The sequence below is a fragment of the Elephas maximus genome, chromosome 19, assembly GCF_024166365.1.
Source record: "Elephas maximus indicus isolate mEleMax1 chromosome 19, mEleMax1 primary haplotype, whole genome shotgun sequence".
In the NCBI taxonomy this organism is placed as follows: Eukaryota; Metazoa; Chordata; class Mammalia; order Proboscidea; family Elephantidae; genus Elephas; species Elephas maximus.
This window is the reverse complement of record NC_064837.1, coordinates 4,434,379-4,722,736: the sequence shown is the minus strand read 5'-3', so window position 1 is coordinate 4,722,736 and position 288,358 is coordinate 4,434,379. Positions and strand designations below refer to the sequence as shown.

Here is a 288,358-nt window from a genome sequence, read left to right as displayed (position 1 = left end):
GACTCAAGATACAACCTAATCCTGTAGATTGTGTCCTGCTTCAATAACCTAACTGCTTCTAATCCTGTCTCAACATCATAAAAGGTTAGGATTTACAACACATAGGATAATTACATATAATCATAAAATGGAGGACAACCACAATACTGGGAATCATGGCCTAGCCAAACCGACTCACATTTTGGGGGGACAGAATTCAATCCATAACACAAATAGTTTTAATTGTGGTAGCAGTTGAGAAGTATGGTATTGAAAGTGTATGGATGAAGGCTTCGAAGGGGAAGAGGTCCATGTCATCTTTGATGGGACAGTCAGAAGTCTTTGAAGAAGCTGAATTTTAAGTTGGCCCAGGAAGGATGGATATTATTTTGGCAGAGAAAAACTTAGAGTTTATTCCAAGAACAGCAAAAGTGAGTGTAAATAAGAAGAAAGGAAAAGTGTATTCATGTTCATCGAGTGCCTAAAGCAGGCTAGGAAGAAAGGCCTGGCAATCTACTTACAAAAATCAGTCAATGAAAACCCTATATCTCACAAAAGACTATTGTCTGATATAGTGCTGGCAGATGAACTCACTAGGTTAGAAGGCACTCAAAACACACAGTAGCCTCAACCATGAACTTGAGCACACCAACGCGAAGAAGGTACAGGACCAGGAAACATTTTGTTCTGTTGTATATGAGGTCCCCATGGGTCAGAGCCTAAGAGAACGGCAACTCACAACAACAAATGTATACCAGCTACTTTTCTAACTCTAAAGGCAAAAAGAAAACGTAAGTTTGACTAGAGCAGGTTGTTTGGAAGGGGAAAGGTTCTCAAACTCAAGTGTCTGAAGTAGGCAAAACTGTGTAAAGAAGAAGGTATGAGGAATAGACTGTACTAGATACCATTTAAAGAATGCTGGCCATTCAAAACCATTATCTGTAGGATGTGACCCCAAATGCAGGTGTAGAGTGAGAAATAAGGCTGGAAAGATAGTGAGGGATAAAAGTATACTGCATCTTTGCTGTATCAGGGTTGGAGGTTGCCATCAAAAGACAGAGACCACACACACTGTATTTGTGCACGGGTAAACGTTTTACTCACATAGAGAAGAGAAAGAGAGAGACCAACTTCACTAGTGGGTACCAGTCTCCCACGGCTGGCAGGGTCGTGCCCACCTATGGCCAGTGCAGGGCAGATGTTCTACGTTCACCCCTCTAGTGCTGTAGTTGAGTGACCCTGTTCCCTCCCTGCCGGGAACACACAGAAGTCGGTTTGACCAGGTGCCATATGGTGCCCACGAATGAGCAAGAGACAGAGGAAGTTACTGTGTGTCCTGCACAGGGGGAAGGCTTCTCTAATTAGAAGGAACTGAAAGAGTGAGAGAGAGACCCAACTCACAGCTTCCTTACCAAGAATGTTCTGGGCCCAAAGCCTTTATTTAGGTAGCCTAAATGGGATGCACAGAAGGAGACCATTCCCCCAACAATCTTGAATGTCCCAATTAGGAATCTGTAGTCTGAACTGAGTATATTAGGGATCACTAAGTCTTTGGGGGTGGGCATAATAAATCTAAGTGCTGTTCGGGGAATCAGCTCAGCAGTGAAGTAGCCAAGTGGATAGGCCAGAATGTAGGGGGACTGGAGAGCGGGAAACCAAGGGAATTTTGGACAGGGGCTTCTGTTTAACATTTATCTACCAGGTATTGTGCTCTATGTTGTTTCCAATTCCATGTGAAATTTGAAGATGACATGTCTTGTTTCCTTTCATAGTTTCCTTAACTCTGCCAGCAATCTGTTCACCTCGGTCTGTCTTATTTTCCCTGGGTGGTGCAAAACATTAACACGCTGGGCTTAACCGAAAGGTTGCTGGTTTGAGTCCACCCAGATGTGCCTCAGAAGAAAGGGTCTAGTGATCGACTTCCAAAAAATCAGCCATTGGAAACACTATGACTCGCAGTTCTACTCTGACACATGTGGGGTTGCCATGAGTCAGAATTGACTCGCTGGTAATTGGCTTTGGTTTCTAAAACTAAAATTTACTTCTGTGTCTCATGATGATAATGATTTTCTCAGCTCTTTACATTTATGGACTTGCTTAATAACTGCCCTTTAAAGCTGCTGTCATCCAGTGCCTAGAATAATCCCCCAGCACCTAAGACAGAGCCTGGTACACTGCAAAAAAACCCAGTGCTGCTGAGTCGATTCCAACTCATAGCGACCCTATGTACTATAGCTCGTAGTCGTTGTTAACTGAATCCCCATTTTGCAGAACAGAGGTATGTAGAGGTTAAGTAAGGTGCTCAAGGTCACACCATTATTAAGCTCTGGAGCTGGGCTTCTAACTCAGAGAGTGGAATCTTGTGTTCTCAATCACAATTCTGCTTCAATCATCAATCTGTTTGAAAGATGTTCTTATTCCACTTCTCTGCTATCTCTCTCTGTATTATTCAGTCATTCCATTGGCCTAGCTTGGCATTTACGAATCCTTATCAGTTTAAGTCAAATAACCCTAAAATTTCTAAATGTTTTTAGAGCTCTGTAATGTGAAGTACCTCTGGTGGATAGCATATTTCAACATAGTTTCACGCTTCTATGTGCCAAAAACATCTTGGGTTTGGTGTCTCCTTTTTTCTGAGCCTTTATCTCATAAATGGTCTCTGGGTTTCTAGGTTATCACACCTGGAGTTATGAAAAAGGTGAGTAAGAAGAAATTGGTTTGAATTCCATCTCCAGTATGTCCAGCAAACATCAGAACACAAACACTCACATACACACACACCCCATCTCTGTCTGCAATCTGCCTTCTCCCTTTGGTAAAACTGTTTCCTTTTCCTTAGCTATATGCCCACCACTCATGGATCCTTAGGTACAGGACTAGTTACATAATTGCACAGGGTCCTAGAGATTCCTGGAAATTTTATGAGTTCTAGGTATTTGCCATTTATTCTTTCCCCAATAGACTGTAAGCTCTTTGAAGATGAGAAATGTATTTTTTGTTCATATAATCATTTCCTTAAATAGGGAACGCTAACTAAATACTACATACACACACAAGTGCAAAAACACACATGCACATTTTTACACATGGTAGTAACCTGTTCCCTTTAAAACACTAGTTATCTAAATCGTACTTTGGACTAGATTTTTTCTTCCGTCGACTGACTGTCTTATAAAGTTTCATCAAGAAGAAAGTAAATACCTTAGCTTTCTATTTAATTTCACGTTCTGCAATGAGCCACTTTCTTTATTTCTAGTTCATCTGAGCCCAGGACCAAATTTTCCATGTCTCTTTCACAGGCTTTTGAAGACTGTAGTGAACAAACAGTCCAATGGCAAGCAAGCAAGACTATAATTTGATATGTTTACCATAAATAGAGCTTCGAGCATCTAGTATGCTGGATTAAAAAAAAAAAAATGGTCCTTGAGTTGATTCTGACCCATGGTGACCCCACGTGTGTCAGAGTCAAACTGTGCTCCTTTGGGTTTTAATGGCTGATTTTTCTGAAGTAGATGGCCAGTTCTTTCTTCCGAGATCCCTCTGGGTAACTGAAACCATCAAACTTTTGGTTAGCAGCTGAGCATTTAACCGTTTACACCTTGGAGGCAGATAACGCACGTTTATGCAGATAAACAAGAGATGCAGTCCTAAGAAACCGTTTAACTTTTTGAGAAAGAAAATACAATAAACCTAAATTAAATTAATTATGTGAGAATGAAGAATATGTGAGATCAAAAGAGAATTTGCTGGGGGACGAAATGGTCTGGCAAAACCTCATAGAAGCAGGCCTTTACCTTAAAGGATGATTGTATTTCAGACTGGCAAGAGGCAGAGAGAGCTTTAACCTCTGTGTTTCCTCTGCCTGGAATATTGGCCTTTAGATGTTGTCTTTTTTTTTTTTTTTATTAACTTTTATTAAGCTTCAAGTGAACGTTTACAAATCCAATCAGCCTGTCACATATAAGTTTACACACATCTTACTCCCTTCTCCCACTTGCTCTCCCCCTATTGAGTCCGCCCTTCCAGTCTCTCCTTTCGTGACAATTTTGCCAGCTTCCCACTCTCTCTATCCTCCCATCCCCCCTCCAGACAGGAGATGCCAACACAATCTCAAGTGACCACCTGATATAATTAGCTCACTCTTCATCAGCATCTCTCTCCCACCCGCTGACCAGTCCCTTTCATGTCTGATGAGTTGTCTTCGGGGATGGTTCCCGTCCTGTGCCAACAGAAGGTTTGGGGAGCATGGCCGCCGGGATTCCTCTAGTCTCAGTCAGACCATTAAGTATGGTCTTTTTATGAGAATTTGGGGTCTGCATCCCACTGATCTCCTGCTCCCTCAGGGGTCCTCTGCTGTGCTCCCTGTTAGGGCAGTCATCGATTGTGGCCGGGCACCAACTAGTTCTTCTGGTCTCAGGATGATGTACGTGTCTGGTTCATGTGGCCCTTTCTGTCTCTTGAGCTCTTAGTTGTCGTGTGACCTTGGTGTTCTTCATTTTCCTTTGCTCCAGGTGGGTTGAGACCAATTGATGCATCTTAGATGGCCGCTTGTTAGCATTTAAGACCCCAGACACCACATTTCAAAGTGGAATGCAGAATGTTTTCGTACTAGAATTATTTTGCCAATTGACTTAGAATTCCCTCAAACCATGTTCCCCAGACCCCCGCCCCTGCTCCGCTGACCTTTGAAGCATTCATTTTATCCCGGAAACTTCTTTGCTTTTGGTCCAGTCCAATTGAGCTGACCTTCCATGTATTGAGTGTTGTCTTTCCCTTCACCCAAAGCAGTTCTTATCTACTGATTAATCAATAAAAAAACCTCTCCCTCCCTCCCTCCCTCCCCCCTTCGTAACCACAAAAGTATGTGTTCTTCTCAGTTTTTACTATTTCTCAAGATCTTATAATAGTGGTCTTATACAATATTTGTCCTTTTGCATCTGACTAATTTGGCTCAGCATAATGCCTTCCAGGTTCCTCCATGTTATGAAATGTTTCACAGATTCGTCACTGCTCTTTATCGATGCGTAGTATTCCATTGTGTGAATATACCACAATTTATTTACCCATTCATCCGCTGATGGACACCTTGGTTGCTTCCAGCTATTTGCTATTGTAAACAGAGCTGCAATAAACATGGGTGTGCATATATCTGTTTGTGTGAAGGCTCTTGTATCTCTAGGGTATATTCCGAGGAGTGGGATTTCTGGGTTGTATGGTAGTTCTTATTTCTAACTGTTTAAGATAATGCCAGATAGATTTCCAAAGTGGTTGTACCATTTTACATTCCCACCAGCAGTGTATAAGAGTTCCAATCTCTCTGCAGCCTCTCCAACATTTATTATTTTGTGTTTTTTGGATTAATGCCAGCCTTGTTGGTGTGAGATGGAATCTCATCGTAGTTTTAATTTGCATTTCTCTAATGGTTAATGAGCGAGAGCATTTTCTCATGTATCTGTTGGCTGCCTGAATATCTTCTTTAGTGAAACGTGTGTTCATATCCTTTGCCCACTTCTTGATTGGGTTGTTTGTCTTTTTGTGGTTGAGTTTTGACAGAATCATGTAGATTTTAGAGATCAGGGGCTGGTCTGAGATGTCATAGCTGAAAATTCTTTCCCAGTCTGTAGGTGGTCTTTTTACTCTTTTGGTGAAGTCTTTAGATGAGCATAGGTGTTTGATTTTTAGGAGCTCCCAGTTATCGGGTTTCTCTTCATCATTTTTGGTAATGTTTTGTATTCTGTTTATGCCTTGTATTAGGGCTCCTAGGGTTGTCCCTATTTTTTCTTCCATGATCTTTATCGTTTTAGTCTTTATGTTTAGGTCTTTGATCCACTTGGAGTTAGTTTTTGTGCATGGTGTGAGGTATGGGTCCTGTTTGATTCTTTTGCAAATGGATATCCAGTTATGCCAACAGCATTTGTTAAAAAGACTATCTTTTCCCCAATTAACTGACACTGGTCCTTTGTCAAATATCAGCTGCTCATACGTGGATGGATCTATGTCTGGGTTCTCAATTCTGTTCCATTGGTCTATGTGCCTGTTGTTGTACCAGTACCAGGCTGTTTTGACTACTGTGGCTGTATAATAGCTTCTGAAATCAGGTAGAGTGAGGCCTCCCACTTTCTTCTTTTTTTTCAGTAATGCTTTGCTTATCCGGGGCTTCTTTCCCTTCCACATGAAATTGGTGATTTGTTTCTCTATCCCCTTAAAATATGACATTGGAATTTGGATCGGAAGTGCGTTATATGTATAGATGGCTTTTGGTAGAATAGACATTTTTACTATGTTAAGTCTTCCTATCCATGAGCAAGGTATGTTTTTCTACTTAAGTATGTCCTTTTGAATTTCTTGTAGTAGAGCTTTGTAGTTTTCTTTGTATAGGTCTTTACATCCTTGGTAAGATTTATTCCTAAGTATTTTATCTTCTTGGGGGCTACTGTGAATGGTATTGATTTGGTTATTTCCTCTTCGGTGTTCTTTTTGTTGATGTAGAGGAATCCAAGTGATTTTTGTATGTTTATTTTATAACCTGAGACTCTGCCAAACTCTTCTATTAGTTTCAGTAGTTTTCTGAGGATTCCTTAGGGTTTTCTGTGTATAAGATCATGTCATCTGCAAATAGTGATAACTTTACTTCCTCCTTGCCAATCCGGATACCCTTTATTTCTTTGTCTAGCCTAATTGCCCTGGCTAAGACTTCCAACACGATGTTGAATAAGAGCGGTGATAAAGGGCATCCTTGTCTGCTTCCCGTTCTCAAGGGAAATGCTTTCAGGTTCTCTCCATTTAGAGTGATATTAGCTGTTGGCTTGCATAGATGCCCTTTATTATGTTGAGGAATTTTCCTTCAATTCCTATTTTGGTAAGAGTTTTTATCATAAATGGGAGTTGGACTTTGTCAAATGCCTTTTCTGCATCAATTGATAAGATCATGTAGTTTTTATCTTTTGTTTCATTTATGTGATGGATTACATTAATGGCTTTTCTGATATTAAACCAGCCTTGCATACCTGGTATAAATCCCACTTGATCATGGTGAATTATTTTTTTGATGTGTTGTTGGATTCTATTGGCTAGAATTCTGTTGAGGATTTTTGCATCAATGTTCATGAGGGATATAGGTCTATAATTTTCTTTTTTTGTAATGTCTTTACCTGGTTTTGGTATCAGGGAGATGGTGGCTTCATAGAATGAGTTGGGTAGTATTCCGTCATTTTCTATGCTTTGAAATACCTTCAGTAGTAGTGGTGTTAACTCATCTCTGAAAGTTTGGTAGAACTCTGCAGTGAAGCCGTCCGGGCCAGGGCTTTTTTTTGTTGGGAGTTTTTTGATTACCGTTTCAATCTCTTTTTTTGTTATGGGTCTATTTAGTTGTTCTACTTCTGAATGTGTTAGTTTAGGTAGGTAGTGTTTTTCCAAGAATTCATCCATTTCTTCTAGGTTTTCAAATTTGTTAGAGTACAATTTTTCATAGTAACCTGAAATGATTCTTTTAATTTCAGTTGGTTCTGTTGTGATGTAGTCCTTCTCGTTTCTTATTCGGGTTATTTGTTTCCTTTCTTGTATTTCTTTAGTCAGTCTAGCCAATGGTTTATCAATTTTGTTAATTTTTTCAAAGAACCAGCTTTTGGCTTTGTTAATTCTTTCAATGTTTTTCTGTTCTCTATTTTTTTTTAATTCATTTAGTTCAGCTCTAATTTTTATTGTTTGTTTTCTTCTGGTGCCTGATGGGTTCTTTTGTTGCTCACTTTCTATTTGTTCAAGTTGTAGGGACAGTTCTCTGATTTTGGCTCTTTCTTCTCTTTGTATGTGTGCATTTATCGATATAAATTGGCCTCTGAGCACTGCTTTTGCTGTGTCCCAGAGGTTTTGATAGGAAGTATTTTCATTCTTGTTGCGTTCTATGAATTTCCTTATTCCCTCCTTGATGTCTTCTATAACCCAGTCTTTTTTCAGGAGCGTATTGTTCATTTTCCAAGTATTTGATTTCTTTTCCTTGGTTTTTCTGTTATTGATTTCTAGTTTTATTGCCTTGTGGTCTGAGAAGATGCTTTGTAATATTTCGATGTTTCGGACTCTGCAAAGGTTTGTTTTATGACCTAATATGTGATCTATTCTAGAGAATGTTCCATGTGCACTAGAAAAAAAAGTATACTTTGCAGCAGTTGGGTGAAGAGTTCTGTATAAGTCAATGAGGTCAAGTTGGTTGATTGTTGTAAGTAGGTCTTCCGTGTCTCTATTGAGCTTCTTACTGGATGTCCTGTCCTTCTCCGAAAGTGGTGTGTTGAAGTCTCCTACAATAATTGTGGAGGTGTCTATCTCACTTTTCAATTCTGTTAAAATTTCATTTATGTATCTTGTAGCCCTGTCACTGGGTGCATAAATATTTAATATGGTTATGTCTTCCTGATCAATTGTCCCTTTTATCATTATATAGTGTCCTTCTTTATCCTTTGTTGTGGATTTAAGTCTAAAGTCTATTTTGTCAGAAATTAATATTGCTACTCCTCTTCTTTTTTGCTTATTGTTTGCTTGATATATTTTTTTCCATCCTTTGAGTTTTAGTTTGTTTGTGTCTCTAAGTCTAAGGTGTGTCTCTTGTAGGCAGCATATAGATGGATCGTGTTTCTTTATCCAGTCCGTGACTCTCTGTCTCTTTATTGGTGCATTTAGTCCATTTACATTCAGCGTAATTATAGATAAATAAGTTTTTAGTGCTGTCATTTTGATGCCTTTTCATGTGTGTTGTTGGCCATTTCGTTTTTCCACATACTTTTTTGTGCTGAGACGTTTTTCTTAGTAAATTGTGAGATCCTCATTTTCATAGTGTTTGACTTTATGTTAGTTGAGTCGTTACGTTTTTCTTGGCTTTTATCTTGAGTTATGGAGTTGTTATACCTTTTTGTGGTTACCTTATTATTTACCCCTATTTTTCTAAGTAAAAACCTGACTTGTATTGTTCTATATCGCCTTGTATCACTCTCCATCTGGCAGTTCAATGCCTCCTGTATTTAGACCCTCTTTTTGATTATTGTGATCTTTTACCTATTGACTTCCATGATTCCCTGTTATGTGTATTATTATTATTTTTAATTAATCTTAATTTGTTTGTTTTTGTGATTTCCCTATTTGAGTTGATATCAGGACGTTCTGTTTTGTGACCTTGTATTGTGCTGGTATCTGATATTATTGGTTTTCTGACCAAACAATATCCTTTAGTATTTCTTGTAGCTTTGGCTTGGTTTTTGCAAATTCTCTAAACTTGTGTTTATCTGTAAATACCTCAATTTCGCCTTCATATTTCAGAGAGAGTTTTGCTGGATATATGATCCTTGGCTGGCAGTTTTTCTCCTTCAGTGCTCTGTATATGTCGTCCCATTGCCTTCTTGACTGCATGGTTTCTGCTGAGTAGTCTGAACTTATTCTTATTGATTCTCCCTTGAAGGAAACCTTTCTTTTCTCTCTGGCTGCTTTTAAAATTTTCTGTTTATCTTTGGTTTTGGCAAGTTTGATGATAATATGCCTTGGTGTTTTTCTTTTTGGATCAATCTTAAATGGGGTTCAATGAGCATCTTGGATAGATATCCTTTCGTCTTTCATGATGTCAGGGAAGTTTTGGGTCAGGAATTCTTCAACTATTTTCTCTGTGTTTTCTGTCCCTCCTCCCTGTTCTGGGACTCCAATCACCCGCAAGTTATCCTTCTTGATAGAGTCCCACATGATTCTTAGGGTTTCTTCATTTTTTTTAATTCTTTTATTTGATTTTTTTTCAGCTATGTTGGTGTTGATTCCCTGGTCCTCCAGATGTCCCAGTCTGCATTCTAATTGCTCGAGTCTGCTCCTCTGACTTCCTATTGCGTTGTCTAATTCTGTAATTTTATTGTTAATCTTTTGGATTTCTACACGCTGTCTCTCTATGGATTCTTGCAACTTATTAATTTTTCCACTATGTTCTTGAATAATCTTTTTGAGTTCTTCAACAGTTTTATCGGTGTGTTCCTTGGTTTTTTCTGCAGTTTGCCTTATTTCGTTTGTGATGTCTTGAAGCATTCTGTAAATTAGTTTTTTTAATTCAAGGATTGTATCTTCATTTGGGAAAGATTTTGATTCTTTTGTTTGGGGGGTTGGAGAAGCTGTCATGGTCTGCTTCTTTATGTGGTTCGATATGGACTGCTGTCTCCGAGCCATCACTGGGAAACTAGTTTTTCCAGAAAATCCGCTGACTGGTACGCTGGCTCCAGGCTCTGAAAACAATCGCTGCTTCCCCGTATTTGTTCATTCTCCGTCTCTAAATCTGTGTTTGTTGTTCAGGGTTTGTAGATTGTTATGTATGTGATCGATTCACTTGTTTTTCCGAGTCTTTGTTGCAAGAGGGATCCGCGGTAGCGTCCACCTTGTCCGCCATCTTGGCCCCGCCTCCAGATGTTGTCTTTTGATGACTGGCTCCCTCACATCGCTCAGAGGTTCTATAGCAGAAGTCACCTCCCCAAAGATACCTTCCTTATCTGCTAAATCTAAGAGTCACCCTGTTACACCACATATATTATCTTGTGTCAAATTTCTCTCTAACGCTGTCTGATATTTTCATTGTTTTGTGCTTATTTACTTATTATGTCTCCCCTTTTCCAACTTGTTTACTATTGGTCTCTCCTTTATGTCTCCATAAGAGCTGTTACATTGTCTGTTTGCCCAAGGAAAAGTCCCTTTCAACTGATTGGCTACAGCAGCTTCAATCACGGGAGTGATCACATATAAACACTGAGAATAATGGCCCAGCCAAGTTGACACACCATCTTAACCATCACAAAAGATACACAAATGAAGACTCTATATTTATTATGGATGCATATGTATTTTCAAGAACATATAAAATGATACACAGCAAAATTTACATAGCGTGGTGGCTGTGGGAAAGGTCTCCAGGGCCGGATTGCCTAGATTGGAATCCTGGCTCCTCTATTTACCAGCTGTGTGCCTTGGACAAGTTATTTAGCTAATCCTTCCTCAACTTTTTATCTATAAAATGGGATAATAATATCTTCATCATACATCTGCTGTGGAGGTTAAAGAAGTTAATATATATGAAGCACCAGAATAATGCCTGGTGTGTGTGTGTATATATATATACTGGCTGTTGTTATTACCATTCTTTCATCAGGATCACCATCATCTTCATCATTGTCATTGTCATCAAAGTCATATCATCATCATCACCAAGGCATCTCGGGAAGGGAAGGGAGAGCAATAGGGCAAATCCAGAGCTTTACCTATAAGTAAATATGGCTACCCAAAACCAAAAAAATCCACTGCCGTCCAGCTGATTCTGACTCACAGTGAACCCATATGGTTTCCACAGCTGTAAATCTTTAAGGAAGCAAACTGCCATATCTCCCTTCCATGGAGCCATTGGTGGTTTCGAACTGTCAACCTTTCAGTTAGCAGGTGATGGCTTTAACCACTGGACCACCAGGTCTCCTTATATGGCTACAAGCTAACATACATTAAACGAGAGTTTAATATGAGTGTATGGCTGTTTATTATATGACTTTTTGGACATTGCTGTGTTTAAAATGGTTCATATACTTGAAGTTTTTTTTTTTTAAGTAAAAAATATGAACGGCCCGTGGAATATTATGGAAAAATGTTTAACCTGCCCTGTGTATTGAATGACTGTGACAGGAAAGTATTGTAAGAATGCGTTTTTTGGGCAAATACTTGACAGCTAGTTAGCTGCTAGCAGCAGTGAGTTACAAGTTCACAGTTGAAGAGGGAAAGTCAGGGAATTTAAAGTAATTTTTCCCGGGTACGTCTGAGATCCCAGAGCAGCAGAAAAATGTGTAGAAACGCAGCTTCTAGGGATGGCTTCAACACAGAACTCCAGGAAGTGCCAAGAATACTGCTGGTTGATGTAAGTGTCCAAAAAATAAGTTCCCCTGAGAAAAATTTAGAGTAATCTGTAGAATATTAACTCATTCCTTAGATGAATATTTATTGAGCTCCAATTATGTATACATACATGTTTTCTGTTTGCCTTTTTGCCTGAAGCAGAGTTCAGATATCATTAAAAAAAAAAAAAAAAAACTTTTACATTTCTTATGTGCATACACCATACTAAAGGGCTTTTGTAGTTATATTCCTAGAAAGAAGATTAGCATTATGAGGCTTTCCGTAGCCGTTGGAACATCTAAAAATGGCAAAAACAATAGGGTTTATTGTTACCTCACATAACAAGAAGTCTGCAGGTAAGCAGTCCCAGGGCTGAGTCAACTGTTCACCCACATTCCCTAGACCCAGGCCCTTTCTGCCTTTTGCTCAGCTATTCCTTGTTAGGAAGGTTTCCACTCAAGGCCATGAGCTAGCTGCAGCAACTCTACACATCATGTCTTCACAAAACCAAGCTCAAAGGCAGAAGAAAAGTGGGGTAGGGGGCCCCTCTCTCATCTCTTTTTGGCCAGATAGAAAAATCTTTCCCAGAAACCCTTCTTCCGTCTCAGTAACCAAACTGGATCATGTGGGTATCCCTAAAACATTCACTGACTAATGGGGTTGGGGCTCTCATAACTGTTACTTCATCCCTTGGGACTGGGGCCATCTTCCTTTAGCACACTGCCACCTATATCTGAACAAAACCTGTATTATGTTATCAAGGCCGAAGAGCCACCAAGAGGAACACAGGCTACTCTCACCAAATAAAAAAGGCAAAGGCAGAAAACAGAAAACACAGAACTGTACAAGGTCTACCCAGCTTTCTCCACCAAGACGTTTTACTTGTGATAGACACTGTTGGCTGTACCTGATACTCACTGTCTGCCTCTTTGTTGCCGGGAGCACCTGATTTGTTTATACATTGGGCAGCCAAGTGTTTTCCAGAGGTTGGGCCTGTCTATCGCCTACAAAGGGCATCTTACTTGGTCTATGACTGTGGTGGTGGTTCCAGCCCCCTCGCCAGTGACTGGACTAGGAGTGGGAATGTGACACAAAGGGAAGTCTGCTGTGGAGCTTCTGGAAAGGAGCAGAAGAGGGAAGGTCCTCTCTCCAGCCTTGGGAAACTATTATGTGAGAATATCTTTGCTGGAATTGTTAAAGCATTTTTCAACCCTGGGGGTTGTAGGTTTGTAGCTATCAGGCTGAAAATCAGATGATGTCGTAGAGCTTCTGAGTGAATCAACCACTGAACCACTTCCCCCCCACCCATACTTCTTATAATGTGAGATAATAAATTTTCTTCTTTGTTTAGGCCATTTTTGTTAGGGCTTCTATTACTTGCAGCCAAACTCATTTTGACCCCACACATGCTAAAAAATATAAAGCAAACAATTTAATGAAATATTTAAAAAATCTAGATAGTTAAAGTGCTGATAAGAGCATATCTAGCTGAGATACAACGAATGTCACTGAACAGTTTGTGTGGAAATTGCCAAGTGGGAACCTAACTTGCTGTGAAAACTCTCACCAAAAACTCAATAACATACTATCAAAAAACCCCCAAAAAACGAGCTTATCTAGCTGCTTTAATCTGGTTCAAATGTACGTGTTCAGACTAATCAGCTCCCACAGTACTTAAAGAAAGCCCTTCGGTAATCAGTTCCTACAAGCGAGGCAGTTTCCTGAGCCCCATAATGAGGTAAAGGCTGAGGAAGTAGGTTAGGAACACAAAAAGTATGAAATGCGTGATCCTGAAATTCAAGGATCTTATAATACACTTGGGAAACCCTAGTGGCATAGTGGTTAAGTACTACGACTGCTAACCAAAAGGCCAGCAGCTGCTCCTTGGCAACTCTATGGGGCAGTTCTACTCTGTCCTATAGGGTGGCTATGAGTCAGAATCGACTTGACAGCAAGGGGTGTTGCTTTGTTTGTATAATACATTTGGGGTGAAAGTTCAGTTGACAGTAGAAATTCTAAATCGTACATCAGTTTGTTTTTTTTTTAAGTGGTTTTGACTATTTTCAAGGTTGGTACCTATTATTATGTAATAAACTGTACCATCAAGCCATAATGTATTAAATATCAGAATCCCTTATCACACAAAAATCACTAGGTCCTAAAGTATATTAGAGAAAACTTTAATTTCATGAAAAGAGCAATCCTTCTTTCAAAATAGCTACTGACATCTGAATAGATTTACTTTATCTCTGAGAAAACTTGAAAATTCGTACAGAAAGACATTATCTCCAATATTTTACTGACAGCATTTTAGCTTTTATGAATAATCATCATGGACTCTGAATCAGTGAAGTCTAGATTAATGAGTCTTCACTGTGTCTGCATTTGAGTATGGTGATTCCTGATACAGTAGTTCAGCTTTAATTTATTGCCGGAAATAAAACTAAACCAGAGACAGTAGAGAACAAGTTGACCTATTCGCATCTGACGTAATATGTGTTGGTATTTGTGAAGAAGGAGCCACAGGGCCAGTAGAATCACTGTTGTCTTGTGTGCTGAGGAGTCAGTTCTGACTTCTGGCGAGCCTATAGGACAGAGGAGAACTCTCCCTTTGGTTTCCTAGGCTTTAATATTTACAGGAACAGACTGACAGGTCTTTTCTACCATGGAGTTGCTGGGTGGATTGAAACTGCCAGCCTTTCGTTTAGTAGCCGAGCATGTAAACATTGCGCTGCCAGGACTCCTCAAACCAAAACCAAACCCATTGCCGTTAGTCAATTCCAACTCACTGTGACCCTACAGGACAGAGTAGAATTGTGCCATACGGTTTCGAAGGTTGTAAATCTTTACAGAAGCAGCCTACCACATCCTTCTCCCAAGAAGCAACTAGTGGGTGTGAACCATGCACGTTTCAGTTAGCAGCCAAGCATTTAGCCACTGGGCCACCAGTGCTCTCTCGAGGACTCCTAGTAGGATGGTAAGTAGCGATAAGCATGTATTTCGCCTCCACGGGGACCCTGAGGGAAATGGAGTGTTCTAAACTTGCCAGGAAGGCAGCACCCTGATATAAAATTCTCCAGTTCTGAATGTGTCTACTAGAGAAGAAATTTATTAAAACTCCTTTTTAAATTAGAAAACAAATGCATCAATAAGGCAGCAGCTCCCACTAGCTAAGTCAGCTTTGTTCTATGTTTTGTTGTAGTATTCTTCATTTTTTTAAATAAAAACATGAGTGGTTTAGCAACCCTGGTTTTATAGAGAAGTATGTCAGGCACCAGCCCATAGCTGGTAGTGGTGGAGTTACTGTGCTGGAAATGTAGAATGACCGAGTCATGACCTTCTCCATGGAAACATTTAGACGTTTTTCACTAAGACTGTGTGTTGCACTGTCCTCTTCAGAAGCCAGCAAGTACAAACAAGGCCTATAAATGTTGCTGTTAGCTGCTGTTGAGCCTCCCCTTTCCCCCTGCCCCCTGACTCCTGGAGACCCCATGCACATGGAACAAAACAGTGCCCAGTCCTGTGCCATCTGCACGGTCAGTTGTGGATAAGAAGACCATGATCCATAGGGTTTTCACTGGCTGATTTTCAAAAGTAGATCACCAGGCCTTTCTTCCTAGTCTGTCTTAGTCTAGAAGCTCTGCTGAAGCCTGTTCAGCATCATACCAACATGCGAGTCTCCACTGAGACCAGTAATGGTCATGCATGAGGTGCACTGGCCAGGAATCAAACCTCGGACTCCTGCACGGAAGGCAACAGTTCTACCACTGATCCACTACTGTTTCTGAAAAACTAGTCAGGATGCTCTTAAAGCAATCCAGATGAGAGCTACTAGTGGTATAAGCTAGGGCATTGGAGCTGAAGATGGAGAGAAGGCGATGGGTTAGATAGATGGCTCTGGTAGAACTGACAGGATCCTCTTTTACTTGCTAATAGTGCAACTATAAAATTCTGGCTGCCTTTAGTGACTATCCTAAAGTGACAGTCCTCTCACCATGTGGAGTCGCCATGAAATGAGGAAGTAAAAGAACTGAACAGAAGATTTCACAGCGTGGCTCGAGAAGTCAAAGTATTATAATGACATGTACAAAGAGCTGGAGATAGAAAACCAAAAGGGAAGAACATGCTCGGTGTTTCTCAGACTGAAAGAACTGAAGAAAAATTCAAGCCTCGAGTTGTGATAGTAAAAGATTCCATTGGGAAAATATTAAACAATGCAAGAAGCATCAAAAGAAGATGGAAGGAATATACAGAGTCATTATACCAAAAAGAATTAGTCAACATTCAACCATTTCAAGAGGTAGCATACGATCAGGAACTGATGGTATTGAAAGAAGAAGTCCAAGCTGCACTGATGGCATTGGCAGAAAACAAGGCTCCAGGGGCTGACGGAATATCAGTTGCGGTGTTTCAACAAACAGATGCAGCACTGTAAGTGCTCACTCGTTTATGCCAAGAAATACGGAAGACAGCTTCCTGGCCAACTGACTGGAAGAGATCCATATTTATGCCTATTCCCAAGAAAAGCAATCCAACCAAACGAGAAAATTATCGAACTATATCATTAATATCACACATAAGCAAAATTCTGCTGAAGATCATCCAAAAACAGCTGCAGCAGTATACCGACAGGGAACTGCCAGAAATTCAGGCCGGTTTCAGAAGAGAACGTGGAACCAGGGATATCATTGCTGATGTCAGATGGATCCTGGATGAAAGCAGAGAACACCGGAAGGATGTTTACCTGTGTTTTATTGACTATGCAAAGACATTTGACTGTGTGGATCATAACAAATTATAGATAACATTGCGAAGAATGGAAATTCCAGAACACTTAATTGTGTTCATGAGGAACCTTTACATAGATCAAGAGGCAGTTGTTCAGACAGGACAAGGGGATACTGAGTGGTGTAAAGTCAGGGAAGGTGTGAGTCAGGTTTGTATCCTTTCACTATACCTAGTCAATCTTTATGCTGAGCAAATAAGCTGAGAAGCTGGACTATATGAAGAAGAACCGGGCATCAGGATTGGAGGAAAACTCATTAACAGCCTTCGTTATGCAGATGACACAACCTTGCTTGCTGAAAATGAAGAGGACTTAAAGCACCTACTGATGAAGATCGACGACTCCAACCTTCAGTATGGATTACACCTCAACATAAAGAAAACAAAAATCCTCAGAACTGGACCAAGAAACAACATCATGATAAACGGAGAAAAAATTGAAGTTGTCAAGGGTTTCATTTCACGTGGATCCACAATCAACAGCCATGGAAGCAACAGTCAAGAAATCAAAAGACGCTTTGCATTGGGTAAATCTGCTGCAAAGGACCTCTTCAAAGTGTCGAAGAGCAAAGATGTCACCTTGAAGACTAAGGTGCGCCTGACCCAAGCCATGGTATTTTCAATCGGATCATATGCATGTGAAAGCTGGACAATGAATAAGGAAGACCAAAGAAGAACTGACACCTTTGAATTGTGGTGTTGGCGAAGAATATTGAATATACCATGGACTGCCAAAAGAATGAACAAATCTGTCTTGGAAGAAGTACAACCAGAATCCTCCTTAGAAGCAAGAATGGTGAGACTGTGTCTTACATACTTTGGACATGTTGTCAGGAGGGACCAGTCCCTGGAGAAGGACATCATGCTTGGCAGAGTACAGGGTCAGCGGAAAAAAGGAAGACCCTCAACGAGGTGGATTGACACAGCGGCTGACATGATGAGCTCAAGCATCACAATGATTGCAAGGATGGTGCAGGGCCAGGCAGTGTTTCGTTCTATTCTGCATAGGGTTGCTATGAGTCGGAACAGACTCGAGGGCACCTAACAACAAGACCAACATGAGTCAGGCACTAACTGGAAGGCAGCTAACAACAACTAGTTTTCCTGTCACAATTCTCAACTTGTTTGAAATTATTTTTTCATTGTGCTCTTAGAATGGTCTTCCTAAAACAAATCTGACCTCATTGCTCTTATTTAAAACTCTTTAATGGCTCTCCAGTTCTCAGAGGATAAAATCCAAACTGTTAAACATGGAGGGAAAACCCTTCGGGATGGGGTCACTGCTTGCCTTTCCAGACTCATTTCTCCCCTTACTCCTGGCCCTCCTACCCCGCACCCCTCCACCCAGAACTCCCTCTGAACCTCCAGATCTGCCCTTGGGCTCTATGCCTCTCCTCTCTGCCCTTGCATTCTTTCCCCCTCACCTGCTTCAATGCTGCTTGTGTTTGGGTCTCCACTGTGATGCCACTCCCCGCTCCCTTCTCGGCACTTCAAGGCCTGTGTTAGTTGTTTCTGCTTTATGCTCCATAACACGGCTATTTAGCTTGTCCTTCAAGGCACAGTAATCTCCTTACGAGCAGCAAACATCAACTGTTCCTCTGGCATGATCTTGACCTGACAAATGCCGGCACATATTAGGCCCTTAATTAATCAATTGATAAAGGATTGAATGGGTAAGTGAATCAGTCATCAATAAATGAGCGAAAACGCCCATATAAATGCAACTTAGGTTTAAACAGACCAAATGGAATAAAGAGAAAGGCGAGCTAGGTAATTCCGACTTTCAAAAACTTCTGTCAATAGAAGTCTTTTAATATAAATTACTCAGGTACATCCAATCACTAATCCACTACTCACTTTATCTTGCTTGACAGAGCTTTTTTAAATGTAGCAAAGGAAAATTACCTTCACAGCAATTCCCAGATAAGTGATGAAGTTAGAACACATGGCATAGAATTTTATGATAAAGGTATAGGTTAATGTGATGTTTAAGACTGTGTGTCAACTTGGCTGGGCCATGACTCTCACTGTTTTGGCAGTTGTATAATGTTGTCATCACTTTCCTATTGAAATCTGATATGTGATCACCTCCATGATGGAATCTGCTGAGTGGTACCAGCGAGGGTGGGGCCTGTGGCATCTCACTGCCCCATCAGCCTTCATCTCTCTGCCCTCCGCCATCTACTTCCTTCCTGCTTGCCTTGCAAAGGTAGTTGGCTTGTCCTGGATCCAGCAGCTGTCTCTTGTCTGACCTCTGGTTCTTGGGACTTGAGCTAGCAGCTTATCTGTCCATCTTGGGATTTGCCCATCTTCACAGTCTGCAAGCAAAAGTCCTGCTCCCCAACCGGCCAATCTTGGGTTCACCAGTCCCTGCAGCTAAGTGACTCAGGAGAAACCTTGGGGTCTTGCCTGCCAACCTTGGGGATTCCTCGGAGGTCACAACCTATGAGCGGGATCCCTGCTCCCCAACCTGCTTATCTTGGGTTCACAAGCTTCTGTGGCTCTGTGAATTGGGAAAGGACTCTATCCTGATCCAAGGACTTGGACATTCCAACCCCTAACATTGCATGAGCTGTTTCCTTAATATAAATCTCTCTCTATATATTTATGGAAACCCTGGTGGCATAGTAGTTAAGTGCTACAGCTGCTTACCAAGAGGTCAGCAGTTCGAATCCGCCAGGCGCTCCTTGGAAACTCTATTGGGCAGTTCTACTCTATCCTGTAGGGTCACTATGGTTTGGAATCAACTCGACGACAGTGGGTTTTTTTGATATATATTTATAGGCATTACTGGTTTTGCTTCTGTAGAGAACCCACCCTAAGACAGCTAACATGCTTCTAATATTTGATAACTTTTGCAAATATAAGAGATAAAAGATCTTGAGAACATTCTGGAAACAATTTCAGTAAAAGTCAGATGCAATATAATTGTCTTTTCTTTCCAAATACTAAAAACGTATGATAACCCCTCTTTGTAGGCTATTCCTACTGATGTGAAGTTTCCATGGCTATTTAAATGCATTTCTCTATATGAAAGAAAACCTGTTGAGACTCTTGTTAAAATACAGTTAAAGTACATTAAAAAAAAATTTAGTTCCTAAAAAAATTTTATAATTCTAATGTTTATATTCTTCTCTTTATTGGACAGTTTTGAATTCTCTTTTTAATTGTTGATAATGCAACTACAAAATTCTGGCTGCCTTTAGTGTCAATCCTAAAATGAGAGTTCTCCTACCATTCCCATCATGGCTTCCTGGGGCCCAAAGTAATACAAAGGAAAGAGTAGACTGGCATGCAGAATCTTAGAAAACAATATGGACCTTACGATGTCCACTGCCATCCAGGGAGATGATGATGTGATATTTCAAACCCAGTTCCAAGGAATAACCATTGAAGATATATACAGATTAATAAGTCCTACCAAGAAGACGTATGCTTTACCAGTCCCCTCCTAGCTCATGTCCCTTCCCTTACCATGACAATGCATATTCCATTAAAATACTTTTTGGAGTTCAGCAGTAGAACTCTTGCCTTCCATGTGGAAGACCCAGGTTCGATTCCTGGCCAATGCACCTCATGGCAGCCACAACTTGTCCCTCAGTGGAGGCTTGCATGTCACTACGATGCTGAACAGGTTTCAGCAGAATTTCTAGACTAAGAAACTAAGAAGAAAGGCCTGGTTGATCTGCTTCTGAAAATCAACCAGTGAAAACCCTATGGATCACAAGGGTTCTGTCTGTAACTGATCATGGGGCTGGCACAGGATCAGGCAGCATTTCATTCTGTCATGCATGGGGCTGCCATGATTCAGAGGCCAACTGGATGGCAGCTAACAACAGCAGGAGAACTAGGAGAAGTAAACCTGCAAACCTTCCTTTAAGCCTCAGTTCCAAGTAGTATATCCACAAGGACTCTGTTCTAGTGACGTCAGAGGCACTTAACGTGCACTGGACAATCAGCACTTGAAAACCACTATCTAGGCAAGGTTATTCCAGGTTCTTAGCTTGAGCAGTAACACACCTCATAAATGTCCTAGCAGAGTCTAGCGTCAGCAGGAAAAGCCGACACAGAAAATGCCAGAGGCTAAAGCAGTTTTGCCCTCATGAATTAATGATAGCCAAATAAACAGCAGAAGCCTGAAAGCATCCTAAAACATGAACTGGGTTGAAAGTTCAGTTTGGCTATTCTCCTTGTACTTAAGGTGATAAATTTATCTCTGAGTATGGTTTAATCAACATCCTATTGATTGTAATATGTAGTTTTGAAATTGCCATTATTTTCTAAGTAGTCTAAAATTACTATTTTGATTTCTTCTTTGCCCCGGGTTATTTAGGAAAGTTTTAAATTGCCAAGAAGTTTTATTTCTTGTGTGTTTATGGTTATGTTAAAACTTTCAAGTTTTATTGCATTGTATACCTGTACAATTCCTTTGTTTTAGAATCTATTGAAATTTTTGTGGCCTCTAATAGGATCTGTATGTATAAATGTTTCATGATATGCTGTATCCTTCTAGAATTAATTTTCTTCCTTACACTGCTTCTTGAGCTTAGTAACAGTGATTACATAAAGGTTAACATTTTTCTGCATTCACTATGCATCACCATTTATTTTATGCAATAGTTTCCTATTCTTGAATTCTTTGCTCTAATTCATATCCAGTTAGCTGGAAGGCTTCAGTAATTTTTTTTTTCAGGATGGGCATATATGGGGCATATTTTATGATTCCCCTAATATTTCTAAGAATGCCACTGTTGCATTTGCACATTAAAAAATACCCTCTTGGTATAAAATACATTGCTCGTGTTTTTTCCTGACCGTGCCAGATATACCTACAGCCCAGACTTAGTAAGCACTCAATAGACTGAGATCCTGGCCACAGTGACTACTCCAGATACATGGATTTAACCAGAGATGTGGTCCAGCCCAGGCTGATTTTAGACCCGATGATGCCCAAACTGATGACTCCAAGAGCTAATCACCCTGACCACACAGACTCCTGCAGACACACAAGAAGCCCAGCATACGGGCTACTTCATGTACTCAGAGCAGTGTTGACGCATTTACCACCCCAGACCCATTAGTCATCTAATTTATGATGACAACCCTAGCCCCACAACCACCTCCTGGCACCATGGGAGGCCCCACACGCTGGGACTAGGACAGAGAAGTTGGGGAAGGAGTCTAACCTGAGATTACCCGGAGTCCCCAGAAGAGCAAATTTCATCTTTTTCTATGGTCTCTGGGATCATCTAGCTGAACTGGCATAACATAGTTTGTAAAGAAAATGTTCTTCATTCTACTTTGGTCAGTAGCTTCTGGGGTCTGAAAAGCTGGTGAGCAGCCGTCTAAGATACTCCACTGATCTCACCCCATCTGAAGCGAGGTAGAATGAAGAAAATCAAAGACATAAAGGAAAGATTAGTCCAAAGGACTAATGGACCACAAGTACCACAGCCTCTACCAGATTGAGTCCAGCACATATAGATGGTGCCCAGCTACCACCACCAGCTGCTCTGACAGGGATCACAATAGAGGGTCCGGGACAGAGCTGGAGAAAAATGTAGAAAAAAAATGCTAATGAAAAAAAAAAAAAAAGACCAGGCTTACTGGTCTGACAGAGACTAAAGAAACTCTGAAAGTATGGTCCCTGGACTCCCTTTTAACTCTGAACTGAAGTCACTCTTGAGGCTCACCCTTCAGCCAAAGATTAGACAGGCCCATAAAACAAAATGAGACCAAATGGGCACACCAGCCCAGGGGCATCATCTAAAAATTTGTTAGAAATGCAGAAACTCAGGCCCTACCTTAGACCTATTGAATCAGAATTGCATTAATAAGTTCCAAAGGTGAGTCACATGCACTTTAAGGAATGAGAGACACTGATAAACAAATGCTTAAATAAGCTTCTGGAAGTTTGAGCTGGGCATGATTTTACAGGATCACTCTAGCCAGAGAACAAGTAAGCATCGTCATTCACGAAAACATGCCTGTTAACAAATGCTGTGACGGACAGGTAACAGAGCAAGCAGGGAGTGATGATTTACACGTAGGACAGGTTTTGAAAATATTATTTTCTTAATCTCTCAAAAATAATCTTACGGTATATACATAACATTTGAACCTAATATAGTGCCTAAATGGATTTATAAAAATCTTACATGCTTCTGAGTCTAGGAGAGAGATAAGCTTTTGGCAGAATCTGCCAGTTTCCCTCAAAATCTGAATATAGTCACAGTCAAGTACCAGCTCCTGTCTCACTGCACTCATTAGTTGTAATTCCTGGGAAGAGCAAGACTGTTCATTATGTTTACAATGAAATATATGAAAACAATGTATTACAATTTTATGAACAACTAGTAAAAACTGTAAGAGTGGCTCCGGTCTCTGGAAATGCCTACTTTCTCTCGGCCCCCCTTCCCACAGGAAGCTTTGTGCTGACCGCCTCACTCAACGCCCTCATTGTGAGCTGCTGACTGTGTGTTGGTTGCTCTCTGTTGGCTCCTTCTGACAGACGACAATCTGTCTTTGTCCCATTTTGAAAACTGAGATGGGTTCTCTCAGGATTGTTTGCATTCCCCTTCAAAATTGTTGATCCCAGATGAGGGAGAAGGGTTAAGTTTATTTTTATTTTTATATATTTTTTTTACTTTGTCAGATTAGAATCCCAATTGCCTCTAAGGACTATGACATGAGCAGTGTCTCCTCCCCTCCCCACACCCCTTTTGCACGTGCGTGTGCACACACACACATGCACACACATGCACGCATATACACGCACACACACATGCACACACAAACATGCACACATGCACACACACATGCACACACATACACATGCACACACACATGCATGCACACACGCACGCCCATACACATGCACACATATGCGCACACGTGCACACATGTACACATGCATGCACATGCGCACATACGTGCACACATGCACACGCGCGCACACACACATGCACACATGCACACGCACACACATATATGCACACACGTGCGCACACACATACATGCACACATGCACACACGTGGACACACGCACACACCCATGCACGCACAACACACATACACACACAACACACATGCACACACATGCACATGCATGTACACATGCACACACACACACACACTCACAATCAGGCAGCAGCCAGGTGACACTGAGCTGTTTTTGTCAGAGAAGTGAAGTAACAAAAAAGGTGTTCAGTTTCAAATGCCCATGTCCCAAAAGCATAGATTTTTTTAAATAATTTTTATTGAGCTTTAAGTGAACGTTTACAAGTCAGTCTGTCACATATAAGCTTATATACACCTTACTCCATACTCCCACTTACTCTCCCCCTAATGAGTCAGCTCACTCCCTTCTTCCACTCTGTCCTTTCGTGACCGTTCTGCCAGTTTCTAACCCTCTCTACCCTCCTATCTCCCCTCCAGACAGAAGATGCCAACAGTCTCAAGTGTCCACCTGATACAAGTAGCTCACTCTTCGTCAGCATCTCTCTCCAACCCATTGTCCAGTCCCTTCCATGTCTGATGAGTTGTCTTCGGGAATGGTTCCTGTCCTGGGCCAACAGAGGGCTTGGGGACCATGACCGTCGGGATTCCTCTAGTCTCAGTCAGACCATTAAGTCTGGTCTTTTTACGAGAATTTGGGGTCTGCATCCCACTGCTCTCCTGCTCCCTCAGGGGTTCTCTGTTGTGCTCCCTGTCAGGGCAGTCATTGGTTGTGGCCGGGCACCATCTAGTTCTTCTGGTCTCAGGATGATGTAGTCTCTGGTTCACGTGTCCCTTTCTGTCTCTTGCGCTCATAGTTCCAAAAGCATAGATTTTGGGGAAACTTTTCTCCCCTATGATTAGAGAAGCAAGCAGACCTTAAGTGAGGGAAGCCAGTACCCTCCTGGGCCTACCAGAAAAGAGGTCTTTTTCTTTGCACAAAGGCCCTGGTGCTCACCATGCAGGAAACCCAGTGGATATGTCCGCCACAGGGAGCACGGTTTCTCAGTTGGACCAGCCAGAGGGGCGTCCTACTCTAAGTGCACAAAGGCCCTTGTGCTCACCAGGCAGGAAGCCTGCATGGCTATGTCCACCCATAGGGAACACTGTTTCTCAGCTGGACCAGCCAGAGGGGTGCCCTGCTCTAAGTGGATAAAGGCACCATGTGTGCTCACAGCTGCCTCTGGGCAATTCTTGAGCATTGTTTCCTACCCTTAAACTAGGCAAGGAGGGGAAGTAGTTGTATATGATATGCACTGCCTTCTCCATATGGATCCCTGGGAAGACAGGAAGATCCTGGATGGGGATGTAGGTATACTTGGGCAGAGGGGCCTTGGGCCTATGCAGGGTCCTGTGCCCAAACAGGGAGCAGAAGCAGCAGAGACACCACTGTACCTGGAGAGAGACGGTGAAGAATGACCTTCACAGACAGAAAATGGAGCAAGAAGACAGCATGAGCGGATGAGAATAGCTAGAAAAAGCACAACGTGAATTCAAGTTATTGACACTTGGTGCTCCCTGGCCTCCCCCGCCCTTCTGCCACCAGGCACAATGTTATATACAAGCTTACCTGAAATGCAGGAGAAACAACGGAAGGCTCAGGCACCTGGAACCCACTGAGCTTGTGTTTCTTCTAACATGGTAGAATAGAACCTTGGGTTCCAACTATTACAAAAAAATAAAAAGATACATTTCCTGTTTCCTTTTTTTGTGGCCTGAGAATCACACCTACTACAGTTTCTTCTGCTCAGATTCTACCGCTGTTTATTTTTCAGACAGATTACTAATACCATCAACATCAGACCTGGCTTTTAATGAGCACTAAGTGCATATTTTTTAACTTGGTAAAAAATGTGATTCATCAGGAAAAAAAAGAGAATTTTTTTAAATGACATCCCACTTAAACAACAGCTAAGTTCTTATGCAAACTGAAACTTTCCTGATACAAGTGGAGATTTCTTAAAGCCTTAGATTATGGGTAGAGAAAGTTTTCTAATAGTACAAATATCTCATAATTTCTTGATAAAATAACAATCTATATAAAGTACTGAGTGTTCTGTCAAGGTTTAAAATGTCTTAAGATATCTAAATATAATATTTTTGTCTTCTCATTTTTAAGGAACAAATGAGGTTGAGATCCCAATGAAAGGGTATGCTGAAATTGTAAGAAAAAAAATGTTTAAAACAAAATAGAGTATTTGACCAATTTTAAAAGAAGCAACCCAATAAATAAGCATAACCAAGCCCAAAGCCACTGCCGCCAAGCTGATTTGACTCATAGCGACCCTGTAGGAAAGAGTAGAACTGCCCCCATAGGGTTTCCGAGGAGCACCTGGTAAATTCAAACTGCCGACCTTTTGGTTAGCAGCTGTAGTGCTTAACCACCACACCAACAGATATAAAAAGGCATGGTAAATAAGGTTAAGGCTACCGTCTCTAGGAAGCACTGGTTGGAAGAGATAAATTGAAGAAAAAAAAAATTGAGGCAGTGATTTTCCTATTTGGCTCCCTTTCTAACTCTCTTCAGCTTTCCAGCGTTTATACTGAATTTGTTCTAGTTATTAGTTGAAGAGAAGGATCATGGAAAACTCCTGGGAAAGGTTATAAAGTTCGTTTGTTAAGTAAGACATATTTTTTCTAATATGGATTTTTTTTTTTTCTGATGTTTCCTGTGCTTAAAGGCCTCTGGATACACTTATGGTATTTATACCAAAAACAAACAAACAAAAACATGAGCATAATTCTGGTTTGCAAGTAGTAAACAGGGAAAAGTACATATTACTTCATTTCCTCTTTCACAAAAATGCACATCTCGTGGACCTGCAGATTCTTCAGACATATACCCTGAAGCCTAAAGTACCCGGCGATCTCATCAAACAGTCGTCATCAGCACCAATTTGTCACCGACTGCAAATCCGACACACCTTATTTTTACTCCCTTAGTGCCTCCCTCCTCCCCCACGTCCCGGTAATTTCCTACACGCTTTCTACTTCTTCCAGAAAACTTCCTTGGTGTAGTATTTCACCCCCTTTACAAAAACTCAGCATAGCTTCTTTCTAGTACTCCTTCACATCACTCTTCAAGACTTAATTTCAATTGCACACTCATTTGGAGCCCACGTTGCTGTTATGTCGTTGTTGTGAGGTGTCATCAAGTCAGTTCCTACTCAGAGCAACCCAGTGTACAACAGAACAAAACACTGCCGGTCCTGTGCCATCCTCACAATTTTGTTACGTTTGAGCCCACTGTTGCAGCAACTGCATCAGTCCATCTTTTTGAGGCTCTTCCTTTTTTGCTTAACCTCTCATTTACCAACCATGGTGTCCTTCTCCAGGGATCGGTCCCTCCTGATAACATGTCCAAAATATGAATAAGACGGAGTCTTACCATCCTCACTTCCAAGGAACACTCTGGCTGTACTTCTTCCAAGACAGATTTGCAAGTTCTTCTGGCAGTCCATGGTATATTCAATATTCCTCACCAACACCATAATTCAAAGGCATCAATTCTTCTTCGATCTTCCTTATTCATTGTCCAGCTCTTGTATGCATATGAGGCGATTAAAAATACAGTGGCCTGAATCCTCAAAGTGACATCTTTGCTTTTTAACACTTGAAGAGGTCTTTTGCAGCAGAGGTGCTTAATGCAATATGTCATTTGATTTCTTGACTGCTGCTTCCATGGGTGTTGACTGTGGATCCAAGTAAAATGACATCTTTGTCAACTTCAATATTTTCTCCATTTATCATGATGTTGCTTACTGATGTCTTGAAAACCAGAATAATAAATTGTGCACTTCAGATTAGTAAGAAAGCACAAGTAAGCCAGTACGTACCTGACTTATTGGGTAATATGTCCCTGCCTTTGACCCACCCTAACTGGAAATAAACAGGAAAGGGATTCTGGGGCACACAATATAGCCAGGTTGATACATTACAACACCATCATACTCTGGATTTCTTTACAATTCCCCTTGCTTAAACCACTTTATTTGAGACTATATTATTCACAGTCAAATGTAATTCCTAACAAGTACTGGACCCCTGTAAATAAAAGTTGACTAATAGCTTTTTTTTTAATAGCTGGGCTGCATAATGAATGGGATCTATGGATACAGATAGCATCAACAGAAAGACTCCTCGTTAATATGTAAAACACATAAAATAACACTTACATTTTTCAAAGTATACTTTAAGAAGGAAAAACTAAAAGGTCAAAGAATTAATACAGAAGAGCAGAAAAAAAGGAAGTATGTTCTTCGTTCCATAAAGCAGCCTGGAAAAGGTATAATCACTCTCCACTAGAGCGACAAAGCCATAGCTAAGGAGAGGGTTAGCTCGTTGATTTCTTTTTTTAAATTTTGACAGTCAATGTTGGATAGGAGGATATATATTTACCCTTTTCACTGGGACAACAGCAGCTTGCACTAACTATTCATAACGATGAACTGCAGTTTTTATTCTCAAAAGGTACTCATTTCTGAGTATTAACCTCAACCAATGGGTAACTAACACTTTTCAAGCTATTTGGAAATTTTAATATTCTGGAGGACTTTTTCTATACTTTAGATTTTCTACTCTAGATGTAGAAGGACTAGATAGACAGACAGACAGATAAGGGCCAGCAAAGTGGCTGACTCATGGTGACAGTAAGTGTAACAGAACAAAGTGTTGCCAAGCCCTGCACCATGGCCAGCATGTTCAAGTCCACTGTTGCAGCTGTTGTGCCAACCCTCCCCTGCCCTTGCTGGCCCTCTACTTCACCAAACACAATGTCCTCCTCCAGCGACTGATCCTTCCTGGTGATGTGTCCAAAGCAAGCAAATCAGACGTTATTCTGTTGTGATTCCTAAGGTTTGTATTGGCTAATTTTCCGAAGTGGGTCATCAGGCTTTTCTTCCTACCCTGTCTTAGTCTGGAAGCTCTGCTGAAACCTGTCCACCATGTGTGACCCTGTTGGTATTCGAAATATTGGTGGCATAGCTTCCAGTACCACAGCAACACGGAAGTCACCACAACATGGCAAACCATCCTGGTGGCACAATGGTTAAGCACTGGGCTGCTAACCAAAAAGTCAGTGGTTCAAATCCACCAGTGGCTCCAAGGGAGAAAAACTTGGCAATCTGCTCCCATAAAAATTACAGCCTAGAAAACCCTATGGGGCAGTCCCACAGGGTCACTATGAGTTAGAATCGACTCAACAGCACACAACAACAACAAATACAAAGAATGGTACGTGGCACTTTAAGTATACCATAGGGTTTCATGTAGTTGTCTTATAAGTTACCTTCTATAATTCCATATTACAGATGAGGCCCAGAAAGGTTAGCTAGGTGGCCTAAACTCACCAACAAGCAAGCCTAATTCAGACCAGGTCTATCTGGCTTGCTAATCTTTTACTCTATTCCTTCTTACTTCACAATTCACAATTGCATACTATGATCTAAGACTCTCCACTTGAACTTCACACCTGCTGTCATTAATAGTGTCTAATAGTTGAAGTGGGGGGAATGGTTGGGATTATAAATAAGGTTGGCTATGAGATCATAATAGCTAAAGCGGGGGGTCATTATGCTAATATCTCTGGTTTTTATCTATTTGAAATTTTCCATAATAAACAGAGGCTGAAAGGCATTTTTGCATTCTCGAAAGGCATCCAATAGTTAAAAATGGTTCGGCTCCCAGCCAGGCATTATGAGGGTCCCCTCATCCTTACTGTCCAGACACAAAGTCACACAGTTAAAAACATCATCTAGGACAAACAATGCAGATACTAATTAGTCATGAAGGTGCAAACAGAAGTCTAATGATTTAGCGTTTCTGACACAGCAGCGTAAGCAAACGTTCTCTTTCCACGTGTCAATCACAGCATTCAGCTGCATTCATTGTCTTATGTTCCATTTTCATTTGCTCAAGCCCAGCCAAGCCAAACCAGCCGTCACTAGTGGAGAGAAATGCAAACGTTTGCAAGCTGTGAGTAAATTAGGAGAAAATCCTAGATTTAGAGAGACATGAATTATTGTTTGTAGATATAAATAAACATTGTTCTCAGCTCAGGCTCTGTCAACACCTCGGCCCACCACACAGATACACGCCAGGATGAAGGAGCTAGTGTTACTCCTACCTGCTGAGCTCCAAAACCACCTGAAGGGGCACACGCTGTACTTGGCTAAGCTGCTGTGTAAACTCAGCCCCTGGAACACGGAGCGACCACAAAGTGTGCGGCCAACTCCAAAAGGTGTGTGTTTTCAGTCAGCCACGGGGCAAAACAATCATCCTCTTTTGTTGCTCCAGGCTTCGGATCTTGGCAGTGGGCACTCCATGAGGGCCACACTTTTTTTTCCCTCCACCTTCTCCATTTTTAAATTAAGCAATAGATGCTTATTGTACAACATTTTAAAAACTGCTCTAAAAAGGATTTCATTCTACCCATCAGAGGTAATCACTGTTAATTTTGCATGTATACTTCTCGAATTTTTATCGCACATGTGCTGTTGTTAGCTGACTCATGGCAACCCCACGCACAAGTCCTGTGTCATCCCCATGATTGGTCGTGGATAGGACTGTTGTGATCCATAGGTTTTCACCGGCTGATTTTTGGAAATAGATCACCAGGCCTTTCTTCCTAGTCCCTCTTAGTCTGGAAGCTCTGCTCCAACTAGCTCAGCATCACAGCAACACTCAAGCCTCCACTGATAGATGGATGGTGGCTGTGCGTGAGGTGTGGCTATGATGCTGAACAGGTTTCAGTGACCTTCCCAACTAAGATGGACTAGGAAAAAAGGCCTGGCAATCTGCTTCCTAAAATCAGCCAATGAAATCCTATGGCTCACAGTGGTCCAATCCTCAACTGATTATGGGGATGGTGCAGAAATAGGCAGTGTTTCCTTCTGTTGTGCATGGGGTCACCATGAGTTGGAGGCAGCTAACAACAGTGACACTTCCCATTTCTAATCTAGCTCACACTTAGGGCTCTTGGGCAATGTTTCAGGGCAGTACTCCCCAACTCAAACCCACTTCCCTTGTTTTAACCAGCTTTGCAGCTGCCGTTTTACTCAGTCCAGGTGCTCATTCCAAGTATAAGCAGGGACTGAATGCTTCAAGCAGCCTGTGTTGGCTCCTGACACAAATACCTGATTCTGGTTGTCCTGGCTCCCAGCCCCTCTTGCTCTAAGTTTGGGGCAGGATGAATTGGTTGAATTTTACTTCATGGCTCTTCGTCTTTCCTAATAGGTAAGTTCTACCCTTTATATGTCATGAAATAGATTGATGGGTCCTTTTCTCAAATATGGTCTCACCTATACTCTAGTCTGCAAAAATTCTTAGGTACTACACCCAGACACTAGCTGGTTTCAAAGACAGACACGTACTTTTCATAGAGAAGTTGGGAGGGAGACTTAATTAAATGTGTGAGTTTTAAACTAGTGGTCCTTTCATAAATATTTTCATAGACTTCAGAAAAGGCTAAGTGAAAAGCCAGATGTCCGTTGAGGGAACCAGTTCTTCTCTCTCCCCTCCACTGTCCTCTGTATGTGGAAAGGAGCAGTAGTTCTGCAAAGATGTATTTTCCCACTGAAACTCCCCTTAGGAAGTGGAAATCATTAGTCAGTGTCAAATAATATTTTCCCCTCAGTTGCATAAATCATGGAAGGCTAGCCAGAGCTTATCTTTGGTTGATGTCCTTTGTGTACCTGTCAGTCAGGGAGAGCAATGGTTTTCGAAAACCCAGGGAGGAGCATCTATCTATAGAAAAAGCTCACTAGTCTGGGGCAAAATGATATGAAGGATTTTTTTGTAAAACTATACTATTTTTTTTGTATGAGAGACCTTGATTTGCAGACTTTCACTTAAAGCACAACTTAAAAAAAACTACATTATTTTACTTAAATATCAGATTATAGCCTTTTAATTTTTTTTTTTGGCATTAAAATAATTTATCTTTTATGGAATGATTATAACATTAGATGGTAGTCTAATTTTTTTTAAATGTCCTTCCAATGTTGAAAGTTGGCAATCCCACGTGGGTTTCCAAATTATTTTTGAAATTTTTTTCTGGTCTGCATAATTTCAAACCCTGCGAACCACTGAGCTGGAATGTATCTTCAAATTTTTCCAACAAGTGGAACATTTTCTGAGCCCTTGCATTTCTAAGAATGACTGCCTGTCCCATCAAAGACAAAGTGCTGAGTGTCAAGTTCTTAGGTCATAGCTTCTCCCCCTTGAAACTCTGAGTTGTTTGGCATCTAATTGTTACAGAAGAAATGTCTGAGACCATCCAAAATTTTGCTGTCTTTTAAATAAATTTTTGCTGAATAGTTGCAGGATTTTTGTTTTGTTTTGTTTTCACTTATTATGCCTTCCCATTTCTCCCCCAAGTGCACTCCACCGAGGTAAAATATGTGGTGGCTGGTGGCCAAGGTTCTAGTGTCACTTAAGTTCAAATCTAGAGTCCACACTTTACTGGCCATTGTATTCTTGGACCGATTTCTAAAATATTTGGGCCTCAGTTTCTTTATCTGTAAAATGGGGGTGATAATGTGTTAAAACATTATTGAGAAGATTAAATATAATTAAACGAGAAGCTACGTACATTTTAGGATAGATGAAGAATCTCATACATAGGATGGGTTGTTCTTATTGTTATCATCGTTCTCATCACCAGGACTACCACCACCACCTCAGACAGCTCAATCTCCATGAAATGCTTCCTTTTCTGTTCTCTTAAAATTTTTGTACACAGCTTGCATGATTTGTATAAAATAATTTTTCTTAACAGTATATTCCCAAGTCCACCCCCAAAGATTTTTGATTCAACAGGTCTTGAGTAGGTCTCTGGAAAGAGTATTGTTTGAAGGTGCCCAGACATGAACTCTCATTAACTGTTAAGGCTGAATTTCACTGTTCTGATGAAATGTGAAACTCTAGACCAGTATGAGGAAATTCCAGATAACGAGGATTCCCTCATATAGTAAAAATAGGAGAAAGTCCAGTATGAGGGTTAAGAACACAGGCTTGCAAATCAGACTTTGGTTTAAATTCTAGCTGTGCCACTGACTGTCTAGTTATGTGACCTTCGAAAAATTATTAAACCTTTTAAAGTCTCGGGCTCTTCATTTGAAAATGGGAATAACACATAACAAGGTTCTTGAGAAAAGCAAATGCAGTATGGTAAGACATTTGACACAGAGTACACCAAACCAAAAGAAACTAGTTGCTGTCAAGCTGATCCCAACTTGTGGTGACCTCGTGAGTGTGTCGGAGTAGAACTGTGCTTCACAGCGTTTTCAGTGGCTGGTTTTTCAGAACTAGAGTATCAAACCTTCCTTCTGAGGTGCCTCTAGGTAGACTCGAACCTCCAACCTTCCAGTTAGCAATCGAGTGCATTAAGCGTTTGCGCCACTCAGGGACTCTGAATACACAGTAAGTGGTGTATTTTGGGGAACGTGCCTTGACATTTATTTCCAAACAAAAAAAAAATCTTTATTTTTGGTTATTGTTTGCCTTAAAGGTACAAACACCGGGAGAAAGAAGGTCCACAGAGGGGAACTTGTAGCTCATTTTAAAAAAGATATGATGTTTATGCTTTCATAATCGTTGTTATTCTTGTACCGAGAATAACTTATCTGGGATTGTTTTTATTAAACTCAGTCTTTACCACATCTCCTTGTATATGAAAATTCTCCAGTGTTTTAATATCGAGAGGTCATTTACCAGTATAAAATTCATTTTTAAGGGTTCTTAGTAGCTATGGCAACAGCAACTTGAAAGGTTAGCTGAGCAGTTTAGGGGGCAGTGAGTTTGTGTTGATGATGGTGAAACAATTCAGAAAACGGTATCGAGAAAGGTGGAACAACTTGAAGAATGTAACCAATGTCACATGTAGAAATTGTTGAATTGATATATGTTTTTCTGCAAGTATCTCCACCACATAAATATATATATATATCCCCTCTAAACAACAGAAACGTTTAGGAAAACTTCCGAATCATCACGGGCCAAAATAGTAATTAAAAATAGTAACTCAATCAATGCAATCAAAACAGGTGAGAGAAAAAACAGAAACAAATAATACATAATAGCTCAGACAATACAAAATTAGACCCTTTATTTGAATTGTTGTGATTATGTTTAATGTCCCCATTAACAATGATGGGAAAAAAAAAATTAAACAATTATTTATGAAAAAGGGTTCTCAGGAGCTAAAAGAATATGTCTTTAAGGATGCTGTTTATGGATTGTGGTTTCCTCAACGAGTAAGTAGTACCCTGTAGGATTTGCTTCCTGCTACACTTGGAACGGAGCCCTGGTGGTGAAGAGCTAAGCCGCTAACCAAAAGGTCAGCAGTTCGAATCCACCAGCCGCTCCTTGGAAACCCTGTGGGGCAGTTCTACTCTGTCGGAACCAACTCCACAGCAACGGTTACACTTGGAACACTGCACATTCTTCACCAAGCTCTAAGGTGCGGAGAGGGAGGGAACGCCATTTCGATGTTAGGAAGGGAGTGCTTTCCTGCGACAGGGTAGCGGGACATTGTGACATCATCAAAGGAGTCGGGCAGACGAAAAATAGTAGGAAACAAGACAGGAAAACCAATCGCAAAAAATTGCTTTTATTTTTTAGTGTATATTCTGGATTTATATATTAGAAAGAGCCACCATATTCAAAGTTGTCTTATTTTTGTTAAAAACGATATGCTTTTCAGATATCTGACACGATTCCAGTTGCTTCTCCACGTCATCTGTCCTCAGCAAGCTTCGATGTACCAGGTTGTTCAGCTCCCCTGTCCCACCTGAATGTATCATCCAGGATGAAACGAGCAGAAAACCAAGTAGAAGTTGCAGATTTGGTGTAGTGGCTTAAGTATGTCATCAAGAAACCGGGCTCTGTTTTTTCCACTCGGCCATCTCTGCATGTTTTCATGTTCTCATGCTTGTTACCTCATGGTTCCAAAGTGGCTGCCTCAGTTTAGGAATTATGTTCTCAGCACTGCTCCCTGAAAATAAAAGAAGGGGAAAGGCAGAGAAAGCATCTTCCTTCACATGGCTGGCTCTTTCAGCAGTAAACAAAATTATTCCCAGAATCCTTGCCAGCAGTTTCCCCCAATATCTCTCCAGCCAGAACCAGATAACATGGCCTTCCGCCATGTCAGAAGCTGGGAAAGTTGAGGATCAGGCAAATGTGAATGAGATTGCTCTGACTGGTTTAAGGTAATCATGATTCATGTCCTGAGGCTGGGCATACTGCTTTGGTGAACAAATCCAGGATTCTGGAAGCAGGTCGTGACAGTAAGCGGAGTTTACTACAGCCCATTTGCCCACTACTGTTTCTTTTCTCTGCATCTCGAACAGCACTTTTCACTTTTGGCATCCAAAAACTCACATACAGAATCAAGCCCTGGGGAGCAGACAGAAAAGGGCAGTTGGCAGGTTACAGCGAAGGTGTAGTGTCTGACTGGGGTACTCCTGACTTCTGGTCTAGGGTTCTATCTGGTTTTTTCAGTTGCCAGGGAGGAACTATTAAGAGATTTTAGGAGCTGATTTAAGCTAATATAGCTCAGAGGAAGTGGATAAGTAAACCATAATCTGTACCTTTACAGTGGAACATCTATCCAAATACAAACTGTGATAACAGCCTGGGGCGGGGCGTTGTCCGGCCTCCTCCTCTAACCTGATGGGTAGAGGGGGAGTAGGAGTGTCATTATCAGCAGTCCAAGGCTGATTCCTGTGAAGCAGGAGTCAGGCTCACCTCCACCTTCTACCCTTTTTGCCAATTCTGACCACTTCTCTGCTGGGTTAGATAATTCCTAGCAATGGCCACACAGAACTCACAGACAATACTCACGATTACGGGGGTCATTAGGGAAGCAACAGGTTACAATTCAGGACCAAAAACAACTCAGGATACGATTCTTTGATCACAGCAGCGTTTTCTTATCCATGCCTGCAGGCAGGCCTCTCTCTGACCCTCAGTCTCTCAGCCCTCAGCCCCTTGGGCCTCTTGGGCCAGCTCAGTCTCTGCCCTGCTCAGACAAGTGTTACAGAACTCTTTAGCTCCAATGATAAGTGCCCAGAGGCACCCCACTATGCCAGTAAGCCTTGGCTCGAAGGTGCTCAGCTCTTGCTCTGTGGGTAAGGAAGCCCATTGCACTGCCTCCTGCCAGTCTCCTGATCCTGCTGCCTCTGTTATCACCATTTCTCCACCGCTATTTCTGGCTACCTTACCATCTCCGGGGTTACAGGTCTCTCTCTGTCTCCCGGGTCACAGGTCTCTCTCTGTCTCCTGGGTCTAGCAGGTTCTCAGCATAGGGAACACAGGTCCAAAGGATGAGCTCTACTCCTAGCTCTTCTTTCTTGTGGTAGTGAGGTCCCCACCCTTTGCCCCTGGGATGGCTCATTTCAAGCCTAGTGGGATGGCAAAACTGACCTATCCTCTTATTAAGGTTCTGTATACTTTATTTGCATGGTTCCACCCTCTTAAGAATTCCATGTACCTTATTTGTATTATTAGCAAGCTGTCCAATCCCCTTGGTGGGCCACAAGCACCTTATTTGCATAGTCCCACCCAATCTTTTGGTGGGGGTCACAAGACCATGGCGAGAAAGGCCATGTAAAAGCAACCCATCATGCCACACAAACTCACATCAGCTGTCTGCCCTGGCTCCAAACCTCCCCTTCTGCAATGTGCTGAGTGGTGCCTGAGCTGGGATTCTACACACCACACTCCTGCAGGCTCACTGTTCCTAGTAGGCTCTGCCAACAAGGGACACTGATGCTACAGACAGGGAAGAGGGAAGTTCTTGCTTCTGTGTGCTTACAGTTCCTCTGAGCATCACTGCAATGCTTCTTCCCTCCAATGCTTCTAAACTCCAGGAGCGGCAGCTGCCCCCAGGTTACAGCTTTTCCAGCACTTACAGAACCAGCTTGCAGGCCCTGTTCAGAGATAGCAGCACCAGTGGGACAGTGCCCCTCACTAGCAGTCTGAGTTTTAGCTGTTTCTAAGTTTTAATAATTCCAACTTTTTCCTTTTGTTTCCCCAGCCACAGAGGTGGTAGCTGCTTCCTGCAGTTATGACCTGTGACACATTATAGTATTCTTTTTTATCCTTTTGATTATCTAGTTTACAACTTTGTATCTTTTTTAAATTTATTCTATTTTTGTTGTTGAGAATATACACAGCAGAACATACACCAATTCAACAATCTCTACATGTACAATTCAGTGACGTTGATTACAGTCACCTTCCTTTTCCAAATTGTTCCTCCCCAATTAACATAAACTCACTGCCCCCTAAGTTTCCTATCTGAACTAATTGCTGTTGTCAATTTGATCCCATAACAACAGATCTTAAAAGAGCATAATGTTCAAGGCAAACATTCTTTATTAGTTAAGCTAAACTATTGTTTGGTTTTAAGAAGACTTCAAGGGATACTTCTGGTTTAAAGATTATCTCAGGGCAATACTTTTGGGGATTTATCCAGCCTCCATGGCTCCAGAAATTCTGGATTACATGAGAATTTGAAATTCTGTTCTGCATTTTCTCCCTTTTGATTAGGCTTCTTCTATAAAACCAATTATCAAAGTTTCCAGTAATGGCAACCGGGAACCATCCAATTCTTCCGGTCTCATAGCAAAGGGGGCAGTTGTTCATATAGGTAATTAGCAACACATGCCATTTCCTCTTCTTATTCCTGACTCTCTCCTTCTTCCTCTGCTGCTCTAGATGAATAAAAAATAGAGACCAATTATTATACCTTGGATGGCCACTTGCAAGCTTTTAAGACCCCAGCCACTACACAATGAACTAGGAAGTAGAAGAGAACCACTAAACACAGTATCAGGCCAATTAACTGGGATGTCCCATGAAACTATGATCCTAGACCTCCAAACCAAGGAACCAAATCCCATATGCTGTTTGGCTATACATAACAGCCTTAGCAGTTACTCTTTTTTTGTTATTGTTGTAAATATGTCTACCACGCAACTTTTGCAAATTAGTTAATTTTTCTTTATATTAAATTCTTTGTTCAAATAATTGGTATGTGATTTCTGTCTCCTGGCTGGACCCTGACTAATTCAGTAGTGTTAGGTGTTAGTTATGTCACAAGGAACCTCGGTAACACAGAGGGTTAAATGCTTAGCTGCTAACTGAAGGGCTGGCGGTTCAAACCTACCCAGAGGCTCCATGGGAGAAAGACCTGAAGGTCAGCTTCTGTAAAGACTGCAGTCAAGAAAACCCTATGGGGCAGTTCTACTCTGTCATATGGGGTTGCTATGAGTTGGAAAAACTTGATGGCACCAAACAACAGGAACAATAGTTAGGCCATGAAGAGAGAGACAGTCAAAGGCAGGGTCGTGAAGTATTCTATACTTCCCCACATCTGAGCTGCTGAGTAGCAGCATCTATTTTCTCTAAGTCTCCAATGTAGGATAAGGTCGTATACAAAAGGCATTGTTTATTATTAAGGTTCTGTCCCCATACACTTACGTGGATGCCCTAACTCTGGGTAGGAGTAGACCTCACAGGAGCCCACCTTACCAGGAGCCTGAGCATCCTCCTTTTTGGCGGGCCTCTTTCAAAGCAGGAGATGATTCTGTTGTCTGGTGCTGCTATAAGAGAAGTACTACAAGTAGGTGACTTTAAGAAACAGAGATTTATTCCCTGACAGTCTAGGAGGTTAGAAGTCCAAATTCAAGGTGCCAGCTTCAGGGGAAGGCTTTCTCTCTCTGTTGGCTCTAGGGAAAAGTCCTTGGACTTTGGGTCCAAAGGACATGCTCTACTCCTGACTCTTCCCTGCTGGTAATGAGCTCCCTTTCCTCTCAATTCTCTCTCTTATATCTCAGAACGGATTGACTCAAGGTACAAAATCTAATCCTGTAAATTGAGTCCTGCCTCTAATCCTGCCTCAGTAACATTATAGAGTAGGATTTACAACACACATGAAAGTCACATCAGATGACAAAATGGTGAACAATCACACGGTACTGGGAATCATGGCCTGGACAAATTGAGACATTTTTGGTGAACACAATTCAATCCATAACATTCCACCATTTGCCCCCTAAAAATTCACGTCCTTGCCACATGGAAAACACATTCACCCCATCATATCACAGCAAAAGTCTTAATTCAACTCCAAGTCTGAATTCTAATAATTCCTTTTCATCTGTGAAATCTAGAATACAAGTTATCTGCTTCCAAAGTACAATGGTGGAACAGGCAAAGGTAGACATTTCCTCACAAGTGGGAGAAGCTGGAGGGAAAGAAGGCATAATGGGCACCAAGCAAGTCGGCAGAACGTATTACATTAGCTCTCAAGGCTTGAAAATAATCCTCTGTCTCTGAGACCATTTAGGCAATGACCCTGTCTTCCAGATTCTGGGTGTGGGCATGCTCTCCAGGTTCTGGGTGGAGGACCCCTAGCCCTGGGCTTCAGCTCCACCTTCCAGGCCCACTGGGATGGCAACTCTGCTCCCTCTGATTTGAGTGGCCCCATTCACCCAGTCTGTCTCAGTAGCAACTCTATCTGCTCTGCCCCAGCAGGCCCAGTTCTTCTGTCCCTTAGGCACGGCAGCCCTGCTGCCTTAGCCTTGGGGAGCGATCAGGCCCCATCCTGCTGGCACTCATGAAAGGCAGCCCCACTCTCCAGAACCGAGTTGGTGAAGATCTGACTCTTTGAAACCTAGGAGGCCGTGGCCCCAACCTTTGAGACAGAAGCACCTCTGGTTCCTGTGCTCCTTATCTCTTCAGCTCCTGCTTCCTGGTTCCTTGGTTCCTTGGTCTCTTGGCCCCTCGGCCCCTCTTAGGCCCAACATGGCCTCTGCCCTGCTTGAGCAAGAGTTACAAGCTCTTTATCTCTACCAGTAAGTGTCCAGAGATACCCTACTCCACCAGGAAGCCTCCTGCCCAAAGGCAGTCAGGTCTTTTGATCCATCAGTCAACTCCAGTGCTGTCTCACACCAGTCTCCTGGTTCTGCTGCTGCCGTTTCTCAGCCACTGCTTCTCACCATCTGCGCTGTCTCTGACATTACAGCTCTCCTCACTTCCATCTGAGCCCTTACAAGAAATGTCTTTGAGGTCCATAATTCCACCAACAATCTCTTCAAGGCAATCTAGGCTTTTACTGTTAAAAAGAAACCAAACCAAACCCTCTGCTGTCCAGTCAATTCCATCTTGTAGTGACCCTATAAGACAGAACAGAACTGCCCTATAGGGTTTCCAAGGAGAGGCTGCTGGATTTGAACTGCCAACCTTTTGGCTAGCTGCTGAACACTTAACCACTGTGCCAACAGGGCTCCATTTTTACTATTAGGCACTTTAAAACTCTTCCAGCCTCTACCCACTCAGTTTCAAAATTGCTTCTACATTTTAGGTAACTGTTAGAGCAGGACCCCGCTCTTGGTGCTAAATTCTGTTTTAGGCTGGGTTCTCTAGAGAAGCAAAACCAGTGAAGTGTATAGAGACATATTTATACCAAGGAAATGGCTTATGTGGCTCTAGAGGCTGTAAAGTCCAAAGTCCATGGGTCGGGCTGGAGGTTTCTCCTGTCTCATGTAGCTGCAGGAGCTGGCAAACCCAAGACTGGCAGGTCAGACAACAGGCCACTGGCTCACAGGCTATGGAGGCTGACAAATCCCAAAATCTGCAGGCAAACTGCTGGCTCAAGTCCCAAGAGCCAGAGGTCAGATGAGGATCGAGAGCGAGCAAAAGCCAGCAAGCTTTGCCAGAAAGTCCATATGTATTGGATTCAAGCCACATCCCTGAAGAAGCTCCCTTTAAATTGATTGACTGCTCGTAGCAGATCTCATTATGGAGATGATTACATCATTATATAGTTGTTAAACTACATCATACCTGCCAAATTACTGAGAATCATGGCCTCGCCAAGTTGACACATATTTTTGAGGGACACAATTCAATCCATAACACCCTCTCAAGCAAGAGACGTGCCTATGCTTGTCCTGCCACCACTGACCCTGTGCATCATAGGGCCTGAGGAAGAACCATCAAAGGGAATGGGTATGGGTAGGGAATATATTTCAAGAGACAGGAAAACTCAGAGGCCGGGAATCTCAAGAAACTGAATCTAAAGAGAAGATGCCAAGTGGAAACCCAGTATTTTAATCCATTTTGATCATCTCTCCAAAAGCGTGACTCTTAGCAGCAGGTCCAGAAAGATCCTTGTTCTTAACCTATCCATATTAGCACACCTTTCTGAGAATGCGGGTACCCGTACCCTCGTCCTATTGTTGTTGAGGCTGGGTGCCGTCTAGTCAATTCCGACTCATAGCTACAACAGGATGAAATACTGTCCAGCCGTATACCATCCTCACAATCATTGTTACTTTTAAACCCATTGTTGCAGCCACTGTGTCAATCTTCTTCGTTGAGGGTCTTCCTCTTTTCTGCTGACCCTCTATTTTACCAAGCATGATGTCCTTCTCCAGGGACTGATCCCTTCTGATAACATGTCCAAAGTATGTAAGATGTAGTCTTGCCATCCTCGCATCCAAGAAGCATTCTGGTCGTACTTTTTCCGAGACAGATTTTGTTTGTTCTTCTGGCAGTCCGTGGTATATTCAATATTATTCTCCAACACCACAATTCAAAGGGATCAATTCTTCTTCGGTCTTCCTTATTCATCGTCCAGCTTTCACATGCATATGAGGCAACTGAAAACACCATGGCTTGGGTCAGGCGCACCTTAGTCTTCAAGGTGACATCTTTGATTTTCACCACTTTAAAGAGGTCTTTTGCAGCAGATTTGCCCAAGGCAATGTGTCTTTTGATTTCTTGACTACGGCTTCCATGAGTGTTGACTGGACTCAAAACATACCAATGATAATACTGATGGCACAGGACCGAGCAACATTTTGTTCTGCTACACATAAGGTCACTATGAATCAGAGTCAACTCAACAGCACCTAATAAAACCACCACCACCATTTCATCAGTGAAAATGCTACAGGCAGAGTAAAGGACAAGAAAGATAGTATGAGATAGAAATAAATCCTCTCCTGGATGTCTAGAGATGACAGACATTTAGAGTAAGTCACCTCTCTGATCCTCAGTTTCCAAATCTGTGAAATGCAAGGGTTGAGCTATAGCCCTATTCAAAGCCTATCTCTAAAAGTCCTATTAATCTACAGTAACTAAAGAGCAGAGCTTCTCTGTGGTATCTTCTAAGGAAATCTTTCCAGGTTTCTAAGGAATCTATCTAATGAAGCAAGATGTGGTAGTCTCAAACCAGGTCTGGTTCAGCTTAAAATAAGTACATACTGTCAATATGACAATATTTATATTCCCAAACACATAAACACCCCAAAACAAAACAGATTGTTTTGTTTTGGGGTATGTTTTGGTATGTGTGTGTAAGGCTAGCATTTCATCAGTTTTCATGGTATTTTACACAATGAGTTGTGTTAAAAAATGTTTGGAAAACAATGGGTTAAATGAATATGTGGTAGACTCTTGGCTGCTTGTCCAAAATCCATTCCTACTTTTCCTTGGTTTAACATTATTTTATTTTGATTTTGGGCAGTAATGCCTAGTAAATCTAGGTCCATGGATGGATTATGATTGGGCTAAGCTAATCACTGTACTCCTGTTCTCTTTCTCATCCTCCCTTGCAGCTATGGGTGACCAAAACACAAAGCTCTGTTCAATGAGAACTGAGTGGAAGCCTGTTGGGGACTGGGGATGGGGGTCGGGGGTCCTGGGGTGGCCTTGGCCCTCCTGATGAAATGAGGAGAGGCAGCCAGCATCATCCCTTAACCCTGTCTCATCCCTGAACGCAGACATATGGCTGGAGCTACACTTTGTGACCATGAGAAAAAGGACAAGGGAATAAGACATCAGCCCTGACAATTCTGAGCAAGTGTGTACATCTGGACTTCTCGTTATATAAGAAAAACAAACCATAGTTGCTAAAGCCACATGAGTTTTCTGCTCTGTTCCTTGGAATATAATTGACACTAACCACTTAAAAAAAAAAGAAAAAAAAAATTTTTTTTTAACTGATACAAAAATTAAACTATTTTATTGTTGTTTTTTAATGCAGAATTTCTCAATGCCTTTAATTCATAAGGGCATTTTGATACTCTAACAGGGGCATATGATCTGTTATGACCTCCCAATGTATCTGGGCATGGAGCCGCCTTCTTTTCAGAAGTATAACCAAGAATTACTCTTCAGAAAGGTATGCTTTGGGACTACAGAGCTAGGCTTACTGTATTACAAACATTAGATATCTGAATGCACTTCTTGACCAATAAAGCCAGAATCTGTTGCATTTCTCCCATTAAGCACTCTGCTTTCTATGCATTCATTCATGTATTTGGTCATACCCTGTCTCAGTTTTTGGAAAGGATTTAAAACAAAGGAAAAATGTGTTGACCAAGGAGATATACATCTTCTAAACTTGTTGTCTATAAGACTAGAGAACTTGAGCATTCACATTTTCTGAGTATATGGAACACAACTGTCTTAGGCTGGGTTCCCTAGAGAAGCAAAACCAGTAAAGCATAAAAATACCTATATAAAGAGAGATTTATATCAAGGAAATGGCTCATGTGGTTATAGAGGCTAGAACATTCCAAGTCCATGGATCAGGATAGAGTCTTCTCCTGATTCACGTAGCTGCAGGGGATGGTGAACCTGAGACTGGCAGGCAAGATGGCAGGTAAGCTGTTAGCTCAAGTCCCAAGAACCGGAGTTTAGGTGAAGAGGAGCCAGCTGCGGGATTCAGAGCAAGCAAAAGCCCTTCTGACCTGCCGATCTTGGGTTCGCCAGCTCCCGCGGCTATGTGAATGAGAAGCTTCTGTCCTGACTCACAGACTTGGGGTGTTCCAGCCTCTATAATCACATGAGCCATTTCCTTAATATAAATCTCTCTCTATGTATGCATTTTTACGCTTTACTAGCTTTGCTTCTCTAAAGAACCCAGCCTAAGACATCTGGTACCGAGAGAGTGGGGTGCTGCTGCTCTAACAGATACCTAAAATGTGGAAGCAGTTTTGAAACTGTGAATGGATAGAGGCTGGAAGGGTTTTAAAGTGCCTAACAGTAAAAGCCTTTTAAACAGTAAAAGCCTAGGCTGCCTTGAAGAGATGGTTGGTGGACTTTTGGACATCAAAGACAATTCTGGTGAGGATTGAGAAGGAAGTGAGGAGAGATGTTACATGGGAGAATGGCACAGATGGTGAGAAGCAGCAACAGAAAAAAGGCAGTAACAAAGAAACAGCAGCAGCAGAACGAGGAGACCAGCGCTAGACAGCGCTATAGCTGACCCACAGAGCAAGAGCTGAAAGCCTTTGTGTAGGAGCCTTCCAGGTGGAGTGGGGGGCCTCTGAGCACTTACCGGTAGAGCTAGGCTTGCTGACCCACGAAGCAAGAGAGCTGAGTGCTTCTGGCCAAAGTTTCCTGGCAGAGTGGGGTGCCTTTAAGCACTTACCAGTGGAGCCACAGAGCTTAGGAACACTTGCCCCAGCAGGGCAGATGCAGATGCAGACAGTGAGGTCTGAGGGGCCAAGAAACCAAGCATCCAGGAAGCAGAACCTGAAGAGACAAAGAACACAGGTAGTCTCACTTTCAAAGGGTAGGGCCATGACCTCTGTGGTCTCAAAGGGTGGAGTTGCCACTCAGATGGACTAGGAGAATGGACCTGCCCAAATTCAAAGGAACAGAGTTGCCATTCCAGTGGGCCTGGAAGGTGAAGCTGAAGCCCAGAATCTGGAGAGTGAGGTCAACGTTCAGAGTCTGGAGAGCATGGCCATTGCCTAAATGGCCTTAGAGAACAGGGAATTATTTTCAAGTCTTGAGGGCTAATGTAACGTGTTCTGCTGACTTGCTTGGTGCCTGTTATGCCTTCTTTCCCTCCAATTTCTCTGCATGTAATGGAAACGTCTAGCTCTGTCTGTTCACCATTGTACTTCGGAAGCAGATAGCTTGTGTTCTAGATTTCACAGAGGAGGAATTTTTGGATTTTGAACTTGGAGTTGATCTAAGGCTTTTGGGATGATATGATGGGATGTGTTTTACATGTGGCAAGGACATGAATTTTGGGGGGCCAAAAGGTGGAATGTTATGGATTGAACTGTGTCCCCCAAAAATGTGTATTAACTTGGCTAGGCCATGATTCCCAGTATTGTGATTGTCTGCCATTTTGCCACCTGATGTGATTTTCCTGTGTTGTAAATCCTACCTCTATGATGTTGACAAGGCAGAACTCAATCTACAAGATTAGGCTGTATCTTAAATCAATCTCTTCTGAGATATAAGAGAGAGAATTGAGCAGAGAAACAGAGACCTCATACCACCAAGAAACGAGAGTGAGGAGAACAGTGCATCCTTTGGACCCGGGGTCTCTGCACTGAGAAGCTCCTTGACTGGGAAAGATAAGGACTTTCCCTTGGATCTGACAGAAAGAGAAAGCCTTCTCCTGGAGCTGGTACCCTGAATTCGGACTTTTAGCCTCCTAGACTGTGAGAGAAGAAATCCCTGTTAAAGCCATTCACTTGTGCTACTTCTGTTACTGCAGCACTAGATAACTAAGACAACATCATTCACATTAATTAACACTGTGGACATTATTGTGTTGTGAAGTAAAAGCTGAAATCCAGTATTTCTCAGTTCTGTATATCAAATTCACCCGTAGTGCTTTAAAAATGTTCCTCTCCATTAAACCCTCTCCATTCTGATTCAATAGGTCTTAAAAAATATACACTATTTATAAGCTACTTATAAGATCTATTTATAAGCTCTACAGGTGATTGTGAAAGGTAACCAAGGTTGAAATACCATCCTTTATAAATCACAGAAGCCATGGCTCTTCAAACTGCTTAGGTGAACATGGCTATACGGCATGGTGCAAGTAACACTATCACAGGTATCAGAGATTCTGGTCTTGGTTCTAGCACTCACCAGTGAGGTGACTTTGGGAAGATCACTTAAACTCTTTGAGCCTTAATAAAAAAACAAACCAGCTGCCATCGAGTCAATTTTGACTCATGGCAACCCCACCTGGGTCAGGGTAGAACTATGCTCCATGGGGCTTTCAATGGCTGATTTTTTGGAAGTAGATCGCCAGGTCTTTCTTTCAAAGAGTCTCAGGGTGGGCTCAAACCTCCAATCTTTCAGTTAGCACCAGAGCAAGTTAACTGCTTGTACCTTCCAGGGACTCCTTCAGCCTTAATAAAGAGGTGTCATAAGAGAATACCCTTTACTCTTGATGTTAAAGATAACATCAGATTTTATTAAAAAATTTGGAGAATTATAAGGAGTCTGAAAATTTTAACACATTATTTAATGCTGTTTTCTCTTCAAGGAGTATCCCTTCCCTTCCCTGTATGCTGGAAAAATCTATCAGTCCTTCAACTGAGTACCAATTTTAAATCTCTGAAGTCTTCCCTGACTCAACTACACAGAAATGTTACCTAATCTGGGTTTCCGCAGCACTTTCTACATTACCCCTATCACATGCTTCAGATAATTGCTCATCCCCTCCCAAATACCAATCCTGTACACTCCTAAAGAAATCAGGAGTTCTCATTCTTCTCAGTATCCACTGTGCCTAGGAATGTTAACTGAGGTGAATAAAAATGGTTATTACCTCATCCTTGAAAACAGACAGAAATTAGTTTTACGGAACCCAGTTACCTTCTTTTCCTTTTTTTTTTTTAAGCTGAGTCTTCAGTGTACTTTTACTGTGGAACTCCAACGTGAAAAACAGATTGGGGAGGGCTGCTGAGATCACGTTACAAAAATAATAATTTATTGGTGCCTATTTTTTTTTTTTATGTTGTACGTGTGCCTATATGTTGTACGTGTGCTTGGGAAACCCTGGTGGAGTAGTGGTTAAGAGCTGCATCTGCTAACCAAAAGGTCAGCAGTTCAAATCTACCAGGCAGTTCTACTCTGTCCTATAGGGTCACTATGAGTCGGAATTGACGGCAACGGGGTTGGTTTTTTGGTTTTATATGTGCTTCTTAAGGTAGAGGACCAGTGAAAAAGAGGAAGACCCTCCATGAGATAGACTGACACAGTGGCTGCAACAACGGGCTCAAACACAGCCACCACTGAGGATGGTGCAGGACCAGGCAGTGTTTCTTCTGTTGTACACAGGGTTGCTGAGTTGGAACCGATTCAACCAGCACCTAACAACATAGGTGGTAGGCCCCTGACTACCCATTTTAGAGACATTATTTATCTCAAGCGTCTTATAAAATACACACTATTCTTATCCCCATTGTACAGCTAGAGGAGCTCTGGTAGTGCCTTCCACTGCTAACCAAAAGGCTGGCAGTTCAAGTCCACCAGCTGCTCCTCAGAAACCCTATGGGGTAGTTCTACTTTGTCCTACAGGTCCCTATGAGTTGGAATCCATACCACGGCCGCAGGGGGGGTGTTAACCGGTACAGCTAGAAAACTGCAGCTCAGAGAATTTATGTTCTTCACTCAGGCAAGATCAAACAGCCAGGAAGTGGAGCCAGGACCGGCATACAGATCTCACTTCCGAGACAGAAATCTTAACTCCTGCGCACGGTACCACCTTCTTCACAACGTATTCTGATGGTTCAGTCCCCCTGGTGCAGCTCAGGGACAAGTAGCCTCTGATTCACCGGCCCCCCCGTTCGACAGCAAATACGTGAAGTTAGAGCCGCACTGCTGATCAGGCCGGCCAGTGGAAGCATCGTCAGCACTCTGGTCGCCAGCAGTTGTTGGTATTTGGGAGCGGACCCCAGCTGATGGAGAACCCAAACATGTGGTGTTCCACTGGCTGGTTTTCCCAAGTAAATCGCCAGCCTTTCTCTTTAGTCGCTTTACGCGGGATGCTCCAGTGAAACCTGTTCGGCATCGCAGCAACAATCGAGCCTTCACTGACAGGCGGCTGGAGGGCTGCACATGACGTGCCGGCTGAGAACGGAGCCCGGCTCTCCCGCAAGGAAGGCGAGAATCCTCGCACTGAACACGCAACGCCCTCCCGGCCCCGGGAAGCTTTCAATCGCCCGCCGGTAAGCGCACAGCCAAGCCCCGCCCATCGCAGGCGCTCCCGGGAGGGCGACGTCGTCCGCAGACGCCCGCGGTCACCCCGAGCAGCTGCCAACCGCCACGACCCGGAGGCGCGGGGCTGCCGTTCGCATGCGATTTTCCTTCAGGAAGACACAGCCACACCTTGCCGCTCTCTTTTTCCCAAATTACCTCAGGTGACCAACCCGGACTCCAATACCCTCCACCGTTCCAGTCCCACTCACCTCCAGTCACAGCTTTCTTCCCCTGGTCCTGCCTGCCGGAAGTGACGAAACGGAAACGTCCCTCCTCCCCGTGGCGTGGGGAAGGAAGATGGCGGCGCCCAGTAGCCGGTGAGGAGAGAGGACACGGGGTTTCCGGGAGCGGTCAGATGTGTGCATTATGGCCACATCCTCGCACGCTCTTTCCTCACGCCTCCTGACAGGTATTGAAGCCGTCCCGGGTACGAACTTCGGCATAATTCTCTTCTTTTTGCCACGTTTGAGGCCGTGGTTCCGGCTAGCTGCAACCTTGGGAGCCCTTGGGGAGGTCGGCTGGGCACGGGCTGGAAGCAAGTACCCATTCGAGTAGCCTGGGGTGAAGAGACCACGGAGCCAGGGCAGCGTTTCGCACTGTGACCCCCACGGTCCACACCATCTGCTCCTCCTCCCAACCCTCGGGAAGCGGCCGTGCCTGGGCGTCTTCCGCTTTTCAGGTAGTGAAGGCGGAGAAGAGGGGACAGGAGTAAAACCTACGGCTTCGCGAACATCTTGGCTTGTCAGAGCCTCAGCTCCTAGCTCCTGACTCATAATGAAAAGGGAAGTGGTTTGTTGCCACTCAGAAGCCTTTTAAGCCTTGACAAAAAGGGTCATGGTGATAATAATGATGACTGCAGGTAGCGGGCCCTAGTGCCCCTCAGACTTTTGGGTGTGTGGTGTGGCCCCTGATAGAACCCTCCCACTTGAAGGGACCTGTGACAAATGTATATTGAAGCCGAAATGTTCTTTGACTCCTGGCTCTTTGCAAGGCTACCGTCTCATCTGTCAGATCTTAGCTCAGGTGTCACCTTTTCAGAGCCGCCTACCCTGACCACCCTGTCTAAGGTCCAGTGCGTCTCTTCCCATGTCACTCTATTTCTTTCATCAAGATTAAAACCCGTTGCCATGGAGTTGATTCCCACTCATAGAGACCCTATAGGACAGAATAGAACTGTTCCAAAGAGTTTCCAAGGAGTGCCTGGTGGATTTGAACTGCCGACCTCTTGGTTCGCTGTAGAGCTCTTAACCACTGTGCCACTAGAGCCCCGTATCATGATTAACATAGTGTAATGGTTTATTTACATACTTGTTTATTATCTGCACCCAACTGGAATATAAACTTTGTGAAGGCAGAACAGTGTTTCTCTTGTTCACCTCTGTATCCCCAGTGCCTGGAGCAGTACCTAGTACATTCTTGACTCTCAATAACTATTTGTTAATGATTCAAATTTGCCCTGATGAAATGGGAAGATATTAAAGAGGGAGTTGGGAATTGTTTGCTCCCGTGTTTTACAATGATAACTAATGGCAATGTGAGGAATGTGTTGCCAGTGGTCCAGATTGGAGAAGCCAGGGACTCTCTCGCTCAAATTCCAGGAACTTTTTCCGTGCCTCACCTATCAGAAGCTCTCAGCAACATCTGGCAGGGCTCATCACCATGATTCTGTGAAAGTCCTCCCTTCTTTCCCATAATATTGCTGTTGGGTCTTTTCTGCTTCTTGTGATCTCAGGGCAAATCTTTTGACTTTTCTGGAACTGAGTTTACCCATATAAAATAAGGCAGTTGAGCAAGATGATCTCAAAGGCCTCTTCTGGTTCAAAAAGTGTGGAGGAGGGTAAGGAGTGAGCAGGAGTTTAGTTGCAACAAGATTGGCCATGGATTGGTAATTGTTGAAACTAGGAGATAAATAATAGGGGTTCACTCTTTACTCTTCTACTTCTGTATATGTTTGAAATTTTCCATAGTGTAAAGCTTTTTTAAAAAGGTCTATGATTCTTTTTTTTTGGAGCCCAGGTGGCACAGTGGTTAAGAGATACAGCTGCTAACCAAACCATCGGCAGTTTGAATCCACCAGCTGCTCCTTGGAAGCCCTGGGGGACGGTTCTATACTGTCCTGTAGTGTCGCTGTGAGTGGGGATGGACTCAACGGCAGTGGGTTTGGTTTTTAGATGATTCTTTTTTGAATCACCTCTTTGTTACTTCTCCCATTCCTGACTGTGAGTGTTCTTTGATCCTGATCCTGGACACTCATTCTTGGAGAACTCATCCTCTCTTACTTCTTGTATTATCACTTCTGTGTGGAGGTCTCTCTAGTTTGCTCCTCTCAGAACAGCTCTACTGCCTTCCAGTTGCCTGTAGGATTGGTCAGCAGTTCAAATCTGCCAGCTGCTCCTTGGAAACCCTATCATGCAGTTCTGTTTTGTCCTGTAGGATTGCTATGAGTCAGAGTCAACTCGATAGCAGTGGGTTTGATTTTTGGATTTATAGGACTGCCCTAAATTTCCTAGTTCAAGTAGGTGGGCTGCAGATGGCCAAAATGATTAGTTGCTAGATCAAACTTTGTGATGGTGCTATAGAAGGAATTAATAGACACTCTTCTTCCTAAAACTGTGAACGTCATAATAGCAAAAAAAAAAAAAAAAATCTGATAGTAAATGGTCTGTTTGATTTACTGGGAAGATCCACTAAGGAGACTTGATGGGGAAACAACATGGTAGGAGGGAAGTAAACTGAGATTATATTGGGTATCTAATAGTCGTGTCTGATTTTGCTTCTAAAAGTTTAAAGTATTTAATAGGCATTAAACAAAAAATCAGAACCTTCAGCTCATGTAATTTTAAAAGTCTTGCAGTCATGACCCCTGATGGTGGATACGGTCATGTGTTACCAGAGTTATAGTCCCTGGTTGGTGCAAACACTTAACATGCTCGGTTGCTAAGCAAAAGGTTGGTGGTTTAAAAACACCCGGACAGAGAAAGGCCTGGCAATCTACTTCTGAAAAATCAGCTGTTGAGAACCCTATGGAGCACATATGATCCACATGGGGTCACCATGAATCAGAGTTGACACGGTGGCAACTTTTTTTAATTGTGCATTAAGTGAAAGTTTGCACTTCAAGTTAGTTTATCATACAAAATTTATACACACGTTGTCATGTGACCCTAGTTGCTCTCCCTGTGATGTGACAGCACATTCCCTCTTTCCACCTTGGATTTCCTGTGTCCGTTCAACCAGCTCCTGTCCTTTTCTGCCTTCTTATCTTGCCTCTAGACTGGAGCTGCCCATTTAGTCTTACATTATCTACTTGAGCTAAGATGCACACTCTTTGCAAGTATCGTTTTATGTCTTATATTTCAGTCTAATCTTTGTCTGAAGAGTTGGCTTCGGGAATGGTTTTAGTTTTGGGCTCACAGAGAGCCCGGGGTCCATGTCTTCTGGGGTCCCTCCAGTCTCAGTCAGACCATCAAGTCTGGTCTTTTTACTAGAATTTGAGTTCTGGGCCCAACTTTTCTCCTGCTCTGTCAGGGACTTTCTGTTGTGTTCCCTGTCAGGGCAGTCATTGGTAGTAGCCAGGTACCATCCAGCTCTTCTGGTCTTGGTCTGATGGAGTCTCTGGTTTATGTGGCCCTTTCTGTCTCTCGGTCTCATATTTTCCTTGTGTCTTTGATCTTCATTCTCCATTGCTCCAGGTGGGTTGGGACCAGTTGATGCAACTTAGATGGCCGCTTGCTAGCTTTTAAGACCAGATGCTGCTCATCAAAGTGGGATACAGAACATTTTCTTAATAAACTTTGTTATGCCAATTGACCTAGATGTGCCCTGAAACCATGGCCCCCAGACCCCTGCCCCTGCTACTCTGTCCCTGGAAGTGTTTGGTTGTATTCAGGAAACTTCTTAGCTTTTGGTTTAGTCCAGTTGTGCTGATTTCCCCCGTATTGTGTGTTGTTCTTCCCTTCACCTAAAATAATTCTTGTCTACTATCTAGTTTTTTATCTAGTTAGTGAATACCCCTCTCCCTCCCTACTCTCGTAACCATCAAAGAATGTTTTCTCATGTGTTTAAACCTTTTCTTGAGTTCTTATAATAGTGGTCTCATAGAATATTTGTCCTTTTGCGACTGACTGATTCACTCGGCATGATGCCTTCCAGATTCATCCATGTTATGAGATGTTTCGGAGATTCATCGATGTTCTTAATCACTGTGTAGTATTCCATTGTGTGAATTTACCGTAATTTGTTTATCCATTTGTCCGTTGATAGGCGTCTAGGTTGTTCCCATCTTTTTGCTGTTGTGAACAGTGCTGCAGTGAACATGGGTGTGCATATATGTGTTTGATTGATGGCTCTTATTTCTCTAGAATATATTTCAAGGAGTGGGATTGCTGGATCATATGGCACTTCAGGAAACCTTGGTGGTGTAGTGGTTGGTTAGAGCTACGGCTGCTAACCAGAAGGTCGGCAGTTCAAATCCCCCAGGTGCTCCTTGGAAACTCTACGGGGCAGTTCTCCTCTATCCTGTAGGGTCGCTATGAGTTGGAATTGACTCGACGGGAGTAGGTTCTGGTATGGTACTTCTAGCTTTTTAAGGAAGCGTCAACTCAATTTCCAAAGTGGTTATACCATTTTACATTCCCACCAGCAGTGTGTAAGTGTTCCAGTCTCTCCACAACCTCTCCAACATTTATTATTTTGTGTTTTTGGATTAATGCCAGCCTTGTTGGGGTGAGATGGTATCGCTTTGTTGTTTTGATCTGCATTCCTCTAATGGCTAATGATCCTCACGTATCTGTTAGCCACCTGAATGTCTTCTTTAGTGAAGTGCCTGTTCATATCCTTTGCACATTTTTTCATTAGGTTGTCTTTTTGTTGTTGAGGTTTTGCAGTATCTTGTAGATTTTAGAGATTAGACCCTGATAAGCTCTGTCATAGCCAAAAACCTTTTCGCAGTCTGTAGGTTGTCTTTTTACTCTTTTCATGAAGTCTTTTGGTGAGCATAAGTGTTTGGTTTTTAGGAGCTCCCAGCTATCTAGTTGTATTCTGGTGTTTGTGCATTGTTAGTAATATTTTTTCTTCTTTTTATGCCATGTATTAGGACTCCTAGAGTTGTCCCTATTTTTCTTCCATGATCTTTATCGTTTTAGATTTTCTATTTAGGTCTTTGATCCATGTTGAGTTCGTTTTTGTGCATGGTGTGAGGTATGGGTCTTGCTTCATCATTGTTTGTTTTTGAAGATAGATATCCAGCTATGCCAGCACCATTTGTTAAAGAGACAGTCTTTTCCCCAATTAGTGGACTTTGGGCCTTTGTCAAATATCAGCTCCTCATAGGCAGGTGAATTTACATCTGGATATTCAATTCTGTTCCCTTGTTCTGTGTATCTGTTGTATCAGTACCAGCCCGTTTTGACTACCATGGTAGTATAATAGGTTCTAAAATCAGGTAGTGTGAGGCCTCCCACTTTGCTTTTCTTCTTCAGTAATGCGTTACTTATTTGGGGCCTCTTCCCTTTCCATATGAAGTTGGTGATTTGTTTCTCCACCTCATTAAAAAATACCATTGGAATTTGGATTCAGATTGGGTAGAATGTAGATCGCTTTGGGTAGAATTGACGTTTTCAGTGTTGAGCCTTCCTACCCATAATCAAGGTATGTTTTTTCGCTTCGTAGGTCTTTTTTGGTTTCTTGCCGTAGTGTCTTGTAGTTTTCTTTGTATAGGTCTTTTACATCCCTGGTTAGATTTATTCCTAAGTATTTTATCATCATGGAGGCTATTGTAAATGGCGTTGATTTGGTAATTTCCTCTTTAAACTTTTCTTTGCTGGTGTCAAGGAATCCTACTGATTTTTTGTAAGTTTGTCTTGTATCCTGATACTCTGCTGAACTATTCTGTTAGTTCCAGTAGTTTTCTTGTGGGGATTTCTGTGTATAAGATCATATCATCTGCAAATAGGGATACTTTTTATTTCTTCCTTACCATGTTGGATGTCCATTATTTCTTTTCCTAGCCTAATTGCTCTGGCCAGGACCTTCAGCACAGTGTTGAATAAGAGTGGTGATAAAGGGCATACTTGTCTGGTTCCTGTTCTCAAGGGGAATGCTTTCAGACTCTCTCCATTTAGGATGATTTTGGCTGTTGGCTTTGTATAAATGCCCTTTATTATGTTGAGGAATTTCCTTTCTATTTCTGTTTTGTTGAGAGTTTTTTTCATGAATGGGTGTTGAGCTTTGTCAAATGCCCTTTCTGCATCAACTGATAAGGTCATGTGGTTCTTGTCTTTTGTTTTATTTATGTGATCAATTACATTGATTGTTTTTCTAATGTTGAACCATCCCTGCATACCTGGTATGAATGCCACTTGGTCATGGTGAATTATTTTTTTTGATATGTTGTTGAATTCTATTGGCTAGAATTTTGTTGAACATTTTCGTTTCTAAGCTTATGAGGGACATTGGTCTCTAATTTTCTTTTTTTGTGGCATGTTTACCTAGTTTTGGTATCAAGGTTATGCTGGCTTCATAGAATGGCTTTGGGTGTATTCCCTCCTTTTCTATGCTCTGAAATACCTTTAGTAGTAGTTGTGTTAACTCTTCTCTGAAAGTTTGGTAGAATTCTCCAGTGAAGCTGTCAGGGCCAGGGCTTTTTTTTTTCTTTTTCTTTTTTTTAAATAATTTTTATTGTGCTCTAAGTGAAAGTTTACAAATCAAGTTAGCCTCTCGCATAGAATCTTATGTATACCTTACTACATACTCCCATTTACTCTCCCCCTAATGAGTCAGCCTGCTCCCTCCTTCCAGTCTCTCCTTTTGTGACCATTTTGCCAGTTTCTAACCCCCTCTACACTCCCATCTCCCCTCCGCCAGGGCTTTTTTTGTTGGAAGTTTTTAAATTACCTTTTCAGTCTTGTCTTTTGTTATAGGTTTATTTAGTTGTTCTACTTCTGTTTGTGTTAGTTTAGGTAGGTAGTGTGTTTTAAGAAATTTGTTCGTTTCCACTAGGTTTTCCAATTTGGTAGAGTAAAATTTTTCATAGTATTTTGTTATGATCCTTTTAATTTCAGTTGGTTCTGTTGTAATAGTGCCCATCTCATTTCTTATTTGGGTTTTTTGCTTAGTCTCCTGTTTTTCTTTTGTCAGTTTTGCCAGTGGTTTATTGATTTTGTTGATCTTTTTAAAGAACCAGATTTTAGTCTTCTTAACTCTTTCAGTTGTTTTTCTATTCTCTGTTTCATTAAACTCTGCTCTAATTTTTATTATTTGCTTTCTTCTGGTGCCCGAGAGCTTCTTTTGCTGCTTTCTATTTGTTTGAGTTGTAGGGTTAATGTTTTGATTTTGGCCTTTTCTCTTTTTTGGATGTGTGCATTTATTGCTATAAATTGACCTCTGAGCACTGCTTTTGCTGTGTCCCAAAGGTTCTGGTAGGATGTGTTCTCATTCTCATTTGATTCTATGAATATCTTTATTCCGTCCTTAATTTCTTGTGTAACTCAATCATTTTTAGCACGATGTTGTTCAGATTCCATGTATTTGATTTTTTTCCCTTGATTTTTGTGTTATTGATTTCTACTTCTATGGCTTTATGGTCAGAAAATATTCTTTGTAATATTTCAATACTTTGGATTCTGTTAAGTCTTGCTTTATGGCCTAATATGTGTCTATTCTGGAGAATGTTCCATGTGCATTGGAAAAGAAAGTATACTTGGCAACTGTTGGGTGGAATGTTCTGTATATGTCTGTGAGGTCAAGTTGATTGATTGTGGCATTTAGATCTTCTGTGTCTTTATTGAGCTTCTTTCTGGATCTTCTGTCCTTCACTGAAAGTGGTGTGTTGAAGTCTCCTACTCTTATTGTGGAGCTGTTTTTCTTTTCAGTGCTGGTAGAGTTTGTTTTGTGTATTTTGGAACCATATTGTTGGGCGCATAAATATTTATTATGGTTATGTCCTTCTGGTGTAGTGACCCTTTAATTGTCATATAGTGTCCTTCCTTATTCTTTGAGGTGAATTTTACCTTAAAATCTATTTTGCCAGAGGTTAATATTGCCACTCCTGCTCTCTTTTGATAGTTTGCTTGATATATTTTTTTCCATCTTTGAGTTTTAATTTGTTTGTGTCTTTAAGTCTAAGGCATGTCTCTTGTAGGCAGCATATAGATGGATCGTGTTTTTTTAAAGCTATTATGCCACTCTCTATCTCTTTATTGGTGCATTTAATCCATTTACATTCAGCATAATTATGGATAGGTGTGAGATTACTGCTGTCGCTTTGTGTTTTTTTTTTTTTTTTTTGGTAGTGTTTAGTTTCTTTGTTCAACTGAATTTTCTGTGCTGAGTCATTTTTCTTTATGTATTTTCATCATTGATTTTGTATTCCTGAGTCTTTATGTTTTTCTTGTTTTTTATTTTGATATGTAGGTTGTTAATTTCCTTTGTGATTACCTTAATGTTTACCTCTATTTTTCTAAGTTTAAACTAATCTTTTATTTCTGTATATCACCTTGACTTCTTTTCCGTATGAAAGACGTACGAGTACGTTATTTAGTCCCTCTCTTTTGCTTTAGTATTGTTATCTTTTATATATTGATGTCTTTGCTTCCCAATTTTCAGGGTTGTGGCTTTGTTTTATTTGTGACTTCTCTATTTGGGTTGATATCTGGTTGTTCCGTATGTGTTCTAGTCTTGGGTATATGTCTGGTGTTACTAATTTTCTAACCTGAGGACTCCCTTTAATATTTCTTGTAATTTTGGTTTGGTTTTTACAAATTTCCTAACCTTCTGTTTATCTGGAAATGCCCTAATTTCGCCGTCATAGTTGAGAGAGAGTTACGCTGGATATATAATTCTTGGCTGGTGATTTTTTTTATTCAAGGCTCTGTATGTGTCATCCCATTGTCTTCTTGCCTGCGTGGTTTCTGCTGAGTAGTTTGAGCTTAGTCTTGTAGATGACTTTTTGTTTATCCCTAGCCGCTCTTAAAATTCTCTCTTTATCTTTGGTTTTAGCAAGTTTGAATATAATATGTCTTGGTGACTTTCTTTTGGAATGTACCTTGTGTGGGTTCAGTGAGCTCCTCGAATAGGTATCTTCTCATCTTTCATGATATCAGGGAAGTTTTCTGCCAACAAAGCTTCAACAATTCTCTCTGTATTTTCTGTTATTCTTCCCCCCTCCCCTCCCATTGTGGTACTCCAGTCACTCATAGGTTATTCCTCTTGATAGAGTCCCACATAATTCTTAGGGTTTCTTTTTTTTTTTTTTTTAATTCTTTTATCTGATTTTTCTTCACATTAATTGGTATCAAGTGCTATATCATCAGTGTCACTAATTCTGACTTCCATTGCTTCAGTCCTGCTCTTATGACTTTCTGTAGTTGTCTAATTCTGAAATTTTATTGTTAATGTTTTGGATTTCTGTTTAAAAAATATGGAATTCTTCACGAATTTGCATGTCGTCCTTGTGCAGGGGCCGTGCTAATCTTCTCTGTATCCTTCCGGTTGTAGTCTATCTGCTGCCAAAGCGAGCACGACAGCTGGTTTTTTATTGTAAGGCCTGAGTAGCTTCAAATCAACACTCCTTCACATGTGTTGAAATGTCTTTCAGTTCACAGACTCTTGATTCATAAAAATGTGACATGTTTTGACTAAACATAGTGTTTTTTAAATCATTTTTAAGTGATGTTTCCTAGTTGTGTTTTCTTCTCCCTGCCATTTTCTAAAATCTGTTTGACCCACATATCTTTCCCTCCCAGCCACATGCATTTCCCACTGGGACCAGATGAACTCAAAATTGTTTTTGATAGAAAGCCTCAGAACAATAAAACTTTGATAGTTTCTATATAATCTTTTAGTAATGAATTCCTGATATCTCAAAGAAAAATGTTAAGAAAGAAAATGTAAAGAAGAAAAAATACGGCCCTTTCTCTCTCTCTCCCTCTGCATCCATTTCTCTTTCCCTCCCTCCTTCCCTCCCTCTCTTGTTCTCTCTAGTGTACCTGCATGCGCACACAGACAACATTGTGTACCTGCACGCACGCGCACACACACATACAACATTGAATATCAGAGGACACTTGTGGCCGTATAGGATGATTTTCATTTCTAAAATTTCAAAGAGAATTTAAAAAGGAAAAAAAAAACATTCCTTTATATATACATATAAAGGAAAATATTCACATTTATGAAAACAAACCTTTCAGAATTAACTGAGATTTGAAGTAAAATTTTGATGACGAAATGTTTATCTCCAGTCTAAGATGATTGTCATGTATTTCAAGGGGTAGTGATCATTTTTCCCCCACAGTCCAGATAAGCTTTCCGCAGTCTGATATCAGTCAGGAAGCAGTTACTTCATTATATGAAAGGCATTCTGCTATCTCTTGTACCAAAGGTGAGTAGAAGAAGATTCCTGCTATCAAGGAACTAACAGATATGGCAGTGGAAGCAATTTGCCTTGAGAGGTGCCAGAAAAATGGCATGACATGGTACAGCATTTGAAAGAGCCTTTGGAAATCTGACAGGCGGAGAGTGGGGCCAGGGCATGACAGGCAAGGAGACAGCATGAGCACAAGTCAGCAAAAGGGTGGAACTGTGTGCTGTTCTTAGTGGGGCATGGCGAGGTGTTACTGTGCTGAGTTTTGTGTGTGATATACTCTTGTCTTTGGGAAGAAAAGGATTGGCTTCATGTAACTGGCTTTGGAGAGGAAAGGAAGTTACTGAAGACAATGACTGGCTTGATACTACTGATACCATAGTCCAACTGTAAGATGATAACGGTCTAGATCATTAGGAATGGAAAGAAGGAGACAGATTTGACCTAGATGTGAAAGCTGACAAGACCTGATAGTTGTTAGATGATGAGGAAGGAAGAGTTAAAGATGTTCCTAAGCTCTTCAAAAAAAAAAAAAAACCTGTTGCTGTCGAGTCAATTCCAACTCCTGGCGACCCTGTAGGAAAGAGTAGGACTGACCCATAGCGGGACTGGTGGATTTGAACTGCTAACCTTTTGGTTAGCAGCCTGAGCTCGTAGCCACTTCACCACCAGGGCTCCAAACTCTTAAATAGATAATAGTTTTATCTCTAGTAGGGAACTAAGATAAGGGTGAAAATAAAGTGTTCTTAAAGACATATTGCAGCAGTATTATTCACAGTGGCCAAAAGGTTGCAAACAACCCCAGCATCCATCAACAGAGGAATGAATGTGTGAAATGTGGCATGTCAATACAGTGGAGTATTACTCAGCCACAAAGAGAAATAAAAGTTCTTATATATGCTACGACATGGGTGGACCTTGAAAACATGCTGAGTGAAATAAGTCAGTCACAAAAGGACAAATATTGTATGATCCCACTTATATGACATATCTAGAATAGGCAAATGCATAGAGACCAGAGTTCATTAGTGGTAACCAGGGGCAGGACTGGGGGGAAAAGGAGAGTCATTGCTCAGGAGACACTGAGTTTCTGCTAAGGGTGATGGAAAAATTTGGAAATGGATAGTGATTATGGTTGCACCACGTGATGGATGTAATTAGCGTCACTAAATTGTGCAAATAAAAACTGTTGAAATGGGAAACATTCTGTCATGTATTTTACTGCAAATAAAAATTTTTAAAAAGGCATAACCCATCCATGTGATACCAAGAAATCAGTTGGAAATGGGCATATGGCACGCTAGAAATAGGTTGAAGATTAGAAATTACCCTATGATTGCATTTGCTCAGGGACAGTATGTAGTGTTCAGAGCAGTGAGGACGCACCACCTTAAAGTAGCAGAGATGCAGTAGGCAGCTGAGAGGTGATGGTACTGGAAGGAGGGAGCTAGGAGGCCTTAGTGTCACAGAAGCCGTGGGAGGAGAGGCTTTTAAAGGAAAGGGAATCTGTAGTATCTTACTGTTGAAGGGTTAAATTGGAACAAAGCTTGAGATGGAAGCATTGGATTTATTGATATTTGAGAGAAGGAATGAATAAAAACCAAATTTGGATATAATGAAACTAGCTTACTCCTAACTGGATTGATCAAGTCATACTTTATTGAGATTATTTCCTCTCTTTTAATTGCCTTTTCACTACATGGCTAAAACATTAAGTTGAAATTTATGTTTTAACTTACTATTTTTTATTAAGAAAAATTGTGGTTTTCTTTTTTAATTTTTTTGAGTGACTGAACTGATTTTACTTTTTCTTTTTAAAAAATCTCTATTACAGTGTGATCATTTTAGCATTTAATATAATAAAGGCATAATGATCCCCAAATGAAAATTTTCCCTATCCCTGCTGAAGAATTCAGTTGACTGACTTACAGAGTGTATGGGGCTGATAAATTGCACTGATTCACAGATCTGATCTAGATCATTTCAAAGCTCTGACCAGTCACACAGGGCGATGCTTAATGTGATGCTGGCTTTGCCTCCTGGTAGGTGCAGCCATCATTTGGTGAGAAACAGTCATGACTAACATTTTTATCCCTTGTCTCTGTTTTGTAGGTTGGGTAGGAGGATGTGTCTGGTACCAGGAAAGAAGAGCCGTGCAGGAATCCCCTCACAAGTTTATGCGCCTTTTCAGGAACGTCCATAAGCAGCGGATTACATTTCAGCACTTTAACTTCCTCAAGCGCATGGTATATTTAGAAGACCACCCTTACTCTGCCTGTCTCTGCCTTTACTTTCTTCTGTGTGAGGGGATTTCAGAAATTCCTATTGTAAGAAACGTTTTAGGAAGGATTATTTTAAAAAGGACTTTTATTTAGTGTCCTCTTAAGTTTATGGAGCTCTGGTGGTGCTGTGGTTAAGAGCTTGGCTGCTAACCAAAAGGTCAGCAGTTCGAATCCACCAGCCGCTCCTTGGAAGCCCTATGGGGCAGTTCTGCAATGTCCTACAGGGTTGCTATGAGTCGGAATCGACTTGAGAGCAGTGTTGTTTTGTTTTTTTGTTATTTTCTAAGTTCATCCAAAACTTTAATTTCATATTGTGATTATTATTAACTAAAACCAAAATAATTCTGGCATTTGAGGGTCAAAATATGATCCTGAACTTATTGATTAGGTTTGGAGAAAGATTGTAAACTTCTTGCATGTTTCAGTTAGGCTAAAGTTGGGAAACGCTGAACTGTTAGGATACAACTTTGTCAGTTATTTAAAGTTCTGTGAGTCCATCGGTAATGCAGAAGTCATGGCTTTAACGGCGTGGCCCTATGATTGTCTTACATCAGCCATATATTTTAAAAAGTCTTTTATCACATGTACTTCTGTGTAGACACAAAGAAACTTAGTTTTTGTAATTTGCTAGGCATTTTACAGTAGGCATTGGTAATGCATCTGAATCCTCACGTAGGCCCTTATCTAGCTTGGTTCCATGACATTGTGAGTACCAATGAGGGGACTGGCCATCTTGTCAGAAAACAAGGATCATAGATGGGAGAATGACAGCTAAAAACTCATAGCATCAAAGAGCAGCAAATTCATAATCTAAAGCCCTACTTAACTTTTGTCTTACCTCTTTTTAACTTAAAATGCCTTTTCTGAAAGGTCATTTTTTGATAAGAGTTTTAAATTTCCAGATAATTTCAATCCCTTTAAGTTGGGGACCAAACTCAAATATGTATATTACCTTAATCATGTAAACAGGACTCTGAATTTACTTTTTACTTATTTATGAGTTTGTAGTTACTATCTAAGACTAGTATATGCTATTTCAAGTCTTTGTGATGTATGAAAAAGTCACTTAACTAGTTATCAAGACTGGTGGGTCCTAGTCCTAGGGCCACCCATAACTGGTTGTTGACTATTGACTATGTCAGTTAATTCCAGGCCTGGAATTCCTCACCTGTAAGTTAGGTACTAATAATGATACATCTTCTTTAAGAACTGTTGTGAAGATTAAATGAGATATATATAAAAAAAAAACCAAACCCACTGCCATCGAGTCAATTCCAGCTCATAGCGACCCTATAGGACAGAGTAGAACTGCCCCATAGAATTTCCAAGAAGCGCCTGGTGGATTCGAACTGCTGACCTCTTGGTTAAGAGCTGTAGCACTTAACTACTACGCCAGCAGGGTTTCCAAATGAGATATATATTAAACTGTAAAGCACCTCACAAATGTGAGTAGTAGTTACTAATTTTTGCTCGTAGGTGGTATAGACTGTCTGACTGTTGATGCCTGCATTCTTCCACACACCCCACTGCTGTAAGTCAGTGGGCTCTTGATTATAGAAAACGTTTTCCTTGTATTGGGAGTATTTAACCTCCAGTTTATGGTTTAGTGTTGGGGGAATTCTGGAGAAGATGCATTAAAAAAAAACAAATTTATCTTACAAGGAACTTAAATTCCTAAGATTTCTAAAACACAGAATCCAAACCCCTTGCTGAGGCATTAAGCATATTCTTCATATCTATAGAGATTTTCGTGTATAAGCACTCCATACATATCTGCTGAATTAATTAAGGTTAAAGTTATAGGACAATTTTCAACTTCCATAAAAGCTGAACTGATAGGAGGGGTTACTAAACACAACCGTTTAAGGTTCTGGACTGACGTGTGCTTTCTTATTTAGTATGTCACACAACTGAACAGAAGCCTCAGCCAGCAAGTGAAACCAAAGTCAGAACCAATGGCATCTTCTTTCTTTGAAAAAACATCTTCGGGTCCAGCCAAAGCAGAAATATATGCGACGAGATCTCTTTCACCACCCAGCCTGTCGTTGTCCCAGAGGCCAAGTGAAAAGGAATCGCTAGAACTAGACTCCGCCTCAATAACTGAAGGTTCAGTAGAAATGGGAAAAAAAGAGGAAAACCAGTGGAAAGAGATGAAGCTGCATCTGGGTAATTTGCCAGGGATCTTGGCTCGGCTATCTAAAATCAAGCTCACAGGTACTTTCCTTCTCCTACCCCAGGTAGATTATTACTCGGAACTTTATTTTTAGATAAATACAAAGCTATTTTTACTTACTGACCCAAAGGGAATATTTGAAACTACAGACCCTCTCAGTATTTTTCCTCTCATAAACTTAATTTAGATTTGAAATAAAATTTTATAAATTCTGTTTAAAAAGAATGTAAATATTATTACACTATTACAAAAAGGATTCTCATTTATTTGTAATTAAAGTAGAATGTTAATCCTGCTTATTTGTCTTTTGTATTTTCAGACCTACTGTGGAAACCCTGGTGGCGTAGTGGTTAAGTGCTATGGCTGCTAACCAAAGGGTTGGCAGTGTGAATCCACCAGGCACTGCTTGGAAACTCTATGGGGCAGTTCTAGCCTGTCCTATAGGGTCGCTATGAGTCGGAATCGACTTGACGGCGCTGGGTTTGGTTGGGGTTTTTCATAGTTAAAAATGCAGTAAGATAATGAGCGCTATATGTTTGCGTTTCTAAAAACAGTAGGCTGCACTGCTGTACTTGGTGTGCCATTGAGCCAACAGTGACCCCTGGGACTCCCAGCTCATGCCTGTTTTGCTTCTCTTAGGACTCCTGGGTGGTCCCAGGTATTTGGGAATATTTAGAGCGCTTCTCTGAAAGGAAGTTTGGAACCATATTTTCTTGCCTGATTCTAGGAAACTACATGCTACTTGGGTATTAACCCATAATTATGTCATTGGGTTTTCACAACTACCCTGTGAGTCAGACAAGGTATTATTGTCTCATCTTTTTTTTTTTTTTTAATTTTTATTGTGCTTTAAGTGAAAGTTTACAAATCAAGTCAGTCTCTCACACAAAAACCCATATACACCTTGCTACAAACTCCTAATTGCTCTCCCCCTAATAAGACAGCCCGCTCCCTCCCTCCACTCTCTCTTTTCGCCAGCTTCTAACCCCCTCTACCCTCTCATCTCGCCTCAGGCGGGAGATGCCAACATAGCCTCAAATGTCCACCTGATCCAAGAAGCTCACTCCTCACCAGCATCCCTCTCCAACCCATAGTCCAGTCCAATCCCTGTCTGAAGAGTTGGCTTTGATAATGGTACCTGTCCTGGGCCAACAGAAGGTCTGGGGGCCATGACCCCCGGAGTTCTTCTAGTCTCAGTCAGAGCAATAAATCTGGTCTTTTTATGATAATTTGGGGTCTGCATCCTACTGCTCTCCTGCTCCCTCAGGGGTTCTCTGTTGTGTTCCCTGTCAGGGCAGTCATCGGTTGTAGCCAGGCAGCATCTAGTTCTTCTGGTCTCAGGCTGATGTAGTCTCTGGTTTATGTGGCCCTTTCTGTCTCTTGGGCTCGTAATTGCCTTGTGTCCTTGGTGTTCTTCATTCTCCTTTGATCCAGGTGGATTGAGACCAATTGATGCATATTAAATGGCTGCTTGCTAGTGTTTAAGACCCCAGATGCCACTCTCCAAACTGGGATGCAGAATGTTTTCTTAATAGATTTTATTATACCAATTGATTTAGATGTCCCCTGAAACCATAGTCGCCACACCCCTGCCCCTGGTATGCTGGCCTTCAAAGCATTCAGTTTATTCAGGAAACTTCTTTGCTTTTGGTTTAACCTAGTTGTGCTGACCTTGCCTGTATTGTATGTTGTCTTTCCCGTCACCTAAAGTAGTTCTTATCTACTATCTAATTAGTGAATACTCCCTCTCTCCCTCTCTCCCTCCCGCTTCTCGTAACCATCAAAGAATATTTTCTTCTCTGTTTAAATTATTTCTCAAGTTCTTATAATTGTGGTCTTAGACAATATTTGTCCTTTTCCAACTGACTGATTTCACTCAGCATAATGCCTTCTAGATTCCTCCATGTTATGAAATGTTTCACAGATTCCTCACTGTTCTTTATCGATGTGTAGTATTCCATTGTGTGAATATACCATAATTTATTTATCCATTCATCCGCTGTTGGGCACCTTGGTTGCTTCCATCTTTTTGCTGTTGTAAACAGTGCCACAGTGAACATGGATGTGCAGATATCTGTTTGTGTAAAGGCTCTTATTTCTCTATGATATAGTCCAAGGAGTGGGAATCCTGAGTCGTATCGTAGTTCTATTTCTAGCTTTTTAAGGAAGTGCCCATCAATTTCCAAGTGGTGGTACCATTTTACATTCCTACCAGCAGTGTGTAAGTGTTCCCATCTCTCCACATCCTCTCCAACATTTATTATTTTGTGTTTTTTGGATTAATCCCAGCCCCATTGGAGTGAGATGAAACCTCATTGTAGTTTTGATTTGCATTTCTGTAATGGCTAATGATTGTGAGCATTTCCTCATGTATCTGTTAGCTACCTGAATGTCTTCTTTAGTGGTGTCTGTTCATATCTTTTGCCCGCTTTTTAATTGGGTTGTCTTTTTGTAGTTGAGTTTTTACAGTATCTTGTAGATTTTCGAGATCAGGCACTGATTGGAAATGTCATAGCCAAAAACTTTTTCCCAGTCTGTTGGTGATCTTTTTACTGTTTTGGTGAAGTCTTTGGATGAGCATAGATGTTTGATATTTAGGAGCTCCCAGTTATCTAGTTTTTCTTCTGCATTGTTAGTGATGTTTTGTATACTGTTTATGCGATGTATTAGGGCTCCTAACATTGTCCCTATTTTTTCTTCCAAGATCTTTATCATTTTAGATTTTATATTTAGATCTTTGACACATTTTGAGCTGGTTTTTGTGCATGGAGTGAGGTATGGGTCTTGTTTCATTTTTTTTGCAGATGAATATCCAGTTATGCCAGCACCATTTGTTAAAAAGACTGTCTTTTCCCCATTTAACTGACTTTGGGGCCTTTGTCAAATATCAACTGCTTATATGTGGATGGGTTTATGTGTAGATTCTCAATTCTGTTCCATTGGTCCGTGTACCTGTTATTGTACCAGCACCAGGCTATTTTGACTACTGTGGTGGTACAACAGGTTCTAAAATCAGGTAGAGTGAGGCCTCCCACTTTGTTCTTCTTTTTCAATAATGCTTTACTTACCTGGGGCCTCTTTCCCTTCCATATGAAGTTGGTGATTTGTTTCTCCATCTCATTAAAAAATGTCATTGGAATTTGGATCAGAATTGCATTAAAACTATAGATCGCTTTTGGTAGAATAGACATTTTTATAATGTTAAGTCTTCCTATCCATGAGCAAGATGTGTTTTTCCACTTATGTAGGTCTCTTTTGGTTTCCTGCGGAAGAACTTTATTGCTCTCTTTGTGTAAGTCTTTTTTATTGTCTCATCTTATAGCTAGACTTAGAGATAGCTTGTTCTGGTCTAACACTGTCTAGAAGGTATATTCTGGGCCATTCTGCAAACTGAAGAATACTAGTGTCTCCTTTCCTTCTGGGATGACAATAAGGAGAAGGAACAAAATGGATAACGATGAGGTTAAGCCACCTGCTCTCTGAGAAGAGAAAGTGATGAATAACGCTACTGAGTCAAACTGAGGACATGAAGAGATGAGGCAGAGAGGCTTTTGAAAGTAGAGAAGGATAAGAGAAAGAGTGGCTTTGTTTGTTTGTTTGTTTTTAAAGAGAGTTGAACCTGAAATCCAGAGTAAAAGGAGGTAAACCAGACTGTTTCTTTTCTCATTGACCAAGCTTACTTATAGAAAATCTTTTTTGGGAACAATGCATAGGCTTAGAGAATTTGACAGAAGAGCTGAAGAATCTTAGTAAGACATACATAGTGTAATTCTAAAACAGTGAGACTGATTGTAGTTGGAATATTTAAAAACAAGTCTTAGGTGTTTATGGCATCTGAACACAGAATGATCACATTTCTGTTATCTTTTCTCATACACAAGTGGTGTGAGTGTCATGGTGTTGGTATATTAAGAATGGCCATAGATAGATAAAATAAGGCGCTCTGGTGAGGCAGTCTGAGCAGTTAGGCACTCAGCTGCTAACCAGTCACAGTTCAAACCCGCCAGCTGCCCCACAGGAGAGAGGTGTGGGACTCTGCTTCCGTAAAGGTTTACAGCCTTGGAAACCCCATGGGGCAGCCCTACTCTGTCCTGTAGGGTTGCTATGAGTTGGAATTGACTCGGCAGCGATGGGTTTGGGTTTGATTTGGTGTAGATAAGATGGAATTTCTGGGTGATGCAAACAGTTAATACACTTGCTGTTAACTGAAAGGTGGGAAGTTCACGTCCACCCAGAGGCGTCTTAGAAGAAAGACCTGGTAGTCTACTTGTGAAAAATCAGCCATTGAAAACCCTGTGGAGGACAGTTCTACTCTGACAACATGGGGTTGCAGTAGTCAGAATTGACTCTATGGCAACTGTTTTTTTGTTTTTGTTTTCTGTATAATAAGATATGTTCATACAGTTGTCGCCCCCAAAATGAAGCCTCTCACTCTGTAGTCATAAGAAGCGACCTGTGTCAATAGCTGGAGCCTCTTTTTTTGTGTGCACTCATCATTCAACATGTCCACATTACTATCCCTACTTAATTCTTCAGATTAATTTTACTTTCTTATCATTCCATTTCTGTCAGTAATACCAGCGTTGTTCTTCTCCCCCAACTGAGAAACCTTAGGACCATTTGTGTGTGTGTGTGTGTGTGTGTGTGCGTGTGTGTGCGTGCAGCCATTACCAGTGTTCATTTCCAGAACTTTTTATCTACCTAAATAGAAATTCTGTAGCAGTTGAGCAATAATTACCCATCTCCTCCTCTTCCCACTGCTTGTAGCTACTTTGTTTCTATACATTTACCTATTCTAGATATTACATATAAGTGGGATCATACAATATCTGTCGGCTTGTATGTGTCTCATTTCACTTAGCATAATGGTTCCAAGATTCCTCCATGTTGTAACATATCTTCAGACATGCAGAGATTGACAGATCGAAGAGGAGCGGCATCGCGGTCGTTGTCAGAAAGAACATTTCAAGATCTATTCTGAAGTACAACACTGTCAGTGATAGGATAATATCCATACACCTACAAAGAAGACTAGTTAATATGACTATTCAAATTTAGGCACCAACCACTAAGGCCAGAAATAAGGAAATTGAAGATTTTTACCAACTTCTGCAGTCTGAAATTGATCAAACATGCAACCAAGATGCATTGATATTTACTGGTTATTGCGATGTGAAAGTTAGAAACAAAGAAGAAGATTCAGCATTTGGAAAATATGGCTTTGGTAATAGAAAAGATGCTGGAAATCACATAATAGAATTTTGCAAGACCAATGACTTATTCATTGCAGATACCTTTTTTCAACAACATAAACGGTGACTATACACATAGGTCTCGCCAGACAGAAAACACAGGAATCAAATCAGCTGCATCTGTGGAAAGAGACAATGCAGAAGCTCAATATCATCAGTCAGAACAAGGCCAGGGACCAACTGCAGAACAGACCATCAATTACTTAGATGCAAGTTCAAGTTGAAGTTGAAGAAAATTAAAACAAGTCCAGGAGAAACAAAACATGACCTTGAGTATATCCCACCTGAATTTAGAGACCATCTGAAGAAGACATACGAGACATCAAATGCTAATTACTGAAGATCAGATGAGTTGTGGATGACATCAAGGTCATTATTCATGAAGAAAGCAAAAGGTTATTAAAAAGACAGGAAAAAAAGGAGACCAAAATGGATGTCAGAAGAGACTCTGAAACTTGCTCTTGAATGGAGAGTAGCTAAAGCAAAAGGAAGAAGTGATAAAGTAAAAGAGCTGAACAGAAGTTTTCAAAGAGCAGCTCAAGAAGTCAAAGTGTAATAATGAAATATGCAAGGACCTGGAGTCAGAAAACCAAAAGTGAAAAACAGTCACCATGTTTCTCAAGCCAAAAAAACTGAAGGAAGATTCAAGCCTCAAGTTGCAATATTGAAGGATTTTACAGGCAAAATATTGAATGACCCAGGAAGCATCATAAGAAGATGGGAGGAATACACAGCCATCGTACCAAAAAGAGTTGATAGTTGTTCAGCCATTTCAGGAGGTAACATATGATCAAGAACTGGTGGTATTGAAGGAAAGAGTCCAAGCTGCACTGAAGGCATTGACAAAAAGCATGGCTACAGGAATTGATGGAATACCAATTGAGATGTTTCAGCAAATGGATGCAGTGCTGGAGGTGCTCACTCAACTATGCCAAGAAATTTGGAAGACAGCTACCTGGCCAACCAACTGGAAGAGATTTACATTTGTGCACATTCCAAAGAAAGGTTATCCAACAGAATGCAGAAATTATTGAACAATATCATTAATATCACACAAAAGTAGTCATTTGTTGAAGATAATTCATAAACAGTTGCAGCAGTACATCCACAGAGAACTGCCAGAAATTCAGCAGAATTCAGAAGAGCTGTGAAAGGAGGATCTCCTTGCTGATGTCAGGTGGGTCTTGGATGAAAGCAGAGAATACCAGAAGAATGTTTGCCTCTGTTTTATTGGCCGTGCAAAGGCATTCGACTGTGTGGATCTTAGCCAATTATAGATACCATTGAGAAGAATGGAAATTCCAGAACACTTAATTGTGTTCATGCAGAACCTATACACAGACCAAGAGGCAGTCATTCAAATAGAACAAGGGGACACCGCGTGGTTTAAAATCAGGAAAGGTGTGTGTTAGGGTCATAGGCTTTCACCACTTATTCAATCTGTATGCTGAATAAATAATCTGAGAAGCTGAACTATAAGAAGAACGAGGCATCAAAATTTGTGGAAGACTCATTAACGACCTGCGATATGCAGGTGACACTGCCTTGCTTGCTGAAAGTAAAGGGGACTTGAAGCACTTAATGATGAAGATCAAAGACTACAGCCTTCAGTATGGATTACACCTCAACATAAAGAAAACAAAAATCCTCACAACTGGAGCAGTAAGCAACTTCATGATAAATGGAGAAAATATTGAAGTTGTCAAGGATTTCATTTTACTTGGATCCACAGTCAGTGTCCATGGAAGCAGCAGTCAAGAAATCAAACAACTTATTGCAATAGGCAAAGCTGCTGCAAAAGACCTCTTTAAAGTGTTAAAAAGCAAAGATATCACTTTGAGAACTAAGGTGACCTGACCCAAGCCATATTTTCAATCACCTCATACGCATGTGAAAGCTGGACAATGAATAAGGAAGGCCAAAGAAGAATTGATGACTTTGCATTATGGTGTTGGCAAAGAATATTGAATATACATGGAGTGCCAGAAGAATGAACAAATCTGTCTTGGAAGAAGTACAGCCGGAATGCTCCTTGGAAGCGAAAATGGCGAAACTTCATCTCATGTACTTTGGACATGTTATCAGGAGGGATCATGCTTGGTAAAGTAGAGGGCCAGCAAAAAGGAGGAAGACCCTCAATGAGTTGGATTGACATAGTGGCTGCAACAATGGGCTCAAACATAGTAACAATTGTGAGGATGGCCTAGGACCAGGCAGTGTTTCATTCTGTTGTATGTAGGGTTTCTGTGAGTCACAACTGGCTTTATGGCACCTAACAACAGTAACATGTATCTGTTGTTATACCAGTATCACATTGTTTCGTTTACTGTAGATTTGTAGTAAGTATTCAAATCAGGAAGTGTGAGTCCTCCTCCTCTGTTTTCCTTTTATAATCTTGTTTTGGCTGTTTGAAATCCCTTGCAATTCCATGTGAATTTGAGGATCAAGTTTTCCATATCTGCAAAAAGGCTATTGGAATTTTGATAGGAATTTTGTTGAATCTGTATATCGCTTTGCATAGAATTGACATCTTAAGAATGTTAGGTCTTCCAATCCATGAACATGGGGTGACTTTCCATTTATTTAGTCTTCCTTTAATTTCCTCAGCAATATTTTATAGTTGTCATTATGCAAATCTTTCACCTAATTGGAAAATTTATTTAGATGCTGTCGTAAATGGAATTGTTTTCTTAATTTCTTTTTCAAATTGGTCGTTGCTGGTGGGTAGCAACACAACTGATTTTTGTGTGCTTATCTTGAACTCTGCCACTTTGCTGAATTCATGTATTAGCTCTAGTAGCTTTCTTGTGGATTCTTTGGATTTCCTATACTTGGGATCATGTCGTCTGTGAATACAGTTTTACTTCTTCGTTCTTGATTTGGATACCTTTTATTCCTTTTTCTTGCTTTATTTCTTTGGCCAGAACTGCCAGCACAGTGTTGAATGTTGTTGGTGTTTTTAGGTGTCATTGAGTTGGTTCCGACTCACAGCAACCCTATGCACAACAGAATGAAACAGTGCCCAGTCTTGTGTCATCCTTAAAATTGTTGTTATGCTCGAGCTCATTATTGCAGCCACTGTGTCAGTCTACCTTGTTGAGGGTCTTCCTCTTTTCCGCTGGCAGTGTTCAATAGCGTGGTGAAAGTAGGTATCGTTCTTGTTCTTGATCTTAGAGGGAAAGCTTTCAGCCTTTCATCGTTGAGTATGATGTTAGCTGTGGGCTTTTTATAGATACCCCTTTTTATGTTTAGGAATTTCCCTTCTATTCCTAGTTTACTGAGTGTTATTATCGTGAAAAGGCATTGAATTTGTCATATCCCTTTTCTGCATCAATTGAGGTGATCCTATGTCTTTTGTGTATTTTCAATCATTTTTTCTATTAATGGAATGTATTACATTGATTTTCTTACGTTGAACCACCCTTGCGTTATTGGTTGTGGTATATAATCATTTTGGTCCTGGCGTATAATTCTTTTATTATGCTTCTGGATTCGTATTTTGTTGAGGATATTTGTATCTATATAAGGAACGTTGGTCTGCAATTTTCTTTTTTTTGTAGTGTAGTTATCTGGTTTTGGTATTAGGGTCATGCTGACTCATAGAATGAGTTAGGAAGTGTTCCCTTCTCTGCTGTTTTTCAAAGAGGTTAAGAAGGATCACTGTTAATGTCTCATTGATCGTTTGGTAGAATTCACCAGTGAAGCCATCTGGTCCTAAACTTTTGTTTATTGTGAAGTTTTTGATTAATGATTAATTAATATAGATCTGTTGAGATTTTTCCTCTTTTTCCTGAGGCAGTTTAAGTAGTTTGCGTGTTTATAGGAACTTATCCATTTCATGTAGGTTATCTAATTTGTAGGTGTTCAGTTGTTCATAATATTCTCTTATATTCCTTTTTATTTCTGTTTGGTCAGTAGTAATGTCCGCACATTCATTTCTGATTTTAGTTATTTGTGTCTTCTCATTTTTAAATGTCAATTTCAACGAACCAACTTTTAGTTTCATTGATTCTTTCTGTTGTTTTTTATTCTACATTTCATTTATTTCAGCTCTAATCTTTATTATTTCCTTCCTTTTTGTAGCTTTGGGCTTTTGCTCTTCATTTTCTAATTCCTCAAGGGGTAAAGTTAGGTTATTAATTTGAGATCTTTCCTCCTTTTTCATGTAGCTGTTTACCACTATACATTTTCCTCTGAGCACTTCTTATGTACATGCTGTAAGTTTTGATATGTTGTGCTTTTATTGTTATTCATCTCTAAATATTTTCTAATTTTCCTTTCATCCATTGCTTACTTAATAGTGTGTTGTTTGATTTCAATATATTTGTGACATTTCCAGCTCTTCTTCTGTTATGGATTACTAGTTTTAGCCTATTGTGGTCGGAGAAGATACTTTATATGATTTAAATCTTATAAAATTTATTGAGATTTGTTTTTTGACCAAGCATGTGGTCTACTCTGGAAAATGATACATGTGCACTGGAGAAGACTATATATTGTTCTGTTATTGGGTGAGTGTTCTACATGTCTGTTAGGTCTAGTTGGTTTATAGTATTAAATCTTTTATTTCCTTATTGATCTTTTGTCTATATGTCATATTCATTATTGAAAGTGGTGCATTGAAGTCTCCAAATATTATTTTAGAACGGTCTATTTCTCTCTTCAATCCTGTCAATGTTTGCTTCATATATTTTGGGACCATGTTGTTAAATATTTACAGTTGTTGTATCATCTGGATACCTCAATCCTTTTATCATTATATAATGCTCTTCTTTTTCTCTTTTGGGGCCTTGGTGGTGTAGTGGTTAAAGAGCTCAGCTACTAACCAAAAGGTCAACAGTTCGAATCCACCAGCCATACCTTGGAAACCCTACAGGGCAATTCTACTCTGTCTTATAGGGTTGTTATGAGTCAGAACTGACTTGATAGCAATGGGGTTTTGTCTCTTTTAACAGTTTTTGCTTTAGAGTCTATTTTGTTTCATATTAATATATCCAAACCAGCTCTCTTTTGGTTACTATTTGCATGGAATATGTTTATCCGTCTTTTCACTTTCAATATATTTGTGTCTTTGGCTCTAAAGTGGGTCTCTTGTAGATAGTATATGGTTGGATTATGTTTTTGTATCCATCCTACCAATCTCTGCCTTTTGTTTGGAGAGTTTAATCTATTTGCATTTGAAGTAATTAATAAGGAACTACTTATGCCATTTTGCCCTTTGTTTTCTGTGTCTTAAGCCTCTTTTTGTCCATTTCCTCCAAGACTGCCTTCTTTTTTGTCTGATTTTTTTTTTTTTCTAATCTTTACTTTTTTTTTTAGTGAACCATTTTGGTTGCCCTCTCTTTTCGTTTTATGTATGTTCCTAAAGATATCTTCTTTGTGGTTATCATGGGGATTACATTTGACACCTTAAATTTATAACACTGTAGTTTGAATTGATACCAACTTAACTTCTATAGCATACAAAAACTCTGTTCCTATTCAGTTTTGTCCCCTACCTTCTTTATGTTGTTGTCACAAATTACATCTTTATATATTATGTACCCGATAATATATAATTATTTTTCATGCTTTTGTCTTTGAAATCATGTAGCATGTATCAAATAGAGTTACAAATCAAAATACAATAAAACCACTCTTTATATTTGCCCATGATATACTACTTTTACTTTTACTGGAGATCTTTATTTCTTCATACAACTTTGAGTAACTGTATGGTGTCCATTCATTTCAACCTTAAGGACTCCCTTTAGCATTTCTTCTAGGATCAGTCTAGTGGTGGTAAACTCCCTCAGGTTTTCTTATCTGGAAAAGTCTTAATTTCACCTTCATTTTTGAAGGACAGTTTTGCCAAATAGAGAATCCTTGGTTGACTTTTTTTTTTTCTTCTTCCCTTCCAGTACTTTAAATATGTCATCCCACTGCAGTTTGACTTCTGTGGTTTCTGATGAGAAATCACTTAATTTTACTGAAGATCCCTTTTATGTGAGGGTTTACTTCTTTCTTGCCACTATCAGAATTCTTTGTCTTTAGCTTTTGATCATTTGATTATAATGTATCTCAATTCGGATCTCTTTAAATTTATCCTACTTGAAATTCACTTAATGTTGTGGATGTGTAGATTGATCTCTTTAATCAAATTTGGGAAGTTTTTGGCCATTATTCCTTCAAATATCCTTTCTGCACCTTTTCCTCAGTTCACTTATAATGCTTATGTTGGTTCACTTGATGATGTCCCACAAGTCTCTTAGTCTCTGTTTGCTTTCCTTCATTCTTTACTGTTTTTACTTCTCAAGATCGATAATTTTAATTTTCCTGTCATCAAGCTAGTCGATTTTTTCTTCTGCTGTCTCAAATCTGCTGTTGAACCCCTCTGGTGAATTTTTATTTCAGTTATTGTACTTTTCAGCTGCAGTATTTCTGTTTGGTTCTTTTTTAGAATTTCCCTCTCTTTATTGATACTCTCATTATTCCCATGCATCATTTTCCTGATTTCCTTTAATTCTTTATACATGCTTTCTTTTAGCTTTTTGAGCATATTTAATACAGTTGTTTTAAAGCCTTTGTGTAGTAAATCCATTGTCAGGGTTCCCACAGGGAAAGTTTGTTTCACTTTATTTGGCTCTTTTTTATGAGCCATCCTTTCTCGTTTCTTTATATGCCTTATCATTTTTTTGTTGAAAAACTGGACACTGGACATCTGAATATATTATGTTTGTACTCTGGAAATCAGATTCTCCCCTTTCTCCAGGCGTTTTTTTTTTTAATTGTTGAAGGCTGTTGTAGTCCTTTTGTTTAGTGACTTCCCCTAAGTATGATCCCTGAAATCTCTATTCTTTAACTTTTCTTCAGCTAGTGTTTTGACAGAGATTTCCTTGAACCCCGGAGGGAAAAACAGTCAAATAAACAAAAAAACCAAAATCTGTCCCAGTCATTGCAGATTGGCTCTGTGCTGGGGCACTTTTGCAACACTTAGGTAGGCTTGCACTAAGCCTAAGGACCAGGCTGACATGAAAGCATAGGGTCTTCTCAGGTACGTTTTCAGCTTGTATTGTGTGCTGGGTTGCATGTGGCTTTTTGTTTTACCCTGTACACGTAGGTGCTTTTGAATGCTCTAATTTCCAAAGAAACACTTTTCCTGGCTCCTGTTTCTAATCCTTAGGTATCTGTTTTATGCTTCAGTTTTATTGCTTAGCTCCAGGTGACTATAGGCAGTTACCGTTTTCTGCCAGTGCCTGCCGTTTTTCTGCCTTGCCTGGGTTCTGAGATAGGTCAGACAGAGATGATTGCCGTACATCCATCCTTCAGGTAGCCCCTCTGGGAATGCAGTCTGCCAGTGCTCTAAGTTGGCTGACACAGGGAGGAGGTGAGGCATGAGGATGTAGAAAACCAAAGCTTTCTGACCGTTTTGAAGCTGCCTTCTTCTTGATTCTGCGTTCACTTAGTTGCTATAAACCTTTTACTGGTTTCCAGAGTTTCGAATCATTAGAGTCGTTCTTAACTCTTTGCCCTCCTTTCTCCCTTTGACCTTTAGTTTAACATGCAACTGTGACTAGCTGAATCTTTTGTGAAGCCCGAAAGATTGGCTTCCTCAGCCCATGTCCGAAACTATCCTAGTTTAGATCCTCATAAATATATGAGACCTTTGTTATTTTAGCAGCCTTACTCTTCCCTCTGCCTTCATCCTCTCCTCACTGCATTTTGTACCTCCCAGGGCTGCCAGACTAACTTTTTAAAAATATTGCTTTCATATTTTACTAACTTACTCAAGAGTCTGCATTGCCTCCTGCCTCAACTCTGCCTGGTTTTAAAAGAGTGTTTTAATCTGAATGATGAAACTCTTATTTAGACACGTATCTTTGTTCCCTTTCCCTGTCCCCAACCCTGCCATTTAGACTAGTCCTTCCATGCCATCTCACTCGTCCCTGCCTGTTCCCATGGGAAACCAGTCCACCTCTCATATCCACTTAGCCCTTTCAAGGCCTCTCCAGTAAGCCCTCTCTGGCTAGCTCTTGGCCCTAGTCTTCCTTCCAAAACTCAAAATATGGCTTTGAAATCAAGAAGATTTTGAGTTCAGATCCTAGCTTTGGCATTTACCAACCAGTGAGACTTTGGGCAGGTTCCTTACCCTGGTGAAAACAACTTCCTTATCTATAACATAGGCATAATAATAAGTCCTTTAAGAATTAAATCATAAAACACATTTAAAACACTCAGCAGCACGCCTGACACATGGTAGGCCACCCAATATTAGTTTCCAAATCGTTACAGGAGTTAAACACTTGATTGTTTAATTTGTGTTATATGTTACCTAAGATTTTGAGGTCAGAAGTCTTGCCATATAGTTGTTGAGTACTTCTAACTATCTTTTTTTTAACAATTTTTGTTGTGCTTTAAGTGAAAGTTTACAAATCAAGTCAGCCTCTCACACAAAAACCCATATACACCTTGCCACACACTCCTAATTACTCTCCCCCTGATGAGACAGTCTGCTCTCTCCCTCCACTGTCTGTTTCTTCTAACCCGCTCCACCCTCTCATCTCCCCTCCAGGCAGGAGATGCCAACATAGTCTCAAGTGTCCATCTGATCCAAGAAGCTCACTCCTCACTAGCATCCCTCTCTAACCCACTGTCCAGTCCAATCCATGTCTGAAGAGTTGGCTTCGGGAATGGTTCCTGTCCTGGGCCAACAGAAGGTCTGGGGGCCATGACCACCGGGGTCCTTCCAGTCTCAGTCAGACCATTAAGTCCGGTCTTATGAGAATTTGGGGTCTGTATCCCACTGCTCTCCTGCTCCCTCAGGGGTTCTCTGTTGTGTTCCCTGTCAGGGCAGTCATCGGTTGTAGCCGGGCACCAGCTAGTTCTTCTGGTCTCAGGATGATGTAGTCACTGGTTCATGTGGCCCTTTCTGAATCTTGGGCTTGTAATCACCTTGTGTCCTTGGTGTTCTTCATTCTCCTTTGATCCAGGTGGGGTGAGACCAATTGATGCATCTTAGATGGCTGCTTGCTAGTGTTTAAGACCCCAGATGCCACTCTTCAAAGTAGGATGCAGAATGTTTTCTTAATAGATTTTATTATGCCAATTGACTTAGATGTCCCTTGAAACCATGGTCCCCAGACCCCCGCCCCTGCTATGCTGGCTTTCGAAGCATTCAGTTTATTCAGGAAACTTCTTTGCTTTTGGTTTACTTCTAGCTATCTTGACGCAACGCTCCTAACTTGGTAGGCACTTGCTTTTAAGAGGGAAATTGGCGAACTAAAGTCTTCCAGAGGAGGCAGCCACAAGGAAGAGGGGATATGAGAACCCTGGCACTTGGGGAGTGGATTGTTTAGCTTGGAAAGAGAAGGGAGGAGGGAGAAAGATGGTGAGGGAAAGAAAAATGAACAAATGATAGCCATCTTCAACCATTTGTAGCCCAGTTGACTTAAAGGCATCACAATTCATAAAATTAAATTTATAGCCTAGAAGGCAGAACTAGAGGATTGCATGTGCTAACAGGGTGGCAGATCCTCTCAGTATGAAGGAGAGTCCTGAGGAGAACTAGCTTGATGTGAAATGGGCTGCCTTGTAAGACAATGGCCTTTGTATTGGAACTATGCAAGTGGAAGCAGATCATCTTTAAGAGTAGAGGACAAAAGTCTTGCATTGTATAGTGGGTGAAGCTAGATGACTGCTACCGAGCCCCCTTCCATACCAAGAGCCAGCCTGTCTGCCTGCCCTCAGTGTTTTTTGGGTGTCCATCACAATTATTGTATTTTAATTATGGTGTTGGGGAAGAATGTTAAATTTACTGAGGATGCCAGAAGAGCAAACAAATCAGTCTTACAAGAAGTACAACCAGAATTATATCTTTAGAAATGAGGAAGATGAGACTTCAGCTCACTTACTTTGGACATATCATCAAGAAAGACCAATTGCTAGAAAAGGACATCATGTATTAAATGAGTAAACATTTGCAAACTACGTAAAAGTGCCTGGTGTATGTTAAGAACTAGGCGTGCTCTTAAATAAAAAATAGATTTCCCAGTTTCCGCATGGGTATTTGAGTTTGTGGCCTCTGCTCTAGAAAAACTCCCAGGCTTCTGATATGGAAGGCTGGATGAGTGGTGGTGCTGAATTTTAAGAATGTAAATACTGAAGGAAGAAGCAGATTTGAGAAAAAGGTAATGAATTTGATTTGGGACATATGGTATTTGCATTGCCATTGGCACATCCAGGTGGAGAGGACCCGTGGGCAGTTGGCTGTGAAGGGACAGGACCTCAGATAAAATGCTGGGCTGGAAGAACGAGGGGTCTTCAGTGTGCTGTTGCCAGTGAAGCCATGGCGGTGAGTGTGGTTACCAAGGGTCAGTCAGCATGCAGGGTGACCAGCGCAGAGGTCCAGGGTCAGGAATTGGGAGTATAGCTTCTTTAAAGAATTGGGTAAGGTATAGAGTGGAGTCTGCGAGGAAATAAGAAATGGTCAGAGGAGAACAAGAAAGAGCTTTTTCACAGAAGCTGAAAGAATAAAAATGATTCATAAAGGAAGTCGAATGCTAGGGGTCTACTAGGAAACCTGAGTCGAGTTGTTTTATTTGGCAGCGAGGAAGTCAGTGCTGACTGAATCAGGAGAATAATTATTGATGTTTCCTCTTCTTAGAGTCTTAAATGAGCAGCTTAAGATAATTAATTTAAAATAATTTCTTAAAGAGTATTCTTGCAGTCATTACTGCACTCTGAACAGAGGGAGGTACGATAATTGGTTTAGGATCAGCTTTTGGGGCAGGTGGGGGCTTATCTTCCCTTTCACACTGGCTACGGTTGTTTTACTTTTCCTTTTACACAGCTTATGTGATTATCTATCTCAACTGACACTCCAGATGCAGAGTTTGATATTTAAAACACGGTGTCTGAAATCTAAAGCACTTATTAAATTTATTATTACATTGTGTAGTGACCATCAGCTCATTGGTTCCCAAATGTCAGCGTGCTGAGGTGCACGTATGTGCACTTGTTCAAGTGCCGATTCCTGCCCCCCAGCCCCCAGGTTTCAGATTCCATAAATGTGGAACAGGACCCAGAGATCTGCATTCTTGACGAGCATGCCGGATGATTGTGATGCAGGTGGTCCTGGACCACACTTCAGGAAAGTGAAGTAGGTGTTGCGCAAGCAGAGAGTGCTGGTCCCAGACCGAGTGGTATGGCTGGATACGGAGAGAGCTCACCTAGCAAGAGCCAGAGCAGCCGTTCCCACTACTGCCAGCAGTAAAAGCCAGCTGGGCAGAATCTGGACTGCACGAGAGGCACGTGGAAGCAAGATGCACCAAGACAGAAGAGAACAGCAGGTTCACTGATAGCCACAGATGGAAAATTCCTGGGACAGTAAACTTCCCCTAGTATCCTTTTATACATCCCGTGCCCCAGGTTGGTGGATGGGCTAATTGAATGAAACTCATTTCCTTCTGCTAATTCCATTTAAGGAGGCAGCACCCTTTGGGTGACCCTTACCCTTATCTGACCTTTTAACCTCCCTATTTAGTTTATTACTTAAATTCATACATGTCTTGGAGTCAGCAGGATTTTTTTTTTTTTTTTTTTTGAGGAAACTGTGGTATCTATCAATTGATTTCTTTCTGACTCTTAACGTCTCGAGCAATTCATTCATAGCTAATGATAGCTGAGGCAGAAATATCTGGGAGTCAGTGATCACTTTTATAGAACTAGTCCTTTCTTGCTCCTTTTTGTTTATAGCTATACTATACCAAGAATAATTAGCTGTAGGCTAGGTGAAGGACCGTACAGTGATCGTACGTACATTTCATTTATAAGACAGTAGGATGCAGCAGTCTGCTGCCCTGGCATTTATGTGAGATCTGGGCGAAATGGTTTTTAGTGCTAATGCCATTTAAAGATTTTTTTCTATGAAGGGAAGGAATACGGAGTTTATAAACAAGGAATTATATGTCTTTCTTGAGTTTCTCTTGCCAACTGAGCCATTTACAATCTGTTTTTGGAGTTTGTTGCAAGGACCACACTGGGGTGAAGAAACTTCATTTGGGTTAGGATCATAAGAAGCTTTAGCAACTCAGCTGAGTTTATACTTAATATAGGTCGGTAAAAGCAGAATTTTTTTTTTTTCCTGAATAACATCTGTGCTGAAAAGCTGCAGCACATTTTCTGAGACCAGACCACTAACATAAATTGTTTATTGGAACCCAGTAGACTATGCTGCTGATGGAAGTGACATAAGTGACATTCTATCAATGTGTGTGTGTATATATATATATATTTTAATTTAGAGCCTAGAATGTTGCTTTTTATTAAAATAGAATAAACTTATTGCCGTCAAGTGGATTCCAACTCATAGCGACCCTATAGGATAGAGTAGAACTGCCCTATAGGGTTTCCAAAGAATGACTGGTGGATTCGAACTGCTGCCCTTTTGGTTATCAGCCAAGCTCTTAACCACTGCACAACCAGGGCTCCAGAATAAGAATGGAGGTTACAAATTTATTTTAGATTGCTTATATAATTTTTAAAAATCATCTTACTGCAAACTTCAGCTATTAGATAGCTGTATCAAGGGACTTGCCACATTTTCATATAGACACTAATTGAATGGAGTTATAATTTCTTGAATTTTAATTTACATTTTGAAATAATTGCCTTAATAATCATATGCTTATTAAATATAAAACCAAAAAAAAAAAAACCCTTTACCATGGAGTCAATTCCAACTCATAGTGACCCTATAGGACAGAGTAGAACTGCCCCATAGAGTTTCCAAGGAGCGGCTGGTAGATTTGAACTGCCGCCCTTTAGGTTAGCAGCCAAGATCTTAACCACTGTGCCACCACGGCTCCTTATTTATACCCCAAACCAAACCCACTGCCATCAAGTCGATTCTGAGTTATAACGATCCCAAGGCTGTAAATCTCCACTGAAGCAGACTGCCCCATCTCTCTCCTGAGGAGCAGCTGGTGGTTTCAAACTGCTGATGTTTCAGTTAGCAGTCGTTGTCTTTAACCACTGTGCCGCCAAGGCTCCTTTTATTAAATATAGTAGTGTTTTAACTATGTAACTGTTAAGAATTTATTTTTAGAAAAAATAGAAAATATAGATAGGCATAAAAGAGAAGAATGAAACCCCCATGTAATTCCATCTCAAAATAATTATCATTTTGAAAATTTTGGTGCGTTAATCCCTAGACTTTTTGTATGCATCCACATTCATATATTTTTGCTTTTTAAACAAATGTAAGATCATAATGTAAATCCTCTTTTTAATTTTTTAAAAATCAATATTCTACACTTATCTTTTTGTATAAATATGCTTACTCTGTATTTTTGGTGACTTTTTTAATTTTAAGATAGTAAGTGTTAAACAAAAGCTCATAGTAATATAGAGTACCCTACAGGCCTTGCAGTGACCACGCTTTTACATACAGTTTTCCAGCCTTTTTCTCTGCACAGTCTGTGTTGTAACTTTGGGGTCAGACTGTCTGCCCTTTATTAACTTTGTGATCACAGGTACACTATTTCAAATGTCTAAGCCTTGGTTTCTTCCTCTGTAAAATGGGCATAGTGCTACCTCATAAAATTGCTCTGAGGACAATATGAGATAATGCAGATAATATATAATTTTTGTTGTGTTTGTTTTATAAAAATGGGGTCATGTTTAATTGTTTGCTTTATTACCTAAATATTATGTTGTAGATTTACACTTACTCATCAGTACAATTAAATGCGTTTCCTTTTTTTAAGGTTGCTAGTATTCTGTAAACCCTGGTGGCGTAGTGGTTAGGCGTTAACGGCTGCTAACCAAAAGGTCGGCAGTTCAGATCCACCAGGTGCTTCTTGGAAACTCTTTGGAGCAGTTCTGCTCTGTCCTATAGAGTTGCTATGAGTTGTAATCAACTCGATGGCAACGGGTATGGTTTTCCTTTTTTTTGGTTTTAGTATTCTGTAGCGTCTGTATGATGAATCTGTTTAACTATTTCCTTATTAATGGATATTTAGGTAGTTTCTGGCTTTTTGCTATTAAAAATAATCATTTTTTAAATTTACAAAACATATACCTTGTAAAGGACTTGTACCCAAAGTATACCAAAAACTCCTAAAACTCAGCGATAAGACAGAGGCCCCGGATAAATAAGCCATTACTGAAAAAAAAGAACAAAGTGGGAGGCCTTACTTTACCTGATTTTAGAACCTATTATACCGCCACAGTAGTCAGAACAGCCTGGTGCTGGTACAACAACAGATACGTGGACCAGTGGAACAGAACTGAGAATCCAGGCATAAATCAATCTGCATATGAGCAGCTGATATTTGACAAAGGCCCCAAAACAGTTAAATGGGGAGAAGACAGTTTTTTTTTAACAAATGTTGCTGGCGTAACTGGATATCCATTTGCAAAAAAATGAAACAAGACCCATACCTCACACCATGCACAAAAACTAACTCAAAATGGATCAAAGACCTAAATATAAAATCTAAAATGATAAACATCATGGAAGAAAAAATAGGGACAATGTTAGGAGCCCTAATACATGGCATAAACAGTATACAAAACATTATAAAGAATGTAGAAGAAAAACTAGATAACTGGGAGCTCCTAAAAATCAAATACCTATGCTCATCCAAAGACTTCACCAAAAGAGTAAAAAGATTACCTACAGACTGGGAAAAAGTTTTTAGCTATGATATTTCTGATCAGCGCTTGATCTCTAAAATCTACATGATATTTCAAAAACTCAACTGCAAAAAGACAAATAACGCAATTAAAAAATGGGCAAAAGATATGAATAGACACTTCACTAAAGAAGACATTCTGGTAGCTAACAGATATATGAGGAAATATTCACGATCATTAGCCATTAGAGAAATGCAGATCAAAACTACAATGAGATGTCTTCTCACTCCAACAAGGCTGGCATTAATCCAAAAAACACAAAATAATAAATGTTGGAGAGGCTGTGGAGAGATTGGAACACTTCTACGCTGCTGGTGGGAATGTCAAATGGTACAACCACTTTGGAAATCGATTTGGCATTTCCTGAAAAAGCTAGAAATGGAACTACTGTACGATCCCCCAATCTCACTTCTTGGAATATATCCTAGAGAAATAAGAGCCTTTACACAAACAGATATATGCACACCCATGTTTATTGCAGCACTGTTTACAATAGCAAAAAGATGGAAGCAACCAAGGTGCCCATCAGTGGATGAATGGATAAATAAATTATGGTATGTTCACACAATGGAATACTACACATTGATAAAGAACAGTGAGGAATCTGTGAAACATTTCATAACATGGAGGAACCTGGAAGGCATTATGCTGAGTGAAATTAGTCAGTTGCAAAAGGACAAATATTGTATAAGACCACTATTATAAGAACTTGAGAAATAGTTTAAACAGAGAAGAAAACATTCTTTCGTGGTTATGAGAGGGGAGAGGGAGGGAGGGTGCGAGAGGGACATTTACTAATTAGATAGTAGATAAGAACTACTTTAGGTGAAGGGAAAGAGAGCACACAATACAGAGGAGGTCAGCACAATTGGACTAAACCAAAAGCAAAGAAGTTTCCTGAATAAACCGAATGCTTTGAAGGCCAGCGTAGCAGGGGCAGGGGCCTGGGGACCATGGTTTCAGGGGACATCTAAGTCAATTGGCATAATAAAATCTATTAAGAAAGCATTCTGCATCCTACTTTGAAGAGTGGCATCTGGGGTCTTAAACACTAGCAAGCAGCCATCTAAGATGCATCAATTGGTCTCACCCCACCTGGATCAAAGGAGAATGAAGAACACCAAGGACACAAGACAATTATGAGCCCAAGATTCAGAAAGGGCCACATGAACCAGAGACTACATCATCCTGAGACCAGAAGAACTAGCTGGTGCCCAGCTACAACCGATGACTGCCCTGACAGGGAACACAACAGAGAACCCCTGAGGGAGCAGGAGAGCAGTGGGATGCAGACCCCAAATTCTCATAAGACCAGACTTAATGGTCTGACTGAGACTGGAAGGACCCTGGTGGTCATGGCCCCCAGACCTTCTGTTGGCCCAGGACAGGAACCATTCCCAAAGCCAACTCTTCAGACATGGATTGGACTGGACAATGGGTTGGAGCAGGATGCTGGTGAGGAGTGAGCTTCTTGGATCAGATGGACACTTGAGACTATGTTGGCATCTCCTGCCTGGAGGGGAGATGAGAGGGTAGAGGGGGTCAGAAGCTGGCGAAAAGGACACGAAAAGAGAGAGTGGAGGGAGAGAGCAGGCTGTCACATTAGGGGGAGAGTAACTGGGAGTGTGTAGCAAGGTGTATATGGGTTTTTGTGTGAGAGACTGACTTGATTTGTAAACTTTCACTTAAAGCACAATAAAAATTATTACAAAAAAACAAAAACTCAGCTATAAGGAAACAAACAATGCAGTTATAAAATGGGCACTAACTCTGAATAGAAACCAAAGAAAATATTCAGAATACAAGAACATGAGAAAATGCTTAACATCGTATGTCATTACCAAAAAAAAAAACCTGTTGCCATCAAGTCTGACTTATTAGAGAATTGCAAATCAAAACACCAATGAGATACTCTGACACACTTCCTAGAATAGCTGGAGTTCACAGTTTGTGTTGTACAGTCCTAGGGGTTTTAATAAATGTATACTGTTACTCGTCCACCATTAACAAGATCGTGCAGAATAGTTTTACTGCCCTAAAAATGCCGTCTGTTCCACTTCCTTACCCCTGCGCCCACCCCCTGGAACCCCTAGCAACCACTGATGTTTTCACTGTCTCTATAGCTTTGCCTTTTCCAGAATGTCGTATTAGTTGTAATCACACAGTGTGTAGTTTTTCAGATTGGCTGCTTTCACTTAGCAGTGTGCATGTAAGGTTCTTCTATGTCTTCACGGCTTCATAGCACATTTCTTTTTATCACTAGATCATCCTCTGTTGTATAGATGCACCACAATTCACTGTTTATCCATTCACCTGTCGAAGGACATCTTGGTTGCTTCCAATTTGGGGCAATTGTGAACAAAGCTGCTATAAACATTCATACACAGGTTTTTAGGTGACATACTTTTCATCTCATTTGATTAAATACCTGGGAGCGTGATTGCTAGATCATCTGGTAAGCCTGTGTTTAGCTTTACAAGAAACTGCCAGACAGCCTTCCTGACTGGTTGTCCATTTTGCACTCCCACCAGTAATAATTTACCATCCCTGTTGCTCTGCATCCTCACCAGCATTTGGTGTCTGCGAGTGTAAAGGTTGGCGGTTCAAACCAACTCACTAGCACTGCCGAAGAAAATCCCGTAATCTGCCTCTCTGAAGGTTACAGCCAAGAAGATCCTATGGAGCACTTCTTTGTCGCACATGGGGTCGCGGGCAACGAGCTTGGGTTTTTTGTTTTTAATGTAAACTATGGACTTTAGTTAATAATAATGTATCAGTATTGGTTCAATGATAACAAATGTACCGAGGAATGCAAGATGTTAATAATAGCAGAAACGGGGGAGGGGTAGGAATAGGGAGTATACAGGAACTCTGTTTTCTGTAACGTTAAAACTGCTTTAAAAAATAAAGTCTATAAAATGATTTTTAATGTCATCATACGTACGTCCTTGTATACATTTATTTCTGAAAGTTAGATGCTTAGAAGTACACCATTACTTTCAGTGGATAGATAGGTTGCCATTGCAGGTGTTCCCTAATTTATTTACCATTCTTCTGCTTAGGTTATGTTCAGTTACTTCTTACAAATAGTGCTGTAAGCGAGTATCTTTGAAGTTAAATCTATGATCATTTTCATCGGACAAGTATGTACAAGCGGCCTTGCTGGGTCAAACGCTTTCAAAGCTTTTGATCGTCACTGGCTGATTTCCCTTGAGAGAGGCTTTACCAGTTTATGCTGTTGCAGTGTGGCTAATTCACCATACCTTCACCAGTGCTAGATAATAATATATTTTTCTAAATAACTATCAATTTGATGGTTGAAAGTAAATTTGCATTTAAAATTATTGATGAGGTTTACATTTTTCATATGTTAATTAGTGATTTGTATTTTTTGGGGGGGTGAATGGACTGTTTGCCTTCTAGTCTTCTATTTGTCTTTGTTTATTGTAATATTAAAGATTTGAATCTATTATATATATCTGCTTTAAATGTCATGTACATGTTGTTTGCCTCTTGTTTTCTTTTTTTTTTGATGTGCAGAAGTTATTTTTATGTTGTCAAATCCGATAGCGTTTTCGTATGTGGTTTCTGGTTTTTGTATCATACTTAGGCTCTCCCACACCAAGATTTTGTAATTACATTTTTAATCTTCTGTTTTTATGATTTTTTATTTAAACTTTTTATTTATATCAAATGTGTTTTGGTGAATAGTATGAGGTAAGAAATAGAACCATATTTTAATAAGCCATTAACTGGTATTTGAGTGTTATTTTCGCAAATGTGAGAATTCTGAAGTTCCATCTCAGGGAAAACGTCAGTCCCTCCTCCCTCAAAGACAACAAATTCCGTTAGTATTTTAATTGGAATTCAACATGTTGACAGATTAATTTGGGGATGGATTGAGACCTTCACATCCTCTTCATTTATCTAAGTCTTGTTTCATGCCTTTTAAGTCTCACGGTTTTGGTTCAACAGGTATTATACATTCACTGATAGGTTAATTTCCAGGTATATCTTAAAATACTTTTTTTCAGTTGATTCTTTTTTGAGTTTTTCGAAGAGCCAGGCAAATAATGATCAGGTTATCTCCCTTTTCGTATTTATACCAACGATTTCATTTTCTGGCATAATTGCCTATTTGTGGTGCTCTCTCCACTTGCTTCCTTCACTACCATTTCCCACCTCACTCTGAAGGATCCTCTGAGATCTGTTCTGTGCAGCACTGGTTTTATGCTGCCTACTTTTTATTGGTTCTCATGTTACTTTTAATACTTCTTAGTAGCATTCTGCAATGGCAGTTTTTGTTTCTATACATTTTTTCTTAGCCCACTCTGTTTCATGGGGTTTGTTTTTTCTAGAGCGCACAGATTTGTTTTTTCTACTCAATCATTTGATATTTATTGAGTGCCTCTGATGTTCAGGAATTCTTCTGCATGTTGTAGACAGAATGAGGTACAGCTGACCCAGTCCCTGCCCTCCTGGGTCTTAATCTTGATGGTGAGCTTAGAGTCTAGTGGTTCTCTGGTACATCTTTTTCAGAAATATAGTCAACCTCTTTTAGTCAAACTATGAAAAAACTTAATTTTTTCTTCTATGTTATAGAAGCCTTTAAGGAGTCTTATATTGACTTACATCTCTTCATCTTTATTCATTTCTGAATGAAGACAAGCTCCAAAACCAAACCCATTGCTGTTGAGTTGATTCCAACTCCTAGCAATCCCGTAGAGCAGAGTGGAGCTGCCCCATAAGGTTTCCAAGGCTGTAAATCTTTACAGAAGCAGACTGCCACATTTTTCTCCCTCGGAGCAGCTCGTGGATTTGAACTGCTGAACTTCCACTAGCAGCCAAGTGCTTAACCACTGCACCAGCAGAGCTCAAAGACAAGTTATGCCCCCAAAAGAATATAAGCTCCACAAATACAGGGCATTTGTTTGTTTACTGTTACATCCTCCATGCCTAGAACAGTGCCAGGTGCTCATTGTGTATTGATTGAATGAATGAATGGTTGACGTTTTCCTCACCACCAACTTGGGATTGTTGGACTTCTCCTCTTGCATTTTAACCAAAAGCAGTGGATGCTATCAGTTTATACTACCGGTATAACAGCCCTGTGACCTGAAGAAATGAGGGTGCAGCGCTAGTGGGTGGCCTGCTACCCTGGATTAAGTTAACTCAGAAAAGTTTTCTGCCTTGTGTCAGGGAGAATTTATGTCAAGGTGAGCCCTGCTTTCTTTTTGATTTGACCACACCAGCCTCTCTCTCTCCTTCACTCCTTGAAGCTGCCTCCTAATGCTGCTGTTCTTGTTTAGGTGACAGGTATATTTACCTACCCAGAACCCAGTGCCATCGAGTCGATTCTGACTTGTAGCGGCCCTATAGGACAAAGTAGAAGTGCCCCAGTTCTTGTTTAGGTGACAGGTATATTTACCTAGACTCCTTTATTTTTAGATGATTCAGTTGTTAAGATGAAGTGTAATTGTTTTAAATTCAGTTTGATGTTGAGTGAACTGGTTTGTGTAAGATGCTGTGGTAGATGCTAGGGGAATCTGCAGGTAAGTGTCTTGAGGATTTTTAACCCTGTCAGAAAATATTGACGACTTTAAAGAAGAGAGAAACCTGTGAGTTGAGAATGGGCTCAGCTGCACATAACCAACAACTTGAAAAAGCAGTGATTTAAACGAGTAAAGGGTTCCCTTTTCTCAAGTATCAAGGAGTTTGAAGTCAGGAGCCTAGAGCTAGTGCTCAGGGGTCTTGTCACCACACCCGATTCTTTTGTTCGGCTCTGTCTTCATTAGCTTGTGGTTTTTGTCCCCAAGGTCACAGGATGGCTACCATAATCTATCATCATGCTGTATTCCAGGCAGAAAGCAGGAGGGAGGGGGCAACGTGGAAAAGCAGAAACCTGCATACAATTTGCATTATAACAAACACCCCCAAGTATCTCAAATAGCAAAATGAAGTTTGAGAACCATGAAAGAATTACTAAAGTATCTTTAGTGGTTCTCAAACTTCATTTTGCAATCTGAGATACTTGGGGTGCCTGTTATAATGCAAATTTCTGGGCCTCATTTCCACAAATTCCTTTACTCTAGGTCTGGGATGTGACCTAGGAATCTGTATTTTAGCAGATGAACTTGATACAGATGGTTCCCAGAATGTACTTTGAGACAACACTTTCCTTATCTGGAGAACCCATTCAACACACTCCCCCTGTCCCCCTTTCACTCTCAGCAAACTACCTTGCTTCCCATTTGTCTTAGTCATCTAGTGCTGCTATAACAAATACCACAAGTAGATGGCTTTAACAAACAGAAATTTGTTTCCTCACAGTTTAAGAGGCTGAAAGTTCAAATTCAGGGTGTCGGCTGGAAGAGGAGGCTTTCTCTCTCTGTTGGCTGTGGAGGAAGGTCCTTGTCTCTTCAGTTTATGCCTCATGGTTCCTTGGAGATCTCCATGTGTCTTGGCACCTATCTTACCCTATCTCTCTCTGCTAGTTTGTTAATTTGCTTTTATATCTCAAAAGAAATTGACTCAAGATACACCCTACACTAATCCTGCCTCATTAATGTAACAAAGGCAACCCATTCCCAAAAGGGATTATAACCACAGGCATAGAGGTTAGGATTTACAACACATATTTTGGGGGATATAATTCATAAGACCATTTCACACAAAAATACAGGTTTATTTCCTGTAAGTGGGAAATCCTCCAACTTCTGCTAATCCAGTTTACCTGAATTCTCACCTGTCATTGCCCTTTCTCTCCCTCCATCTTTTCTTTCTCACCTGATCAGTGGATGGCACCATCAACCTGAAACTTGGGGATCCTCTTAGATCCTCTGTCTCTTCAAGTCCATGCAGATCTCCCTCCTACAGTGCGAAGGGTGTGTTGTCTGAATCTCTAAGGGGACCAAAGGATTGCTTCTCAACACTGCAGGTCAGGCTTCCCCAGGTGCTGAATTCTCATTTTGGGATATACCCACCCCTCACTTATCGACATGGTTAGGTTCCAAAGACCAGGTTGTTACATGAAAGTCAGCATTATGCAAAAATGGAGGATGACCACATCAGATCACAAAATGGAGGGTGGTTATGTTCTTGCATAAGTGCCAAATTACATCATTACATAATTGCCAAACCACTGAGAATCATGACCCAGACAAGATGACACATAACCTTAACCATCACAGCTAATGTTACTCTCACCTTGCACCTCAGTGTTTGTCACTGCTAGCCGTATGTCGTTAATGCACAAAATAGTTGGATGGTAGCGTTTTTACTCTTGTTGTAAATATAAAACTATATTTACAACAATAGTAAACAAGATAGTAAGTGAGAAGTAGGTGTATTATCAAGGGCTTGGTTTCCAGTGCAAAGCAAAGCATGGTAACGTCTCATTTATTACAATTAAGGAGTGAGCCATTTACAGAAGTGAGTTTTAAAAGAATGTTCCAAGGTTTTTTCTTTAAGTACTAAATAAATGTTTTTACCTAACCTTATTTTGAAAAACCTTTCTAAAATTTTAACTTTACTAGTAGCTTTATTATTTTTTCTATCAGATTAGAAGGGGGATAGTGAATTTGGAGATTAAGAATGAAAAGAGGAATTCGATCATTATCAATGAGCTTTTAAAAGACATGGGTACGTTACTAGCATATTTACACTTTGAGATACTTCAGCTGTCGCTTGGGGAGTGACTGTTTGTCTAGAGCACCCTGACACGGTGGCTTTTGTGCGTGCCATTTCTTCTGCCTCCAACACTTAGGCTTCACCTCTCCCCTGTTCACCAGGCTAACTCCTACTTAGCCCTCCGTCTTCATCTTTGTCATCATTTTTGGGAAGCCCTTCTGTATTCTTCACAGCATCGGTGACTTCCTCCACTGAATCAGTACCTCTGTGTTGTAATGCCTCTGTACTTTCTGAATCTCCATCAGTGTGTATCTGTCTGGTGGACCTTTGTGTCCCTGTGCCTCACTCAGTCAGTGTCTTGCACGTAGTAGGTGTTCAGAAAATAGTAGAGCAGTGAGAAAAAATGTATCAGGACCTCTGTTGCCATAATTTGCAGATTTGAACAGCTTAGCCTTTTAGTTATAAATAATTGATTGTTGTACTACTTGATGCTTAGCAGTGACTGAACCTGTACCTGAACCAAACGACTTTAGGCTGCTGTGCTCTGTCTGCTTTTTAGTGGCTCTTCCACCTGTTCTCATTGCATCTTGAAGTTTTTAATCTGCTACTTTGTTTTGTACTCAGCGTAGCCATCTTGGTCCTCCCAAAGTTCACTGAATTTGTAAAAACCATATCCTTTGAAGCTTAGAGGGATCCTCAAAGACTTTTCCTTGTTTTTTTCTAGATGATGCTGTCTGCAGCTAAGAGATTCTTTTTCAGATAAGTAGTAAGCATGAATGTTATCAAGGAGCATTTATCCTATCAGTCATTAGGGCTGGCAAATGATATGATATTGCTTGTCGGTTTCACTTAAAGGAACGCCATAAAGGAAATTTTTCCAGTTGTCGGTAATCTAATAAGGATTTCTGAAAGATTCTTATTCTTAGAAAGTTCTCTAATGTGCCTAGAAAACTGACAAGGCCAGTGTTATTGCATGACTGTTTAGTTACTATCAAGGCCAATACTATTGCATGACTGTTTATACTATCAAGGCCAGTACTACTGCATGACTGTTTAGTTACTATCAAGGCCAATACTGTTGCATGACTGTTTAATTACTACCAAGGCCAATATTATTGCATACCTATTTAATTACTATCAAGGCCAATACTATTGCATAGCTGTTTAGTTACTATGGACTAAATGGTAATTACCAGTGGGAAAAAACAATGAACATTAGTATACGTATCTATTTAGGTTCAGATCTGAAGAGCAAGCAAATGGATGCATTTCACTGACTTATTACGTGTGTTTTGAAAAATAGTCAAACGTGCAAACACAAAATACTGCCAAAATCAGAAAGATACTTGACTTGAAGGCTTAATCTTAATTCTTTATTATTTTAAGTGTTTGTAAAAACTCTGCTTTCTGGATAGTGATACTTACAATTTTGATATGAAACTGAGATGAAGCCCTGTTATTGTACTGAAGTGTTTAGCTAATAATTTCTGCTTGCCAGACTCATTTTTTTTTTTTCTTTATTGTGCTTTAAGTGAAAGTTTACAAATCAGGTCAGTCTGTCATAGAAAAATTTACATACGCCTTGCTATACACTCCTAATTGCTCTCCCTCTGATGAGATAGCACAGTACTTCCTCCCCTCTCTCTCCTCCTGTACGTTTAGGTAGCTTCTAGACACCTCTGCCCTCTCATCTCCCCTCCCGACAGGGGATGCCAACATAGTCCCATGTGTTGACTTGATCCAAGAAGCTTTTTCTTCACCAGTCTCATTTTCCATTCCCTGTTCCAGTCCAAGTCCTGTCTGAAGAGTTGGCTTTGGGAATGGTTCCTGCCCTGGGGTAACAGAAGGTCTGGGGTCCATGCCCTCCGGGGTTCCTCCAGTCCCAGTCTGACCATTAAGTCTGGTCTTTTTATGAGAATTTGGGGTCTGCATCCCACTGCTCTCCTGCTCCCTCAGGGTTTCTCTGTTGAGTTCCGTGTCGGGCAGTCATCGGTTGTGGCCAGGTACCATCTACCTATTCTGGTCTCAGGCTGATATAGTCTCTGGTTTATGTGGTCCTTTTTGTCTCTTAGACTCATAATTATTTTGTGCCTTTGGTGCTCTTCATTCTTCCTTGTTCCAGGTGGGTTGAGACCCATTGACGCATCTTAGATGGCCGCTTGTTAGCATTTAAGACTGCAGACGCCACTCTCCAAAGTGGGATGCAGAATGTTTTCTTAATAGATTTTATTATGCCAATTGACTTAGATTTCCCCTGAAACCATGGTCCTCTAACCCCCGCCCCTGCTATGGTGGCCTTTGAAGAGTTCAGTTTTTTAAGGAAACTTCTTTGTTTTTAGTTTAGTCCATTTGTGTTGACCTCTCCTTTATTGTGTATCGTCTTTCCCTTCACCTAAAATGAAACTTATCTACTATCTAATTAGTGAATACCCCTCTCCCTACCTCCCTGCCCTCCCCACTCTTGTAACCATGAAAGAGTATTTTCTTTGCTTTGTTTCTCCAGTTCTTATAATAGTGGTCTTATACAATATTTGTCCTTTAGCAATTGAGCGATTTCACTTAGCATAATGTCTTCCAGATTTCTCCATGTTATGAAATGTTTCATGGATTCAGCATTGTTCTTTATTGATGCGTAGTATTCCATTGTGTGAATGTACCATAGTTTATTTATCCATTCATCCATTGATGGGCACCTTGGTTGCTTCCAACTTTTTGCTATTGTCAACAGTGCTGCCGTGAACATGGGTGTGCACATATCTGTTCATGTAAAGGTTCTTATTTCTCTAGGATATATTCCAAGGAGTGGGATTGCTGGATCATATGGTAATTCTATTTCTAGTTTTTTAAGGAAGCGCCAAATCGGTTTCCAAAGTGGTTGTACCATTTTACGTTCCCACCAGTAGTGTATAAGTGTTCTAATCTCTCCACAGTCCCTCCAACGTTTATATTTTGTGTTTTTTTGGATTCATGCCAGCCTTGTTGGAGTGAGATGGAACCTCATTGTAGTTTTGATTTGCATTTCTCTAATGGCTAATGATTGAGAGCATTTTTTCATGTATCTCTTAACTACCTGAATGTCTTCTTTAGTGAAGTTTCTGTTCATATCCTTTGCCCATTTTTTAATTGGGTTGTCTTTTTGTGGTTGAGTATTAGCAGAATCATGTAGATTTTAGAGATCAGGCACTGGTCGGAGATGTCATAGCTGAAAACTTTTTCCCAGTCTGTAGATGGTCTTTTTACTCTTTTGCTGAAGTCTTTAGATGAGCATAGGTGTTTGATTTTTAGGAGCTCCCAGTTACCTGGTTTCTCTTCGGCATTTTTAGTAATGTTTTGTATTCTGTTTATGCCATGTATTGGGGCTCCTAACGTTGTCCCTATTTTTTCTTCCATGATCTTTATCGTTTTAGACTTTATGTTTAGGTCTTTGATCCATTTTGAGTTAGTTTTTGTGCATGGTGTGAGGTATGGGTCTTGTTTCATTTTTTTGCAGATGGATATCCAGCTATGCCAGCACCATGTGGTAAAAACATTACCTTTTCCCCAATTAACTGACACTGGGCCTTTGTCAAATATCAGCTGCTCATATGTGGATGGATTCTCAATTCTGTTCCATTGGTCAATGTGTCTGTTGTTGTACCAGTACCAGGCTGTTTTGACTACCGTGGCAGTATAATAGGTTCTGAAATCAGGTAGAGTGAGGCCTCCCACTTTCTTCTTTTTCAGTAATGCTGGGGCTTCTTTCCCTTCCATATGAAGTTGGTGATTTGTTTCTCCATCTCCTTAAAAAAATGTCAGAATTTGGATCAGAACTGCATTGTATATATAGATGGCTTTTGGTAGAATAGACATTTTTACAACGTTAAGTCTTCCTATCCATGAGCAACGTATGTTTTTCCACTTATGTAGGTCCCTTTTGGTTTCTTGCAGTAGTACTTGTAGTTTTCTTTGTATAGGTCTTCTATGTCTCTAGTTAGATTCATTGCTAAGTATTTTATCTTTTGGGGGGCTACTTGATTTGGTGATTTCTTCTTGGCTGTTCTTTTTGTTGGTGTAGAAGAATCCAGCTGATTTTTGTATGTTTATCTTGTAACCTGATACTCTGCCGAACTCTTCTATTAGTTTCAGTAGTTTTTTTGAGGATTCTTTAGAGTTTTCTGTGTATAAGATCATGTCACCTGCAAACAGAGATACTTTTACTTCTTCCTTACCAACCTGGATGCCCTTTATTTCTTTATCTAGCCTAATTGCTCTGGCTAGGACCTCTAGCACAATATTGAATAAGAGTGGTGATAAGGGACACCCTTGTCAGGTTCCCATTCTCAAGGGGAATGCTTTCAGAATCTCTCCATTAAGGATGATGTTGGCTGTTGGCTTTGTATAAATGCCCTTTATAATGTTGAGGAATTTTTCTTCTATTCCTATTTTGCTGGGAGTTTTTATCATGAATGGGTGTTGGGCTTTGTCAAATGCCTTTTCTGCATCAATTGATAAGATCATGATGTGGTTTTGTCTTTTGTTTTATTTATGTGGTAGATTACATTAATTGTTTTTCTAATATTGAACCATCCTTGCATACCTGGTATAAATCCCACTTGGTCACGATGGATTATTTTTTTGATATATTGTTGGATTTTATTAGCTAGAATTTTGTTGAGGATTTTTGCACCTATGTTCATGAGGGATATAGGTCTATAATTTTTTTTTTTTTTCTTTGCTGTCTTTAGCTGGTTTTGGTATCAGGGATATGCTGGCTTCATAGAATGAATTAGGGAGTATTCCGTCCTTTTCTATGCTTTGAAATACCTTTAGTAGTAGTGGTGTTACCCCTTCTTTGAAAGTTTGGTAGAACTCTGCAGTGAAGCCATCAGGGCCAGGGATTTTTTGTGTGTGTGTGTGTGTTGGGAGTTTTTTGATTACCTTTTCAATCTCTTTTTTTTTGTTGTGGGTCTATTTAGTTGTTCTACTTCCATTTGTCTTAGTTTAGGTAGGTAGTGTGTTTCTAGGAATTCATCTATTTCTTGTAGGTTTCAAATTTACATACAGTTTTTCATAGTAATCTGGTATGATTCTTTTGATGTCTGTTGTGACATGGCCCATCTCATTTCTTATTCAGGTTATTTGTTTCCTTTCCTGTGTTTCTTTAGTCAGTCTGGCCAATGGTTTATCAATTTTGTTGATTTTTTTTTCAAAGAACCAGCTTTTGGTCTTGTAAATTCTTTCAGTTGTTTTACTGTTTTCTATTTCATTTAGCTCTGCTCTAATTTTTATTATTTGTTTTCTTCTGGTGCCTGAGGGTTTCTTTTGTTGCTCTTTCTAATTTTTCAAGTTGCAAGGACAGTTCTTTGATTTTGGCCCTTTCTTCTTTTTGTATGTGTGCGTTTATTGATATAAATTGTCCTCCGAGCATCTCTTTCGCTGTGTCCCAAAGGTTCTGTTAGGAAGTGTTTCCAGTCTCCTTGCATTCTATGAATTTCTTTATTCCTTCCTTAATGCCTTATATAACCCAGTCTTTTTTGAGCAGGGTATTGTTCAGCTTTCAAGTATTTCTTTTTCTCTGGTGTTTCTGTTATTGATTTCCACTTTTATGGTCTTATGATCTGAGAAGATGCTTTGTAATATTTCAATGTTTTGGATTCTGCAAAGGCTTGCTTTATGACCTAATATATGGTCTATTCTAGAGAATGGTCCATGTGCACTAAAAAAGAAAGTATACTCGGCTGCTGTTGGGTGGAGGTCTAGTTGGTTGATTTTAGCAATTAGATCTTCCATGTCTTTATTGAGCTTCTTAGTGGATGTCCTGTCCTTCACCGAAAGTGGTGTGTTGAAGTCTTCTACCATAATTGTGGAGGTGTCTATCTCACTTTTCAATTCTGTTAAAGTTTGTTTTATGTATCTTGCAGCCCTGTCATTGGGTACATAAATATTTAAGATGGTTATATCTTTTTTTTTTATATCTTCCTGGCAAATTGTCCCTTTTGTGTCCTTCTTTATCCTTTGTGGTGGATTTTACTTTAAAGTCTATTTTGTCAGAAATTAATATTGCCACTTCTGCTTTTTTTTTGATTGTTGTTTGCTTGATATATTTTTTTCCTTCCTTTGAGTTTTTATTTGTGTCTCTAAGTCTAAGGTGTGTCTCTTGTAGGCAGCATATAGATGGATTGTGGTTTTTTATCCAATCTGCAACTGTCTGTCTTTATTGGTGCATTTAGTCCATTTACATTCAGCATAATTATAGATAAGTATGAGTTTAGTGCTGTCATTTTGATGCCTTTTTTTGTGTGTTGTTGACAGTTTCATTTTTCCACTTAATTTTTTTGTGCTGCGAAGTTTTTCTTTGTAAATTGTTGTTTCGTGATTTTCATAGTAGTTGAATTTATTTTTGCTGACTCGTTATGTTTATCTTGGTTTTTATTTTGAGGTTTGGAATTATTAGATCTCTTTGTGGTTACCTTAATATTTTACCCTATTTTTCTAAGTAAAAACCTAACTTGTATCGCCCTATATCACCTTGGTTTCCGCTCCATCTGGATGATCTGTGCCTCCTGTATTTAGTCCCTCTTTTTTGATTATTGTAATCTCTTACATAATGACAGCAATGATTCCCTGTTTTGAGCATTTTTTCGTTTTTAATTAATTTTATCTAGTTCTTGTGATTTCCCTATCTGAATTGATATCCCGATGTTCTGTTCTGTGACCTTGTGTTTTGTCGGTATCTGATATTATTGATTTTCTGACCAAAGAATTTCCTTTAGTAATTCTTGTAGCTTTTGTTTGGTTTTTGCAAATTCTCTAAGCTTGTGTTTATCTGTAAATGTCTTAATTTCACCTTCATATTTGAGAGAGAGTTTTGCTGGATATATGATCCTTGGCTGGCAAATTTTCTCCTTCAGTGTTCTGTATATGTCGTCCCATTTCCTTCTTGCCTGCATGGTTTCTGCCGAGTAGTCCAACTTTATTCTTATTGATTCTCCTTTGTAGGTGACTTTTTGTTTATCCCTGGCTGCTTTTAAAATTTTCTCTTTATCTTTGATTTTGGCAAGTTTGATGATAATATGTCTTGGTGATTTTCTTTTGAGATCTATCTTTTATGGGGCTCGATGAGCATCTTGGATAGATATCCTCTCATCTTTTACGATGCCAGGGAAGTTTTCTGCCAACAGATCTTCAACTATTCTCTGTATTTTCTGTTATCGCTCCCGGTTCTGGAACTCCAATCATACGCAAGTTATTCTTCTTGATAGAGTCCCACATGACTCTTAGGGTTTCTCCATTTTTTTTAATTCTTTTATCTGATTTTTCTACTGTATTGGTGTCAATTGCCTTATCCTCCATCTTCCCAACTCTGCTTTCCAATTCCTCGCCTGCTCCTCTGACTCCCTATTGTCTCATTCTGTAATTTTATTGTTAAATCTTTTGGATTTCTGAATGCTGTCTCTCAATGGACTCTTGCAGCTTATTAAATTTTTTGCGATGTTCTTCAATAATCTTTTTTGTTTCTTCAGCTGCTTTATCAGTGTGTTCCTTGGCCTTTTGTGTAGATTGCCTTATTTCATTTCTGAGGTCATCCCTGATGTCTTGAAGCATTCTGTATATTAGTTTTTTATATTCTACAACTGGCAATTCCAGGATGGTATCTTCATCTAGGAAAGGTCTTGATTCTCTGATTTGGGGGGTTGTAGAAGCAATCATGGTCTGCTTCTTTATGTGATTTGATATTGACTGCTGTCTCCGAGCCATCTATAAGATATTGTAATAATTTATTTTATATTTGGTCACTGAATTTTATCTTCTTGTTTTGTTTTGTTTCAGTATACCCAGATGGACTACTAGAGTGAGCTCACTTAATTGTTGGAGACTTTGAATCACTTATGTCCTGTTACCAGCTGGTTAGATCTGTTACCAGGTATATGATCCTATGAGTCCATTCACTATTCTTGAATGGAATCAGCTCAGGTGTCCTGATAGTGGGTCACCTAGTGTGTGGTGTAGGCTATCACCTACTATCTTAGAGGAGTAGTGGTGATGTTTGTATGCACTAGTTTCTAGTAGCGGCAGGGGGTCCCACTCCAAGGAGGGCAGCGTGCTGACAGCCTTCCCCCAAGTGCCAGTGAGGTAAGAGTGTCTCTATTCTCTAGAGCACTCTGGTGGATGGGCTCTGCAGCTGTACCTTAGGCACCCAATGCTTGTACCTCTAAAGATTGGTAGGTGTCACTATCCTCAGACCCCTTTAGCAGGTGGCTAGGTGGTGTGGATGGAGCCTCAGCCCTCAGTTCCCTGGTGTGGATCAGTGAGGGCTCTGTTTAATATGTAGAGCAGTATCAGATCTCCAAAACTTGCCTTTCCACTGCTCAGGTACAATTACAGTTCGATCTCTAAAAGAATTGCCTTTGCATTAAAATAGCCACCTGGTTCCATGTAGGGGTGAAACCCAAAGACTGGATCTTTTATGCCTGGATGGAGCTGGTTCTGTATAGTTATTCCACTTTAGAGAAATCAGGAAAGGATTTTCCCGCTGATTGTTAATTGCTGCTCCTCCAGGCCAGGAGAATGGGTTAGATAAAAGAAAAAAAAAAAAAAAAATCTGCAGAGCACTTCACTCTCTTGCCCAGGGAATTCCAATGTTAATGAACCCGGATGGGGCAGGGAGGGGAGGGATCAGATAGACAGGAGGGATTAGCGGTAAAATAGACAAAATCACTTATCTCGTTTGGTAAAGACTGTTTTATCTGAGATTCCAGAGGGGTGTGTAGCCTCTGTGTGCTGCCTGGATCCCCACCAAGATTGCCCCAGGGGGTCAGGGCTGCATCCCTGCTTGCCTTGTGTCAGGAAGCCATGATCATCCCCGAAGCCATGATCATCCCTGCAGCTCTGGCCCAAGGCTTCGCAAGGGTTCAGGTCTCAGTGCGCGGTTTGTCGTTCCCCTGAGGGTTCAGGGTGGTGGAGCCTCAGCTCCGGAACTGGTCAGTCCCTCAGTGGGTGCCTCAGCACGCAGACTCTAGCTCCCAGGAAGGCTCTGGGCTGGGGCGTGGCATACCGGTCTCAGGCACTGGTTGCTGATTCAGTGTGCAGTTTATCGCTCCCCTGAGGGTTCAGGGCTGGGGTGTGGCACATCGGACTCCGGGACTGGTCGGTGCCTCAGCGCATGGATTCTCACTCCTCTGAGGGCCCAGGCCGGGGTGGTCTCCGGGACTGCTCACTGCTTCAGCGCAGGGATTCTCGCTCCCCTGACTGCACAGGGCTCAGGCACAGCACACCGGTCTCCAAAACTGGTCGCTACTTCAGCACACGGTTTCTCGCTCCCCTGTCTCTTAGGTCAATTCCTTAGTTTTGATTTTGATGGTCAGGGTTTGTAGGTTGCCATGTATGTAATCAACTCACTTGTTTTTTTGAATTTTTGTTGCAAGAGTGTTCAGTGGAAGCTTCTGCCTGGTCAGCCATCTTGGTCCCACCTCTTCAAACTCATAAAAGACCTGTGTTTCTTCTTCTGAAAAGTTTCTAGTTAATTAAAATGGTTATTAAGTGTTGGTTAAGTATTTTGAGAAGAAATGTTTCTTTATTGAAAAGGAAAAAAAAAAAAACTAAGAATAGGATGGCAAAGTAGAAAAACTTAGTTGATTGAAGGAAAAACTGTAACTGAAAGAACAATCTTAGATCTCACTCTGTGCTGGATAATTAACTTACGTATGAACAGCTGTTATGTCTGTACTTATTCAGTCAGACCTGATAGGTATTTCATTTCCCTTTTCAGAATGCTAACTGTAAATGCAAACCAAATGCTTTGTGTGAATTGCCTTGGTGATGATATACTTAAATATTTCATTTTGATTGTAGTGTTGCTTAGTAAATTTGAGGTTATGAGTTTTAATTTGGTTCGAGGACTTTGAGACCAGCTTTGGTCATTAAGTATATGAAAAAAAGAACGTAGGAAAACCAGAAGCCCTGATAAATTCTTAGTTTTACAGCTGTGTTATTAAAAATCTTTGTAGAAGTCTTATCTTTTAACCAGAAGAGGCTGTGGTTTATAATCAGTTACCCCTGATTGATATCCTTTAATGTGGCTAAGAAGAAAATACTCTGTCTCTCATCAATTAACTTTTCATCTGAATTTAACAATAAGCATAAGAATTACCACCTTCTTTGATATGTGTGTTGATAAGATGATTGTGTTAGGAGCTTCAGAGAATACTGCCAAGTTATGAAGCCTAAAAAATTTTGCTTAAATTAAAAATTCAATCATTTGAAGCTCAAGGTACTAATGGAAATGAAGATGGAGATGGAAGTCATAAATAAAGCTATTTAGTGAAAAATACACTCTCATGTGAAAACCTGAAAAGACTTAACTCCTGGCTCTTAACTAAGCTATATACCTATTTTTTGCAAATAGCGTGCCCACATAAAAATGACACCACACATATGACGCACATAACACCTAGGGAAATAATACAGGAGGAGGTGGCTCAGTCAGCTAAAAAAGTATAATGTGTGCATTATCTGCATAAAATATTATGAACATGTTATCAGGAGTGACCAGTCCCTGGAGAAGGACATCATACTTGAAATCTATTGACAAAAACTTATCCCCTTCGTTGGACACACACTTGAAGAGAGCTCCACAGTGATTCAGTAACTGCGTGCTCTGTCAGCTTCGTACATCACAGAGCTTCAAAGCGAGTTCATCTCAGGTCTGGGGTTTGGGTCGTAATGTTGCGTGGTATCTGCTGTAGAGGATGACAAGATAGAACAGATCACAAGGATAATCTGAAATCTGTACAGGATCTCAAAATCTCATTTAGCCCGTAGGTTTAATCATTTTATAAAGTCTTTTATCAGTATTGATAATTATCCCAATTGATTTACTGGAGTTTTGTTTTTCACTTAACTCTTTTGGGGCCAGTGCTAAAACATTGTGGGGTGGTAAAAGACAGGATAAGAAGAAAGCAGGATTTAGATGACCAATTTTTGGACAGAATATTTATTGTTATATTTAATTGGTGATCTTAGAGAGGAAGTAAAATATATCCATTGTTTCCTATTCTCAGAGACCAATGATTCTCGAAGTATTGAACCTTTTTTTTTTTTTTTTTTTCCAAATCATGCTCGATGAAGTCATTTCTCTAAAGAAACCTCTTGCATATTGGAAAAGGCAAAACCTTTGAAGTGGTCCGTTACTGCTCTGGAAAGTATACTGTGAGGTTAGAATTTGAGAGGCCGGCTAAAGTTGCCCACTGGCTGCGGCAAAACCTGGACAATTAAACCTCCCTCTGCTGCCAAAGTAGCCACATGTGCAGTGGGCTCCTTTTTGCCACCCCCAGGATTGGGCTCCCACCTCTGCAGCTCATTCCAATTCCTCTAAGACCTGTGGAGTAAGAGACAGCATCATGGATCATATACCAGGAGTACAATGCATTAAAACTTGATTTGCTTGGTTTGTGATTGTCTTTGCCTGGCTAGGTGATCGTGTGTGTGTGTGTGTGTGTGTGTGTGTGTGTATCTGTGTCTTCATTTAGATGAATGTTTGGAGTACTTGTTAAAGACTACCCAATAAAGCAGAGAGCTAAATACTGCAAATAAACCATGTTACTCTCTTGATTAGACCCTGGATTGAATTCAGTACTACCACGGATTTGCAAGTTGTTCTCTCTATATTAAATTAGGTGTTATTACCTACCATTGTCTGCTTTGCTGTTCATTTTATCTCCAGAGTTAATCACATACTTTATCAGTTAAAAAAACTTTTTAAGTGCACATGTATGCATATTTAGGTCCCTTGGTGGTGTAAACAGTTTGCTCTAGGCTGCTAACTGAAAGGTTGGTGGTTCGAATTCATCCATCGGCATCACAAAAGAAAAACCTGGCAGTCTACTGTAAGATTGTTGTTGTTGTTGGGTCCATGGAGTTGGTTGTGACTCATAGCAACCCTGTGTACAACAGAACGAAACACTACCCCTTCCTCTACCATCTTTACAATCGTTGCTGTGCTTGAGCCCATTTTTGCAGCTACTATGTGTCAATCCATCTCATTGAAGGGCTTCCTCTTTTTCACTGACCCTCTACTTTATCAAGCATGATGTCCTTCTCCAGGGACTGGTCCCTTCTGATAACATGTCCAAAGTACATGAGATAAAGGCTCGCCAGCCTTGCTTCTAAGGAGCATTCTGGCTGTTCTTCCGAGACAGATTTGTTCATTCTTCTGGCAGTCCGTGGTATATTCAATATTCTTCACCAGCACCATGGTTCAAAAGCATCAATTCTTTGTTGATCTTCCTTATTCATTGTCCAGCTTTCACATGCATATGAGGCGGTTGAAAATACTGTGGCTTGGGTCAGGTGCACCTTTATCCTCAAAGTGATATCTTTGTTTTTTAATACTTGAAAGAGGTCTTTTGCAGCAGGTTTGTCCAATGCAATATGTCGTTTGATTTCTTGACTGCTGTTTCCATGGGCATTGGTTTTGGATCCAAGTAAAATGAAATCCTTGGCAACTTCAATCTTTTCTCTGTTTATTGTGGTGTTGCTTATTGGTCCTGTTGTGAGGATTTTTGTTTTCTTTATGTTGAGGTATAATCCATGCTGAAGGCTGTGGTCTTTGATCTTCATCAGTAAGTGCTTCAAGTCCTCTTCACTTTCAGCAAGCAAGATTGTGTCATCTGCATAACGCAGGCTGCTAATGAGCCTTCCTCCAATCCTGATGCCCCGCTCTTCTTCATATAGTCCAGTTTCTTGGATTTTTTGCTCAGCATACAGGTTGAATAAGTATGGTGAAAGGATACAACCCTGATACACACCTTTCCTGACTTTAAACCATGCAGTATCCCCTTGTTCTGTTCCTACAAGTGCTTCTGAGTCTATGTACAGGTTCCTCGTGGGCACAATTAAGTGTCCTGGAATTCCCATTGTTCGCAATGTTATCCTTAATTTTTTATGATTCACATAGTCAAATGCCTTTGCATAGTCAGTAAAACACAGATAAACATCTTTCTGATATTCTCTGCTTTCAGCCAAGATCCACCCGACATCAGCAATGATATCCCTCATTCCACGTCCTCTTCTGAATCCAGCTTGAATTCGCAGTTCCCTTTCAATGTACTGCTGCAACTGTTTATGAAGTATCTTCAACAGAATTTTACTTGTATGTGATAGTAATGATGTTGTTCGATAATTTCCGTAATCTGTAAGATCACAGCCATTGAAAACCCTGTGGAGTGGTTCTGCTCCGTAACACATGGGTCACCATGAATCTCAATCGACTCAATAACAATGGCTTTGGTTTTGTTTTTTTATATGTATTTTTTGCAGTATTTATACTATTGTATATAATATATATAATGTATGAATTCATAGTTATTTGTAAATAAAATTCATGTACTTTAACATTAACATTATATTCATTATAAGACACAAAAATGTGTTTTATAGGAAGGAATTAAAAATCAAATATAAATAAAAATTATGGTTTTTTCCATACCCCTGAGATATACACACTCTACTTTGAAATGCCGTGTTTTTGAGATTAAATAAATCCAAAAGCCCTTGGAAATGTAAAGCCCTTCACAAATATGAATTTTGTGTCCTCCTTATCATTTTTAGTCTACATTTATTAGAAGCCTGCTGCAGAACAGCTGCCAGGTGGCCACTCACCTAGCGGAGATAGAGAGGTGACTTACACGTAATACGGAGGCATGTGGAGCTTTAGATGAAGCGTTTTGTCGTTTCTCTAATTCCTTTAGGCACTGCTTTGAAATGTAAAGTCTGAACTTAGTAGCCCAAGAGATACTTCATCCAGAATTACATAGGAACCACATTTTAATAATTACTGCTAGCAGCACTTGCTAAGCCCTTATTGTCTGCCAAGCAATGCATTGGTGCTTCAGTAGTAGAGTTTTCACTGACCATGCCAGAGACCCACGTTTGGTTCTTAGCCAGTGCCCCTCATGCACAGCCACCACCCGTCTGCCGGTGGAGGCTTCTGCGCTGCTGTGATGCCCAACAGGTTTCAGCAGAGCTTTCAGACTAAGATGGATTAGGAAGAAAGGCCCAACAATCTCCTTCCAAAAATCAGCCAGTGAAAACTCTGTGGACCACAATGGTTCAATCTGCAACCGATCATGGGGATGGCGAAGGACCACACAGCATTTCATTCTGTTGTGTGTGGGGTTGCCACGATTCAGGGGCCAACTAGACAGCAGCTGACAGCAACAGCATTTGCCAGGCACTGGGCTAAGTGCTTTTGATATAGTGAAAAACTAGTGTGCCACTAGAAGGTGTCACTCAGGGTGGACAGGCGTCTAGAAGTCAAGAATGGTTGGTTGCTAGGGATATTGAGCTTGGAGAAGTAGATACTGTAGGAATAATTGCATTTGCATGATTGAAGTGTTGTGCTAAGGAGGAAGAAGTTCAGTGTTGCTGCAACCAAACCAAGAACGCACTGCCGTTGATCGAATTCCAACTCATAGCAACCCGATAGGACAGAGAAGAACTCCCCCGTAGGGTCTCCAGGGCTGCAAGTCTTTACAGAAGCAGACTGCCACATCTTTTCCCCCATAGGGTGACTGGTAAGTTTAAACCACCAACCTTTTGGTTAGCAGCCGAGCACTCTAACCACTGCACCACAAGGGATCCTTCCAGTGTTGTTCCAGAAGACAGAAATTACATTAATAGGTGGGTATTTCTAGGAAGTGAACTCTTACTTGGTTTGTGAGAGAACTAACACCTAGATATGTTCTGTGACCAAAAGCCTTACCCAGGGAGAAATAGCTTCCTCTTACCAGATTTAGAGACAACGTCCATCTGAAATGTTGTAGATAGGATGCCTGCATCAGGATTGAGATTAAACTAGTTGACTTTAAGTTCCTTTTGACCTTTTAAGATGTTATTATTTTTTGAGTCACTGAATTATGTTTCAGTCCTTTGCTCTGTACTTTTGTGTTTGTTCAGTAATGACGTCCCAGATTTCCACCTTCAAAAAAACTTCTGTGTAAACCCCTGACTATACCGTTGCCATCCTTTTAGGCCCTGATCACTTCCCATTTAGTGCATTGCAGTGGCCTCTAGATGGTTCCCTGAGTGAATTTTCCCCCTTACCAATCAATCCTCTGTGTTGCTGATAGACTAGTCTTTCTTAAATGCCACTTTCAGTACAATTTATATTAGTTTTTTCTTGCTGTTACATATTACCACAAACTTACTGGCTTACAACAACACAAATTTATTATTTCACAGTTTCCGCAGGTCAGAAGCCTGAGGACAGCATGGCTAGACTCTGCTCAGGGTCTCAGCATGCTGAAATTGAGGTGTTGGCAGGGGCTGTAGTTCTCATCTGGGGTTCTGCGTCTTCGGGGCTCATTGGTTGTTGGCAGAATTCATTTCCTGTGGCTGTAGGACTGAGGTTCCCATTTTCCATCTAGCTGTTGGCTGAGGACTGCTCTTAGCTCCTGGAGGCCACCTACAGTTCTTTGCCAGGTGGGCCTCGTAGGCCTACAGGGTTGTTGCTTTCTTCCATGCTAGTAACTTCCTCTTCCTTACACATACTCTTAAGGTTAGCTGATTTATACCTGCAGCATCTCCTTACAGCAATACCTAGATTAGTCTTTGATTTAATAAAGTCCAAATCTTATGTAGGCCAGATTTTAATGTCCTTTGTAATGTAGTTTCAAACTTTATATCCAGTATATTCCTCAGTAGTCCACAGTGTGACTTTCTTCAGCATTTATAGATGCTTGAAGTTTTGGGTATTGGGTTTGAAGTTTGATAGTTAGCATCTTCTCTGAGAACTGGCAGATAACTCCAAATGGAGACAGTGGAGCCTTTTCAGAGGAAAGGGATTGGATCTCAGTCTGTCTTGAGAATAAGAACATAGATCGATGACTGTTCTAAAACCTGATTAAGAGACAAGCCCTGTCAGGAGATACCGGAGCCCAAGCGTGGTGAGGAAGCTTTCTAGCCAGGTCGGGGGAGGGCAGATCATCCAGGGTGGAGAGTTGAAGCCTAAGTGGGGTGGAAAGGACATCCCACGGAGGGACAGCCTGGAATGGGGTGTCAGCGTGGTGGGAGGCAGAGGGTAGAGGTAGGGGAGGGGACAAGGCAGCCTGGCATGAGGACTCAAAGCCTGAGGGGCGAGGCAGGTGTCTTTGCTTAGAGGTGGCCCAGGGTGGAGAGTCAGAGTGTGAGCAAGGTAGAGAGAGGACCAGTGTCTGAGTGTGGTGCAGAGGGCAAGGAGGGGGGAGAGGGAGGTGGAAGTGGAGGAATGAGTACATACAGGGAATTGATCAAAGGAAAAGTAAACCAAGGAAACAGGGAGACTTCTCATCATCACAGAAGGGAGTAACAAATACGGGAAGAGAAACCTGTCGTGTAGAATTGGAATTGTAGGTATTGATTTTATATATATAAAGAGAGAATGAAATATAGATTGAAGTATGTGTCCATCAAGAGGGACTGGGAGCAGCAACAGCCCAGTGACAGTGAACACACAAAGTACCCAGGTCATAGTTTCTAAATATCATTCTCTCGTAAAAAGAACCAAGGCCCTTTGGAGAAGTGGCTGACCCAGTACTGGGGCAAAGGAAATACAAATGAGCCTGGAACATCTTGTGCTAGAAAGCAACGGAGATCCCAAAGAATAATGAAAAATTTTGTTAAAAAGATACAGAAGACAGCTTTAAGGTGCTCCCATTGGCCAAACCAGTGACAATTTGAGCATCAAAATAAATAATAGTAATGGATTATAGCCAATTGGTTATAATGGTTATATGGAAATCATACAGATATAAATAAATAGTTAAAAATTTGATGGGGAATGTGATAGTTACATGGTTCCAAAGTACAAAGTATTTATGAATAACAACAGGAAAAATAGTACGTTTACAGTGGGGAGGCTTGGCCGACATGAACTTAGTCAAGTGACCAAAATGATCACTGTGAGGGGTGGGTCAAATAGAAGTTATGTGCCATCTGATACCATGCAGTGAGAAGGGCATACATTGCTCCTGTGATATTCCTGCCAAAGATCATATTGTATGACACTCTTCAAAATAAAACCAAAAAACCAAACCCGTTGCCAACAAGTCGATTCCAACTCAAAGTGACCCAATAGGACAGAGTATAGCTGCCTCAGGGTTTCCAAGGAGTGGCTGGTGGATTTGAGCTGCTGACCTTTTGGTTAGCAGCTGCACCACCAGGGCTCCAAAATAACTGGCCTGTAGTTTTCAGAAGTGTCAAAGTCATGAAAGTCCAGGCAAGGCTGAGGAACTGTTCCCCACTGAGGGGCACTAAAGAGACTCAACAACGAAGTGTAAGGTGTGATTCCAAACTAAACCCTCTAGTTATAAAGCACATTGGACGTATGGTTAAACTTTTCTGTCAATTAGATGGTAGTAAGACAGCCTTGTTAATTTCCAGATTTGATGGTTGCATTATGATTATATAGGAGAATGTCCTTGTTTATAGGAAATTCACACCAACATATTTATTTGTGGGTCATAGGTTAGCAGTTTATTTTCAAAGAGTTCAAGATAAACAGAGTTCTTTGTATCCTGTTTGTGATTTTTTCAGAATAAAAATGTTATTAAAACTATGGAGGACATAAGTAAGAAGTTCTTCCTGGAGAAGGCAGACAGAAGAGACCGTATTTAGTGAATCCTGTTTATGAAAGGACATGGAGGAGGGTAGCCTGATGATTCTTAGGTCAGGCCTTATGATGCGGAGGAGATTGACTGATGGGATGGCGTGTGTGCTAAGGTTGGACCTAGTAGTTGGTTGTCTTAGTGAAGGCTTCTACTGAACCTCTCTTCCTGGGGAAGCTTGGGGTTTTTCTGGCTAGATGGCCCACCGAGGATCAGGGGACGGTCCAGATTCCATCATCCAGTAGGGTGGGTATTAACTCTTCCATGGGTCCCCAGAGTCATTACTGGGCTTCAGTGCAACGCCTCTGGGCCCATGCTGGATGAGTCCTGCTTTGTTGGCAGCGTTGATTTTATGTTTATTTGTGAAGGGAGAGAATGCGAGATTACCAAATAAAATATAATTTCAAGTGTTCTTAATGAAAGAATATATTACATTCACTTTTAATGAGCTTCTGGTGTTGCAGAATGATTCCATGTAATGAATCCCAGGAAATCAATGAAAAGTTTAATTACAGTCATGGCAGCATTGTATGAGAATATTGCTTCGGTCAATTTTACTTGTACAATTTATCAATCCTCTCTGCCGTTCTCTTTCTTTAAATTAATTGCTTTGATGAAGTGCATAAAAATACATTCTTTGTCAGCTTTTGAGCTTTTTTAGAAATGTGTTATAAAAATCCAAGTTTTCTCCTTTATAATAGTAACTAATAATAATAGTTTATATTACCACTTAAAATCTATACATCTTTAAATTTGGCAAAATTTCCATTTTGCAGATTCAGTCATTGTTATATCTTCCTAAAACATTGTTCTTTTTCCTTTGTCATTTTTTCCTAAGTCCCTGTCTGTGTCTTCTCAGCTTACCAGTAGACCAGACCCATCAGTCAAAAACAGATGCGCTCTCTGGATTGCTCATCACCTGATTAAGCTCTGGGGTGAATAAAAAGAAAAACAAGTACTTCCTCTCTGAATTAACTTAGACTTTAGTTGGCAAAATACTTAACAATTTTGCTTTCCTGTAACTGCATACCCTTTTCAAAATGACTCTTCTTTTTAGAGCATTTTTGTTTTGACAATTTAATAGTTATGGAGCTATCTTGTCCACTATGGTGGCAATTGATTTTTTTTTTTTTTTTTTTTGGTCATTAAAGTACAATACAGAATGCTGGTCTGGATATTTAATTTATAGATATCTAAAGTAGTTGTTTTGGAGACTCTAGATCTTACTAATTATATCTTGAGAAAGCGCTAATAGATTTTACATGCTCTTCTAACTACAGCTGTTGTTTATGTGTGGCCTACTTTTGTTCTAAGGTTTTACAGTTTAGTCAATAATTGTTCTGACTGATTTACTCTCTGGATAGAAGTAATTTACGTAGTTTCATTTTGAGAAGGAAAAGCCTTCAAATTCTCCCGTTGATACCATCAACCTTGCTTCTTGGGTGGTAGAATTTTTCTGGTGGAACTGAGAAGTAGCCTGGGTGTTAAGGATATTTTGTTCCAGTCCTGGCTTGTCACTGACACACAGTGGAATCTGTGAGGAGTCACCTGACCCATCTGGAGAGCTGCTGAGCTGTGCAAAACTAGATGACTCTCATTCTGTAACGCCTCTCAGCCCATCCACAAGACTTCATAATTTATGGTGTGATATCTGTAAGGAAAGAAAAAGCCTCCTCAAAGAAGGGTGCTAGTGAGTGTCATAAAAGGGGCTTTGTCGTTTACTCTAAAAATGGTGTTTTCCTTGATGGTCACTATATGTGTGCAGGTGTGGCTGAGGACTGTTACATGAAAGGTTGTTCTTCCCTGTTGCACTTTTTACCCTGTTGGATAAAAACTTCTTTTACATATATGGTCACTAGACATGTGCAGGTGTGGCTAAGAGGACTGTTACGTGAAAGGTTGTTCTTCCCTATTGCACTTTTTACCCTGTTGAGTAAAAACTTCTTTTACATATGTGGTCACTAGACATGTGCAGGTGTGGCTAAGAGGACTGTTACGTGAAAGGTTGTTCTTCTCTGTTGCACTTCACCCTGTTGGGTAAAATCTTCTTTAATATATACCGGCAGCTACTGTTTACCAAGCCTGGAATCACTGAGGAGTTTTCTTCTGGGCATAAATTTTTGCAGAATTAGAGAGCTAAAAGTTGCTGTCAGAACGTTTCCTTTGAAATAACTATTCTATTTTGGATTGTTGCCCCTGCCTCACGTGGTTGTTTGGTGCTGTTGTGTACCTTACGTGAAGTTGTGTTATGACTTGTATCCTATCTGGCCCGGGGCTGGCTGTGCCCCAAAGCAGAGGCAGTGAGAGGGGACAGTGCATGCTTCCTGACCTAGAAGCGCCCCCTGCTTAAGCTGTCCTGCCTTTCTCCTGGGTGTGCTGCTCTCTACAAACTTCTGATCAGATTCCTGTTTGCCTTCAGCTCTTAATCTCTTTGTCTTCTTGTCATCTCTATCTAAATCTCATTCCCAAACGTTGCCCTTCCATCCACTTAAACCTGTCTGCTCTTTTCTGGAGATAAATCTTCCCCCAGGTGATTTGGATGCACACCAAGTTTGGGAACCACTGAGTTAAAGGAAGGACCTTTTGCCCAAAGTACATGCTCTTTAGCGATTTCTAATTCAAGATGGCAGCCGCAGCACATGTCCTTAAGCCGTCTTGCAAATTGCTGTTGAACCCAGCCAAAGAAATATGGAAATACCAATAAACCTGTGTCTGTCTAGAAATTAGGGAAGAAGCCTGCCCATATGATATAATTATAAAGAATTTTTATAAGTCTGATAAGTCTAGATTGAAGGATATTCCAACCAACTTATGACCATTAGGTGGAATTATCAGTTTCTCTAGCATTTGCATATCGATGTCAGTAGTGGTGTCTTCCTGCCTGTTTCCTATGTTCCATCACATGTTTATTTGACACCTGTGACACCACATCCTCCTGATTCTTGTCTCCAAATATTCTTTCTCTGTATCTTTCACTGTTTCCTTTTCCCTTATCTGTAAAGCTCTGACCTTTTTCATGTACATCTTTTCTACTGCCCACGCTGTCCATTGGGGATCTCATCTGTTCCCTGAGGCACACAGCTTTGTGTTGAGCCCAGCCTCTCTCCTGAGCTCTACTTTCACATTTCATCTTCTTACGGTGTATTTCTACCTGAATGTGCTGTGGTTCCTCAAGAGCAGCATTTTCCTAAAACCAGCTAGCTCCATCACCTCTTCCCCTGGTTTTCTTATTTCTATTAGTTTTACAATTCTCCATGTCACCCAGGTGCCGCACTGTACCCTTCATTCTTTCTTGTTGTTTTCTTTTCCTACCTCTCACAGTTACCAAGTCCTAACAATTTTCCAATCAAAATATCCCTTATACCTTTTCGATTCCCACTTTGACTACCGTTATTCACAGGGGATTACCGGTGTAGACTCTTAAACTGTCTCTGAAAAACTCCCTGTCTCCTGTAAACCATGGCATTGGTCTTCTTTGCCTCTGTGCCTGTTCTTGGAATTATCCATCTGCCTCTAATGTTACCCTCTCCACCCTTCTCTTCCTTCTCCTACATCTCCTCTTGGAGGTCTAATTGAAATGCCATCTTCTTGAAGACTTCTCAGATAAGTCCACCGGTGAGTGATCCTTTTTCCAATGAATTTCTGTAGCCCTCTGTCAGTCCCATTCTTAGACACTCTCTGGCCCCGTCAGCTTCTGTAAACCTCCACGAGAGAAGCCTGGGGCCTACAGAAAAGGAGCAGCCTTAGTGAGTGCTTGAATTGCATGGCTTTGCTTCTGCGTCTTGCCACTTCCTTTCGTCCCTGTGGGTGGCAATAGGATTATCATCTCCCTCTAGTCATCTTATCGTCCTCTGGCCCCCAGGACCATCCGTCTGTTGTGTGCAACCCTCCACTAGTTGCCTGGAGCTTATCACTCGGTTGAGACCTTTATTATTTGCTACCTTGTGTTACAGTCATTAATGTATGTCTGTCATCTCCCTGTCAGCTCAGGTCTGCAAGAGCAGGCGTGAGACCACATACATCTGTATCCGTTACAATCCTAGTACCTAGCACAGTACTGACCGTGGTATTCAGTAAACGTTTGCTGGGTGAGTGATCGAACCCAGAATATCCACCTTTTCTTTTATTCTTGAGTTAAAGGAAAATTAACATTTTTTGTGATGAACACATGATTTTTATCATTAGAAAAACGTATTTGAGACGATTAGGCTATAAAAATAGTTCATGTCATTAATGTAGTCAGTTGCCTTATATGGAAGACGGCTTGTCCTTTGTCTTTTTGGCTTTTACAGTCTGGAGCATGTGTTGGTAATGATACATCGGCTCTGTTTCCATGTTGCAGCTCTGGTTGTAAGTACCACGTCAGCTGGATTTGCATTGGCTCCAGGACCTTTCGACTTGCCCTGCTTCCTACTCACTGTTGCCGGAACTGGCCTCGCGTCCTGTGCGGCCAACTCCATCAACCAGGTCAGTTTGCCGCTCTTCAGCTCAGTTACGGTATTGTCATTTTTTCCTAGACTGCAGTATTGTCACATTTTAAAAGACCTTCCAAAATAATCTATATTGATGGATTAGCACTGTGAACTTGTAAGAGTAATTTGTCTTTTCTTTTAAGGTCAGTGGCTTTCACATATGTTCAGGTAAGACAGCAATGGGGTATCTGCTTCATATAACCAGGAATCCTTGGGTTGAGAAGTATTTTAGAACTGTCCTAATTTTTCCTCTTAGCGACATCCTTGTCCATCCATTTCAGGTACCTTTCCCAGACCTTGTCATTATTATCTGCTGGTCTTTCCTTGGTTTGATTTATTTTCTTTTAAAATCACTATTATACTTAGTAGGGTATATTTTAAATAAGCATATACAGCTTTTTAAAAAAGTAGTTCAGTATTCAGTTAACTTAGTATATGAAATCAGAATACATTTTAAAATTAATTAGTATACTATTTTAATGTGCCTTTTCCTCTATGATTTTAAACATCAAAATATTTCTCTAAAAATTTTCCCCTCCCTGGTCACTGTGGTCTGCCTTAACATTGTGGCTTTTTCTTAAGATATTACAGTGAAAAAATCTTGGCTAAAACTTAAGGAAAGTCATTTTCGTCACCAGAACACCCAAGAGGAGTTGGCAGAGTTTTAAAAGAGGAATTCAGGTTATGAGCAGGGAAACAGCTGAGTGGATGTATCATTGATAGTCTGCAAAGTATGAGAACTTTAATTCGATAATGCCCCAAATCATGTGTTTCTGGGAGAAAGATCAATCTGTTTCAAATAAGGCTTATTTTTCTGTTATTATTTTAATGTCAAAGCAGTCTGCTAGTGAGGTCCAGATCGTGCCGCCGCTTTGCCAGAAGTCCGGCTGGCTTCTGTAACCACGATGCCGTCTCTTCTAAGTTGCTCCTTCCTTTTGCTACCGCTGCCTGTATTTCTTGGCTAAGGGAATAAGCATGCTGTGAGCATATTTTTAATGAAAATTTGAATGAATAGCAATATAAGTAAAATGGAATTTTATTTGGTTATTTGAGGTCTGTTTTTCAGGTTTTGTTGTTGTTGTTATTGTCATTTGTCTTATTACCTTTATTAAGTTACAGATCTAGGTCATGACATTGAGCCAGGAGCACATTGTTGTCTTCAGGCTCCTTTAAACAGAAGAGCTACATTGATCCTTGAGATAACTAACTGCTATCTTCTGTTGAAATTACATAGATTCAAAGAAAAGATTTAAAATAAAAATTTGCGGGTTCAGGAAAAAAAGTAGTATCATATGGTTCAGAAATCCTAAAATATTATAAAATGTAAGAGAGTTGCCTTGCATTGGAGCTGCTTTCCTGCCTCACCATCCCAAAAAAAGGGGGTTCAAGAATTCACTATGGGGAAAAAACAAAAACACTGCCTGATGTAACTAGAAAGTATCTGGAGAAAGAAAAAAAGGGAATGATTTACGTTTAGGCAGAAATTTATAGAAACTCAATACAGATCAAGGTTTTAGAAATTTCAGAAGGCCTGTGTTCAGATGACTGCTTTATTTTAGAGTCTGTAGGAAGCATGTTTATCTAGGGGGTAAGCTGGGTTAACTGCTGGTATCTTTGCTACTACGGATGAGAGGTTAAGTTACCACAGTGGCTACGGTACTGTATCTGTCTCTAATGAGATTGCAAGAATTTAAAGCACTTAAGCCCTGTACAAATGAACTGCACAGTTAATGCTACCTGTTATTGTTATTAATATAGAAGTTTGGTCTGTTTCTGGCCCACATCCTTCACGTTTTCAGAATCACATTATCTTCTGGTTATCCCTCTTAATGGACTTAATGGGAAGGGAAAATGTGTTTATTTTCCTTACTGTACTAAGAGAGTTGGATTGTGTTTGCAAACTAAAATGTGTGTGTGTGAATGTGTGTGTGAGTGTGTGTGAATGTGTGTGTGAATGTGCGTGTGTGTCTGTGAATGTGTGTGTGAATGTGGGTGTATGAGTGTGCGTGTGTGTGAATGTGTGTGTGTGTCTGTGAATGTGTGTGTGAGTGTGTGTGTGTGTGAATGTATGTATATGTTCATTACAAGTGTGTGTGTATTTATAGGTACATTCTTTACATCTAAATGTGTGGTGATGCCTTAGGGTCAGCAGACTTTATTCTCTACTCTTTGGTAGACATGTTGGAGTTATGCGTCAATTCTGGTAAATCAAAGAAATACTGCTGAAAAGGTTGATAAGTCAAAAAAAGCAGACATTTATTTAAGACATACATAGTCATCCCTCGGTATCTGTGGGGAATTGGTTCCAGACCCCCACAGATACCAAAATCTGAAGATGCTCAAATCCCTTATATAAAGTCGCGTACTATTTGCATATAACCTACGCAGACCCTCGTGCGTGCTTTAAATCATCTCTAGATTACTTATAATACCTAATACAACGTAAATGCTGTGTAAATAGCTCTTATGCAGGACGTACTGTTTGGGGAAAAATGACGAGAGAGGTGGAAAATGCTCAAACCATGAGAACTAGAGAGACTGAGCGTCTGTGAGATGACGGGAGGCTACAGCAGGGGATGCCTGTACGTCCTTCATTTGCGTGGATTCAGTGTAGTGCTTAGCATACAGCAAATTCAGGTTTTGTTTTCCAGAACTTTTTTTTTTTCACAAATACTTTCCATCTGTGGTTGGTTGAATCTGCAGATGCGAAGGGCCAACTGTAATGGAAATAATGGATTGTGTACCAATACAGCTTTTTTGAGTCGTGACTCTCGGTTTGTACTGTCTGGGTCATATGTATGGGTAAACCAGAGACAGATGGTTTGGGGACTTGTTGCCTTCCTACTGGTCTCCTTATCACCCCAGCCTAGCAGAGGTCAGGCTGAGTGTCTTCCTGAACTTTCCTTGTTTCTTCATCTCTTCTTAATCTCCAGTTATGTTTTGTCTTTCTTGATAGTTGTTCTTCTGAATCCCGTAGCTCTTGCTTCTCTGCTCTGAACTGCAGATTCCACTCCCTGTTTTCAGGGTTAGTTTGAACCTTAACTGACTGATGAGTGATGACACTGATGTAAAAACTGACTGTGTGGCGGATCCCTGGGAGACTATATCTTTTCCTTATCGCATACACACTGTCTTTGTTTTAGTGACAAACTGCGTTTAAGGTTTAATGTGAGAATTCCTGATGCCTTGGTATGTATTTATACTTCAAAATTTGAGTAATTTGATGATTCTGAATTCCGCACTGAGCTCCCAGACACTGAAAGGAATAGGAATTGGGGGTGTGCTGGGAGGAGGGCAGGGGGAATGGACAGTGAAGCAGATGTTATTTGTTATGCCTGTGCTTCCTAACCCCGTCCAAGTATTGAGAATTCTTTGTCTCTTGCTATTCCTAACGACTAATGGAACTTCAGAGTGCTTTAAGCAAGATATCAGACCTTTAAAATGTGTGTGTAAGTGATTAAGTAAATCCAAAACTCACATTTTCATGACCACCCAGTCCTGTCTTACCAATTTTCTAGGAAGTTTTAGAAAATATTTTTTGGCAAGAAGGGGAAATTACTTACCTGTGTAATTAATCTTAAGGGAAATTTCACTCTGGCATTTCCTTCAGATCCTATGCCAGATTTCTCCCAGAAGCAGTGATCACAGGAGGAACAAAGAAATTTAAGGGGATTTGAATGATGGAGTGTAGAGATAGGGTGAAACAAAAGAGAAAATTTGGTAGTTAATAAGATTTATGTATACTTGTAACCCAGAGAGTTCTTAGACCTTAAAATGTACTGTGTAGCCTTAAATATTACCTAATACATAGTTTTAGCTTTTTTTCTAACTGGGATTTCTTTACTACCTGAGGATATATATCTGCTAGTTGAAAGAAAAAAATTAACACTGAAATAGACGATTAATGTAATGTCCTAATATTGTCATTAATATGTCTGAGTAAAATTAGCAAACTTACAGTTGATAATCTAGAAAATGCCATTTTGTCTATTACTATAAAAAATTTAATTTTGTCTATTACTGGCACTAGTTAAATAAGCGAGATTTAACAGTTCTATATGTAGTTTTCCTAAACAGCTAGCTAAAGATATGTGGATAAAAATCTGTCTTCTCATGTTGCTGACATTGTATCCTAATTTAAAATAACGGGAATTAAATATTAACGTATGATCTCATGAATATGAACATATCTTCAGACTGGATTACTAGTTCTTATAAAGACATTCAGGTATTAGCAAAGGACACTGTTCACTGTGCCTGGATTCCCGCCATGATTCTTCCTCACTCTTGAATAAATGACGGACAGAATGGCAAAATGACTTATTCTAACAAGCATACAATCAGTCTTGAAAACAGACATGTGGACAGTCCCCTGATTCACACTCCTAGGTGTCTTCCCACAAAAGGAAATAATTTATAAGTTTTTCAGCAGATAGCTATCCAGCCATCCCAAATACCTCTGACTTAAATAAGTCAGGTTATATAAAAAATGACCCTTTTTAGTTAGTACTCGGGGAACATTCAGCCTTTAAAATTTTGTTTTAATGCCTTTGAAAGGCACCAAAATGTGAATGAACTGCTTCTTCCTTCTGCATAGTTAGAATTATTGAGGGCGGACAGCTGTTGAAATCCTCTTGAAGTTTATCTGCCCGCTAGAAAGTAATTCTGATTTGGCTAGGACAAGAAAACAAAATGTCATTAAGCAGTAGAAAATACTAATATTCTGTGCTACTCTTTTCTTGAAAGTTATTTTCTGAAGGGATCCTTAAACATCTATTGATTACTTATGCTAGGGATAAAAAGACTAGTCCCTACTTTGAAGCAATTCATGGTCTGGTAGAGGAAGGCAGATGTGTAAATGAATACAATAAAACAATAAAATATGTCAGTACTGAGGTAAAATGCAGCCGTTACCGTAGGTGTACGTAGGACGGCTTAGGGAGTGGTCATTCCTACCTATGGAGGTCAGGAAAACTTCACAGAGAAGGGACCAGAGAATATGGACCAGGTAGATGAAGCACGGGAAGGAAACTTTCCAGGCAGAGGGACCGTCATGAGTAAAGACACAGAGATGTAAAATTGTACGCACAGGGAGACTGTTCAAGAACTGCCAACGTTGCAGTGCAGCTGAAGCCTCAGGTGCAAGGTGGGGAGCATGCTGTGAGAGGTTTTTGAAGAAGCTGGCAGGGACCAGGCCGTCAAGGGCCTTGCATGCCTCTAAAGTATTCAGACTTACCCTATACATGTTGGACAACCATTCCAGTTGCCAGAGAGTCGATTCTGACTCATGGCAACCCCACATGTTTTAGAGTAGAACTGTGCTCCATAGGGTTTTCAATGGCTGTATTCTTTCAGAAGCAGATTGTCTGGACTGTCTTCTGAGGCATTGCTGTGTGGGTTCAAACCACCAACCATAACACAATTAATTACTTTCTCTTACATTTAGGATAGAGAAGAAAGTCCTAACTTTGAACTACAGACTAGGCATGGTCGGCTTCTCCAGCCTCATCTCTTTCCATGTTTCAGCCATAGAGTTTTACACAGGCTTCTCCCTCTGCCTGGAACCCTGGAGGCCCTGCCTGTTTAACGCCTTCTCATCCTTAAGACCTTAGCTAGAGTGTTCGTTCATTCATTCAAGAAACGTTTCCTAGGCACCTGTTATATGGCAGGCACTGTGCTTGGTGCTAGGGATACAGACAGGTTGCTTCTTGGTGTTCACAGCGGAATAGTGCGATATAGACAATAAATACGTTAGCAAGAAAATACCAGGTAGTGGTAGTGTTGTGATGAGAATAAAACCAGAAGGTACAGCAGCATTGCAGCTTCATAGAAGGCTTCCCTGACCCTCCAGAACCCCAGAACCACTCAGCTTTTCCTCTCTATCACAGCACGTAGCTCTCTTTTAATGCTTTTCACAGGTTCTAAGCACGGCTTTGGGTGATTATTTGATTGCTGTCCCCTCCATCAGACTGGGAGATCACTGAGGGCAGGAAGCATAGCAGGCATCAGTGACAGCAGCGCCACCTACTGGCTCAGTACAGGCTCGGGAGCCCATGGCCCGGGGCAGCTTCTATGATTTGGGGCCGTTTACTTAACCTCTTTGGAATCAGTTTCTCATCTGTAAACAGTTGAGATTGTGGAGAATTAAATGACACACAGGTAGTCCCTGACTTGTGACATATATGAGTTACTATGTATGCTACGTGTGGGACTTACAACCGTCTTTTTTTTTTTTTACATCTTATTGTTAGCAATCTGTACTATATACAATGTTAAAATATATCTGTAAGTTTATATGTAATGTTTCCAGCCCCCCAAAACAAATAAAGATGAGATTTACAAAGATGCTGATAATAAAAGGCAATAATAATGAAAAAAAAAGAGGTACCAGCTTAGGCCAGAACCAGGGTAACACGGAATCATTGGAACAGATCCCCTTTATCAACTGAGGACTACCTGTACTAGGTGCTTGCCCAGGGGCCTGGTACATAGTAAGTATGCAATTAAAGTTAATTATTATTTTTCTCAAAAAAAAAAAACAATGTTGCTGTTGAGTCGCCTGTGAGTCGCCTGTGAGTCGCCTGTGAGTGAGTCGCCTGTGAGTGAGTCGCCTGTGAGTGAGTCGCCTGTGAGTGAGTCGCTTGTGAGTGAGTCGCCTGTGACTCATGGCAACCCTGTGTGTTACACAACAGAGCTGCTCTGTAGGGTTTCTTTGGCTGTAATCTGTATGGAAGCAGATCTCCAGGACTTTCTTCTGCACCCCTGCTGGGTGGGTTTGAACTGCCAACCTTTAAGTTAGTAGTCAAGCACAAGCCGACTGAGTCACACAGGGACCCTTAATTATTATTACTGTTTGTAAAAATTGATTGAGGAAGGGACGTCGAGAGATGTGCTCTCTAGTCCGTGGAGTAAAGCTGGGAGATAGACCAATTCAGATGACAAATAAAGGAGTCAAGATGGTGTGAGCCTGTATCTACAGATTCAACATAGTACCAATCAAAATTCCAACAGCTTCTTTAAAGAAATGGAAAAACAAATCCTCAGTTTTATGTGGAATAGCAAGAGACCCCCATTAGCTAATGTAATTTTGAAGAAGAACAAAGTAGGAAGACTCACACTTCCTGATTTCAAAACGTTATACAACTGCAGTAATCAAAACAGCCTGGTACTGATATAATAATAGACACATAGGCCAGTGGAATAGAATTGGAAGTCCAGAAATAAACCCACACATCTACAGTCAGCTGATTATTGACAAGACTGCTAAGTCCACTTGATGGGGAGAGAAGAGTCTCTTTAATAAATGGTGCTGGGAAAATTGGATTTCCACATGTAGAAAAGTGAAACAGGATCCATGCCTCACACCATACACAAAAAGAAATCCAGGATGGATTAAGGCCCCAAGTGTGAAAACCAAAACCAGAAAATTCTTAGAAGACAATACAGGGGAAAGATTGGCAGGCTTAGCGTTTAACGATGGGTTATCTGATATGATTAAAAAAAAAAAAAAGCACGAACAGCAAGAGACAAAATAAATAAATGGGACCTCATAAAAATTAGATACTTTTGTTCATCAAAAAGCATTACCAAAAAAGTGAAAAAACAAGCTACCAATTGAGAGAATATCTTTGGAAACCATGTATTTGATAAGAATCTAATAACCAAAATATATATAAAAATTCAACAACTAAACAACAGAAAGACGACCCAATCAAAAAATGAGCAAAGGACTTGAACAGACATTTCACCAAATAAAAATATTGAAATGGCCAAAAAACACACGATGAGATGTTCAACGTCTTTAGGCATCAAAACCATAATGAGTTACCATTTCACCCCCACTAGGTCGCTATGAGTCAGAATTGACTCGACAGCAGTGGGTTTGGTTGCTGTCCTCTCCCTCAGACTGGAAGATCACTGAGGGCAGGGAGCACAGGTTTAGCATGGCTAAGGAGCTCGTTAAGCACTTGGCTGCTAACTGAAAGGTCGGTGCTTTGAACCCCCAGCAGCTCTGCAGGATAAAGATGTGACAGTCTGCTTCCGTGAGATTACAGCCTCGGAAACCCTATGGGGTGGTTCTGTTCTATCCTGTAGGGTTGCTATGAGTCAGAGTCAACTTGACAACAATGGGTAGGATACTTAAGATTTTTTTTTTTAACTGTGCTTTAAGTGAAAGCTTACAGATCAAGTTAGTTTCTCATACAAAAGTTATACACACATTACACACGTTCTTATGTGACACTAGTTGCTCACCCTATAACGTGACAGCACATTCCTCCTTTCCACCCCAGATTTCCTGTGTCCACTCAACCAGCCCCTGTCCCCTCTGCCTTCTCATCTCGCCTCTGGACAGGAGCTGCCCATTTATTCTCATGTCTCTACAGGAACTAAGAAGCATACTCTTCACGAGTATCATTTAATATCTTATACTCCAGTCTAATCTTTGTTGGAAGAGTTGGCTTCGGGAATGGTTTTAGTTCTGGGTTAGCAGAGAGTCTGGGGGGCATGCCTTTTGGGGTTCCTCCAGTCTCAGTCAGATCATTAGTCTGGAGGATGGCTAAGATTTAAAAAAAAAAAAAGGAAAATAATAAAATTTGGCGAGGGTGTGGTGGTAGGAATGCAAAATGATACAGCCATTGTGGAAGACAGTGTGGCGGTTCTTCAAAAAGCTAAAATAGAACTATCTTGTTGTGGAGTTGATTACGACTCATAAAGACTCAATATGACAGAGTAGAACTTTCCCATAGGGTTTCTTAGGCGATAATCTTTATGGCAGCAGATTGCCAGATTGTTTCCCCCGTTGAGTTGCTGGGTTCGAACCACTGACTTTTTGATTAATAGGTGAGCACTTAACATTGCAACACCAGGGCTCCTGTACCACCCAGCATTTCCACTGCTAGGAATATACCCAAGAGTCTTAAAAGAAGTGATGCAAACAGACGTGTACATCAGTGTTCATTGCAGCACTATTCATAATAGGTATAAGGTGGAAACAACCTAAATGCCCTTCAGTGGATGAATAGATAAATAAAATACTGCTCCGTCAGAAAAAGAAATAAAGTCCTGATACATGCAACAACATGGGTGGAGCTTGAAGACATTGTGCTGAGTGAAATAAGTCAATCACAGTAAATATTATATGGCCCCACTTACATAAAAAACAGTAACAGGCAAATTTATACAGAGCAAAGTTTATTAGTGGTTACCAGGGGCAGGAGGGAGGCGTTAAAAAGGAACTATTGCTTATGGAACACTGAGTTCTGATTTACGGTGATGGAAACATCGCATTGATTAAGGGTAGGGTTGCACAGCTAATTACTGTCAGTAAGTTGTATACTTGCTAAAAGTTGAATCAGCAAAAATTTGTGATATGTATGTATGTTTTTAACAACAACAAAAAGGAAGAGTAGCTGCTGAGACTACCTGTGTACAGCCAAACACCTCATGGAATTTGGTTTCTTGACTTGGAGGTTTAGGGTGACAGTTTCATGGGACATCCAGTTATTTGGCCTAATATGGTTTTTAGTGCCTCTGCTTTAGCTCCTAGTCTGTTGCATAGTGCCTGGGGCCTTAAAAGCTTGCAACTGGCCATCCAAAGCACAACAATTGGTCTCTATTCACCTGGAGCAGCAGAGGAAGAGCGAGAGTCAGGAACAGGAAGAGCAAGAGTCAGGAACAGGAAGAGCTAGAGTCAGGAACAGGAAGAGTGAGAGTCAGGAACAGGAAGAGGAAATGGAATGTGTACCTAATTACCTATATGAACAGCTGCCCCTTTGCCATGAGACCTGAAGAGCTGGATGATGCTCACCTACCATCACTGAATGTTCTCATCAAAGATCCTACAGAAGGACGCTGACTAAAAGGGGGAAGAATAAGGAACAGAATTTCAAATTCTCGTAGAAATCCAGACTTTCTGGAGCCATTGAGGCTAGATGAACTCCCGAAACTATTGCCCTGAGATAATCTTTAAACCTTTTAGGCAAAAATATCCCCTGAATCCTTCGTGAAGCCAAACAACAGTTTAGCTTAATTCGTAAAGGATATCTGCCTTGGGCATTGTGCCCTCTTAAAGAACCATCTATATGGGGTTGAAATGACAACAGCAACTTGAAAGCTTAGGTAGGAAGCATAGGGACAGTAAGTTTATGTCAGGTAGCCCTGGTGGTGCAATGGTTAAGTGCTCAGCTTCTAACTGAAACGTAGGAGATTTGAACCCACTAGCTGCTCTGTGGGAGAAAAGACCTGGTGATTTGCTCCCATAAAGATTATACCCTAGGAAACCCTGCTCTGCCCTATAGAATCGCTATGAGTTACAGTCTACTGGATGGCACACAACAAATGTCTATCAATCAAGGAGGAACAATTCAGAAAAGGAGGGTAAGAATGGTTGTACAACTTAAAGATCGTAATCACTGTCGCTGCATCGTACACGTAGAAATTGTTGAATCTGTGTGTTTTTAACAACAATAAAAAATAAAGGTGATATGGACCTGAAGTTACATCAGTAGGAGAGGAGTTGAACTGGGAGGCTCGGCCATTGACTAGAGGTAGTAAGTAAGGAGAGGGAAGGGGTATAGAGAGGATGTCTGATATGATTGGGTGGACAGAGAGTGTCATCCAGTGAGGGAATGCTGAAGAAGGAACAGGTCTTGGTGAAAAATAATAATTCCGTTTTGGAAGTATAGGTTTGCTGTACAGGTAGATATGAGTAAGGGCTGTATTGGATCTCAGAAGAGATCTTGCAAGGAGATAGAAATAATAACAATAGTAGGAGTGAGAATAGAAGACCAATGAAAACTTAGAATCTCTGGGCTGGGAGTGGTTTTAAATTTTTTGGTAATTTCTGTGATGCAAAGATAAAGATATTGGACAAACTGAATGAAAGTTATGCTGAAGGAGTAGGGGTGGATCAGCTCAGAATAAAATAGTCCTTACCTCCAAAGCTGTAGGTGCTGTGGCTCCTGCTGTCTCCGTTTGGCACCCTTGCTCACTCCCCTCCAGCCGCTTTGGCTTCCTGCCACTCCCCAGTCCATCAGTAACTCCTACGCAAGAGACTTTGCACTTCCTGTTCCCTCTGCCTTCTCATAGGTATAGCCACTTGACTTCATTCAAATTTCAGCTCAAATTCCACTCAGAGTTGGAGGAGCCAGGACACTTGTTGTGCTCCTCTGGTGTATTTATTTGACTGTCTTCCCACTAGAATGTCAGCTCTGTGAGAGCAGAGATTTGGTTTATTTGTTGCTCCCCCAGTGCCTAGACGGTATCTGGTACATAGTAAGAGTTGAACAAGTGAATGACTGAGTAGGGAAGTGAGTAATGAATGGTGCTTACTGTCTGGTGGAGGCAAGAAGCAGCAGTCAGAAATTACACAGGTTAAGTGTAAAACCACAACCACAGTGCACGGGAAGGCATTCAGGGCGTACAGCAGGGGACCCTGATCTATCCATGAGGAAGACGGTCAACGGCGGATCCATGCAAGATAAAAGGCCAAACTGGAGACCTGCTTGGCCTTCATTTCTCCCCCTTGGTCTTCCTGTATTGCTTCCTGGGATGAGAAGGGGATTCCCCAGGGACAGATTTATCTGTGGACCTCCACCCCAAGCTGCTTAGTTCCTGGGGTTACAGTTGCATTGCTAGGAAAGACTCTTGGAGGAGAGACGATACACAAGCCTCAGAAATGAGATTTTTTTTTTTTTTTTAAGTTATTCCCTGCACATGGTACTCATCTCAGATACCCACGGTGAGTATTTCTCTCTCAGAAGGAGACACTCTCAGATCCTGCTGTACGTGTTTTCCTTGTTGTTTTAGAGCCACGTGTGGCCATGAGCAGTTGGAGTGTGAGTGCTCTGGCTGAGGTGCATGCTATTATTGGCCTTGGTATATGCTGGCCCAGTGTTGCTAGAACTGCTGGTTTTTCAATACAAGCTAGAAATTTGGATTTTCATGTGAGATTTCCTGATTTTATATGTAGGCTCAATTTTAGAAACACTGTGTAGGCCAAACAAAACCTTTCAGTGGGCTGAAGTTGGCTTGAGCCCTCGTCCTCACCCCAGATCTTGGCCTTTGAAAGAGAACATACACTTTTTATACCGCTGTTTACGAAAAGAAAAGAAAAATCTTTCACAAGTGATGGTGGAATGTAGTTTCCTCTCTATTTTCATGCTGAGCAGGGTGAAGCACTGCATCTCTCAGGAGCGTAGATAGAATCAAGCTGATATAACTTGTAGATTAGGCTGCCAGCTTTGTTGGACATATGTGTCTCCTCGAGTTTTACCATGGAAGAGCTCATTATTTTTTAATTAAAAGAAAAAAAAGTGGATGTTACCACTTTAGTGTTCAAAGGTAAAGTCAAGGAGGGTCAATGAGAAATTGCTTCAAGAAACACTTGGAAATTGCGAACGTGTTTACAATTATTTCTCTACTGATAGGGTTATGTTTCAGAAAGTGCCAATGATTATGACAGAGTAACACAGCTCTTTGTGAAATTTAAGTCCAGTGAGTATCAGCACCTTCAAAGACAATAACAATTCCAGCCTGCATTTATCTGTCCTCCTGTGAGGAGTTCCTACAATGTGTGTTGTATCATTCCCTGTGAAATTCTTTGGCTTAATTGTCTCTCGGTTATACACAGTTGTCTGAGGTCAGTTTTCCGTTTTGCGGTTGTCGAACAGCTGTCAAAAGACCAGACCCTCAAGTTAATTTACATTTTGTGCCATATTCTGTTTAGTATGTTTCTTGGCTTAAGCATTTAAATAGTTATCCACATTTCTTAATCATCCTTTCCCCCATTATCCCATTCTTTCCCACAGATGTCCACATATACATCTTAGGATGATGATAAATAACTTGATCATTTTCCAAACATAGTTTTTTAAAAATTTATTTGAATTTTTTAAAAAATTGCTTGAACTGGACACTCAAGCCATTTAACTCCACTGGTCATTTTGCGAGAGGAGAAAATCATGTCTTACTTATTTTCATCCATATATTCATTGTTGTTTCTATCAAGTTGAAATCTAAATAGTTGAGTATAGGGTTCTTAATTGCTTTCTAAATGTCTGTATAGGTTAGCGTGGTAGTAAAGAATTCAGCATTCATTTTTAGTAATTCATCGATCAAAGAAATACTTCTGGGTATGCCATTGCTGTTTTACCACAGAGCAGCTCACACTGCCAGCAGATGATATCAACACTATAATCCTCCGTGTTAGGTGTTCAGTGAACACTTCAGACTTCAGTAATTTGACAGAACAACTACAGTCATGTGCGTATGTAATTCTCAGTTATAACAGGTAGAAAAGACCTAAAATGACTATTCTTAAATTTTGATCATTAGGGATTACTCTCTGGTACCACAGTAGTATTCCCATATTAGTTATTTTTAACCTTTTACGTGAAAGTCATTTTAATCAATGTTTGTTTAGTACTTGCCTTCCATAAACTTGTATGTTATATAGAGCTTGATTTAACCTTTTCTGGATTTTGACACATTCTCCCCTGAGGTCTCGTAACTCCTTGTATACTTTCTGTTACATCATTTATTAATTTGCCCTTTAATTATGTTCTTATATATCTGAATGTTCCATTAGCCCATGAGCCCTTTGGCTACAAGGGCAAGTTTTATTTATCTTAATCCATAAACCCAAAACCCATTGCCATTGAGTAAATTCCAACTCATAGCAATCATGTAGGACAGAGTAGAACTGCCCCATAGGATTTCCAAGGCTGTAATCTTTACAGGAGCAAACTGCCACACGTTTCACCCATATCTTAATCCATAAACCAAAAACCAAACCTGTTGCAAATGAGTCAATTCCAACGCATAGCGACCCTATAAGACAGAGTAGAACTGCCCCATAGGTTTCCAAGGAGCTGCTGGAGGATTCGAACTATTGACCTTTTGGTACGCAGCCGTAGCTCTTAACTGCTGTGCCACCAGGGCTTGGATCTTAATCCATAGTACCTGGCAGATAGGACTTATGGGCATTCCCTGAATACTGATTGAATAAATAAATGAGAAAATGAATCAGCAAATGAGAACATCAGTTCTGCAATTAAAAGAACTTAAATATATAGTGTTCCTTTGTTATTCTAATTTATCAAAGCTGTCGTTTAAAATGAAATTACCTTTTACAAGGAAGATAATCTTGTTTGTACAAATTTTCTTGGAAATTTTAGTCATTTTTGAAAGGATTAGCATTGATACTGTAATAGAACAACTTCAATTAAAATTGGATCTATTCTAAAAGAACAGATAAAGTCAGGCTAAGGCTAATGACAATGTTAAAAGTTTGTTTTATAACAACAAAGTAGTTTTTTCTTAGGATACTAAGTGAAATTATGTATTAATTCCACCTTGTCATTCGAAGGTTTTAAAAACTTGTTCTCTATTAATCGGTATTCTAAGGTGATTTGGAGGTAACATTATAAAGTATCCATTCTATGTGCTTACAACAAATACCTGTTAATGAAAATGTATTTCAGTGATAAATTTCCTCACCGGAAACTTCATTACCAGAGGAAAAAATAAGATAGGAAGTACAGAAATGCACACTGTTCATGTGTCCTACTGCCTGCTCAACAGCTCTACTTCGAGTTCTGCAGGCTACCAGAAATGAAGCCTGGTTACAACTAGATATCTGATCTTTTCCTGCAACCTGCGCCACCTTCCCATCTCAACTGCAGTCAGTCCAATCTGCCTGACTCATTCATGACCCCTAGTTTTCTCTTAAACCCCACGTTTAATCCATCAAGAAACTCTACTGATTGTGTATAGAACATATACACATATACATACATAAACACGTGTGCATACACACATACATACATACATGTCAGCTGTGGGAGCTGCAAGAAACGGCTGGAAGATGATTGAATCCTGTAGCCATTTCTCATAAACTTCACATTACCTTACCATTGTCCTTGCCCGAATTGTTGTAACAGCCTCCTAACTGATTTCCCTGCCTCCACCCTTGCCCTTCTTTAATTTTTTTTACTTGTTTTTATTTTTATTTATTTTTTTATTGTACTTTAAATGAAGGTTTACAGAACAAACTACCTTCTCATTAAACAGTACACATACTGTTTTATGACATTAGTTAACAACCCCACAACACGTCACCATTCTCCCTTCTTGACCTTGGGTTCCAATTACCAGCTTTCCTGTTCCCTCCTGCCTTCTCTTCCTTGCCCTGGGCTGGTGTGCCTCTTTAGCCTCGTTTTGTTCATGGGCCTGTCTAATCTTTGGCTGAAGGGTGAACCTCAGGAGTGACTTCATTACTGAGCTAAAAGGGTGTCTAGGGACCATATTCTCAGGGTTTCTCCATCTGTCAGACAAGTAAGTGATCTTTTATTGTGAGTTAGAAATTTGTTCTCCATTTTTCTCCAGCTCTGTCCAGGACCCTCTATTATGGCCCCTGTCAGAGCAATCAGTGGTGGTAGCTGGGCACTATCTATTTGTGCTGGACTCAGTCTGGTGGAGGCTGTGGTAGCTGTAGTCCTTCAGAATAATGCTTCTCTTGTGTCTTTAGTTTTTTTCATTCTCCCTTGTTCCTGACGAGATGAGACCAGTGGAATATTCTAGATGGCCACTAATAGGCTTTTAAGACCCCAGACGCTACTCACCAAAGTAGAAGGTAGAACATTTTCTTTATAAACTGTGTTATGCCAATTGAGCTAGATATTTACCAAGACCGTGGTCCCCACAGCCCTTAGCTCAGTAATTTGGTCCCTCAGGGAGTTTGGATGTGTCTATGGAGCTTCCGTGACCTTCCCTGGACAAGTTGTGCTGGCTTCCCCAGTATTGTGTACCGTCTTACCCTTCACCAAAGTTACCACTTACCTATTGTCTCTTTAGTGTTTTTTCTTCCCCACCCCTCCCCTCCTTCATAACCATCAAAGATTATTTCTTTTTGTGTATAAACCTTCTTGTAACTTTTTATAGTAGTGGTCTCATACAATATTTGTCCTTTTGTGATTGACTTAATTCACTCAGCATAATGCCCTCCAGATTGATCCATGTTGTGAGATGGTTCACAGATTCATCATTGTTCTTTATCGTTGCATAGAACTCTATGTACCACAGTTTATCCATTCACCTGTTGGTGGGCATCTAGGTTGTCTCCATATTTTTGCTGTTGTGAACAATGCTGCAGTGAACATGGGTGTGCGTATGTCTATTCATGTGACAGCGCTTATTCCTCTAGGATATATTCCTAGGTCTACAATCTATTTTTAACATGACATCCGTAATGATCCTTTAAAATTATAAGTCACGTCGCGTCACTCATTGCTCAAAACCTCGCAGTGACTGCTTGAGTGCCATCCTGCCACGCATCCTCAACTCCTGTGTCTTCACACTCTGGCCAACACCGAGGATCGTCATTCTGTCATGTTAAATTTCGAGAAAAGGAGGATGACCTTATGTTTATAATGCTTTAATTACAAATACTTATTAGTCATTTGTATTTTCTTATTAATTGCTATGATTGCCAGTTATATCTTTTGCCCATTTTTATGTTAAGGTATTTTTAAATGGTATGTAAGAGTTTTTTGTATATTAAGGATATTTTTTCCCAGTTCCTGTCTAGTTGATTTGGACTCATGGCAACCCCAGGTGCGAGAGAGTAGAACCGTGCTCCATGGGGTATCAGTGGCTGATTTTTCAGAAGTAGATCCCCAGGCCTTTCTTCCGAGGCTCCTCTGGGGTGCTCTAACCACCAGCCTTTGAGCTAGCAGCCAAGTGCTTTGACCATCTGCAGCACCAGGGACATTAGCCCTTTGTTACATGTTGCAGATATGTTTCCCAGCTTGTCCTCTGTTTTAACTTTTATTTATGTTTATGTGTTTTGGAATATAAGGAGGCCTTAAATCTTTTAATATTCAAACCTGTCATTTTGTCATGGTTTTTCCTTGGTAAAAAATTAAAAAGGCCTTGTGTCCTAGTATGTGGATTAAAAAACAGTAAGTTATGAGGTGGGTTTGATTTAATTTGGTTCTAGATTGTTATCTTGTTATCCCAGGATTATTTTGAAATGCCACTCTTGAACTATATTCTGTGGTACTTTGGATTTATTTCTACTTCACTAGTCTGTCCGTTTATTCTGTCCAGAACCTCGCCCTTGTAAGTAGTATATCTCTACTATGTACTTCAATATCTGAGAGAGTTAGTTTTCCCACAATCTACTTCTTTTTCAAAACTCTTTTGGTTCTTCTTACTGGTTTATTGTTTCATATAAAGTTGAAAAGCATTGTTTTGAAGTTCTTAAAGAAACAAAAACGTGTTAAGATTTTAATTAGAACAACATTATGCCCCAAATTTATGTGGGGCAAGCAGACAGCATTGCAGTAGCCCTTTTATCCAGAAGCACGCTGTATTTCCTAGATTTTAAGGCAGGGGGGTGACTAATATGACACTAAGGCCAATTGCCAGGAGTCGGAATTCACTGCAATTCTTAGAAAATTAGGTAGATGGTGATACCATCCCCTGCACAGGGAGGACCTGGCTTGATGGGAAGATCACGAGTTCAATATTGAACATGGCGTGTTTGAAGGGCCGTCAGTATGATCAGGAGGAAACGTCAAGTAACGTTACTAAGCAGATTCCAACTCACGGCAACCCCACGACTGTCAGAGTAGGACTGTGCTCCCTCCGTGGGGTTCTCAGTGACGGATTTTTCCCAGAAGTAGGTCTCCAGGCCTTTCTTCCGAGGTGCCCCTGGGTGGACTAGAACCTCCAACCCTTCGGTTATCACTTGAGTGCATTAACCATGTATCCCAGTGCAATGCCAAAACCAAAAACCAAACCCGTTGCCATCAAGTTGATTCCAACTCATAGTGACCGTATAGGGCAGAGTAGAACTGCCCCCATAGGGTTTCCAAGAAGCAGCCGGTGGATTTGAACTGCCGACATTTTGGCCAGCACCCATAGCTCTTAGCCATCACGCCACCAGCACTCTGATGCAACACTAAAACTCAAAAACCAAACCCGTTGCCATCGAGTCGATTCCAACAATTCAACAGTAGACAACATTAAATATACAAATCAGTTAGAAGGTGAATCCCAATTCAGAAGTGTTATAATATGGAGGAAAAAAGGACGTAAAAGAATCAAAGAAATATGCTATTTTTTCTGTTTGGTTACGTTTTCTATTTCTTAATGAAATGTAGTTTCTAAAATTTAGATCTTGCACATTTTTTGAGTGTTTATTCCTAGATTTTCTTGGTCAGCTCTTAGATTTTTTATTTCTTTAAAAATAGTTCCATCCCTCATCCATTTTTCTTTTCATTTCTGCCTGTACTCAGGAAGCACTTTATTTTCATGTACCTAATTTTTTTTTCTTTTTTTTTTTTAAGTATGTTGTCATACCCTCCTTTAACTCTTCTCTTATAGTGTTGAAAGTAAAAAGCAATGCTATCCAAAATTTACTTTTGTTTTTCCCTAGTAGGACTTTTTCAGACATACATTCTACTGCCTCTTACTGCTCTTTTCCATTTGTTATGCTGGGGAGTTTTGACAGTCCCCCTGTCGTCTTTGTTTATTTCCCCTGTTTATTCACCATTGAACTCAGAGAGGTACAGTCAGTCAGAGTGTTTACTTACATGCAGAGCAGGTGATATTTACTTGAATCTGCAGTGTCTGCAGGCTTGATGTTACAGTCCTCTGGCCTTGTGATTTGCAACAATTGATATGTGTATATCTGTTACCTGACTCTAACGTTTACAGAGTCTTCATCTTCTGCTCTGAGATGATATTTCTTGGTCCCACTTCCTGTGTTTTGTGAAAGCTTATAATTTATGCCTTATAGAAGCAATTCATTCAGGTATTTAACTCATCCGTATTGGGTGTCTGTTGCATACACTTGTCACTAGGCACTGGGGTACAACGTGGAAAGCAAAAAACCAACTGACGTGAGCCTTGCTTGCAGTGAACCTAACGCCTAGAGGGCAGTGAGGTGGTAGATGATAATTAAATAACCACAAATTTTATTTTAAAATTATGAAGTTGCCATTAGGGAGTGCTGCATATGAGAAGTTGTTGCTGTTACAAGATGCTGTCCAGTAGCTCTGACTCATGGTGACCTTATATGTAACAGACTGACATGTTGCCTAGTGCTGCACCCTCCTCCTGACCTTTCCAACCTCGGAGGCTCGTCTTCCAGCACTGTATCAGACGGTATTCTGTTGTGATCCATAACGTTTTCACTGGCTAATTTTTAGAAATAGATCACCAGGCCTTTCTTCCTAGTCTTTTGTAGTCTGGAAGCTCCACTGAAACCTGTCCACCATGGTGACCCCGCAGGTATTGAATATATCGGTGGCATAGCTTCCAGCATCATAGCAGCAGGTAAACCACCACAGTATGGCAAGCTGACAGTTGAGTGGTAGAAGTGAGAGGTACCTGGTACTGTCTGCATTTGTAAAAGGCATAGAAGTGATGCCTGAGCTGAAATCCCCATGATTAGTTGGAGCTTACTAGGCAAAGAGGAGAGGGAAGAGTATTCTAGGCAGAGTGAAGAATATGTGCAAAAGCCCTGTGGCAGGAGGGAGCATGGCTTAGAAAAACTGAGAGCAGTTTGACTGGGCAGAGACAGGACAAGGGAGGTGAGGCTGCACAGGAGGGAAGAGCTCAGACGTTGTGTGGTCTTAGAGGCCATATGAAGATTTTTATTTGTTTGTTTTTTAAGAATATTAGGAAGCCATCGCTATGCTTTAAGCAGAGAGGGATAACCTGATGAGACTGTTACTTGAAAAGGCCACTCTGGCAGCTGGTGTGGTGAACAGATAGGTGAGAGCCAGGATGGATCCAGACAGAACAGCTCCGAGGCCGTTCATTGCTCTGCTGGAGGCGAAAAATGATGGTGGCTTACACTGGGGTGACGCTGGAGGGAGCACATTTGAGAGACAAGATGAACACAGCACTTAGCAACTGCTGGCAGTGAGGGAGAGAGGACGAGGGGTTGTCAGGAGGACTCCTCGGCTGTAGCTTGCAGAGCGGTGATACCATTCACTAAAAAAAGAGGACCCAGGTTTGGTGCAGAATCACTACTGGGCATGTTGCATTTGAAGTGCCTTTAGCATAACCAAGAGGAAGTGTCAAGTACGTAGACAGACTGATACAGGTCTGCAGGTCAGAAAAGAGGAAGGTATTGCAGATAGAAATTTGAGAATCACCTGCGTAGAAATGGTAATTGTAGCTGTGGACACGAATGAGCTTAAATGGCCTAGGACTAGCCTTGAGGAGCTGCACCATTTGATGGCTGGTGGAGAACCTTGCAAAGGACACTAACAAAAAAAGAAAACCAGGGTATCACAGAAATAGAAGGGTGTGTTTCAAGACCTTTAGGAAGTAAGTATTTATTAGTGTAACGTTGCCAAGACTGAAAGCTTCTTTTGAATATAGTGATGAGGAGATCATTGGTGACCTTAGGAAGAGCATCTTGATGGTCTGTTGGGTGCGAAAACCACAGGCCCAGCGTGAGGCAGAATAAAAATGAGTGACACTCCAGGAGTTGTGCCACCCAGTAGCCATCGGGAGCCACACTGGAGAAAGGAATAGGCGGTGAAATGGAGGCAGAGGTTATTAGATAACGCCAAGTGAAAACCCATCCGCTGAAGTATGGTGTCCCGAGACTTGCCCAGGCTTGGTCCCTCCCTTAGGATGACATTCTCCCTTTATAGGTTAGATCCCCAGAAACACAGAAGTTATTATGTGGAGATTCTCTATCTTTGTAACAAGTAGTCTTTCCATTCAGGCATCGGTTATGCCTCCCTTCCCCATTCGTTGTCTGTCTTCCGTATCATTGATTTCCTTTCTTGGCATTCGCTCCTCTTTGTCCTTCTCCTCTGCAGTCAGGGAGGATGCATCGTGCTCACTCTGCCTGTGACTGGCTTCACTCCCTTCAGGGGGGATTTTGTTCTTAAATAGTTCTAATTCTGATTTTAATTCTGCAGTTGTATTTTTAAATTTGCTTACTCATGTCTTCCAGCACTCTTATCTTGTCTGCCTTAAAACCAGCTGTATTTCATCTCATGTTTAATTTCAAGCTTTATGATCTGAATTTTATTGTGTACGTGAAATAAACATCGATCCAAAAAATTATATATTCTCAGGCACTTTCTAAGAATCATGGCAAGAAAAAATAAATAATTTGAAAAAATTAAGCCAGAAGCAAGGTTAATGCTTAGAGGTGCACATTGTAATGCCCTGCACTGTTGCTGGAGCGACTGCACCTTAACTGTGGAGGCTTTAAACAGCATACTAATCAAAGTGAAAATGAACACGTCATGCATCCCAACAGCTGCAGTGTCCCGGTAAAACCAAAACACCAACCCCCTGCCGTCGAGTTGATGCCGACTCACAGTAACCCTATAGGACAGAGTAGAACTGCCCCATGGGGTTTCTAAGGCTGTAAATCTTTATGGAAGCAGACTGCCACACCTTTCTCCAGTGGAGTGGCTGGTAATGTTTGAACTGCTGACCTTTCGATTAGCAGCCATGTGCATAAACACTGCACCACAGGTTTGAGTCCTGGCTCTCCCCAGTTGTGCGCCATGGGGCAAGTTATCTAACCTTTCTGTGGTTTGATTTCTTCATCTATAAAATGATGATAAAATAATATCTACCAATACCATGCACTGTCATTGGATAGAGGTAGATAAGACGTTATTTCTGGTCTCACAACCTTGTGGGAAATGTAAGATACATTCACCAATAATGGCAGCTCATGGTAGGAAGTATATAAGAGAGGAAGTTGTATGGGATATCCCAGAAGAAAGACTATCTCTAGCTCGCACAGTGGAAGGAGCTAGGGGAGGCTCCCAGATGAGGAGGCGCAGTTAGCAGGGCTGTGTAGGGTTTGCATGATCTAAAGGCAGGAGAGACAACTCCAGTCAGAAGAAATCACACGAGCCAAAGTAGGAAATCTGGAAAGCACACATGCACACACATATGTGTGGGGTGTGGATGAGCCTAGAATGTCGGCTTGCAAAAAGGAAGTCACTGGCCATAAGGCCAAGGTCCTTTGTGTGTGTGGGTGTCATCATTGCCAGACCAGAGAGTTCACGCTTGACTTAGTAGGAAATAGGGAGACGTTGAAGTAGGAAAAGCCTAGAGTCCTGTTGACCAGTTAGGGTGTTATTGCCACAATCCCAGCAACTAAAGGCAAAATGAACTCAAATGATAGTAATAATAAGAAGGAGGAAATGGAGTGGGTAGAAGGAGCTTTGTTCTGAGAAGTTAATTTAATTTGAGCTGTGATTTTATTGGAAACCCTGGTGGCATAGTGGTCAGGAGCTACGGCTGCTAACCAAGAGGCTGGCAGTTCAAACCCTCCAGGCACTCCTTGGAAACTCTATGGGGCAGTTCTGCTCTGTCCTTTAGAGTCACTGTGAGTTGGAATCAATTCGATGGCAATGAGTTTGGTGACTTCATTAGTATGATAATAAACATGTTGGCCTGCCATGAGTGACAAATACCACTTTCTGATCAGGGTTCTTGTCCTTATTGCCCAGACAGGGCTGCAAAATCTTCATTGTACCCTGGCAGTCACTGTCAGCCAATGGAAAGAGTTGGTATTTGCCAAGGTCTTACCAAGTCCTTGCTAGCCTACTTATTGTAGTTTTCATAGTTTCTTTGGTTAAATTTTTTAAAATAATGAAAATCAAGAGTCTTATAAATAAGACTCCTATGAGGGAAAAAATATTTTTCCCTCGTGTTGTTGTTAGATGCCATTGAGCCGGTTCCGACTCATAGCAATACTGTACACAACAGAATGAAACACTGGCAGGTCCTGTGCCGTCCTCACGATCATTGTTATGCTTGAGCCTGTTGTTGCAGCCACTGTGTCAATCCATCTCATTGAGGGTCTTCCTCTTTTTCACTGATCTTCTGCTTTATCAAGCATGATGTCCTTCTCCAGGGACTGGTCCCTTCTGAGAACATGTCCAAAGTACATAAAACAAAGTCTCACCACCCTCACTGCTAAGACAGATTTGTTCCTTCTTCTGGCAGTCTATGGTATAGTCAATGTTCTTAGCCAACACCATAATTGAAAGGCATCAATTCTTTGTATGTCCTTATTCATTGCCCAGCTTTTGTATGCATATGAGATGATTAAAAAACACCATGGCTTGGGTCAGGCACACCTTAGTCCTTAAAGTGATGTCTTTGCTTTTTAACACCTGAAAGAAGTCTTTTGCAGCAGATGTGCCCAGTGCATTGGGTCCTTGGATTTCTTAACTGCTGCTTCCAGGGCCTTAGTCACCTAATTATCTATCCGCCCACTGTCCGGATGGCCCCCCACCCCCACCCTTAATGTTTTGTATCTCCTGGTACCTGATCAAGTGGGTTATACTTTGGATTTCCATTTTGCCCTGCTTGCAGCCTGTAAGCCCTCCTGACCTGGGCCCTGGTGACTCACTGTGTCCTCTGTCTTTAGCCTTGCTGGCCTACAAAACTGTAATTGTAATGATGATGATAATGCTAATAATAGTCACAGCCATACTTTAGGCTGCTGGACACTCTACATACATCACCCAATTTTATTCCCACAGCAACCCCATAAGCTGAGTATTGTTATTACCATTTGACAGATGAGAAAAAAAGACCCCGAAAGAAGTGATTTGCCTAAGGTCATTTGGCCAAGTGGCAGAGCTGGACATCAGTTTTCTGTTACTCATAAGCCCCTGCTCTCTATCTTCACTCTGACTTACCGACCTGATTTCTAACCTTGCTTTGACCAAACATCAACACGTATTTCCAGATTCTTACCTCCACTTATTAGTAGCAGATTTCTGGATCTGACTTGTTCCTATGATGCTTTCCGTTTGATGATTGAAGCCTTGCCATAGCTCTCTGTTCTAGCTCCTCACCCTGTAGGCTGAGATTTTCAAGGTGCAGGGCTGAGTGAATTCTTGGTAGGTGGCACCGACTGTTGGGGTTCTCTGAGGAAGAACGATGCTCTTGGCTAACTGAAAGAAGTCCTGTTAGTTGGCGAATACTGCTGTGAGTTCTGAGTCTTGGCCTGCTCACCGCCACAAAATGCATCACACTCTTCCTCAGTCATCATCAGTGCCAAGTTAATGGGCAGACCATGGGCCAAAATGCCATTGCTTCAGTAAACCAAGTTCAATAATAGTTTTCATAACTGAACCACGCCAGAAGCCAACTAAATTCTGCCTGTACCCAGAGAAACCTAGGCAGTGTTTCTAGTGGTTCTGATTTGGGGAGTTGTCTCAGCAGAGTCTGCCTGGCTCCAAAGGGGGCTGGATGGAGAGCAGACTCTGCCTGGCTCCAAAGGGGCTGGATGGAGAGCAGAGTCTGCCTGGCTCCAAAGGGGCTGGAAAGCAGAGGCCAAGCCCACAGCACCTAAGAAGGTGTGTCAGTTGGTGTGGGAAGAGGGTTAGGAGTGATCACGGTAGTATAATGCCTTGTATTTTTAGGGCACTTTGTACTTTACAGAGCTATTTCATGTACTGGGCCTTTGATCTTTCCCACAAGTGTCTGAGGTTCATGAGTACAGATTAGAAAACTGAGGCCCAGAGTTATAAGGCCTTGTCTTAGGTGCCAAAGCTCAGACTCAGAATTCAGTTTCTGCTATCACTAAACCCAGCTCATGCTGTAAACTTTTTATTTTGGAAAGTGACTGTTTCAGAAATGTTTTAAGCTATAGATTCATAGTCTATCATAAATTAATCTGGATCTCAAAATCATAAATCTCTTCTTAATGGCGTTAACTCAGACACTTTCTTAAGACTGCTGCATCGAATGGACTCACATAGGCAATATTACTGGTGTGTAAGCTGTGAAAATTAAAACTTTTTATAAGAATTCAGGGTTTTTGTTTTTTTTTTTTTCTCCACTTTGGATAAAGTAGCCTAGACCATGATGGGAACACATGAAACTAATTTGTCTGATTAAAAAGAAAAATTTATACAAATCATAAAATTAGTAAGGCGGTTTATAAAGAAAGGCATTAAATCAAAAATGTAAATGTTATTTCTGTGGTCTATTTGGTATCATATTTTAATGTAAATAATGTATCCCAAAGAAGCTATGAAATCGATGACTAAATCCACTCCCTGCAGTGTTGGGCAAGGAGAGGTGGAGTCGCCGGCTTTCTGCTGGCGGAGCGGAGCTCTCCTGCTCACAGGGCCCTGCGGGGGCTGCCAGTGTGGGGGCAACAGGTGCACGCAATTTACATTCAAGGGTGATTTAAGTATCTTTAATCAGTCCGCCTTAAGTCAAACCATATGATGTTGAGACACAGATTTTTCCCTTCGGTATCAAGTAGTTTTCCCTTTTCTCAGCCCTCACTGGTATTAGTAGTGCCCAGCTGCGAAACCAGGCTTTGCCTTTTGTTCCTTAAAAGCAGATAAAGCGTTGTCAACCGTTACAGTTGCATGGTAGTTTGTTTCTCCTTTCCCGCTTCTGTCAAGGTGACTGTGGGTCTCTAATGAATAAACCAGGTACCTGACCCTTGTTTTCTGCTCAGTTCAGCTATAAATAGGTTAGTTGTTGCATCAAAATATCGCAGGGTGACCACTCATTAAAAAAAAAAAAATTTTTTTTTTTTTACCACTCATTTGACTTGTACAATTCTTTTTTACTGATAGAAAGAATTGCCTCATCTCTAAGTTGGCATAAAATTTGTGAATTATGACCCAGTTTTAAATACAGAGATTTGCATTTGGGATTTATTCTACTTTATTTCCATTTCTTCAAAGACAGAGAAGTGGGATAGTTTTGGTGAAGTAGAGCAATATCTTAAGAATATGCCACAATGAGTTTTTTGTTTGTTTAGTTTTTCATTATTTCTATCATGCACAGCAAAGGTTAAAATAAAATTGCATGGGACAACTCAAGTAGATTGTTTGTCCTGGTTCTGTTGAGAACCTTGGCATTTGAGAGTTGCTGCGGGTCCCACTGCCCTTGGTGTGCCTGTTCGCACAGCTCACGTTGCATGCGTCATTTGTTAATGAGCCTCTTGATAATTAAGCTGGCATATTCATTTCATAACACCCGGTTGTTAGGTGATTCCCTGTGGGAATTGCATAAAGAGGGAAAAAAACTGTCATGTTCTTGGTAACCTTGGTGGCCCAGCGTAGGTCACAGGCTGAGAGAAGCCGCCGGGACTCAGGGGAAGGGGGCCTGTGCTGAACCACTCTGCGCTTGTTTCCTTAGCATCAGAATGCAGCCTTGCTTTGCAGCACACAGAGGGCTGGGGAAGGTTGGGTGTTCTAATGCTCTGTAACGTGGCAAGTGTTGAGTATTATTTGTTTAACGTTGAGTCACAACCATTTTATAAATTATACTTGAAACAAAGGTTCTCCAATTTGAGAAATGTTCTCTTTTGTGTACAATTATTTAAATCTCATCCTTTTTCCTATTGCTTTACCAGTTTTCACTTTGGTTTGAAATCCAATAGAAAATGGCCAGTAAAAGCAGGTGACAAATTGATTTATGAGATGCCGGTTGGGTTTTTTCCCCCCTGAAATGTGAACAATGAAATGTGAACTTCATCTTTAAATGTATTTGCACAGGTCGTCACTGATGAATGCACACTGGTAAAATAGCTACAGGAATGTTTTTATCCTGCCAACTCCAGTTGAAATGTTTCGTGGAGGTTGCGCTGAAGCTAGAAGGCTTCGCTGCAACAGCTGACAGGAAGTGAAATAGGAAGGAGGACAGCCTGCTGGCCTTGCACAGCACTGCCATCGTGTTAATAAGATGGCAGTCAAGTCCTACAGCTGTCTAGAAGGGACTTTTGGGTGTTATTTATAATATTTGGCAGTTAAATTCATTCTTTGCTGAATTAGCCTTGTACCAAGGGGATTCGTTGCAATTGAGAGAAAAAAAAATTTTTTTTGACTGTTGGAAAACAAAGTTTTATTTTAATACTGAAACCACATTGTAAAACTTAAAACATATCCAGAGGCCAGTTTTCAGAGCCAGATGATAAAATGCAGCTCTTTTGGGAGGCAACTGAATTTGAGAAAGGATTACAAAAGGAAATGCCTGTGAGTTTAAAGAACTAACTCAGGAGTCCTCCAGGTATTAGTAGTTAAAGCATGTGTGTGTTCACCTTTATTGTATGTTCTCTGAGAAGACTCCACAGCTCCTTTCTGGGTAGTAGAAGCCATCCAGTTCACTTTCAGCCTTTAAAATACAGGTCAGTACTTCAGTAGGGTAGACAGCAGCACTAATCTTATTAAGCGTAGTGTCTGAACTCACAGTGAATGCGTAATTAATGTATTGTTTTAGAGGACCTAATATATTAGTCAAGGGCAAGAGCTTCGTGCATAGATGTTCTATGAGTGAAGAGAACAGCTCCCCAGTGCGGTTTGTGCCACCACTCCGCTCACTAAATCTACTTTGTTACACCTCGAATGTGAGCCAAAGCTATCAGGCAACCTCCATTTAAGTGCTTGCCAGGGAGAACTCTCTCTGGGATGGTAAATGCTAATTCAGTGTCAATTAGACAAATGCTTCTAACAAAACGCTGCGATTAATAAGGGGAACTTGTGTTGATTCATTGCTGAAATTTTTTTTTTCCTAATTCCTTATAAGGATGCATCTTTCATTACTTTCTATTTATTATTTTAAATATGTTTAGCTTGAAGGCACTTTACCATTTCATCTTTATTTTAAAATGTACCCAAATGTTTACTTCTCCATCAATATCCATTTAAACTTAAGCCATTTGGGTCTCACTAATTTAAATTCCTTTAGTCAAACTGTTGAATAAAAGGTTCAGTATAAACTCTTGAATTACTGCATTCAAACACACTTTTAAAAGTTTCTGATTTCTGTAATCCTCTTCTTCGTTTTGAAGATATATAATGTATATTTTAAAAATAAATACAGCTTTAATAAACATCCTGTTACTGCAGCTAATTCACAACTAAAAACTCAATTTTCTCTTTGCAGCTTTCAGACGTTATATACAGAGGTGTTTAAATTTTAAAGTAGCGGTCTGTACTTTTATATATACACATTTTTTAGCTGCCTAATTGAACTGTGTGTTAATGGTGACAATTGTGTCAGAATTCTAGTTTTCTTATTATTTTGATGAGAATTGTCTTTTGTTGGGCTCATTGATGTGTGTGTGCAGTGCAGGGGAGGGGAGTGTCTCCTGGGGGCAGCAAGGGGGGATAATTCCGTGGGGGGAACTTGTAATCGTGCTCCTCGGGTGAGCTCGGCTTCCATGTGATGCCTGTGAGCTGCTGCAGTGTGAATGTCTGAGCTTTGGCTTTGCGTAGAGTTTTATTAGTGTTTAAAAATTGTGAGAAAATATTTACCTTATATATTAATCAGTGTGAGCATGATTGCAGTATGCTAAACTGTGTTGATCCACTCTCTGACTTAGTTTCAACTTCAGAAAAAAATATATGGTTAATAATTGTAATTCACATTTCCTTGAATAATAGAATCATAAATTTGGTGGAAAGGACCAAATGTCCTAAACTTCATATTTTAATCTTTGAACTATAATTCTGAAAGAAAGTAGTTTAATTTGACCAATACTATGTTGTTAACTTCTGAATTAATTTTCGGCTCTTTTAACGAGTTTATTTTAAAGCAGATTACAAACCGCTTTACAAATTTAAGCTATTCACTCTTTACTAAGCCAACTTCTCTACTGCTAGGTGTATTTATTTTATTCATTGAATGTTTTGAATAGATTATTTTTTGAAGAATATTTTTCCTGTATCTTGTTTTCGTGGTGCTCTAAGTTATAGCATTGAGACATGTGGACGAGGTTGGTGGAAGCTCCACTGTAATAACCATATTTCAGCTGTTTACTATTCCTCCTTGGTTTTCTCATATTTAAGTACTGCAGGGCTGGAGAGGAGAATAACATATCCTGATGTACAGTCTTGATGTTATAAATAAAAATAAGCTATAAAAAAAAATTAAATTGTGTGCACGTGTAGGTAGTTTTAGGAGCAGTTACAAAAAATCCAAGTGTGGTAAATGTGTTCTACTTATTATATTCATGTAACAAAGAAATAATACTACATTAGTGATTATAAAATTGTGTTTTCTATTTAATAGAAATTATATAAGTGTGTGAATGTGCTGTTTTGAGAACTTATGCTTTTTGCTGTGTTTAAATTAAAATGTAATAGTTACACTATTCTTCTGTTTTTAAAAATAAAAAGTAATATTCTTTGCAGACTTAGATGTTCTGTTAATTACACACTGGTAAGAAGTTACTATGATTTTACCCTCAGATACCAAAACAGCCTGGTAACATGGCCACATCAAATTAGCACCACCTTCAGAAGTGTTTTTAATTTTTTTCAAAACTTGCATTTTTAATAGTAATTTGAATTTTTGTGTGTGTGTCTGCGTGTGTGTCTGTGGTTTTTAAATTATAGCATGGAACCTTGAAGGCCTAGCCAGCACCTCAAATTTGTTGCAGATGCTGTCTATAAATCTCATTTATCTTTTGTGTGTGTGTGTGTGTGTTTTAACAGTATAGGCGTTTTATGTTTAATTTTACTCTTGCTGGTGCCGCTAATGGTTTAGTAAACAAATTCCACTGAACTGATTTCTGGATTTAAAAAAGTTATGAAAAGCAAACTACTATACGCTCATATAAATGGGTTTTAAAACACTAGAGAGTTATAGAATTATGTAGACTTCTCTACATTTTTATGCTACAATTTTGAACATTCACATTTTCGGCTGGCATTTTTAATTGTTTTAGTTTGTCTTATACTTAAGTGATAAAGATGTTACCTGTGGACATTAGGACCAAACGATGTTCATTTGACAAAAAGCTATCCCTGAAGTAATTAAAGTATAATAAATATCAGTTGTGTATTTTATTCAGCTATGACTTGATTATAATACCTGTGTTCTTCTTATTCTATATTTGTAGGCAGAAATCAATCTACTATTCTCAAATATTCATTTAGTCGTAATAACCCATTAAATTTTAGTGGTTCATGATACAAATTATCCAGAATTTCTCCTAGTACGGTGTATACCTAGTAGAGATTCTGTAATTTTTAGCATGCACAGATTGTTGCAAAAATGCTTCTACCTCAAATATTTAGATAATTAAATAAAAAGTGTTGGAAGAGGGGAGCAGGGTGCCATGAGGGGAAGTGAAGTACATGGTGGCTGGATTTATGACTGCACAGCTGGGCTGAGTTATAGCAGGACTGTAGAACCCAAACAGCAGTGTGCAACGTTAAAAAGAGTGCATCGCAGGGTACACTTCTAAAATCTGTGTTTCTACCTTGATTTTTTAAACACCCGTTTTGCATTAATAAAAAAAAAAAAAACTTCCTCTTTTGATTGTAGATACTGCATTATGTTTAAGTTTTTTTTTCAGAGAAATGTCTTGGATGAAATGGCACCTTCTAATTTCTGCATCATTGTATAAATACTGTAGCCTTTCCTCCATTGATGGGCCCTTTGCCACTAAGAACTGTTTACTCATGTTCGCAGTTTCTCCTACCTGAATTCCATTGTTTGATTTCTAGTTATATACATACTGTGTGAATCAGCTTAAAACTTCCTGTGGTATTTATAACTTTTGTAATCTTTACCAGGATCTTACTCTTGGTGCTTATGTAGCAGAGCTATTTTTATATAGGCTCGTAGGGGTAAACTAGCTCTTTCAGCCTTCTATATTTTTGTTTGCTTTTACTCTGTTTTCTTAAGGCCCCTTGAGCAGACTCCCCACAGTCACCTCAGTCATTTTCGTCATGGCACTGTAAGCATTGTAAGCCATGTGTTTCTTTAGCAAAAGATGCAAAAACAGACCGTTTTACCTTGAAAAGCAGGCCTGTAGAGAAGCCATTTTCAGCAGAGCTGTGATAGCAGAAGGGTCGGAGAAAGACTCTCTGAGTAAAATAGGGCCAGATGTGGTTGGTGATTTTGTTTTTATTTATTGGAGAATCAAGATTGCAAACCTATTTCTCCTTTTCCAGCCTGTGTGTCAGCCTATCTAGGAAATACTACAATCACATGTTAAGAAATCCACATAAATGCGCTTTTGCTGCTCCTTTATCCCTGGTGTGTATCTGTGAGCCCTGTGAGGGGATGGACGCACCTCTCCTCTCCTCTCCTGGGAAAGTACAGTGGAGATGCTGAAGTCAGCCAGTGCCAGCCTGGAGTTCTAGCAAAAATCCAGGAAGTAGAATAGACACCCTGTGGACATAAATGGGGAGTTTTCAGTCAGCAATTACACTAAAGAATGAAATATCCTATGAGTGACGGTATTCTGTCTCCTTCAAAATAATTCCTCCTTTCCCAGGCAAACATTGTTCTATATTTGTGAAGTACTCTTGCAAGTTAAGGCACTAGATACATTATTGTTATTGGTGATTTTGCCCCTTTCAGATAAAATTTGAGGATAATGTCTATCAGTGATTGGAGGATTTGAAGCTTATCACTGTCTCTGAAATGCAACTTCATACATTATTAAAAATTTCAAGGACTTCTGATACAGCTGTTTTTAATAGAAGCTCATTTAATAATATACTGGTTAAGATCAGGAGCCCTGGTGGTGCAGTGATTAAGCATTTGGCTGCTAACGAAAAGGCTGCAGTTTAAATCCACCAGCCACTTCTTGGAAACCTTATGGGGCAGTTCTGCTCTGTCCTATGGGGTCGATATGAGTCGGAATATACTCGATGGCAATGAGGATTTTTTTCTTTTTCTTCTTTTTTTAGATTAGAGAGTGAAACAGGGCTAGAATCAAATTCTAGCTCTTCTAAGTGTGTGAAATTATTTAATCTCATTGAACCTCAACTTTTTTCATATATAATCCAGGGCCTGTAATATCTACCCTATAGGATTTTTTTCTGTGAATTCAGTTAGGTTAATTTTAAAATTTCTTCCCTTGTCATCTTCTTTTTCATTGTCTTTGATTTCTTGGGTGTTCTCTTTGTTGTCCTAATTGTCTTTGTCATGTGCATCTTCTTGGCCATCTTCCTCATTACCTTTTCATCTGTGTTGTTGTCTTCTTGTTAATCTCGCCTTCCTTGGCTTTCTTTTCTCATTTTCCTGTCCCCCACCTTCCCCTCTTCCTTCACTCCTTATCTACTCCTGTCATTCCCTGTAAAGACCCTTCAAGAACCTTCCCAGGCAGTGTTTGAAAACCCCTAAGTTAGGCTCTGTCTAGTCACTGGCATAGGGTTGCGTGTTAATGAACTAGTAGTTCTCCAGGATCAGGAACCTTGAACAGACTTCAGGAACCAGCAGCACACACCAGATACTTAGTAAAATTTTTCTTTACAAGTAAATGAATTCTCATTGTGGAATGTGTTCTTGTTAGGTGCCATCAAGTCAGTTCACACTCATAGCGACTTTACGCATAACAGAAGGAAACACTGCCCGGTCCTGTGCCATCCTCACAATCATCGTTATGGTTGAGCCCATTGTTGCAGCCACTATGTCAGTGCATCTTGATGAGGGTCTTCCTCTTTTTCGCTGACCCTCTACTTTACCAAGCATGATGCTCTTCTCCGGGGACTGATACCTCCTGAGAACATGTCCAAAGTACATGAGACAAAGTCTCTTCATCCTCGCTTCTAAGGAACATTCTGGCTCTACTTCTTCCAAGCAGATTTATTTGTTCCTCTGGCAGCCCATGGCATATCCAACATTCTTCACCAACACCATAATTCAAAGGCATCAGTTCTTCTTCAGTCTTCTTTATTCATTGTCCAGCTTTTGCATGCTCGTGAGGCGATTAAAAATACCATGGCTTGGGTCAGGCACACCTTGGTCCTCTTAGTGACATCTTTGCTTTGTAACACTTGAAAGAGGTCTTTTGCAGCAAATTTGTCCAATGCAATATGTCATTTGATTTCTCGACTGCTGCTTCTGTGGGCAATGATTGTGGATTTGGTAAAATAAAATCCTTGACAACTTCAGTCTTTTCTCTGTTTATCATGATGTTGCTTATTGGTTTCGTTGTGAGGATTTTTGTTTCTTTATGTGGAGGTGTAATCCTTTCTGAAGGCTGTAGTCTTTTATCTTCATCAGTAAGTGCTTCAGGTCCTCTTTGCTTTCATCAAGCAAGGCTGTGGTGTGTAGTTTGAATATATTCAAGTCCTATAAGTGAATGGCCCAACGACTGTTGATTTGTAGACATCTTAAAGGGGCACTTTACTGAAGAAGCCAAAGTACATTTTCTAAGTAAAGTCACTGTAATTTCAAAGAATAACCACAAAGCAGCTTAAGAAAAACTAAAAATTTGTCATTGGGTACCAAAATCCCTTTCTAGAGTACATATTCCTTAGCCTGGCAGTTCTACTTTTGGTATTTATAGGAATTTGAAGAAATAATAGGGTTGGCGGGCAAAGGCATAAATATATAAAAATGTTAATTGCTGTTATAAATAATGACAAAATGTTGGAAACCATCGAAATATCTCCCAAAAGAAGATTGTTTAAATAAATGTTAATGCATCTATTGAAGGAAATACTCGGAAGCCATTACAAATGATGAGGTAAATCTATATTTTATACAACTGATGTTCACCATATATTAAGTGAAAGAGCACGTTACAAAGTAGGGTATATGAGGATATAGATCAGAATATTAACTTTTTATATATGTGTCTACTATGGCTTATCTTTTATTTTTTCTATATTTTGTGGTTTTATAATCAGAAAACAAAAAGTGAAACTGTTTTTCGAAGCCTAAGAAAACTGTTTTATGTGTTGAATAGCCAGTAAACAGACCAGCTTCCTATTATAAGGGAAGCGGCTCTGGACACTCCCATCAAGCTTAAAATTATCCTTAAAGTCTTAATTATAGTTCCTAATTAAACAGTCTTCAATGATCTATTTCTGGAATTTTCTCACTGTGTTTAAGTTTTTAGTATTTCTGCCACAGTTGAGTACACCATGTATCAGTTTAATCCAATAAATAAAAGCTTTGGCACAAATTGTCCTTCTGAAAATGGTTATATTAAATTTCTTATCTGAGCTTGTCATCACTGTTTTATACCCATTTTCTAAACATGAGAGCAGACTCAATAACACCTTTAAATAATTTCACTAATACTGTTGTTGAGACAAGGAGAGCTATGCTTCTGAAACTCAAGGGTGCACAGGCCCAGAAACACTACCGTGCAGCAGCTCAGCTGTTTTGTTTGTCGGCTGATGTACGGAAGTTAGAATTTGTTTCACTTAAGACCTTTTGGGATATGCAAAATGTGTGATAGCAAGAAGGACCATGCAGAAGTTGAAAACTGGCTAGGAGTTTAGGAGAATGAGTTCTCAGTACCCATTTTAACATTCCGTTGGTCTAGTGAAATAGTCCCGTTTAAACATGGGGACAAAAATCTGCAGGCAAGGCCGAGAGCGGTTAACCCATAACCAGTTGCCATCGAGTCAGTTCCAACTCATGTTGACCCCATGTATGTCAGAGTAGGACATAGGGTTTGCTCCACAGGGTTTTCAACAGCTGACTTTTCAGAAGTAGATCTCCAGGCCTTTCTTGCAAGGTAGCTCTTCGTGAACTTGAACATCCAACCTTTCGGTTAGTAGCCAAGTGCATTGCGTCACCCAGGGACTCCTGATAATAGTTACTGCTTGTTAAAATATGGGTTGATAAATAGCTGCCGCCCCCAGAAGACACTCTTCCAACTGTTCCGCTCCCTCCCCGCGGCCCTCCTGGACTTCCAGAGCAGCAGTGATAGCAGGGAGCCAGTAGTGCCCCTTCTGACTGGCCCAGTGCCCATGCTGTTGGGTGTTAAACAGTTTGAATTACTACGTGTTGGTTAGCAAAAAGGGCCTCTGTTTTATGCGATTAAGTCTTAGCTCAAGAGAAAAAAATATAGAAGCAACCTAAACAGGATACATATAAAAAAAAGTGGCACACACCTACCCGTCTTATATTACCTAAGATTGATAAAGATGCCTAGGGGGAAAAAAATACTTTCAAGTAAAAGAATACGTGTGAAAACATGATATAAGCTGTGAAATGCTGTTTTTTCCTGTTTAAGGGTAAGTTATTAATAAATTTGTGGGCCGAAGAAGTTCTGTGGAATAGGGTTGATTGCAACTAAAAAACTACTGAGTGATAATACCAGTTGCCTTGGAGCCGATTCCAGCTCGTGCTGACTCTGCCTGTGTCAGGATAGAACTGTACTCCATCGGGTTTTCGATGGCTGGTTTTTTAGAAGTAGATTGCCAGGCCTTTTTTCTGAGGAACCACTGGGGTAGACCCGAACCGCCAACCTTTCAGTCAGCAGCCTAGTGCGTTAACCCAGAGACCTCTTGGGAGGCTAGGAAATGTTAAAACTACCCCGTACACCTGCCGGAACCGCTTAGCAAAAGTTACGGGAGTAGGAACAGGAAAGTTCCAATTCTCAACTTATTTTCACTGAGGAAGGTAAACACCTGTGAGACAATTTTGTTCTGGCCCCGGCTTTGCTTAATGTGAAATAGCTGCGGACAACTGTATGTGACTGGGGTCTCTGTTGCCTGTGGTGTTCCAGGCAGCAGAGTGGTTATTAATACCGTGTGCCCCCACTGAGCTTTCAAATGTGGGTGCTTAACGTGATGTCTAAAATATTTTTGTATAAATAACCTGTATAGTGGATAGAGCAAATAAGACAGATCAAAAAACGGACAAAACATTCCACTTCAAATGTTTCAATGGCAACAATTTAGAAAACAATAATAGAAAATATAAAGCAGATTTTTGCCCTTAAAATAAATGACTATATATTGTTACCATGTGATTAAGAGCGACTACATTTGAGCGTAACAAGACTGACAAACTCATTGTAGTAAAGAACATTGATGTGTATGTTGTAACAACGACAGGCGACAGGCAGCAAACGTGGAAGGTGATTGTGTAGAAGTTTCCAAAATGTAAGCTGGTAGCTTTTTGACAAAGTCCTTTTATCTGGGAGATCTTCTGAATAAAAACTTTTCAGAACTAAGCTACAGGATGGTGAGTCCACAGGTTGTTCGTGAATGTTTTCCTATGAGCTAGAAGTTTCCTTAATAATAGCTACATTTTCATTATTTACATTTATGTAAAAAGAATACTTAAATTTGCTTGGTTTGGATTTAATTTTTTATAATATTCCTATCTTCTACAGTTAGCATTTAATCATGACCAAAATACCACCTCATTCTTCATCCAAACGTCATGAAATCATCATAGATGAGGTGAGGAGATAAAGTAATTGGATTAGAAATGGGAGGTTTAAATTTACACCATTTTATTATATCAGGAATTTCTGATATTTGAGATGTAAATTTTCACAGCTGTAGGATCACTTGTGCCTGAGATAATTACACACAACCACGTTCGATGATGTTGTGTGAAACTCTGAAGGAGGGTAGATGTGGATGGTCACATCTGTTACCTAAGGAGTTTCATCCGAAGTAAAACAACCATGTTTATCAGTTTATACGACACAGAAGTGTGTATGATCCTTGTATCACTAAACACGTATTCCCTAATTCTCTGCTTTCTGTCACTTTGGGTTTATAAGCAATTTAATGAATGAATGGTGGTGGTAGTCTGTCAGCATGATATTTTGTATTTTAAATTTTCGATCTGTGGTCTTAATCTTAAAAAATAAAATTCTATGTATTTTTTTTTCAGTCTTACGACTGTACTGGAGCCCTGGTGGCTCAGTGGTTGAGAGCTCAGCTGCTAACCAAAAAGTCAGCAGTTCAAATCCACCAGCTACTCCTTGGAGACACTATGGGGCAGTTCTATTCTGTCCTATAGGGACACTTTGAGTCGGAATCGACTTGACAACAATGAGTTTTTTTTTTTTTACGGGTTGTGCAGTATTTTTTTATAAAGTGTTAAATTTTCCCTAGGTTATATACACGGTTTAACCCAGAACCTCTTAAACTATTTGAGGAGAAAAAAGCAATCTGTGTGTAGCCTTAAGAACCATCTATATCAAAGAATATTCCTGGTTATTTTTTTTATTTTTCTTATGTTTAAGTTGATGCTAAATTATAGATTGAAAAATATTTAAGTACTATTAATGAATTCTGCATTGTTATTGTGGAAATTTAATAATCTAATAATGTTGACATAACTGTGATTACAGTTTTCACCGTTCTTATTTTAAGTTTAGTTCATTTTAGATTTATTTAATTCCTAAACGGAACAGTACAAATTAGTAAATTTGGAGACTTTTTTGAAGTTTTCAACTTAAAAATTTCTAAGATGGAAACCTTGAAGTATGTTTATAGAGATCATTGGTGGTGTCTGTAAAGTTCTTTACAAAGGAACCAGGAAAACCTTGGGTTAATGTGGATTTTATAAAATTCCTCAAATTAATTAAAAGTAAGCCATTTAGTCAATTTTTTTTAATCAGAAATTATAGAGTAAAGCTTTAAAACTTTGTGTTTTCGTGATTAGAATTCATGTTCATTTAGTTAGGTTGGGCTTAAGCTTGTTTTTGCACTTCCTGTGAAAACAAAAGTTCGGAGCGTAGTAACAGCGATTGTAGTTTACTGCGTGTATTTTTTTTTAATAATTGAAAGCATTTTAGAGGTGCATATTTACATCTGAATTAGAGATTTGTTAATAAAATAATTTTATAAGTCATTCGTTAAAGGAAGCTTTGAGAGAATTCCTGGTTACCTGTTAGTCTGTATTATTGTATGTAGTTAAATTACACTCATTTGGACTAACTGGATTTGTGCAGTGTTCAAACTATGAAATATTTCTAAAGAAATCTAATAATGTTATTTTTAAAACTGAGTTAGAAAAATAAGTCTTTGAAGAGTTTCTTACTGATTGTTAGGAGTAAAATTTGTGGGTATTATGCTTATGTTTGTATGCCCATAGCAACTAATAGTATAATTAATTGAATTAATTAACAAGAATTATTTGCAATTACACTGAGTATGTGATAAGATATACTTGAAGATACTTAAACAGTTGTTCATCAAGCATTTTAAATGCCTGCCATCACTGCCAACACCAAAACTGTCAAAACTGAAATGGCACTGTATGGAAAGAAGAAAACTTGCGAAGTGTGAGGTCAGCTTCGTCCTCATGTCAGTATGGCTGATGAAAAAATGACTAATTAGTTCAGTCTGAATTATGAGGCTTTTTACCATAATTCAAATTAAGAAACCATCTTTTCTTTAAAAATAGTCTTTGATTCAGATTTTCATTAATTCCAGTGTATTCTTAATTTGTGAGGTTCTAATGAAAACTGCATTGACTTTATCGTGTGGTTGAAAATCAAGAAAGGTGTGTATCAAGGTTGCATCCTTTCACCATATTTATTTAATCTGCATGCTGAGCAAATAATCTGAGAAGCTGGACTGTATGAAGAAGAGTGGGGCATCAGGATTGGTGGAAGACTCATTAACAACGTGCATTATGCAGATGACACAACCTTGCTTACCAAAAGAGCAGAGGACTTGAAGCACTTACTGATGAAGATCAAAGACTACAGCCTTCAGTATGGATTACACCTCAACATAAAACAAAAATCCTCACAACAGGACCAATAAGCAACATCATGATAAATGGAGAAAAGATTGACATTGCCAAGGATTTCATTTTACTTGGATCCACAATCAACACCCATGGAAGCAGCGTTCAGGAAAGCAATATTGCAAGGGGCAAATCTGCTGCAAAAGACCACTTTAAAGTGTTAAAAAGCAAAGATGTAATCTTGAGGACTGAGGTGCACCTGATCTGAGTCATGATATTTTCAATCGTCTCATATGCAAGCGAAAGCTGCACAATGAATGAGGAAGATGAAAGAAGAATTGACGCCTTTGAACTATGGTGTCGGTGAAGAATATTGAATATACTGTGGAGTGCCAGAAGAACAAATAATGTCTTGGAAGCAATACAGCCAGAGTGCTTCTTGGAAGCGAGGATGGCGAGACTTTGTCTCATGTACTTTGAACATGTTGTCTGGAGGGATTCGCCCCTGAAGAAGGAGATCATATTTGGTAGAGGGTCAGTGAAAAAGAGAAGACGCTTTATGAGATTGATTGACACAGTGGCTGTAACAGTGGACTTAAGCATAACAACAATTGTGAGGATGGCACAGGACCAGGCAGTGTTTCATTCTATTGTACATAGGTTCGCTATGAGTCGTAATCTACTTGTCTGCGATTGAATTGTGTCCCCCCAAAACATCTGTCAACTTGGCTAGGTCATGATTCCCTGTATTGTGTGATCGTCCACCATTTTGTCACCTGACGTGATTTCCCTGTGTGCTGTAAACCCTATCACTGTGATGTAAGGAGATGGATTAGTGGCAGTTATATTGATGAGGTCTACAAGATTAGATAGTGCCTTAAGCCAGTCTCTTTTGAGATATGAAAGAGAGAAGTGAGCAGAGAGACATGGGGACCTCATACCACCAGAAAGCAGCACTGGGAGCAGAGCGTGTCCTTTGGACCTGAGGTTCTTGCGCAGAGATGCTCCCAGACCAAAGGAAGACTGATGACAAGGACCTTCCTCCAGAGCTGACAGAGAAAGCTTTCCCCTGGAGCCGGCACCCAGAATTTGGACTTGTAGCCTACTTGCCTGTGAGAAAATAAATTTCTCTTTGTTAAAGCTATCCACTTGTGGTATTTCTGTTACGGCAGCACCAGGTGTCTAAGACACTACTCGACAGCACCTAACAAAAACAACAATGAAAACTGCACTGACTTACTTTATAGTGTATAAACAAGACTCTACGTTACTGTATGAAAATCCTTTGCTTCTTGCAAAATATATGTAATACCACAGATGCTGAATGACTTAACTTTCACAGAGAGGACTAGTGTTAGACATTAGCCCTGGTCTTCATAACAGTTCTTTGAATCAGTGTTTCTTAACTCTGTCCATCTTTTTGCCTTGGTGTTAAAGAATTCATTTTTGAGCCACAAAGATTAATAATTTTTCAGTTACTTGTAATAAGAAGGCTTCATGGTGTAGACTCCGTAATGTTTTCAAATTCAACAGATGTTAGTGCCGGAAGGAGAAAACAGTGATTCTTCATAATCCACAGATTGTTAAAGAGTTTAGTTGTTCCAGTTTCATCTAGTTGTCCTTGATTTTAGGAATATTACTAATGATATGCTTACAGCCTTGTTAAAGTATTGTTAAAGAATACGCAGAGATAGAAATACAGAGCCTTCTTCTTTATCGGCCCTTACTCAAACTAACCATCAAGAAATCTAGTATACCATTTGTATGTTAGAAGATGTTAGTTTTCTGGAAAAAATTAACTGGGTCTTGATGGTTGTTCACATGGGAAGATGAAAAACATCCGCATTTGGCATATAGTGTTTCAGAGCACAGAGTAACGATGCAAGATGCCTGATTTCGCCTCATGTGTGGGGCACAGATGTTTTCACCTCCAAAAGGGATAGCAAGCACATAAAAAGGAGATTAAACCTGTCCCCAAATAACATGTGTTCTTCTAAAATGCTCTGCAATAGTGTATTGGTTAGTTACCAAGATAATCCACAATTAGAGAGTTTAAAACCAACCAATTTAATAAACTAAAAAATAGCAATGCCATCTAATTTCCACAGCAGAAAGTATGACTAGACATGGATAAATTAAATGTCTTTTGTGATTTTTTTTAATTAAACTGTTTTATTTTGAGATCATTGTAGATTCCAATGCAGCTGTAAGAATTAACGTAGCGAGAGCCCATACACCCTGTGCCCAGTTTCCCCTAAAAGTAACTCCTTATAGAACTGTAGTACAGCATCACAACCAGGATATCGACTTTCGTTTGTGTTTTAAAAATGCTTTTTGACTCTATTTACATGACCAAAACATAGCACCATTTTTTTCTTTTGTTCTGAATAAAGGACAATTGTGCATAACTACACATATAAAAATTATCTTTAAAATTAACCTACAAAATATTAAAACTAGATATATGCTAAGATTTCTGTTATTACCATGTACATAACAATTCATACTACAAATCTGTTCATTTTTGAATAGGTACAATTTTGTAAATTTTATGTGGAGCACACTGCTTTCCTGTGCAGCTTAGTTGGTTGATTTTATTGACAGATTTGATTTTAATCAGAGTAGTGTACCAAAAAACAAACAAACCTGTTGCAGTTGAGTTGATTCCAACTCATAGCAACCCTATAGGACAGAGTAGAACTGTCCCCTAGGGTTTCCAAGGAGCACCTGGTGGATTCGAGCTGTTGGCCTTTTGGTTAGCAGCCATAGCTCTTTACCACTGGGCCACCAGGGTTTCCAGGGTAGCATACAGATTATATTAAATTGCAATCCTTGGATAATTTTGGTAATTAACCAATATTTTAATGATAAAATTTCTTTGGAATTACTACGGCTATTTTATTGAGAACTAAAATGTGTTAATATTGGTGTACCAAGCACAGTACTGATTTTCGATGTTAGATTAAACCGTAACCGTTGCTGTTGAGTCTGTTCCGACTCACAGCAATATGCAATCAGTGGTTCTTAAGTTTTACTGTAGGTAAAGAATTACCTGGGGAGCTGATTGGAAAGTGCAGCTTCCCCGTCTCCACTAGTAGACGTCCCGCTTCAGAAGGCTGAGGTGGGCGGGGGAGCTGGGTCTGCGTTTTTAATTAAGGCTCCAGAGGACTCTGGTACAGGTGGTCCCTGAGCTACACACTGAGAAACGCTTCTTTAGACATTGCAGTTTTCTGTTACGTTGTATAGCAATAGAATGCTACAATTTTTCTCTGAGTATGTATAAATAACATAATTTTTGTTTTCCAGATTTTTGTTGAAATGTGGTTAAATTTTTCATAGCTGTTGTGTACCTGTTGGAATTTTTAGATATGAACCCTGCAGTTCAGTGACACCTCTGCCCTCCAGCTGAAATCTTTTTCAACCCTGCGGCCAGAAACTCAGGAGAGACAAAGGCGTTTATCTGAGCAGTAAAGGAAGCAGCTTGGAGTACTGTTGTGAATAGATCATTGTGTTTAATTAAGTAGGTTGTTTAGGTTTCTTCCATCAACCCTTTTTTGTTTCTGTCTTTTGAAGTAATGGCAGAAAAAGTAAGTTTGGATAAAGGTAGAGAGGAAGAAAACATTAGTGTGGAATAAAACAAAGAAAGTGTAAATGTGATTTACTTGGAAAAGCACAGCAGTTACAGCGACCTAACGTGAGGACGAGCATCCCGAGTCTTTGAAAGCGAGGTGAAGGGGATGTTCAGTAAATTGTTTCGAGAGCTTGAAAATATGAGAAATTTTAGAAACATTTGTATCAACAACTGGTTTTAATTTTATAAATATTTTGGTATTCAAAGCAGAAAATTACTTCATTAATCTAGAAAATTCATTTCTATGAAACATCCTATTTCCTAGAGATGACAGAAAAATGAGGTGTGACTCACTCATTTGACTTTCAAGTAGTGGCATGGTATCCTTCTGAGGAAAAGTGAGGTAATTATGTATACCTTTTTGTAGACGTCTTTCCTACGATCGACAAAGTGTCCAGATTTGCTGTCCTCATTTCTAGTTTGCTTAACCCTTTGCATTTGGCTTGGTTGCTATTGATGCTTCAGGAAACTTCTTGCCTTAAAATACAATTGAAACTTCGGGTGTTTGGGCCCTGTAATTGTGTGCTTGATAGGTAGGGTTAGCATATCAAAGCTTGTGTTGAATATCTTACTTCAAAATACATTTCTGTGCTGGTAATCTTTTTATTTTTAGCATTACCTTATTTATAAATTTGGCAAAATAAGGACTCCAGCTTACCTCCCAGTGTTAGAAATTAATTTTAGTAAGTCAGAGAGAAACATGTATAGTTTTAGTCTGTTCATACAGATATCTGCATGTACTGTTTGCTTTATTGAAAAAAATAAACATTTTATTTACTAGGTATTTTTGTGAAAAGCTGTAGGGTTTAGTTTACATCCTGTGTTGAAATCTTTTCTGTTATTTATTTGTTTATATTTTTTATTTAAATCATTTAATAAGTCTCAAGTTTAGATTTTTCTAAAAAAAAAAAAAATTTTTTTTTTTTTTTTTGGTTATTTTAAATCCATGAGAAGTCTATGTGTGCCTGGTAGGGTGGTAGGCAATTAAATGGGTGAAGAAGTTTCTAGGATTTTTGTCTAGTTTTTGCTGTTAACACCCAGAGCTGGCCTGGGTCCTGGAGGGCGCGCCTTTTTCCTGCTGGTGAGAATGAAAACTGGGAAGGCCATTCTGGGGGAAATTTTGCTGGCTTGGAAATCCTTAAAACGTATACAGTTCCTTCAACCCAGAGATCCTGTTTCTAGAATTTTGTTTTCTAAATTATCTAAATATATATAAATGTTTTTATATAACAAATATAGTAGATATGATCTCAATGTACAAAAATGAGTTCAGTTAAATTATTTTTCATTCATACAAATGAGTGAAATACTATAAAAAAAAAAAAAACCCCAGTGCCGTCGAGCCTATTCCGACTCATAGCGACCCTACACTGTTATAAAAATCACTCTGTCTACATAATATTTCAATGGTATAGGAAGTTTGTGAGTGTTAAATGAAAAAATACCAGATTATGATAGTGTGGACGATATGTATGTTGTATCTGAATGGTGGGATCAAAAATTATTCATACCTTTTTGCCCAGTAATTCTTTTTTTTGGAAATTAATATATCATGAGTGAAAGTAAATAAATATTTATACTTCTTTTAAAGACACTGAACAGAAGTGAGGGAGAATAAAAATAATTTTATGAGAAAACCCACTGCCGTTGAGTCGATTCCGATTCTATCTAGTGACCCTATAGGCTAGTATTATATATTTAATGCTTTGAATACAGAAAATTTTAAAGATAATGTTGCTAAGAGAATATGGTTAGGATTTCCAAGTTATGCTTATCGAAATTTACAACTTTCTAAAACAAATCTCTTCAAAATAATAAATCAGTGAATGAAGGAAGAATAAGTATGTAGCATTAAGGTAGACTAGAGAGGCTAATATATCGGATATCAAAGGGCTAGGAGGATTTGAGCCCTGACATTCTAGGGGAAAAAAAATCTCTGCAGTCTTTTTGGGAAATCATTGCTATTTCCAAGTATCGAATGCTTAATCTACATATCCCTGAACAAATTGCCTATACTTTGCTTTTGGACAAGTGTTGCCCACTTGGTCTCGTATACTTGATTGAACTAAGAAGCACGTTCCTCATGTGTGCTATTGTTTGTTTTATCGGTCTGTCTTATCTTTGGCTGAAAGGTGGACTTCAGGAGTGGCTTCAGTTCTCGGTAAGCAGGGTATCCGGGGGCCATAGTCTCAGGGTTCCTCCAGTCTCTATCAGACCAGTAAATCTGGTCTTTTTTGTGAATTTGAATTTTGTTCTGTATTTTCTCCCATCCTGTCTCGGATCCTCTATTGTGATCCCTGTCAGACAGGTTGGTGGTGGAAGCCAGGCACCACCTAGTTCTTCTGGGCTCGGGCTGGTGGAGGCTGTGGTTCATGTGGTCCATTAGTCCTTTGAACAAATTAAATGGAATTTCTTGGCAATAAAATAAAATTAAGGTATACAAGTTGCCTAGCAGTTGCAGACTTAGATATTTCATTCCTCAGCATTATGGCTCACAGTGCAAAAATTACAGCTATGGGTACATTTAAAGCTTTGTACTTAGGAGGACTTCTATGTTACCTCCAGTATTTGGTATCAGAAACTGTTTCAACTTGCAGTATTTTATTGGATTACCACCTGTCTTGCTAAATGTCTGTAAGCTCTTGACCAAAGTAGGTGTGTGCAATAATAATAACAACAATAGCAATTCTGGGCAACAGGGCCATAGCTAGCCGCAGCTGTGGGTAAACAGGCAAAGCCATGGGAGATGCAGAGCTGTGAAAAATGAAGAGAACCTTCACTAAAGGAGCTTCTTCTTTCCGTGCATTTGGCTTGCTCTCTGTATAGGGACCTATCTCCCTCAAACTAACCTTCAAAGAGACGAATATGTTTTGGAAAACCTAAAAGATTTAACATGGTTTGGAAAATGTAACACTTAACGTATTTTTATGCAAATAATGCATGCCTTCTATGTTTGTTTGCCAGCCATGCCATCCCTTCCATTAGGTACTTTTGTAAGCGCCGCTACAACAATTTTTTTTTTTTTACATGTTTTATATGGGGGTCGGGGGGGTATGGATGGGGTTGCCAAACAAATCTAAAAGGTGCATGTTGTTTGCATTAAAATATACAGTAATTTTAAAAAATTCCCAAACCATGCACACATCTTTTTTAAGACTGTAGCTACATCTACCTGTATAATTTATTATTTGTATTTATGACTTTTCTCCTTTTTATTATGAAAAGGGAAAAATTTGAAAAGAAAAAAGAAAAACACCATAGATCCACCACTTTGAAACAAATAGTAAACTAGCAACTACAGTGGTAGTATTTGAAGCGCTTTGCTGGATTGTTACAGAGTTTTCTCCAGGATCGTTTTTGATGAATCTCTGATATTCCACCAAGGTGCCCTGGTGGCACAGTGGTTAAGCGCTCGGCTGCTAACTCAAAGGTGAGCGGTTCCAACTCACCCATCGCTCTGTGGGAGAAGGACGGAGCAGTCTGCTCTCGTAAAGCTTACAGCCTCGGAAACCCAGCGTGGGGGCTCTACTCTGTCCTGCAGGCTCCTGTGAGTCACAGTCGGCTCCGCAGCAGTGGATTTGGGTTTTGATATTCCATCAGAAGACTCTGCCTCATTTTAACCATTCGTCTAGTGTTCCTTCCAGTTTTATCTGTTATAAATAGCACTGCCATAGATACTTTTTATTTTTGGCTTATAGTTTTCCCCTCTACTCCTGGGTTATTTTCTTAGTATGTAGTCGCAGAAGTAGAACTTATTAGAAATGGACTGAGCTTATATTTAATTTAGAGCTCCTTGCTGGCCTTCATTAGAACATTTTTCCTTTTTATTAATTAATGGTATTGAAATAATATTTTTTATCTTATGTTTTAAATTTAAGCAATTTCTATTTTTAGTAGTAATCTCATTGAACTGCTAGGAAGTAATATAAAATACAGACGTGATATATTTGATCAGTAATCTTTTGCAACAGTGGGCTCAAGCATTACAACAGTTATGAGGCTAGCACAGGACTTGGCAGTGTTTTGTTCTGTTGTACACAGGGTCACTGTGAGCCAGAACCGACTGGACGGCACCTAACAACAACAGTCTTTTGCAAGCCTGTTCTTTGTTGATTGTAATGTTGTGTCTGATTTCTTGGTTGCATAGCCTTCAGAATCTTGACTTGTGGTAGCAATTTTCTTAAAAAAAAAGAAAAGCAACTTTTAACAGAATGAACTTTTAAATCATCACATTATGAGAAATGATGAAAGAAATGATGACTCATATATAGTTTCTTATTAGAATTACCGTTTTGAAAAATTGTTGGTATAGATTCTACTATTTGCTATACCTCATATTCCTTCTAAAATTAATATGTGTCTATTGCCTAGTATTTTTAAGCATAATTATAAGTTATAATGTCCATTTATCTGTTTTAGATCACACTTTTGTATCTGAAACAGTTTCAAAATAATTATTAAAAATCAGTTGACAAAATCCCATCTCCTCCCTCCCCAGTGTGACTTGTCTAAATTTATATCTATAAAGACTGCCTTTTATAAATATGGGAAATATTTTAATCCGTTCTCATAGAATAAAAGCCAGTATCAATTGAATAGTCTACAATAAATACAGTGATTTTTAGGTAATTCAGCACTGCAGCCTATTTTCTTATAAAAAACCCCACTGCCATCGAATCGTTATGGAAACGTTTATTTTTTAGCATTGGTTTATACCATTACAAACTTAGTTATATTTAAGGAGCCTGTTTGCCTTTCTGTTTTTTAAGGATTTTATGATAGTGGTGATGGTGCTTCAGCTTTACCCTGGCGGATGTGGTTTAGAAGAGAACAAGTACACGGTCTGGACGATGTTCCTAATAAAATGAGTTAAATTCAGAATTGTGGTCTACTTTTAAAGTAAAATAGCTGATGAGAAATGCATTCAAACAAAGTTTAAAATACTTTGTCTGTAAAATCTGACCTTAGATATTGTGCAAAATTTACCCAGGCATCAACTTTTTATCTTATCTTATTCTGACATACCCATCACTAATGTAGGAGCCCTGGTGACACATCAGTTAAGTGCTCAGCTGCTAACCAGAAGGTTGGTGGTCTGAACCCACCAGCCCCTCTGCAGGAGAAAGATGTGGCAGTCTGCTTCCCTAAAGATTATGGATGGAGCAGTTCTGTTTTGTCCTGTAGTGTCGCTGTGAGTCAGAATCTCCAGCAGCAGGTTGGTTTTTGTGTTTTTATCACCAACATGAGAAGCATTTCTTCTCCTGGCTTTCACTGCCTGACCCTAGCAAAGTAAGAAAGGAAATAAGGGCCTGCCTTCCCACTAAAAAGCCTGAAATATATTATTTAAAACACAAAAGAAATCTAGTTTGTAAAATTAAAACCTTCTCTGTTTGGAAGTATTTCATTAGGGCATTAACACTGTCTTTAATGTGAGAAACGTTAGATTGCTACTTTACGTGGATAGTTACGCAAATGTAGAAAATAAACACATTCCCTGTAGTCTAAGGATTGTATCTGAGACAGAAAGCCATGTTGTGGATAGCTAACATGTAAAAACCTAATCTATTGTTGCAATTCTTAAAATACCGGGATCTGATGACCAAATGCCATTTATCTAAGCAGCATAATCGTACTAACAAAACATGGTCACATGTCAGTTACTGTAATTTATGGACACTTAAAAATGTTTGCCTGCTTTCTGGGGGTAAATTTAGTTAAATAAAACTTGGGGGAAAAAAATAAAGTACCATTGGAAAATTCAGAATGGAAACTTTGAGCCCTTTATTAATGTCTTTTCTTCTCTAGAAGCTTCTAGTAATTTGGATTTTTTACCTACATATCTTAGAAAAGTAAACATTTCTTCCAGGTTTGCTCTTAACAGGAGAACTGAAAATATTTTGTACGTGTATTGAAACCTTTCTTGCATGGATTGACCACTTTGTTATTTTTGGATCGTTCAGTAAGGTGGTAATGCAGATTGCTCTCTCAAAACACAGTGACTGTGCTTGTAACACATTTAGAGGTTTTTGTTTGGCTTCTCAGGAAAGAAGCTATGCACTTAAACTTTTGAGGGTTCTGGGAAATTACCCAATATCCTATCCATTGTGCATGCCAAGTGTCTCGGCAACTAGAAGAATTTTCAGCCGCTTCACATCTTTCAGCATAGGCAGCACAGAGCCCACTCTGTCTTGTATGTGGTCCGATCCTACCCCACATACATGTTCTGAATGCGTCTGGCGCTTCTAGTGTTCGGATTGGAAGGAAAGCGGTGGGAATATGGACACAGGAGCAGTTGTGAAAAGCTGTCGGAAGCATTCCAGTTAATGACTCCTCTTTGAAAATCTCCTGCTGTATTTTTTGTGCTATTTCATATCCTTACTACAAACCTTATTTTGTGGCAGTGTGGCAAGGACTTGTTTCTATTTGCCATTTCGGTTTTTTCCCTTAAATTCCTAGAAAGGCACATTTTGCCATAATATTTGCTTGAAAATATGTACTATCTAAACATGGAGGTTTTTAAAAAGTGAAAGTATTTTTAGGGAATCGGGAAGAGGATATTTTAGAGTTCTGGGAAAATGGACAGCAGGAAAATCTCACTGAAGTTAAAACGTGCTGTAATTGCCTAGAATCTCAGGGATGGAAAGAACAGGATCTTTGAAGAGAGGTTTCAAGTCACTTTGCTAAGGTAATAGAAAGTTGGAACCTTCCTGACAAACCACGTATGCTAGTTACTTTATTTATCTATCATTTCCCGTTTCAGTTGTGTGATCTAAAGTTCAAAGACAGACTGTAATCTTACAAGAAAGGTGAATCTCTTCAATGTGTTACTGAAATTTTACGGAAAGATCATGTAACTATTTTTTAAAGGAACAGATTCTCTGGTAGGCAAAATGAGTAAGACAGGTCTTTTTCCTGCTACCTCTGGCCCTTTGTTTCCTGCCTGCCCTTTCCCTCCGTTGTGTAGAGCAGAGGTTTTGCTGATGATTAAACCGACAGGTGCCAGGAGTGCTGAAGCAAGCTGGCTCCGTGCCCCAGCATCCAGTGCAGATACTGTGTCACTCCAGGTTTGGCGGATTGCTGTGTCCTTACGAGCAAGGGGTAACCCAGTTGAAATACATACTGCAACTCCTGAGGGATTAAGTGTGTTTCCTTTGCTTTATAGTTCAGAATTTTACAGTTTCTTTGTTTAGGAGCTCTCAGATTGCTTAATGATTTTTCTAGCCTCCAGCCCCACCCCATTTGGACCAGATGTGTATTATGGCAGTATTGGAACCTCTGTAGATTTGCCAGTTTTATTGATCAGCACCTGGTATAACCTTTTCAAGTATTGTATCATTCTTCTGCAGTGGAGACCTAGATAAAGATAAAAGATAATTTTACTTACTTCTTATCATTTTAAAATATTTCTGTTCTAATTTTGTTTGAGTGGTAACACCTAAACTCTTTATAGTACCTTAGAGAGCTGATTCAGAGGCCAAACTTGTCGTATTATTTTATTTTTGGTAATATTATGGGTAAGCATGCCTATTTGGTTTTATCGCTACGCAGGAATCTGCAAATATTTATTAACTATGATAACCTTTTGTGCATGTAAAATTATGGTAAATTATCATTGAGGGAAAATTTTCTAATCTCTTAAACTCTAGTTTAAAAGCTGTTTTTTGTTTGTTTTTAATTTTGTAATCTAAATAGTCTGTTCATATTAGTAGCTTTTGTCATTGTTAGGTGCCCTCAAGTCGGTTCCAACTCATAGCAATCCTGCGTACAACAGAGTGAAACACTGCCTGGTCCTGCGCAGTCCACACAGTCATTGTTATACATGAGCCCATTGTTGCAGCCACTGTGTCAATCCATAGTAGCCTTTAATGGGCTACTGATGTATTTATTTGTTGTTCTTCAAAACTGACTTTTGGAATTAAATATTTTTAAAAGGATTTTTTTTTTTTTTTTTTTTTTTTTTGCAAAGATGGAATTATTGGTTTTGGCAGCTGTTAGAGATTCCTTTGAGCTTATTTGGGGATGTTAGAGGGCCCTTAACTCCACCCTGTATACTCCCTAATACTGAGCACATTGGCTAGGAAATGAGCCCCAAACTTCATGTATATCATCTTAAAAGACCCTTTTCTCTCATTCACAAATGATAACCTTGTGCTAATGTCAGCTAGTGGCACTGGGTAGTTGTGTGGAGCTTTTTTTTTTTTTTAGGTGGGGGGTTGAGGGGGGAAATAGAGGGTATTTAGATATTTTTTTTTTTTTTAGATATAGATGGAAAAATCCAACTAACAGAGAGAGTCTAAATGTGCTGTAGAGAAAAGGGATAATGGGTGGAGTTAGTTTCTTCGGAGGCAGGAGGGGATAGGGTCACCAGCCCAGGTAGAGGGACTAGCCCTAGGTAGGAGAGGAGAGGAGGGGGTGCACAGTGGTGGGGGGGGCCCTGGAAAAACAAGGGAGTGTCCTCTTAGAGGACTTCAGTGTTGGCTGAAGTAGAAGGGCGTATCAGGCACTGAAGGTGGAGAGGTGGGAACGGGGACGTCAGATCCTTGAGAGTAGACCAGGCTTGAGATACTCCGTGAGGAGAGGAGGGCAACATGTCCACCAGAGACGTGTAGGAAGATTGCCAGGGCATGGGAAGAGCCCGTTGGAAGTCGGCGATTATGAGTGTGCAGTGTGTGCTATCCTGTGAGGGTGGCTTTTCAAGTGCAGCTCAACGGCTCAGGCACACACACAGGAAGGTAGAATATAGGGCAAACCAGTAAGGCTCAGGGTAATTACAGATGTGTTAGCACTATGGTGGGTCAGGACAGGCGGGGGCAGGGTATATGAAGGCCTGTGAGGAACTGGAAGGCAGTTCAGAACGCTGGGAGCACAGCCCAGGGAGATTAAAAAAAAATGGAGCCAGAGCTTTTAGGAAAAACTGTACAAGCCGTTTTAGAGCCTTTACCTTTACGTTTTGGATAGAAGTCAGGCAAGAAAGAGTTTTTTCTGGAAAGTAACGTGGTCAGGTTTGCATCTGCAAAAATCACTTGGGCTGGTTTCTGAGAATTGATTTTTGTTGTTGTTAGTTGCCATTGAGTGGATTCCAACTAATGGCGACCCCATGTGTACAGAGTGGAACTGCTTCGTAGCGTTTTCAAGGCTGTGACTTCTCAGAAGCAGATTGCCACACTTGCCTTTCAAGGTGCCTCTGGATGGGTTCAAACCAACAACATTTTCAGCTAGTAGTCAAACACTTAACCATTGCACAACCCAGGACTCCTAGAGAACTGATGGGGAGTCAATATTGGAGGTAGGGAAAGTAGTTAGGCAGCGGTTGTAATCTATAAAATAGTTCCATAAATTAAGGAAATAGTATTGAGCGTGGGGGAAAATGGGTATATTTGAGAAATATTTCGGACCAACATTTTGTCAATCCAAGTGACTCAGTCTTGGGGGAAGAGGGTTCTAATTGGCCAAGGCTCTATTTTGTTCGTTTTATACTGCATCTGTTTACTAATTCTTCATTAGTTACCTTAAGAGGGTCCATCAGACTTGCATCATTTAGGTAGAATTTCTTACTACTTTTTTTCCTAAGTGGGAAACACCTGGTCTTTATAGACAACTGAAAAATACAAAAAGATAAAGAATAATAAATCACTCAGTACCTCACTACCCAGAGACAAATATTGTAAATATTTCTATATATTTCTTTCCATCTTTTTTCAGAAAGCAGTGTTTACAATTGGGGATCTCTCTGGCAGGAGAAAGGGACCAGTCAATTCCATAGAAGTGATACTTGAAGCTTAAGACCAATGCAACTTTCTGGATTGTTTTACTTGAAGGATGTGGTACTTTGGGCTTCTAATAAATGCTGGGTGAACTTTTAGACCTTTCTGATTTTTTCTTTCATAACCAAGTCTTAAAATGCAGTGTAATAAGTATTGTGATTACATGTCACAGCTTGAGTAACATGTTAGAGTAGAACACTGCCCCAGTCACCACATTAGGTGAAAAACCACTTCTGATGAATGCTGGAGCACACATACATTCATTATTTCAAGTGCCTCTTAGGGAGAAAAATCAATGGGAACAATGAGTCCTTAATTTGTTTACTCTAGGTAAAGCAATAGAACATTGGTAACAACCAAGGCGTAATGGCTGACTAGGTATCTTAACTGATTTGTAAGCTAAAATTAATGGTATCTGGAATCCTGCTGGATAAGGTGCCTCTCCCTGCCCTTTATTTTTATTTTTTTAAACATCCCTTTTAACTTGGCCTAAGATTGATTGAGACATTATCTAGGACCTTGGAAGATGTGATCCGTATTGAAATGACAAACATTTGTGGACAGCTTTGAGAAGATGGAGGAAAAACAAACTCTGACAAGGTCCACGTGTTTGTTTTTCTATCAGGCTTTAAAATAACATTGTTCTCGTTATTAGGATAGGGAAGGAAAAGTTATACCTCATTATGTAATTTAGTATTTTATGAGTCTGTCTTAACAAACATCTCTCGAATACACCTACTTTTTGCACAGAGTATAATGAATGGATCAAAGTAGAAATTAAAAGTTCATCGCTTGGGCCAAATTATGTTTCTATTCACTTTTGGTGTGTGTGCCATTGTAGATCACAAAATTCAGTAATATCATGATTATATTTTGTCCATCTGAAGGATTCATAAGCATATTTTGTATGTGAGCATCAACTATTTGCATGAATGATAATTACCTACTAATATAAAAAACCTACCACTCATCTGTCAGTTCGTCGTACTTTGGTGGCTTGCATGTTGCTAGAAGCTATGGCACCAGTATTTCACATACCAGCAGGGTCACCCATGGTGGATAGGTTTCAGCAGATTTCCTGACTGAGAGAGACTAGGAAGAAGGACCTGGCAATCTACTTCTAAAAAAAAAAATTGGCCAGCGAAAACCTTATGAATACTAGTGAAAGATTTTCTGATATAGGGCTGGAAGGTGAGCCCCTCGGATTGGAAGGCACTCAAAATACAACTGGGGAAGAGTTGCCTCCTTAAAGTAGAGTCTACCTTAATGACCTGAATGGAGTAAAGCTTTCGAGACCTTCATTTGCTGATATGGCATGACTCAAAATGAGAAGAAACAGCTGCAAACATCCATTAATAATTGAAACATGGAATGTGTGAATCTAGGAAAATTGGAAGCCGACAAAGGTGAAATGGAATGCTTAAAGATCAATATCCTAGGCATTAGTGTCTGGGATATTGATCTTTAAGCATTCCATTTGCCATTTTGAATCAGACAGTCATATGGTCTACTGTGCTAGGAATGACAAATTGAAGAGGAACGGCATGGCATTCATTGTCAAAAAAGAACATTGCAAGATCAATCCTGAACTACGACACTGTCAATGACAGGATATTATCCATACACCTACAAACAAGACGAGTTAATATGACTATTATTTAAATTTATGCACTAACCACTGATACCAAAGATGACGAAATTGAACACTTTTACCAATTTCTGCAGTCCGAAATTGATCAAACACGCAGTTAAGATGCATTGATAGTTACTGGTGATTGGAATGAGAAAGTTGGAGACAAGAAGGGTTGGTAGTTGGAAAACATGGCCTTGGTGATAGAAATGACTCTGGAGATTGCATGATAGAATTTTGTTAGACCAACTTCTTCATTGCAATTACCGTTTTCAAACAATATAGATGGTGACTATATATGTGGATCTTGCCAGAGAGAATACATAGGAATCAAACTGACTGCATCTGTGTAAAGAGATGGTAAAGAAGCTCAGTATCATCATCAGAACAAGGCCCAGAGGCCAACTGCAGAACAGACCGTCAATTGCTTATATACAAGTTCAAGCTGAAACTGAAGAAAATTAAAACAAGTCTGCCAGAGCCAAAGTGTGACCCTAAGTATATCCCGTCTGAATTTAGAGACCATCTCAAGAATAGATTTGACACACTGAACACTAGTGACCGAGGACCAGATAAATTGTGGGATGACATCAAGGACATTATACGTAAAGAAAGCAAGAGGTCATTAAAAGAACAGGAAAGAAAGAGACCGAAACTTGCTCTTGAACATAAAGCACCTAAAGTGAATGGAAGAAATGATGAAAAGAGCTGAACAGAAGATTTCAAAGGGTGGCTTGAGAAGACAAAGTAATATATTATAATGAAATGTACAAAGACCTGGAATTAGGAAACCAAAAGGGAAGAACACTCTCAGCATTTCTCAAGCTGAGAAAACTGAAGAAGAAAATTCAAGGCTTGAGTAGTAATACTGAAGGATTCTGCATCCCTCAAAATATTAAACAATGCAGGAAGCATCAAAAGAAGATGGAAAGAATACGTAGAGTTACTGTACCAAAAAGCATTGGTCAGTGTTCAGCCATTTCAGGAAGTAGCATATGACCAAGAACTGATGGTATTGAAGGAAGAAGCCCAAGCTGCACTGAAGGCATTGATGAAAAACGAGGCTCCAGGAAGTCAACAAATGGATGCAGTGCTGGAGGTGCTTATGTGTCTATGTCAAAAAAGCTTGAAAGACAGCTAACTGGTCAACGAACTGGAAGAGATACATATATGTGCCAATTCCAAAGAAAGGTGACCCAACAGAATGCAAAAATTATCAAAAAATGTCATTAATATCACATGCAAGTAAAATTTTGCTGAAGAAAATTGAGAAACGGTTACAGCAGTACATTGACAGGGAACCACCAGAAATTGAAGCCGGATTCGAAGAGTACGTGGAATAAAGTATCACACAGCTGATATCAGATGGATCTTGGCTGAAAGCAGAGAATACCAGAAAGATGTTAACTTGTGTTTTATTGACTATGCAAAGGCGTTTGACTGTGTGGCTCATAACAAATTATGGATAACATTGAGAAGAATGGGAATCCCAGAACCCTTAATTGTGCTGATAAGAACATGTGCATAGACCAAGAGACAGTCATTCTAGCAGAACAAGGGGATACTGCGTGGTTTAAAGTCAGGAAGGATGTGTGCCGGGCTTGTATCCTTTCACTATACTTATTCAGTCTATATGCTGATTAAATAATCTGATAAACTGGACTATATAGAGAAGAACATAGTATCAGGATTGGAGAAAGTCTCATTAACTACCTGCAATATACAGGTGACACAACCTTACTTCCTGAAGCAAAGAGGACTTGAAGCACTTACTGATGAAGATCAAAGACTACAGCCTTCAGTATGGATTACACCTCGACATAAAACAAAAATCGTCACAACTGGACCAATAAGCAACATCAAGATAAATGGAGAAAAAATTGACATCAAGGATTTCATTTTACTTGAATCCACGATCAATGCCCATGAAAGCAGCAGTCAAGAAATCAAACGACAGATTGCATTGGGCAAATCTGCTGCAAAAGACCTCTTTCAAATGTTAAAAACAAAGATGTCACTTTGAGGACTAAGGTGTGTCTGACCCAAGCCAGGGTATTTTCAGTTGCCTCATATGGATGTGAAAGCTGGACAATCAATGAATAAGGAAGACTGAAGAAGAATTGATGCCTTTGAATTATGTTGTTTGCAAAGAATATTGAATATACCATGGACTGCCAAAAGAATGAACAAATCTGTCTTGGAAGAAGTACAGCCAGAATGCTCCTTAGAAGGGAAGATGGTGAGACTTCATCTTACATACTTTGGACATATTATCAGGAGGGACCAGTCCCTGGAGAAGGACATCATGCTTGGTAAAGCAGAGGGTCAGCCAAAAAGAGGAAGACCCACAACAAGATGCATTGACACCGTGGCTCCAACAATGGGCTCAAACATAGCAATGGTTGTGAATGAGTATGGCACAGGACTGACCAGTGTTTCATTCCATTGTACATAGGGTCACTGTGAGTTGGAACTGACTCGACAGCACCTAACAACAATATAAAAACGTGGTATAATAGAAAAGCACAAATCTCCAAATAAGCACCTGATAGATATTTATCCATTGGTATGATATTATCCAATAGTGCCCTGTGTCTTCACTGGAGCCCTGGTGGTGCAGTGACGAAGAGCTTAGCTGCTAACCAAAAAAGGTATTACAAATCCACCAGCCACTCCTTGGAAACCCGTAAGGGTCAGTTCTGCTCTGTCCTATAAGTCAGAATCGATTTGATGCCAAATGATTTGGTTTTGTTTGTTTTTTTATTATAGCATCGTCATTTGACTATAAAGAGAAAAAAATGATTCATTTACTACTCTATTAGATAAAACCAAAAGAAAACCAAACCTGGTGCTGTTGAATCGATTCTGACTTAAAGCGACCTTATAGGACAGAGTAGAACTGCCTCATAAGGTTTCCAAGGAGTGGTTGGTGGATTCTAACTGGCTACCTTTTAGTTAGCAGCCGAGCTCTTAACCACTTTGCCACTAGGGGCTCCAGTGAAGATAGACAGAACTGTTGAATTGATTTCCAAATTAGTAATGAGACAAAGATTAATATTAATTATTTTTTCTGTTTATGCTGATTAATACCCTTCATATACTTTTAAACTAAGAGTATCCTTCTCCAAGAGTCAAGTTATTTTGTTGGCATGATATATGATGAGATGGAATGATTTGAGGTCGTGAGAGTGAGTTATAAATAATTTTACTACATCAAGCTGCCTGACATCAGCGCATTTCCTTCTGGTATGTCTTTGTTATGGATAAAATGGGAGTCCATGGGTGGCATGAATGATTAAGTGCTGGACTCAGGGACAGATTACCCAATAAGCAAGGTACGCAAGGGCTTACTTGTGCTTACTTACTCATCTGTAGTACACAATTTTCACATGGGTCTCACCACATCTTCTGAAACCCATGTGAAAATTGTGCAGTATAGATTAGTAAGTAAACACAATTATGCCTGTGTGTACCTTGCTTAATGTAGGTCCATGGGTATCTTGCTTACTGGTTAAGCCACCCCTGGGTGGGCTACTAACCTAAAGGTTAGCAGTTCAAACCCATCCAGAGGCACCTTAGGTGAAAGGCCTAGCGATCGGCTTCTGAAAGGTCACAGTCATGCAAACCCTATAGAGCAGTTCTACTCTGCACACATAGCGTCTCTGTAAGTTGGAATTGACTTGATGGCAACTGGTTAGGGTTTTTTTTGGTATAATTACTCCATGTGGTTTGAGTAGGGTACTGTGTCGTTGTGTCTCCCCCACCAACACCCTCCCCATGCTCAAGGGTTAGTCACCTTATGCCGTGTTCATTCGTAGCCATGGTGGTTCAGCACTGTTTTCTTGAAGCTCTCATGAAATACACTTCCTGCTGGGGTTGCTAGGAGGCTGTGGATGGGGCTGCCAGTGTCCTTTGCCTGCATCATGGGAAGAGCCTCTATGCAGGAATAAACCAGGTATGTTCAAGGGATGGAAAGCATCAGAATTCTGATAGCATCATTTGAGGCATTCCTGAAGGCTGGTGCAACCCTGATGTGAGGGCTAACAAAGCCCCATTGTTCTTTGTGCTGAGTTGAATTGTGTTTCCACCATCCTAGCAAGAGCCTGTCCTGGTGGCGTAGTGGTTAAGTGCTATGGCTGCTAACCAAGAGGTCGGCAGTTCAAATCTGCCAGGCGCTCCTTGGAAACTCTATGGGGCAGTTCTGCTCTGTCCTGTAGGGTCGCTATGAGTCGGAATCAACTTGACGACAGGGTGAGTAGCAAAAGCCTTAGCAATATAAGAGATCAGAGGGTTGCTGGAGGGCAAGAACTATGGAGTATATGACAGACTGGGAAGGAAGATGATGAGGGAGTCAACTTAAATAAAAAAGGAAAGATTTAAAATGGGAAGCATTCTAAAAGATTGGTGGATTTTTATATGGAAAAGTGAGAGGAAAACCTTTTTTTGAAAATTTAACCTAGATAGGAAACAAGTTGTTTGCTGAAGGCAAGAATAAGGTGTTATTACTTATTTCTGTGTAGTACATTGCTCTCATGTTTGAAATTTTTACACTGTTCATGTGTTAGAGCTTTGGAGGCAAGCGGTAAAGACCCACGTAGGGTTGGCTTAAACTGGAAAGGGGAGAGGCGGAGCTTTGGAGATAACTATATCAGTGTACTCAATGTTGAGTCTCTCTTCCACTCCCCTTGTACCTATTCCAAGGCCACAGGCAACCTGAGAGAAAGGAGCACCTATTTCCTAGAGCTTTTGTGTATAAGATCTCAGGAAAGGACTCTCAGTTGGCCCAGTTGGAATCAGACACCCACTCAATGAACCAACCACTGTGCGCAGGAATGGAACAAGGTCCTGGGTTAGATGACCGCCTCTGAGACCCAGTGAATGAAGTCTTCTACTAGAAGATGGTGGGTAAGGCACAAATATCGCCCCGGGACAATCAGCGTGACCTGGGCAGATATCCAAATTGTGTTCACTTAAGCAAATTACTTTTGATATTATTCAAAGCTTGAGGTATAAGAAAAAAAAGGAATAAAACAGTAATACAGGTAGTCCCCAACTTGCGACGTGTTTAAGTTATGACAGACCTCACTTATGACCTTGCGTTTGTTTGTTTTTTGTACATCTTATTGTTAGTAATATGTACTATATATATTATTGTAGGAAATCCTGGTGGCGTAGTGGTTAAGTGCTGTGGCTGCTAACCAAAAGGTGAGCAGTTTGAATCCACCAGGCGTTTCTTGGAAACTCTACGGGGCAGTTCTACTCTGTTCTGTAGGGTTGCTATGAGTAATATGTACTCTTTGTTACATATTATTGTAGCGCATAATTTGCTGATGTTGTCATTTTCAGATATAATGTTTCCAACCCCCAAAGACAAAGATCAGATTTATAAATATACTCCTAATAAAAGACAATGATAATGAAAACTAAAAAAAAAAAAAGTTATTTGACTTAGAACCGGCTTATGATGGAGCAGTCGTCAGAACGTAACCCTGTCACAAGTCGAGGACTACCTGTACTCTGAGTTAGTGATACTGCATTTCCTTTTATTTTCAACACAAGTTATAGGAGTTTTACTTTACTGCTTCTGAAGTAGTTGGCACCAACTGAAATGATAATAATATTATGAGATTATTATATGAAAAAAATGATAAAACAGAGGGAAAAAATAGTGAGTAGACCAAAAAAAGACAAAAAACCAAACTCACTGCTGTCGAGTCCATTCTGACTCATAGCAACCCTATAGGACAGAGTAGAACTTCCCTATAAGCTTTCCAAGGGGCGCCTGGTGGATTTGAACTGCCAGTCTTTTGGTTAGCAGCTGAACTCTTAACCACTACGCCACCAGGGTTTCCAAGCTAGCTTTATATCTTAGTCATCTAGTGCTGCTGTAACAGAAATACCACAAGTGGATGGCTTAACAAAGCGAAATTTATTTTCTCATAGTCTAGTATGTTACAAGTCCAAATTCAGTGCATCGGCTCAAGGGGAAGGCTTTCTCTCTCTGTCAGCTCTGGAAAAAGGTCCTTGTCCTTAATCTTCCCCTGGTCAAGGAGCTTCTCAAGCACAGGGACCTCGTGTCCAAAGGACATGCTCTGCTCCTGGTGCTGCTTTCTTGGTGGTATGAGGTCCCCAACTCTCTGCTTGCTTTCCTTTTCTTTTATCTCTTGAGAGAGAAAAGGTGGTGCAGGCCACACCCCAGGGAAACTCCCTTTACATTGGCTCAGGGAAGTGACCTGAGCAAGGGTGGTGTTACAATCCTACCCTAACCCTCTCAACATAAAATTACAATCACAAAATGGAGAACAACCACTCAATACTGGGAATCATGGCCTAAGTTGATACACACATTTTGGGGAGGACATAATTCAATCCCTGACACTATAGGTTCTAAAATAACTGTTGAATTGCTTAAATTTCTTATCTAAATATACTCTACGTTATGTTTTGGAAACATCGTTTAAATAGCTAAACCAAAGCAGTAAACCTTATAGAAAATGCATGAAAAACAGAATAAAGTAGCACAATGAGCTCTGGTTTCTTGGTGCTAGGAAGAATTGTCAAGGCCTCACTGAAATGAACTGTAAGTCTGGGTCTTAGCATGGTATTTCTGTCCAGATGTTGTTTTCTCTGAAAAAATTTAAGCATTCATCGGTGTCAAAAGCTTCTGCCAGGTTATGGCACCCTCGAGGTCAATTTCTGCATTCTATACCTTGCTTCCCATCTTTGGATGGCTTACTTGCCAGAAACTTAAAGAAGATAATATCCTTTTTCAGGCAGTTTAAATGATTCATTAGAATTCCTGAATTAAACACACACAGAGACCCCACAGACTTGAGAACTGCCAAGATAGTTACTTTTACAAGAGTTTCTGTATTATATTAGACAAAACCTTAACAGATATTTAAATGATATGGTTTATAATTGGAATTTTCATTTGTCCTCTGAAATTAATAGTATATATTTCAGGTCATGAGTGAAAGATTGTTTCAAATACCTATAGAATATGTTTGAATACTAGAGACAGGAGGGAATGTGAACATTTAAGACAGACCATTTTAATTACATGTAGCTTCAGCTAGTTCAATAAAGAGTGTACTTACTTCTTACTTACCAACTATATCATTATCCAATGTTCCACACTTACAACAATAGTAAAAATAAACTGCCATCCCACCGTTTTGTGCATTAATGAGGTGGCAGGCGTGGCAGCAAAAGCTGCAGAGCATCCCCTCCTTCAAAGAGGGTCTCCTGTCAGCGTCTGGGAAGCTGCGCCGCGCTGCCCCAAGCCCTCCACTCCTTCCTGCCGGGTGGCCTCCTCTGTGACCACGGCCTCCAGGCAGATGCACAGGCAGCACCAAGCCACTGGGCCCTTGTTCTGGGTTCCAGCTCCCATGCAGCTTGAGGCCCTGCAGCTCAGAATTGCTGTGGAGTGGGAACGGAGGAAAGAAAGAGGCGTCATAGAAGGTATTTGAAAGAAATGCCTGTGAATTTAGTGACATCCCAAAGTGACTTAACTGGGTCTGAAGCATCTGCCACAGAGGGGGTAGGTGCACAGCCCCTCTACCAGCACCCTAGCAGGACGTCCCAAGCTTCTGTGACTGGCAAGGCCCAGAGGGCAGGGCAGGCTCTAGGATTGTGAACACAGGGCTTGCAGGGGTGAGAGTGGAGCCCTGGAGACAGCTTCAGGAGGGAAGCTCTGACCCAGCACAGGAGGAAGGTGAAGTGGTTAAGCAGTGGGCCCTCCAGTCATACAGCCTGGCTTTATCCAGTTTTTTCTCATCTAAGCCTTCTCTGCAGAGGAATAATCCATAATTGGACTTGTCACAGTGATGAACACATCAATAAATCTTAGCTGCTTTTATTTCTATGATCATATTTTCTAAATAAAAAAAAATGGACAAATGGATGGTTTGAAAACAGGGGGAAAAAAAAACTTTCATTTTCACATAACAACTTGTTCTTCAGAACGTAACCATGTCAATAAGTGAGGAATGGGTGTGTAGACTCTTAAGACAAAAAGTTTTTTTTTTGTTTAACATTTAAAACCTATATCACTTTTTAATGACTGTAATAAGTCTGTGCAAGTGTAATACAGTCTGTGCAGATATAAACATTTATCTGCACTGATGTGTTCATTGATTATTTATTGAGTGCCTTTTTGTAGTACTATGCTGTTTGTATAGTGCTTTGCTGTTTTTCTCTAGCATTAAGAATTGTAAATTCAAGTATCTCGGAAAGCTTGCCATTTAGATCATTAGGTAAGATATTCAGAAAGAAAAGTTTTGAAGGAGGAAAGACCTGGAAACCCGTTCCTGTAAAGATTACAGCTTTGGAAACCCTATGAGGTAGTTCTGCTGTGTTCTGTAAGATTGCTGTAAGTCTAAATTGACTCAACAGCAATGGGTTTGGTTTGGGTTTATAAAAGTTGTGTGTTTGACAAAAACTCTTAAATGGCACCTGATTTTCATGGAAGTCGTTCAGATGGGATACATTGAGTTCATGATTATGTTAAAACATACAAGTGAGGTTCTAGTTAAGATGGTGGATTAGATAAATGCACCAGAATGTCTCCTTACAACAAAGGCTTGAGAAACTGAGTGAAACAGATACAAATAACAAACTCCGATCCCTGAACATCAACCAGAAGATTGAAGAATTGGACCAAGCACTGATTGGAAGCAGAGATAGAACAAAAACATGGAGATTCATGGATTGTCTGAGCCCAGTCTGCCAGCCAGCGTGGCTTGGCCACTTTGGGACAGTAACAAGCAGTATCCCTGAGTGAGGAGCCTGGGAAGGCAACTTCACATAAAACACAGCTGGAGGCAGTGATATTGTGCAGCAAATCTGAAAAGAAGTGAGGTGACAGGATACGTGTCGGGTCGGAACAAGCCCAAGAGGGTGATGCATGGGAGTGGCATACTTTGAAAATAGGGAAACACAGGGCAGTGCTGCTGGAGTAAAGCATGCATCATTGAAGCCTCAGGATAGGGGATAGATTAAGAAGGGAGTACACATCTGTAGAGGGGCAAAGGGAAAGTACAGGGAGGTGGCCAAGGGCTCCATCTCCCTGACAAGTGCAAAGAAGAGAGGAAACTAAGCACTAGTGACGAGATTGCCTATCAGCGGTGGTATCCATCCCTTTGGACTAGAATTGTATGTTGAATAGTATAACCGTAGAGCAACAATTAGAGCTCCCTCTTCCAAATAGCCCCAAACTGCCTCCCCCCTCCCTTCTCATTTGAGCAAGCCCCAACCTGACAGACACGCAGGTAGGCAGGTGAGCCTTTGCACTACCCCACCAACCAACTGGCTGTGCCACAGACCTGCAGGCCTGTCCCTGCACAACACCACGCACTAACCAGCTGTGCCATGGGCCAGCAGGCACACTCCCATGCAAGTCCTACCTACTGGCTGGCTACCCATCATACCCACAAGTAAGAGGAAATCACACACAGCCGACTGGCAGCACCAAAGTCATACATAGACCGGTATCACAAAACAATAGTGATTAAAATAATACGAAGAAAGGTAGGCAATCCAAAGAGAAAAGGAAGAAGCTAAGCTCCTGATTTATCAAAACAAACAAAAAATACATAAAAATAATGACAAACACACAATCAGTAAAGAAATATATAATTAAACAAAACTTCAGTGTCTCAAAGAGAGCAGTCAATTACAAATCATACAAAGAGACAGGAGATATGGCTCAAACAAACAAAATAAAGAGAAAAGCTCTCTGAGGAAGAACTGATAATGGAACTACCTGATAGAGACTTTAAAAAACTGGTATTAAGGCTCTTCAAAAAGATCAAAGAAAACACAGAAAAAAGTCGAAAAGAATTCGGGAAAACAGTACAAGAACAAACTTACAAACTCAATAAGAAAATGGAATCTTTGTAAAAACACCCACTAGAAAATCAGAAGCTAAACAATAAAGTAACAGAAATAAACAACTCAATGGAAGGATGCAGAAGTAAAATTGAAACAGTGGAAGACAGAATCAGTGAAATAGAGGACAAAATCCTTTACTAATTTTTATGGGGAACAAACAGAGAAAAGATTAAAAAAAAAGATGAAGAAGTCCTGTGGGTAGTATGGCACACTGTCAAAAGGAATAATATGTCCATATTACAAATCCAAGAAGAGGAAGGGGGTAAAAAGTGCAGAGAGAGTTTTTGAGGCAATAATGGCAGAAAACTTCCCAACTATCATAAAAGAGAAGATGATTTTCATCCATGAAGCTCAGTGAACCCTGTGTAGGATAGACCCCAAGAGAAAGCCATTGAGACATATCATAATCAAACTTTCCAGATCCAAAGACAAAAAAAGAATTTTGAGAGCAGCTCATGAAATATGAAATATCATCTACAAAGGGGTCAAAGACTGGGCATTGATGTCTCATCACAAACTATACAGGAAAGAAGGCAATGGGGTGGCATATATAAAGCCCTAAGCGGGGGGGGGGGGCAGGGATCTGTCAACTAAGAATTATATATCCAGCAAGATCATCCTTCAAAAATGAGAGCAAGTTTAGAACCATCTCAGATAAGCAGAAATTAAGGGAATTTATAGGCACCAGACCAGCCCTACAATAAATATTAAAGAGAGGCCTTCAGATAGAAAACCAATGACATCAGACAACAATCTGAGATAAAGACACATGACAGCATCACCCAGATACCAAGCCAGGTAAAGACATCACAATAGTAAAATAAAGGCACAAAATTGATTACGGGGAATTTGAGATACAAACTTGTAATCAGCACCAACAGCAAAACAAATGGGGGAGTGAATGATGTAGGTATAGAACTTCCACATGATGATAAAGTTAAGGAGCTTTAAAGACACAATAGACTGTTCTAAATATAGGCTGTTAAATCAAAACCTTAAGGTTACCACCAAGAAAATTAATCTATTCACCAAAATGAAGAAAAAGAAAAGACTCAGTAAAAACAACAATAATAAATGAAAACAAAATCCACATACAATAAGAACTCAGCACAGATCAAAAAGTAGAACTACGAAACCATTTACACTATACACACACACAAAAAAGGTATAAGAAAATGGCTACAGTAAATTCTTCCCTATTGATAATAACTGTGAATGTAAATGGATCAAATGTTCCAATTAGGAGACAAAGAGTGACAGAATGGATTTAAAAAAATGAGCTATCAATATGTTGTTTACAAAAGAACCACCTTAGGCACAAAGACATAAATAACTAAAAATCAAAGAATGGGGGAAAAAACCACACCAAGCAAACAGAAACCAAAAGACAGAAAGAATAGCAAAATTAATATTTGACATAATAGACTTTAAATCAAATTTCATTGTAAGAGACAAGGACCTTATATGATGGTAAAAGGGACAATTCAAGAAGCGGTTGTTAGGTGCCATCGATTTGGTTCCGACTCATAGCGGCCGTATGTACCACAGAACAAAAGAAACACTGCCGGGTCCTGCGCCATCCTTACAATCGTTGTTATGCTTGAGCTCATTGTTGCAGCCACTGTGTCGGTCCATCTTGTTGAGGGTCTTCCTTTTTTCTGCTGACCTTGTACTTTACCAAGCATGATGTCCTTCTCCAGGGGCTGATCCCTCCTGATAACATGTCCAAAGTATGTAAGACGCAGTCTCACCATCCTTGCTTCTAAGGAGCATTCTGGCTGTACTTCTTCCAAGACAGATTTGTTTGTTCTTTTGGCAGTCTACAGTATATTCAATATTCTTTGCCAACATCACAATTCAAAGGCGTCAACTTTTTTCAGTCTTCCTTATTCATTGTCCAGCTTTCATGCGCATATTGATGCAATTGAAAATACTATGGCTTGGGTCAGGTGCACCTTAGTCTTCAAGGTGACATCTTTGTTTTTCAACACTTTAAAGAAACAGGTCCTTTGCAGCAGATTTGCCCAATGCAATGATTTCTTGACTGCTACTTCCGTGGGTGTTGATTGTGGATTGATTGTGGACGCAAGTAAAATGAAATCCTTGACAACTTCGATCTTTTCTCCATTTATCGTGATGTCGCTTATTAGTCCATTTGTGAGGATTTTTGTTTTCTTTATGTTGAGGCGCGATCCATACTGAAGGCTGTGGTCTTTGATCTTCACCAGTAACTGTTTCAAGTCCTCTTCATTTTCAGCAACCAAGGTTGTGTCATCTGCATAATGCAGGTTGTTAATGATTCTTCCTCCAATCCTGATGCCCCGTTCTTCTTCATATAGTCCAGCTTCTCCGATTATTTTCTCAGCATACAGATTGAATAGGTATGGTGTAAGGATACAACCCTGATGCACACCTTTCCTCACTTTAAAACACTCAGTATCCCCCTGCTCTGTCTGAATGACAGTGTCTTGATCTATGCACAGGTTCCTCATGAACACAATTAAGTGTTCTAGAATTCCCATTCTTCTCAACGTTATCCATAATTTGTTATGATCCACACAGTCGAATGCCTTTGCATAGTCAATAAAACACAGGTAAACATCCTTCTGGTATTCTCTGCTTTCAGCCAGGGTCCATCTGACATCAGCAATGATATCCCTGGTTCCACATCTTCTGAATCAGGCCTGAGTTACTGGCAGTTCCCTGTCAATATACTGCTGCAGCTGCTTTTGAATGATCTTCAGCAAAATTTTGCTTGCACATGATATTAATGATATTTTTTGAAAATTTCCGAGTTCAGCTGGATCACCTTTCTTGGGAATAGGCATAAATATGGATCTCTTCCAGTCAGTTGGCCAGGTAGCTGTCTTCCAAATTTCTTGACATAGATGAATGAGCACTTCCAGTGCAGCATTCCTTTGTTGAGACATCTCAATTGATATTCCATCAATTCCTGGAGCCTTGTTTTGGACTCCTTCCTTTAGTACCATCGGTTCCTGATTATATGCTACCTCTTGAAATGTTTGAACATTGACTAATTCTTTTTGGTGTAATGACTGTGTATTCCTTCCATCTTCTTTTGATGCTTCCTGCATCATTTAATATTTTCCCCATAGAATCCTTCACTATTGCAAGTCAAGGCTTGAATTTTTTCTTCAGTTTTTTCAGCTTGAGAAAAGCCAAGTGTGTTCTTCCCTTTTGGTTTTCTATCTCCAGGTCTTTGCACATGTCATTATAATATTTTATTTCGTCATCTCGAGCCACCCTTTGAAATCTTCTGTTCAGTTCTTTTACTTCATCATTTCTTCCTTTTGCTTTACCTGCTCGACATTCAAGAACAAGTTTCAGAGTCTCCTCTGACATCCATCTTGGTCTTTTCTTTCCTTCCTGTCTTTTCAGTGATCTCTTGCTTTCTTCATGTGTGATGTCCTTGATGTCATTCCACAACTTGTCTGGTGTTTGGTCATCAGTGTTCAATGTGTCAAATCTATTCTTGAGATGGCCTCTAAATTCAGGTGGGTTATACTCAAGGTCGTATTTTGGCTCTCATGTACTTGCTCTGATTTTCTTCAGTTCATCTTGAACATGCATATGAGCAACTGATGGTCTGTTCCACAGTCAGCCCCTGGTCTTGTTCTGACTGGTGACACTGAGCTTTTCCATCATCTCTTTCCTCGGATGCAGTCGATTTGATTCCTGTGTATTCCTCTGGTGAGGTCTGTGTGTATAGTTGCCATTTATGTTGGTGAAAAAAGGTATTTGCAATGAAGAAGTCTTGCAAAGTTCTATCATTCAATTCCCTGCATTTGTTTTTATCACCAAAGCCATATTTTCCAACTACCAATCCTTCTTCATTTCCAATGTCCATATTCCAATCACCAGTAATTATCAATGCATCCTGATTGCATGTTCAATCAATTTCAGACTGCAGCATCTGATAAAAATCTTTAGTTTCTTCATCTTTGGCCTTAGTGGTTGGTGTGTAAATTTAAATAATAGTTGTATTAACTGGTCTTCCTTGTAGGCGTGTGGATGTTATTCTATTACTGATGGTGTGGTACTTCAGGCTAGATCTTGAAATGTTCTTTTTGAGGATGAATGCAACACCATTCCTCTTCAATTTGACATTCCCGGCATAATAGACTATATGATTGTCTGATTTAAAAGGGCCAGTACCAGTCCATTTGAGCTCATTAATGTCTAGGATATCGATGTTTGTGCATTCTGTTTCATTTTTAACGATTTCTAATTTTCCTAAATTCATACTTCATACATTCCAGGTTCCAGCTATTAGTGGATATTTTTAAGTGTTTCTTCTCATTTTGACTCATGCCACATCAGCAAATGAAGGTCCTAAAAGCTTTACTCCATCCATGTCATTAAGGTCAACTCTACTTTGAGGAGACAGGTCTTCCCCAGTCATCTTTTGAGTGCCTTCCAACCTGGGGGTCTCATCTTCCGATGCCACATCAGTGTTCCGCTGCTATTCGTAATGTTTTCAATGGTTGCTTCTTTTCAGAAGTAGACTGCCCGGCCCTTCTTCCTAGTCTGTCTTAATCTGGAAGCCTAGCTGAAATGTGCCTTCCATGGGTGACCCTGCTGTTATTTGAATACTAGTGGCAAAGCTTCCAGCATTACAGCAACATGCAAGCCCCCACGCTATGACAAACTGACAGACACATGATGATATAACAATTATGAATACTTATGCACCCAATGCCAAAGCCCCAAAATTTATAAAGTAAACGCTAATAAAATTAAAGATAGAAATATATCTACAACAGCGGATTTCAATACATCACTTTCGACGAAAGATAGAACAACTTGAAAGGAAATCGGTAAGGATATAGAAGACCTGAATAACACTATTAACCAACTGAACCTATCAGACATATATAGATCGTATCACCTAACAGCAGCACAGTACACATATTCTTCTCCAAGGCACATGGAACATTCTCCAGAAGAGATGATATTCTAGGTCACAAAGCAAACTTGAACAAATTTTTTAAAACTGAAGTTATAGAAACCATCTTCTCTGACCATTACGGTGTGAAACTAGGAATCGTTAACAGGAAGAATAAGGAAAAAAAAAAAAATACATGGAAACTAAATAACACATTTCTAAAGAACAGTTGGGTCATAGAAGAAATCAAAACTGAAAAGCTATTTAAAATCAAGTGAGAATGAAAACACAACATACCAAAACCTATGTGATGCAGCAAAAACAATGCTTAGAGGGAAATTCATAGCAATAAATACCTACATTAAAAAGATGAAAAATCCAAAATCAGTAACTTAGCCAGTCAACTTAAACAAATAGAAAAGGAAAGGCAAAAGAATACCAAAACCACCAGAAGAAAGGAAATAATGAAGATCAGAGCAGAAATAAGTGAAATACAAAACAGAAAAACAGTGGAAGGAGTCAACAAGACTAGACCTTGGTTCTTTGAAAGAATTAATAAAATAAACAAACCACTGGCGAGACTGTCAGTGGTTTATTTTATTGAGAAGAAGAAAAATCAGATGAGGCAAATAACCAAAATAAGAAATTGGAGACACTACAACAGATCCAAATGAGATAAAGAGAATCATAATGGAATACTATGAAAAATTGTACAGATTTGAAAACTAGAAGAAATGGACAAATTCCTAGAAACACACTACTTACTTAAACTAACACAAATACAGATATAAAATCTAAACAGAGCCATAACAAAAGAAGAGCTAGGTATCATCAAAAAAAAAAAAAAAACTCCCGAATAAAAAAAGCCAAGGCCCGGGTGGCTTCACCATGTTTTTTACCAAACATTCAGAGAAGAGTTGACACCAATTCTCGTCAAATCTTCCAAACAAAGAAGAGGAAGGAGTACTCCCTAACTCATTCTGTGAAGCCAACATCACCCTGACACTAAAGCCATGTAAAATCCCAAAATGCCCTGCCATAAAGTTGACTCAGACCCTTAGCAACTCTATAGGGCACAATAGCACTGCCCCATAGGGTTTCCAGGGAGTGGCTGGTGGGTTTGAACTGCTGACTTTTTTGGTTAGCAGCCGCATTCTTAACCACTGCAACACCAGGGCTCCAAAGCCATTTAAAGAACTCACGAGAAAAAGAAAATGACGAACCAATACACCTCATGAATACAGACACAAAAATTCTCAACAAAGTTCTAGCAAACATTAGGAAAAGCATCCATCATGATCAAGTGGGATTTATACCAGGAATACAAGGGTGGTTCAACGTTAGAAAATCAATTAATGTAATTCACCACATAAACAAGAGAAAGAACCTTATGATTGTCTAAATTGATGCAGAAAGGGCATTTAATAAAATCTTATACCCTTTGCTGATAAAAACTGTCAGCAAAATAAGAATAGAAGGGAAATTCCTCAACACAATTAAGGGCATATGTATAAAACCAACAACCAACATATCCTCCATAGAGAAAGATTGAGAGCCTTCCCCTTGAAAATGGCAACGAGACAAGGATGCCCATGGTCACCTCTCTTATTCAATATTGTACTGGAAGTCTTAGCCAGAGCAATAAGGCAAGAGAGGGTATCCAAATCAGAAAGTAAGAAGTAAAACTATCCCTATTCGCAGACAGCATGATCCTATATATAGAAAACACCGAGAAGTCCAGAGGAAAGCTCCTTGATCTAATAAAAGAATTCAGCAACTTTGCAGAGTACAAGATCAGCACACAAAATTTAGTTGTGCTCCTATACATTAACATGAAGGAATCTGAAAAGGAAATTAAGAAAACTATACCATGTACAATAGCCCCCCAAAATGATAACACACCCATGACCAATAGCCCCCCAAAATGATAAACCACCTGAGAATAAACCTAACCAGGGAGGTGGAAGACTTGTACAATGAAAACTATAAAATATTATTACAAAAAACTAAAAGAGACCTACACGAATGGAAGGGCAGTGAGTGCTCATGGGTTGGAAGACTTAATATTCTGAAAACATCTATACTACCCAAAGCGATCTATAGATACAATGCAGCCCCAATCCAAATTCCAACAACATTCTTTAATGAAATGGAAAAACTAATTACCAACTTTGTACGGAAAGGAAAGAGGCCCAAAATAGCCAAAACAATCTTGAAGAAGAACAATGTAGGTAGCCTGACACTTCCCGACTTCAAAACATACTGTACAGCTACAGTAATCAAAACGGCCTGGTCTTTTTGTATGAGAGACTGACTTGATTTGTAAACTTTCACCTAAAGCACAATAAATAATTTTTTTTTTTAATTGTCAAAAAGAAAAAGAAAACCAGCCTGGTACTGGTTCAATGATAGACACATTGACCAGTGGAATAGAATTGAGAACCCAGAAATAAATTCATCCATCTATGGACAACTGATTTTTGACAAGGTGTGAAAGTCCATGCAATAAGGATGAAACAGACTCTTTAATATATACTGCCAGAAAAGCTGGATAGCCACTTGCAGAAAAATGAAACAGGACACATACCTCCCACCATACATACATAAAAACTAACTCAAAATTGATCAGAGACTTAGATGTTAAAGCATAAACTATAAAGTTCTGGGGAGAAGATATAGGGATAACACTGTGGGACTTAGTTTTTTTTTTTTAATAAATTATTAAATACATGAACCGCAGAAGACAAATTAGATAACTGAGACCTCATAAAAATTAAATACTTATGCTAATCAAAAGAGTAAAAAGACAACCCACAGATGAGGAAAAACATCTTCGGGAACAACATATTCAGTAAGGGTCTAATCTCTAAGATATATAGAAAAATTCAACAACAACAAAAACCCAATTAAGAAATGGGCAAAGAACATGACACTTCACCAAAGAGGACATTCTAGCAGCCAACAAACACATGAAAAGGTGTTCACAGTCATTAGCCATTACCCATTGTCATCAAGTCGACAACTGAAGAGGATATGGGGAGATTGGAATTCTTATCTATTCCTGGAGGGGTTGTAAAATGGTACGACCACTATGGAAAAGTTTGGCACTTCCTCAAAAAACTAGAAATAAAACTGCCTTATGGTCCTGCAATCCCACTTCCAGGTATATATGCTAGAAATCTAATAGTAAAGACAGGAACGGACACCTGTACCATATTTTTATGCAAATAATGCATGCCTTTGCATTCGTTTGCCATCCACGCCCTCCCCCGTTCCTTCCAAGGTATTTTCATAAGCACATCTTACTAATTTTTTTACAGCAACACGTGAAAGAGGCTTGGCATGGCGGCGTTTGTGAGGGTTAATTGCAGCACTGTTCACAATAGCAAAAAGATGGAAATGACCTAAGTGCCCATCAGCAGATGAATGGATAAACAAAATGCGGTACATACATACAAAAGAAGACTATGCAGCCATAAAGCATAATAAGTACTCCAGACCTCTTATAATGTGGCTGAATCTGGAGGACATTATGCTGAGTGAAATAAGTCACAGAAGGACAAATATTTTATGATTTCACTTTTATAAAAAGACAAAAATCGGTATATGTGCAGAGAACTACTTTCATTGGTGGCTACCAGGGAATGGGGGCACGGTGAGGGGAAATCACACTCCAGGTAGTAGACACTTCTTATTTTTGTTGATAGGACATGCAGCACTGAATATCGGTGAATTGTGCACAGCCTGACCGAGGCAAAAGATATCACTAAGTTGTACACAGCCAAATGACCTTTTGATAATTCTTATGGCATACATAATTATGCAAAAACAGCAACAACAACTGAGATATATATGCGCAGGTATATAAGTATGTGTGTATGCAGATATGCATATAGGTATGTATATGTGGGCATGTTTGTACATATATATAGGTTATATATACACAGATGCAGGTATGCGTGTACATGCACATATAGTCACATATATAATAAAGCACATAGGAGACAAAGCTACGGATACTTCTTGGACATAACCAAATATGGGGTTGGTTTTCTAGGTTTAAAGTCTTAGGACCATAGTCTCCTGGGACAACTTGGTCAATTGGCATAATAAAGTTATTAAAATTTATGTTCTACATCCTAGTCTTGTGAGTAGTGTCTGGGGTCTTAAAAACTTGAGAGCAGCCATCTGAGATACAACTACTCATCTCTTCTCATCTGGAACAAAAGAGATAGAAGGACACCCAAGACTCAGTGAAAAAACTAGTCTACAAGCCTAACTGTCTACACAAACCCCAGCCTCATGTACCTTCATATACCCTGAGACCAGAAGAACTAGATGGTGCCCTGCTGTCACTACAGATTATTCTGATCAGGACCGCAATAGATGGATCCTGATAGAATGGGAGGAAAATGTAGAACAGAACCTAAAATTCCTAAAAAAATTCAGACCTACTAGACCAGTTTAGACTACAGGACACCCCGAGACTATTGCCCTGAGATACTCTATAAACCTTGAACTGAAACTACCCTCTGAGATCATCTTTTAGCTAAGTAAAATTGGCTCACAAAATAAAGATTATCACACGTAAGTACTACGCTCCCTTAAAAAATTGTCTGTATGAGACTAAATGGTTGACAATTGCTTAAAAAAAAAAAGATGAGAAGGTGAGGGGATAGGGAAACTAGATTACTGGGAATGGAACAACCAGAGCGGAAACCATGAGAATGTTCGCTCTTTGTAAAGAATGTAGGCAATGTCACTGAACAATTTGTAGAATAATTGTTGAATGGGAGCTTAATCTGCTGTGTAAACATTCACTGAAAACACAATAAAATATTTAAAAAAAAAAATCCAAGCAAAAATAACCAAAAGTCAACTGACATTATAAAATTGGAGCTCAGGAGAAAGTCAAGGCTACAGACGCAGTGGTTTTATTTAAAGATAGAGCAAACCAAACCTATTCGCATCAAGTCGATTCCAACTCATAGCAACCCTGTAGCACAGAGTAGAACTGCCCCGTAGGGTTTCTAAGGCTGTAATCTTTCAGAAGCAAACTGCCACATCTTTCTTCCACAGAGCGACTAGTGGGTTCAAACTGCCTGCCTTTCAGTTAGCAGCCAAGCGCTTAACCACTGCGCCACCAGGGCTCCCTATCTAAAGACAGGAGAGTGAATTCAGAGGGTTAGGGTCTAAAAATTGGACAAGGTTCAGGCTATTAGGGGTCAAAAGATGTTGGTTTTGACTCCTAAATATTTCCTCTTCATCCCCACCACCACAGCCCTTGTTAAGGCCCTCACCTTCTCCTCTTGGGGCCATTAAGGTCTTTTCTGTCATAGCTGTCCTCCAATGGCAGCCACAGCGATCTGTCCGAAACACATCTCATGCACAGCAGAGCTTTGGCCCCTTAGCCATGTGTGCGCGGCTCTCCATGAGCTGGCCGCTCCCGAGAGTCACCACCAGCCCGTCCAGCAACACTACTAGTAATAGCGGTTCAATTGTTAATTATCAGGCACCTTCTGTATGCTGTGTGTTATGTTTATGTATGCTATCTTAATTAACCCTGACTTGCAAGTTATGTTATTGTCATTTTACACATGAGGAAACTGGGTTTCAGACAGTTACGCAGCCACTACGACGTGGTAAAACTGAAATTTAACCCAGATATCTCTCTCAGGACAAAGTCTAAGCTCTTCACCTCTTTGCTCTGCTGAACTCCTTGTAGTAACCCAAACACATGAAATTTTTGCCTCCCATGCCTTTCTTTGCTTATACTTTCCCTCGTGCCTAGCACGTTCTTCCCTCCTCCCCTATCCTCTTAAACTGTCTTAACTCCTGCTCAGCCTTTAAACCTCAGCTTAAGAGTATTTCAAGGAAGTTTTCCCTCCCCTTTGCCTGCCACCCAGCTGAGTTTGGAGCCCATTCTCTGGGCTCCCATAATCCTGGGAACATACTCTTTCATTGTCCTATACACGTTGTTATAAATATCCAGGTTTTTGAGTCTCAGCCTTTCCGTTAGACTGGGAGTCAGCAAACTTTTTCTTTAAAGGGCCGGATAGTGTTGATAGTTCAGACATGTAAATATTTTAGGCTTTGTAGGTCATCTGGTCTCTGTTGCAACTACTCAACTGCTGGGGTGCAAAAGCAGCCACACAATACATTAAAAATTAGTATTCCAATAAAACCTTATACATGGACACTGAAATTTAACTTTCGTATAATTTTCACATGTCACAAGATATTATTCTTTTTTTTCCCCCCCAAACATTAAAAAATGTAAAAACCATTATTAGCTCGTGGGCGTGGGCCATACAAAAATAGATGGCAAGTCAAATCTGACCCATGGGCCTTAGTTTGCTGACCCCTGTGTTAGAGCATGAATTTCTGACAAGGGAGTGCAGACTCTAATTGAATTTTGTATCTCTACCGTATGGCACATAGTAAGTGCTGAGGAAATAGTACTGATTGACTGGTAAGGTTGAAGAGGGACTTGAGACGCATGCAGAATTAGGAAAACCACTCTTCAATAGTGTATCCCAGTCAAGGGGAACTGTGTTTTCACCAGGGAGGGGATTTTTCTAGGGCTTTATCCTCTAGGCATAATTGCACACATATGCTGGTACATATTTGGGGATGTTGAAAACAGAAGGATGAAAAACAACCTGACCATCCACCTGTATGGAATTGGTTTTGTGGTATATCCATAAAGTAAAATACTCTAGTTGATCAAAAGAATAAAGTAACTCTCTCTGTTGACTGTCTTCTAGCCACTTTCCCCCGGGTCTACCCTGGCAAGAAAGGCCAAGAGGAACAGTTAAGGCAGACAGCTGCCAAGTTGCTTGCAACAGAAGCCAACTCCAAACAGCCGCCCTGGGAAAATGAGCCATCTCCTGGGCTGGGGTCCTTTCATACAGCCATGGCGTCAGGTAGAGCAGGTGAGCAGTGCGGTTCACAGCCATGGCGTCAGGTAGAGCAGGTGAGCAGTGTGGATCCACAGCCATGGCGTCAGGTAGAGCAGGCGAGCGGTGCGGGTTCACAGCCATGGCGTCAGGTAGAGCAGGTGAGCAGTGCGGTTCACAGCCATGGCGTCAGGTAGAGCAGGTGAGCAGTGTGGATCCACAGCCATGGCGTCAGGTAGAGCAGGCGAGCGGTGCGGGTTCACAGCCATGGCGTCAGGTAGAGCAGGTGAGCAGTGCGGTTCACAGCCATGGCATCAGGTAGAGCAGGCGAGCAGTGTGGATCCACAGCCATGGCGTCAGGTAGAGCAGGTGAGCAGTGCAGGTCCACAGCCATGGCGTCAGGTAGAGCAGGCGAGCGGCGCGGGTTCACGGCCATGGTGTCAGGTAGAGCAGGTGAGCAGTGCAGGTCCACAGCCATGGCGTCAGGTAGAGCAGGCAAGCGGTGCGGGTCCACAGCCATGGCGTCAGGTAGAGCAGGCAGGCGGTGCGGGTCCACAGCGTGTGATTCTCACTCTGCCTGCGGCCACAGTGTCTGGTGCAGCTGAAGTTCTGAAGGCTCTGGTTCGGCATCCCCTTCCTTTGTAGTACGTGTAAAATGCTCAACACGCACAGCCCGTCCTTAATGAAGGCCATGAGAAAGTGGCTGTTCTTCTCGTAAGAAGCATGTATGTGTTCTCTGAATGTTGTGAAGAGGTGGTGATTACCTTTATTGGTTTGTGACTTTATTTCAAAGGTCTTGAGAAAACCAGACACCTGACCACTGACTAAACGGGCTGCTGCTGGATAGTCATTGCAGCCAGGTGTAAGGGACTGGGGATGCTATAAATGACAGGGAATCTACGCTGTTGATAACTCTACCCAGAGTGTTGTGAGTGAAGACAATGCAGTAACCCTGGCAGGGAATCCACGCTGTTGATAACTCTACCCGGAGTGTTGTGAGTGAAGAGAATGCGGTAATCCAAAGGATGAAAGAAAAAGGTCATTATAGCAGGTGTAACTTTGTTTAGGGATATTAAAACATTGTGAAAAAAAAAAAAAAAAGAAGTAAAGACAGTTTTGATAGCATTATATAAGGGGAAAGGAAACTTATGTCAATTTTTTTAGGAACTTAAACACAACCAGATGTCTTAACCTATCAGGAATCCATTCTAAATTTTTCAAATAGTTCAGGATAAAATTTTCTTTAATTTTAACATCTACTTATTAGTAGCTAGTACTAGATTATGTAAAAAGTATACTAAAATAAAGAAAATATTACTTTGTGTATTTGTAGATTTTGCCCTTTTAGCACTAATGTATATTTTTTCAAACATTTATAGAATACCTACTGAGTACAAAAGAGTCTGGGTGGCACAAACGATTTGCAATCAGCTGCTAACCTAAAGGTTGATGGTTTGAACCCACCCAGTGATTCCGAGGAAGAAAGGCCTGACGAACTGCTTTCATAAAGATTATAAAACCCAGACCCGGTGCTGTCGGGTCGAGCCAAGAAGAACCTGTGGGGCCGTTTTACTCTGTAGCCTCAGGCCGCCATGAGTCAGGGCCAACTCAACGGCAGCTGAGTACAAAGCACTATACGTACACTTCCAAAGTCTGTTAAATACCTTTTTGTTGTAAAAAGTTTCATGATTAAATAAGTTGGGGAACACTGGCTAAGCCATGTTGGATTTCTTCATTTTGGAATTTCTCAGAATTTAACAAGTAATGTGATTTGGCCGTGGAGTCATTCTTACTGGGAGCAACCTCAGGGATTATTAGGAAATTATAGTTGGGGAAATACTGGCTTAAACCTTCCATCGAATTATTGTTTCATCTTCTGGTTTGCATCAGACCCATTTAGTCAAAGGTCTTCTCAAATAATAGCCAGATCTGCGCATATTTTGAGAGTTCTGCTTTGCCAAAAGAGGTGACAAGTAAAGGACGTTGATAATAAATTTAGGAGTATATTATGTAGTTTGTCAGGGCTTTGGAAAATGAGTTTTGATAATTCCCTGGGCCTTGCCTTTTAATAGATGAAGAAGAAACAGTAGCTCATTGTTAGAGGGGCTATCGACTTCTTGGTGTGCTATGACAGAAATACCACAAGTGGGTGCTTTAACACACACAAGTTTATTTTCTCACAGTTTAGGAGGCCACAAGTCCTCATTCAGGGCGTAAGCTCTAGGGAAAGGCTGTCTCTGTCCACTTTGGGGAAGTCCTTGTCTCAGCTTCTCTAGAGCTCTTCTCGACATTCCCTGCTGTCTGTCTTCCCTGTTTTTGCGTGCTTGTCTCTGTGCCTACTCTCTTCCTTTCATACCTCAAAAGTGATTGGCTTGAAACACACCCTCATTAGTGTAACAAAGAAAACCCTATTCCCAAATGGGATTACATCCATAGGTATAGAGGGTAGGATTTATAACACGTATATTGGCAGGGGGGACACAATTCAGTCCATAACAGTGAGCATGTGTCCAAACGGGGATGCTTTGAGACTGAGCGGGGCTTCTGTTAATAACGATGCTGGGACCACAGTGTAAACCAGGACTATCGCGGGCATACGGAATGGTTACCCCAGTTGCAGTGTAACCGCAGTGGCTCTGTACAGTTCCATCTGGCATCTTAATTTACCTCAGCCCTGATTCTTGGCTGATTCCCAGGCTCTAGAATGTGTGAAGCGTTCTGAAATCATTTATAGCACTAATGCTTGAAACCCAAAATAGTGGCTCTAAAGAATAGAATCATATACTTAACAAGTGGTTTTCAAAATGGATAAAAGTAGATCTGTGCTTATTCCTGACAATTAATGCATGTTGTTTTAAAAATGTATCTCTCCCGGAGAATTTTACCTCAGAGTGCCAAGACCGTTAATTCATACTATCGAAATTAAAATGGCGTTTACTGTGGAAATATTTGTGAAACTAAAGCAGGTAGAGGAGAATTGTTTCTTATTATATTTAATGTTTTCTGTCTTTTCTCAATCTTTTTACAGTTTTTTGAGGTGCCATTTGATTCCAACATGAATAGGACAAAGAACAGACCTCTGGTTCGTGGGCAGATCAGGTAAATCGTGAACCTAAGCCGCCCCCACATTACCGGACGTTCGGTGGCCTGTTCATCCTACGTCATTTCAGTCTTTCGCGTTGAGTGCTGAAGTTAAAGCACCGTACCTTCGAAGGGGCAGATTGTTGTGGATTCCCAGTACTTTCCACACTAATACGTACTACAGAGCACTTCACGTGGATCTAAAATGTGCGTTTTATTGTGGGAATAACTTGCAGATTATTAAATTCAGTTTTGAAACATGGACATTGTTTCACTTGTAGTGACAGTGACTGAAGATAAAAAACATTCCATTAATACACACGATTGTTAGACAAATCCGTATGGGGCCACTGAAGAAAGATACATCTGAAAAGTAATTTTTTCAAATAAACTGATAATGCAGTTCCATGCCAAATAAAGTACTGCCCACATTACTCTCCTTTCCACCAAATTCAATGAAATAGAACTAAAAGGCATATAAATGTTTTAATACCACTAACCGTTAATAATTAAACATTTTACTTCCTGAAGATCAGCGTTTTAAATTTTTTGGGGGGGGATCTAATGTGTATCACAAGCCTAGGAGAATAAGAAGATTAAAAAGGCCCAGATGGTTTATACTGACTGTCCTAAATTCTCTTTTCATATTTCCAGGCAGTACCCTCATGGAACCTAAAATTTATTGTACTTTATTTTACTTAATACTTGTGGATCAAATTATCAGACATGTTAAGTAAGATAAAGACAAACAAATGCAGATACGATCCTATAGTCTATGCAAAAAAATGATATTTAATATTAACAGTTTTTAACCATTTAATTCTTAATGAACTTAAAATACCATTATATTAAAAAAGGGATCTTTATATAGTCAGATTTAAGTACAAAACCCTCATATATATCTAATACTTTACTTCCTTTTTTGAAGTATAAACAAAACTCTGTGTTGTGTTTGTTTTGAAACTGTCAGAAGCCCTTTTGTGTAAAGTGATTTATCTTTAGAGGCGAGACTGTGACTCTCATTACCTATCACAAAGTTAAAAGCAGTTCTTGCCACTGGTCAAATCACAAGTAAGTGATTTAGATTGGAATTTATGTCCAATCATTTATCCTCAGTAAACTCATGCACTCCTTTGGAAGCAGGAGGAGTATAGGAATACGCCCAGCAACTGTTGTTGTTCTTGTTAGATGCCGTCGAATGGGCTCCAACTGATAGCAAACCCAAGTACAACAGAACGAAACACTGCCCCGTCCTGCACCATCCTCCCAAGCCTTGTTATGCTTGAGCACATGGTTGCAGCCACAATGTCAGTCCACCTCGTTGAGGGTCTTCCTCTTTTCCGCTAACCCTGTACTCTGCCAAGCATGATGTCCTCCTTCTCCAGGGACTGATCCCTCCTGACAACATGTCCAAAGTATGTGAGATGTAGTCTCACCATCCTTGCTTCTAAGGAGCATTCTGGCTGTACTTCTTCTAAGACAGATTTATTTGTTCTTTTGGCAGTCCACGGTATATTCAATATTCTCTGCCAACACCACAATTCAAAGGCGTCAACTCTTCTTCGGTCTTCCTTATTCATTGTCCAGCTTTCACATGCATATGGTGTGATTGAAAATACCATGGCTTGGGTCAGGTGCATCTTAGTCTTCAGGGTGACATCTTTGCTCTTCAACACTTTGAAGAGGTCCATTGCAGCAGATTTACCCAGTGCAATGCATCTCTTGATTTCTTGACTGCTGCTTCCGTGGCTGTTGATTGTGGATCCAAGTAAAATGAAATCCTTGACAACTTCAATCTTTTCTCCATTTATCATGATGTTGCTCATTGGTCTATTTGTGAGGATTTTTGTTTTCTTTATGTTGAGGTGCAATCCATACTGAAGGCTGTGGTCTTTGATCTTCATTAGTAAGTGCTTCAAGTCCTTTTCACTTTCAGCAAGCAAGGTGGCGTCATCTGCATAATGCAGGTTGTTAATGAGTCTTCCTCCAATCCTGATACCCTGCTCTTCTTCATATAGTCCAGCTTCTCTGATTATTTGCTCAGCGTACAGATTGAGCACAATTTAGTGTTCTGGAATTGCCATTCTTCGCAATGTTATCCATAACAAAAAGTGTAGTCATTAGGAAAGTAGTGATAATCTTTGCCCAAAGGATCTTTGGTTGCATAATGGTTAAGCGCTTGTCTGCTAACCAAATGATTGGCAGTTCGAGCCCACCCAGTGACTCTCTGGGAAAAAGACCTGGCTATCTGTTCCCATAAAGATTACAGCCTAGAAAACCTTATGGGGCAGTTTTGCTCTGTCAGAGGGGCCTCTGTGAGTCGAAATCAACTTAATGGCACCTAATGACAACAGCAGTCTTTGCCCAGTTTAGTCCATTCCCTCTGCTTTGGGAAAGTAAAGTCTATTAGTACAGCCAGGCAAGGTCATGCTGGCCCTCATGGTTGTTGCTGGCAATACCCTTCTTTTTTAGAGGAAGCGAGATTACAGTACTATTACTTACTCTTTTTAAACTTATATCTTCTTTTGTTTGCAAGATGGCCCACACAAATTCTTTTTTTTTTTTTTAAATAATGAACCTTAATTGGTATTTTAGAGGGCAAATTATAAGCCTGAAGAAAATAGACACAAATTTATTTTTATAGCTAGGGTGTATTAAATAGCTGCCAGGAACTGTTATGAGTCTGGAGCACAAATCTTCACATATTAAGAAGTATATTTTTAGGACTGAATCTTACCAATTAATATTTATCATAATATAGTAAAATATTGTCTGCCACACAGATGTTTTTTCACAAAAAGCGTGGCCGTATGGGTTATTTCTCAGCCTCAGTGGTTCTCATGCTCACAACAGCTATTGACTATTTAAGTACAATGCTTAGCCAGTTTATTTTGCAATTTTCTTTCTGGTGTTTATTACTACCTTTGATTTGAAGTGATAAACCTTGTTAATTCTGTACAACTTTATAGACTGTTTTACAATTTGGTACAAGAAGTGTGAGTTCTGTTATCGCTGTCATTGTTAATGGACAGCGGTATTGTACGTCTGGGAAAGAATTCCTCTGAAAGTGTTCTGCTGATGACAGCTACTTCAGCCTTTGTAAACAGAGTGGTTTCTATCCATCCTAAAGACATACTGTAAACGTTTATGAAACAATATAGTTCATTAACTTTTACAAGTGACTGCAGCTTACTTTGAAAATTTTGTTGAAATGAACAAAATTATATTCTGAAGAGTCGAAGTAACATAGTGACACAGAGAGAAACCTGTGCACAGAGTGGTTGTTCTGTGATGTCCTGAAGAGCTGCGACCCCACAGGCGCCCTTTGCTTATGTGAATCCGCTGGCACAGTTGTGCAGGACTGCCTTTCTTTGTGCTGTTAGTCTTCAAGAAAAACTTGGTGGAAAGAAGTGGGTGCAGAAAGTCTGATAGAGTTGACGGGAAAGAGAGTGGGGTTTTTTGGTTGTTCAGTTTTATTCCTTATTCTGGAAAGAATTTGAAGTATTACTAGACACTTTTAGTAAAATTAGAAAAATGTGTAATGAAAGTCATGATTAAGGAAAATAGAATGTGGGATAAATAAGGCCACAAGAAAAGTTTATCAAATTCATGTAGTTAATAAGGTTGAGCAGTAAATTTCATTCTCCATTTTCTGTTGACATCAGTTACATAATGATGATAAAGCATTACATGTACTATTAATACCTAATTCTCACTGTAGCACCATGAGGCACATGCTGTTAAATTCTAGCAATATTCAGGAGAGGAAACTGAGGCTCCAAAAGAATCAGTAATTTGCCCGTGCTGTCTGAGTAGGTGGCAGAACCAGAATTTGACCCTGGTCCATTTAACCCCAGACCCGCAAGATCCTAACAAGTACACTTAACTGTCTCTCAGAGACTCTTTGTCCCTACAAAGAAAGGACCACTTAGTGGAGCCCAAACATCTGCCTCTTGGTTCGTAAAGGATAGGGGACAATTGTTGATGGTGGTAGAAGAGTATCATCAGCAACTTCTATAAAGGAGACCAAATAGCAGGCATCCCTTGGTGTGAGCCACAGACAGTTAATAGAGAACAGCTCCCCATGGCAACATTTTAGAGTGTGTGGCCTTGAAGCAAGCAGGGAGGGGGAACTCTTGGCCAGACATTGAAGTCAAAGTTGCATCTCTATGGTTCAGCTTGGTCCAGGGCATAAACCAAGACAGTGAAAGAAGAAAAAAGGAGAGAAGGTGTCCATGTTATATGAGTATCGGGTGATGGTCAGAATCAAGAGATGAAGTAGGGAAGGTGATCTGCCACACAGAATGACTGTACAGTGGGCTGAAGGTTGAGTGACTGTGCACCCTGGTAAGCCAGGACAGTCCTGCTTTATGCTTGTTGTCCCAGCAGAATTATTGACAGTGTCCCTGCCATTCTCAAGAATGTCCAGTGTGGTAACTGTAGGCCACCCTTTATAAAGGGGATGATGATGATGTTCACTGAATTTCTTTACACTTAAGGTTATTTCATACAAATTACAAATACTTGTTTTGCCTGGAAGAGAAAACACAAAACACACAAATGGGAAGTACCGTGTATCCGAATCAGTTTGTGGGTAGACATTGTAATACAGACCCCTTCTAAACAGCATTTTTAAACTATACTCAATGTCTTTATGTTTTCCTACAACGGAAAAAGATAAATACAGTCAACTAATGTGTTTGGATATCTCTGGCAAAAATGTTACAGTTATACTAGCTCAATTGACATAACAGAGTTTATAAAGAAAATGTTACACTCTAATGAGTAGCATCTGAGGTCTTAAAAGCCTATGAATGGCCATCTGGGATACTCCGCTGATCTCACCCCTTCAGGAGCAAGGAAGAATGAAGAAAATTCAAGATTCAAGGGGAAAGATTAGCCCAAAGGACTAATAACCACAGCTACCATGGCCTCCCCCAGACTGAGTCCAGTATAACTAGATGGTGTCCAGCTACCACCACTGACTGCTGTGACATTGATCACAATAGAGGGTCCGGGCCAGACCTGGAGAAAAGCGTAGGACAAAATTCTAACTCAAAGAGAAAGACCAGACTTGCTGGCCTTGCAGAGACTAGAGAAACCGTAAGAGTATGGCCCCCGGACACCCTTGCAGCTAAGTAATGAAATGACTCCTGAGGTTCACCCTTCAGCCAAAGATTGGACAGGCCCATAAAACAAAATGAGACTAAAGGGGCACACCAGCCCCGGGCAAGGACGAGAAGGCAGGAGGGGACAGGAAAGCTGGTAATAGGGAACCCAAGGTTTAGAAGAGAACATTGACATGTTGTGGGTTTGTTAACCAATGTCATAAAAGAATATGTGTACTTAATAAATAAATAAAAATAAAAAGCAGTAGCATGTTTAAGGGAAACCAAAAATATCATAACAGAGGCAACAAAAAAAATGTTATGGTTATAAATGAGTATTATGAGAAAGGAGTTGGGCTGAGAGCGGCCTGTTTCTGGCAAAGAGCACACCTTAGAATTCTTAAGTCCCGTACAGAAACTCACATAGATGGATGAGTAGACCCACTTTAGAAGTTGAATCTACAAACTCAAAGGCATGTAGTGAAAATAAATGCCAGAGACATTTACTTCCTTGTTAGAAAATCGGATTCAGTGTGGTCCAGCCTTGGTGACAGCAAAAAGTTCATTAGCAATTTTTTGTTTGTTTTTGAATTTCTGTAATAGAAAATGTCTCAGTCTTCAGATATTCATCATATGGTCATCATGGGCTAAGTGAAAAATGTTATCTGACGCTAAGTTTGGGCAAGCCACTCAATCTTTACATAGCAGTACATCCTTGTGTATAAGGTGGGGATCATAATTCCTAACTGTTCATTTCATAGGGCTGTTGTGGGTATAATGATAAGATCAATAAAATATGTAAATAAAAGTATATAGTTGGGAAGAGTGCCAAAACCCCAGAAATATGCAGAGTGGTTTACAGAACATTCATGTGTTTTTAAAATTTGCTTTAAAATATAAATATTAAGTGACTACCAGGTGATAACATAAAGAAATTGAGGTTACTTTTTTTGTTTGTTTATTTTGTTGTTGTTGGGAATATACACAACAAAACACACCAATTCAACTGTTTCCACAAGTACAGTTCAGTAACACTGACTGCATTCTCCCAGTTGTGCCACCATTCTTACCCTCCTTTTCTGAGTTGTTTCTCCCCGATCGACATAAACTCATTGCCCCCTAAGGTTCCTATCAGATCTTTCAAGGTGCTGTTGTCAGTTTGATCCCACTTAGATAGTTCTTAAAAGAACATGATGCACAAGGCAGACATTTTTTACTAGTTAAGCTAAACTATTGTTTGGCTTTAAGACTTCAAGGGATAAAAAAAACCTTAAATTTTAAGCATAAAGAAAAAAATCCCAATAGAATTTAGTACAGGAGTGAAGTGTTCACAACCAAGGAATCAAATTCATAGTGGCCTCAGACTTCTTTAAATGCTAGAAGCAAAGGCAGATTGGCCATAAAATTAATAAAGTTTAAGCATCAAGGCCCCACATTTACATCGACCCCTTTAAAATAAATACTAATTTTCATAACTAATTTTTTATTGCTGATTATTTAGTTTTTCATTCAAACATTTTATAAACAAATTGTTTTGTAACATTAGTTGCAATCCCTGCACTGTATCAGCACTCTTCCCATTTCCCTTTCCACCCTGGGTTCTCCCTGTCCATCTGTACAGTTTTCCTGTCCCTTCTTGCCTTCTTGTCTTTGCTTTTGGGCAGGTGTTGCCATTTGGTCTCATACTCGATTGAGCTAAGATGGACAATCTTCACATGTGTTATTGTTTGTTTTATAGTCCTGTCTAATCTTTGGTTGAAATGTGGACTTCAGTAGCGGCTTCAGTTCTGAGTTAGCAGAGTATCTGGGGGCCATAATCTTGGGGGTTCCTCCAGTCTCTGTCAGACTAGTAAGCCTGGTCTTTTTTTGTGAATTTGGATTTTATTCTACATTTTCCTCCTGCTGTGTCTGGGACCCTCTATTGTAATCCCTGTCAGAGCAGTCATGATGGTAACCGGGCACCATCTAGTTCTTCTGGGCTCAGGCTGGAGGAGGCTTTGATTCATGTGGTCCTTTAGTTTTGGGGGCTAATATGTCACTTGTGCCTTTGGTTTTCTTCATTCTGCTTTGCTCTGAACATGATAGGACCAATAGTTATCTTAGATGGCTGCTCTCAAGCTTTTGAGACACCAGTTGCTGCTCACCAAAGTAGGATGTAGAACATTTTCTTTAAGAATGATGTTATGCCAATTGACCTGGATGTCCCCCAAGACCATAGTCCCCAGCCGTCAGCCCCAGTAACTCAGTCCCCCAAGGTGTTTGGATGTGTCTAGGAAGCTTCTATGACTTTGCCTTGGTCAAGTTGTGCTGACTTCCCCTATATTGCATGTTGTCTTTCCCTTCACCAAAGGTAACATTTGTCTACTATCTGGTTAGTGATGTCCACTCCCCACTCCTCTACTCCTTACTAACCATCAAAGATTGTTTTTGTGTGTCCATGTGTGTTTGTGTGTGTAAACCTTTTCTTGGGTTTTTATAATAGTGATCTCATACAGAATTTATCCTTTTGTGATTGGTTTATATCACTCTGTATAATGCCCTCCAGACTTACTCATGTTGTGAGATGTTTCATGGATTCATCATTGCTCTTTATCGTTATGTAGTATTCCATTGTGTGTGTGTACCATAATTTGTTTATCCGTTCATCTGTTAATGGGCACTTAAGTTGTTTCCGTCTTTTTGCTTTTGTGAATAATGCTGCAATGAACATAAGTACGCATATATCTATTCATGTGATGGCTCTTATTTCTCTAGGATATATTCTTAGGAGTGGGATTCTGGATTGTAAGATATTTCTATTTCTAGCTTTTTAAGGAGGTGCCATGTCTTTTGCCATTGTGGTTGTACCATTTTACATTCCCATCATCAGTGCATAAGAGTTCTAATACCCCCAATCACCCCCAACATTTATTATTTTCTGTTTTTATTAGTGCCAGTAATGTCGTTAGTAATGTCGGGGTGAGATGGTATCTCATTGTAGTTTTGATTTGCATTTCTCTAATGGCTAATGATTGGGAGCATTTCCTAATAAGTCTGTTTGCCACCTGAATGTCTTCTCCGGTGAAATGTCTTCATATCCTTTGCCCATTTTTTATTGGGTTATTTGTCTTTTCGTTTTTGAGACATTGAAGTATTCTATAGATTTTTAGAGAGTAGACCCTTCTCAGATATGTCATACTTCAAAATTTTTTTCCAATCTGTAGGTTTTGTTTTTACACTTTTGGTGAAGTCTTTTGATGAACCTAAGTGTTTAATTTTTAGAAGTTCCTAGTTATCTAATTTGTCATCTAGTGTTTGTGCTTTGTTAGTTATGGTTTGTTTTGAATTTATGCCATGTATTAGGGTCCCTAGCATTGTTCCTATTTTTTCTTCCATGATCTTTATCATTTTAGGTTTTCTATTTAGGCTTTTGATCCATTTTGAGTTAGTTTTTATGTATGGTGTGAGGTATGGGTCCTGTTTCATTTTTCACAGATGAACATCCAGTTTTGCCAGTACCACTTTTTAAAAAGACTGTCTTTTTCCCATTTAATGGACTTTGGTCCTTTGTCAAAGATCAGCTAACATAGGTGGATGGATTTACATCTGGTTTCTCGATTCTGTTCCATTGGACTACGTGTCTGTCATTGTATAGTATCAGGCTGTTTTGGCTACTGTGGTTGTATAATACGTTTTGAAATGAGGTAGTGTGAGGCCTCCTACATTGTTCTTTTTCTTCAATAATGCTTTGCTTATCCGGAACCCATATAAAGTTCATCATTACTATTTCCATCTTGGCATTTGGATTGGGATTGTGTTATATCTGTAGATCACTGTGGGTGTTGTTGTTGTTGTTGTTAGGTTTCTTAGAGTCCCTTGTGACTCATAGTGACCCTGTGTACAATAGAATGAAACACTGCCCAGTCCTGCTGCACTATCCTCATGATCATTGTTATGCTTGAAGCCACTATTGCAGCCACTGTGTCAGTCCATCTCTTTGAGGATCTTCCTCTTTTTCGCTGACCTTCTTCTTTACCAAGCATGATGTCCTTTTGCAAGGACTCATCCCTCCTGATAAAATGTCCAAAGTATGTGAGATGAAGTCTCGCCATCAAGGAGCATTCTGGCAGTACTTCTTCCAAGACAGATTTGGTCATTCTTTTGTTGTATTCAATGTTCTTTGCAAAACACCGTAACTCAAAGTCATCAATTCTCCTTCGGTCTTCCTTATTCATTGCCCAGCTTTTGCATGCATATGAGACAATTGAAAATACCATGGTTTGGGTCAGGCACACCTTAGTCCTTAAAGTCACATCTTTGCTTTTTAACACTTTAAAGAGGTCTTTTGCACCACATTTTGATTTCTTAACTGCTGTTTCCGTGGATGTTGATTGTAGATCTAAGTAGAATAAAATCCTCCACAACTTCAGTCTTTTCTCCATTTATCATGCTGTTGCTTATTGGCCCAATTGTGAGGATTTTCGTTTTCTTTATGTTGAGATGTAATCCATACTGGTCTTCATCAATAAATGCTTCAAGTAGTCTTCATTCTCAGCAAGGTTGTGTCATCTGCATAACACAGATTGTTAATGAGTCTTCCTCCAAACCCGATGCCCCATTCTTCTTCATATAGTCCAGCTTCTCTATTTGCTCAGCATACAGATTCAATAAGTATGATAAAAGGATACAACCCTGATGCACACCTTTCTTGATTTTAAACCCTTGTTCTGTTCAAACGACTACCTCTTGGTCTATGCACAGGTTCCTGATGAGCACAAGTAAGTGTTCTAGAATTCCCATTCTTTGCAATGACCCACACAGTCAAATGCCTCAGCATAGTCAATAAAACACAGGTAAACATCCTTCTGCTATTCTCTGCTTTCAGCTAGGATCCATCTGATATCAGCAATGATAGCCCTCATTCCACATCCTCTTCTAAATCCAGCTTGAATTTCTGTCAGTTTCCTGTTGATGTACTGCTGCAACCACTTTTGAATGATCTTCAGCGAAATTTTACTTGTGTGTGATATTAATGATATTGTTTGATAATTTCCGCATTTGGTTGGATCACCTTTCTTGGAAATAGCCATAAATATGGATCTCTTCCAGTTGGTTGGCCAGGTAACTGTCTTCCAAATTTCTTGGCATAGACGAGTGGGCAATTCCAGCACTGCATCTGTTTGTTGAAACATCTCTTTTGGTATTCCATCGATTCCTGGAGCCTTGTTTTTCGCCAGTGTCTTCAGTGCAGCTTGAACTTCTTCCTGCAATATCATAAGTTCTTGATCATGTGCTACCTCCTGAAATGGTTGAACATCGACCAGTTCTTTTTGGTCCATTGTCTCTGTGCATTGCTGTGGGTCTTGACGTTTTCACAATGTTGATCCTTCCTATCCATGAACATGGTATGTTTTTCCATTTACGTAGGTCTCTTGCAGTAGTGTTTTGTAGTTTAATTTGTATAGGTGTTTTACATCCCCACTTAGATTTATTCCTAAGTATTTTATCTTTTTAGGAGCTATTATAAATGGTATTGTTTCCCTAATTTCCTTTGTTGGTACATAGTAATTCAACTGATTTTTGTATGTTGATATTGTATCATGTTACTCTGCAGAATCTTTTTATTAGTTCCAGTAGCTTCTCTCCATTGAGAATGATGTTGGCTATTGGCTTCGTATAGATGCCCTTTATTATGTTGAGGAATTTCCCTTCCATTGCTATTTTATTGGGAGTTTTTTGTTTTGTTTTGTTTTTTTAAATCAGGAATGGGTGTTGGACTTTATCAAATGCCTTGTCTACATCAGTTGAGTTGATCATGTGCTTCTTTTCTTTCATTCTATTTATGTGGTGGATTACATTGATTCATTTTCTAATGTTGAGCCATCCTTGCATTCTTGGTATGAATCCTACTAGGTCATGGTGTATTATTTTTTTGATACGGTGGTGAGTTCTATTAGCTAGAATTTTGTTGAAAAATTTTGCATCCATATTCAGGAGAGATATTGATCTTTAATTTTCTTTTTTTATGGTGTCTTTGGCTGGCTTTGGTATCAGGGTTATGCTGCCTTCATAGAATGAATTTGAGAGTATTCTTTCCTTTTCTATGCTCTGAAATAGCTTGAGTGATACTGGTGTAAGCTCTTCTCTGAATGTTTGGTAGAATTCTCCAGCGAAGCCATCCAACCCAGGGCTTTTGTTGTTGTTGGAAGTTTTTTTTATTATCTCTTCAATCCCTTCGATGGCACTGGGCTGGGTTTTTTCAATCCCTTCACTTGTTTTGGGTCTTTTCCGATTTTCTCAGGTTGTGTTAGTTTAGTAGTTAGTGTGTTCCTAGAAATTTGTCCATTTCCTCTAAGTTCTCAAATTTGTTGGAACACAGGTTTTCAGAGCATTCTGTTATGATCCTTTTTGTTTCAGTTGGGTCTGTTATAATGTCCCCCATATCATTTATTTGGGGTACTTGCTTCCTTTCCTGTTTTTCTTTTGTCAGCTTGGCCAGTGGTGTGTTGATTTTGTCAGCCTTTTTAAAGAACCAACTTTTGGTGGTGTTGATTCTTAGTATTGTTTTTCTATCCTCTATTTCATTTATTTCTGCTCTAGTCTTCTTTATTTCCTGTCTTTGATGGCTCTGGGCCTCTTGCATTACTCTTTCTCTTTGTTCAATTTGTAGGACTAACTTTTTGATTTTGGCCCATTCTTCTTTTCTGACGTGTGTTTATTGCTGTAAATTGACCTCTGTGCACTGCCTTTGCTGTGCCCCAAAGGTTTTGGTATGATGTGTTTTGATTCTAGAAATTTTTTTTTTATTCTCGGGTGTCTTCTATTATACTCAGTTGTTTTTAATCAAAGTGTTATTCAGTTTCCATGTTTTTTTTTTTCTCTTGATCTTTCTGTTATTGATTTCTACTTTTATGGCATTGTGATCAGAGAGAATGGTTTGTATTATTTCAGTGTTTTTTCTTTTTTTGAAGGTTGTTTTGTGCCCTAAAGTGTGGTCTATTCTGAGAGTAGAGGGAAGGAGTGTGCTGTCTCATTAGGGGGAGAGCAACTAGGAGTATAGAGCGATGTATATATAAATTTTTGTATGAGAGACTGACTCGATTTGTAAACTTTCACTTAAAGCACAATAAAAAATTTTTTTTAAAAAGTGATCTATTCTGGAGAATGATCCATGTGCATTGGAAAAGTATGTATACTTTTCTACCGTTGGATGTAGTGTTCTGTATATGTCCGTGAGGTCAGGTTGGTTGATTTGGGCCTTTAGATATTTTGTATCTTTGTTGAATTTCTTTCTAGATGTTCTGTCCTTTACCAAGACTGGTGTGTTGAAATCTCCTATTATTATTGTGGAACTGTCAGTTTCTCTTTTCAGTGCTATTAGAGTTTGTTTTATGTATTTTGGAGCCCCATCATTGAGTATGTAAATATTTATTAAGGTTATGTTTTCTTGGTGGACTGTCTCTTTTATCATTATATAAAGACAAGTCTATCCTTGTCTTTTATGGTTGATTTTGCATTAAAGTCTATTTTATCTGAAATTAATATTGACACTCTTGCCCTTTCTTGCGACTCTTGTCCTGTTTGCTTGATTTTTTCCCCATCATTTCATTTTTAATGTATTTATTTCTTTAAGGTGTGTCTCTTGTAGACATCACATCGATGGATCATGCTTTTTTATCCATTCTGCCACTGTCTTTTTACAGGTGCATTTAAGCCATTTACATTCAGTGTGATTATTGATAGGTATGAGTTTATTGCTGTCATATCATATTGTTGTGTTTTGTGTGTGTGTGTTGCTGACGTTTTCTTTTTTCTTCTTTCCTGTGCTGAGATCCTTTTTTTTTTTTTTTGTGGATTTTCTCTTCTTTACTTACAGATTTTAGTGAAACTTTATGTTTTTCTTCTTTATTATTCTGATGGGTAGTTTTGTTAACTTTCTTTTTGGTTACCTTGAAATTTACCCTTATCTTCCTAAGTGTGAACTTTACTTGATATCGCCTTGACCTCCTCTCCATTTTATACCTACACCATTTATTCCCCCTTTTATTGCTTTGACAGTATCCTCATTTACAGATTGATGTCTCTGTTTCTCTGTTTAAGTCTTTTAGCTTTGTTTTATTATTGAGAGTTCTTTACCTAGGTTATTATCTGGCTGATGCTGCCCTGTGCCCTAGACTCCAGTTTTTGTCTGATGTTGTTGGTTCTCTAATGGAAGGACTCCCTTTAATATTCCTTATAAGTTTGGTTTGCTTTTTATGAATTCCCTTAATTTCTGTTTATCTGGAAATGTCCTGGTTTTTCCATCGTATTTGAGAGAGAGTTTTGCAGAGTATATTTTTCTTGGTTTGAAGTTTTTTTTTCTTTATTTCAAGGTTTTATATATGTTATCCCATTGCCTTTTTGCCTGCATAGTTTCTTCCTGGTACTCAGAACTTATTGTTTCCCCTTTGTATGTGACTTTTTGTTTTTCTCAAGCTGCTTTTAAGATTCTTTCTTTGTCTTTGGTTTTGGCAAGTGTGATTATAATAGGTCTTGGTGACTTTGGACCCTCAGCTTTTCATCTTTCATGATATTTGGGAAATTTTCTGCTAGCAAGTCTTCAACAATCTTTTCTTTGTTTTCTATTTCCTCCCTTTCTGGAACTCCAATCACATGCATATTGATTGCATCCCATATAATTCTTAGGTTTTCTTCATTTTTCTTCTTTCTTTCCTATGATTTTTCCTCAAAGCAGTATCCCTAGATTTTTCTTCAATCTCACTGATGCTGTATTCCATTGTTTCAAATTTACTTTCAAAACCTTCTATTGAGTTGTCCATTTCTGAAATTTTGTTGTTTATCTTTTGAATTTCTAGTTGCTGATTTCATTGATTTTGGGTATGTTTTTGTTGCTTTTGCCTATGTTTTCCATGATTTTGTTAAGTTAGTTTTAAGAGATTGGGAGAATAAGGTAAAACACTAAGCAAGTCAGAGGACTTGGAGAGTGAAATTTATATGTATTTCCATGATTGTGATTAAGTTGGTAGCACAAACCACTCAGTGAAAACTAGGCAATGGTAGATTATTGAATTATTCATTCATGCTATCATTTCAGGACATATTTATCAAAAACATTGTGTATTCAGAGAAGTATGCTAGTTGCTAGAGTTACAAAGAGGTAAATGAAGTAGAAATAACCTCGTAGGCAAGAGAAATGCAGACGTAAAGACACCAGTGTAGATACATATGCTATAGACCATCAAGACAATGAGAAGGCTCTTCTGACAGGAATAGACAATTAGTGTGGAGAGGACATGAGCATTAAGATTAGAGAAAGAAGTTACAGACTTCAACAGATGAATAAACTAATAAAGCGAAGACATGCTGGGCAAGAGGAACACAGTGAGCAAAGATACTAAGACGAGAGTGTAAAACATGCATTTGAAGATTTTTTCAAAAAGTGAACCAGCTGGACTTAGAGTGAAAGATTTGTGTAGGAAAATATTAAGGAAATAAAACTGGTAAGAAGGTTTAGGAAAACACGCCTGTCAGACTAAGTTGTGAGGGCTATTCTGTAGAAACTGGACCATTGTCAATGTTATTCTGGAGGTTCTAACCAGTACAGTAAGTCAAGAAAAAGAAGTAAAAGGCATATGTATTGGAAAGGAATACGTGAAGTTCTCTTTATCCACAGATGAAGTCTAGAATACATAGAAAATCTACATGAATCTACAAGAAAGCTACTAGAATAAGTGAGTTTTACAAGGGCACAAGATACAAGGTCAATATACAGTTATCAGTTCTAGGAGTTCCAGTTCTGACACGACAAAGTGAGGAGGACCAAAGACCTTCTCTCCAGGGAAACTGGTAAAAGTTATTTTTTAAAAAATGCCATTTAAAGTCTCTAGGAATGATCCCAAAGGCATACAGTAAATAATTTTTTTTTTTCAAATAAACTTACTAAAACTCAGTGATAAGAGCACTGTGGAACGTGAACCATGACCTGCTCATTCACGCCTCGGTCTCAGCTCAATGTAATGGAAGCTTCACTTGATTTGAGTGCAGCCAAAAACACAGGGCTCCCTCTCCGCCTATATCCCAATTATAGGGCTGTGGTATTTTCCCAGGATGAGCAGGATGTCAGACAAAGGAGGCTCCTACTTCTCTTCCATATTTATTTACCTGGAATTAGTCTCTGCAGCATATGCTAGGCCTAAAATAAACCTCAATAAATTAAAAGGATTGAAATAGTAGAAAGTATATTCCTCAACCACAGTGGAATAAAATAAAAAATCAACAACAGAAAGAAATTAGGAAAACTCGCAAATGTGGAAATTAAGCAACACACTCCTAAATAACCAATAAACTAGAGAAGAAATCACAAGGAAATTAGAAAATAGCTTGAGATGAATGAGGATACAACATACCAAAACTTATGGGATGCAGCTAAAGCAATACTTAGAGGGAAATTTGTAGCTGCAGATGCCTATGTTAGAAAAGAGAAAACTAATCTTCCACCTTAAGATACTGGAAACAGAAGAGCAAGCTAAACTTAAATGGATGATGATAGAAATCAAAGAAGACCTAGATAAATGGAGAGATATACTGTGTTCTTGGATCTGAAGACTCAATATTGTCAAAATATCAGTTCTCTCCATATTGATCCTTAGATTCAGCAGAATTCCAATCAAAATTTCAGCAGAGTTTTTTGTAGAAATCAAAAAGTTGTTTCTAAAATTTATATGGAAGGTCCAAATCAGTTGCCATCAAGTGGATTCTGACTCATAGCAACCCTATAGGACAGGGTAGAAGTGCCGCATGGGGTTTCCAAGACTGTAAGTCTTTATGGAAGCAGACTGCCACACCTTTCTCCCTTGGAGCAGCTGGTGAGTTTGAACTGCCTATCTTCTGGTTAGCAACCAAGTCCTTAACCATTGATCCACCAGGGCTCTTTTTTTATTTAAAAAAAAAAAAAGTTCTGTTGTGATCCACAAGATTTCCACTGGCTGGTTTTCAGAAGTAGATCTCTAGGTCTTTCTTCCTAGTCTGTCTTAGTCTGGAAGCTCTGCTGAAACCTGTCCACCATGGGTAACCCTGCTGGTATTTTAAATACCAGCGGCAAAGATTCCAGAATCATAGCAATGTGCAGGCCAGCACAGTGTGACAGACTAACAGATGGGTGGTGGTGAAGCAATGGTTGTTGGGTGCCACTGAGTTGATTCCATCTCACAGTGACCCCAGGTGACAGAGTAGAATTGCCCTCCAGGGTTTCCTAGGCTGTAATCTTTACTGCCTGACTGAAGCCATGGTATTTTCAGTCACCACATACGGGACAATGAATAAGGAAGAGAGAAGAAGAATTGATGGATTTGAATTAGCAAAGACAACAACAACCAAAAGAAGAACTCAATAGGAGGAATAGGTCTGAAAGGAAAATTAAGTGCTCATTTTTATTTTATTGTTTGCATTTTTTAATCATTGTACTTTAGATGAAAGTTTACAGAACAAGCTAGCTTTTCATTAAACAGTACACATTGTTTTGTGACATTAGTTACCAACCCCATGACATGTCAACACTCTGCCTTCTTGACCTTGGGTTCCCTGTTACCAGCTTTCCTGTCCCCTCCTGCCTTCTAGTCCTTGCCTCTCGGCTGGTGTGCCCCTTTAGTCTCATTTTGTTTTATGGACCTGTCTAATCTTTGGCTGAAGGGTGAACCTTGGGGGTGATTTCATTACTGAGGGTGTCCGGAGGCCATACTCTCGGGGTTTCTCCAGCTCTGTCTGGACCATCTATTGTGATCCCTGACAGAGCAGTCAGTGGTGGTAGCCAGGCACCATCTAGTTGTGCTGGACTCAATCTGGTGGAAGCTGTGGTAATTGTAGTCCATTAGTCCCTTAGACTAATCTTTCCCTTGTATCTTTAGTTTTCTTCATCCTCCCTTGCACCAGGGCTTTTTTTATGGAAGATCAAAGGACTTGAAATAGCTGAAACAATTTTGGGAAAGAAAAGCAAAGTAAGAGGACTCATACTTCCTGATTTCTAACTTACTATAAAGCAGTAGTAATCAAGACAGTATGATGTTGGGGAAAAGATAGACAAATCAATCACTGGAACGGAGTAGAGTCCAGAAATAGACCCACAAAAATATAGTCAACCAGTCTTTGACAGAGAAACTAAAGCAATTCAATGGAGAAAGCCTAGTCTTTTCAACACATCATACTGGAACAATTGGACATCCATCTGTTAAAAAATGAATGTCAATCTCTACCTCTCTTTATACAACAGTTAACTCAAAGTGAATCATAGACCTAAATATAAAACCTAAAACTATAAAAGTTCTGGAAGAAAACAGGAAAAAATCTTTCTGGCCTTGGGCTAGGCAAAGATTTCTTAGATAAAACACAAAAATCACAAACCATAAATGAAGAAGTAGATAAGTTAGGCATCATCAAATTTAACATGTCTGCTCTTCCAAAGACACTGTTAAGCAAAGGGCAAGACAAGCCAAAAAATGGGAGAAGATATTTGTAAAGCACTGATAATTCATATACCGCATGTATAAAGAATTTTTAAAACTCACTACTAAGAAAACAACTCAATTAAAAGCTGGACAAAAGATATAAGCAGGCACTTCACCAAAGATAAGAAAAAGCCAAACATGTTGCCATCGAGTTGATTCCAATTCATAGTGACCCTATGGGACAGAGTAGAGCTGCCTCACGAGGTTTCCAAGGAACAGCTAGTGGATTCAAACTGCTGACCTTCTGATTAGCAGCCCAGCTCTTAACCATTATGCCAAGAGATAGATGTCAAATATATAAGAAGATTTTCATCATCATTAGGGGAAATGCAAATTAAAACCACACTGAGATACCATCACACACCTATTAGAATAGCTAAAATTTTTAAAAACTGACAATACCAAGTGCTGACAAGGATATGGAACAACTGGAACTCTCATCTATTGCAAGCTGAAATGCAAAATGGTACAGACACTTTGGAGAACAGTTTGGCAGATTCCTGCAAAGGTAAAACTTACCATACAACCCCATTCCTAGGTTTTTATCCAGGAGAGGAAAGTGTCCATACAAAGACCTGTATGGACATGTTTATAACAGCTTAATTTATAATCGCCAGAAACAACCTAAATGTTGCTCAGCTGGTGAATGGATAAGCAAATTATGGTGCAACCATACAGTGGAATGCTGCTTAGCAAGGGAAAGAAACAAACTAGTGATATGTGCAACAGCAAGGGGAAGTCCCAAAGGTGTTACATTAAGTGAAAATAGACCCAAAAGACTGCATACTATGTGATTCCACTTATATGACATTTTGGAAAGCCAAAAATATAGTGACAGAAATCAGATTAATGGTTGCAAGGGACTAGGGGGTGAAGGGAAAGGATTGGCTACAGAGGGGCACAAGGAACTTTAAGGGGTGATAGAAATATTCTATCTTCTCGTGGTGGTTGTTACACAATTGTGTAAGTTTTCAAAAGCTATAGAACTAACTGTACGCCTAAAATTAGTGAGTTTTATTGTGTGTCGAATTATTGTATGCATTAGGCTGGATTTTCAGGGCACTTGAGTTTGCCTGAGAAACATATTGTCGTAGACCGGATTATAGAGCATAGATTTGGGGGCCAGACTGCCTGGATTCAAAACCCAGCTCCTTGATCTGCTTCAACATGAAACCCTGAGGATATTACTAAACTTTTTTGAGGCTCCATTTCCTCTTCTGTAAAATAGGGATTATGCCACCTACGTCATTGGGTGATTGTGAGGCTGGAGTGTGCCACTCTTGTGAAGGAGTCTGGAAGAATGATAATGACCGCCATCACTGTTGGTTCTTACTACTTTTTTCAGCAGTCACGTGCTGAGCGTCTCCAAGGCTTAGCCCTGTGCTAAAATCCAGAATCTGGCTGGTGCGACCTGCTCTGTGCCCTCATTACACCTAGTGGGGGAGGTAGAAATATCCAGTAAATAAATAAATTCCAAAAGCTCAGTCTACATTGTTAGCAGTTTTACAAAAGTAATAAACAGTGATAATATAGAGCAGTGGGGGGAGACCGATTCGGAGAGAGCTGTCAGGGAAAGCTGTGCTGAGGAAGTGGCCTTTGAGCCGAGAGGTGTAGGATAAGTCTGCATAAATCTGGGGAAGGAAGGACATCGCAGGCAGAAGGCACAGCAATGGCAAAGCCCAGGAGGTCAGAGTGACCCAACAGAAAGGAGGCCAGTGTGGCCAGAAGGGAATGAACAAGGAGGAGAGTGGTATGCGATGAAGTCCGAAGACAGCTGAGGTAGGAGTCGATTGGATCGTGCGTGCAGTGGGAAGCCAGAGATGAGTTTTAAGCATGGGATTGGAGTATGAGATTTGTGTTTTTAAAAGAGCCCCGGGGAGAATGAGCCACAGGGTGGCAAAAGTGAGCAGAGAGACCAGTGGAGAGGCTGATGTTGGCCTGGACCAGGGTAGTCTCAGTGGAGGTGACGTTTTGCTTAGTTCAGGGTTTAGGCTGTCTGCCACTGCCTCGTGTTCACTCACACTCCCGTGTCTGCCCTTCCCTCTCTTTTCTGTGAGTCATTGGCCTCTGCATCCCAAACAAACTCTGCCATCCCTGCCTTTGTTCCTGGGCCCTTCTACTTGCCTTCTCCTTGTTTCTCTCTTCTACAACCTTTGTTCGTTCTTCAGGGAATACCTCAAGGCTCACCTCTTCCCTGAAATGTGCTTATATTCTATGTAGGTGTTATCTCCACCTTCCTTCAGTTTGGCAGCTCTGTGTTCAGGTACCCATAATCCATTATAAAGTAGACATTACAACATAGCTCCAGATCACATGCCCCTCCAGTGCCTGATCTGAGCCTCACAACCACCCTACAAGAAAAATACATTGCCATTTAGTAAGGCTGTCTATGCTCAATTTTAAGAGAGAAAGGAATGAGCCCTGCAGGGAAAGAGGACCGCTTTACTAGAGACAGAATGGTTCAAATGCCCAGCCTTCCAAATAGAGCCTTTTCTTTTATTCCCTCCATTAATGTGACTCAGTGAGGAAGCCAGTTATTGTCCAGACTTGTACATATGGAACGTTGCCTGTACTGTGTGGATGACTTAAGGGGATTTTGAGGGATAATCTTGAGTAGAATGTATTTTCACCTTAGGGCTGACCTGAATAAGCTGCAGCTCCACTGTGCTTCAAGATGTATCGGTCCTGTTACCTCTTTTATCATCATTCTTAGTGCTGCTTGCCTTTCTTTTTACTGAACTGCCTTTTGTCTGTGTCTTTTCAGATGATGGATAAAGTGACCTTGAATGTGTTTAGTAAACAAGGAATAGTAAGATAATTGACTATGTTTGAAATAGCCAGTTGGTATAAAAATATATGCTTTGCATTTTAAGCAGCAGAATGTTTCTGTAATTTTTTTTTTTTTTGAGAATCAAAAGGGGAAATCTTCACAGCTAAAATACTGTTTAATGAGAATAAAATTTATGAAATTACATTATTATTTGTTTCATTTTCCCAAGGAGAAAACAGAGGACAGTACTTAAGTTTCAACTATCTGTCAACTACCTGCGTAAAATGCCTATTCTGTACGTCTGAGGTATCAGTTATAGTAAGAAAAGAAAAAAGGTGACTGTTAACTTTCTTTGAGAAAATACTACTTTTCCTGTTTTCCTCACTAGTGGAAAGAAAAGGCATTTTTATATTAAGATGACATGTTTAAATGCATCTCAACTCTTCCAGGTACTCAAGGTATGAGCTATTCTGCTTGTCTGTTCAAGAAAAAACTGTGGCCTTGCAATAACTGTGGTTGGTTCATAGAAACACTCTTCTGTAGCCTCTATTCACCAAATGTAATTCCTGTGGAAACACTTGACCCCGTGGCTTTCTGCTTTTTACGTCAGCTCTGGGGGCTGTGTGATAGAATTATTTATCAGCGTCTTTAATGGCTTGGGTGCCACTTGATGAACTTGAGTACATTGTACATCACATCACATCAGGAAGCATCCCAGATGCACTTGGATAAGCCTGGAGCCACCACCGTGCATTTGGCTGAAGAGCTCTTCCATCTGCAGCTGAGGAAGTCCGGAGAGAAGGTCTCCAGAGGGGCCGTGATGGAGCTGTCTTAACCTCCGGTGTCAGCTCCTCACCACAGGGTTTATCCCTGCTAACTTGGAGCCAAGCCATTACTTCTGTTCCCTCTCAGCTGAGTGTAAGCACGGCCGCAGGGCAGCCTAGGGTAGCCACAGCTTCTGGTAGTCGGTTTTTCATTCGGTTTGTCTTTGACACCTCTGAGCCTCCTGCTTCTCTGCCATTTTATATCCTCATTCTTCCCTTCCTGCCACTCCTTACATATTATGCAGGTATCCAGTGTCCCTGAATTCTTTCCACTGAGTGCAGCTTCATGTCTACGTGCAACACTGGCCCTAACTAATGAAATGGATGGGTAGTTTTAGGGTAGACAAGGGGTTGGAGCAGAGAAGGAGGCATGGTTACAAGTAAATATCCCTAATATTTCTCCCTAAGCAGCACCTCTGTTCTTCTTAGGAGCTACCAGATATTTTTCCACAGCAGATTATAGCTACCAGAATCTAACACTGTTTTTGGAAGATTTGGGGGGCCTCCAGGGACCCCTTTTCTGTCTCATAGTTGTCCAGGCTCTAAGACATAAAGAGCAACTTGCCTGAGAGCAGGTTGTTTGGCCCGACTCTGCCTGAGGCCCCTGGCAATACCTCTTCAACCCACTGCCCCACGGGGTCCTTTCCTTCTGACTCAGTATTTGGGTGGGTGGTCCTTCTATCTTAGGGAAAAATCGTTATCAAAGCTGCTGCTCCTCTGGTTACGCTTCTGTTCCTCCGTTTATAACCAAACTTCTGGAAAGGTGGTCCACTCGCCACTTAGCCAGCTGTGATTTAGCTTCCATCCTCACGCCCATCTCTGCTTCTTTCTGAACTGTAGCTTCATTTTTCTCTCTCTACATGATGACTCTTCTGGCTCCCTTTCCATTTAACTTCACTCATCATCAAAACGGCACCCTAAGTCTCAGCCCCCAAGATCTTCCTGCTGAGTTCTCTGTCCTGATCCCAAAGCCTTGTAAGAGAAAATGGCATTGCCCAGCTTGGGCCAGATATTCCATCTCCGATCCAGTCCCCTGTGGCTAGAGAAAGGTGGGGGGCGGGGGCACACAGTAGCTGCGTAAGACTGCCCCTTCCAGAGCTGCTGCTTTCTCCCCTGATGTCCTTACTAGATGCTTGGTTCCAACAATCGCCCACTACATTCTTCCTCTGCTTGCTCAGAGTTTGTACTCCTGTGTGACTTTCCACGTGCCCTTGGCCCAGTCTGTGTCTCAAGCCCTTATTCTGCCTTGTAACTTTCTAGCTATCATCCACCCCCGACTCCCAGCACACACACTTTATGGCAAATTCTTTCTGTGTTTCATAGTCAAAATCCTACGGAAGAGAACCTTAAACTTAATACTTATGGTGTCTTATATTTTAGGGAGCCCTGGTGGCACAGTGGTTAAAGCACTCATCTACGAACCAGAAAGTCAGTGGTTCGAACCCACCAGCTGCTCCTCTAGAGAAAGATATGGCAGTCTGCTTCGGTAAAGATTTACAGCCCTTAAACCCTATGAGGCAGTTCTACTCTGTGTTGTATGGTCACTATGAGTCGGAATCAACTCAACAGCAGTGGGTTTGGGTTTTGCTAAGATCTTCAGTTACGTAGCCTCTCTCAGTATCCTCCTTTTCCACTGTATTTAGCAGCCCTTTAGTAAGAGTGTTTCTTGGTTCTAAAAGTTGGTGTTGTCTGTTTCTCCTTGAGTTTTCAGAGGGAACAGAAATATAGAAACACCTTTAATCACTCATCTTTTTCTAATATGTTTTACTCATATTTCTTTAAGTAGTTTTTTCCTGTTCTATCCTAATGAGTTTTAGTCTCTAATTCCCTTCTTTTAATTCAATCCATTAAGAGTTTATTGATTACTTAGAATGTGACCAGCATTGTCAATTTTTTTTTTTTTTTTTTAAGTTCAAAGGGCTTATAATCTGAGTGAAAAAAATTGCCAGATATATAAAATGCTTGGTGGACAGACCAAGGCAACCCATAAATATATGTTGAATGAAATTAATAAATTGGTACAAACAGAAGTTCTCTAGAGAAGTTTGAAAAAGAAGATACAGATGAGGACTGGAGTGGACTGTGGAAGCTTTTGAAAGGAGGGGGCCTGAGCTGGCTTTTTTTCATTGTTATTTTGAAAGGGCATCTGTATTTTGACTATGTCTCCTTTGAATTATCTATTTTCCAGCTTTCCGAATGTTGAAAGGAAAAGAATACATGTCAGCGTTAGTTTTTCCAACTTAATGGATCAGATGAGAGTGATCCATAACTTGTAAGCTTTAGGTGCAGGCTGTGAGCAGGAAAGATTGAACGATAAGAGCAGAGTGAAAGGTTATTTAGAGAGAATAAATTAAAACACTTCAAATAGGGGTCAGCCAATACCTGGTTTTTAACTGAATGACAAAGATTGAGTTTTAGAAATGAATGGATTGTTTGGTGGGCATTATTAACTTAAAGAACAGGGTTTAGCTTAAGTATTATAGGGATTTACAGGAGACATTTTTCACATTTACTGAAGGTTTTACCAGTAAGCACTTAAGCAAATGTAAACATTTGGTGGGCTGCAGGGGAGCTGTGAATATTACTCATGGCCCGTCACACTTGTGTAATACACACGGACCCGCCTGCGCTGCAGCTCTGCTGAGTTTCCAAGGAGTATTATGATTAGTCTCTTGGTGTGTAGATATAGCAGATGTAATAAGAACGTAAACATTTTATAAGTATAGAAATTTCTTTTTTAATGTTACCAGTCATTTGAAGTGGCAAGAACAAATTTGGTCTCAACTTTATAACAGTGGAGCTAATTTAGGGTACTTTGTTCTTAAAATTGTTCACTGTTATGAGCCATGGTGTGAAAAAGCCGACAATAAGCCTTTGTACCCATCGTCACACTTACTCATTACAGTGGGGGAATGATAGATAAACCAGGGTTTTCTGAAAACTACAGTGTTTTCTCTTGTCATCACGAGAAAAAGCATTTGCGACAGTCCTGAAGCAGCCTCAGATGGGGACATTCATTGAAAGCAGTCCTGAGGGTGGGAGATTCTTAGGTTCCCATGTCACTTTTTATAACCAGGAATACTCAGATAGCCTAATAGATATGAACATGAAGAGTTAGCTGTCATAGTGACCTATTCTATCCCTTACAGTCACTGGAGAAATAAGTGCTATAAGCAAACACCTTATGCTGGCAATCTGGGGCGTTTTGTCTAACGCTGTATCCCCTTGTTTTCTCCCCTTCAAGTAAGATGATGTGAAAATATTTAGAACAGTCAAGTGCTGCCCCTGCTGATGGGCGTTGCATGAGTGGTAGCGTGAAGACTGCTGTAAAGGTTCATTTCTACCGATGTTTTCAGCACCAGTCTTAGGTACAGAGAATATAAATAATACAGAGTAACTGCACTGAAAAAATACGGTGTGATGGGCTGGGCAGGCAAGGCAATAGAGCATTTCAGCATCAGAGCTCAGTACTGAGAGCCCAAGGACTGGCATTTAGACCAGCCATGGGAAGGAGGGCCAGGGAGGAGAGAAGGCTAAGGGGGGATTTTCTTGGCAGTGTTTTGATGTCTAGGCTGGTCTTAGGGGATGGATGGGAACTGGCCATACAAACGATGGAGGGAAGTACTGGAGGGAGGGAGAGTTGCTGAAGCAGGGGATGGAGGTCAATTCTAGGGCAAAAGAGCCATAGGTTTGTGAGCAAAGTTAGGTGGGTACTTCCTTCACAGAAGAAATTGTTCATCTAGACCAAAGACTGCAAAACAGCAGCCAGCAGACCAGACCCTGGAGAGGCATTTTTGTTTGCCCTTCTGTGCTTTCCTACATTTTGCCTTAGTGTGCCAGCATTTAAAAATAGAAGATTTTAACATGAAACCCCAGATTTCTGGTCCTCTTCTGCATGTTCCCAAAATTCTCCCCCTTCCTAATTTTTTAAAGTAGGCTCCCTTTACTCCTTGTTATTGCCAGCCTGGCCCCCACAGATAGCCCTGTTTGCAGTCACCGCAGCAGGCCCAGGGCTGCCAGTGCCAGGGAAGGGCAGGCGAGAGCGTTGGAGGTGAGCACTGGCACTGGGCACCACATGTACGCACAGCTCCCAGGTAGTCCACAGAGTTGCAGGGACAGAGCTTTATATCCTAACCTCATTTTCTATAAATTGTATTTCATTAAGGACTCTTGAAAATTCATTGACCCTAATTTTATTTAGGTGAATGAAGCTGCTTTTTTAGGGAGTGCTATAAATTAAAAATGCACTGAGATCCCATGCACTGAGAATTAAACCATCTGGCTTAACCAGAAAAAAGGAAAAGTATGTAAGTGTCCTTCATGTGGCAGGCAGAGTAACAGAGGAGTTCCATGTGTGGTCCCAACCCTCAAAGAGCTGGAGAAGCCCAGTAAGAGATTGAGCCACCTCGCTGGAAACTCTGATTTTCATGGCTTAGATTAAGCAGTAGGGATTCCCTTTGTGAATTTCAGAGTCTTCGTGCAAATATACCCAAAAAACCCATTGCTGCTGAGTCAATTCCAACTCACAGCAACCATGTAGGACACAGTAGAACTGTTCCATAGGGTTCCCAGGGAGTAGCTGGTGGATTCAAACTTCTGACCTTTTTGGTTAGCAGTCAAGCCCTTAACCACTTTGCCACCAGGGCTCCTGTACAAGTACAGCATCCTTAAACTGAAGCTGAATGGATATACCATGATTCATAATTCACCATTGCTTTTCCCTGAATTAGAAGGCCGTATCTCAAAGGTCAATAACGGGGTAAGGTTCATTTTAGCTTTTTGTTTGTTTAAGGCCAGCCTTTACTATCCTTCTCCTAGGTTAACAAGACTCTTTGAATCTATTTTCAAAAATTCATTCAGCTCAGACCTATTTTGTTTTCCTCTTTGGGGGAGAAAAAATTTCTTGTTAATATAGTACTTCCATTCCCTGTGTTCTAAAAATGATCGTGCCAAAAATATCAGTTTATTCTTGACGTTCTTCATAAAGTTCTTCAACACATTTTAAAATTTCTTAATTTTCTCTAGAGATATATTTTGTGTCCTTATTTCCTTCAGAATTTCTTTAAATTCTAAACTTTTGTCAGTCCTCTGCTACCTGACAGAATCTGTAACTTGACAGCTGTTCAGAAATAGAAAACTCCTAAATAAGATTCTGAGGAGAAAATTTCAAAATACTTTCCTATAGAGACCTTCCCCAAAAACTCAGGTCAAAGCTCAAATGTTGAAATTATGCAGGAAATTAAAGTTAAATGGGCTTGGTTTGATTAAGGCTTGGGGTTTTCTTTTGTTTCTGTAGAGAGGAAATTTTATTTACGTGATTTAAAAATCATTCATTCTGAAAGAATGACCAAGAAGGGTATGATTAATTTTCATGTAAACCAATTACCTGCAGAACTGCTCAAAATATAAAGCTTTCTTGATTTAATATAACATTTCCTAGATCTCACCAACATATTACTTAAACAAAAGGCCGCATTTCTCCACTAAGTCATTTAAAAGGTAGGTAATTTAAAGTACATTTATTAATAAGTGCAATAAGTAGGCATGAAATTAAAGCTCGTATTTTTCTTCTCATTTGTTCCTGATTTATAAAGAAGATTCCACTTTGATAAAACTACATGATAACTGGTATTTAGTAAACAAAGAAATATTTTAAAGGAGAATAATTCATAGAAATGTGTTGACAAACTACCCTACTCTTAGTCTTAGTTTCTTTTCTGAAGTAGCCTGGGTGGAAAAGGCAGAGCTAGAAAGATCCCATGCACTGATACTAAGTAGAAAGATGTCTCAATTCCAAATGTAATTCAGTTTTGTATATACGTTTTGGAATAAATCAACATTCGACTCTCAGCATGAGCTATGAACCTATTTGCATGAGTGAGTGAATAAATATGAAAGAGTTTTTTTACTTCAAGGAAATCACTAGGTCTTTTTCTGCCTGCCCGCCCCCAACCAAATACTGCTCTTTTCCTTATTCATGCATTTGTTCTGTTGTATTGAAAATCAGAATTCCTTTGCAATGTCATCACAAGCCAGCAGCCCATTCACCTGCTTTTCTGATTTTTCCTGTATAAACCTACTCCTGTGGAACCACTCAGAGACATTAATTCCTCTGTTTTCAGTAAAGGCCATCACAGCTACTGTTGAAGATATGCCAAAGCACTGACGTGTTGTTTTCTTTCTGTTGTTGTTTGTCTTTTTATGATTTGCTGGAACAAAATTAGATTCTTTATTAAAAGTTAGAATTGAAAATAAAGTTTACTGTTTTAATTATTATTAAAAACACACTTCATGTGGCGTCTGGGGTCTTAAATGCTAACAAGCTGCCATCTAAGATGCATCAATCGGTCTCAACCTACCTGGATCAAAGGAGAATGAAGAACACCAAGGTCACACGATAACTATGAGCCCAAGAGACAGAAAGGGCCACATGAACTGGAGACTTACATCATCCTGAGACCAGAAGAACTAGATGGTGCCCGGCCACAACCGATAACTGCCCTGACAGGGAGCACAACAGAGAACCCCTGAGGGAGCAGGAGAACAGTGGGATGCAGACCCCAAATTCTCATAAAAAGACCAGACTTAATGGTCTGACTGAGACTAGAAGAATCCCGGCGGTCATGGTCCCTAAACCTTCTGTTGGCCCAGGACAGGAACCATTCCCAAAGACAACTTATCAGACACGGAAGGGACTAGACAATGGGTTGGAGAGAGATGCTGATGAAAAGTGAGCTACTTGTATCAGGTGAACACTTGAGACTATGTTGGCATCTCCTGTCTGGAGGGAAGATGGGAGGGTGGAGAGGGTTAGAAACTGGCAAAACTGTCATGAAAGGAGAGACTGGAAGGAGGGAGCGGGCTGACTCGTTAGGGGGAGAGTAAGTGGGAGGATGGAGTAAGGTGTATGTAGGCTTATGTGTGACAGACTGACTTGATTCATAAACTTTCACTTAAAGCTCAATAAAAATTATTTAAAAAAAACACAAGTATCATACAGCTATAGTTTATAATTAAATGAAATTTTTGAATGCACATATCTTTCCATATTCTAACATATACCCATAGTTCCTTACAAGACTGAAAAAAATGAGTCGGGGGTATGCAATTTATGCAAGTTAATCAGCCTGACCCTTAAAAAAAAAAAAAAAAAAGAAACAGCCCCACTTAAATAGGTCCTACCTGTAATTCTGTCTCATTTCACTGGTTCTTTTCCTTGCAGCAGGTCTTACCAGTTGAAATTTCGTATGTACTAGTATTTATTTGTGTAATGACTGTCTATGTTTTGAAACAAAACTCTCTTATTTTGTTCATTGCTATATACATACACTTAGCATGGTGCCTGATTGTAAAGGCAATGAGAAATTTTCATGACTGAATGAATGAACAAGTGAACGCTACGTCCCCACCTAGTGAGCTCTCTGCTAAGTGCTTTCCTTATATTATCACATTTAATTCTTGCAGCTACTCTATGAAGTATCTCCCACTTTACAGATGAAGAAACGGGGGCTAAGAGGTTAAAGAATTTGCTCCAGATCACGTAGCTAAGTGGAACAGAAGGCCTGCCTTCCCTCTGTCTTTGTGACTGAGCCTTCCTGCCTGAGCCAGCTTCACTTGGATTTTGGTCTTACTCTTGAAAGAGCCCTAGTGCACCCCTCACTGTACAATTAAAGAAGCTCAGGATCAGAGAGGTTACATAATTTGATCACACTTAGTTAACAACAGAGTCAGAACTAGAACTCAGACCACCCATTCCTGTCCAGCGTGTTTAGTTATGCTACCACAAGGAAGCCAGATTATAACAATACTGTTAATAAAGACTTTTAAAGCATTTTAAAAAACAGTTTTATTATGAAAATGTTCAAAGAGGCACAATGAACTCCAGTATACCCATTACCCAGAATCAATAGTTATCAGGATCTTTCTACACTTTCTTCATTCCCCCCTTAAAATACTTTCAATGGCCAAGACACTTTTAGCTGTGTGACTAAATTGAATCAAAGCAGATAGTACAGAGACATTAAGGGATACACCCAAAGTTCCTCAGCTGATAACAGAGCTAGTTCTTGTTCTAGCTACTTCAGAACCCTCCGTTGTGAAGAACAACCAGAGATATTCTCCATATCAAACAACAGCTGCAAGTGTGACTTACTTGGATCAACCGTAGTGCGATGCTGGAGTGGAGTGAAGATGGGCTTATGTAGGCTTAGCATACATTGGCATGGGCAGATGGGGCCAGTATCACATCGCTAGCAGTGTAGCAATGGTTCTTAGACTTTAGAAGCATCCAGATCACCTGGGGACTGGATAAAACAGAATGCTGGGGCCCAAGAATTTGCTGCTGGTCCCAGGATCACACTCAGATAGAACCATGGGTGTGGCAGTCTACCAGGAAGTTCCAGCTAAGCCTCCTCCCCTGTGGTGACTCTGAGCTCAAGGAAGCCTGCATAGCCTTCTCCTAATCTTACCTTTAGAAACCAGACCTGCAGAATTACTAAAGAAGAAGAACAAAGTGGGAGCGCTCACACTACCTGATTTTAGACCATGTTGTATCACCACGGTAGTCAAAACACCCTGGTACTGATACAACAGCAGACACATAGACCAATGGAACGGAATCAAGAACCCAGACATAAATCCATCCACCTATGAGTAGCTGATATTTGACAAAGGCCTGAAGTCCGTTAAATGAGGAAAAGAGTCTTTTTAACAAATGTTGCCAATGTAACTTGATATCCATTTTTTAAAAAATGAAAAGGACCAATCCCTCACACCATACACAAAAATTAACTCACGATGGATCAAAGACGTAAATATAAAATCTAAAACAATAAAAATCGTGGAAGAAAAAATAGGGACAACGTTAGGGGCCCTAATACATGGCCTAAATAGTATACAAACCATAACTAACAATGCACAAACACCAGAAGAGAAACTAGATACCTGGGAGCTCTTAAAAACCAAATGCTTAGGCTCATCAAAAGACTTCACCAAAAGAGTAAAAAGAGAACCTACAGATTGGTGGAAAAATTTTGGCTATGGCGTATCCAATAAGGGTCTAATCTCTAAAATCTACAAGATACTGCAACACCTCAACAACAAAAAGACAAATAACCCAATTAAAAAATGAGCAATGGACATGAACAGACGCTTCACCAAAAAAGACATTCAGGTTGCTAACAGACACATGAGGAAATGCTCACAAATCACTAGCCATTAGAGAAATGCAGATCAAAACTACGATGAGATGCCATCTCACCCCAACAAGACTGGCACCAATCCAAAACACACAAAATAACGAATGTTGGAGAGATTGTGGGAAGATTGGAACTCCTATGCGCTGCTGGTGGGAATGTAAAATGGTACAATCACTTTGGGAAAAAATGTGGCATTAAAAAAAAGCTAGAAATAGAAATATAACATGATCTAGCAATCCTACTCCTAGGAATGTACCTGAGAGAAATAAGAGCCATCACACAAATAGACATATGTACGCCCCTGTTAATTGCAGCACTGTTCACAGTAGCAAAAGGATGGAAACAACCTAAATGCCCACCGGTAGATGAATGGATAAACAAATTACGGTGCATATACACAGCAGAATACTGTGCAACACTAAAGAACAATGAAGAATCCACGAAACATCTCACAATATAGATGAATCTGGAGGGCATTATGCTGAGTGAAATAAGTCAGTCACAAAAGGACAAATATTATATGAGACCACTATTATAAGAACTGAAGAAAAGGTTTAAACACCAACTAGATAGTAGATAAGTGTCAGCTTCCATGAAGGGAAGGACAACACACACACAGGGAAAGTCAGCACAACTGGACCAAAGCAAAAGCAGTTTCCTAGACAAGTCCAAACACTTTGAGGGACAGAGTAGCTGGGACTGGGGCCTGGGGACCATAGTTTCAGGGGACATTTAGGTCAATTGCCATAAAAAAGTTAAGAAAATGTTCTGCATCCCACTTTGGTGAGTAGTGTCTGCGGTCTTAAAATCTTGCAAGCAGCCATCTAAGATACATCTGTTGGTCCCATCCCACTTGGAGCAAAGGAGAATGAAGAACACCAAAGACACAAGGAAAATTCTAGCCCAAAGGACTAAAGGACCAAATGAACCACAGACTCCACCAGCCTGAGACCAGAAGAACTAAATGGTACCCGGCCACTACCAAGGACCACCCTGACAGGGAACACAACAGAGAGCCCCAGACAGAGCAGAAGAAGAATGTAGAACAGAATTCAAATCCATGTAAAAAGACCAGACTTAATGGTCTTATAGAGACTGGAGGAACCCCTGAAACTATGGCCCCCAGACGCTCTGTTAATCCAGAACTGAAACCATCCCTGAAACCCACTCTTGAGATGAAGATTAGACAGGACTATAAAACAAAAAATAATACACCTGAGGAAAGTGCTTCTTAGTTCATTCAGATATAGGAGACCAAATGGGCGGCTCCTTTCCCAAGACAGGGTGAGAAGGCAGGAAGGGACAGTAACTGGTTGTAGGGACTCAGGGAATGTGGGGTAGAAAAGGAGAGTGTGCTGTCACATTGTGGGGATTGCAACCAATGTTGCAATATGTGTATAAATGTAAAACAATATATGTATAAATTTTTAATGAGAAATTAACTTGAGCTGTAAACTTTCACCTAAAGCACAATTAAAAAAAAAAAAGCATATGAAAAACCGAACCTGCAGAGTAGCACTCGAAATGCAACTGTCTGTGAACTACTAAAGAATTTAAATGATAAAAGAAACAAAAAGATGAAGGAAGAGAAAAAAATGTTAAAGAATAAATGATAAAAGGTGTGTGTGTGTGTTTCCAGGTTTGGGGTACTTTCCAAAATCTGTATAACCCAAGCCAAACCCATTGCCATCTAATCGATTTCAACTCTAGGGGTGTGGAAAGCAGATGGCGTGTTCGATCAAGGACTGGGTAGTATGACTATGAGGAAGAACATAGTGAATGATTAGTCTACAGTAACAGGAAGCCGGACCTTCACAGGATTGCCTCTGCGGGTCTTTCAGATGTAGCCCTGACCACACTTCTGAGCAGAAGTCACAACTGTGTTAACTAAGATGAAAAATGAACACGCTTGTCTAATCTTTTTATATTTCAAAAAGATATATCTCTTGAGTAAAACAGCTAAATTTAACTTCAGTATTTCCATATTTAAAGATTTTATTTCCTGGTAAATCATACTTTAAAACACAACCAGATAAAACTTCTCCTGAAGCCATTATTACTGCTAGTTCTCTTTCTACTTACGGTCTTAAAAAGAGGTCTTTGGTTTCTTTTACTGACATATTTTCATATTGTATATGAAGATTCTATCCCAGGCAGGTAATAAGTGGTGTGTGTGTGTGTGTGTGTGTACATACATACATGCATACAATTTTTTTTTTTTTAATTTAGTGCTTCCCAATCATTTTCATCTCAGGGAGACAATAGAAATTGAGGCTCTTTTTACGGTAGGATAAACTGAAAGAGCTTTTGAGCCTGCAGGAGGCTGAGTCAGAATTGATCAACGGCAGTGGGTTGGGTTGGAGGCTGCTCTCAGCTGAAGGGGACCAGCCTAGAAGACCCCAGCCACCCAGGCCCTCAGCAGCCCAGGCAATCAGCGGATCAGTGTGCATGTTACACCAGGAGACCCCACACACCAGTTAGGAAGCTCTGGATTACATGAATGAATCGACAGACGAGCCTGAGTACAGGTCCTGTTTCTAAGTTATCTAACCTGTATCGAGACTGAGCTTCTCATTTGTAAAATGGGGATAATGCTATCTACCTGAGGAGGCCTGGTGGTGCAGTGATTAAGCGCTTGCTGCTAATTGAAAGGTCAGTGGTTTGAACCCACCAGCCTCTGTAGGAGACAGATATGGCGGTCTGTTTCTGTAGTGATTTACAGCCTTGGAGACCCTTTGGGGCAGTTCTACTCTGGCCTTTAGGATCACTATGATTCAGAACTGACTCTGTGGCAATGGGGTTTTTTTGTACTATGTAAGTCATTAAACTGGCTTTACTCCGTTGTTAAGTTCTTTTAAGAAGCTTATACATAATACCATTTTTTATCTATCCCATTGGCAAAGTTTTGTTTTTGGTTTGCTTTGCTTTTAATGCCATAGACAGCACTGGTACAGGTGCAGGGTGTGGTGAGATTGGCGCAGGAAGTAGGCTCTCTGATATGCCTGCTGATGGGAGTACGGATAAAAAAAAATTGCTGTCTAGTCGATTCAAACTCAGAGTAGAACTGCCCCATAGAGTTTCCAAGGAGCAGCTGGTGGATTCGAACTGCCAGCATTTTGGTTTGTAGCCAAGCTCTCAACCACTGTGTCACCAGGGCCCTGATGGGAATATAAACTAGTGTCAGTGCTCAGGAGGACAGATTGGCAGGATATAACAAAATCCCTACAACTGTGCTATCAGATCTGAGTTAGCAATTTCACTTCTAGAAATTTATTCTCAGACACCAGTTGGAGCTGTGGACAAAGGTCTGTCTGTAAATTAGTTCATCCCAACATTATTTCTTATAAAAAAAAAAATTGGAAAAATACTACGTGTCCCAAAAGATGCATTGATTGAATTAACCACGGCATGTTCACAGAACAGGCTACATACAGCCAATAGATAATGCTGATGCAAAAGAATACTTAATGACTGGGGGAGATGGTCACGGTATGGTGCAATAAACAGGTAGCTACCATGACGCGGTATATTCCCAGTTATGTATGCACTAAGGAGCCCTGGTGCTGCAATGGTTAAGTACTCAGCTGCTAACCAAAAGGTCAGGAGTCTGACCTTTTCTCTGCAGGAGAAAAGACCTGGCCACCTGCTTCGGTAAAGACTACAGCATGGTAAACTGTGAAGCAGTTCTACTCTGTCATATAGGCTCGCTATGAATCGGCATCGGCTCAACCGCACTCACCAACAACAACATGTATGCGTTAGAAAAAAACCAGAAAGATACAAACCACTATGTTTCTCTGAATAAACTAATACAGAATTTCTCCTTGTGATTGTAGTTTCCAAAGTTTCTGAAATGAACATACATTACTTTTATATAAAATATTTTAAGAAAAATAAAACATCACAGGAAGAAAGAAAAAGTCCCAGAGTTTGCATTTGCTGCACCTTTGCTCGATCCCTGGGAAAGCCCTGAAGTCTACCATCTCAGGGCTCCTTGTACCGCAGGGAAATGGGTTCCTGCCGGTGCTGAGAGTGATCATGGCTACCTGGATATCCGTTCTGTTTATGTGGCTTGTCAAGCTATCCAATTTTCATCCATGCCCCTGAGCACATTGTTCACCAAACGTGAACCTCATGATTTTCTGTGAGTCTGACAAGGGTCAGAAACTAAACTTCCACATAAAATTGACCATCTCAATAAATTAAATTCATTTATGCTTTTCTAAAAGGGCTCTTCATAACATTAATACCTTTGAACAAACTAGCTTCCACAGACCTTGGAGAAGAAGTGAACAGCCTTTTCTCATACAAGGGTCAATTCAGGAAAAATAAAAATGTTTACGAGCCACATTTTTCTCTCACTCAAAATAAAACTAGCTTTTTAGAGTCCCATGGAGGCGGGGGGTGGAGGGATCGGTTCTTCCAAGCTATAAACCCCCTTATTGAATAGAAGAACAGCAGTAATAATATTTGCACTGTTTTCTGGCCGTCTAAATTCTTCTTCCTGAGCAGATGTGAGGTGAAGCAACACAGAAACATCTTAATCTTTCATCTGGAAAATCACATTGTGTATTATATTGAAAAGCTAGGTGGTCCAGGTATCACGATTCCGGGTCCCAGGGACATCACTGCCTTAAAGAAATCTGTTTCAGTAAGGTGGTGAGGGATAGGGTTAAGGAGCAAATAGGAAATCGAGGAAATAGAGGCAACACATTTAGTCTACTCCATCAGGATGTTTGGTTTGAAGAGTATAGAAGCAAGAGAGGATGGTTCCTTGGGGGAAATATGAACAGAGTAATCTATCTGGGGACGCAGCAGGTGAATAGACAGTGGAGATGGAAGACAGCGAACAGATCAGGGAGGAAATAAAATCAAGAGCAACAGTGGAGAGTTTATCTTGAAATCGAAGAAGATGACTTCTTCCCTTGAAGTGGGAAGAAGGCAAGGAGGTACAGATGAGGACATTTCTCACTCTATGATGAGGAAAGGATATCTGTTGAAGGTGGTAGGCGAGGAGTGAGGAAGGAAATCAGCTCGGCCGAGCACCAATACTGGTAAGTCATCCTCTTGAAAGGGGGCCAGTTGGTATGTTTGCAGGGCTTTCTCCAGCAGGAGCAGAGACAGTAGAATCAGAAATGAGGATTGTCAAGGTGGGAATGATGGAAGGACATGTGAGAAAAAAGACTGAGTGTGCAGAATGGGTGCTGTGGAAGTAATTGACAACAGACGGGGTTGATAAGAGGTAGCCAGAGAACAGAGGGGTGGGCAATCACAGTCAGGGCTGAACATTCACTCAGAAGTCTCACAGGCGTTTTTCATAGATCTCTGTCACAGCATCTTGACAAGATCATATCCCTTGTGTGTTCTTTTCCATCAGAACTCCTTTTGTGTTCCATCTTCCAGGCCTGGGAGTAGTCAGTGCTTGTCACCATGTCAGTGGGAGCCTAACCTCTCCATCAAGTCACTTCCAGCTTTCAGGTTCTATCACCCTTGGCTTGGTATTTTCAGCTGGTGGGCTCTTCTGTCCCCCATCCCCAGTCCTGGCTGAGGTCTACCAATTTTATCAGTTGTCATCCTGTCAACTCTGACTTGTGGTGACGGATGTGTGTCAGAGTAGAACCGTGCTCCATAGATTTTTCAATGACTGATTTATTGGAAGTAGATCACCAGGTCTCTCTTCAGAGGTGCCGCTGGGTAAACTTGAACCTCCAACCTTTGGGTTAGCAGCCAAGCGTGTTAACTGTTTGCACCACACACGTACACCAACTGAGTTCTAACTTGTCTTAATTCTACAATTCATTCCTTTTCCTGAAAAAAAAAAAAAAAAAAAATTTTTTTTTTTTTTTTTGTGAATGGGAGGACAATTCATTCCTTTTCCTGAAAGGGTGGCTCCTTAGATACAGGGCTTCTCTCCTGCTGTGAACACTGCAGCCCTGTGACTAGAAGGGCATGGAGGGTAGATTCCCTCCCTCGGGGAAAATGACCAGAGCTTCCTGGAAGCTGCACACTGGTGACTCTTGCCTCCCACTGAGCACATTGTACCATCTTTAATTAGGAGGACACCCAACATCGTGCTGTTTACTCAGAGAAAGCATTGTGATTTCTCTAAGGAGAAAGCAGGTGTGAGTGACCTCCTCTGTTTCTTTAGAAAGAATAAATAAACTTGCATGTAAGCAGGAACTAGTAGCTCCAATTTATGGAGACTCAAAAAGTCTGTCACAAGATGGCACACAAAGGCTTCTTTGCAAAGTAGACTTCTGAGCATCAAGCTTACAATTGTCATTGTAGAGTTTTATTTGAAATTTAATTTAAACATATAGCACTAGTATGCTCCTCTTGGAAATCCCATGTCCTTAAACTAAGCTAAGGAACAAACTGAACTGAAATTGTGCTGTACTGCTAAACAGCCCCCCATGTTTCACTGTGGGTGCTGTCAGGGTCTGACCGGTGCTATGCTGCATCTGTAATGTATTAGAAATATCATAATGGTGACGCTCACTGAGGCACATCATTGTTCTTAATACTAACTTGGGTGATATTTTAAATAAAGTATAAACAGGCAGAACTGCTTCCAGAATTGAGATACTCCTCTTTTTTGTCCAAATCGTTCAATATTGTGTTCGGTGTGGTTTTGGAGTTCCTGGGTGGTGCAGGCAATTAACACCCTCAGCTGCTAACCAAAAGGTTGAGTGTTTGAGTCCAGCCAGCGGCACCTCAGGAGAAAGACCTGCTGATCTACTTTCATTAAATCAGCCAGTGGAAACCCTGTGGAGCACACTTCTCCTCTGACACGCACAGGGTCGCCACGAGTCAGAGTCCACTCAGTAACAACTAGTTTTATAAAAGAACACTGCAGAATGTCTGGGAGACATCGTCTCGTTTGTCCTCACATATACTCTATGAGGAAGAGATAATTATCTTTCTTGTACAGCTGAGTAATGTGAAGCCCAGACATTGTACAGCCAGGAAAGTACAGAATCTGAATTTGAATCTGGGGGGCTCAGACCTCGGCTGTCAACTGCTTTATTCCCAACTGGCAGAATCAGGTGGAGCAATCAGGGCTTCTGCAAACACAACGCCTTGTTATTTTAGGTTTTGTACAGAGGATTCCCCACAATGAGGTAGAGGCCCAGCCAGCACCCCCTTCCATAGTGCTTCACTGTGGAGGTCGATTGCTCGCTCACTCTTGGTCGGCGCCGATTCCAGGCGGTGGGGTGAACTTGAGTCGGAAATGACCGCTTTGTCTTCTCTGCTCTTTTCCAGTCCGTTGCTCGCTGTGTCCTTTGCCACTTGCTGCGCTGTTCCAGGAGTGGCCCTGCTGGCCTGTGGAGTGAATCCACTCACGGGGGCCCTAGGGGCCTTCAACATTTTCCTGTATGCTTGCTGTTATACACCACTGAAGAGGGTCAGCATTGCCAACACGTGGGTCGGAGCCGTGGTTGGGGCCATCCCGCCCGTTATGGGCTGGACGGCAGCCACTGGCAGCCTCAACGCTGGTGAGTAGCTCCTGGTATCTCAACTTCCCTCAGTGGATGTGGAACGTAGGTTCCTGGACTGAGAGCTCAGTGGTCTTTCTCTGCAAGCAGCACACACTAGTCAGACAGACATTTCCTCCCAGGACTGCAGAACTTGTATTAGATTCCGTTTTCTCAGTACTAATTCCTCTGGCCAATGTGCTGACATGGCCATCTGGATTACTGCAAATGCTGCGCTAAGGGAGGGGGAGCATGACGGACACCTTCCCTGTAGGGAACGTCCTGGGGAAACGAGAGGAGCAGCGCTGCCTTGGCCTGTGACTACAAGTAGAATGAAAAGGAAGTCCCAGAAAATCAGTATGAGAATCACAGACCAAGTGCGGACTGATGGACTTGTTTGGGGTTTGCCACTTCATGGAGAAGGCGTCTGGTGCTCGGCCTTCACGCCCTGCCAAAGTGACGTGATTATTCAGCAGACGCCTTCATTAGCTCTTCATGCCTACAGAATTGGGTTATCTTCCCCCTGTGAGAGAACAGATTATTTTCATTAGTTTCTAATTAATTTTTATACAATTTGTTTAAATTTTTCATGCTGTCTACAGTGAAATCATTGAAATATTTCTACATTCTTTTGGTGGTATGTCACAACTAAATTTGTGGGGTGCAAAAAGCTCATTTTTGCCATCTGTAAGGGAAGTTTCACAGTTTAATTAGTCAGGTAATTAGGGGTTTTGACCAACACTTAGGAAGGAAGTGGTGAGGTTTCCTGCAATATCTGTAAGTACATATTTTTCCCATGAGAGATCAAAGGCAGTTTGACCAAAAACCATTACCCTGTGAGCCGCATTTCTGAAGCTTTTCATGAAAGCTCTTACACTGATTTGGAAAGTTTACGGGGCGATTGCAGCTTTACAATTACTGTCTCCTAGAACACGCTGATGTCCTTGTTGGCAGGGTTTTAATATCCTGTAAGTGTTGGATTTTAATGATTCTAAAAATATAATATTCTAAAACTCACATACTCATTTGGGTTGTTCTTTTTTTGCTCTGCAGTAAATGTAAAGCAGAGTCTTATCCACACGGGGGGCGGTATTAGCACAGTTGTTAAGAGTGCGTACTCTTGAGCAGGGCTGTCCAGGTTTGAATCCCAGCTCTAGCATTTCTTAGCTGTGTGACCTTGAGAAATTTACCTCTTTGTGCCACAGTCTCGGAAACCCTGGTGGTGTAGTGGTTAAGTGCTACACGGTTGCTGACCAAAGGGTCGGCAGTTTGAATCCACCAGGCGCTCCTTGGAAACTCTATGGGGCAGTTCTACTCTGTCCTATAGGGTCACTATGAGTCGGAATCGACTTGATGGCACTGGGATTTTTTGGTTTGCCACAGTCTCATCTCCAACATGAGGCTAATAACAGTCTCTTCTCATGAAGGTGCCGTGAGGATTATATGAGTTATTCTATGTAAAGTAGAGTCCCTGGGTGGTACAAATGGTTAAGGAACTCAGCTGCTCACTGAAAGGTTGGAAGTTCAAGTCCACCCAAAGGCACCTTGGAAGAAAGGCCTAGCAATCTACTTCTGAAAACTCAGCATTCAGAAACCCTGTGGAGCACAGTTCTACTCTGACACACGGGGGGTCACCGTGAATAAGTCAGAGTCAACTCAACAGCAAATGGTTTTATATGTAAAGTGCTTAGAATGAGTCTGGGCGTTAGTAAGGGCTCGATTCATGATAGATCAAAGTGTTATTATGATTAAGTCTTCCTCGTTCATACAGTGGGTGGATTAATACAGATCAAATAAGGTCATGAGGGTTGTTTGTTTTTACATAGTATTTTATTGTGTTTTCGGTCATGTTTACACAGCAAATGAGGCTCCCATTTAACAATCATACACAGATTGTTCAGAGACATTGGTTACATTTTTCACACTGTGTTAACAGTCTCATTAATTCCTTTCTGGATGTTTCGCTTCCAGTAATCTGGCTTCCCTGACTCCTTACCCTTTCATCTTTGCTTTAGGGTAATTGTTCACTATTTGGTCTCATACAGATGATTTTTTAAAGGTGTGTAGTACTCATTGGTAATATTCTTTATTTTGTGAGCCAGTCTGTTATTTAGCTAAAAGGTAACCCTAGTGGGTAGTTTTGGTTCAAGGTTTATGGAGTATCTCAGGGCAGTGGTCTCAGCGAGTATTCCAGTCTCAACCAGTCCAGTAAGTCTGGTCTTTTTAAGAATTTGAGTTCTGTTCCACATCTTCTCCTCGTCTATCAGGATCCATCTATTGTGGCCCTGATCAGAATGGTTGTTAGTGGTAGCCAGGCACCATCTAGTTCTTCTGGTGTCAGGTAGATGAGGCCATGGTTCATGCAGACTGTTAGTCCTAAAGACTAGTTTCTTCTCTGAGTCTTTGGTTTCCTTCTTTCTCTTTAGCTCTGGATGAAAAGAGACCAATGTTATATCTTAGAGTCGCTCACAAGCTTTTAAGACTCCAGATGCTGCTCACCAAACCAGGATGTAGAATATAAACTTTGTGAACTATATTGTGCCAATTCACCAAGTTGTCCTACAAGACTATGGCCCTAAGGCTTCAAACCCAGAAAACCAGTCCTGTGAGGTGTTTGGTTATGTCTAAGAAGTACCCATAACTGTGCCACCTATGTGCTTTACTATATCTACGAATATACAGTCACGCACACACACGTGTACATACATATACACATACCTACATGTATATATGCACATATATGCACCTATATGCATACATACGTATATAACCACACATGTATTTTTTGGTTGTCATTAAAAAATTATTTATGTCCAACAATTTACCAAAAACATCCTTTGTGTGTGTGTGTGTGTGTGTGTGTGTGTGTGTGTGTGTACACTCCTTAGTGACATCATTTACCTTAGTCAAGCTGTGTGCACTTCACCCACATTCAGCGATACCTTTCCCATCGCCAAAATAACAAGAGTCTATTATCTAAAGGGACCCGTGGTGGTGCAGTGGCTAAGAGCTATGGCTGCTAACTAAAATGCCAGCAGTTTGAAACCACCAGCCACTCCTTGGAAACCATATGGGGCAACTCTCCTCTCTCCTATAGGGTCACTATGAGTTGGAATCGACTCAACTGTTTCATTATCTAAAATAAGATTCCCCCTTCCCTACCCACCCATCCCTTGTAACCACCAGTGAACGCTGGTTTCTGTGTGTGTACATATTTTTGTCTTTTTATAAAAGTGGGAACATACGATATTTGTCTTTTTGTGCTTGACTTATTTCATTCATCATAATGTCCTCCAGATTCATCCATGTTAAAATATATTTTGAGGACTTATCATTATTCCTTATAGTTGCATAATATCCCACTGTGTGTGTGTACCATGTTTTGCTCATTGATTCATCTCTTGATGGTCACCGTCTTACTTACCTAGTGCTGCTATAACAGAAATATAACCCGGTAGCTTTAACAAAGACAAATTTATTCTCTCACAGTTTAGGGGGCTAGAAGTCCAAATTCAGGGTGCCAGCTCCAGCAGACAGCTTTCTATCTCTGTCAACTCTGGCCGAGGTCCCTGCCAGCAATCCCCCTGGTCTGGGAACTTCCCAGTGCAGGGACCACAAGTCCAAAGGACACATTCCGCTCCCAGCTCTTCTTGCTTGATTAATGAGGTCCCTCTCTCTCTGATCACAAAATGGTGGATAACCACACAGTAGTGGGAATTATAGCCTAGCCAAGTTGATACACATTTTAGGGGGACACACTTCAATCCATAACAGGTACTGAGGTTGTTTCCATCTTTCTGCTATTGGGAATAGCGCTGCAGTGAACATAGGTGTGCATATGTCTGTTCGTGTCATTTCCATTAGTCTCTAGGGTATACACCTAGGAGTAGGATTGCTGGATCATAAGGTAGTTCTATTTCTAGTTTTCTGAGGAAGCACCGTACTGTTTTCCATAATGGTTGTACCATTTTACAGTTCCACCAGCAGTGGATAAGGATTTCAGTCTCCCCACAGCCTCACCAGATTTGTTGTTTTCTGTTTTTTTGATCAGTGTCATTTTAGCAGAGATGGGATGATATCTCATTGTCAATTTGCATCTCTCTAATGGCTAAAGATCTAGACCATCTTGTCATGTGTTTGTTGGCCACTAGAATGTCTTCTTTGGTGAAGTGTCTGTTCATGTCTTTTGCCCGTTTTTTATTTGGGGTATTTGTCTTGGAAACCCTGGTGACATAGTGGTTAAGTGCTATGGCTGCTGACCAAAGGGTTGGCAGTTCGAATCCACCAGGCGCTCCTTAGAAACTCAATGGGGCAGTTCTGCTCTGTCCTATAGGGTCACAATGAGTTGGAATCAACTCAACGACACTGGGTTTATCTGGTGTTTTGTTTTTTTTTTTGTCTTTCTGTTGTTGACTTATGGCAGTTTTCTATATATTTTAAAGATCAGACCCTTATTGGATATGTTGTTCCTAAAGATTTTTTCCCAGTGTGTAGGTCATCTCTTTGCTCTTTTGGTAAAGTCTTTTGATGGCATAAGTGGTTAGTTTTTATGACGTTTCTTCTGCTGCTTTTGCATTTGTAGTTGTGTTTGATAATCTTTTTGTTTGTTTAGTCCCGTTGTTTTGACCTATTTTTTCCCCACAGCTTTATCATTTTCACTTTAACATTTAGGTCTTTGATCCATTTTGAGTTAATTTTTGTGTATAGTGTGAGGTATGGGTCCGGTTTCATTTTCCTGCAAATGGATATCCAGTTTCCAGCACCATGTATTAAAGAGACTGTTCTTTTGCCATTGAATGGACCTTTACACCTTGCTGAAAATCAGTTGTCCATAGATGGATGAATTTATTTCTTGGTTCTCAGTTCTGTTCCATTGGTCTATGTGTCTACTGTTAAACCAGTAACAGGTCATCTTGATTAGTGTAGCTGTATCTTATGTTTTGAGGTCAGGAAGTGTGAGGCCTCCTACTTCACTCCTACTTCAATGTTGCTTTGGCTATTCAGGGCCTCTCTCCTTTCCATTTAAGGTTAATAATTAGTTTTTCTATTATAGTAGAGAATGTCGTTGGAAATTGGATTGGGATTGCAATTTATCTCTAGATTGCTTTGGGTAGTATTGACATTTTCACAACATTAAGTCTTCTAATCCGTGACCAGGGAATACCATTCCATTTATGTAGGTCTTTTTTTTTTTTTAGTGTTTTATACTTTTCATTGTATAAGTCTTTTATATCCCTGATTAGGTTTATTCCTAGGTATTTTATCATTTGGGGAGCTATTTAGAAAATGGCATTATTTTCTTAATTTCCTTTTCAAATTCTTCTCTGTTAGTGTATAGGAACCCAGCTGATTTTTTAATGTTGATCTTGTATCCTGCAACGTTGCTGAATTCTTCTTTTAGATACAGAAGCTTTCTTGTGGATTCTTTGGGGTTTTCTATATGTAGGATCATGTCCTGCAAATAGGGATAGTTTCATTTTTTTCCTTTCCGATTTAGATACCCTTTATATTTCTTTGTTGCTTTATTGCTCTGGCTAGGACTTCCAGTACCACATTAAATAAAAGTGATGATAGTGGGCATCTTTGTCTCATTCCTGTTTTTTAGGGGAAGGCTCTTAACTCTTTTCCCACTGAAGATAATGACAGCTATTGGTTTTGCATATATGCACTTAATTATGTTGAGGAGTTTCCCTTCCATCCCTTTTTTGCTGAGAGGTTTTATCAGGAAAGGGTGTTAGATTTTATCAATGTTTTTTTCACCAATTGGGATGATCATATAGTTCTTCTTCTTTGTCTTATTCATTTGGCGAATTACATCGATGGGTTTTCTAATGTTGAACCACCCTTGCATTCCTGGTATGCGGCGAATTACGTCGATGGGTTTTCTAATGTTGAGCCACCCTTGCATTCCTGGTATGCGGTGAATTACATCGGTGGGTTTTCTAATGTTGAACCACCCTTGCATTCCTGGTATGCGGTGAATTACATCGATGGGTTTTCTAATGTTGAACCACCCTTGCATTCCTGGTATGTGGCGAATTACATCGATGGGTTTTCTAATGTTGAACCACCCTTGCATTCCTGGTATGCAGCCAATTACGTCGGTGGGTTTTCTAATGTTGAACCACCCTTGCTTTCCGGGTATGTGGCGAATTACATCGGTGGGTTTTCTAATGTTGAACCACCCTTGCATTCCTGGTATGCAGCGAATTACGTCGATGGGTTTTCTAATGTTGAACTACCCTTGCATTCCTGGTATGCGGCGAATTACGTCGATGGGTTTTCTAATGTTGAACCACCCTTGCATTCCTGGTATGCGGTGAATTACGTCGATGGGTTTTCTAATGTTGAACCACCCTTGCATTCCTGGTATGTGGTGAATTACATCGATGGGTTTTCTAATGTTGAGCCACCCTTGCATTCCTGCTATGATTTCCATTTGATTGTGATGTATGATTTTCCTAATATGTTGTTGAATTCTGTTTGCTAGAATTGTGTTGAGAATTTTTGCATCTATATTAACGAGGGATATTGGTCTGTGGTTTTCTTTTTTTATGATGTTTTTACCTGGCGTTGGTATCAGGGTGATGCTGGCTTCATAGAATGAGTTAGAGAGTATTCCTTCCTCTTTTCTCTTTTGAAAAAGTTCTAGTAGAATTGGTGTCAGTTCTTCTGTGAATGTTTGGTAAAATTCCCCAGTGAAGCTATCTGATCATGAGGTTTTATTTGGTTTGCAAGCTCAGCAATTCATAGTTGTTACCTTGCTGCCATTTTGAAGACTTGGAGGTACCTCCAGGCTTGGTGGGAAAGAGTACTAAGGTCCATTAGTGATGTCTGTCCTAGGTGAGAGAGAGGGTGGAAAGCATGGATTATATGATGTCTGAGATTTTCCCCTGGTTTACAATCCTCTGATCTTAGAGAAGATACCTATATGCCACCAACCCTCCCATGCCCTGTCAGATTCCTCTTCTTTAGCTCTGCCTGGAGCCCCAACCTTGATTTAATTTGACTCAAACTCCCTTTCTATCCTAACCCAACTATCCCCTCCATACCTTTCTAAAAAGCAGGTGATTGCCTAGATTTTTGAGGTAAAGACCAGGAAACAGAGTGATAATCCCCCAGGCTGAGGATCCTTTAATATCCTCACATCCCCTAGGTGGTAGCTCTGCTTTAGCATTTGGACACCCTGCCCCACCCCACCTGCCTGTCTGATGGAGACAGCCCAGGCCCTGCCAGCAGTGACCAATCCCTATTTCGTGGCCTCAAACCTGGTATAAGGGAGCAAGGCACCAACAACTCTCTTTTCTGTATGTGGGTCCCAGAGAGAGAGAGAGAGTCAGGGCCCAGTATTGGTAGCACCAGGGAGAGGCATCATGGGAGGCAGATGAGGTGTCCGCCCAGGGCCTTGGAGAACTTGGCCATCACTTGTACTAGGGCCCTAGGATTCACATTCTTGCTGGGCTCCAGGCCCCTGTTGAACTCCCGGCCAATTTCCTTGTGTGAAGTTTGGACAGTTGCATCCCTAGAGGCCAAAGAGAGCAAGAGCTTTGTAAAAGTTCTCACACTTAGAAGTGCATATCAGGCAAGAGCCTGAATTTGTTCAGGGACAGGCTGGATTTCTCTCAACTACTAATGTTGTCGATTCTGACTCACAGCCATCCCATGAGATAGGGTAGAACTGCCCCGTACGGTTTTCTCGACTGTAATCTGTACAGAGCAGATCTCTAGGTCTTTCTCCCACAGAGCCGCTGAATGGGTTCGAACCCCCAACCTTTTTTTCGCAGCTGAGCACTTAACTGTTGTGCCGCCAGGGCTCCTAAACTACTAAGAGTCATATTTAAAATAAAATTAGAAAAAAGAAGAAAAAACTTTGAATATAGTCTTTCTGTAATCCAAATTTAGTCACTCTTGTACAGACTCATTAATGATGGGTAGTAAAGGCCAGGCTGTACCTTGTTTTAGGTAGCAGAATGGAAATACATATTTGTCTTGTAAAATGAGACCCACTACCTACCTTAACAGAACCTTGTGTAAAGCAGAGCCGTCTGAAAGATTTGTACAATCACAAAGAATCATTTCCTTTGGCAGTTCTTGAGGTTGACTTCTGTTGTATCCTCTTTCTTTAAATCTTAAAGATGCATATCAGGGCCCACAGTGACAACACAGCTTATTGCCCCCAGAATTCTGATTTACCACAAGTCAAGCCACATACCTAACGCCTTGTCAAATTTACACAGAAAGATTAATACTTCTTTGCATAGTGCTTTAAACGGCTTCAAAAAAGTTTCAAAAACATTAATTTGATATTTAGAACAAACTTGAGATAAGCAGTAAATATATTTATTAAATGAATGAGTGATGCGGTGAATAGCTTCCATCTTACAGATGACAAAACCAGCTCAATCCAAGGTCAACTGCCAAAATATTTATTGAGCTTTTTCTGTGTGCAAGTTACTACACGGAAGGAAGAGGTACAAAGAAATCAGGCAGAATCTTAGAGAATATTTTAAAGATGTTTTTGCTGGGATTTCAGGAAGTAATTTGAATATGGTTTAATATAGTTAAGTCATCTTCTGGAACTGCGTTGTCCAATATGGTAGCCACTAGCCACATGTGGCTATTAATGTTAAATGAAAATTCAGTCCTTCGGCCGCAAGTTTTCGTGCCACAGGTGGCTAGTAGCCCCCCTCGTGACTGCACAGATGTGGAAAATCTGCACCATGACAGAAGGTTCCTGACAGCACCACCTAAAATGACAAGTTGATGTCCTTAGGAATCTATGTCCCATCTTCCTCATATGAGTATGTACTTTAATACCCATTGCCACTGAGTCAGAAGAGTGGTGCCTTTTGTGAGGCTGTACTTGTGTTCTCGTTAAAGTCTAAAACAGCGGTTCTCAAACCTTAGGGCACATCACAATCACTTGTAGGGCTTGTTAAAACACAGATTCCTGGGCCTGCTCCCTGGAATTTCAGATACATTAGATGTGAAGTACCAAAAACCGGTTCCTGTCTAGTCAATTCCAACTCATAGCAACCCTATAAGGCAAAGTAGAACTGCCCCATGGGATTTCCAAGGCTGTAATCTTTATGGACCCCCACGTGTCTGTCAGTTTGTCATACTGTGGAGGCTTGTGTGTTACTGTGATGCTGGAAGCTGTGCCACCAGTATTCAGATACCAGCAGGGTCACCCATGGAGGACAGGTTTCAGCTGAGCTTCCAGACTAAGACAGACTAGGAAGAAGGGCCCAGCAGTCTACTTCTGAAAAGCATTAGCCAGTGAAAACCTTATGAATAGCAGCGGAACATTGTCTGATATAGTGCTGGAAGATGAGCCCCCCAGGTTGGAAGGCACTCAAAAGATGACTGGGGAAGAGCTGCCTCCTTAAGGTAGAGTCGACCTTAATGACGTGGATGGAGTAAAGCTTTCGGGACCTTCATTTGCTGATATGGCACGACTCAAAATGGGAAGAAACAGCTGCAAACATCCATTAATAATCGGAACTTGGAATGTATGAAGTATGAATCTAGGAAAGTTGGAAATCATCAAAAATGAAATGGAATGCATAAACATTGATATCCTAGGCATTAGTGAGCTGAAATGGACTAGTATTGGCCATTTTGAATCGGACAATCATATAGTCTATCCTGGGAATGACAGCTCGAAGAGGAATGATGTTGCATTCATTGTTGAAGAGAACGTTTCAAGATCTATCCTGAAGTACAAGGCTGTCAGTGATGGGATAATATCCATACGCCTACAAGGAAGACCAGTTAATATGACTATTATTCAAATTCACTCACTAACCACTAGGGCCAAAGATGAAGAAATAGAAGATTTTTATCAGCTGCTGCAGTTTGAAATTGATCAAACATCCAATCAAGATGCATTGATAATCACTGGCAATTGGATTGCGAAAGTTGGAAACAAAGAAGAAGGATCAGCAGTTGGAAGATATGGCCTTGGTGATAGAAACAGTGCCGGAGATCGAATGATAGAATTTTTTAAGACCAATGACTTCTTCATTGCAAATACCTTCTTTCACCAACATAAACCGTGACTATTTTTTATACACATGGTCCTCGCCAAATGGAACACACAAATCAAAGTGACTACATCAGTGGAAAGAGACGATGGAAAAGCTCACTGTCATCAGTCAGAACAAGGTCAGGGACCAACTATGGAACAGACCATCAATTGCTCATATGCAAGTTCAAGCTGAAACTGAAGAAAATCAGAGCAAATCCACGAGAGCCAAAATATGACCTTGAGTATATCCCACCTGAATTTAGAGACCATCTCAAGAATAGATTTGACGCATTGAACACTAGTGACCGAAGGCCAGACGAGTTGTGGAATGACATCAAGAACATCATCCATGAAGAAAGAAAGAGGTCATTGAAAAGACAGGAAAGAAAGAAAAGAGCAAGGTGGATGTCAGAGGAGACTCTGAAACTTGCTCTTGAGCGTCGAGCAGCTAAAGCAAAAGGAAGACTTGAAGTAAAAGAACTGAACAGAAGATTTCAAAGGGCCTCTCGAAAAGACAAAATAAAGTATTATAATGACACGTGCAAAGAGCTGGAGATAGAAAACCAAAAGGGAAGAACACGCTTGGCATTTCTCAAGCTGAAAGAACTGAAGAAAAAATACAAGCTTCAAGTTACAATAGTGAAGGATTCCATGGGGAAAATATTAAATGATGCAGGAAGCATCAAAAGAAGATGGAAGGAATACACAGAGTCATCATACCAAAAAGAATTAGTCAATATTCAACCATTTCAAGAGGTGGCATATGATCAGGAACTGATGGTACTAAAGGAAGAAGTCCAAGCTGCTCTGAAGGCATTGGCGAAAAACAAGGCTTCAGGAATTGATGGAATATCAATTGAGATGTTTCAACAAACAGATGCAGCGCTGGAGGTGCTCAGTCACCTATGCCAAGAAATATGGAAGACAGTTTCCTGGCCAACTGACTGGAAGAGATCCATATTTATGCCTATTCCCAAGAAAGGTGATCCAGCTGAATGTGGAAATTATAGAACAATATCATTAATATCACACGCAAGCAAAGTTCTGCTGAAGATCATTCAAAAATGGCTGCAGCAGTATATCGACAGGGAACTGCCAGAAATTCAGGCTGGTTTCAGAAGAGGACGTGGAACCAGGGATATCACTGCTGATGTCAGATGGATCCTGGCTGAAAGCAGAGAATACCAGAAGGATGTCTACCTGTGTTTTATTGATTATGCAAAGGCATTTGACTGTGTGGATCATAACAAACTATGGATAACACTGCGAAGAATGGGAATTCCAGAACACTTAATTGTGCTCATGAGGAACCTTTACATAGATCAAGAGGCAGTTGTTCGGACAGAAGAAGGGGATACTGATTGGTTTAAAGTCAGGAAAGGTGTGTGTCAGGGTTGTATTCTTTCACCATACCTATTTAATCTGTATGCTGAACAAATAATACAATAAGCTGGACTATATGAAGAAAAACGGGGCATCAAGATTGGAGGAAGACTCATTAACAACCTGCGTTATGCAGATGACACAACCTTGCTTGTTGAAAGTGAAGAGGACTTGAAGCACTTACTAATGAAGATCAAAGACCACAGCCTTCAGTATGGATTACACCTCAACATAAAGAAAACAAAAATCCTCACAACTGGACCAGTGAGCAACATCATGATAAACGGAGACAAGATTGAAGTTGTCAAGGATTTCATTTTACTTGGATTCACAATCAACAGCCATGGAAGCAGCAGTCAAGAAATCAAAAGACGCATTGCATTGGGCAAATCTGCTGCAAAGGACCTCTTCAAAGTGTTGAAGAGCAAAGATGTCACCCTGAAGACTAAGGTGCACCTAACCCAAAAAAAAACCCAAGCCATGGTCTTTTCAATCGCATCATATGCGTATGAAAGCTGGACAGTGAATAAGGAAGACAGAAGAAGAGTTGACACCTTTGAATTGTGGTGTTGGCAAAGAATATTGAACATACTATGGACTGCCAAAAGAATGGACAAATCTGTCTTGGAAGAAGTGCGGCCAGAATGCTCCTTAGAGGCAAGGATGGTGAGACTGCATCTTACATACTTTGGACATGTTGTCAGGAGGCATCAGTCCCTGGAGAAGGACATCATGTTTGGCAGAGTACAGGGTCAGCGGAAAAGAGGAAGACCCTCAACAAGGTGGATTGACACAGTGGCTGCAACAATGAGCTCAAGCATAACAGTGATTGTAAGGATGGCGCAGGACCGGGCAGTGTTTCGTTCTGTTGTGCATGGGGTCGCTATGAGTCGGAACCAACTCGATGGCACCTAACAACAAACAACAACAACAATGTTTATGGAAGCAAATTGCCACATCTTTCTCCCGCAGAGTGGTTGGTGGGTTAGAACCACCTATCTTTCAGTTAGCAGCTGAGTGCTTAATCACTGTGCCATCAAGACTTCTTTTAGGGGTGGAATAAGGCCTGATAATTTGCATTTCACATAAGTTCCCAGGTGATACTCATGCTGCTGGTCTGAAAAGATGGAAGCAAGGAGAGCTCTAGCCTTGGAGTAATTTAGATAAGGAGGAGCTGGGGCAGAGGGGCTGGGTGGCTGGTGTTATTTGAGCTGCTACTGTTGGTTTCCTTTGTATTATTCACAGAGATTTTATCTTGCCCCTGGGTTCTGTTCTTACCTGCCATGTATGTTTGAAAAGAGCCTTTCTGTGAAGAAATGGCCAAAAAGTGTTTTCTTCCCTCTGTAGTGTTGCCAAACCATTTTATCTTTGACCCTCCAAAGACTGATCACTTTGAAGAAACCAGTGAATAGGACAGTCTTTGAAGTGTTTTATTGAACTATACTGACAATGAGGAGAAGGAGATGAGTGGTGAGTTGGATGCCAATACAAGGAAATAGCTCTCCTTGGGAAGCAAGAATATCTGGGAGACCATCCTCTCAGCAGAAGAGTCTAGGAGACCGTCTTCTGAGCTGATGAATCTTGGAGACTGTCCTCTCAGTGGATGAGTCTGGGAGACCATCCTCTCAGCAGAAGAGGCTGGGAGACCCGTCCTCTCAGCAGAAGAGGCTGGGAGACTCGTCCTCTCAGCAGAAGAGTCTGGGCTGGAGAGATGCAGCTGAGCCGGGAGCTGCCGGGGTTACCACGTCTGTAAACCCATCCGTGGAGTCGCCTTATTCTGCAGGTGTCAACCGAGTACCTAAAATAACGGAGGATACAGAAATAACCAAAACCCAGTTCCTGCCCTCGTGGAACTCTTGTCTAGTCATCTTTGGGGAGAGAGAGACAGTCAAATAATACAGTGAGCTAAGAGCTTTCATGAGAAAGACATCAGAGGACTGTGGGTTCTTAGCCTCCCTAGTCTGATCCAACAGAACTTTAGAGGAGAATGACTTCTGAGCTAAGTTCTGACCTGTCTCGTTAGAGAGGAAGAGGGAAGAGCACGTGCCAATGTCTGTGGGCAGGAAAACCTAAGATGAGCCGCCTTACAAAGGAATTTGTACTTCACTCAAAGGCAGGCTGAATAAACTGAATAAAGGCAGCTTCATAAATGTTGAAGGTTTAAACAGGAAAGCAGAACAGTCACATTTGTAGGATTATTTAACAACGAGCAGCAGCTTCTCCTGTGCAATTGGAAAGTCAGCAAGTTGCTAGGGGGAAAAAAGTTGTTGAGTTTACTGTGACTCACGGTGACCCCATGTGTGTCACAGTAGAACTGTGCTCTATAGAGTTTTCAATGGCTTATTTTTTTTCAGTAGATATATAGGCCTTTCTGCCAAGGTGCCTCTGGGTGGATTCGAACCTCCAAACTTTCAGTGACATTAACCACTTGCACCACTAAGGCCTGCCTGCCCTTACCGTCCTCAGAAGCCTTTTGGGCCTTCTCTCACCCCCTGCTTCCTCTGCCCCCCACTTTCTTTCCTCCCCGTGGGGCTCACCTGTCCTCAGAAGCCTTTTGGGCCTTCTCTCACCCCCTACTTCCTCTGAACCCCACTTTCTTTCCTCCCCATGGGGCTCACCTGTCCTCAGAAGTCTTTTGGGCCTTCTCTCACCCCCTGCTCCCTCTGTTCCCCACTTTCTTTCCTCCCCGTGGAGCCCGCCTGTCCTCAGAAGACTTTTGGGCCTTCTCTCACCCCCTGCGCCCTCTGCTCCCCACTTTCTTTCCTCCCCGTGGGGCCCACCTGTCCTCAGAAGACTTTTGGGCCTTCTCTCACCCCCTGCTCCCTCTGCCCCCACTTTCTTTCCTCCCCGTGGGGCCCGCCTGTCCTCAGAAGCCTTTTGGGGCTTCTCTCACCACCTGCTCCCTCTGCTCCCCACTTTCTTTCCTCCCCATGGGGCTCACCTGTCCTCAGAAGCCTTTTGGGCCTTCTCTCACCTCCTGCTCCCTCTGCTCCCCACCTTCTTTCCTCCCATGGGGCTCGCCTGTCCTAGGCCTGCCTCCTGCCCCCCTCCCCTCTCTTGGCAAAATTGCATCTTGTATTGAGTGGAGCGTCAGTCTGTCCTCTGAAAGAGCAGCTTGTTAGCACGCGAACCTCCAACTGGAAGAAAGTATCAAGGATATGTGTTTGAAGGGAGGCAGTCCTGCTATATGTATTCCGTTCCCTTACCTCATTCAGGGTCACTTTCCTTGGCTTCTCAGCCAGGATGTAAAATACCCAGCACCAGCATTTTCGTCACCCAATCACCCTAATTGTGTGCACCTTTGCAAAAGCCCTTTCCTGGGGCTGAAGATACCATGGTCAGGATTGAAGAGGAAGCAGCTCAGGGCTGACATTTGAGATGGAAATCATACAGCCACAGATATTCAAGACCTACCTTTGAGGAGTTAGCTATGGAGTTGGGGGAGGGGAGGGAATATAGAGAAAAAACAACGTTAAGTAGCTACATAAAACCAGGTGCATCCGAGGCAGGCAGCTCATGGGCCACAGTGATGTGGAGAAGGGGAAGTCACAGGTTCCGAAGGACATTATCCCCCTTCTTAGCATCTAGATCTTTCTATGTTTTTTGTTTTGTTTTGTGGTGGCTGCAGGGCCAGATGAAGGCCTCCAGAGGCCTGAGCACTGAGATTCTTCTGCCTTTCCTCTGCAGTGAAAATAGTAAAAAAAAATAGTACTCAACCACAAAATAAGTGTAATGACACCCCAACAGGGTTGTGATTCCCCTCTCACCCCCACCCCGCAACTACTTTAACCATTCTATCAGGTAATGAAATTAACCTCACCTTTTTTAAATCCTTCAGTTGTGTGGGTCTGGAGCACTTGCTAGGTCTGTCCCTGGGGTAATCCAGCCCTGAGGCGTGAGGTAGGGTAGGGAGTGGAGAGGATTAAACAGATTAATGTCTGGAAAATGTAAAAGCTAAACACAAGTTAACAGTGCTTGATATTTGCTGTTTTCTAGCTGCACTAAAGGTCTGCAAACAGCTCCACTTCCTTTCCTCAGTCTGCAGTGCAGACAGGGGTCAGGACTCATTGTTTGGGAGATTGCCCTCCATGGCCATCATGGCCGCCTGCTGCCGTGCACAGCAGGGAACTTTGTTGTAGGAAGTCTGTCTGTCAAGGAGATCACTACATTGGGGTTTTATGTGTGTCCATATTCTTCACAGCCTGATAGTGAGGCCACCCCTCCCACCTGCCTCACTTCTTTGCCTTTGTTAATTTTATTTTCCTGCATTTTAACTGCAGTTAGCAGGAAGCATCAAGGAAGCTGCCCAGCTGAAACCTGGGTGGCCTTACCAGAGGCCGCGTGCCCGCCCGTCTAGAGCTCCTTCCTTGGGTTGATCCTGCACACCGTGTGCTGCGGTGCTTGAGGTGACTCCAGGGCCCTGGGGTGAAGGGATTCTCTTTCTCTGAGTTGTTGGGGGGTCTGCAGCTAAGTGCTGACAGCGGACGTGCCATGACCAGCGACCTGGAGCTGTGTGTGTGTCCGTGTGTGTGTATGTGTGTCCGTGTGTGTGTGTGTGTGTTAGCCTCTCCAGAATATTTATCTCAGGCGACTATTTCGTTTATCTCCAAGGCCTAGGGTTGAATTCCCTTCCCCCACCTCCTTGCAAGGCCACCTCTAGTCCCATGGCCCCCCATTTCTTAAACGCTCAGACTCTTCCCATCCTTTTCCAAAATGGGAATGAATCCCGGGTCCTGAGAGTTTGTAGAGTTGGCTTCGTGGTAGTCTTGCAGAGTTGATTTGTAAATTGCCTTTGGTTTGTAATTTAAATGTTGTTGTGTGGTAAACATTAATTATGCCAGCCAACATTCAGTTACAAATGAGGACTTAGAAGTGGGCTCTTATCAGGAAGTGACATTTGGCAGATGGATGGTTTCACTAACAAAAAGAGAATGCGGGTTTTTTAATGTTAAATACTGTTTCACTTTATTTACCTCCTTTGTTCCAGAATGAGAAAATAGAAGGAATTTAGTCACTCATTCATTCAACAAATATTTATTGAGAGCTTCATAAGTACCAGGCACTATGTAACCCAATCACTTTCAAAGATTGCCTTTAAAATACTGCCTCAGTTTGAAACTGAACTCAAAAATAAGTGTGTTCACTTCGTACAAGATTTTACCATAACTAGTTTTTTTAGCCTTAGAGCTCCAGATAAATGATATTTTTAAACACAAAGTGAACAGGGAACATTTTCATGGTGATATCGGCAAACAAAACAGTATTTAGAGCTCTATTTCTCTTCAAAGACAAAAGCTTTTAGGGAGCTGGCCATGCCCTCCTGTGTGAAGTGATAGATAACGCCTCTCTAGGGCAGCCTCTGGCAGATGCAGAGGTTGGCACCAACTGTGGATTTAGTTAGTGAATAAATTAATATCTGGGTGATAAAGACTGAAAGACCTTCAAATGTGAACTAAAGGAGTGGGGAACACCTGAATTTCTGAGAGAACCCACGTATGCTTGAATCTTCCTTCCGGGACAGTGGCAAGAAAAGGAGCAGGGAACACTTTTTGGCCGGACTTTCCCTCAGATGAAGTTCCCTGGTGGTGCTGTGTGGCCGGCAGGAAGTGCCCTGGTCGTTTCTTCCAAAGAATTCTTCAAGGGCAGGTGGTTATTCCTGACTCTGCTTCCTATTTCCCAAGGACTTTTAATCTTCCCTTTTGTGGCCTCTGCAGTTGATAAACTGGCCCACATCCTCTTCCCTTTATCTGCAGTCCATAGAAGTCCATTGCACTGTTGAGGCTGATTTGTTTCACAAGCTCCTTTGTGTTAACCCTCAAAAGAAAGGCTTTGAAATCTGTGACCATGAAGCCTTGGGTCTGGTTTTGCTTTCCCAGCTAGACCTCAGTTTACATAACCATATAACTCTGAAAGCAGGAATATAACCAGCCTGGAACAGACAAGCTGCTGAGGGCTACATTCAGAAAGGAGCCCGTTGAACCGTGGAGGGAAGACCTCCCAAACCCAGCACCAAGGTTCATTGGAGCTATGCCTCTTTATCCTTTTCAAGGCCATGCAAGGACAGCGAATGACAATGGATGGGTTTGGATGGGGGTGGGAAGGCACTGGATGTAAGCCCACCAGGCAGTCAGTGGAAGCAAGCTGAAACCATTGAAGTCCATTCCAAAAGAGAGTCAGAGCTCCAATTTGTGGATTTTTGCCTCCATTCTAACAGGACACCATTTGGCTGGAATTGCATTGCCCACAAAATGACGGACGTATGCTATGACCTTGAGCAGAGATGGCAGTGAGCAAGAACCAACCCTAGTCTGTATGGTAGAGAAATGACTGACAAATGTTTTGAGAGGATTTAAAAATACATAGATCTTCAAAGAATCACTGGGAAGATACTGGTTAGCCTTGCACCACCCAATGAAAACCCAAACCAAACTCGTTGCTGGCGAGTCGATTCCAACTCATGGTAACCCCATGTGTTAGAGTAGAAGGGAGCATCGTGGGGTTTTCTTGGCTCTAATCTTTATGGAAGCAGATCACCAGGTCTGTCTACCATGGTGCCACCTGATCCGTTTGAATTGCCAACCTTTCAGCCACCCAGGGACCTACCACCTAATGAATCCCTGCTAATTAGAGCAGTGCACTGTGAGGTAAGGGTGCCCTCAGGCTGTTGCATGTGTGCACACACACAGACACACATCCAGTGTACCAGATATGCTGTTCTGCATTCTCAGTGTACAGAGGGAAATGAATAGTGCCCTGGACCCCTGGATAGTCTTTGGAGTTGCCTTTGAGCAAGAACTGTGGCTAATGGTCACGGAAGCTCCTGGACTCTGGAAAAGCATACCCACAGGTCTCTTTCATAGATTTCCAGTATTTTGTGCATTTGTAGACCAACAAATCTCATTGAAAGAAAGGAAACAGACATTTCCAGATGTGATTAAACCAAGTATGTGTGAAGATACACAAGGGTAGGAAGGAAAATGAGAAGATACACTGAAAAGCAGCCGAGAATGCACGGCTTTTGTCAGTGCACTGAAATTCCGAGACCGGGTCCAGATCTCAGTTCACAGATCACATCCTCCACAAAGACGTCCCTGCCCTCTCCCTACATCCCCACAGGCTGTAGTCCTCCACGAAGACTTCCCTGCCCTCTCCCTACAGGGCCCTGTACTTAAAGCAGCTTTCCCCACATGCTGTAGTCCTCTGGTAGTGTTGTCTTTGCCCTGGCCTGACTCCCTGAGAGGATCCTGAGCGCAGACTGCCTGGCAAGTCCTGGGTGTGCAGTAAATGGGCGTTGTCACAGAAGATAGGCCCCGTCAAAATAGGCTGCTTCTGGGGAGTGAGGCAGAGACAGGAACTGTCTCGTGGGGAGGGAGGCCTTCACATTAGTAAGCTGAGTGCTTCATTAAACATTGCCCCACAGGGAAGATAGACTCCGCCCCTGCCACAGGGCGAATTCAAGCCTTCCTGTTCTAGCTCACCTTATCTTGATAAAGAGAGTAATTTGTTTTACATCTTTAATATGAGCAGAGGCTGTTGTAGCCTGTCAAGTAGAACTGTGTGTGCAGGGTGGTTTTCTGACTACAATCCATGAAGGCTAAGCTGTGATTTCTAAAGCTCTTTCATTTGTGACCTGAGCCAAGCCCATTTCCAATTTCCTCTCCCAGATAGAGCAGCCTGCTACTCTTATGAAAATGATTTTTTAATTATGTTATTCTAAGCAGAAGCATAACTGAAAATGTAGACTGTATTGAGCAAAATAGAACACTCCACTTGGCACACAAAAAGGAGGGCTTTTGAGAAAGGCAAAAAAGATTCCACAGTTGGACCTGATATTTTAACCATTTCAAGCTTGGTGTCTGGGCCAAGTCTGCCCTTTCGCAGCCACTTCCACAGCAGAGCAGACACTGAGCACACCCCTCCCTCATGTCTAAGCTTTGCTGATGTTGTTTTTCTTGACAGGATATGTCTTGTCGGCTTCCCCCCGGGTTTGTGGCCGTCATAACTGCAAACCGGAGTCTGATCAAACCCTTTGGCTCTGAGGCAGCTTATGAGCTGGGAGGTAGGCTGCTCCAGACAACCGTCTGCCTCAGTGTGACTCTAGTTCCTGGGAGCTTTTAACAACGCTTCTTCTTTACTAGTCACTTCAAATCCATAGATCATTTTCTTTTTTCAGCCAATGTATGAAGTGGAAGTCTACTTTTACCACTCTGTGTACTACTTCACTTGGACTTGGGTGGGCCAACCTTATGTCTCCCCCTTTTAATTGTTCGAAGCGTCTGTCAAGAAAAATGTTTATTTGTAATTGAAACAAAATTTTTTGTTTTGTTCATTTTTGGTTTGTTTTTTAAGGTACTAGTCCTTTTAGAAGTCCCTAGGTGGTATAAAAAAATTAACATGCTTGGCTCCTTAACCAAAAGGCTGGAGGTTCGAGTCTACCTAGAAGTGACTCAGAAGAAAGGCCGGGTGATCTACTTCCAAAACGTCAGCCCCTGAAAACCCTGTGGAGCGTAGTTCCGACACACATGGGGTCGCCGTGAGGAGGAACCAGTTTGATGGCAGCTGGCTTTCCTGGCTTATTCCTCTCAAATAAATAATGTCGATGGGGCCTCCCAACAGGCCTGTGCTGTGGCCTTCCAGCAAGCCTCCATCCACCAGCCCCCGGCCCCGAGCCACCAGCAGCTGCTGCACAAGGGCTGTTGCTTCTCTGAGTCAAGCTGAGCAGCAGCTTTCTGGAAGCGGCGTTGGCGCACTGCACCTGTGGTTCCGAATGACCCTGGGCAAGTTAACGGATCTCTGACCTCAGCTTTCTCATCTGTAAAATGATGGTAATAGTTAATACCTGTAGGAAGGGTTGTCCTGAGGATTAGAGAGAAAATGTGTAATGCCTCTCTACAGTGCCTGGTGTGTAGTGGGCATTTAACTTGGATGTCTAATAGCCATCTCAAACTTAAAAATGGCCAAAAATAGGACTCTTCACATCTCCATCATGAACCCACTCACCTGTGCAAAAAACAAAAAGCAAACCTACTGCCATCAAGTCAATTCCGACTCATAGCGACCCTGTAAGACAGAGTGGAACTCTGCCCCATAAGGTTTCCAGGGAGCACCTGGTGGAGTCAAACTGCCGACCTTTTGGTTACCAGCCGTAGCTCTTAACCACTACTCCACCAGGGTTTCCAGCGACTGAAGTAGGTACCCTAATATCAAGTAGTTGTTGTATTTCCTACCCATACTGGAAACTGAAAAGAAATTGACGGACCACCAAACCAAAAAACACAAACCCGTTGCCATCAAGTAGATGCCAACCCATAGTGACCCTAGAGGGCAGAGCAGAACTGCCCCATAGAGTTTCTGAGGAAGGGAAGCCACAGGAAACTGCTAATGGGTATGAAAGTAGTCTCCTGTCCCTCTTAAATCTTCTCTACCTGTTATCTTGAGAAACCTAAGTCAGAAATGAGTAAATTTCTGCCGAGTAATGATGTGAATAAAAGCCATCCTCATCCTTTCTTTTAGATGTTTGGCAAAGCTTGCCCTGTGATCACACTGCAGTTCACACCGTCGGGAATATAGCCAAGAGATTCAAGTGGGGCTCAGTTCTTGGCACCCTCATTGGCATGAGCACAAACAGGGGCCCTTCCAGATCTGAGGGCCCCAGACTTGTTTTCTGAATTATTATTTATTTGAACTGTTCCCTGTCCTAGTGAATTCTGCCTTAGCAATATCCCTCACCCTCTCCTTCTGAGCATCCCCATAGACCAGGGGCTTCAACGGTCCTCATGTCCTGAAATGGACTGTGGTCACAGTGCTTTACCTCTCCTCCTAGGCAAGATGGGTGGAGAGACTCCCAGGTCTGTGGGAGGCGTTTGGCAGCAGGGAAAAAGGTGGCTGGGTCAGAGCATCTAAAGCAATTCCAGAGACGGGGTGTGGGGTGAAGAATTTAACTTTACCCAAGGAAGCTGGTCTTTGTATCAATATGTACTAGTAACTCCTGTATATATCTCTAGACCACACCTGCAACGCCTGGTGAACACTTTGGCTTGGGTATCTCAGAGGTTCTTCAAACTGAATGCACTACAGCCCACGCACCTGTCATCCCTTCCCCATCTCCCTGTTTGTCATCTCAGGGAATGGCGTCACCACAGACCAGAACCCCAGGAGTTGCTCCTGATACTTCCCTTACCCTATCCCCCTATTTCACCTGTGCACCCACATCCTGTCACTTTTGCCTCCTAAATCCGCCTCAAATCCGTCTGCTTTCCGTCGCCACTGTCACCACCTAGGCCCAACCACTCTCATCTGCTGACTGAGCCTCCCAAACCTGCTTGGGGCCTCTCCAGATTTCTGTCACAAGTCTGTCAGATAACACAAGGGCCCTCCCCACACTCCCCCTCACTCCCACAGGCGCACAGGTGCACACTCTCACATCTGAAGATCCTGCAGTGGCTTTCAGGAGCCCTGGGTGTCAGTGGTTGAGTACTGGGCTACCATCTAGAAGATCCACCAGCTGCTCCAAGGGAGAAAGATGTGGCAATCTGCCCCCATAAAGATGCCCCCTTGGAAACCCTGTGGGGCAGCTCTACTCTGTCCTACGGAGTCGCTCTGAGTCAGAATAAACTCGATGGCAGCGGGGTTTACGGGCAATGGCTCTCAGGAGAGGACCTTCACTCAGCTGCAGAGTCCTGTGTGGTGAGCACCCCATCTCTCAGCCAGATCCTGCACTGTACCCCGTCATTTCTAGCTCTGCAGCCACACTTACTTTCCTGTCTTTATTTTTTAAATAATCACATAGTAAAATTACCTTTTTTTTCTTGTGGTGTCTAGTTTTATGAATCCTAACCTTGAATGTACCGTGCAGCTTCCTGTCCCAGAGCCTTTAGGCTTGTCGTTTGTCCCTCTGCTGAGCAGTCACCTCCCCCAGCCTCATTTGGCTAGGACATTCTCCCTCAGCTCAGCTCAAACAGCCCTTCCTCCAAGAGGGCTTCCCCAAGGCTGGGCAGCTCCTCCTAGGGGTCCTCATTGCCAGTCAGAGCATTTTTGCGTGGTAACTTTGGGCTCCATAGTGTGCCTCCTGGACTAGATGGCCACCCCACACCACAGGGACACATCCACACCTCTACTCCCACTGTCTCCCTGACCTAGCACTGCACCCACTGACCAGGTGCTCAGCAGAAGTTTCTGCCTGAGGAAATGGGCAACAAGCCACCCCACCCCGCCTCTAGAACTTCTCCTTCGTCCCTTTTTCAACAAGTCACTTAATCTCATCTGATCTGTTGTATTTTTTATGTGAGGATTAGAAGACCTACCTGCAAGCCCTGTAGCTAGGATAAACTATAGGAAAGTCTCTGTCACATAACGGGTAAATGGTAGCCTGCCTTTTACTGCTGGACTATGTTGTATAAAAGTATAGTCTCTCCCATCTTACCCATGAGGGTGGTGGGAGGCGTCACTCCCTCCTGAGGAAGAGACTAAACCAAAAAAAAAAAAAACCAAACCCATTGCCGTGGAGTCGATTCTGACCCACGGCAACCCTACACACTGGAATCCTATAAATGTTGCTCAAGGCATGAATATGTCCTTGATGGAAAAGATTTCAAAGCCATGGATAAGGTTTCCTTCCACCCTGGTATCTGGTTCTTTTATGCAAGAGAGCACCCTGGCCCACTCCATGTTAGAACACAGGCTATCTTAGTACTTCCTGCCTGTCTGACCCTGGGTGGAGAGGTGGACCGCAGGACTCCTGAGAGGAACAAGCCAGGCACCTGCCCTGGTAGTCATCCTAGCCCCCTGATGAAGCAGACAGGTAACAGATACAGCCCAGGTGTGAGATGCTGGCCTGGGGAGCATGCAGGGGTGTGGCAAGTGGAGCCACGGAGGCCCTGGGGGGGAGCAGAGGCCTGCTGGGGAGGCCAAGCTGACCTGAGTGCCCTTCCATTTGCACCGGTCCCAGCTCTCCTCTCTGGAGTACTCTCCCAGCTAAGGGAATAGAGCTGAACAGCTGTGGCACAGCGGGCAGCCAGGGCAGGCTCCCCCAGAGTGCTGGTAAACTGCCAGGGCTTTCTGAGTCCGACACTGGTGGCATGAGGGGCGTTCAGTGGGCGGGAGGGAGCCACACGCTACAGGCCTGTTGTGCCTGGGACAGCTCTGCCCAGTGCAGTGTGACCCGACCCGGCGCCAAGCGCCTCCCAACCACCGCCCCCGCGCCACACACACACACACACACACACACACACACACACACACACACACTTCTCCCCGAGGGAGAGCACTGGGAGGTGACTGGAGGGCGTTCAGCTGGCCCCACGCAGAGTCCGAGGCTCTGGAGGAAACCCAGAGGTCGCAACCCTGAGCACCGGGAGGGTGGCGGGCGAGGGGGATCCGGCGCTGGCACACTGGCGATGACAGGCCTGTCTCCCTCTCCCCCGACTCTGTGTAGGCGCATTTCTTTTGGGAGGAATCCTCTACTCCTGGCAGTTCCCCCACTTCAACGCGCTGAGCTGGGGCCTCCGCGAAGACTACTCCCGGGGAGGCTACTGCATGATGGCCGTCACGCACCCGGCCCTGTGCAGGCGCGTGGCCCTGCGCCACTGCCTGGCCCTCGTCGGACTCTCGGCGGCGGCCCCCGTCCTGGACGTCACCACGTGGGCCTTCCCGGTCGTCTCCCTCCCCATCAACCTGTACATCTGCTACCTCGGCTTCCGCTTCTACACCCAGGCCGACCGCCGGAGCTCCCGGAGGCTCTTCTTCTGCAGCCTCTGGCACCTGCCGCTGCTGCTGCTGCTCATGCTCACCTGTAAGCAGCGGGGCGGGGAGGGCGGCCGGGGGGAGCCCCGGGAGTGAGCCGGAGCCGGACCGGCCTGTGGGAGAAGAGGGGAAACACAGGGGCAGGGGCGGCTGCTTCCCTGGCTGCTGGGCAGGACTCTGCGGGAAGAGGACCCCCAGTTTAGTAAAAGAAGATCGTAAAATAACTGGGTGCTCAGCGATCACTTAACGGTTTGTTTTTTAAGTAATAATCTCCAAAATGCCCCCCAGATAAGGGAGTTGGTTGGCTCAATAGGTTAAAACAAAGAAAGGATACTTACTTCCTTTCGAGCCTTTTACATCTCTCTTCCTCCAGCCACTCCACCCCACACGCCCACCACAGGCCAGGCCCTGGGCGCACAGGTGGCCAGACGGGGACGCTTGTGACCTGGTATCTCTAGTTCTGTGTCCTCACGTCCCACATGTCCCCGAAGTTGGAGGAAGTGCCCACTGCCGGCGCAGCACCCCTTTCCTGGAGAATGAGCTGGGGACCGGATCCCGGCTTGCTCATTCCACACAGACTTGCAGCCACATAGTCCCCAAACGGTCACGACAAACCAGGCATGCAGGCACAGCACTGGAGGGGAAGTCCAAATGCCTGGCCCGTGGCATCTCAGCGTTTCACAAACTCAGGGCAATCAGTGGCCTTGTTGGGGTTTATTTTAAAGCACAGCCAATGTCTGCAGCGTTTCTTTCCAGGAAGGTGGCTCAAGGCTTAATACCAGAAACCCCTCTGGCTGATCCCATTACTCAGCACTTCGGTTACTCCTGTAGCCCTTGGTGGTGCAGTTAGGAGCTCGGCTATCAACCAAAAGGCTAGCAGTTCAGATCCACCAGCCACTCCTTGGAAACTCTCTGGGGCAGTTTACTCTGTTCTGTAGGGTGGCTATGAGTCAGAATCAACCCGATGGTAATGGGTAGCTCCTCAGTTCCTCTTTGCTGCACCACCTTGGTGCGAGCTGAGCTAGCCAGCCTGCATAGCTCACATTCTTGCCTCATTAATGAAAAGCACGTTTCCATCCTGCTGTCTCCTGAATTCAGAAGTAAGCCTCCAAGTTCAGATGGCCCTCACAGACAGAACTGTCAGTTCGGCTCCCCCAAGGGGATAGTTTCCGTCCTGGTAGTTTCGTAAGTTGTATGTAGTCATGTGTGACCTTGGGGTTGGGCCCAGACACAGCTGGTCACCTACAGTTTCCTCAGTCTTTCGTGGTGTCCACAGTCGGCTGTCGAGTCCCTCTTGCCTGAAGGCCTTGAAATTTGGCAGAATGTTTTAATTATTCAGTCTCCAGTGGCACAGCTGCTCTGTAGGAATTTCTTCTGGGGGTTTGAGCAACATTTAAACAATCACTGCAATATGCCTGTTTTCTGAAAATATTCTGAAGTGATTGCAGATAGCATCTGATCCCTGTTTCTACTTACCCGAAATAGTACCCCCCTTGGCCGTGTCCGGGTTATTTACTGTGGGGAACATGGCATAGGAATGTCTGGAAAGAAAATCTACAACTTGTTTCAGCCCTCAAATTTGTAAAATGCATTGATTTTCTTTTCCTGCTGCAATAAAATAGTATATATGAACAGCAGTGTGTGTGATGTAATTTTACTTAAGTCCAAGTCATTCTGTGCTGAGTTTGCACAGTACCTGGTAGAACTGATGACACTTGACTCAGTCCTCATGAGCTAGCAGAAGGTTCTAGGTACTCATGTAGTCCATGTTTCCAAGGTGGTAAAAATGAGCACCTTGGATTGTTGATACCTGTATACACAAAAGAGGGAGACTCTGTGTGGTGTGAATGGCTAATGTGCTCAGCTCTCAAACGAATGGTTGGAGGTTCGAGTCCACCCAGAGGTACCTGGGAAGAAAGGCCTGGCGGTCTGCTTCCAAAAACTCAGCCACTGAAAACCCTGTGGAGCACAGTTCTACCCTGACACACGTGGGGTCACCACAAGTCGGAGCTGACTGCACAGCGACTGGTTTTTTTATACAGAGAGGAATAATAAGCAAAACACAATGATCCCCCCACTATACCACCAGCCTCCTATTCTGCTGGGAGTCATCCTCCCTTCAAGCCATCACCAAGGATACCTTCCCTGAGGCCTCTCTGATCTGTCCTACTCAAAAACCACCAATGGCATACCGTCTGCGTATCATCTGAAGTTCCGACTTCTTACCAGGCCATTCACGGGCCTGTACGCTCAGACGCCAACTTACCCTCCAGATTTCTCTTCAGTGGTCTTCCTCTGTGAAGCCTGCAATACCACCTCATGGACGTCCTGCCCTTGCGCACCTCCCTGCCTGTGCTTTATGTCCCAGCTTAGACCCCACGCTCCCATGACACACACCCAGACTCCTGTGACTTCTTCTCAGGCCTTGGCCGCCTTTTGTAAGGATTCCGTTCTCATCAGCATTTCCAGGTGCTGCCAAATGTTTGTCCGCCAAGATTCTGTCATCAAATGCATTTGGGAAATCCTGCGTACTACAGCTCTAAACCACATGCGTATAGTAAGGGCTAAGATATTTAGCGGCTAAACTTTGGTGGCGTAGTGGTTAAGAGCTACGGCTGCTAACCAAAAGATCAGCAGTTCAGATCCACCAGGCACTCCTTGGAAACCGGATGGGACAGTTCTGCTCTGTCCTATAAGGCCACTATGACTCAGAATCGACTCCACAGTGGCAGGGTTTTTTGTTTTGTTTTTAAGGTGGCACAAGAGCCCTGGTGGCTTAGTGGTTAAGAGCTCAGCTGCTAACCAAAAGGCAGCAGTTCAAATTCTCCAGCTGCTCCTCGGCCAGTTGAATTAAGTTTGCTTCTGGGGTACCTAACCACAGCCTCTCTCTTTTATTTACTTATTTTTTGTTTCCTCAAGTGTGTGAGCAGAGGACCTGGCGCCTGTTTCCATGTTCGTCCTGGATCACATTCTGCTGTAGCCATTATTACCCACCAGAGGTGAGCTCCGTTACCACCTCCCACTGCCCGCGTGGGGCTGTGCGCTGTACGCATTGGGGTCAGCTCAAGTGAATGGAGCCCCTACAGCTCATAAACTGGGGACCTGCCTGGGAAGTGGAATCTGAGAGAATGGGGACCTGGGTGCAGAAAAGGCCAAGCAGAAATGTTGACCCCATTGGATGAGTGAATCTGAGGTACACAGTCTTGGGAGAAGCCAGACTATCCTCACCAAGCAGCAGCTAAGGGGAGCTGCAGGCTGGGGCGCTTGGTGGAGAGCCCCTCACTGAAGCAAAGCTAAGAACAGAGCTGAACCGTGAGGTAGAACAGAAACTCTAAAAACATTAGGCCAATTGACTGGATAGACCCTGACCCTGAAACCATGACCCTACACCTTCGAACCAAGAAAACTAATCCCAGAAGTGTTTAGTTGTACCTAAGTAGTATCAACAGGTGCAGCCACTGGGGCGGGGGGGTGGGGAGGGCAGGGGGTTGCTATTGTAGTTACAAAATTATATAAAACACTTTACTTTGCATTTACCTCCCCCTCCCCCCCCCCCCATGTACAGCTTAATGGTAACAGCTACATTAGTTTGGTGGTATAGTCATTGCCCTTAGTTGATACCAATTCTCCCATCACCATAAACAAAACTTCACTACTTCTCAGAGAGTGATTTCCTCTCTCCCTCCCCCCTTCCACCCCTGGTAACCTCTAGTAGCCATTGGTCTGTAATTACCTATTCTTGCCATTTCATATAAGTGAGATTATACAATATTTGTCCTTTTTTGATTAACTTATTTCACTCAGCATAATGTCTTCTAGGTTTATCCATGTTATAGCATGCATCAGGACTTCATTTTCCTTTAAAGCTGAGTACTGCTCCATTGTATGTATGTACCACATTTTGTTTATCCATTCATCTGTTGATGGGCACTTGGGTTGTTTCCACCTTTCCGCTGTTGTGAATAATGCTGCAGTGGACATCAGTGTACATATGTCTGTGTGTCATTGCTTTTAGCTACCTAGGGTATATACCTACGATTGAAACTGCTGGGTCATAAAGTAGTGCTGTTTTTAATTTTTTGAAGAATCACTGTACTGTTTTCCACAACAGTCATACCATTTTACATTCTCACCAGCAGTGGATAAGGGTTTCAATCTCCCCACATTCTCGCCAACATTTGTTTTCTGTTTTGTTGATTAATGCCATTTTAGCAGGGGTGAGGTGGTATCTCTTTGTAGTTTTGATTTTCCCCCTCTAATGACTGAAAACAGTGAGCATCTTTTCACGTGTTTGTTGGGTGCTGAGTGCCCTCTTTGGTGTTACCTTATATTTTCTTTTAAGAGTTTTACAGTTTTCACTCTTATATTTAGGCCATTGTGTTCATAGCAGCAGTATTCACAATAGCCAAGAGGTGCAAACAACCCAATTGATGAATAACCCAAAACCAAACCCAGTGCCATCGAGTCGATTCCAACTCATAGCAACCCTATAGGACAGAGTAGAACTGCCCTATGGAGTTTCCAAGGAGCGCCTGGCGGATTCGAACTGCCAGCCCTTTGGTTAGCAGCTGTAGCACTTAACCACTACACCACCAGGGTTTCCTAATTGACGAATAGATAAACCAAATGTGGCATATCCATATAATCGAATATTATTCACCCATAAAAAGGAACGAAATACTGATTCGTGCTACAACATAGCTAAGTAAAAGAAACCAGATACAAACAACCATGTATTGTATGATTCCATTTATGTGAAATATCTAGGATAAGTAAATCCCAGAGACAGAGAAGGGGAAAGGGTATTGACCGCTTCATGGGTACAAGATGTTTTGGGGGAATGATGAAAATGCTTTGAAATTAGATAGAGGTGGTTGTTGCAAAACATTGTGAATGTACTAAATACCACTGAATCGTGCACTTTAAAATGGTTAATTTTGTGTTACGTGAATTTCATCTCTATAAAAATGAGGTAAAAGAAGAAGAACCAGCTTGGTTAAGACAATGTACATTGCCTTTAGACTAACCCCAGGGCCCCGGGACTCCCCTCAGTCATGCGTCTCTGCCTGAGAAGAGGTTCTCCCCCTCCTCGCCCACCCTTTTACCCATTTCCCCCCATCCACCTGAGTCTTCAATCTGAATAACCCACCAGCCTATTCAATTAGAGGATCTGAATACACTTTTCAAATAGGAAGCACGTGCTGTTTACTCTAAAACCAACCCAAATCATGGCTGGCGTCCAGGTCCATCAGGCTGCCGTTGGGCATCTGTTCACCTCCAAAATAGAGATGATCTACTCAGAACCAGGCTGGAAGAAAAATTCCTCTCCCTAAATCTACGGCCTAATTAGGACTGGAGGAAGACTCATTAACAACCTGGGATATGCAGATGATACAACCTTGCTTGCTGAAAGCGAAGAGGACTTGAAGGACTTACTGATGAAGACAAAGACCACAGCCTTCAGTATGGATTACACCTCAACATAAAACAAAAATGCTCACAACTGGACCAATGAGCAACATCATGATAAACGGAGAAAAGATTGAAGTTGTCCAGGATTTCATTTTACTTGGATCCACAATCAACGCTCATGTAAGCAGAGTCAAGAAATCAAACGATGCATTGCACTGGGCAAATCTGCTGCAAAAAAAAACTCTTTCAAGTGTTAAAAAGCAAAGATGTCACTTTAAGGACTAAGGTGCACCTAACCCAAGCCATGGTGTTTTCAATCACCTCATATGCGTATGAAAGCTGGACTATGAATAAGGAAGACCAAAAAAGAATTGACGCCTTTGAATTATGGTTTTGGCAAAGAATATTGAATACACCATGGACTGCCAGAAGAACCAGCAAATCTGTCTTGGAAGAAGTAGAGCCGGAGTGCTCATTAGAGGTGAAGATGGTGAGACCTGGTCCCACATATTTTGGACATGTTATCAGGAGGGATCAGTCCCTGGAGAAGGACATCATACTTGGTAAAGTAGAGGGTCAATGAAAAAGAGGAAGACCCTCAACAAGATGGATTGACACAGCGGCTGCAACAGTGGGTTCAAGCATACTAACTATTGTGAGGATGGCGTGGACCGGGCAGTGTTTCATTCTGCTGTGCACAGGGTCGCTATGAGTTGGAACCAGCTCAATGGCACCTAACAACAACAACGAGAACAATCTTAGAGAAGGGGAGCAGTCGTGGTCCATTGGTAGAATTCTCACCCTCCGTGTGAGAGACCTGGTTCAATTCCCAGCCAACGAACCCCACATACAGCCACCACATGTCTGTCAGTGGAGGCTTCTGTGTTGCTGTATTGTTGAACAGACTTCAGCGGAGCTTCCAGACTAAGACAGATTAGGAAGAAAGACCTGGCAACCTACTCCCAAAAAATCAGCCAATAATAAAAACCCTGTGGATCATAATGGTCTGATCCACAATCATGTGGATGGTGCAGGACCAGGCAGCATTCCATTTTGCTGTGCGTGGGATCACCATATCTCAGGGGCTGACTCATCAGCAGCTCACAATAACAATAACAACAATCTCAGAGTGTGTCCGTGTTCACTAACCCTTAGCCAACCATCCTGCATCAATGTGGATTCATAGTTACATGTGACAGGAAACCCAGATGAAACTGCCTTAATCAAGAGGAGGAATGAATTGGTTCATACAATTGAAAGGTCCCAAAGTGTCTGGCTTCAGGCATGGCTTGATCAGTAGCAGGTTGTCATCTCCATTTCCAGTGGTTGGCAGCACTCTTGGCAGGCTCTCTCCCCATTTAAGATACAGTCATCCAGGCTGTATTCACAAATGTTTATTGAATGCCTACCTTGTGACAGGTGCTGGAGATACAGCAGTGAACAGAGCAGTCAAGTATCCCAGCCCTCAGGGAGCTGACGCTTTACGGTACGTGCTTAAAATATCTCTAGAGGAAAACACAAAAACCAGTCACTGTGGTTGCCCCCAGGGGCTAGGGGAGACTGGGAGACAGGTTCTTTTTCAAACTTAATAAGAAAAAGTCTTGACAGCTCAGACAAAGTCCTGGATTTGAGACATTGGCCCTAACTGGCCTGATTTGGAGTTCATGCCCCTTCCTGACCGACTTCGTGTGGTGAAAGTCACTCAGAGCCCATGTCTGGAAAGCAGTCACCTCCTCTCCTAACCGAGGCTCTGGGAACTTGACGGAAAGAGGGCAAAACAATCAGAAACCTCTTACTGTCAAGGCGATTTTGACCCAAAATGCCCTATGTGTCAAAGTAGAACTGTGCTCCGTACGGTGTTCAGTGGCCGGTGTTTTGGAAGTAGATAGCCAGGTCTTTCTTTCCAGGCACCACTGGATGAACTCCAGCTCTCAACCCTTCAGTTTGCCGTGGAGGACATTAACCATTTGTACCACCTAGGGCCTCCTAGAGGGGAGGTCCAGTAAACTCATGTCCTCAAGTCGATTTTGACTCATAGCGACCCCGTGTGTACAGAGCAGAACTGCTCCGTAGGGTTTTTATGGCTGTGATCTTTCAGAAGCAGATCACCGGTCACCAGACCTTTCTTCTGAGGCAACTCTGGGTGCACTTGAATCGCCAGCCTCTTGGGTCCTAGCCAAGCGCTTAACCGTTTGTGCCATCCAGGGACTCCAGAAAGAGTGTAGGGGAAGGGAAATACCTTCTCATTTGGTTTTCAGGGGGGCTTTTGGGGTCAGGAGCTCTGAGGAAGTGGGCTCACAGCTAGAGCCCCAGGAGAAAAACCTCCAAGGCCTTGGGGAAGGGTGCTGGCTAAGTCTCCCCAGACTTTCCCTCCCATAAACAAGATGGCAAGTACAGGGTTTTGCCCGTGGTAGGGCTCTCCAACCATATTTCAGCTCATTGGAAAGAAGGCCACATTTATATACGGGCACAGATGTGGAAGAGCTGATTAGAAGGCCATTAACGAGATGACAAACCAGGGCATTTTACCACACACTCATCTCTTTAAAAGAAATCAGCCTCTCCAGCCTCCCCTCCTGGTATTTCCCAAGATCATGCCCGGGAAGACAAAGCCACACTCAGGGCTGAAGCCAAATCCCATCAAGGGCATTTGAATCAGCACCCTGAAACTTCAGCCACAGCTTCCTTTTTTTTATTTTTTTTAGGAAGAGAAATTTATTGTATCACAGTTCTGGAGGCTGGGAGTCTGATTTCAGAGTGTCAGCAGGGCCACGCTCTCTCTGTGTGCTCTCAGGAAAGACCCTTCCTTGTATCTTCCAGTTTCAGATAGCCCCAGGTGTCTCTTGGCCTTCCCTGGCTTGTAGATGTATCTTTCTTTTTTTAATGTGGTAAATATATCTGTAATGAGTCTGTGGGTGGCACAGACAGTTAAGCACTTGACTACTAGCTGAAACATAGGTGGTTCAAACCCACCCAGAGGGACCTTGGAAGACAGGCCCGGCGATCTGCTCCTGAGAGGTCACGGTCTTGACAACCCTATGGAGCCGTTCTACTCTGCACACATGGGGTCACCGTGAGTTGGAATCCACTCTGCAGCAGCTTACAGCAACAGCAAACACACGCGTGACAGATAACCTGCCATCTCTCCGTTCTCCACGTGTGCAGGTCAGTGACGTTACTTCTTTGTCACATTAACTGTCGCCGTTGTTCCCAAGTTTCTCCATAGCCCTTAACAGAAGGTGGTGTCCACTAAGCTGCTTTTTTAAATAAAAGGTTGCTTGAAAGATAATTCCATTTTCTTAGAAGCCATTTAGGGAAAATCCTTCCAGATTAAAGAACCAGAGACTAGCGAGACTCTTCGTTTCCTGGTGCTGCTTTAACAGAAATACCGCAAGTGGGTGGCTTTAAAAAACCAATGTATTCTCTCACAGTTCAGGAGGCTAGCAGTTGGAATTCAGGGGAAGGCTTTCCCTCTGTGGGCTCTGGGGCGGAGCCCTGTCCCTCAGCTTCTGTAGCCTAGGGGTTTCTTGGCTCCTTGACAGCCTTCACAGGACGTCTGTCTCCCCGTCTGCTGCCTTTCTCTGTCTCTGCTGCTCTCTGTAACTCAGAAGTGATTCAGTTTAAGACACCCTACACTGATAGGGCCTTATTAAGACAACAAAACCTTATTTTCAGACATAATCACATCCACAGGGATAGGGCTAGGATTCCAGCACGTATTTTGGGGGGACACAATTCAATCCATTATAGCTGGCAATGCCCGTTTTTTACGATCGCCCTACTTGCTGGCTTGACCTGGCCTGAGTGTCTGTGGGGAGCGGAGAGCAAGGAGCCACCCTCTAACCGCCCTGGCCACAGCCCACTGGAACCAGGCACCCCAGGAGAGGAGCACATCAGCCAGGGCCAGGCCCTGCTCCAGAAACTGGTCCTTTCCCAGAGATGGTCCCATCTCCCTCATTCAGAAAGTGACATTGGCACACTTGGTGAGGTCTTTTAATGCTAATTTGTTTCATGGAAAAGAGGCTCCCAGACAGCCGCGGGCCATTTGGTGGGATGTAGTGCATTTGTTAGCAAGTACGAGATGCTCATTGGAGGGATATTAAATATTACCTTGGCTGTCCTCAAACACTTCATATCTCAAGGAAGGAAGGGAAACAAAGGCTGTGTTCAATAAATCAGCCTTTCAAAGAGGCAGCAAGAGGCAAACATTTGATAAATCTCTGTGACTGTGCTCAGAGATCAAAGGCCCTAATACATGTATTTACACAACTGGCATTCCAGCAGACAACCAGTGCAAAATGAGGTCTGAGACAGTTTGAGAAAGGAAGAATTAGCCAATTCTGATCTGTAATTAGCTTCCTCTTGGGAGAGGTGGCTGACTGTAGAGGTTGGAGAAACGGAGGGCGAGAAACAGGCCAGGCCCAACCTAGCTTATGAAGATGGTGCCATCCGGTTCCTGAAACTGCTCCAAAATGAAGGCCACTTGGAGACCAACATGAGTAATGATAGATCTGAAGTCTCCTAACATAAAAATAAAATGTGCTGGCTAATAAGTACAGCAGGAAGCCAGGGGACCAGCCCAGTCCATGAATGGCCCCAAGCAAGCCCAGGGGCTCGCTGAGTCCCCCATTGCCACCACAGGTACCAGGTCTGCATCCCTACCTTTCTCTCCCACAGCCCCATTCCCTTCCCTGTCTTGTATTCACATTGCCCTCTTCACAGCCTGTATTTTAGATGGTTCAGTGGTTCTAGTAAGTCAAACCAACCTGCATCACTTGAAAGGTACAGTATGACCTCATGTTTACTTAACTGATAACATCATCAAGAACCTGTTTCCAAACAAGGTCAGGTTTGCAGGCACCAGGGGCTAGGACTTCAAGCTATCTTTTGGGGGGCACGGTCCAATCCCTATCATTCCCTTTTGCAGAATTATCTAGAGTTGTCCATACTTCCTACTTTCAGTCACCCTCTCATTCTCTCTTAAACACACCAACCACCTACTGTAACTGCTTGTCAGGGTCACCAGTGACCTCCCCATAGCTAAATCCAGTCTTGAGTCCTAGGCTGTCATCATACCTGACCCAGCTATCAGCAGCTTGACCCAATTGAGAACTCTTCCTTGATTCACTGTCTTCTCGGCTTCCAGTACACCACGCTCTCTTGGTTTTCGTCTTTCTTCAGTTTGCTCCTTGTCAGTTTGTCAGTCTCTTTTCTTGGTTCTTCCTTTCCTCCCTCAGTGTTCTTCCTTTTAATATTGAGAGGCTCTTGGATCATCTTTGCTTTTGTGTCTCTATTTTCCCCTGGGACATCTCATCCATTCTCACAGCTAGAAATAACATCTATATGCTGATGCCTTCCAAATGTGTTTCTCCAGCCTAGACTTTCCTAGCTAACTCCAGACTTGTACATCCAATGGCCTCTTCAGCTTTTTCACTTAAATGTCTCATCAGCATTGTAAACTCAACCTGCCCCAGTGGAACTGCTGGTCTTCACCTCAAAATTTTCTCTAGCCACAGCTGTCTACATCTTGTTGTTAGGTGCAGTCGAGTAGGTTCCAACTCATAGTGACCCCATGCACAGCAGAACGAAACACTGCCCGGTCCTGCACCATCCTTACAATCGTCGTTATGCTGGAGCCCGTTGTTGCAGCCACTACATCTTAGTTGATAGCAACTCCATTCTTCCATTTCCTTAGCCAAAATCTACACCCTCCTCTCTTTCTCTCGTACCCCATGACCAAGTTTTCAAAAAATCCTGATGGTTCTACCTTCAAAATGTATCCAGCATCCAACCACTTCTCACTATCTGCACAGCCATCACCTGGTTCAATCCCCATCTCTCACTTAAGTTGCTGCAACAGTTTTCTGTGCTTCTACTCTGACCACCCTACGGACTTTTTTTTTTTATTTCTTCAATTGTGTTAAAATATGTTGTTGTTGTTGTTAGGTGCCATCGACTTGGTTCCAACTCATAGCAACCCTATATACAACAGAACAAAACACTGCCTGGTCCTGGGCCATCTTCATATATTCAATATTCTTTGCATACACAACAATACAAAGGTGTAATTTTTCTTCGGTTTTCCTTATTCGTTGTCCAGTTTTCGCATGCATATGAGGCAATTGAAAACACCATGGCTTGGTCAGAAGCACTTTAGTCTTCAAGGTGACATCTTTGCTTTTCAACACTTTAGGAAGTCTTTTGATTTCTTAACTGCTGCTGCCATGGGTGTTGATTGTGGATCCAAGTAAAATGAAATCCTTGACAACTTCAATCTTTTTTCCGTTCATCACGGTGTTGCTTATTGGTCCAGTTGTGAGGATTTTTATTTTCTTTACAATGAGGTATAATCCCTACTGAAGGCTATAGCCTTTGATCTTCATCAGTAAGTGCTTCAAGTCCTCTTCACTTTCATCAAGCAAGGTTGTATCATCTGCATATCCCAGATGGTTAGTGAGTCTTCCTTCAATCCTGATACCCCATTCTTCTTCATATAGTCCAACTTCTCAGATTATTTGCTCAGCATACAGATTAATAAATATGGTGAAAGGATACAACCCGGATGCACACCTTTCCTGACTTTAAACCACGAAGTGTCCCCTTGTTCTGTTTGAATGACTGCTTCTTGATCTATGTACAGATTCCTCATGAGCACAATTAAGTGCTCTGGAATTCCCGTTCTTTGCAATGTTATCCATAATTTGTTATGATCCACAGAGTCAAATGCCTTTGCATAGTCAGTAAAACACAGATAAACATCTTTCTGGTATTGTCTACTTTTAGCCAGGACCCTTCTGACGTCAGTAATGATATCCCGGCTTCCATGTCCTCTTCTAGATCCGGCTTGAATTTCTGGCAGTTCCCTGCCGACGTACTGCTGCAGCCACTTTTGAATGATCTTCAGCAAAGTTTTACTTGCATGTGATATTAATGATATTATTAGATAATTTCTGCATTCTGTTGAATCACCTTTGGAATAGGCATAAATATGGATCGCTTCCAATAAGTTGGCTGTCTTCCAAATTTCTTGGCAGAGACAGGTGAGCACTCCAGCACTGCATCCATTTGTTGGAACATTTCAATTGTATTCCATTAATTCCTGGAGCCTTGTTTTTTGCCAATGCCTTCAGTGCCTTCAGCACCATTGATTCCTGATCATATGCTACCCCCTGAAATGGTCAAACATCGACCAATTTTTTTTTTGGTATAGTGACTCTGTATTCCTTCCATCTTCTTTTGATGCTTCCTGTGTCATTTAATATTTTCTCAGTAGAATCCTTCAATATTGCAACTTGAGGCTTGAGTTTTTTCTTCAGTTCTTTCAGCTTGAGAAATGCCGAGAATATTCTTTCCTTTTGATTTCCTGGCTCCAGGTCTTTGCATATATCATTATAATACTTTACTTTGTCTTCTCTAGCTGCCCTTTGAAATCTTCTGTTCGGCTTTTTTACTTCATCATTTCTTCCATTTGCTTTAGCTACTCACGTTCAAGAGCAACTTTCAGAGTCTCTTCTGATATCCATTTTGGTCTTTTCTTTCTTTCCTGTCTTTGTAATGATTTCTTGCTTTCTTCATTATGAAGTCCTTGATGTCATTTTAACTCATCTGGGCTTCGGTCATTAATGTTCAATGTGTCAAATCTGTTCTTGAGATGCTCTGTAAATTCAGGTGGAATATACTCAAGGTCGTAGTTTGGCTCTCATGGACTCATTCTAGTTTTGTTCAGTTTCAGCTTGAACTCACATCTGAACAATTAGTGTTCTGTCCCACAGTGGGCTCCCAGCCTTGTTCTGACTTTTCCATCTTCTCTTTCAACAGGTGTAGTTGATTTGATTCCTTCCAGGGATGTCTATGTGTATAGTCGCTGTTTATGTTATTGAAGAGAGGTATTTGCAATGAAGAAGTCATTGATCTTACAAAATTCTATCATGAGATCTCCCTCGTCATTTCTATCATCAAGGCCCTATTTTCCAACTACTGATCCTTCTTCTTTGTTTCCAACTTTCACATTCCAATCACTAGTAATTATCAATGCATGTTGATTGCATGTTTTATCAATTTCAGACCGCGGAAGTTGGTAAAAATCTTCAATTCTTTCATGTTTGGCCGAGGTAGTTGGGGTGTAAGTTTGAATAACAGTCATATTAACTGGTCTTCCTTGTAGGTGTATGGCTATTATCCTATTACTGACGGTGTTATACTTCAGGATAGATCTTGAAATGTTCTTTTTGACAATGAATGCAATGCCATTCCTCTTCAAGTTGTCATTCTCACCATATGATTTCTGATTCAAAATGGCCAATACCAGTCCATTTTAGCTCACTAATGCCTTTTTTTGTTTTTTTTAATGCCTAGGATATTGATGCTTAAGTGTTCCATTTCATTTTTGACAATTTCCAATTTTTCTAGATTCATACTTTGCACATTCCATGTTCCAATTATTAATGGATGTCTGCAGATGTTTCTTCTCATTTTGAGTTATGCCATATTAGCAAATGAAGGTCCCAAAAGCTTGACTCTATCCTACGTCATTAAGATAGATTCTACTTTGAGGAGGCAGCTTTTCAGTGCCTTCCAACCTGAGAGCCTCATCTTCCAGCACTATATCAATGTTCCACTGCTATTCATAAGGTTTTCACTGACTAATTTTCTTCAGAAGTACACTGCCAGGTCCTTCTTCCTAGTCTGTCCTAATCTGGAAGCTCAGCTGAAACCATGGATGACCCTGCTGGTATTTGAATACCAGTGGCATAGTTTCCAGCATCATAGCAACATACGAGTCCCTACAGTACAACAAACTACAGATCCATGGGGGGTGTTAAAATATATGTAACAGGGGGGCGGAGCCAAGATGGCGGACTAGGCAGACGCTACCTCGGATCCCTCTTAAAACAAAGACACAGAAAAACAAGTGAATCGATCACATACATAACAATCTACAAACCCTGAACAACAAACACAGATTTAGAGATGGAGAACGAACTAATACAGGGAAGCAACAATTGTTTCCAGAGCCTGGAGCCAGTGTACCAGTCAGGTACGGCACAAGCACAGAGAGCGGCTCCACCCCCCTGAACTAACCCCGGGAGGGGGACCAGCCGGTTCCACGGGCAGTGTGGGACGCAGCCGGTAGGAGAAGTCCCCGGGAGGCAGTGACTGGTCTTGGAGCAGAAAGAGCAGTGACCGAGCCAGGGAACCTTCCCGCAGGGATTTGGACTGGACGCAGGTACGGCATAAACACAGAGAGTTGCTGCACCCCCCTGAACTAACCCCAGGAAGGGGACCAGCCGGGTCGCGCGGGTGGCATGGGAAGCAGCCGGTAGGAGAAGTCCCTGGGAGACAGCGACTGGTATTGGAGCGGGGAGAACAGCGTCCCAGCCGGGACACTCGGTCACAGCACAAGCACGGGGAGCTGCTCCACCCATCTGAACTAACCCTGGGAGGAGGCCCAACTGGTTCTCGGGAGCGGCACGGCCACGCGGCTGGAGGGACGAGAAGTCCCCGGGTGGCAGCGACTGATTTTGGAGTCGAGAGTGCACCGTCCCAGTAGGGGAGCCTTGACGCTGGGCGTGGGGCTGGAAGCGGAGGATCTGACCGTGACTCCAGCAGGCCAGACCCCCCGGGGGCAATCTCCACACAGCCAGCACACATAGGCGACGCGCCCCACGGGAGTCTCAGATATAATAGTCATTCCAAGCAAGACAAGCAACTCTGGCTATATTCTGAGGTGCTACTCTCCTATCTCTCTGTTCCCTCCCCCACCCTCCCCAGGCAGCTTCATTAACATCTGAACAGCCTGAGCCACAGGGACAACTCTGATAGGGATCTGACTGCATTTTTTTTTTAGCGGATTTTCTGGAAAAACTAGTTTCCCAGTGATGGCTCGGAGACAGCAATCCATATCAAACCACTTAAAGAAGCAGACCACGACAGCTTCTCCAACCCCCCAAACAAAAGAATCAAAATCTTTCCCAAATGAAGATACAATCTTGGAATTATCAGATACAGAATATAAAAAACTAATTTACAGAATGCTTAAAGATATCACAAATGAAATTAGGATAACTGCAGAAAAAGCCAAGGAACACACTGATAAAACTGTTGAAGAACTCAAAAAGATTATTCAACAATATAGTGGAAAAATTAATAAGTTGCAAGAATCCATAGAGAGACAACATGTAGAAATCCAAAAGATTAACAATAAAATAACAGAATTAGACAACGCACTAGGAAGTCAGAGGAGCAGACTCGAGCAATTAGAATGCAGACTGGGACATCTGGAGGACCAGGGAATCGACACCAACATAGCTGAAAAAAAATCAGATAAAAGAATTAAAAAAAATGAAGAAACCCTAAGAATTATGTGGGACTCTATCAAGAAGGATAACCTGCGGGTGATTGGAGTCCCAGAACAGGGAGGGGGGACAGAAAACACAGAGAAAATAGTTGAAGAACTCCTGACACAAAACTTCCCTGACATCATGAAAGACGAAAGGATATCTATCCAAGATGCTCATCGAACCCCATTTAAGATTGATCCAAAAAGAAAAACACCAAGACATATTATCATCAAACTCACCAAAACCAAAGATAAACAGAAAATTTTAAAAGCAGCCAGGGAGAAAACAAAGGTTTCCTTCAAGGGAGAATCAGTAAGAATATGTTCTGACTACTCAGCAGAAACCATGCAGGCAAGAAGGGAATCGGACGACATATACAAAACACTGAGGAGAAAAACTGCCAGCCAAGGATCATATATCCAGCAAAACTCTCTCTGAAATATGAAGGCGAAATTAAGATATTTACAGACAAACACAAGTTTAGAGAATTTGCAAAAACCAAACCAAAGCTACAAGAAATACTAAAGGATATTGTTTGGTCAGAGAACCAATAATATCAGATATCAGCACAACACAAGGTCACAAAACAGAACGTCCTGATATCAACTCAAATAGGGAAATCACAAAAACAAATTAAGATTAATTAAAAAAAAAATACACATAACGGAATCATGGAAGTCAATAGGTAAAAGATCACAATAATCAAAAAGAGGGACTAAATACAGGAGGCATTGAACTGCCATATGGAGAGTGATACAAGGCAATATAGAACAATACAAGTTAGGTTTTTACTTAGAAAATAGGGGTAAATAATAAGGTAACCACAAAAAGGTATAACAACTCTATAACTCAAGATAAAAACCAAGAAAAACGTAACGACTCAACTAACATAAAGTCAAACACTATGAAAATGAGGATCTCACAATTTACTAAGAAAAACGCCTCAGCACAAAAAAGTATGTGGAAAAATGAAATTGTCAACAACACACATAAAAAGGCATCAAAATGACAGCACTAAAAACTTATTTATCTATAATTACGCTGAATGTAAATGGACTAAATGCACCAATAAAGAGACAGAGAGTCACAGACTGGATAAAGAAACACGATCCATCTATATGCTGCCTACAAGAGACACACCTTAGACTTAGAGACACAAACAAACTAAAACTCAAAGGATGGAAAAAAGTATATCAAGCAAACAATAAGCAAAAAAGAAGAGGAGTAGCAATATTAATTTCTGACAAAATAGACTTTAGACTTAAATCCACCACAAAGGATAAAGAAGGACACTATATAATGATAAAAGGGACAATTGATCAGGAAGACATAACCATATTAAATATTTATGCACCCAATGACAGGGCTGCAAGATACATAAATCAAATTTTAACAGAATTGAAAAGCGAGATAGATACCTCCACAATTATAGTAGGAGACTTCAACACACCACTTTCGGAGAAGGACAGGACATCTAGTAAGAAGCTCAACAGAGACACGGAAGATCTAATTACAACAATCAACCAACTTGACTTCATTGACTTATACAGAACTCTCCACCCAACTGCTGCAAGATATACTTTTTTTTCTAGCGCACATGGAACATTCTCTAGAACAGACCACATATTAGGTCATAAAACAAACCTTTGCAGAGTCCGAAACATCGAAATATTACAAAGCATCTTCTCAGACCACAAGGCAATAAAACTAGAGATCAATAACAGAAAAACTAGGGAAAAGAAATCAAATACTTGGAAAATGAACAACACCCTTCTGAAAAAAGACTGGGTTATAGAAGACATTAAGGAGGGAATAATGAAATTCATAGAAAGCAACGATAATGAAAATACTTCCTATCAAAACCTCTGGGACACAGCAAAAGCAGTGCTCAGAGGCCAATTTATATCAATAAATGCACACATACAAAAAGAAGAAAGAGCCAAAAGCAGAGAACTGTCCCTACAACTTGAACAAATAGAAAGTGAGCAACAAAAGAATACATCAGGCACCAGAAGAAAACAAATAATAAAAATTAGAGCTGAACTAAATGAATTAGAGAACAGGAAAACAATTGAAAGAATTAACAAAGCCAAAAGCTGGTTCTTTGAAAAAATTAACAAAATTGATAAACCATTGGCTAGACTGACTAAAGAAATACAGGAAAGGAAACAAATAACCCGAATAAGAAATGAGAAGGACCACATCACAACAGAACCAAATGAAATTAAAAGAATCATTTCAGATTATTATGAAAAATTGTACTCTAACAAATTTGAAAACCTAGAAGAAATGGATGAATTCCTGGAAAAACACTACCTACCTAAACTAACACATTCAGAAGTAGAACAACTAAATAGACCCATAACAAAAAAAGAGATGGAAACGGTAATCAAAAAACTCCCAATAAAAAAAAGCCCTGGCCCGAACGGCTTCACTGCAGAGTTCTACCAAACTTTCAGAGAAGAGTTAACACCACTACTACTAAAGGTATTCCAAAGCATAGAAAATGACGGAATACTACCCAACTCATTCTATGAAGCCACCATCTCCCTGGTACCAAAACCAGGTAAAGACATTACAAAAAAAGAAAATTATAGACCTATATCCCTCATGAACATTGATGCAAAAATCCTCAACAAAATTCTAGCCAATAGAATCCAACAACTCATCAAAAAAAAATTCACCCTGATCAAGTGGGATTTATACCAGGTATGCAAGGCTGGTTTAATATCAGAAAAACCATTAATGTAATCCATCACATAAATAAAACAAAAGACAAAAACCACATGATCTTATCAATTGATGCAGAAAAGGCATTTGACAAAGTCCAACACCCATTTATGATAAAAACTCTTACCAAAATAGGAATTGAAGGAAAATTCCTCAACATAATAAAGGGCATCTATGCAAAGCCAACAGCCAATATCACTCTAAATGGAGAGAACCTGAAAGCATTTCCCTTGAGAACGGGAGCCAGACAAGGATGCCCTTTATCACCGCTCTTATTCAACATCGTGTTGGAAGTCTTAGCCAGGGCAATTAGGCTAGACAAAGAAATAAAAGGTATCCGGATTGGCAAGGAAGAAGTAAAGTTATCACTATTTGCAGATGACATGATTATATACACAGAAAACCCTAAGGAATCCTCCAGAAAACTACTGAAACTAATAGAAGAGTTTGGCAGAGTCTCAGGTTATAAGATAAACATACAAAAATCACTTGGATTCCTCTACATCAACAAAAAGAACATCGAAGAGGAAATAACCAAATCAATACCATTCACAGCAGCCCCCAAGAAGATAAGATACTTAGGAATAAATCTTACCAAGGATGTAAAAGACCTATACAAAGAAAACTACAAAGCTCTACTACAAGAAATTCAAAAGGACATACTTAAGTGGAAAAACATACCCTGCTCATGGATAGGAAGACTTAACATAGTAAAAATGTCTATTCTACCAAAAGCCATCTATACATTTAACGCACTTCCGATCCAAATTCCAATGTCATATTTTAAGGGGATAGAGAAACAAATCACCAATTTCATATGGAAGGGAAAGAAGCCCCGGATAAGCAAAGCACTACTGAAAAAGAAGAAGAAAGTGGGAGGCCTCACCTTACCTGACTTCAGAACCTATTATACAGCTACAGTAGTCAAAACAGCCTGGTATTGGTACAACAACAGACACATAGACCAATGGAACAGAATTGAGAACCCAGACATAGATCCATCCACGTATGAGCAGCTGATATTTGACAAAGGACCAGTGCCAATTAACTGGGGAAAAGATAGCCTTTTTAACAAATGGTGCTGGCATAACTGGATATCCCTTTGCAAAAAAATGAAACAGGACCCATACCTCACACCATGCACAAAAACTAACTCCAAGTGGATCAAAGACCTAAACATAAAGACTAAAACGATAAAGATCATGGAAGAAAAAATTGGGACAACCCTAGGAGCCCTAATACAAGGTATAAACGGAATACAAAACATTACCAAAAATGATGAAGAGAAACCTGATAACTGGGAGCTCCTAAAAATCAAACACCTATGCTCATCTAAAGACTTCTCCAAAAGAGTAAAAAGACCACCTACAGACTGGGAAAGAATTTTCAGCTATGACATCTCCGACCAGCGCCTGATCTCTAAAATCTACATGATTCTGTCAAAACTCAACCACAAAAAGACAAACAACCCAATCAAGAAGTGGGCAAAGGATATGAACACACATTTCACTAAAGAAGATATTCAGGCAGCCAACAGATACATGAGAAAATGCTCTCGATCATTAGCCATTAGAGAAATGCAAATTAAAACTACGGTGAGATTCCATCTCACACCAGCAAGGCTGGCATTAATCCAAAAAACACAAAATAATAAATGTTGGAGAGGCTGCGGAGAGATTGGAACTCTCATACACTGCTGGTGGGAATGTAAAATGGTACAACCACTTTGGAAATCTATCTGGCGTTATCTTAAACAGTTAGAAATAGAACTACCATACAACCCAGAAATCCCACTCCTAGGAATATACCCTAGAGATACAAGAGCCTTCATACAAGCAGATACATGCACACCCATGTTTATTGCAGCTCTGTTTACAATAGCAAAAAGTTGGAAGCAACCACGGTGTCCATCAACGGATGAATGGGTAAATAAATTGTGGTATATTCACACAATGGAATACTACGCATCGATAAAGAACAGTGACGAATCTGTGAAACATTTCATAACATGGAGGAACCTGGAAGGCATTATGCTGAGCGAAATGAGTCAGAGGCAAAAGGACAAATATTGTATAAGACCACTATTATAAGATCTTGAGAAATAGTAAACCTGAGAAGAACACATACTTTTGTGGTTACGAGGGGGGGAGGGAGGGAGGGTGGGAGAGGGTTTTTTATTGTTTAATCAGTAGATAAGAACTGCTTTAGGTGAAGGGAAAGACAACACTCAATACATGGAAGGTCAGCTCAGTTGGACTGGACCAAAAGCAAAGAAGTTTCCGGGATAAAATGAATGCTTCAAAGGTCAGCGGAGCAAGTGCGGGGGTCTGGGGAACATGGTTTGCGGGGACTTCTAAGTCAATTGGCAAAATAATTCTATTATGAAATCATTCTGCATCCCACTTTGAAATGTGGCGTCTGGGGTCTTAAATGCTAACAAGCGGCCATCTAAGATGCAGCAATTGGTCTCAACCCACCTGGAGCAAAGGAAAATGAAGAACACCAAGGCCACACGACAACTAAGAGTCCAAGAGACAGAAAGGGCCACATGAACCAGAGACCTACATCATCCTGAGACCAGAAGAACTAGTTGGTGCCCGGCCACAATCGATGACTGCCCTGACAGGGAGCACAACAGAGGACCCCTGAGAGAGCAGGAGATCAGTGGGATTTAGACCCCAAATTCTCATAAAAAGACCAAACTTAATGGTCTGACTGAGACTGGAGGAATCCCGGCGGCCATGCTCCCCAGACCTTCAGTTGACACAGGACAGGAACCATCCCCGAAGACAACTCATCAGAAATGAAAGGGACTGGTCAGCGGGTGGGAGAGAGATGCTGATGAAGAGTGAGCTAATTATATCAGGTGGACACTTGAGATTGTGTTGGCAACTCTTGTCTGGAGGGGGGATGGAAGGATAGAGAGAGAGCGAATCAGGCAAAATTGTCAAGAAAGGAGAGACTGAAAGGGCTGACTCAAGAGGGGGAGAGCAAGTGGGAGTAGGGAGTGAGATGTATGTAAACTTATATGTGACAGACTGATTGGATTTGTAAACGTTCACTTGAAGCTTATTAAAAAATATATATATATATGTAACATAGAATATAGCATTTTAACCATTTTAAGTTCACAATTCAGTGGCATTAATTGCATTCACAATGTTGTGTGACTGTCACCACTATTTCAAAAATTTTTCAGCACACCAAACAGAAGCTCTGTACCCGTTAAGCAATAACTCCTTACTTCCCCTTTCCCCTCCCAGCCCATGGTAACTACTAATCTACTTTCTATCTCTATGCATTTGTTTATTATAGGTATTTTATATAAGTGGAATCATAGAATATTTGTCCTTTTGTGCCTGGCTTATTTCACTGAGCAGAATGTTTTCAAGGTTCATCCATGCCATAGCGTTTATCAGAACTTCATTAACTTTTATGTCTGTACAATATTCCATTATTTGTATATGCTACATTTTGTTAATCCATTCATCTGTCGATGCATACTTGGGTTGTTTTCACCTTTTGGCTGTTATGAACATTGGTGTGCATGTATCTGTTTGAGTCCCTGCTTTCAATTCTTTTGAGTATATACCTAGGAGTGGAATTGCTGGGTCATATGGTAGTGTAATATTCTGAGGAACTGCCAAGCCCTAGCCTATTTGTAACACAGAGTTTGAGAGACCATTCTAAATCATAAGTGAGATCACGTCACTTCTCTCCTCTACACCCTGCAATGGCTCCCCAGCTCACTCAGAGCAAAGGGTCTACCAAGCCCTACATGATTTAGTGCCCAATTGCCTATCTGACCTAATTTCCCAATACTCTCCCCATTGCTGTCTCTACTTCAGCCACACTGGTGTCCTGGCTGTTGTTCAAACAAGCCAGGTTCACTTCAACCTTAGGGTCTTTGCTAGACCCATTCCTCTACCTGAAGTTTTTGTTCTCCAGATATCCACATGGCTAAGTCCTGCCCCTCCTTCAAATCTCACCTCAGCGACCATTCTTTCTATGACTCTAGTCTACACAGCCAACATCCCGTCTCATGAGGCCACAGTTAGGTATCTGCTGGGGCTGCAGTCTCATCAGAGGCTGCACTGAAGAAAGATGCCCTCCTTGCTCCTTAGGTTGTCGGCAGAGTTCAGTTCATGTGGTGGGAGGATTGAGGTCCTGTTTTCTTGTGGGCTTTCAGCAGGGACTGCTCTCAGCTCCTAGAGGCCAACCACAGTTTCCTGCCTCCCATGGCCCTTCCCACTGACCCTCTCACAATATGGCAGCTCACTTCTTCAAAGCCAGCAGTGAGAATCTCTCAAGTGCGAGATGTAACATAGTCACGGGAGTGACATCCCATCACCTTTGCCATGTTCTATTCTTTTGAAGCAAGTCACAAGCTCCACCCATTGTCTTCAAGGATAGAAGATTATACAGGGCTTAAACATGGGGGGCACTGTGTGCTGCACATTGCCATGTAACTTCTATCCTCCACCCTAAATTTTTTTATCCCTGGTTTTGCTTCCTTTTCTGCCACAAAAAGGACTTTGAAAAGGTATTTCAGGTAGGATGGGCTATACTAAACTAATAAATAACCCCAAATATTATTTGTTTTTTTTTAAAAAGTTTTTTTTTTCTTTTGTTAGTTTGTTTTGCTCAAACCACACGCCCATCCCAGGTCAGCTAGCAGCTCTGTTACATGTCCTGGGACTCTGGCACCCAGACCGATAGAGTAACCATCATCTTAAATGTTGCCGGTTACTGTGGCAAAAGGAGAGAGAGGCCTAGAAGGTCCCACCAAACAAACTAGCTGCCATCATGTCAGTTCCAGCTTATGGTGACCCCGTGTGTGTCAGAGTGAACTGTGCTCCACAGGGTTCTCAATGGCTGGTTTTTCTGAAGTAGATCACCAGGTCTTTCTTCCAAGGTGCCTTTGGGTAGACTTGAACCACCAACCTTTTGGTTAGCAGTCAAGTGTGTTAACCTTTGTATCGCCCAATGCTCCCGCTCGTAAATGTTACACTCAAAATTCCCTTCAGCCATGAGGGGCCAGCGTGTGCAACCTTCTGTTCCTAAACTGACAGATTGGAGAACAGCTTCCACGACTGCCGCAGGAAGCCTCTTCTATGAGAAGTGGAAAACACGGAGTTTGTCAGTAAAAGAAGTTAAAAAAGCAAGTTTCCTGGGGGAGTATAACATAAAAAAACAAAAACCAAACCCGTTGCCATCAAGTTGATTCCTACTCATAGCAATCCTATAGGACGGAGTAGAACTGCCCCCATAGGGTTTCCAAGGAGCACCTGGTGGATCCAAACTGCTGACCTTTAGGTTAGCAGCTGTAACACTTAACCACTAAGCCACCAGGGTTTACGTTTTCCGTAACGTAAAGCAGATGAAAGTTACACAGCTCTACACAAAGTCTGCAAAGGGTCCAAACCCCAGGTCAAATATCCAAAATTAGGAATAAATTATTCAGTGATCGGTAATAATTAAAAAAATAAAGGACGTCTAATTGCTGGCTGGAAACCCTGGTGGCGTAGTGGTTAAGAGCTGCAGCTGCTAACTAAAAGGTCAGCAGTTGGAATCCACCAGGCTCCTTGGAAACCCTGTGGGGCAGTTCTGCTGTGTCCTGTAGCATTGCTATGAGGCGGAATTGACTCCACGGCAATGGGTTTCTTTTCATTGTTGGACATGAGTTGGGGTGAACTTTGGTTTTTGGCTTAACTGGACCTAAGTGTGCTTACCTATTTGGGCTTAATGTTTTTCATTTGTGTTTGCATTTTTTTTTTAAATAATATTGTGTTTTTTGGTGAAAGTTTACACAGCAAATTAGATTCCCATTTGACAATTTCTACACAAATTGTTCAACAACATTCATTACATTTTTCCTAACGTGCTAACATTCTCTTTAATTGCATTCTGGTTGTTCTGTTTCCAGCACTCTAGTTTCCCTGAGCCTTATCTCTTCACTTTCTCCTTAGAGTAATCGTTGACCTTGCAAGTTTTTTTAATGTACCACAAATGTCAAAATTTTTAGTTTCCAAAGTGTTTTGCCACTATTGTTTCATTAATAAATGCTCATTGTTCATGAGAAAAGTAATTGGATCTTGAAATAGAATGTTACAAGTCACAGTCCATAAATGTGGAATTGTCTAAGTCAGAGTGAGCTGGGGCATTAAAGATCCTTCTATCCATGGTAGGGACATTGGAAGCCCTCGTTACATTGTACTATGTACTATAGTGGGTGGTTCAATGTCCTCTTTGGTAGCTTGAAACTCAGCCCATAGGATTATTGAAGCTAGAGTTTTAGATTACTTTTCACAAAATTTGGTGGAAGGATGAAAACATACATCCGATATAAAATTTGAAGTTCCTTTGTCCTCTCGTATATATTACCTTCAAGAGAAATACTGACTTGTGAACTGCCCTAAGCTAGTTCTTAATTCATAACCAAATATTGCTGCAATCCCATGGTGACTCAAACTTTTTTTTGACCTCGTTATCATAGCTTCGAAGTTTCCAAGAATCTGCTGATACTGCACTAACTGCCCAAGTGACCAAGCCTACTTTTCTAACTACCTTTGTCTCCTCAGTGACTCAAACATTTAAGTTTCCTTAATGAGATTCAACAATAATAGCAGACCTGGTTGTTGACTGGCATACCAGGGAAGGCAACTTTGGGCTGCCAAGGCTTGGCATCCATCTTCTACTAAATGGATACAGTGGTCATTAAGGTGGACACCCGATATCCATTCTGCTCCACGCAATTAATTTTATAGCCCAATCATTGCCACCCCATTTCTTCATAAGGAACTGGTTTAGGGCTGGGCATGTGACTCACTCTTAGACAATAAGACATAAGGGAAGTGTACTAGGTGACTTCTGGGAAAGCTCTTCTCATTTATAAGAAAGTGATTAAAAAAAAAAACAGGTGTCCCTTTTCTCGCTCTTGGCATTGTTGTATCTGGGATGCCTGTTACTGTTGCAGGGGAGAGTACAGCCAGGAGAGCTGCAGCCAAGCAAAACCAGAACCTCTGGACTTATTATTTGAGATAATAAGTTGCCTTATTCTTTAAGACCATTTGTGGAAGGACTTTCAGTCATTGCAGCCAAAACATCCTAATTCACAACATGAAGGGAAACTGTACAGTTCTTTACCTGTCTTCCCGTGGCAACCATCATTCCACAGGGTCACCACTGGAAGCCCCAGGAAATGTGCTCCAGAAGCTCTGGTCCTGGTGCCAGTTTTGCCAGCCAATATGGCCAAAAGGACAATGAGTTCAGATGGGTAGGCAGCTTCCTCCCAGTCCTGAGTGGTAGAATATGCAGACCATTCAGCTGACCTTCGCCAGGACCCCACAGGCCAGTGCCCACCACCTGTGGTATTAAGGATTGCTCAGAACCTTGATTTACAAGATGTCTGCTAGAATTTTCCCACCTAATTACTTAGGATCAGAAACAGTCAATTCAATGACTGCAGTTCCTGATATACACATAGATGGAGCTAGAGGATTAGCTTATGAGTTAGGGGACAAAATCCACCACAAAGGATAAGGAAGGACACTATATAATGATTAAAGGGTCAATATACCAGGAGGACATAACCATAATAAATATTTGTGCACCCAATGGCACAGCTCCAAAATGCATAAAACGAACTAACAGCATTGAAAAGAAATAGACAGCTCCACAATAATACTATGAGACTTCAAAACACCACTTTCAGTGAAGGACAGAACATCCAGAAAGAAGCTCAATAAAAACACAAATGATCTAAATGCCACAATCAACCAACTTGATCTCATAGACATATGCAGAACACTCCACCCAACACCAAACAAGTATACTTTCTTTTCCAACGCACATGGAACATTCTCCAGAATGGACCACATATTAGGCCACAAAGCAAGCCTTAACAGAATAGAAAACATCAAAATATTATAAAGCATCTTTTCTGACCATAAAGTCATAAAAGTAGAAATCAATAACAGAAAAAGCAAGGAAAAAGAAAATCAAACACATGGAAACTGAACAACACCTTGCTCAAAAGCAACTGGGTTATAGAAGAAAGTGCAGAATAAAGAAATTCATAGAATCCAATAAGAATAAAAACACTTCCTATCAGAACCTTTGGGACACAGTTAAAGCTATTCTCAGAGATCAATTTATAGCAATAAATGCACACATTCAAAAAAGAAGAGAAAGGGCCAAAATCAAAGAATTATCCCTACACTTTGAACTAATAGAAAGACAGCAACAAAAGAAACCCTCAGGTACCAGAAGAAAGCAAATAATAAAAATTAGAGCAGAATTAAATGAAATAGAGTACAGAAAAACAATTGAAAGAGTTAATAAGACCAAAAGTCTGTTATTTGAAAAGATCAACAAAATCAATAATCCACTGGCCAAACTGGCAAAATAAAAACAGGAGAGGAAGCAATAACCTGAATAAGAAAAGGGATGGGCGATATCACAACAGACCCAACTGAAATTAAAAGAATCATAGCAGATTAGTATGAAAAACTGTACTCTAAAGAACTTGAAAACCTAGAAGATATGAACAAATTTCTAGAAACATACTACCTACCTAACCTAACACAGAGGTAGAACAACTAAATAAACCCATAACAAAAGAAGAGATTGAAAGATAGTTTTAAAAAAAAAACAAAACAAAACTCCCAACAACAACAAAAAAAGCCCTGGCCGTGATGGATCCACTGGAGAATTCTACCAAACTTTCAGAGAAGAATTAACACCACTACTATTAGAGTATCTCAGAGCATAGAAAATGATGGAATACTTCCAGACTCATTCTATGAAGCCAGCATTTCCCTGATACCAAAAGCAGATAAAGATACCACAAAAAAAGAAAATTACAAACCTATATCCCTCATTGGAAACCCTGGTGGCGTTGCGGTTAAGTGCTACGGCTGCTAACCAAAGGGTCAGCAGTCCAAATCCACCAGGCTGTCCTTGGAAACTCTACAGGGCAGTTCTACTCTGTACTAGAGGGTCGCTATGAGGCAGAATCGACTCGAAAGCACAGGGTTTGGTTTTTTGGTCTGTATATCCCTCATGAATTTAAACGCAAAAACACTCAACAAAGTTCTAGCCGATAGAATGCAACAACATATCAAAAAATAATAATAATTCACCAAGACCAAGTGGGATTCATACCAGGTATGCAACGATGGTTCAACATTAGAAAAACAATCAATGTAATCCATCACATAAATAAAACAAAAGACAATAATCACATGATCTTATCAGTTGATGCAGAAAAGGCATTTGATGAAGCCAAACACCCATTCATGATAAAAACTCTCAGCAAAATAGGAATAGAAAGGAAATTCCTCAGCATAATTAAGGGCATTTATACAAAGCCAAAAGCCAACCTCATCCTAAATGGAGAGAGTCTGAAAGCATTCCCCTTGAGAATGGGAGCCAGACGAGGATGCCCTTTATCAACACTCTTATTCAACATTGTGTTGGAGGTCCTAGCCAGAGCAATTAGGCAAGATAAAGAAATAAAGGGCATCTAAATTGGTAAGAAAGAAATAAAAGTATCCCTATTTGCAGATGACATGATCTTATACACAAAAAACCCTAAAGAATCCACAAGAAAACTACTGGAACTAATAGAAGATCACAGCAAAGTATCAGGATACAAGATAAACATACCAAAATCAGTTGGATTCCTCTACACCAACAAAAAGAACTTCGAAGAGGAAATCACCAAATCAATACCATTTATGATAGCCAAGAAGATGGTACTTAGGAGTAAATCTAATCAGAGATGTAAAAGACCTATGCAAAGAAAACTACAAGGTACTACTGCAAGAAACCAAAAGGGACCACATAAGCAGAAAAACATATACCTTGCTCATGGATAGGAAGACTCAACATTGTGAAAATGTCAATTCTACCCAAAGCAATCTACAGATACAACACAATCCCGATCCAAATTCTAACAACATTTTTTAATGAAATAGAGAAGCAAATCACCAACTTCATATGAAAAGGGAGGAGGCCCTGGATGAGTAAAGCATTACTGAAGAACAAAGTGAGAGGCCTCGCCTACCTAATTTTAGAACCTATTACACTGCCACAGTAGTCAAGACAGCCTGGTACTTGTACAACAACAGGTATATAGACCAATGGAACAGAATTGAGAATCCAGACATAAATTCATCCACCTATGAGCAGCTGATATTTGACAAAGGCCCAAAGTCTGTTAAATGGGGAAAAGAGAGTCCCTTTAACACATGGTGCTGGCATAACTGGATATCCAGCTGCAAAAAAATGAAACAAGACCCATACTTCACACCATGCACAAAACTAACTCAAAGTGGATCAAAAACCTAAATATAAAATCTAAAACGATAAAGATCATGGAAGAAAAAGTAGGGACAATGCTAGGAGCCCTAATACATGGCCTAAACAGAATTAAAAAAAATAATAGCAATGCACAAGCACCAGGAGAGAAACTAGATAACTGGGAGCTCCTAAAAATCAAACACGTGCTCATCAAAAACTTCATCAAAAGAGTAAAAAGACAATCTACAGACTGGGAAAAAAAGATTGGCTATGACAAATCCAATCAGGGTCTAATCTCTAAAATCTACAAGATACTGCAAACTTCAACCACAAAAAGACAAATAACCCAATTAAAAAATGGGCAAATCTGAAAAACACAAAGTAATAAATGTTGAAGAGTTGTAGAGAGACTGGAACACTTATACTCTGCTGGTGGAAATGTAAAAGGGTACGACCACTTTGGAAATCAATTTGGCACTTCCTTAAAAAGCTAGAAATAGAAGTACCATCCGATACAGCAATCCCACTCCTTGGAAAATATCCTAGAGAAATAAGAGCTGTCACACAAATAGATATACGCATACCCATGTTCATTGCAACACTGTTCACAATAGCAAAAAGATGGAAACAACCTAGGTGCCCATCAGCCGATGAGTGGATAAACAAATTATGGTGTATTCACACAATGGAATACTACACAACGATAAAGAACAATGATGAATCTATGAAACATCTCATAACATGGATGAACCTGGGAGGCATTATGCTGAGTGAAATTAGTCAGTTGCAGAACAACAAATATATGAGACCACTATTATAAGAACTCAAGAAAAGGTTTAAACACAGAGGAAAACATTCTTTGATGGTTATAAGGGCGGGGAGGGAGAGAGAGGTATTCCCTAACTAGATATTAGACAAGAATTATTTTAGATGAAGGGAAGGACAATACACAATACAGAGGAAGTCAGTACCACTGGACTAAACCAAAAGCTAAGAAGTTTCCTGAACACAACAAAAACACTTTGAGGGACAGTGTAGCAGGGGCGGGGTTCTAGGGACCATGGTTTCAGGGGACATCGAGGTCAATTGGCATAACAAAATTCATTAGAAAATGCTCTGCATCCCACTTTGGTGAGTGGCATCTGGGATCTTAAAGGCTAACGAGCAGCCATCTAAAGCCAAACCAAACCCAGTGCCGTCGAGTCAATTCTGACTCATAGTGACCCTATAGGACAGAGTAGGACTGCCCATAGAGTTTCCAAGGAGCGCCTGGCAGATTCGAATTGCCGACCCTTGGGTTAGCAGCCGTAGCACTTAACCACTACGCCACCAGGGTTTCCAAGCAGCCATCTAAGATGTATCAATTGGTCCCAACACACCTGGAGCAAAGGAGAATGAAGGACACCAAAGACACAAGGAAAATAAATATTAGCCCAAGAGACAACATGGGCCACATAAACCAGGGACTCCGTCAGCCTGAGACCAGAACTAAATGGTGCCCAGCTACCACCAATGACTGTTCTGATGAGGAACACAACAGAGTGTCCCTGATAGAGCAGAGAAAAGTGAGGTGCAGAATTCAATTTCTAGTAAAAAGACCAGACTTAATGGTCTGGCTGAGACCAGAGGAACCCTGGAAGACATGGCCCCCGGACTCTCTGCTAACCTGGAACTAAAACCATTCCCAAAGCCAACTCTTCAAAGAATGAACTGGACTATAAGACAAAATGATACTCATGAAGAGTTTGCTTCTTAGTTCAAGTAAATATAGGAGACTAAATGGGCAGCTCCTGTCCGGAGGTAAGATGAGAAAGCAGAAAGGGACAGGAGCTGGCCGAGCGGACACAGGAAATCTGGGGTGGAAAGGAGGAACGTGCGGTCACATTACAGGGATAGCAACTAGGGTCACATAACAATGTGTGTATAAATTTTTGTATGAGAAACTAACTTGAGCTGTAAACTTTCATCTAAAGCACAATAAAAAAAAGAGTTAAGGGAAACAAGGATGGATTGGGGGCCTCTTTCTCGTTCTGAAATGCCAAGACATACCCACAAAATGCAAGAGGCGCACGCAGGAACATTCTCAGCTTCCATGGGCAGAAACCTTTTTCTCCATTCTGATGAGATAGGTCATTGCTTCGGTGTCTGCATCCTAGGTTTGAGAACAGGGCTTCTCCGCCTCGGCACTATTCACATTTTAGGCCAATTTTTTACTTTTTTGTCAGGGGGGCTGTCCTGTGCATTGTAGGATGCTTAGCATCATCCCTAGCCTCTACTCACTAGACACCGATAGCACCCTCCCTTAGTTGTGATAATCAAAACATTTTCAGGCACAACTCTGTAAATATAATGAAAACGGAAATTTTTTTTCCAGCCAAAATGCACATCTCTTGAATGTTTACCCTCTGGGCTTGATTGTGTCTTGGAAGTCAGAAAAGAATGTCTACATTGTAAGTCTTCAGATGTTTGAAGGTGGCCGGTCCGTCCCTGTGAGTCTTCTCTGGGCTAAAATTTTCCAATTTCCGTGCCATTTCTCAGTGTTATGCTTTCTAGGCCCTCTGTTTTCCTGGCTGTTGTCTTCCTTACTCAGTATGTCAATGCCCCCGTAAGTGAGACACCCAGAACTACACCCCATTCCCCACTGTGACCTAAGCAATGGGAACAATGTGCACCTAGCACGTCCTTGTTTGTGACACTTACTGCTCACCTGACATCTAGGATCACCACTTGGGGCAGGTACACCCTTAGATGAACCCCAGTGAGCCCCAGAGTGCAGGTTGAACCTATGACTTGCTTCTAGCCAATAGAATATGATAATGGTGAAGAAATTCTGCAGATGTAATTAAGGTCACAGATCAGTTGATTTTGAGTTAATTAAAAGGGAGATTATCCTGGGTAGACCTGATTTAATTTGGTGAAAATAGTTGAAAGAGGAATAGGGCCCTCCCTGAGGTACGAGACCCTCTTGCTAGCCTAGAAGACGCAATCTGCCTGCCGTAAGTCATACAGACAGAAGAAGACGAATGCTGCCTGTATCCCAGAGTGGATTCCTCTCAGTCAAGCCTCCAGATGAAACTGCAGCCCAGCTGACACTTTGATTGCAGCCTTGAGACCCTGAGCAAAAGATCCAGCTAAGCCATGCCCAGGCGTCTGACCCATGAAAATGCGAGGTAAAAGTGTGCTGCTTAAGGGGAAAAAATGTTTTCAGACATTGCCAAGTGTCTCCTGGGGGCAAACCTCTTAGAAGTATTCTCAGATATTCAGACAGGAAAGCCTGGTCTAGTGTACACACTGCCAGCCATTTGTTCACTTTTTCTCTTCACCTGACCCTGACTTTTCCATGAGAGCAAGCCCTCTTCTACTCTCTGTCCATGGACTTGGGTGGGACTCACTCTACCCAGGCACCACAGGTGACATGTTATCTGGGCCTCATCAGTGACAGCATGTATCCTCTCAGCCACAGTGGTCTGTCCAGGGTCGGTCATGTGATCTAGTGCAGGCCAATGAGAATCAGGCCTAGGACTTTGAATGGTACTGAGCCATCAGATTTACAGTTGTAAGAATTCAAACCCAGACTTGCTGGCTGCCATCTTGCCAGCCCAAAGACAGGGTCTCTCTGAGAAAGCAGGCAACACAGATGAAAGTCAAGTAAAAAGGTGGGGAGGGTTTAGGTCTTAATGACATCTTCTGAGCCCCTGGGTCCAGCAGTGTCCCCTGGATTTTTCATGTACATGAGCTAATCAATTGCTTTTGGACTTACACCATTTTGTGTTTTCTCTCACTTGGAAACAAAGAACTTTACTGCTATGTTTGATTAGGTTTGAACTGTTTGCAATCTTTAACCTTTCGTTCCCTTCCAATATCCACAGCTTATTCTGGGGAGGATTATAGATTACCTGGATGATGACATTCTTCCCTTTGCTGGTTTCCCTGTTATTATGGATTAAATTATGTCCCCCAAAATATGTGTTGAAATCCTAACCCCTGTACCTGTAAATATGACTCTATTTGGAAATAAGGGCTGTCTTTTGTTATACTGATAAGGTCATATCAGAGTAGGATGGGTCCTAAAGCTAATCATTTGTGAGTTATAAAAAGACCAGAATAGACACAAATAGGAGGAAGACGCCATATAAAGACAAATGCACACACGGCAGGTGAATCTACAAGCCCAGGAATTCCAAGGATTGCCGGCAGCTACTGGAAGCTGCAATAGACGAAGAAGGACCTCCCCCTAGAACCATGCCCTGAATTCAGACTTCTAGCCTCATGAACTGTGAGAAAATAAATTTTTGTTCTTTAAAGACACCCACTTTTGGCAGTTTTTGCTTTGGCAGCACTAGGTAACTAAGACATCTGCCTTTAGATAATTCTCAAGGACAGTTGGGGTTGAAGGATGAGACTGAGGACGGATAGAGTTCACTTTAGAGGAAGTGGGATCCTCTTCCTCTGGGTCTGGAGAGGAGGGTAAACTGGTGGGGGAAAAATCAGATGGGCTTTGGCAGAAAAAGGAGGGCACGTATGCCTCACTCTGACTCATTTTCTCTCCCTTCCCTGTTTGTGCTTCTCCCATGTAGATGTGTAGTTGTTGTTAGTTGCCGTCAAGTAGGCTCCAATCCATGGGTACCTTATGTATAACAGAATGAAACGTTGCCCCGTCCTGGGCTGTCTTCATGATTGTTGTTATGTTTGAGTCCATTGTTGGGGCTATTATGTCGATCCATTTCATTGAGCGTTTCCTTCATTTTTGCTGACCCTCTACTTTACCAAACATGATGTCCTTTTCTAACAATTGGTCTTTCCTGATGATGTGTCCAAAGTAAGCCAGACGAAGTCACACCATCTTCACTTCTAAGGAGCACTCTGGTTGTCTTCTAAGACTGATTTGTTCATTCTTCTGGCAGTCCACAGTATATTTAATATTCTTCACCAACACTACAGTTTGAATGCATCAATTTTTCTGTCAATTGACCTTTGTCAGCTCACTAAGAAGGGATCATAGCAGTTTAGAAAGTTTCAGGAAAATGAACAGGGCATGTAGACATGCTTCTCAAGAATTTTAGTAAAGTCTTTATGTAACTGGAATGACTTGATAACTTCAGGGTTTGCTTTGTGGGGGGAACCTTTTATATCTTTCTATCACACCTAAGTATGACTGTAACTGCCTAGACAGAAGTGACAAAGCTGAAAAAGAAAACACATGTACAGGTAGTCCCCGACTTATGACAGGGTTCTATACAGATGACTCTTCATACATTGGTTCTGACATAAGTTTTAGAGTTTCTTCCCAAAGCACCGTCTTTATTTGTGGACTATGTGCAGCTGGCATTACATTTAAGAAGCCAGGCCTTTCCTCCTATAACCCACATGCTTTCTTTCCTATGTCTAGAGCAAGGAGAAGAATCTACTCTGAGAACCCGATGAGAGCTAAGGCCCTCGCCTCCAAGAAAACAGGCATCTGCACACACAATCTTGCAAATAATCTCAGAGGCTTCATGGTTCCCTCCGAAGCTTATCCATGGATTTCCTAATGAAATTAGGCTGGGGGCAGGGAGTGAGTCAGGCTGCTTATAATATGGGGAGATGACTTCCTTACAGATTTTTGCCCTACTCTTCTCAAGTGTCTTAGTTCCTCTGACACATTTCATCTCAGGCAGATGGCTTTAGAAGTTTCAAAGAGCATGTAGATTAATTCAGTTGGCATGTTGTTGTTGTTAGCTGCTACGGAATTGGTCCCTGACCTATGGTGACCCCATGCACAATGGAACAAAATGCTGCCCTGTCCTGCGCCTTCCCCATGATCAATTACAGATTGAACCATTGTGATTCATAGGGTTTTCATTGGTTGATTTTTGGAAGGAGATCACCAGGCCTTTCTTCCTAGTTTGTCTTAGTCTGGGAAGCTCTGCTGAAACCTGTTCAGCATCATAGCAAAGCACAAACCTGCAAGCCTCCACTGACAGATGTGTGGTAGCTGCTCATGAAATGCATTGGCTGGAATGGAACATGTATCTCCCGCATGAAAGGTGAAAAGTCTACCACTAACCACCACTGCACCCTCATTTGGAACACTGAGGGAAAAAGCATGCATGTGGGCATCACACAGATCTGGATTCTAGTGCTGGTTCTACCATGTAGCTGGCTGACTCTTCGAGCTCTGGTTTGTATCCCCTTCTTAAACGCAACATAATTCCTATCTATCTTGGGGAATGTCTAGTTCAGTTGGCATAAAACCAAAAAAAACCAAACCCACTGCTGTCGAGTCAATTCCAACTCATGGCGACCCTATAGGACAGACTAAAACTGCACCATAGAGTTTCTAAGGAGCACCTGGCGGATTCGAAATGCTGACCTCTTGGTTAGCGGCCGTAGCACTTAACCACTACGCCACCAGGGTTTAGCATAGTTTATAAAGAAAATGTTCTACATTCTACTTTGGTGAGTAGCATCTGGGGTCTTAAAAGCCTATGAGCAGCCATGTAAGATATTCCACTGGCCTCACCCCTTTGGGAGCAAGGGAGAATGAAGAAAACCAAGGACACAAGGGAAAGATTAGTCCACAGGACTAATGGACCACAACTACCACAGCCTCCACTAGACTGAGTCCAGCACAACTAGAGGGTGCCTGGCTACCACCACCAACTGCTCTGACAGGGATCACAATAGAGGATCCTGGACAGAGTTGGAGAAAAATGTAGAACAAAATTATAACCCAGGAAAAAAAAAAGAGACCAGATTTACTGGCTTGAGAGAGACTGGAGAAATCTGGACAGTATGGCCCCGACACCCTTTTAGCTCAGTGTTGAGGTTCACCCTTCAACCAAAGTTTAGACAGGCCCATAAAACAAAACGAGACTAAAGGGGTGCACCAGCTCAGGGGCAAGGACTAGAAGGCAGGAGGGGACATAAAAGCTGGTAACAGGGAACCCAAGGTCAAGAAGGGGAGAGTGTTGACGTGTCGCAGAGTTGGCAACCAACGTCACAAAACAATATGTGTACTAACTGTTTAATGAGAAACTAGTTTGTTCTGTAAACCTTCATCTAATGTACAATAAAAAATAAATTTATCAGGAGGGGTCAGAGTAAGCAATTCATGTTCTCTCCTCTATACTACACTGCCTCCCTGAACTTTTCGTTTGATTAAAGTTTTTGCCAAATTGCCCGATTATTTTGGCCTGATGTAGACACAGCCAGAAGCTGTAA

General features: G+C 41.0%; 1 protein-coding gene and 1 non-coding gene across 2 annotated transcripts; one reads left to right on the top strand and one right to left on the bottom strand.

The window, feature by feature from the left end:
- The first annotated feature begins 48,012 nt into the window (after positions 1 to 48,012).
- LOC126063279 (protoheme IX farnesyltransferase, mitochondrial) lies at positions 48,013 to 253,995 on the top strand. The gene is made up of 7 exons (XM_049861554.1): positions 48,013 to 48,109; positions 60,158 to 60,291; positions 62,226 to 62,541; positions 112,021 to 112,145; positions 190,309 to 190,379; positions 228,003 to 228,235; positions 252,061 to 253,995. The coding sequence occupies exons 1-7, from the start codon at positions 48,049 to 48,051 to the stop codon at positions 252,462 to 252,464; spliced, it is 1,344 nt and encodes a 447-aa protein (XP_049717511.1). The 5' UTR covers positions 48,013 to 48,048; the 3' UTR covers positions 252,465 to 253,995.
- Positions 57,095 to 57,197, bottom strand: LOC126063434 (U6 spliceosomal RNA). Its single transcript, XR_007514374.1, has one exon. It is a non-coding gene; the product is annotated as a U6 spliceosomal RNA (small nuclear RNA).
- Positions 253,996 to 288,358: the final 34,363 nt, after the last annotated feature.

Bases quoted from the DNA above. Each gene is read 5' to 3' on its own strand.
- LOC126063279 (XM_049861554.1), top strand. From the start codon at position 48,049: ATGGCCACATCCTCGCACGCTCTTTCCTCACGCCTCCTGACAGGTATT. The intron at 112,146-190,308 runs GTCAGTTTGCCG...ATCTTTTTACAG, and splicing joins CGGCCAACTCCATCAACCAG to TTTTTTGAGGTGCCATTTGA. The intron at 228,236-252,060 runs GTGAGTAGCTCC...GACTCTGTGTAG, and splicing joins CACTGGCAGCCTCAACGCTG to GCGCATTTCTTTTGGGAGGA.